Source organism: Saimiri boliviensis, chromosome 4 (genome assembly GCF_048565385.1).
Source record: "Saimiri boliviensis isolate mSaiBol1 chromosome 4, mSaiBol1.pri, whole genome shotgun sequence".
Classification (NCBI taxonomy): Eukaryota; Metazoa; Chordata; class Mammalia; order Primates; family Cebidae; genus Saimiri; species Saimiri boliviensis.
Window position 1 is genome coordinate 76,530,174 of NC_133452.1, and position 288,358 is coordinate 76,818,531.

The following is a 288,358-nucleotide window of genomic DNA, read 5'->3' on the forward strand; positions in this document are numbered from 1 at the left end:
TGTACTGTATTTTAAGAAATGTTAAGTAAAATTATAAAACATAGTTAAAAGTATTTGTTTAGTAAATATTTTATTTTTATTTATTTCTGGTTGTAATATTTTATATTTCAAGTTTTTTTCAATTTAAATTTTATTTCCTATTATTTTTTATTAAAAGGATCATCAATTACTTGTCTGATAATTTATTTAAGTGTAAAAATTTATACAATACAATACTTCCTGCAGAAAGGTATACAAAACAATATCTCCCACCAAACGCTGCCCTCCAGTTTGCCCAGTTCCATCCCCACAAACAAGTAGCAGGCCGTTAGTGAATTCTTACATAGATTTCCAAAGATTTTTTATATAAATACAAGTAGGTGTGTGTGTATATTACCCCTCTTATTTTTATACAAGTGCACAGCAGATCCATAGTGATTTATAGATTTCTAGCACAGATCTCTTCCCGCAATTCTAGACCCACACAGCCACCAGCCTAATTGACATTGGTGCTTGAATATATAATTGACAATTTAAAAGGAACTTTTCTAAAATTGACTCCTGACTTTCTCCCAAATCAGTTCTTTTGTTTTGTTTTTTTTTTTGTTTGTTTGTTTGTTTTGCTTTTTGTTTTGAGATGGAGTCTTGCTCTGTCACCCAGGCTGGAGTGCAGTGGTGCGATCTTGGCTCACTGCAACCTCCACCTCCCAGGTTCAAGCAATTCTCCTGCCTCTGACTCCTGAGTAGCTAGGATTACGGGTGCATATCACCACACCTGGCTAATTTTTTGTATTTTTAGTATAGACGGCATGTTGCCATTTTGGCAAGGCTGGTCTTGAACTCCTGACTGCAGGTGATCTACCCACATCCTCCCAAAGTGCTGGGATTACAGGCGTGAGCCATGGTGTCCAGCCTCAGACCAGCTTTATCCCTAGTTGTCTTCATCTCAGTCACTGCTAACTTCATTCTTCTTGCTCAGACACATGGTGTCACCTTTTCCTTTTTTCCCTTTCTCTTTCACATTAGTTCAAACAGCAAATCCCATTGGCACTGCTACAAAATATGTCTGAAAGCCAACTTCTGCTTGCCATTTCTACGTACCAACACATACTGGTAAAAACTACCATCAACTGTCCCCTGAATTACTGCATTCATTTCTTAGCTGGTCTTCCATCTGTCTATCTCCCTAAAGCCTACTATCAATACAGCAGCCAACATCTTTACCATTAACTTGCAGGAGCCTACGTCATCTGCATTCCATCACTACTTCTTTCACTTCATCTTTAATGATCTTCCTCTGGTTCTCACTGTTCCAGTCCCATGGATTTTCTGTCTGTTCCTTTACCACACAAGACACTTTATTGACTCAATGTTTTGCATCATTTTCTCTGTCTAGAATATTCTTCCCCCAAAATACCTACATGATTGTTTATTTCCTTCAAGTCTTTGTCCAAAGTTTTCTTCTCATTAAGATTTGACTTGGCCATCCTATTAAGATGTTAATAACCCACCCTGATAATCCATGCTCCTCTTGTCTAATTTTTCTTCTGAGCATTTATGTCTAACTTACTATAAATGTATTGTTTAACTTTTTAATTTCCTTTCACTAGAAGGCAAATTTCAAAAGAATAGAAAACTTTGCTTTCTTCACTTCAATATTGCCTGGCACACACATCAATGTCTGGTGCATATTAGATGCTAAATGAATAATTTTGAGTAAACATTTTAATGAATAAATAACTTTAAGAGTTTTATCAATGTATACATTATGTCCTAATTTAATAGCTGCATACTATTCTACTGCAAGATATCACATCATTTACTTGACCTGTCCTCTATTAAATATTTAAAAATTTTTATATTACACTATTAGTAAAATAATTAAATAAGGATCTAAAAACCTTGTGAGTTCTGAAGTTTTTTTTTTATTACAATGGGGGTAATACAATCACTTTGTGTTGATTCATAAAAGTATGTATAAGGTTCTTCTTTATCCCATGCCCTGAAATGTATCAATTAGCATTAACATTACCATTCTCTTCTCTAAAAATGTGGTCAAACTATCAGGAACTGATACTTTTTTGAGGAATAAGTCTTTGAAAAATTTTGTTAATGCTTCTGTAGAAAATAGACCATTAAGATTTTCTATTGATTCTTTAGTCAAATTTAAAAACTTTGTTATCTTAGATAAACATTAATTTCAACGAGATTTTCAAATGAATTTACACAGAATTGAGCAGTGCGATTTAATCTAAAACTACATATTAAATATTATTTCTCTTCGTGGTTATTTTCTATTTACCCATTTTTAAATGCATGTGCTTTTTCTTATTTTTATTAGCTGGTTTCCTCGGTTTCATGATTTTATCACATTGTCTTATTTAGTTTTTCTGTTATCACACTGCTTAAATTGTCTTAATAGTTTTAGTCAATTTTTGTTTTGTTTTATTTTATTTTGTTACTTATTTTTAATTTATTAATATTTGAGTTAGATATTAATTAATTTGTCTTTCTGTTATTCTGTTTGCTTATTGCTCTAGGTATGGCACGCTGCATATTTTCCTCTGAAAATTGCTTTAGAAAAATATCAGATTCTTAAATATACTTATATATACTTTTATTTTATATTCTTAAATATACTTTTATTTTCATTTGCAATATTTCCTTGATATTTTGTGATGCTGGTTTATATTTGCTCCATGAACTAATATTTATTTATAAAATATAGTACTACAGTTTTTAGTTAATATAATGTTGTTTTTTGTTGTATTACTATTTTCAGTTTTATTGACCTGTAGTCAATAAATATAATTATGTAGTCATAATATAATTTCTGTATTTTTTTTTTTTGATAGCCATTGAGATTTTTATCTTTGGTCTAATATGTATTCAATTTTTATTAATACACTCTGAAAAAAATTATAACCCCAATTTTAGGGTATAAGTTTTAGATATAAAACATATTTTGTATTTATATGTTACATATACACACAAAAATCAAATTATACTATTAACTTATATGCATATATTAATCAATATGTACTACATTATTAAGTGATTTAATTCTATGTTATTATTTTTTCCATTTAACCTCCTAAGGAAAGATTTAAAATCAACTGTTATTTAAGTTATTTATATGATTTAATTTTCTTTAATATTCTAAAAATGTTACTTATTATGATATAATACTACTTACTCAATTTTATCTATTTTTTGCTTTCTCTGATATATCCCCAGAATTCCATTTGTTCATTTGCTCGAGTATTTTGCTTATCCTTCTAATTTCAAACTACATTTATTTATTTATTTATTGAGATGTAGTCTCACTCTCGCCCACACTGGAGTAGAGCCGCACGATCTCAGCTCACTGCATTCTCCACCTTTCTGTGTTCCAGTGATTCTCCTGCCTCAGCCTCCCAAGTAGATAGGATTACAGACATGCTCACCTAATTTTTGTATTTTTAGTAGAGACAGGATTTTGTCATGTTGGTCAGGCCAGTCTTGAAATCCTGACCCCAGTGATCTGCCCACCTCAGTCTCCCCTCCCAAAGTGCTGGGATTACTGCTTGTTACTACCTGAGACATCTTTGTTCAGGTCTCATGCAATCAGCCTTTGCTCTTTAATTTTGCCAACGGGGAGATAGCAAGAAAGCATAACAGACCACGTACAACCTCAAAGGGACAAAAGATTTTTATGATATATTCTTCTCTGTTAATCCCACAGAACAGATTTAGTCCTTTTCAGTAAAGATAAAGGAAACTGTTGTTACCCACTATAAAGATTAAGGAAGCCTGCAGATATATAGATATAGATAAAGATATATAAAATTGGTCTTATGAAACACATATTGACATGGCTCCCACATTAAAAGTTTTTTTTTTTTTTTAAAGTTAGAGTATCAGTGCATTAAAACTTACAGAAGAATTTTCTTAGAAGGTAGGTCAAAGGGTACATATAGAAGAAACTAAATGAGCTTGCATTTTTAATCTGAGGCCTTTATGTGGAGTTCCACTGGGTGCATATGAAAGAACATGAAATTTTAAATTATCTTATTATGGAAATTAATCACTATTCTACTTTCAAATTTAAACATTTGACCTAATGTCAAATAACTGATGATTATTTTTCTCTTATTTGACTTAATCATGTGAATTATCTACATGTTGTTTCATAATGGATACTTGATCAGAATTTTCCTTCTTTCAAGCACTTTTTCTTTCATATTTCCCTTGATTCATATGCTCCTATCACAGGAAGTGATCTGTGACAACCTATGGTGTACATGAAATTCTAAAGTTATTAAATTCTGAATAATTTGAGTGTGAATTAAAACAGTCTTAGGGAACGTCCTCAAATAGACTATTTGTATTCCAAACAATAAAGTTTGGGAAGGTAGTATCTTAAAATTTTTTTTCTTTACAACTTACACATATGCATTACATATATTCATTTGTGTGCACATTTTATTAATGACCAAAGGGGACGAGTTCTGTCTCCAGTATAGATGAACAAGCTTTGACATTTACCAACTCCACTGCATGCACACACACATTCACAAACACACATTTCCCCAATAAATAGTAATACATTATTTTTCATATTAAAATTAAATATGTAATTTCTTCCATAAATAATAATAAAATCCATAGACCCAGGGCAAAGGAACACAAGTACTATCAGGACACTGCCAGGCTAGATGATTGTTCTTAACACATATTGCTTAACCTGTGTTAGACACAATTTCTTCTGTGAAATGAGGGGCTAATTTTTCTTTGCACTTCAAAAATTTCAAAATAAAACATTCTGAAATAAAAACAAAACAAAACAAAAAAACAAGAAAGGCAAATGTAGTCAAAAGCTTCATTTCTGCTTGGGGTTACCCTTCAGGGTGTGATCTTCCCTCTGGCCCAGGGCAAGTCCAGAAATACTGTCTAAGCCTCAATCCTGAAATTGAGGATGCCAAGAACCCCTTGGTACTCTAGCCCCATGTGGCTGTGTCAGTACCTAAAGTGCAAGAAAATAGCCCTTACTTTTCCCTCTGCTTTTCTTGAGGAGTTTTGTCCCATAGCCCCTACAGCTGGTAGTGTGTTGAGTCTTACCTGAAGCCAGAAAGTTTGAGTTGCTCACCTAAGGCCCTCAGTGTTATGCCTGGGTGTCACTGCTGATTATTCCAGGCCAAAGGGCTCTTCAGATAGCAGATGATGAGTGCTAGCAGGACTGGGTCCTTTCCTTCAAGGTTGTGGGTTCCCTTCTTCACCCAGGTGTGTCTAGAAATCTCATCTGGGAGGTAGAGCCCCAAATGGAGGCCTCAGGTCTCTGACCAATGCCCTATCCTGTGGTGACTGAGCTGATATCCTAGACACAAGACAGTCTTCCTCATTATTTCTTCTCCTCTCCTCAAGCAAAAGGAAAGAGTATCGTTTGGTGCCATAGGCTGTGCAGCATGGAATTAAGGTAGGAGTGATGCTAGCACTGTCTTGGCTGCTCCAGCTTATGTCTCAGAATCTCACCTGCCTCAAACCCACCCCCAGTACACTGTCTCTGGGTCTGGTTCAGCACTAGGATTTGCTTAAGGGTTGCAGTCCTTATGGCCTAGACTGCCTTCCCAGTTTATTTGAGACGTAGAGCACTGTAGCCCTCAGTGGCGAGGTTTGTAGGCACTCAGGTTTGGACCACTTGGATCGATGATTCCCCTCTGGCTAGGGCTGATTTAAATGCTCCCTCCGTGGGAGAGTATCAGTTGGGTTTGGTCAGGTTTTTCTTTCTACTACGGCAGAACAGCACTGATTTAGATGCCTCACAATTGCTGTATTCTCCTCCCCCCAGCACCTAGAGATGCTCTTTGCACCACACACTGCTGCCAGGGGTGGGGTGGGGTTGGGCATGTGTGGTAGCATCAGTAATTCAGAACTGTTTTTTTTTTTTTCTGTGTATTCTGTGCTTCTTTCAATGACATAAAGTTAAAACCAGATACTATGAATGCTCACCTAGTTTTTGGTGCTAATGAAGTTGATTTTTCTGATCCTGAAATTCTAGTGTAGATAGTTGGGAACTTGGTGTCCTTGCAGAGCATGTGAAGTGGGTGGCAGGCTGCCATTTTGCTCAGCCTCCTGACCACCAATGTTTTTGGATTAAAACAAAATTAATAATTATATTAAGTTAACAAAAAAAAAAGAAAATTCTTCCTAATAACATTGAAGCTTAATATATCAAAGAAACATTTAATTAACCTATAATGAGCCATTTAGAATCTATGGTATTAAGTAACACTTAATCTTGAACTATACAATGTTTACTACAGGTATCAACTTCACAGTAGAACAGCTAAGCCAATGCCTGTACCACAATTAACCTGAATGTGAGCTATGCAATTAGAAGGCTATTTGCAGTATTATATGAGCATGGTTACAACCATTCTGGGGGTTTTCCTTAAACAATTTCTAATTACTGACCCATGTGGTATCAATAATAACTTAATTTTATGTTCCTGTAAGAAATGACACTGAGAATGTGACTGCATATGTTATTCTAATTAAATTTAAAATTTGTTTTACTTTTTAGGGCAATAAACTGTAATCGTGTAATTTAATTTCAGGTTTAATATAGTGACTTTGAATTTTCTTCTTTTGGCTTATAGGACATTCTTGTTTCTGAGCTTATTTGTAAATGTTAAAAATATACTAAAATTTAATTTTTTAAGATTTATTTGTGAATGTTACAAAATATAATTTTATTATTTTATTTTAATGTTGACTGCTTTTACATCAAGGTTTTTTTGTGAATACTTGAAAGACAGGTAGTGAAAAGAAAACCACCATATAACACCAAAGCATACATTGATTATAAAATGAAGGAGAATTATTACTGTGAATTTTCCATTTCTCTTGAGTTGATCTTGTTCTTATTTATACCTGACAGTAAATCCTGGAGGGAAATTAATTGCATTCTTCACTAGAGAAGACATACCATTTTTTTTTTCCTTTAGCAATGACCCTGATCTCTTTGCCCAGTGAACAAGACGGATATACATTTAGATGATAGGCTTCAACACCGTAGCTCATGTGTCTGACTACTTTCATAAGCTGCTAGAAACAAAAATTATCCTTAAAAAATTAAGGCTATAAGCTCAACGAAACAATAGAATGAACTGAGGATTTGCAATTTACCCACATAAATGCTGCTCAAGGACAACAAATCAATAAAGTACAAAACAGGAGTAAATAAGATGGGAACTGTTTTGTCAGAAAGAAAATGATGACAATGGAAAGTATCAAAAATACGTTATCGAATAAATTAAAACCTGATTACAGCTATAAGATAATCTTTAAAACGGGAGAATACTATTCATAGGTTCAAAGACCAGGCTTCTGAGTTTGACAATTTAAAAGCTGAAAACTTCTTGTTTACAATTATTATTGATAAGACATTATCCTGAAATGAAGTTGAAAGCAATTACTCCTTCCCTCATCTTGACCCTTAATATAGCTTTTTCTCAGTCTGTTTACATTCATTATTTGAATGGCAAGATTAGAGTGTAAAAGCGACCGTGATAGAAGGCTTCTTCTCAAAGCACAACAGCAAATCTGAAGGCTTCATAAAATTTCAAGGCTCTGGTTTAACTACTGTTTTTGCTTCTAGCTCTTGCCTTATTAAGGACTGTCAAGTTTGAAAAGTGTCATAATAGTGCATTTCAAGAGAAAATCATACAAACCTTTTATTAAGTTTAAATATGAATCTATGTTCCTATTTCTGTTGAGATATAAAAGCCAACAAACAGACCACAAAACAAGCAAAGTAAGCTTCTAATGGAGTAAAGGAAAAGAGGGCCTTGGGGGTAGTTTATAGAGTGGCTATCGATACAGATTCCAATATGCATACATTCAAACCTTCAGAAGAAAAATCAGAGCACAGATGTACATTGCCATCAGGTAATCTTTTTGTACATCTGGAGTCCTAATAGACATTTCTCTAGTGTATTATCTGAGGAATCATTTACCTTTGATAATGCTTTGGGACACAGGCTTTTTTCTCTACAGTGATTTTGAAGCATGGTCTGAGCTTGGACACGTTATTTGATGCAGAATGGGGTCTCAAAATACTTGTTTAGTCTACTATGGTGTTCATATTTGTATATGAACTACAGTTCACAAACAAATGAATTCAAATCACATTAAAACAATGCGTACTAATTGACACCTCAGCTAAAGAAGCCTGGCGAGGGGCACAAACTCTGGTCTATAAAAGGGATTACCTAACTATAGAACGTTGTCTGTTTTGTAAATGAAGTTTCACTGGAACACAGCCATGCCTGTCCATTTATATACTGTCTATGACTACTTTGGTATTACAACAACAGACCTGAGTAGCTGGATGATGTAGGGCTTGCAAAGCTAAAAATGTCTACTATCTGGCCTTCTGAAGAAAAAGTTTGCAGACCTCTAGTATATGCTACTTTGTTTAAGAATAAGCTATTTGAAGATTACAGAAAACCATCCTTTGCTAGGTTGTCTTTAAATAATTTGTACTAGCTTTTCTTCTGATTACTCAGTAGCAGTGATTCTCTCAATCCAATATCTGATTTACAGTAAGTAAATGGGTTTTACAACTACAATAACATTGACCATCTCTACACCTTTTCCAAACGTGTACAATTAAGCATCTACAGAAAACAGAATTCTTTAGTGTCTCTTGTAACTTGCAATTGGGCCAAAATTTTATCAAAATAATTATATGGCAAGCTATATATACTGAATTTTCTTACTGGTAACTTTCTTGCAAGAACCTGGGCAAATTCTAATGGGCAAATTGGATCCTAATAAACTTGATTGCATTTATAAATAATATTAGAAAAGGGCCTAAGTAAAACTAAATAGAAGGATAGTACATATTTTGCAAAATCAAAGGAAGAGCTAGATTACCAAACCTTGTGAAAGATGTAAATAAAGACATTTCCAGGGATTGCAATAGTGAGATTTTGTGAACTGTTCAATTAGGGCACTACCATTGATTAACTACTCTAATTTCATTTTCTCTCTAAATTTCTACATGAGATTCAAATTCCTGAGACAGAGTTACATTTGCCTAGTTTAAGTTTTATAATCAACCAGACAAAATTTGTTGTCCACAATTGATAGCCCCATAAAAATCACAAGGAAGAGACATTTTCTTCAAAATAAGAAATATTATGAAGAACTAAATGAAAGACCTTTATGAAAGCATTCCAAAGGGATAAAAAACATGTCCAAAGTTGCAGTTGTGTGACAAATGCATACTCTGAAAGCAACCAGGAATACCTTAAGACTAGAACTGTAGATATTTGCAAATGGAATATTAGAGCTGACAGAATAGAAGACAGAACTTTTATCTAGAAGACAGGTCAGGCCTTTGTGGGATATGTGGTCCCTTAATTACTTACTGTTGCAGTGTGAAAGCATCCATACAACAATGTATAAAAAAGCAAGCATGCCTTTTGTTCAGTAAAACTTTATTTATATAAACACAGGGAGATTGAAGTTTACTTGCAGGCCATAGTTTGCTGACATCTGTTGTCCGTGGTTGTCAAAGGACACTGGTTGTATGCCAGGTTTTATGCCAGAGGAACCTCTAGAACGTGGCCGGGAAAAAAACTTTCATTTGTACTTTAAAAAATCATTTAAAATGGGTATATTATCCAGGTATATTTGTAGAATAATGTATGGCTATAATTTAATTTTAAATGCCTACACATATATTGGAAAGGCTTCTTCAACATTGTTTTACTAATAGAGTTATATTTAAAAAATGATATATAGACAACTGCTCTAGGCAATAGGAAACTTTTTCTTAAAGCCAGTAAAGTAACCTAATCAGATTTGTTTTTCAGAAGGATAATTTTGTGAGCTGTATTTTCATTATACTTAATTTCTTTACCAGGAATATAGTTATCATTTTTTTTTAATTCAGAACTTTTCTTAATTTGTTTTTTTATCTGTTTGGCTATCTTAGTTTTATCAAATATAATGTTTCCTGATAGTTGTCCCAAATTAAAGCCATAAAAAGCATCAGTATTACAGAAAGCAATGATACCAAAAAAAATAAAGAATTTCAGTAACTTGATGAGATCTCGTTGCAACAAAATTATTCAGTGCAATTTTTGGTGTTGCTTGAAGGAAACAGTGAAACCATCCAGTAGAGCAAATTTAATTCTCTTGATAGAAGTGATGAAGTAATTAAATGGTAAAATCTCTGAACTATTACGGCCAAAGAAATATTAAAGAGGGTAACATAGAATGTGTCACGATTTAATATAACAGAGAAAATGAATTTTTAAAATTAAACTAAGTCAGGAAGTTTTCCTGTAAGAGAAAGTTGCCTGCACTTTTCAGAATTAACACAGTGCAACAAAAACAACAAAGAGCTTTTGGGTAGATGAAAATCTTAACTGAGGAAAACCATTTGTAACTTCCATGTGTTATTTCAAGAGCTGAGAAAGTACATTCAAGTATTAGAGCAAGATCTGAGATTCCTACAGCTTTGCATCAGAAAAAAAAAATTTAATCGTGTGCAATGGTTACATTTAAGAAGTATAATCATTTCAGAGAATGTTCTAGAGTTTTCTTCTAAAATTCAGAAATGGACTACGTATTTTGCAGAACAAAATGATAACAGTTCAATGTACATAAGCCTTAACTTAGTAAAAAATAATAATTTAAAGGTTTCATCAGCGTCTTCACTCTAGATATGTAAGTTTTTCATTAGTTAGAAAGTAGGAAGAAAGATGAACTCACCACTGAACAAATAATCATACTTTAGGTCCTAGAAGATCTATAATTTTGTAATAGGTAATACCTCTGAGGACTAGCATTGTCTTGTATTTGAGGAAAAAGAAGTAGAAAGTTGAGCTGACCCTGATTCTTTGTATAACCAGGTAGCTTACTAATGTCTATTGTAGAGATCACTGTCTACATTTACATATGGCTTATAACCCATTATTACTTCATTCTGAATAAACATGTGTTGATCTAATTACTCACTGTCAGAAACCTGCCATATTCATGAAATGTGCATATTTAGTATCAGATTCATTAGTCAAATTTTGTATTAAGAGCCACAACTCATTTACAAATTTATGGGTACAACTTACAGATATACATTGTATGTGTATATAAAAACATATTTATGTGTGTGTATGTATGTATATATATATATACATACATACATATATATATATCCATATATATATATACACGGATAATCTGTGCATATAATCCATACATGCACATAAGAACATGCACCCTATTTGAGTGCTATTAAGAAATAATAAGCAAAATTTTAATAGACAAGAAATACAAGAAAAAAGACCTTAAAATGGTAATTTTAAAAGAATCCAGGATAAACTGAAGTATGCAAAATCCTCCTGACATAAAAAAAGTTTTTATTCCCCGATATTCATCGTTTTTCTAATATAATTTTTTAAAACCCCACACTTCTTCATGTACTTGAAAAATTAAGTTAAATTTTATCTGCCTAAAATTTCAAATCCAAAGTGCATACAAATAAAAACTTGACCAGTGTCAGACTTTCCCTTTGAATCATAAATGCTGAATGAAAAGATATGGATTTTGAGAAACATAGAATTTTGAAAAAATGTGTTTATAGTCTGAAAATTCTTTATTAATTCTCATATAGTTTATGTGAAGGCCAATGGGAATTTGTTATTAAATATGTAAGAAATAAGTATACATCCCTCGATTACCCCTTTATGTATATCTATATTATTTTCCAATTATATTAGATATTTATATAGATATAGACATATAGGTAGAGATAATATATGTTTACACAAATAACCTATAAGAAAAATAAAATAACACTAAAAACCCTATTAAAAACAGAGAAGATAAGGAAGATGAACCCTGGATATATTTAAATATAGGTCTTTTGGATAGATGAAAATCTTAACTGAGGAAAACCAAAGCAAAAAACCGAAAGAATTATTGAAAGAAATAATGTAATTTACATACTATATTTAATGTATTATTATTAAAAGTAAGTACTTTGTGCTCCTAGAAACCCAAATTAAATTAACACAGTCTAAATTGAGAAAGACAGAATAAGAACACATCAAATTCCCCTTAAATAGCAGAAGCTAAAATATGGTATCTTTTTTGTCTACGGTTACTGAAAGAAAAGGCAAAACAATATAATTGATTGATATAAGACCACATTTAGCAGATATGGCATCCATTGGTTTAAATTTCTGATTCTGACCAGAACTATAGCATAGTGGCTAAGAACGCTGGATCAGATAAACTGAGGGTTCAAAGCTGTTCTAATTCTTGCTTGTGTTTGACATTGTTTTAAATTCTTCGATTAAGTTTTCTCACCTGTAAAAGGATTATAATATATCCACCCATAGGGTCCCGGTGATTCAATTAGATAAATAAGAATCAGCTTTGGAATGGTGCCTACACATAGGAACCTCATGTAAGTATTTGTTGTTCTTATTGTTGTTAAAAGAAGCAAAGGATTTTGGAGTGTGTGCTATTTACAAGAGACAAATCTAAAGATGAAATATGCTAAAAATTAAAAGTATGGAAAAATACACACAAGTCAAGATAAAAAAAGAAGGGAATATAAATATTAATACCAAAAGAAATTACATATCTATGAGAAATAAATGGAAATAAGAAGGTGAGGAAAAGTCAAACTAATATTCATAATAAGGATTTATAAATCAAGATTCTCTGTATATTTAAATATATGGTAATAACATCTATTTTTAAAACAGTTGGAAATTCAAAGAGAAATGAACAAATACATAAATGTATAGGGAGATTTAAACACGGAACTATTGGTCTTTGAGCATAATAGATTAAATGGATAAAAGTAAAGATACAGAGGATTTGAATAATTTAATAAGGTTGAACTTTGCTTATACATCTTTGATATTTGTGTTCTATCACCAATATACTTCCCTTCCATCCAAATGCCTCTCAAAAACAATTGCCAAAAGAATTAAGAGCTGTATGTCCCAACAGGAATAAAAACCATACTCAAATTTTAAAAATGTAAAGAGGATTCATTTACAAAGTAACTATTTACAAAGGTGGAATTGGGTATATTAAACCACAAGAAATGCTGCAGTAACCTCGGGCTAGAGGCAGCAGGCATAAGACGACAACAGAAGGGACACGTTATCAGCCCAGGACGATTGGGTAGAGAAAGCTGTGCACAGAGGAGCATTTGAAGGATCCAGGCAGGTACAGATAGGCCTTCAGGAAGGGATGCCGAAGAATAAACACCCTGACTTTAATTTTCCTCTTCCTTTCCCACTTGACAAAACCAGCTGAACTTTGACATCTAATTACTTGTCATCCTTAGTCTGATGCAGTCTTAACTTTCTAAACCAGAAAAGTATTTGATGTCATCTTCTAGTTAAACTAAATTTATCAGTTTAAGATCGTTAAAGCAAAGCCTTTCCCGTCTCCTTAATTTAATTTCTCTATTGACTCCTTATGGTCAACAACCTGACTTTTGCTATACATACTTACAATGGATTTTACGTTGAAGTAATAATAAATAACATGATTACATGAAACAAGGACATGTCAAGGTAGCTTATTCTTCACATAAAATCTATTCATGATTTGAATAAAAGTTTTTTTAAGTAAGCACATTGAAATACTATGGTTTATTAAATAAGTTAAATAGAGACTGTATTACTCTGTTCTCATGCTGCTAATAAAGATGTACCCAAGACTGGGTAATTTATAAAGGAAAAGGGTTTAATGGGACTCACACTTCCACATGACTGGGGAGGCCTCACTATCATGGAGGAAGCCAGAGGAGAAGCAAAGATGTGACTTACATGACAACAGGCAAGAAATCATGTGCAGGGGAACTCCCATTTATCAGATCTCCTGAAACTTTTTCACCACCAGGAGAAACTGTCTCCATGATTCAATTATCTCTACCTGGCCCTGCCCGTGCACACGGGGATTATTAAAATTCAAGGTGAGATATGGGGAGAACATAGCCAAACCATATCAGAGACCAAAGAGAACACTGTAAGATAGACGAAAAATGCATTATAAAGCACAGAAGAAAGTAAACAGGCAGTTTATCAACAATTATTACTTAGTGTCTTGGTATTCTAATACTCTGAATTTTCCAACTTTACATAGCCATCATAGATATGATTTTTGAAAAATTAAAAAACTGAAGTACAATTTCTTGTACTTCAAGAAAATAATATTTCATTGATAGTCTGAGATAGAAAAGTGAATGAGTCATAGTAGATATTTCAACTTCAGTTGTAATTTACAACTGTGCAGTCCTGTCTTAAGCAGGGTTGAGCTAGCATGTGAATTTTCCCTTAGTTGCAAATGTGAAGTTAAATGGTCACCATCACTGAGAACTTAGACATGGTTTCCCTGTTAAACCAATAATTGGGTTAAAGGGGGTTGTATGTGTTCAATAAATAAATTACTCATCTTTTTAAAATGTCATATACTTAAATGATTGATTTATTATATACGGGATGTTTTGATTACCTTGTTTGCAATTGATTTTAAAGATTATAGATATCTGAAAGATAAAATAATATTGAAAACCAAAGTTAGATGCTACCTGTCTATGAAAGCCCCACAATTGTGTGTATCAATAACACTTTCAACTCCTGAGGACTTCATGGTATATATAAAGAGTAGAGTTTTTTTTTTTTTTAATCTAGTATAACTGTATGTTTTGTTTTGTTGGAAGGCTGATTCACTAAAATTACAGCTTAATCTATTTATTGCTATTATATCTGGTGGTAGAAGCAGTAAAAATCAATTATTCAAAAGTCATTTGAAAGAAATATTTACTAGAGAAAAAATATTCTGGCTGAATATTATGGCAAAAGTATTTTGTTGATAGCTGTCAAGAATAATTTTTTAAATATTTTATTAATAATATTATATTTGGCTTAAAAATACATCATATGTAGGTCACATTTCTTAATGTGCAGAGAATATTTCAGCATGCAAAATACAAAAATGAAAAATACATGTTGACACATTTCCATATTTTTGTTTTTTAATTTTTTATTTAGTTTTTTTTTTAAGATAAAGATAGAGCTCTGTAAATAAGATCTAGAATAATTCCTGATGGATTTTTATTGAACTGCCATTTTTTTTCCTTTATAAAATTTTCAGATTAGGCTGCATAATTTGGCTAATAAATTATTTTTATACCTAAAACAAAAAATAATCTATAATTTGCTTCTAGTTTTCAATTTGCAATGATTTATTACACAGTAAGTTGACTGTTTTACCTAGAAGACAACCAACTATTGACTTTTCAGTGCTTATTTTTCTTACGATTCTCTACTATCTCCAAGGGAACTGTACACAGTGCAGCTTCCTCTTAGAGTGATGCATGTGTTCTTTGGTAGTTAAACTTTCACTCAATTCTTAATACAGCCAAAGACAGAGCTCATTCATCATACCCCAAAGCACATAACTATGGTTATACCTCTGTAGTTTAAAGATAGTAAGGAGAATCTGTTATGTTTTATGTCCAGAAAGATTTACTCAACTGGTCATTAAATAACTATATCCATTAACTTCCTATCAACTCTCACTCTGTATTTCAAAATCAATAGTTAATTCTACCATAGTTAAATGCCCATTAGAAGAGTATATAGTAAAACTGCTGAAAAATTAAATAAGCTAAGAGCTTTCATGAAGATATTAATTTATTTACAATATATTTAGAGAGGATTTTACTTATCAATTTAAAAAATATTTAACTTGAAAAAAAGATTAACCTCTGAAAAACTTAAAGTATTTTAATTTTGTCTGAATGACTTATCTTTAAGTAAATAATAAATATGTTCTCTGTATGTGTGGAAATACCTTTGAGAATGTTATTTTTAAAAACATTTTCACTCTACTAGTGAGCATATTTTCTGCATTAGGTTAAAGCCCACCCTTTCCCTCCAATCTGAATGTATTTTGTCTCCCCTTCCTGTTTACTGTACTACCCTTCTATAGTGCAAGCCCTTCTGATGATCAGACATCTATCGGCTCACTGCCCTATACCATCCCTAGCCCCATATTTCCCTTTTTCCTTGTCTCCAAAACATTTCCACTATATCACTATGTCTATGAAATTCTTGCTTCCATTAGCAAAGTTCCTGGCACTTTCCTTCATTGCTTTAAGAAGTCTTTTTGCTCTCTACATCCTTTATGTTACCATGCAGATGTCTTACCTCCAATCAAAACTCAACTCATCCTCATCCACGGAGTCAAATGCCCCGAATTTGATTGTGATGACAATTTTGTGAGTGTATGTATATGTCCAAATTTATCAAATTGCACACACTATGTACATTTTTTTTTGTTATACCTCACTGAAACTGTTTTAAAAATACCCTACTTCCTATGCCCCTTCCATTTTGTAATTCTGGGGTATGTGTTTTACCTTATTTCTAAGGGATGAAGCATAGGATTAAGCTCTAAAGTTGTAGCTGGTTTAAATAATCCACTTTTTATTGGCTGCTTTATCTTCCCTGTCTTATTTCTCCCTCCCATGACAGTGTTCCCAGCTCTTCCCAAATAAACTACATACGCTTAAATCCTTGTCTCTGAGTTATCTTCTGTAAGAAACCAAAGATAAGACTCAAGTCCATGACTATTTCATGTTTCAGTTTGTATTATGTTCCTAATAGTCCCTTCACTCCCATGACTGCAACCACTTCCTATAAGTAAGTTAAAGTTTTCCAAAATTTTATTTCCAGCTCAGACCACTCTTTCTAACATTCAGATTTACAAAAAAGAGGAGTGTTTAATATCCATCTGAATTACTCTTAAACATATCAAAATTAACATGATTTTTCCTTTTCCTTAGTTATACTCTCTCTGTAATATTTCAATAAATACTTTGATTATCTACCCAGCTATTAACACAGGAGGCTAAGAGGGGAACTTTAAACACTTCCCTATTCCCAATGTCCCCATGTAATCTTTTATCAAGCCCTGGAGACTGTCTCCAATGTATATTTCTAATAGATAACATTGCAGCCACATGACAACTGCTCCCTTAACCTAAGCCGCAATAGTCTCTTCCACTGGACTATTGCAATATCCTCCAACCAGTCTTCTGTCTTCTATTTCTTACCTCTTCCAATCCATTATTTACATAGTAAGCAAAGTATTATCTTAAAAATATAAGTTAAATCTTGTTCTACTTTGCTTGTAAGACTTAAGTGGCTTTCTATCTCCTTTTAAACAGAATTCAAATACTTAGCATGGATTATAGGGCTTGATCCATACTCCAAGATCCACTGGGGATCTTGCCACAGCCTAGATCTCCAGTCCCAGAACCTATCAGAAATAGGAACTGGAGAAAGTCTTTGAGGTTTGGTAAAAGCTAAGATGTGGAGGCTGGGGATGGCACATTATCAAAAGTGTTTCTTCCTAGCTTACCATATAAATAACTGGGTAGATGCAAGAGTCATTTTTTGAAAGATTAAAAGGAGAATATAAATAAGGAAAAGAAAAAAGTTAGCATGTTAATTTTGAGCTGTTTACCAGTATTTCAAATAGATACCAAACCCTACTTTTGTAGCCTGAAATTTACAAGTATTGGCCACCCTGTAGCTGAGTGATCATAAACCTGACACACTATCTTCTTTAAGCGAATTGAATCACCAACTGCATGCTGTACCTCAGTAGAGATATTCTATTTCCCAGCACACTTTTAATCACTATAGCATTTTCCTTCAAATTACATCACATTATGTAATATGTTTAACTTTATTATTTGTTTTTAAATGTCTTTTCTCCCTACTAGAATGTAATCTCCACAAAGACAAAGATACTGTCTATTTTTTTCCATGTTATCAACACAGGTAGTTTTGTTTTATTTATGAAACAGCTCAATTATTGACTGATTGAATATCCTAAAAGAATGGAATAAGCTACATATAATGAAGAGTTTACTCTTCATTTACTTTTTCATACTAAATATAATCTAAGAAAAGCCACAGCATCTAATCTTTACTGATTGTCTGTTATGTGCCAGGCATTGTGCTAGTCATTTTACATGTTCTTCATTTGATCTTCACAAGTCAGTCATCATTACAACCTCTATAAAGATAAAAGAAGTAAGATTCAGAGGGACTTAAAATGATTGTTGCTTATATAAATCCATAAGGTTTATAAATATCAGAGCTGGAATTAAAGCTTACAGTTATCATCAATTCTATCTTTTCCCAATAATATTCCAAAAATTGTATTGAACATATCCCATCTCAATGTTATAGCAATGGAAACTGATCCTAGCATTTTAGCTCCTATTAAACTTTCACAGCTATTGGTGAAGTAAATCACAACTTACTTTATCAAATATTATTCTCAGAAATCTTACGATTGAAAGACAATTTTTTCCATTTTAACAATGAAAATTTCTTGGGATAAGATGTTATTTTCTAAATGTTAAAATATACAGCAGTTTTAGATTAACACTGTCTTATAAGCAGATATTTATAGCACATAGAAAATGTTCCTGTGGTAGGAGAAACAAAATTATCACAGCATACCACGGCACTGGAGTCCATGGGCCCCAAAGCCTGCTGGGTGTCAATTTTACTCTACATTTACCAGTTGTGAGGCATTTGGCAAGCTACTTACTCTTTCTTCAATCCTCTATAAAGTGTGGGTGACAACAGTATTCACCTCATGAATATAATTGTGAAAAATGAATAAGTTAATAAATATAGAATGATTGAAATGGTTATTGGCAAATATTAAGTGCACAATAAATATTAGCATTTATCATCCCCTTTCAAAAACGTGTTAATATTTGTCATCTGCTAATTATTTAACAATTATTATCACCATATAATAGATTTTTAACAACAGGTAAGCTGATGAATCTTATTCTAGACAGGGAAGACAGACACTAAGATAATAAACGCATAGATAAATATAACAATTTTGAATGGCAATAGTTCCCATGAATAAAATGAAACAGGAAGTTATAATTTTATAATATATCAGGGTCAGAAAGGCTCACATTTATGTTGAACCCTCAATATCAAGCCATATGAAAGTCTTTAGGAATCAATTTATAAATACAACTAAAATAATTTTTAAAAATTATTCTTTAATCATTAAGTGAAACATAGAAATATAGCCTTAGGCTAAAACTCAAATAAGTTTTTTCATGTACTTTTAAGATGTCCTACTTCTAAAGAGCTTCTGTCTTCTCTAAAATTCCAGCAAGATGATTATACTTTCTTAAACAAGATTTTTATTTCTTTCTTTGAAGTTAGGGTTGATGGGGGGCATCAAAACCAAAACATTTAGAAAAAAACAAAAGAGAGAAAAAGGATAGCCAGGAATTAGGAAGCCTTCCATGCTCCAGTTTTTTATAATAGAACTTTAGCTCTATCAAGCAAAAGTCATTTGAATTTGTATCATAGAATGCAACTTGATAATCACTGTCATCTGCATATTGTTCTGAATGCCTTTAAAACAACAACAAAAAAGAGTTTGGTTGTCTGTTGAATTTTTAAAAATCAAAAATTTAAATACTTTGTGTTTATATTAAACCGTCTAGATCCCTGGATTTAATGGATGAAAATTACAAGATGTATAGACACAGCCATTGTACCAATCTCTTGTTGCTCTGTCCCAAGAAGAGAAGAAAAACTGAGTGTAAATTTACATGATGTCAGCAGCAAATTCTAATATGATTGTATGGGCTGTATATTTGGATTGCTTTATTATTTATTCTTATACTGAAATCATTCTTATCAGACATAGAAAGTGTTGGTAAGTAACCAAAATGGGTGAAATAAAATTTCATTCTGAAATTATTCTTATCAGACGTAGAAAGTGTTGATAAGTAACCAAAATGGGTGACATAAAATTTGTCTTAGAAAAATTTTCTTCAAACTTCTCTAGTGCCTTCAAAATAAACGTAAAGAAATTGGTCTGATCTATAAAGGCTCAGACCTCATATCACAAAACAGGCACTAAATCAGCTCTTAATATGTTGCTTTTTAATAAGTATCTTCAAGTAAGTAACAGAACCATACACACCAAATGCTTTAAATAATGTCTGAAAATAGGTAACAGACTTAAATAAGAACAAACGAATATTTTAGAACCTGAAAATAGATTACATATGCTGCGATTCCATTAAGAAGAGAAACCATACTCACTCTGGGAGAGATTGGGGTTTTCCCAGTGAGTCAAAATGAGTTCTTAAAGAAAAAAGGTCATCATCTCAAGGAAAGTTTAATTAAATTCAAAGTAAAAAAGAAAGATGTCAAGAATTAAATTTTATAAAACATGTATTAGGAAAATTCTTTAAAAAAATACAAGAAAAAGTTCTTTCCATTTCATGTGGCAGCAAATAACTCATTTTCGCATTCTGATTTGATAATATGTGGGCTGAGTCAAAAGAAAATAAAAAGTGTTCATTGGAAGTGTGAAGAGGTCATAAACTTAAATAATAAAATATTGGGAAAGTTTACTCTTTAAGTCTTGGTAGCATATTTTAACTATAACGTAATTAATCTCATTTTTAAAGAATGAGAACAATATTTATTTTAAGAAATTCTCATCTGTACAGTGGAGAGTCTCACCATCTTGACTTTCTATTTCCTCAGCTGTTCTTGTCTCCTCATTTAAAGATGTAAAAATAGATGACTAAGATATTCTTGTTATAAAATCGAAAGAAGTACCCCTCTTTCCATGTTGAAGGTTAATTCATCTCCCAATGCTATGAAATGCTATGAGTCCTACTCCAGTTTATAGAATCAGGAACTTTGCTCTAGCCAATGATTCTTTTTTTCTGCTTGATCTAAAATATCTTTGTCACCAACGACTTACAACCTTCTACATATCAATGTGCTCAAAATTTTTCACTTTAAAAAAAGTTTTCTTTATGTCTCTCTAGCTTAATACAAAACTTAAATATTTGTTTTGCCATTCTTTCGAAGCCACTTCTACGTATTACCTGTCTGTTTTTTTTTTCCCCACTTATTTCTCAAACCTCCCTTGACTGGGAGCAATCTGGCAACATTTCTTCCATGCCACTTACATTGTTTTGTCAAAGTCATTTACAATTCTATTTGCTGACTACAAAAACCAGGTTTCAGTGAATTAACCTGACCCCTTTCCAATTGAAAGGAGAGAAGAATGTTCAAGTTGTTTTCAAAAAACAAATCAGCCAGCCACCCTTTTTGGAACTGGATGGTAATGGAGATGACATCAAGCAATCTTCTCCTGTGTTTTCTCCTATAATGTATTCTGTGTCTGGATAAAAAGTGATTATGGAAAAGGTCTAATGTGATTTGCACTGTTCCTTGACCAAGTAAAGTATGTGAGTACTTTAGTTTGCTGTACTTCATACTCACATCATTATTTATATTATTAAATACTTACTGAATACTATACGATATAAACATTTAAAACATGTTAAATAAATAAGTCAGAAGAAAATCAACAAATATTGGACTGGTAGCAGCATTTAATAGATGAATCGCTATCAGTCTTAAAATTAATTATATTTTTAATTTATCCTTAAAAAATCTGGAAACAATAGATGCTGGAGAGGATGTGGAGAAATAGGAACACTTTTACACTGTTGTGGGAAGTGAAAATTAGTTCAACCATTGTGGAAGACAGTTTGGTGCTTCTTCAAAGACCTAGAAATAGAAACTCCATTTGACCCAGCAATCCCATTACTGGGTATATATCCAAGGATTATAAATACTTCTATTATAAAGATACATGCACATGTATGTTCATTGAGGCACTGTTTACAATAGCAAAAACCTGAAACCAACACAAATGCCCACTGATGATAGACTGGACAAGGAAAATGTGGCACATATACGCCATTAAAATTATACAAAACCAGAAAATCAAATGCTGTATGTTCTCACTCATAGGCTGGTGCTGAATAATGAGAACACATGAACACAGGGAGGGAAGCATCACAAACTGGGGTCTGTTGAGAAGGGTTAAGGGAGGAACAGTGTGGGGTGGGGAGGTTGGAGAGGGGTAACACAGGGAGTAATGCCAGATATAGGTGATGGAGGGGATGGAGACAGCAAACCACATTGCCATGTACGTACCTATGCAACAATCCTGCATGATCTGCACATGTACCCCAGAACCTAAAGTACAATAAAATAAATATATATATATATATATGTCACCAACAGTTGATTATGAGAAATAAAAAAAATCACTCACTCCCCCCAAAAAACTTAAAGAAAAAATAAGGATTAAGAGAAAATCTTCTGAAAGGCTAAATAGTACGTAAATTGTTTTTATTCTTTTTTATTTTTTTTTTTTTTTTGAGACGGAGTTTCACCCTTGTTACCCAGGCTGGAGTGCAATGGCGCGATCTCGGCTCACCGCAACCTCTGCCTCCTGGGTTCAAGCAATTCTCCTGCCTCAGCCTCCTGAGTAGCTGGGATTACAGGCACGCGCCACCGTGCTCGGCTAATTTTGTGTATGTTTAGTAGAGACGAGGTTTCACCGTGTTGAGCAGGATGGTCTCAATCTCTTGATTGAGGCGTGATCCACCCGCCTCGGCCTCCCAAAGTGCTGGGATTATAGGCGTGAGCCACCGCGCCCGGCCTGTTTTTATTCTTTAAATAAAAAATGCAGTGTCAATCTAGCCCCATTGATATGGAAAAAATATTTCGTATATGTAAAACCAAACCCCTATGAGATGTAGTAACAGTCTATTAATGTCATTCAAATAGAGCTAAAACTGATTTTAAAACTGCTTAATTACACGTGTATATATGCATATTTCATGCAAATTAAGAAAATTAGATAAATTCCACCAATCAGAACAGAAGATATTAAGCTCTAAAGCATGCTTCTGTTTCATAGCTTAGGTGTGATCTATTTTAAGACAAAACTGCTACATGATGTTATTTATTTCCAGGTGCAATAAAGTTTATTTAATTTGAAGACTGATTAGAGAAACCTCATGACAAGGAAAAACATGGATGCTCTACCAATCAAACTAGGGACTGACACAGACTGCCAAGCATAGCAGAGTAGATTTGGCATGGGAGGGGATATGTCAGCAGTGATCTAGAGTACTCATATATAGTTTGTTAATGCTGTAAATCATGAAATTGATTTAAAGTATTAACATTTTGAACCCAAGACACATTAAGTTTATACTGGAAATTTTCTTATGAAAAAATTAACTTATTAATGTTAGTAAAAGTTACTTCTCAATTAGACGCTTGTATTTGTTTTATGTATATATTCCAGAGGACATGTATAATCAAACCAAGAAAATCAATTTAAGAATAAAGTAGAAAAGTTATCACTCACCCTTTTATGCTCATATATAATTTACTTCCAACTCTTAAGTGCTTTGATATAAAATATGATGCGACTCGGTTTAGAAATAATGTAATATTTTTATTTATTTATTTTCTCTGTTACTACCCTAGAGATAAATAACAAGATAATGTGGCTTCAAGTTAAATTGTGTTGTATTTGGTTGAATTTGAAACAAGAGATTAACATTATTTAGTGTCTCAAAGGGCAAAAATGTTAGAAAAAGTAGAAATATATTTTTGAAAATAAATGCCTCTTAGTTTTCAGATTTATGAAGCTAAAAAATAAGTTTATGTAATTGGAAATTACTTTGACTACTATTTTTTGTACTAAGTATTATTAGATTAAAGTAGTCAAGCTAAAACTTTAAATTTTAGGTATATAGGCTTTATTGATTAGGCCCAAAAATTTATTTTAAAACTGAAAATCTAGAGTAAACTCCAATATCTTTTGTTTTCTCACTTTTCTGAAACTTTATTGTATGTCAAATAGTTATGTTTGACTATATACCTTTCACATAGTGTTGTCTTCATATTGAAGACAGTCTATATAAAGTAAGTAATAGAGTTACATAGTAGAGATTCAGAAAATGCTAATTTCCCTTTTACTAACAATTAAGGAAAAAATCATGAATTTATATGTGTCTATTTATAAATCAAATACAAATCTTATGTGTAACATTATGCAAAATATTACCAAATGAGGTAACATAAGCTTTCCAAACACTGCCAACTGAAAATAACATAGTGATTTGAACTTTCTGTGATATATTATTTAATACGGAGGATTTTTAAAGAGTCCTAAATATATCTTCAAAATTCCTAAAGACCTTTAGGAATTAAAATTTTAGTTATACTAAAAGGTTAAAACAAACAAACAAAAAGAGCTATTTGCTTGACTTTTTTTTTTTTTTTTTAAATTAGTGCCTTTTTAGTTCTAGGTACAGATAACCGTATTTCTTCCCCTTCCAATTTCCAACTACTGGCACCTTAGTTTAGAGTGAACATCATCTGCCTATTATTATAGCTCCTTAGATCACCACCTTATCAACATGACTTTCTCAAATTCATCCTTCTGGCGATTGTCAGGGTCTTACATTAAATGCAATATGACCTTTCCACATACCCACACATGGTTCCTTATTGCTATAAGGTACATTTTGAAGTGCCTTAGCATAGCACATAATTCTTTCAGTATCATTTTCAACCCCATCTGTTGCCACTGCCTACTTTACATTTTAAGTTTCAGCACATCAAATGGTTAATATTTTTCCTGAACATACCAGGCAAATTTTCATCTCTGTTTCTTTGCTTAAGCAGTGAGCTATATCCAGAATCCTCCTCTCGAATACCATTTGATGTGAATAAATTATATTTATGTGTATAAACTAAATTGCACTGTTACCACATCCATGGAGGTTTTTAAATATCTCCCTTACATGAATGGGAATATACACAACCAAACATAAAGAAATGATTGACGAATTTCACTGCACCTGGACAGTAAAAGCAAACAAAAGATCAAGAATAAAGTAGAAGATAGATTGGGTTGGAAAATCATATTAGTAGTATGAATGTGTTGGTACACAGCAAACAAAGTATTAGTAGAAAAGATAAAGAGTTCTTCCCAAAAATTTTAAGAGATAGTTGAACTATAGAAATAAACACACATACAAATTATTCAAGAAAAGAAAAACTCAATATACATGTCCATGAATGAATAATATTCTCAAATACTATCAAGAAAAAACAAGTAAAAGAAAAATTACAATGCTATTTTCTTTTTATTTTTAAAAATAAGCTTTACAAAATGTTAGAAATAGTTGGTAATATTAAGCATTGGTGAAAAATTGGGAAAACAAGCTGTGATATACTAATTCTTCAAGAAAGTCAAATAAAAGTTATGCCTACTTTGACAGCAATTCTTCATTCTAAAATTTTACCCTACAAAATGACTTATACCTATATATTCAAAAAATGTTTGTACAAAGATACTCACTTGAAAACTTTTCAGTTAAGTCAAAAGTGTTAACAGCCTATATCAGGCGTCCCCAAACTACAGCTCGCGGGCCGCATGCGGCCCCCTGAGGCCATTTATCCGGCCTGCCGCACTTCAGGAGGGGTCACCTCTTTCACTGGTGGTCAGTGAGAGGAGCACAGTATGTGGCGGCCCTCCAACGGTCTGAGGGACAGTGAACTGGTCGCCTGTGTAAAAAGTTTGGGGACGCCTGGCCTATATGCTCATTAATTTTTGCATGGTGAAATTATATATGGTGGACATCTACTTTGGCATACGTTTGAATATTGGAAACAACATAAATAGGTTATTTTATTTATCTGCAAAATGTGTTAAGCATAAACATCATGTCACAGAGCATTAAGGATAGTATAAATACTTACATTAAAATATATTCATAAAAATTTAAATATGGGACAAACAGTAAGTATAAAACAGTTGGTTAAAAATAACTGCTTTTTTACAAGCTGTTCCTGTTTAATTTTCAGTTCCATGACTTACTAAATGTATGGTTTTGGGCCAGTTACTTAATCTCTTTATGCCTCAGTTTCCACATCTGTAAAATGAATGGAAATATTTTTTAAATAGATTAAAAGGAGGGCCGGGAGCGGTGGCTCAAGCCTGTGATCCCAGCACTTTGGGAGGCCGAGGCAGGTGGATCACGAGGTCAAGAGATCGAGACCATCCTGGTCAACATGATGAAACCCCGTCTCTACTAAAAAAAATACAAAAAATTAGCTGGGCATGGTGGCATGTGCCTGTAATCCCAGCTACTCAGGAGGCTGAGGCAGAAGAATTGTCTGAACCCAGGAGGCGGAGGTTGCAGTGAGCCGAGATCGCGCCATTGCACTCCAGCCTGGGTAACAAGAGTGAAACTCTGTCTCAAAAATAAATAAATAAATAAATAAATAAATAAATAAATAAATAAATAGATTAAAAGGCTTGAAAGACACACATACACTTAACATTAGAGCTTATTCTGACCAAGGCAGTGGGAATTAGAGAGCTCTCACTTGGGAACTTTTAGTTCTTCCTCAATGTATTTCCGTATTTTAACATATTTTAAATCAGTCATATTATTTTTATAATTGCAAATATAAAAATGATACAGTGTGAAGTTGCTCAGATATGTAATATAGACGAGATTTCCGTATTATCCATGCACAAATAAGCAAACACATTTAATGGAATTGTTATGTGGATTAACATGAAGCATATCAGCATATAACTGTGTGTGGGTTTATATGGATATGCCACAGCATACAGTAAGAAAACATTCCTCTCTCATCTTTTGTCTAAGAAAAAAAAAAAGATAAAGTTGAAACTAAGTTAAACAATGCATACACAGATGGGGACAAGCCCTAGATAGGTATCAGTAGGTACAGGAACTGTTCACCTAGGTTGATAAGACTTGGCAGTAAAACCTTGATTGCAGCTGCCCGTTCAAATTCACTTGACCAAGATACTTAGACAAATCAATATGGTTGTTTTATTCAAAGGAATTAATTTTAAAAACAAATTGCAGTGCCAGGTGGGGAGGCTCACCCTATAATCCCAGCATTTTGGGAGGCTGAGGCGGGCAGATCACCTGAGGTCAGGAATTCAAGACCAGCCTAGCCAACATGGTGAAACCCCATCTCTACTAAAATTACAAAAATTAGCCAGTGTGGTGGTAGGTGACTGTAATCCCAGCTACTCAGGAAGCTGAGGCAGGAGAGTCACTTGAACCCTAGAGGCGGAGGTTGCAGTGAGCCAAGATTGCACCATTGCACTCCAGCCTGGGCAACGAGAGCAAAACTCGATCTCAAAAAAATAAATGAATAACTTGCAGAATGAGGTTTGTGGGTTCAATAGTAAAGAAGAAGAAACATACAGAAGCAATTGCACATAGATTATAATTACCTATATAATATAATACATGGGTCCATTTCTGATCCTTCTTTATAAACTCTGGTAAAACATTTACTCATATGTACTTGACAATAGTAGTTCTACTATCTTCCCATTTTAACTTACTGCATTCATTGTATTCAGATTATTTCTTTCTTTCAAGTTAGTCTGTATCAGAATTACTATCTCTGTTTACCAGATTTCCCTACCAATTGCAAAATGTTCTGTCTTTTGCAATTGCACAATGTTAACAGCTGAAATACAATTTATATCTACTGTATTCTGTGGAAGTTAATATTCCTAAATTTCATGCTCCCTGTATAATGAAAGTGGATGACCTAGAGACAGGTGACTTTTCTTCTTCCACGAATTAGAGTGCTTCTCTTACCTGGGGATGACTAGTCTCAGTCTAAACTGTGCTGCACCATAACTCTCTTCATCTTCATGATGTCTAGTTTGCCCTCTGATGATAATTGTTTTATAGTCTATCTTACCTTTTGCAGTGATAGGAGCAGGAGGCAGGGAAATTCTGGGCAGAAAAGGATGGGTGCCTGGTGAAGGCCCCACTCTTAAGCCTGGAACTGTGGCCCAAGTAAGAACATACATTCCTGTTTTCTGGCTCAAATGTTGCCTTTTCCAAAACCACTCATGGCCCACCCCATCCCCCCACCCTGTGCCCATAAAAACCTCAGGCTCTGTGGGCAGAGGGAAGAGAAAAGGAGAAGCAGCTGGACGTTGGAGACTGTGGTTGGATGTTGGAGAGAACCAGCTTAACTTCAGAGTGATAGCTTAATGGCATAGCTTCAGAGAGGAGTCCAGCTGGGGACAGCTGAACTCTGGGGGAAGATTACCTTCCCATTTTGTCCCCTTTTCCGGTCCCCTTCCTGCTGAGAAACACTGTTATTGGCAATAAAATCCCCCATATTTGCCATCTCCAATTTGTTTATGCCACCTCATTCCTCCTGGACGCCAGACGAGAACTCGGGTGTGGATGCAAAGGGTTGTCACACTGACCCTTTATCGAGCTGCGAACAGTTAAACCATTCGTGGATGGCAAAGCTAAACGAGCACTCACTGACCGTAACACTCTTTCTGGGGCTTCAAGGGTCATGGACATTCCCCCATGTGCTGCTACAGTCTGGTTTGGAATTTCTTCCTGCCAGTGCCCAAAAGTGTTCGCCCTGGCTCCTGCTCATCTACATGCTCCCTCCTGTGACAGGTTGAGCATAGCCAGTTTGAGTGAATGAAGTCTGCCCCTGCCAGTGCCCATCTACTCCAGTTCTAGCCCACAAGGGGGACAAGGAGGATATCTTGCTTCAGCAGAAAAAAAAAAAAAAAACTTGCTTTCAGGTAGAATACGGCCTCACACAATTTTCCTACAGTGCAAAAGTCATTGATTCTGCAAGATCTCCTAAATTCTAATTGTCAACGTTTTTCTAACTACAGGAACTCAGGATTTTACTATTGAACTGCTTCCTACACATTCTATGTAAATTATATTTATTACACAAGACCAGCCAGTTTAAAACAAAATATAATTAGAATTGACCGAAACATGTTTTGATGCTGCATAAATGCATCTTATATGTGCTATAGAAGGATACCTTTAAAATATTACTGATGTTAAAAAGCTCCTATGAAAAGCCCAGATAAAGACTTGAAAATCTTTCAAGAACCCTGATAATCTTGCAAATCTCTGGTTTTTCAAGCTCTTGACTATATTCCATGTTAACACTTAACCACTGAATTATGACAGGCTAAAATAACTTCCCACTAGGCATGCGATATTTATTAAATAACTGCATAAATAAATAAAAAAGAAAAGAAATGGAAAGATTCTTTTTGCAGATTACTTCACTACTTCTACCTGAGGGTCTTGTCCAACTTCGACTCAATTTACTCTATGTGGGTAGTGAAAATTTTATTACTGCTGTAGCAACTACTAACTCTGAAAATGGCTTTTTGCTCCTAGAGAGTAATACAGTTTTGACTTCCAGGCAGTCTGAAAAAAAAAGGACTAGAAGTAACTTTGCTCCTTCTATGATCAGAAAAGACACATTCTCAGGCACCCAGGGAAAAATTAAAGTCAACATAATATTTAACAGCCATGGGAGTACCTAATAATCCACTTTAATTGTCCTCATGAGAAATACAAATTTACCTTTATGTCTTTATTGTGATTCCTCCAATCTATCAAATGACTGAATTTGGCAATTCCCTTCTCTTTGATTGCTCTAATCTATCAAATGATGAAACTATGTGATTCTCATTTCCGCTAAAAGCGTGTTCTGTTTTTTCTCTTTTCTTTTTTACAGACAGATTTACAGCCTTTGCTTCTATTGCTCCCTCTAGTACGCTCTTTCCATATTTCTACCAGCTTTTGTGTTGAACAGTTCAGCTAAATTTCGCGGAAGCTCACCCCCTCATTAACTTTAATCCCTGACTTCCTGCTTTTAAATTAACAGTGCCCAACTATCAAGAGAGCTTTTTGACCATCACCCATTTCTTTCTTTTCAAGATTATATAAATACAGTTACTGTATTCCCTATGAGAACACATTTTCTCTGAGATTAAAACAAAAGCATTCTGCTTAAATTTCTTTTTTATACATATGTTTAACATTTGTTTTCATTGATTTCCGTATTAAAAGAAAGCTGAATGAAATTACACAATATTCTAAATATGCAATTTCAACTCTTAATGTTTTTAAAATTATATTCAATTAGTACATGTATCAAGAGCTTCAGTTTGCAATGCTAGATACATTATTTTGTTTTTGGTTTTATAATTATTGTTCCAACACCTTGAAACAATACTATTATTAAATGTTTCCATATATTTTTAGTATTTTCACATAAAATAAATTACTACTTCACACATTTAGTTATTATGTGCTTTTTTATTTTGGCACTGACTTATTAATTAAATAACTACTTCTGTTATTATTACCACATGTACTCGAACACTATTTTCTATAAAATTCAATTATTTAATATTTTTGTGTATTTATTTTAATACTCTCTTATTATCAGTGATTGAAAGAGAAGGACATCATAAGGATTATGACTGAGGTGCTGGTCACTGTGGTGGCCAGCAAGTCAGTGACCAAAGAAATAATTGGTGAACTCCAGGACATAGGACATGTGGCTGGCAGATTATTCACTCATTTCTTTAGCAATATGTGTGCCGTTTTATATACTAAACACTGCAATGTCAGGATGAGTAAAACTCAGCCTCTGCCCATGGAAATAATCAAAAGCTAGTGGATAAGACAGAATATTCTTTGCTAACTATAATTCAAGCAAGCAACCATAAAAACTGTGAAAGAAGCATGAAGCGCTTTGAGAATAAAGAGGGGAAACAAATGACCGCTGAGGATAAAAGGACTCTCTACTAAGAGTTTTTCATCCATTTAAAATCCAGAGTTCAAGCATGCTACAAGACAAACACATTGCTAGGTGTCATGTGCACAAAAATGTATTAAAAATTCTCCTACTCTCAAGGAGTTTACACTCTAGTGAGTGATATTTAATCTGCACACACTCGAAGAAGAAGTGCAGGAGGCAGAGAAACATATTTCAGGCAAAAGAGAATAAAAAGTAAAAAATGAAAGAAACTTAGGATTGAGACAATAATAGAAACATTCAGAGCTGGATATGAATATACCTATACCACCAGAATAAAGATAGAGGGGAAGGGATGTGAGTAGAGAAAGACTGTTGCAATGTAGGTGAGGACAGACCATGAAGGAGATTTAATTTCTCCCAACGGTTTTCAACTTTTTTTGTTTGTTTGTTTGAGACAGGGATTCCCTCTGTTGCCCAGGCTGGAGGGCGATGTAGTAATCATGGCTCACTGCAGCCTTGATATCCCTGGGCTCAGGTGAGCCTCCCACCTCAGCCTCCTGTGTAACTGGGACTACTGGAGTTCACCACCACATCCAGCTAATTTTTTTGTATGTTTTTTGTATAGACTAGGTTTCACCATGTTGCCCAGGTTGGTCTCGAACTCCTGGGCTCAAGCAATCCTCCTACCTCCACCTCCCAAAGTGAGACATTACAGGCATGAGACATTGCACCTGGCCAATTTTTCATCTTTTTTTTTTTTTTTTTTTTTTTTTTTGAGACGGAGTTTTGCTCTTGTTGCCCAGGCTGGAATGCAATGGCATGATCTCACTGCAAACTGTGCCTCCCAGGTTCAAGTGATTCTCCTGCTTCAGCCTCACAAGTATCTGGGACTACAGGTGCCGCCACCATGCACTGCTAACTTTTGTATTTTTAGTACAGACAGGGTTTTACTATGTTGGCCAGGCTGGTCTCGAACTACTGACCTTGTGATCCATCCGCCTTGGTCTCCCAAAGTGCTGAGATTACAGGCATGAGCCACTGCACCTTGCCCAGTTTTTCATCTTAACTGTACAATCAATGAATTTTAATAAAAACTTTCAAGTAGAGGTATATACACAAATAACTGAAGCAACAGAGGGGAATATGAGTTATTGGTGTTGATGGAAAGACCAATGATGGGGTCTAATAGTCCAATGGAGAAATGTTATCATGACTGATGTTTTGGATGTGGAATAGGTAGCTGTATAGAATAAGTAACAGGAAAAAAGTAAAAAATATTTTTCAACTTTGGGTGATAGCATTGATGACTATGCAGATTCTCATGACTGGATTAAAGAATGCAATATAGTTTAGTAACAAAATTTTTAGTGGATTTGAAGATCATATTGGCTGAGATACCAAGTGAACAGCTAGAAATTGAAGTAATATTGAGAAAGATAGATGTTTACATGATACTAATATGCGTTGACTGTTTCAACAATGGGACTGGATGAGATTGGCCAGTGAGAGAGAACAAAGGAGAAAAATGGACAGAAGGATAGAACATTGGGGAACAATTAAAATGAAAGAGTAGGAGGAGAAACAGGAGACCTTGGAAGGTCCTGCTATAGAGCAATCAGGAACGTCAGTAAATGCTTCCAGAGGAATAGAGTATTATTAACAACTTACGATAAAGCAGCTCAACATATCTGGGGATGACTGATGACCTTTACAGAATCTGACTCAGCAAAATAGGAGCTGCATTACTACAGAAGAATCAAGACTGAATGGGAGATAATGACGTGGAATCAACAAGTGAAATAAAAACAGCAAGGATTTTCAGAGTGTTTACACTATACCAGGCCCTGTTGTAAACACTTTATATTCAGTTTCACATTTAATCTACAATAATGGCCATATGAGGTAGGTAGAATTATTAGTTCCATTTTAGAGATGAAAAAACGAAGCCAGAAAGAAACTAAGAAATTAATCCAAGAATGCAGTAGTACCATGATTAACGGAGCCAGAATTTGAACTTGGGCAGTTAGCTCCAAACGTTTCCTCTGAACAAGCACGAAGTATTTTTCAGTTTGTATTGGCTGTGTCCCCTATCCAGCGGTAGAGTCTATTTTTCCATTATCTTTTATTGACAAAGTTTCTCTCTTGTTGGCCAAGCTGGAGGGCAATGGCGCGATCTTGGCTCACTGAAACCTCCGCCTCCCGGGTTCAAGAGATTCTCCTGCCTCAGCCTCCTCAGTAGCTGAGATTACATGTGTGCACCACCACACTCGGCTAATTTATTGTATTTTTGGTAGAAATGGGGTTTCACCATGTTAGCAGGCTGGTCTTGAACTCCTGACCTCAGTTGATCCATCTGCCTTGGCCTCCCAACTTGCTGGAATTATAGGCATAAACCTGGCCTATTTCTCCGTTATCTTAAATTTATGTTGACCTTGTGACTTACTTTAATCCATAGAATATACTTGAATTCTGGAACCTAGGCCTCAAAAGACCTTGCAACTTTCACCTTTACCATGTTAGAAATATTATCCTGAAACAGCATGTAAGGATCTAGTCCAGTCTATTAAAGAAAGAGAATCATAACTAATTCTTGAAGATGTACTGAAGCTACAATACACCTTCTACCAAGCCAAAAGTGCAGAGGACACACCAAGACAGGGCATAGAATCCTGAGAATCAATATATAATTGTAGTCTTAAACCACTTAGTTTGAGGTAGAGTGTTTTGCAACAGTAATTGATACAGAAGTTTGTCCCTAAAAATAGGTTGCTGCCATTACAAAATCTAAAACATATGGCCTTGGTTTGGGGAGTAAGTAGTAGAAAGAGACTACAGAAGTATCAAGGAGAAAGTAAGTGGATTCAGAGTATCTATTGCTATTGAAGGCTTGAGAAAAGGTGACCTGTAGCATGTAATAGAAGAATAATTTACAACAATGCCACCTGAAACACTTGCAAGATAAGAAATGTACCCAGTAAATTTGTGAATCTGCCTGAGGGAATTTGCACATAAGATGTCAAAACTGTAAACTGGCATCTGACAACTTTGTATGATAACATATGAGAACACAGAGATAAACTGAAATTCAAGGAGCAAGGGAAATTTTCAGAAGACTCATTACATGTTCTGGCTTGGAAAATAAACCTGTTTCTCTTCTCTATTTTTCTTCATAAGAGATATTTCAAAATAAGAAATGGCTTCATGCTGTTAAGATTGATTTAGAAAATTAAGATTCCTACTTAGTAGACCCTGAACCTTTTCCTTCAACTGAAAAAATAAAAAAAGTTATTATGAGAATCATGTGTCTTAGCTTTTGTTTGTTTGTTTGCCTGTGGTTTTTGTTCTTGTTGTTTTTGGTACTGCTATACCAGAATATCTGAAACTGAGTAATTTATAAAGAACAGAAATTCATTTCTCATGGTGCTAGAAACTGGGAAGTCCAGAATCAAGGCCATAGCATCCAGTGATAGTCTTCTTGCTATATCCTTACATAGCAGAAGAGCAGAAGAGCAAACTAAGCCAATGCTGAGTGAAGGCTCTTTTACAAGGCCTTAATCTCACTAACAAGAGGAGCCCTCATAGCATAATCACTTATTTTCGACCCCACATATTAATACTATCATATTGGCAACACCTGAATTTTGGACAGATATATTCAAACCATAGCAAGGCATTATACCTTAAAATTTTCACACATTGCTCAAGTAGAAAAAGATCTGCCTCAATATAAATTATGAATGCAATTTTTGGATCATGGAGGAAATGTCATTGTAAACTAGAAGATTTGAAGATAAAGGTACAACAAAAACATTATCCGCTTAAGATAAAAGTAATAGTGACAGATCAAAATGAACAGAGGATTCTGGAAAAACTACTCAACTTCAAACATGAGCCATATCTTGTTTTTTTTCAAAAGGAAGAATGTCTCTAGAGGGCTGAACCATTGCTGTAGGTCATGAGCCCAAAGTCCAGAGAACAGAGCCAAGAACTGAGGAAAAAATGAAACATCCTCAAATATTGTTTCCTGTTCTAAGAGTAGGGAGAGCTGATGGCACATGCCCAGCTAAATTTCAGAAGAGCTGGAAATCGGTAGACCACTGACTGCTATATTCTTCCTTTTCACCACACATTTTTTAAAAATGGAAATGTCTACCATAGTAGACTGTAGTTTTGTTCCTGTTTCCCCCATTATGTATTAGGGGACGAGAAGCAGATATCTAGTCTTTTTATTTCACAGATCTCTCAAGATAAATAACATCAGAGAACTGACATCTGAGAATCATCACCCAGATCTAACATAGGTTATAAGATTAAAATCCTCAAGCATGATGCTATGAGTCCCTGAGACTTTGGGGATATTTAGAAAGGTGAACATATTTTCCATACGGGGGTATATAAATAATTGTGATGAGAAGGCAGACTGTAGTAGATTAAATAATGCCATAGTTTTTTTTGCAACTTCTCCCATCAATACATAAGGACTTTTCCCTACTCCTTGAGTCTAGGGTATTTTTTTCTGAATTGTTTTGATCAATACAATGTAGTAGAAATGACAAGTTCTGGAGTCTAGGCCACAGAGGTCTTTCAAATTATATCTTTACCCCTTAGAATGCTAAAATTAAATGTCAATAAGGAAGACAGTTTAGCCCAGCATAGAAGAGAGGCCACATAGAGTAGAACCAACATGTCCCAACCAACTGCCAAGCATGTGAGTGAAAACATCCTAGGCTACCCAGCCTATGCAATTCTCTTGTAAAATGCAGACACATGAGTAGGCTGGGAGAAATCAGCAATAGGAATCTTCCAGCCTACCTACAGAATCCCAAGAAGCAGATCAACAGATCTGCTTATTCCACTATGTAGTTTTTAATGTAGCATTATATGACCAAACAGATAATATATTTTTGCTCATACTATACCGTAGCTTTTAAAATTGCTGTTGAGGTATAACCGAAACACACAAATTGCACATATTTAATATATACATTTGTATGAGTTTGGACATATGCATGTGTACATGATACTGTCATTACAATCAAGGTATTAAACATATTAATCATCTTAAATTTATCCCCATGTTCTTCTCTCTGTATGTGTGTGTGTGTGTTGGTGGTAAGAATGCAACATGAGATCTCAACTTTTTTTTTTTTTTTTTTTTTTTTTGAGATGGAGTTTTGCTCTTGTTACCCAGGCTGGAGTGCAATGGTGCAATCTCGGCTCACCGCAACCTCTGCCTCCTGGGTTCAGGCAATTCTCCTGCCTCAGCATCCTGAGTAGCTGGGATTATAGGCACGCGCCACCATGCCCAGCTAATTTTTTGTATTTTTAGTAGAGATGGGATTTCACCATGTTGACCAGGTTGGTCTCGATCTCTCGACCTTGTAATCCACCCGCCTCGGCCTCCCAAAGTGCTGGGATTACAGGCTTGAGCCACCGCGCCCGGCCGAGATCTCAACTTTTAACAAAGAGAATAGGTGACAGCGTTGAAGTTGTTGAATAGTTTCTCCAACAAATAGTGTGGGGAAAATTGGATGTCCACTCCCAAAAGAATGAAATTGGACTTCTATCTTACCCACATGCACACACACAAAAATTAAATGCACAATATTTTATTGACTATAGGTACTATGTTATATAGAAGATACCTAGAACTTACCCATCTTGGAAAAGTGAAACTTTGTACCCATCAAGCAATAATTTCACACTTCCTTTTTCCCCAAACACCTGGCAACCACCACTCTATTCTCTGCTTCTGTGAGTTTTGTCTATTTTAGATACCTCATATAAGTGTAGTCATCCAGTATTTATCCTTCTGTGACTGGGTTATTTCACTAAGCATAATGTCCTCTAGGTTCATTCACATTTTCACAAGATGTAAAATTTCCTCCATTTTCTAATTGCTGAGTAATATTTCACTAAATGTATATACCACTTTTTAAAAATCTGTTTATCTGTCAATATATGTTTGGATGATTTCCATATTCAGAAGCAATATTGTCTTTTTTTGCAGAAGACATGCTGTTACATATAGAAAACCCTGAAGACACCACACAAGAAAAACCCCAAAACTATTCGACTAATATACAATTCAGCAAAATCACCATTCAAAAAGTACTAATATTTCTATATATTAAAAATGAACCATCCGAAAAGGAGAGCCTATCAAAATTCAAAAGACTTGTTTTACAGAAATAGAAAAAAAATTATTAGCTGGGCATGGTGGCGTGTGCCTGTAATCCCAGCTACTCAGGAGGCTGAGGCAGGACAATTGCCTGAACCCAGGAGGCGGAGGTTGCGGTGAGCCGAGATCGTGCCACTGCACTCCAGTCTGGGTAACAAGAGCGAAACTCCATCTCAAAAAAAAAAAAAATTATAAAATTAATGTGAAACAAAAAAATGCCAAATAGACAAAGTGATTTGAGAAAAAAGAACAATGCTGAAGATATCACCCTTCTTGATTTCAAAGCTAGAGTAATCAAAATAGAGGGATACTGGCATAAAGCCAGACACATAGTCCAATGCAACAGAATAGAGCACCCAGAAATAAGCACGTGCATATATGGTCAACTAGTCCTCCACTAATGTGTCCTTAATACACAATGGGAAAAAGACAGTCATTTCAAAAAATGGTGCTGAAAAAACTAAGTATCTACATGCAAAGCAATAAAATGGGATCTCTATTTTATGTCATTCACAAAAATCAACTCAAAATGGTTTGAAGACTTAAATGTAAGTTCTGACACTGTAAAACTTCTTGAAGAAAACACAGGGGAAAACCTTCTTAACACTGGTCTTCGCAATTATTCTTTTTCTTTTCTTTCTTTCTTTCTTTCTTTTTTTTTTTTTTTTTTTTTTGACACCACAAGCACAGGATTTTCTTTTTTGTTAACCCAAAACTAGACTAGTTGGACTACACCAGACTAAAAATTTTATACACAACAAAGAAAACAGTCAGCAGAGTGAAACTGCAACCTATAGAATGGGAGAAAATATTTGCAAAGCAATCTATTTGATAAGATATTAATATCTAAAACCTATAAGAGTCTCCTACAACTCAATAGCAAAATAAACAAATGAGCAAAAAACCCTGAAAGTATCTGTTTAAAAAATGGGCAAAGGACTTGGATAGGTATTTCTGCAAAGGTCTCATACACATAGTCACCAGGGATTGGAAAAAATGCTTGGCATCACTAATCATTAGGAAAATGCAGACCAATCCCGGGTTCGAGTGATTCTCTGTCTCAGCCTCACAATTAGCTGTGATCATAACTGAGTTTTTAATATTTCAGTCTTCTTCTTGGTCAGTTACTTCTGGGTGATGGGGTATATAATAGGGAAAATCATTCAATATTATGGCATCAACCCTCTGCATTTCTTCTCCCCATATATGCTGAGCTCCTTAGTCAGAAGAAATATTGTATAGAACATTGTAATGATAAATAAAGCTTTATAATTACTGAAGAGTTGTGCCTGACAGAATTAGGCAGAAAACCCAAATCAGTATCTACTATAAGAATCTACTCATTGAAGAAAAATTCTGTCTATTGTGCTCTCCATAATAAAAGAGATCCAAGTAACTGGCTTCTCACCAGTTGCCTGAACACTGATCTTTGCTCCTGGTTGATCAGGTACTCAGCCATGCCTCCAGTCAGATTAAACAGGGAGGTCAGGGAGAAGCCAAAGAGGGTGGAGGGTGATACTTTTTGGAAAATTCATGCAAAACACTTTTTTTTAATCTCTTATTTAACAAGTTCAATGAGCAAGCACTAAAGTTAACACAGTAAAAATAATGGCTGACATTGATAAGTCTTTTTTTAAAATAACTGATCATTGAGTGTTCCTCATTCACACTGAATATTCATATCAGAATCAGGAACTTTTACTTCCTAGGCCTCTTCTGTATAATTCTTCCACACAATCCTGGACATGCCCAACATTATGGCTTGGTGAATGAGATGACAGTGGGTTCAGTATGAGAAGTTCAGATTCTTAACTCCAAGAGCATGAGTTCTCCTCCCAAATACCATTGGTTCACAGTGCAATTCTCCACCAGTGTTTGACACAGTGTTCACAGAGTATTACAATCTGACAAGAGGCACATTACACGCTCTTGAATTTAATGAATCCTAAGCATAAGTGGCAACACTCCTTGCACTAGAGCTGAACCAGCTGGAAGACCTACATTTTTCTGAGTCATACTCAAAGCTCTCAGTCTTGTGGGTTACTAAGTAAATTGGTTGCAGCAGCATTTACATGTGTGTGTGTGTGTGTGTGTGTGTGTGTGTATGTATATGTATATATATGATCCAAATTTGTCCAATATATATTGTTCCTTTTTCTCAGAGTTAGGGATATCCGAATTGGTCTAGTATGAATTGCTCCTTTTTCTCAGAGTTAAGGAGTCAAAGATGTAACTTATTTTACACTTTGGAGAAAGCATTACAACATTCTCAAGACAAGTGAACAGCCGGAAAAGGTATTTCAGTGGCAAAAACCTAAAAGTCCTTCAGTTTATTTTCCGCTGTCTAAAGTGCATGTATCTTTCAAGGTATCTAGTCTATCTAGTACTTACCAATCAATATACTTATCAGCATAGACAATCAATGGATGGACCAGCATGATTTCCTATAGGAAGCAAGATAATTAAGGTCACACTGAGCTAAATTATGGAGTTAAGCCCAGGAATTGATGAAGCCTTGTGGCAAAACAGTGCAGTTGTACACCGCTAGTTGAAAGTAAGTGACTTCTGATGCTCTTTGTTTATTGGAATTGAGAAAAAAGTGCATTAATCCACTTGATAGCTAATTTTCCAGGTGTCAAGAACTATATTTCCTATCTCCATTAAGGAATAAATGCAATTGGAGACACTTCTTGATTGAGCTCATGATAGGCCACTATCATTCTCTGTGATCCATCAGCTTTCTCCATAGGCCAGTGTTAAATGAAACTGTGATAGGTGTAACTGCCTCAGAGCATGGAAACTGTACAGCAAAAGCTGTGGAGCCATTCTTGATTTTTCTCTTTCTCTCACACACACATCCAATTTGCCAAGAAATTCTCTCAGGCTCATAACCTCGAAACTGCTTTCATACTTTCCTTTATCTTTTTCACTTACCATTGACTTTCATTGTGGCAACAGGGAAATTCTTTTAAAATGTAAGGCAGACCATGTCACTTCTCCACTCAAAATGCTGCAGTGATTTTCCATTTCACTCAGAGAAACGCCTGAAGTCTTTACTCTAGCTTACAAAGCTCTATGGGTTCTGGGGCACATTTAGTCTCTATTTCTTCTCCTGAGGTCTCTCTTGGTATCCACTCCAGCCATACCAGCCTCCTTGCCATTCCTCAAATAGTGCAGTCACACTCTTGCAGAAATTTCTTAATCCTAGTTGTTTCTGCTGCTTGGAATGCTTTTTTCCCCTATAAATCTATAAGCCTGTTTATTTTCTTCAAATCTTTGCTAAAAATTTCCTGGCTACTCTATTTAATATAGTCAACTCCCTTCTTCCCTCTGTGAATTCATCATCCTGCTGATTATCTATTCTCTGTTCTACATATTTTTACAGTTTTCACCTGAGATATACTACATATTTATCTTACTTCTTTTGCTTACTGTGTTTATTACTATTTGTCTTTCTCTGCTAGAATGAGATGCCTATGATGTTAGAATCTTTCTTTGTTTTGTTCACTGATATATCTAAAAGTGAAGAATGGTGAGCAACAAAGAAGATGAGAAGTATTTGAACACATGAACAGTGTGTTAGTCCATTTTGTGTTGCAAAAAAGGAATATATGAGACTGGGTAATTTATAAAGTAAAGAGGTTTATTTGGCTCATGGTTCTGCAGGCTGTTACAAGCATGGCAATCACATCTGCTCAGCTTCTGATGAGCTCTTAGGAAGTTTACAATCATGGTGGAAAGCAAAGGCAGAGCAGGCTTGTCACATGGTGAGAGAGGGAGCAAGGGAGAAAGGGGGATGCTCCAGACTATTTTTAACAATTAAATCTTTCCATCTCATGTGAACTCATTACCACAGGGAGAACACCAAGCCACTCATGATGGCTCCACCACCATGACCCAAACGTCTCTCGCTAGACCAGCCTACAACATGGGAGGTTACATTGCATAGGATTTGGAGGAGACACACATCCAAACCGTATCAAATCCATGGACAAAAAAAAATCTTTAAAACATGTTAAGTGAAAAAGACAAATTGTAAAAATGAATATTATAAAATTTAATTTACATTAGTAGGCAAAATGAAAACTCTAATATTTTGTTTAGAAGCTCACTATATAGACGATGGAAAAAAGCAAAACATGATAATGACATAAGTTAGAATAGTAGTTATTTTTAAGTTTAAGGGCGGAAATTTAAATCAGAAAGGGACCACAAGTTACTTTAAGAATAAAGATGATGTCTGATACTCATATGACTATAAGTCAAACTAGTATTTAATTTTCTTCGTATTTTTCTTTTGTATGTATTAAGCATTTAATAAAATAATATTTTAATTTTTAATTTTAAAAAGTTGTTTATTATACAACAAAAAGAAGAGATAAAGAGGACATTTTCACCCTTGTGCTGAGTCAAAACTCATTCATGCATGCATTCATTCATGCATTGAATACATAGTCATATAGAATGTATTATTTATTAGGCACTGTCCTTGGTTCTCGGAATATCAGTGAGTACAATTAAGGGGAGACCAACAAAAACATTTTGTCCTCCCAGACTTTAATGCTGATGTGAGAGACAGACAAGGAAAATAAATGTATGAATATGCAGGCCATTAGATGTTTGTAAGTATAATAAATATGTCATTTTACAAATAATAAAAAGGAAAGGCCTCTCTGAGTTGCAACGAAGAACCAGTGGATCCAGGCCATGTAAATATCTTGGAGAACATATTTTGGGTAGATGGAAAAGCTGATGTGTAATTCCTGGCTTTGTAGCATTTGGGAAACTGTAATGTGTCCTATGCAACTCAAAAGCCAAGCGGTGAAAGGGCAGAACTGTAGAATATGAGGCCAAACTGCATTATAAGGGGTTTATATTGTACTCTACATCAGAAAGAAAGACCTGTGAGCTTTGATCAAAGAAATAGTGTAACCAGAACATTTAAAACAGGAGCCATATTAGTCCAGTCTCACATTGCTATAAAGAACTACCTGAGATTAGTCAATTTATAAAGAAAAGAGGCTTAATTGGCTCACAGTTCCACAGGCTGTACAGGAAGCATGGCTAGGGAGGTCTCAGGACACTTACAATCATAGCAAATGGTGAAGGAGAAGGAGGCACCTCTTACATGACCAGAGAAGGAGGAAGAGAGAGAAGGCAGAAGTGCTACACACTTTTATAAACAACCAGATCTTGTAGGACTCACTCACTATGTCGGGAACAGCCAGGGAAAAATCCACCCACATGATCCAATCACCTTCCACTAGGCCCCTTTTCTAACACTGGGGATTATAATTCAACATGAGGCTTGAGTGGGGATACAGACCCACACCATAGCAGGAGCTAATCTGGTTGTAGAAAGATGAAGGCAGAAGTAGGGAAACTTGTTACAAGATCTGCTATAGTTCAGGCAGGAGACAATAGGAACATGTTCCATGGTATCACCGAGTAGGTGGTGAGAAGTGATTCTGGGTATATTCTGAAGGTTTGCCTGATGGGTTGGATGTGGATTTTAAAAGAAAGAGATGGCTTAAGGGTAGCATTAAGGTCCATAACCTGAGCAAGTGAAAGATGGAGCTATTTACTAAGATAGAAAAGACTGTAGACAGAGCAGGATTCAAGTTCAGATTTAAAGATATTAAATTTGAGACACAAAGCTGATTAAGCAATTGGTAACAGAAACCTAGAGTTCAGGAAAGCAGTCTAGAGATACATATTTTGTGAGTGAGAAGGACACAAATAATTGTTAAAGGCATATGACTGAATAGAATAAGCTTGGGCTTGTGTGTAAATAGAATATTTCCAAGAACTAAGACTTGACATTTTCCAATATTTGAAGTCAAAGAGTTGAGAAGCCAGCAAAGGAGTTTGAGGATGACTGGCCTATGAGAATAAACGAGAGAGGTTGAGATTATTCCTGCAGCCATGCTAAGAAACTGTTTAATGAAAAACTGAGTGAGCAATTATGGCAAATGTGGCCATTATATTTAAAAAATTGTCAACAGGGTGTGGTGGCTCATGCCTGTAAGAATAAACAAAAGAGGCTGATGATTATTCCTGCAGCCATACTAAGAAACTGTTTCATGAAAAATGAGTGATCGTTTGTGGCAAACGTGGCCATTACACTGAAAAAGAAAAAAAATGTCAAAAAAAAATTGTCAACAGAGTGTGGTGGCTCATGTCTGTAATCTAGCACTTGGGAAGGCGGAGGCAGGTGAATCACCTGAGGTCAGGAGTTCGCAATCAGCCTGACCAACATGGTGAAACCCTGAATCTACTAAAAATACAAAAATTAGCTGGGCATGATGGCCTATAATCCCAGCTACCTGGGAGGCTGAGGCAAAAAACATCACTTGAATCTGGGAGGTGGAGGTTACAGTGAGCCGAGACTGCACCATTGCACTCCAGCCTGGGCGACAAGAGAAAAACCGTCTTACAAAAAAAAAAAAAAAAAAAAAAAAAAAAAAAAAAAAAAAAAGATTGTCTGCTGGAGTAACATGGAGTAGACAGCTGTCTTTGTAAAACTTACTTTGAGAGCAAAATAAGTATGAGTAGAAGCATTGGAAATCCTGAGAATAAACACCAGAAACCTAAACAACAATTTTTGGTTTTATTAAAAGGAAGATAGTTTTAATCTCTTGAAATTAAACAGAAGGTTTATTTTTTAATTGTTTTGGTAATACTTCTAGGAATGTTCATGTGTTTAGCTGGTTTCTGCCTTATTGGGTAGTTCGAATCAACAGTTCATATGAGTATTTGAGTCATTCGACTTCGTTCACTATAAGTAGGATATTTTACAATTCATTTTTCACTTTTTTCCCTCTGCAGCATCAAAATGTTCTAGGCATACATGATTCCTGGGAATCCACCAGAGCATCAGGCACCAGTTTTCTTATGGGAAACTTTAGCAATCAACAGCTATAATCAACTGCCAGCCATAATAAGAACAATGTTTCCACTGCAGAGCTGAAGCCAGTTGGAGAGAGATCTTGAGCTCATTATTCTTTCATGGAAGTTGATGTTGGTGAACCAGACATTGCACTGGTAGTCTTTCTTCCAACATATACAGTTATCATAACTAAGCCATTTTAATATTATATAATTTTATTCAATTGTCATTTTAAAAAGATTAGGGATGCTGCAGAAAAAAATATGCCACAGTATTTTTTAAACTTCCACATTTGTGAACATAGTGAATGTGGAAGCTGAATTTTCTCTTTGCTTTAATACAGCACTATCAACTTTATCTGTCACTAACTTTCGACTTAGATCTCTTAACAACCCCACTGATTCTTTCCCTGGTTGTTTGCTTCTTTTATTGATCTCTCTTCTCCAAAGGCTTAGGCAGTACCAAGCACAACAAACAATTTAGGGTCTTTATTTGTCTCTTGAGTCAAACGATTTAAAATCCATCTGATGATATTATCTCTTCAGCTCATAAACTTCATACTGGGCCTCAAAACACAACTTTATGTTCTCCAAGTACAATCTTATTCTAATTTCTTTTTCTTTGTTGCTAAACAAGACCTTTCTTAGTTGCCCACTATGTTTGTTCTATCAATTTTAGATTTGCTAAAGAATGGCAGATAAACATTAAATTTAATTACCCATGTCATATATTCCTATGAAATTTTCATAAATATGCATTACATATAATCTTAGCTTGCTTTTATGTTGTGCGTCACTGTAAATGTTGTCTGAGGTATTGTTTATTCACATTTAGTTATATCCTCAGGGTTGTCATTTGTTACCCTGCAGCGTTCAGTAATGTTCTCATTCTCTGGCTGTTTTCTAACTACATGAGGACTTTATGATTCTCATTCTGTATGTGACCCAAAATTAAAATATTTTGTCTAAAAATGAAACTAACATTTTATCAAATATCATATTTTATTTCTCTCTTTACATCAAACTCTGCTGAAATTTGTGACAAGAAGATTTTTTTTCAGATTTCATGCTCAACTTTCACGGGTATACATTTATTTTCGTTTCTCATGACATAAAGAATTGTCAAAATTTTTGTGAATAGGCTGGATAACTTCTTAGACTTGATACTTCTTTGTACGCCAGTCTGTAGGTCATGTATTATACAAGGAGTCGGTGATAAATGGCGATGCAGATCCTGCCCTCATAGACCATTAACTAGAGAGAAAAATGAATAGAACAGGTAGAATGAATGATAGCAAAAGCAGAGGGGCACATCCAATCCTTTAGGCTTGAATGTTTCTTCACCCTTTATTCAGGTGCCCCTCAGGATTCCATGGTAGAATTCTATTCAACTGGGATTCCTATTCTCTGCAGTTGGGAGCCTTATACAAAAGGAATAAGACCAGGTACTTTGTGAATAACATGTATCTTGAGAGCTGAGAGCTTGTGAAACAACAGTAGAATCAAGCCAAACATAACTTTGCCAACTTTAGGATTTTGCTCAGTGTTAACATCATTGGGATTAAATTGCTGAAATGCAAGGATACTTCTAGGATATTTTTCTTTGCATAAGGTCTCTGTCTTACACCTGTCATTCTAAGACTACTTCAAGTCATCAAATCAACTTTTGGCTCTGAAATATGAGCCTGTATTAAAACGAGCTTGATCAGAAAATTATCTAGTAAGTCTACTTCTTGTATTTATTTATTTATTTAGACAGGGTCTTGCTCTCGTTACCCAGGTGAGAGTGCAATAGCATGATCTCAGTTCACTGCAACCTCTGCTTCCCAAGATCAAGCAATTCTCCTGCCTCAGCCTCCAAGTAGCTGGTATTACAGGTGCCCACCACCATCCCTAGCTATTTTCTTTGTGCGTGTGTGTGTGTGTGTATTTTTAGTAGAAATGGGGTTTTGCCATTTGGGCCAGGCTGGTCTTGAACTCTTGACCTCATGATCTTCCTCCCTTGGCCTCCCAAAGTGCTGGGATTACAGATGTGAGCCACTGTGCCTAGCCCTTTTAATTTTCTGTAAAGAGCATATGTGAATCTAACCCAACCACTATCCTGAATCCCAAGTTTGTGTAATTTGTGGAAGGAAATTGTGAAGAATAATTGTGTACTACTAAGTCATGATTATGCTAAACCAAGAACAAAATTGCATGTAAAGGCCAAATAAACCTGCAGGAGTCAACAAAGGATGCTTCAATAATGAACAATATAAAAGATACAATTAGATGAGCAATATGAACAGAAAGAGCCTTCAAAAATATTCACAGAAAGGATTCAGCGAACAGCTTCTAGGATTTTCAGAGAAGAAAGTGCAAAAATGGGGGCTGGTTTTCAGAGGCAGGATGGCTTTTTGGGTACAAAAATAGTGGCTAGCCCTTAGAGAACATGGCTGGGATCCGTTCACTAAAATAAGAATTTGGCCATAGAAAAAGGCAGGCAATAAATGATCTACAAGTTACCAGCAATGAAACTCAATTGATGCTAGACCAATGAATCAAAGCCCTGGGATGTGTACAATATTACTACCTTATTCACAGTTTAGATTTCCATGGTATTGGTTATGTGGGGCTGACAATGGTCTGAAAATATTACATGGAAAATTCCAGATAAACCTATATATTTTAAATTGCACACAGGTTTGAGAAGTATGCTGGCATCTTGTGCTGTCCTGCTATATTCCAGGGCATTAATCCACCTTTTTCCAGTTTATTCATGCTCTAGATGCTCCCTACTCACTAGTCAATATTAATAGCTGTCTACGTCATAAGATGGACTATCACCAAATCACAGTACTTATATTCAAGTAACCTTTAATTCATTTAATAATGGCCCCATAGTTCAAGAATAGGAATGCTGTCATATTGACATCATTGTTATATTTTATTAAGAGTTACTGTTGTTAATCTCTTACTGTGCTTAATTTATAAATGAAACTTTATCATAGGTATGGTTGTATAAAAAAGAAAAAAGCATAGTATGTGTGGGGTTTGGTACTATCCATGGTTTCAGCCATCCACTGGGGGTATTGGAATGTCCCTCCTGTGGATAAGGGGCAGATGCTAGATTCCATTTTCTTGTGACATTGTAGTATATACAACAGGGAGATGCTGGTATAATCACAACGTACAAAATAAGGGAATTGGAGAGGGTTTTCAGTAAATAAAACTCAGAAATGACCTTGAATTAAAGCCAGTGAATAATCTTCATAAGAGGCAAAACTGTGAGCATTTTGTTGTTGTCGTTAGAGGGCTGCCCAAGTGACTGTCTTCTGGTAACTGACAAGAACTTTCTTCTCAATTGTGAGTGACCAGAAATTTGTCACAGCACCAGTAGCTTCAATGATTTGAAAAATGACTTGATTGGAAGAACATCTTCAAATTCATTTTCAAAACTTTAGAAATGTATATAGATTCCAGTAAATATTAGTCTGATTCAAGCATACCATTTTCCCCATGAATTATAAAGGGTTTGAATAACCCAACGCTTATTTGAAATGTTATCTTTGTTCTCTAGTCATATCCGTGATGAGTACTTTTTTTCTTAGTCCCTCCTGACTTGACATTCTCATTATTCATTTTTGGACACTTGTTTATCCACATTTCCCCAAATCATTTCCTGCTTATAGATTGCACCAAGTTTTAGTCTAGAGTGCTTAGAATATTATGACTGATTATGCTTCTATTCCTGGAAACAATACTGAGTATGCCAGTCACAGTCTGTAAACTTGTTTACCCTTTAGGGAGGAATATTTGATCTTATCATTTCCTGAAATTTATCTCTTTTTAATTTACAAATGATTACACGCAGCTAAGCCTCTACTTCAGGGATTTGATAATGTCTCTACTTAGGAGTAGAGACCTATTCTTTGATTCTGTATCTGTCTTCACATCAATGGAATATTCTACTCTCACTAAAGTAAATCTGACATATTAGCAGAAGATTCATAGAACATATTTGGTGAATTCAATAAAACTGCAATTTGCCTTTTACTGATAGTAATTTCCTTCCATGTTTTAAAAATCTCTTTCCCTCCCAAAATGTAGAAAAATAGAAAAATAATGTATTCTAATTTTCAAAGTGAAAAAAAAAATATTTCCTAAAAAGTAGCTGAACATTTGTCCCATTGTTTATGATTTTTTATATCTTTGAGTACCAAATTCATCATTATCTTAATTCTTAGTTTTATGTCCTTATTAAAATGATCTCAAATTATATATTTTTATACTTGTTTCTACCCTGTTTTTTGTCTTCAGATATTATGACACTACTGTGATTTATAAAATAATTAATCTTTAATAAAGTAAAAATATTTAATGTTTTAAAATAGTGTTTCTGTTGATTACATTGATTTAAAAGAAAAATTTTCTTTTACTTACAGAAAACTTGGACTTTTTCTTAAGTGTGCTAACTACTGCAAGACATTTGAGTACTCAGGAGAATCCTATGATTGAACTGTTAGTTACTATGCATTTAAACTGCTTCAATCAAGAATCAATGTAATCAATTATGCAAAAATCTATTGTCTTTCAGATAGAATATATGTAAAAGCTAGTATTGCTCATTTGACATATTTCTAGGTTTTATTTCAATAACTTTCACTTCTACATAGAGTTCTATCATATCCAAATACTATCAAGGAATATCTCTATTTATTCTAAAACAAAAATAATTCATTTTTATAATAAATATAATAATAGATATGTTGGAACTGGTCATGGTAATTTACCAGTGTCAATGGAGTGTATGTACTTTCTGCTAACTGTGCATTCAGTAACATTCTGGTGGCCTGGAATTGGCCATGGTGTGAGCATTTACATCATAGAAATCAACAAATGCTCCAAATCAGGGCTTTGAGTTTTGAGAAACAAAGTGTTAAATGTTTACCAGCAACTGCTGATAAAAGCTAAAAATTAAAGCATACAAAGCAAACATGTACAATGAAAACGGCAATACTTCCCCCTAATCTCATCACCTAGGGATTATCTCTAATAATATTTTAGTGCAATGTAACCTTCCATATGGTGATACAGTAACAATTTATGTGTTAATACAAAACCAAACAGGCAAAATCCAATGAAACAATAGATTCAGACAAAGGGTATATACTACAGTGGCCCAAATTCCAGTATGGTCTCCAAGATTTCGGCTCTCTGATTTGTATAGCCTTCTCTTCTTGATTTTGGTAAGTACCCATGAATATGCTGAGAGTGAATAGCACTCTCAAATTTGGCTAATAGTAAGTTAGGTTCGAGTTAATCCAAAGAGAGATTATCCTGGTTGGCCTAACTTAACTAGATTAGCATTTTTAAAGAAGGTAAAGTATCAGAGGGACGCTCTCCTGCTGGTCTAGAAGAAAACAAACAGCCATGTTGTGAACTGCCCATGAGGGCAACCACCTAGTGGGTTCTAAGAGCTGTGAGTTATCCCCAGCAAACATCCAGCAAAAAAAAAAAAAAAAAAAAAAAAAAAAAAAAAACAGATACAAATAGACATGAGTCCTACAATCACAAGTAACTGATTCGTTAACAACCTACATAGTCTTGAACGAGGAAGCCAAGCTCCAGATGAAGTTACAGTCCTGGTGAACATCTTGATTTCAGGGTATGGGTCTCTGAGCAAAAGCTTCACTGCCAATGGAAACTGTGAGATAATACATGAATGCCAATACAGGCTGCTAAATTTGTGGTAATTTGTTATTCAACAACAGAAAACTAGCACAGTTTAAAGGAAACATTCAACAAATTCTAGAGAATCGTGACTGACTGACACAGAATGAAGAAAAAAGGGATCCAACTCCAGGGATTTTAAGAATGAGTCTTCATATTCCTTCTGAGGAAGGGTAAAGGGCTTCAGGATCCCGATCTGTCTACATCACCTGGTTATCCCTTGTAGCACCATGTGGAGCTCTGACGGTTGGATGGGAAACCCCACCATCCCTTGAAACTTGAATTCCCAGGATTGTGTGAAAAATGAAGTAGGATGAAGACAGAGAGTAGACTTCAGTCTAAAAAGGTGTAACTCTTTTTGTTGGTGGGGTCGCTGCCTTGAACTTAGTTTCAGGGGTGTTAGCAAAACCTAGTCACAAATAGTGCTACCTATTTGCAAAAACTGCTAAAGGTCCTCCATAAGGAGCCCTAAGGTTGAGTTTGACCAACTCTGTTGCCACAGCTATCATATCTTAAAAAATCTGAAAAAAAAAAAAAAAAAAAAAAAGAAATCGATATGTTTCTGCTTGTGGATAGGTGTTTGCAAGAAATGAGGGCAACTCCAGTGAAACTGGCTAGAGGCAGATGAAACATCCTCTTTACAGCCAGGGTTAAAAATTCCCGAAATTTGTATGTGATCTAATCAAAGAAAAGGAATGCAAAACCTGAAAAAAAAATTGCTAGTATCAGCCTATTCTTCTAGTTAGTTAGGTGGCTTTAATTATAAATATGAAGATAATGATGTGACCCCCTAGTTCATGGAGCAGCTTACATCTATTTATGAATTTGTAATTTTATATTTTGCTTTATTAACATAAAATTCCTTCTATAATTAACTTGATGGATATAACTTTCTTTTAGAATACATTTCTCAATGTAGAATTGGACAGAATATAGGAGCATTTTCAAACTTCAGATATATATGGCCAAATTGTTGTTAGAAAATATGACCTTAAAATTATACAGTATACCAGTAATCTACATTTTATAAGACCATAACTAGCAATTGATATTATATAACTTATTATTAGCTCTGGAAAATTATTTTATTTTTTAAATTGGCTTTTTCTTGATAATTTGATTTTAAAAATATATTTAACCTTAATACCTTTCAAAGGAGTCAGTGCACCATTTATGTTTCCATTTTATTAATTAATTTTTAAGATTTTTATCAAGTATTACAATAGCAAAGACCTGGAACCAACCCAAATGCCCATCAACAATAGACTAGACAGGGAAAATGTGGCACATATACACCATGGAATACTATGCAGCCATAAAAAACAATGAGTTTGTGTCCTTTGTAGGGACATGGATGAACCTGGAAACCATAATTCTCAGCAAACTGACATAAGAGAAGAAAATCAAACACTGCATATTCTCACTCATAGGTCGGTGTTGAACAATGAGAACACGTGAACACTGGGAGGGGAGCATCATACCCTGGGGTCTGTCGGGGGGAAATAGGGTAGGGACAGCAGTGGGTGGGGAGTTGGGGAGAGACAGCATGAGGAGAAATGCCAGATATAGGTGATGGGGGGAAGACAGCAAATCATACTGCCATGTGTGTACCTATGCAACAATCGTGCATGTTCTTCACATGTACCCCCAAAACTAAAATGCAATAAAAAAGGATTTTTACCAAGTATTAACACTTTTATTAAGTCCTTTTTACAGTTTAGAAAGATATAGTTAAATAAAACAAAATTAAAATACTAGGTGATATTTTTGTGAACATGATAATTTATTCCTCTAAAATTAAAAAAAAAATCAATATCCTGGGGTGAAATTTTATTTATAACACCTGATGCCCATCAACTTATATAAAATGGATATTATCAATAATTTTAAGTTGTGAAAAACAAAAACATATATCATCGTATGTATGTTTTATGAGTATACTTATAATGTATGAAGAGAGAGAGAGACAAAAAAATTAAGATTAAAAAATTTATCTATGAGGCAATTAGAGACATAAATTACCAAAATGAATTTGAAGGAATGAGTAATCCACAGCTAACATAATTTGATACTCTCAATTTCTTGGTAATCTGTGAGACTCTGGCAAGTCTCTGTGAGACTTGGCTTCACTAAGGTTTATGCATGTAAAATTTGGTACAAATCTCTGTCCCATGATTTGTCTTGTATGTGAGGGCCAGCCCTGACAACTCTGTAAAAAGAGTACAGGCAGAATTATTTACATCAATGGGTGATTGAGTCACCAATATCAAGGCCTTTATACAAGCTAAAATAGAGGACAGTGGTTACTGTCTGAGTTTGTAACCCAGAAAAGAGTTAAAATATTCCTTTTATTAAATTGATGTTCATCAGATTTAATGGAGAACATGATATGTCTTTCAGTGACATCTAGGATTTTGTTAATTTAAATAAAATAAATGAAGCAAGAGACATGGGTGTAATCTTGATAATTTAAACGGAATAAATACACTAAGAAGCAGAAGTGTGGACTCATCAAGGTGCAAGGGGGAATGAAGCAGGGTTTATCAGGTGGAGCTGGACATGATTATATTGATTTGGGCCCATGTTGGAGACAGAAGCTCTGGCAGAATCCTGGTTTCTCATTTCCTGGTTGAAAAAAATATCAGCAGTAATCTCTAATGAGTAAACAATGATTTATTACATTACAAAGCCATCAGTTCACATAACAATTAATGACCCTAGACAAAGTGTTATTACTTGTAGCTCTACCTGGATGCCAACACACAGACCAATTGTGATTAATTTAGCCAGACTACCCTTTGAGGGAAGCCTGAAAAGGTGCTGTTCAAACTGGCTGGTGTGGGTGAGGTGGGATGCAATAGCTGGCCTGAAGTCAGCAAAATGTCTCAACCTGGAGCAGCAAAAAGAGACTCAGACTTAGGAGTGATCTAATGTCTCTCAGCCTTCCCCTAATGTGACAATGCCTAAGTTTTCCTTCTCGTAAATCAGCTTTGATGTTTCTCTGGTTAAGATTCTAAATTTGGGTTGTCTCCCACGTGTAGAATTAGAATAATTAATGAAAATACAATTTGAATCAGCAACAGAAATTATTTGCAATGAGGAATTTGGTAGAATACATAGCTTACATAAAATCACAGACAGAAATAAGATTTAAATTTTTCTGAAATAAACATGTCCAGAATACAAATAGTATAATAGGCTAAATCTAAAAAAAGAGGTTTTCGAACAATACATGTCTGCTTTGATTGGAAACCACCTATTCCACACTGAAACTGTCTTTAGGGAAATGGCCATGTGAAAGAACCCACAGTGTTGTGGTAGATTGATTAGTGTTTGCAAATAGACATTTGCGTACCTTTATTCTACCCCACACCCATCTCAGTAGTACATATCACATTCTTGTAGTATTGGCTTAATTTGTGACATATTTTTCTTGATAAAATGTAAGTCAGGTTGACATACATTCCATCTGAAGAGAAGCTTGAAATGTGATTGTAGAGTTTTTCTTAATCTCTTTGCTAATTCCCACTGCCAAAAAAACAGGCGTGTCCTAAGTGGTGTCCTCCTTTTTAGCCTTGGTCTTCAAATGGAAGAATTGTGGAGCACAGCCAGCCTGAATGAATCACAGCCACAGTGGTCCCAGATAACCTACAGTCACCAACACATACTGAGGCAGGGAATAAATATGATTGTAAAACACCCAGAGTTTGGCTTGTTCGTTTAGCAAGGAAGCTGACTAATACAAGTGGGCACTTAAATAGCGGTTAAATAAATGAATAAACATGCATTTTAGAAGTCAAATTTAGTAAAAAGAAGAAGTAAAAATATGCATTAGAAACTCCAGTTCTGTTTTTAAAATCAATTTATTTTATTTTGTTAGAATTTCTTTCTTTACATTACAACTCTTGAATAATGGTTGTTCCAATTTTAATTATAAGCAGGATTTTAATTATAAAGGTATAAGGATGCTATTCAAATACTGACCAATTTTCCATAAATATTGTGGTTCACTCGTGTAATGAGAAACGTACTATTTAGAGAGAGAACAGTTAGATATTTCTTCACTACAAAATTAATAAAACAGGAATAAATGCTATGGCAATATTAGCCTTATTTCTAATATTTATCAACCTACCATGACTTCCAATTAGCTTTGAAACTCGAGTTGAATATATGTCCTTCAGGAGAGTGATGAGCATACACAGATTCACATTAACAACTACTTGTTCATTAGTTAGCAACTTTATTCAAGTCACCTCCATGTTGATTGTAAACTCCAGCAAGTTATTAGACTTTAAAATTACACACACACACACACACACACACACACACACACACTTAAATGCCTACATTTAAATCATGTCATCATTTTTTAGATTGAAAATGTTTAAGTAGGAAAATATTAAAGGAATTCAATCAAAGTCTGATGAAAATTATAAGAACATGTACAATTCTGGCAATTGGCATTAATCTGAACAAGGCCTGAGATCTTGTTCCAATTTCATTATTTGCATTAATTATGTATTGGCAGCTTATTTTTTATGCATGAGAACTGAGAGAGATACCATTCCTACTGTGTATCATAATTGTCATTTCAGAAGTGAAAAATGTTTTATAGCAAATATTGTGAAATATTAGGAAGATCCCTTTGCTTTATGCTTATATGATTGTGTTTAAACTCATCTTTCCAAATTCATTGCTAAACTGATACTCAATACAATTATTTCATAAATTTTGCTTTTCAATTTGTTGAATGAAGACACTATGCATATTGGAATTAGCTTTCTATTTTCAAGAAAGTTTTAAAGCTTGTAATTCACTTTTTACCAAGGTACACGTTTCTAAATGCCATTGTCTTCCGCCGCAAGATGACAACATTTTAAATATGTCATTAAAATGTGTCCTACCTGATTTGTAGCAGAAATAAATATTCGAAGAAGTTATCCATGTAATCCTATTAAAGCAGAGTTTGCAAGGAAATGTTTTGCATGCTCTTGAAACTTTAAAGCTCATGATGGTTGTAAGCCATGCTATAGCTCTGTTGTTAAATTTTCCCAAAGCAGTTAAAGCTAATGGCAGTAACAAATGAAATGCTGTAAATCCAGGAAAGCATCAAGCCTGCTTAATTCCTGAGGCATAAATTTTAATCATTGAAATAGAATTTTTTTTTCTGTTTCCTTAGCTAATCTCACTTTCCTTTGTTTTTCCCCAAGAGGATTTGATATTTTGTTAAGAATGAAATCAATTACAGTACAACTGCAATTTATAAGGGATTTAGTCTTAGAAGTCACTAAGATGAGGAAAAGGTATTTCATGTATTATTAAGCAAAGGAGTCTCTTTCTCGCTCTCATTTGTTTTGTTTATTTTTTCTATTTTCCATTGAAGGGTTTGGCAAATCAAGCACATAGAATTGACATTCATTTAGGCAATTATTTCCTGAATACCTTTTACTACCTTTCTGAATGTTAGAGTACTAATTTACGTAATTTGTATGATTCAATGGGAGTTCACATATGAACTATAGAAATTTGTTTTGCCAATGTAACACTGAAGTTTCTCCACCTGAATTCCCAAGTGTGTTTGTCAAAAACACAGGTTCCCAGGCTCTCATCATAGCACAATGAGTCAGAATGTTCGTTTATACACCCCATGTTAATATGACCCTCATATAATTTCTAAGTTTGAGAACCATTGCTATAAATGAAGAAATACCCAAACACGTAGAATTACTGGCATTTTTGCACCCTCTGTCCTCTTCCTTGGCTTTTTTTTTTTTCTCAATTTGATTTACCAAAACTGTATCTTCAAAGTTGAGCTTTACCCTTCATCAATAGAATTGTAGCACTGCTGGGTAAGCCTGAAATAAATTGCATTTGTGCCCTAAGGTATTAAGCCTTATTTTTTTTTTTCATTTCATTGAATATGTTATGTTTCTTATGTTTTCAAATAGAAAATATATAGGGTCTTTTTGTAGATTAGCATACATGTACTTGAAGGATATCATATTTTAGTGAGTAGAAAAATTGTCTATACTGGACTTTTGTAAAGAGCCTAAGGCCCTTCCTTTCAAGAGACTGAAGTTAATTTAGCGAAAATTCCATTGGGATAACTGAAATGATCAATATCTAGGAAGAATAAAATGTATTTGTCAAAAGATAAATTAGTTCCTTTGTAATTTATTGAAAATTGTATTCAAATCAGAGGTGCATAAAAGGAAGAATGCAAGGCAATAGAATATAAATAAAATAATATATGCTGAAAAATACCATTATCTAGTGCATGAATTGGCGAAATCCTCAAACTACTATATTTCTGTCCAGTAATGTATGACTCATTTACACGTGCACAACACAATTTAAGTTAAACTAGTGTTGATTTAAAGGCAATCCACATTAAACTAGTAGAATGAAAGAAGTGATACCTAAACTTCTGCCTAGAAAAAATCTCATGTATTGGAAAATAGTTCAATATAGAGTATAAATTCAGGGAAATGGCTAAATTTGCTAAAAGTGCATTACAGTGTATATTATATTAAACATGAAACACACACACACACACACACACAAGTATAATCTAAACATTTTCTTAAGAATAATCCCTATAACTGAATTTTTAATGACCATATTCATATTATTTCTTTTGAAATAATACGAAGCCAAGATTGTATAGATCTGAACCAAAATTGCCTGCTTAAATATGACCATTATATTTTAATTTTCAATTATAGGCTTTGCCATAAATTTTTGAATCATTCCTTTAACTCTCCATTTTATTTTGTCTGCTTTAATATTACTTGTATAATCTTGAAATTATATAGGTCTCTAAAACTCATACAGCTCAGCCCACCAGCATTTTTTGGACTGCTTTAGATCTGTACAATCACTGAAACACTGTCATTGGATGATGATACATATGTATAGTTACAGTGAACTCATTTCTTTCTTTACCACTAATTAGGGATATGAAAATAACATGAAAAACTTTAATTTCAGTTTCTTTACCTTTAAAACAAAGATGTTAAGCCCTTTATTTTCCAAGTTTTCTTCCAACACCAAAATTACCTAATACAGGCCAGGTGTATTGGCCCCTGCCTAGAATCCCAGCACTTTAGGAGGCTGAGGTAGGTGGATCATCTGAGGTCAGGAGTTTGAGACCAGCCCGGCCAACATGGAGAAACCCTGTCTCTACTAAACATACAAATATTAGCCCGGCATGGTGGTGTGCGCCTGTAATCCCAGCTACCAGGAAGGCTGAGCCAGGAGAATTGCTTGAACCCTGAGGCTGCAGTGAGCCAAGATGATGCTATTGCACTCCAGCCTGGGCAACAGAACAAGACTGTCTCAAAAACAACAACAACAAAAACAACAAAGTCCAGCATCAGTGGCTCACACCTGCAATCCCAGCACTTTGGGAGACCAAGGTGGGTGAATCACGAGATCAAGAGATTGAGACCGTCCTGGCTAACACGGTGAAACCCCATCTCTACTAAAAATACAAGAATTAGCTGGGCGTGGTGGCACTTGCCTTTAGTCACAGCTACTTGGGAGGCTGAGGCAAGAGAATTGCTTGAACCTAGGAGGCGAGGTTGCAGTGAGCTGAGATCCCGCCACTGCACCCCAGCTGGGCAACAATAAATAAATAAATAAATAAAACTAAAATAAAAATTTTAAAAATTACCATTTGATCCATTACTGGTAGAATACTGATTGTCATAAACTTCTTCCTTAAGTTAAGAATATCGTTGTTTAATCATGATTATTATTCTTTCTGGAGGAATACTCAATAGAATCTTTACAGTTGTGAGAAAAATCTATCTCAAGCAAATTTTTGCAAACGAAAATTGACATGGCTTGGACCAGGTGCAAAATGATGAAATTAAAGTTATGCCTCACACCATCTACTTTCCTCTGCAATGCTTTCATTCTGAGAAAGATGTCTCCAAATGTTAAAAATGATGCCAATGACAGTTCTAGCCAAAAACCCTATTGCTTTATCATCCCCAACACAAAGAACCTGCTGCTTCTCCAATGTTTCCTTAAAAAGTCTAAGAATTGAATCTCATTGGCTTATGTTCATTTTTGATTAATCACTCTGGCAGAGAGATGAGGAAATGGGCTTATAGAGTATATTTATTGGCTGTGACTAGATAGAATGTCTATCCCTCAGCTAGGAGTTAAGATAAACCCCAATTAAAACAGAGAAGCAGTATGGCTCTTCACAGCAAGACTGGTGTTCTTCTACCACAAAAGCAAGAATTCAATGGTGAGAAGGTAAAAACGAAAGATATCCAAGGTATTACCTCAAACACTCTATGACAGCTACCTTGTTGTCTCGTTGTTCATTCATTAGATTTTTTCAGCAAGGAGTTCTCGACCATTTTATTAACAGGACTTTCTTTATACTTCATTGCTGAGAACCTCAAAGGGCTTTTGTGTATATGAGTTATATGTACTGACATTTACCACATTAAAAATTATTACTGATAATTTCAACGTATTTGATTATGTACTGATATAAAATAATAATATTAACCTTTTACTTGTTAATGTAACTAGCATACTTTTAAATATGGGAAATTATATATCCTAAAAAACAAATTCATGAGAAGAATGTCACTGTAAATTCTCTCGATGTCTTCAGATGGTTGGATTCTTATATCTCAAATCTTCTCTGCCTTCAATCTACTGTATGTTATTTTGATGAAGATCTTGCTGCACACAGGTATGTAGTTAAAAAGGGAAAAGAGTATTTTAATTGCCTTTTCAGGTAATTGTGGGTCTTAATCTTTGATACCACATCCAAAGTCGGCTAATAGTTTCATAAAGGTTGCAATGTGAAACCCAAAACTATGTAAATAAACTTTTTTGTTGTCTCATTAAAATTCACTGATCTAACTTGCATTTTGAGTAGTTTACCCATGTATAATGTGAAAATTTTAAAATATTATACTTTGTTTATTTGGAAAACATTGTTTCACTTTAGTATGCTGTAGTAATTCTTTATGTGTAGTTTCCATTTCAACATACAGAATATTAGAAAAACATGTACTCAAAGGGTTGGTACTTAATGCAGTTAATATTTTTGTGTCATCAAGGACATTCTTAAAGAAATCTGGCCGTTTTTCCTCTTCCTGTGAGCGCCTGACTGTGAAGAATACAGTGACTGTTAGTGCATTTTGTTACCACTGCTTTTATTCAAGAAAAAATATTAGGCATTTTACTCACTGTTACTTTTATACCACACTGCAAGTGTTAATACACTGAAAATAGCTAATAATAATATCTTCTATTATGAAAATGTCTTTGACCTTGCAATTCCATGAATGAGTCATTTTAAACCACACTTTAAAATCCAAACTGCCTAAATCTTCTAAATTTTTTTCTTCACAACATTTATTTTATCATGCTTTCCTTTCTAGGTTCATAGATGCAAAAAAATGTGTCAAGATCTTTGCTAAAATGGGATAATACATTTGAAAGTGAATATTATACTCTTAAATGCCTTACAGGTATAATAATATACTATTATCATCATATATAATAATATACTAATATACATCACATCATATCACATAATGATGTGACTATTAATGATGTGACATCTTGAACTAAGCAGAGCTTCAGGTGTGGTTTGACTAGTACAGGCTCTAGGCAGGAGACTATTATTCATCTATTAATGTTGCCTAACTTACACTAAATTCCAGCAGCTATTTCACAATACTAATAAATACTGAATTTGTGATTAACAAAAGTATAAGGGGTTTTATTGTGGGAAATTCTGCAAAACTAGGCATCTCTAGTCTGTATTTCTATAATTGATTATTTTTTAAATTCATAATTGTATTTCAGTCTGGTAATTGAAAAACTAAGCTGCTTCCTTGTGACCGATGTAATCTGTCATATTTCCAGTCTTTAGAGGACAAGTGGCCTAGATTTCTAAGTTCCATATTCTCCACTGGAAAGCATACAGTGCTCTTGAACTTCAAGCCTAATAAAATGGGTTGTTTTAAAAAATGCATTCAACACTCCAACCATATTTTTCCATGGCTCCTTATCCCATTGCCCTTTGCCTTTAAGCAGGTGTTTTTATAGTTCACTAAGTCACGAATCTTGAAGCAGTTTTCGAAACTTTCTTTTCTTTTCTTTTCTTTTCTTTTTTTTTTTTTTTTTTTTTGAGACGGAGTTTCGCTCATGTTACCCAGGCTGGAGTGCAATGGTGCGATCTCGGCTCACCGCTACCTGCGCCTCCTGGGTTCAGGCAATTCTCTTGCCTCAGCCTCCTGAGCAGCTGGGATTACAGGCACGTGCCAACACGCCCAGCTAAGACTTTCTTATGTTTTACACCCATAACGCATCAAAAAAAACAGACGAAGTATCTTGTACCTCTCTTTTATTGCTATGTCCTGTTTAAGACACTAGCAACCACGTATCTCCAACAAGTAAAAAAGGCAATAAATCCTGACCCACTCACTTATTCTCTGGTATATCCTGGGCCAAGACTAAACTTTCAACAGAATACTATCTTCTTGATCATATAGTATATTTGGATTTTTAAGCACATGAATATTCACTTTATATTCACTATTGTGGAACATTGCAGACAGAACCTGTTACTATGACTATAATAGGTTTACAGAAATAGAAGGAATCCTGGAAAATAACCTAAATAAAATTAGAATAGGGACTGTTATATGTGGTTCTACTACTTAATATTTTTAAACAGATGGATTTACATTAAAAATAATTATGAAAATTACATTTAATGCCTACACGGTGACTTTTTTCCAAAGAATATTAAATAGAAGAGGAGTGGAGAATGACTTGGAAAAATCTGAATAGCATTACCTCAGCCAGGTGATAAAAGTCAACAGCAATAGTGGTAAGTCATGTTGATAGCATTCAGCCATTCTTATGATATAAAATGACTTTTACCTCTGTAATCTTCATCCACAAAACTCATAATCTCAGGCTAATCATCAGAAAAAATATTAAAGAAATGCCAAGTAAAGGACACTCTACAAAATACTTTACTAGTAACCCTCAAACTGTCAAGGTCATCAAAAACAAGGCAAGTCTGAGAAACTGTCACACCTAAGGAAGCCTAAGGAGACATGATGACTAAACGTAACATGAAATCCTGGGTGGAATTCTGGAATAATACAAAGACCTTAATAAAACACTAGAAAAATACAAATGAAGTACTGACTTCACTTAATGCATACATATTGATTTCAGTTCATTAATTTCTATGGGTCAAATGTACTATTCTGTGGTAAGATGGTAGTAGGAAGGACCAAGCATAGGATACATGAGAGCTACATTATCTTTTTACATTTTTATAAATCTAAAAATATTTGAAAATAAAAAGTTCATAGTTCATGGTTAAGGAGGAAAGAAAAAAATCCTTTATTTTAAGTTTAGAAAACCAGAGGAAACTCCCACCCCTTAGTTCATTGTCACAAAAACCCGTATGTAGTCTCAGGCAGCACGTGGGGTAAAAACAAGTCCAAAGGTTAAGACATATAATTAATATAGGCTGTTTAGATCCAACATGATGAACTTCTGATAGTTCTGAAATGATGATAGCTGTATCCAAAGGATGTAACACAATGTAAATATAACTGAAATGTATCTCTTGAATTCATTTTTAATAAACTCCATTGGTCATTTATTAGAAAAAGCCAGTGGACACCATGCTGTCTATGGAAGAGAACACACCAGATAATTGTAAAATTGCAACGTGGACGGATTGATTGAACTTTTTACGAAAAATAGGCGTTGTCACCTAGCCTTTTTTATACCTAATAAACTTATAGTCCCAGTGGCAAGATGTAAAAAAAACGAATTTTTTTTTAGTGAGAGAGTTCATGCTAAATCTTCACGTGGAATTAACTCTGTTAATATTTTCAGATTTCAAAAATAAATCAATGTCTTTTATTATTAGATTTATTTGCAAATACAATCTAAAATGAAAAATTTTTCGGAAGTCGACTTCTGACACATAGGTTAAGTGTTAACAGAGTTATAGAAAATTAAATTATGCTGTAAACTCCTTTAGAATCTGTAAAGCTTCAAAGGTATTAATGTTGCTGTCTTTAATAATATTGTTTTATTTCTGTTTTATAACAGAGAGGAAATTTTTAATGTTAGGGATTACTGATACTGCCTCTAGGTTCCCTCAACGGTCTGTGAACTAAACTTAATTTATACATATTTATAAAATGATTATATAAATTATATTTTATTATTTCTATAATTATATAAATATTTATAAAATGATTGCTTCTTTCTTTCTTTCTTTTTTTTTTTTTTTTGTCACCAGGCTGGAGTGCAGTGGCTCAATCTCGGCTCACTGCAACCTCCGCCTCCTGGGTTCAAGAGATCTTCCACCTCAGCCTCCGAGTAGCTGGGAAAATAGGCACATGCCACCATGTCAGGCTCATTTTTTTTTTTTTTTTGTATTTTTAGTAGAGATGGGGTTTCACCATGTTGGCCAGAATGGTCTTGACCTCTTGACCTCGTGATCCGCCCACCTCGGCCTCCCAAAGTGCTGGGATTACAGGCATGAGCCACTGCGCCCGGCCGATTGTTTCTATTTTTTAAGGAATAAGTTAATATTTAAATTTTTGACTTTTAATACAATTATGTAATACTTAATTGGTACTTTGTCAATGGCTTCCATTAATCTATTGAGGCTTTCTTGCCTCCAGGAAGCAGAAACACGTGGACCAGGGATCCCTTTGGGGCTTTTCCTCTTCCAGTATTAATTGATGCAAGAAAAAAGAGGAAAACCAGTGATTTAGGGCACATTAATATTTGATTTATGATGGTAAATAATAGAGAAACATAAAAGCATAAAAGAAGGCCATTGTTTAATCTTTAAAACAAAATGCATAAACATCATAAAGAAAAATGAAATCTCTCATCAACCCTAGCATATGGAGGGAAATGTCTTGATTAGTAAACTGCATTGCTAATTGCCTTTAACACTAATCTTTGTAGGGTATGCAGATATAGCTCTTCTTTCAATACTAATTCTTTAAGCAAATAGTCCAATAGATATTAACAGAGCAATTTAAAACTGATGCCAATAAAGAATGAATCCTGGGTACCAATATTTGCACATAACAAAATTACATAGATGAAGAGAAGTAATATCAGCTGCTGAAACAGATCATCTCCTAAATTTCAGTATATTGACACATAGAAGCTTATTTCTCATTCACAAAAAGCACAACCATGCTTCCTAACTGGTATAAAGACCTTTCTGTGTAGTCATTTAGGGGCCCAGGCATCTTCCATATTTGGTCTCTACATCCTCCTGAGCTAGAGCTCAGGTATTACATTCAGCAGTAGACAGAAGACAAGGATGGACAATCACAGTGAATGATTTATATGGACCAGACCTGAGCATAGCACATATCACTTTCACTCAGATTTCACTGGCTAAAACCTAGTCACATGATCATACCTAACTTCAAGGAAGCCTGGGATAGCTAGTCTGCTTGTATATCCCTCAAAAGGGGGATTTAGATATTCTATTATTTGTCATATGAATAAAGAAGGAACTTATTTTTAAGGCCTTAAATGTATCATAATATAGTTTATGGTTTCATTGCAAAATTGGCCTCAATTATTCCCCTCTCACTATCCATTCTTTTGCAATGCAATGTTGCAGCTATTCCCAGTAAGAGGTAGAATGTGTGTCCAAGCCTTTTAAATCTTTGGTGAATAGAATGTGGTAGAAGCAACACTGGGCCAGTTGTGAGCCTACGTCTCAAGGTGCCTCATATGTTTTTGCCTTTTGGAAACCTGCCCAACTACCATGAATGGATGTCCTAAGTGGGCTGCTAGATGATAAGAGAGGAGAGCAAGGTGCCTCAGTCAATAGACAGCACATCACAGAAGCAGAGCCACGTAACTAACTTAGCAGGTGGCAGCAGATGCATAAGGGAGCCCAGATAAGACTGGGAAAGTCTCCCAGATGAAGGCAGTGTACACACTTGGCTGACTAGCAAAATCACCAGCTAAATAAATAATTTGGAGACTGTTTGCAGAATAGATAACTGTTATGTATAAAAACTAAAATAGAAATAATAACTCACACACATATGCTTAGAAAGTTGTTTTGTTGTAATATTTAGAAACTTACACTTTTTTACAATATCACAAAATAAATATAATATTCTTTTTAAATGGGTACAGTTGATTTTTATTTCCAACCTAATAAATTTACCCTTCACTATCTTGCTAGTTATGGGCAGCAAAGCGAGGAAAAAACAAAAAATTATGTGCTAATATAGCTCTGTTCTTCAAATTAATGAATTTATTATTTTACATTCTTCATTATTCTCTGCAACATCCTTATGAAACAGATGAGAAATATATTGCCTCCTATTAATCTTTTTGAAACAAAAGGCCTTGAAAAATGAACTGCCTCAAAAAAGTCAATTAATTTTTTAAGTTAAAAAAAAAAAGAGAGAGAGAGCAAGTTGGCAAAAAAAAAAAAAAAAAAAGAAAGGAAAAGAAAAAAAGAAAGAAAGAAAGAAAAGAAAAGAAAACCTCCATGACTCCAAGTTAAGAACATTAGCATTTCTTGTTATTTTAGGAGTTTTACTTTGCCATTTTTCCTTAAACACTCGTTTGGAAATACCCATTACTGATTACTTTAAAATAATATTAGAACCTTATTATGATAACCTGTGCCTTCATATTAAAGGGATTATAAGAAAATACACCAGACTTTGACAGGTTTGAAGGTTACATGATTTGTCAATATTCCACTTGGTTTTCACATCTTTCACTCCAGCCCACATTCCAAGACACACAGACTGACTGAGAAGTGCAACATCTGACCACCAGTATAATATGCATGCGATCCCTCTGGTGTTCATAATTCCCTCTGCATCTCTCATTGAATTCACTAATCAGAGAATTCTTATGTCTTTAGCTTAGAGGAATGTAGCTTTTCTTTTTTACCTATTATTTGTGTGGCTCAGTGACAGAAGGGACAGAAATGGGAATTGGCTGTTTTCGCAAGGAAATTAGAACTAACAAACATAAGAAAAAAATGCTCAACATCACAAATGACCAAGGAAATGCATATGAAAACAATGTGATACCACCAAACCCCTGCAAGAATGGCCATAATCAATATATCCAAAAATAATAGATGTTGACATGGATGCAATGAAAAGGGAACACTTCTACATTGCTGGTGGCACTATAAACTAGTGTAACCACTGTGGAAAACAGTGCAGTGATTATTTAAAGAACTAAAAGCAGAACTATCATTTGATCCACCAATCCTACTACCAGGTATGTACCCAGAGGAAAAAAAGTCGCTATACAGAAAAGATACTTGTATATGAATGTTTATAACAGCACAATTTGCAATTGCAAAAATATGGAACCAGCCCAAATGCCCATCAATCAACAAGTGGATAAAGATTTTGTGAGAAATATACATGTGTGTGTATATATATGTATGTGTGTGTGTGTGTGTGTGTGTGTGTGCATATATATGATGGATTACTACTTAGCCATAAAAGATAACAAATTAATGGCATTTGTAGCAACCTGGATGGAACTGGGGACTATTATTCTAAGTGAAGTAACTCAAGAATGGAAAGCCAAACATTGTACTGTTCTCACTCATAAGTGGTAACTAAACTATGAAGATACAAAGGCATAAGAATTACACAATGGACTCTGGGGACTTGAAGAAAGGGTGGGAGGTGGTGAGGGATAAAAAAAACTAGGAATTGGGTTCAGTATATGCTGCTCAGTGATGGGTGCACCAGAATCTCACAAATCACCACCGAAGAGTTTATGCATGTAACCAAACACCACCTGTTCCCAAAAGCCTATGAAAATAAAAAATTTTTAAAGTTAATCAATGCATGATAATTTTGAATAAATCAAGATAAAAGGTGGTAGTTTTGAAGTGGAATTTTGCATTTCTGTGGGTCAGTGGTAATATCTTCCTATCATTTCTGATTGTGTTTGTTTGAATCTTCTTCTTTTCTTCTTTATTAGTCTAGCTAGCACCCTATATATTTTATAATTTTTTCAGAAAGTGAGCCCCTGGATTCTTTGATCTTTTAAATTGATTTTCATGTCTCCATCTCCTTCAGATCAGATGTGATTTTGGTTATTTCTTGTCTTCTGCTAGCTTTGGGAGAATATTATAAAAAACCTCTATGCACATAAATTAGAAACTCTAGAAGAAACAGATACATTCCTGGACATATACACTCTCCCAAGACTGAATCAAGAAGAAATCAAATTTTTGAACAGACTGTTAATGAGTTCTGAAATTGAAGCAGTAATAAATAGTCTCTCAACCAAAAAAAAAAAAAAAAGCTCAGGACCAGATGAATTCACAGCTGAATTCTACCAGATGTAAAATAAAGAACATGTATCATTCCTACTGAAACTATACCAAAAAATTTTTAAAAAGGGACTCCTCCCTAACTCATTCTATTAGGCTAGCATTATCCTAATACCAAAACCTGGAAGAGATACAACAACGACAACAAAACTTCCGGCCAATATCCTTGATGAACACTGATGCAAAAATCCTCAATAAAATACTGGCAAACCAAATCCAGCAGCACATCAAAAAGCTTATCCACCACGATCAAGTAGGCTTCATCGCTGGGATGCAAGGTGCTTCAACATACTCAAATCAATAAATGTAATTCATCACATAAACAGAACTGAAGACAAAAACTACATGATTATCTTAATAGATGCAAAAATGGCTTTTAATAAAATTCAACATCCATTTATGTTAAAAAACTCTCAATAAACTAGATATTGAAGGAGCATACCTCAAAATCTTAAGATAAATATATGACAAACCCACAGGCAACATCATACTGAATGGGCAAAAGCTGGAAGCATTCCTCTTGAAACCCAACTCAAGACAAGGATGCCCTCTCGCACCACTCCTGTTCGACATGGCACTGGAAATTCTGACCAGGACAATCAAGAAAGAGAGAGAAATAAAAGACATTCAAATAAAAAGAGAGAAAATAGAAACATCCCTGTTTTGCAGATGACATAACCCTCTATCTAGAAAACCCCAGTCTCAGCTCAAATACTTCTTAAGCTGATGAGCAACTTCAGCAAAGTTAAAAAGCAATTAATATAAAATTAATGTGCAAAACTCACTAGCATTTGTATAAACTAACAACAATCAAGCAAAGAACCAAATCACCAATAAACTCTCATTCACAATTGCCACAAGAAGAAAAATAAAATAGTTTTTCCTTTGTACAGTAAAGGAAACTATAATAAACTGTAAATAGAGTAAACAGACAACCTACAGAATGGGAGAAAAATTTTGCATCTGACAAAGGTCTAATATCTAGCATCTATAAGGAACTTAAACAAATTTACAAGAAATAAACAACCCTACAAAGATGGGCAAAGTAAATGAACAAACACTTTTCAAAAGAAAGCATACATGTGGCCAACACTCATGAAAAAATGCTCAACATTACTAATCATTAGAAAAATGCAAATCAAAATTACAATGAGATACTATCCAACAGTAATCAGAATAACTCTTATTAACAAGTAAAAAAATAACAGAGTTAGCAAGGTTGTGTAGAAAAATTAGTGCTTTTACACTGTTGGTGGGAATGTAAAATAGTTTATCCTGTTGGGGAGACAGTGTGGCAATTCCTCAAGGACCTAAAGAAAGAATTACCATTTAATCCAGCAATACCATTACTGGGTATACACCCAAAGGAATATAAATCATTCTGTTATAAAGACATATGTATGTTTATGTTAATTGTAGCACTATTCACAATAGCAATAGCATGTAATCAACCCAAATGCCTATAAATGACCAATTGGATAAAGAAAATGTGGTTCATATACATCATGGAATACTATGCAGCCATAATAAAGAACCAGATTATGTCCTTTGCAGGAACATGGGTGGATCTGGAGGTCATTATCCTTAGCAGATTAACACAGAACAGAAAACCAAATAGTGGATGTACACATTAATAAGTGGGAGCTAAATGATGAGAACACATGGACACGTAGAAGGGACCAACACACCCTGGGGTCTTTTGGAGGGTGGAATCGGGGAGGGGTGAGACAATCAGAAAAAAAACAACTAATGGGTACTAGGCTTAATCCCTGGGTGATGAAATAATCTTTATAACAACCCCTATGACACAAGTTTACCTTTGTAACAAACCTGCACTTGTACACTGAAATTAAAAGTTAAAAAGCAAACAAACAAAAATTAAAATAGAGTTCAAAATTTCAGAAGATAAGCTGTGGCAAATTGTTATCTTTTTAGTGTTATTCCTCAAATTATTTTTTTATTTTTAAATTTACACTCATATTCACAGAAACACAACAAAATCACTATAATCAGTTGAATAAATGTAAAGTTTTACGTCAAGAATTTAAAAAATTGTTTTATTAATCCTATTATATTACAATAGATACTGATAAGACTGAAAAGTAGGTGGTAGCCATAGCAGAAACTCACAAATCAATATTATCTTTCCCATAATAAAAGTTTACACTTATTCAAGGGAAAGTTTAAAAATTGAAGACATAGATATTATGATCAATTAATTTATAAGCTTGACTGAACTATAAGGACAAAATCAAATAAATATATATAATTGCAAATCATAGAAATATGTACATTCAGCAGGTAGAGCCACCAGCTTATCATCTGCTTCCCTTCTCTGTTAGACTGCCTTAATATAGAAAAGAAGGTCTACTGAACAAACCAGAACTATATCTAATAAGTCCCATTGGTAGTGTGGCATTCCTGAAAATATAAAACTAAAACACAAAGTGCTGCTAAATAATATTGCCTTGGGGAATGGATTGGCAGAAATTCTGCCTCATTAAAGTAACATTAAAAGTTAATTTAAAAGTCCCAACATGTAGTTTTATTCAATACCTAATATAGTGGAAATAAAACCCATTTCTTTGCTGCTGCAGTATTAGATACTATGTGGGCTTATGTGACAATGTTGGCTGATTATATTCTGATAAAATAATGAAAATGTTGATACTATTTTCATTTCACAATGGAATATTAAGTTATACACAGTTAAAATCTAATTTTCTATAGTATGAATAAATACAACAATGTTTTTATAATAGCATGTAAAAGATGATGAATAGCATTATTCTGTTACAACATGTAAACGTAAACATTTGATAACAGAGATGAGAGAACCACTGAGGAGAATTTTGAGTTACCTATTAAGTAATAGACTTGGGGAGCTGTTGTATTTATGAAAATCATTAGCCTCAATTGCCAAATCAAATTATGTTGGTTTAATATAATGGATTAAGCAGTCAGCAAGTGTATGACCTGAACTTCCATATCATATGTCATTCATAGACATTACTGTCAATCAATTTAAAACTTTATTAAAAGATAGAAACGAAACATGTCCAGAGTGTTTTTTGAATGCCATGTCATGAACAAAGTGGTGTAAACTAGGACCCCCGATGATTCTGCTCTCAAGATGCATATGATCTTATGAATAAAATAAAAAAGAAGTATTTAATTACAAAATCAAAAGATACCAGCAATATGTATTATTGAAATGTGAAGTTTCAGCTAAAGTGATTAGAAACACTTTTTCATTTTGATCAGACCATGAAGAAGGAAAAGGGCATTCTGTCAGTAGGAAACCGGCAGAAAACAGGTGCCACATTCAAATACCGGAGTCAGTAGAAGGTCTGTTTATAATGGTGTGAGCAGGACTGAGGAAATCCAGTAAGGAATGATGCAATATATTGGAATTAAAAATAGAGTGTCATTATTGCTTCCAATAACAAAGGCAGGGAGCAGCACTTAACCATAAAGAGGACAAGTAGACATAGTTGTAGGTTAGGACTACCTATTAGGAGCTAGTAGGACAAGAAAGATATAGGAAAAAGTACCTTGAACTTGCCCTCATTTCTACTGGTACCTTTCATTGGTCAAAACTCCTTGATCCTGGAGGACAAGAGAGACCACTATGAATCCAAAAAGGCTGGCCTCTCAAGATGGGCAAGGGTGGAGGGTGGATAGAGAAGAAAAAATAGAGAATATACATACAGATACGAATGTCTGTTATAGAAGCACCTCCATATTGGAAGGCTGTTAATTTAAAATTATGTAAAATACCACCTTGAATTTTTTCCTATAAACAAAACAAAATACATTTGAGCCAGATTTTTCACCAATGACAAAACAAAGTCATATTGCCAGTATTCTAGAACCCATTGTGTGCCCCTTCGTGATCATAGCCATAATTCTGTTACTGATTTTGAGATAATTCGTTCTTTCCATTTTTTTGCTACCTTTGTACATATCCTTAAATAAGGCAGTTTAGTTTTGCCTGTTCTGGAAATGTTCATGATTAAAATCATCCCATGTGCATATTTTTAAGTTTGGCATCTTGTACACAACATTTTGTTCTAAAGATTTATCCATGTTTTTGCATGTAGAAATACTTTGGTCACTTTCACTTTTGTAAATTATTCAATATCCTACAATTTATGTGACCATTTATACACATTTGGGTTGTTTCTCTGGCTTTTAGTTATATAAAATGTCACTCTGAGCATTTTTGCACATAGATTTTGGTGGATACTTGCATAAGCTTCTCTGGAATACAAACCTCAGTTCACAGAGTTTGCATAGCTTTGTCTTAGTCAGATAATGCTAACCATTTTCTCAAGTAATTAGTGACATATACTTTCGTCAAGAATGTGTGAAAGTTTCCATTGCTTCCCATCCACACCATGTCTTATTTTCCAACCTTTAAATTTTTGTCAATTTGATTGATGTGTAGAATTATCTTTTGATAAACATAAGCTCTTAGTTTTAATGTAATATAACTTCTCAAGCAATGTGTTATGGTTAATTCATCTTATATCTTGTTTGAGAAATTTTTACCCTCAGAGTCATGGAAATGTTATCCCATATTATCTCTGAAAACCATTTTGGCTTTGTCTTTCATATGGAGGCCTTTAATCTGTCTGAAATTATGTTTTTGTGTGGTATAAACTCAGTGTGCAATTTTCTTCTCCACTGATATTCAGTGCTACCTCTATTACATATCAGTAACTTAAAGAAATATGACCTTGTAATGAAGATTATAATATGCTGATTTTTTACAAAAATAGGTATGAGCTGGTATTACTCCATAGTACAAATGAGGAAACAGATTAATAAAGTTAACATCTTTCTAGCACCAAATGACTAACAAGAGACAAATTCAGAATTCTAATCCATGCTATTCTAAATCAAAAATCTAAGCTCTTTCTGCCATGACACTCCGAGAGGTGAGAACAAGAATTCTTTTTTAGGATGTTATTTGATTGAGCTTATCTCCTTCAAAATTCTGGTTTTTTCCTATATTAACTCTTAGGATATTCATCTGTGTTTCTTTTTCTCATCTAAACTTCTTGGTCTTAATCTTTACTTGTAATTATCTGTAGAATCTGTGAAAACCTCTTTATTCTGTTCAGAAACTCCAAAAGTGTTCTCACTTTCCCAACAGTTTCATTTTGCTTTTGAGCTAATTCCTCAAAGTCAGTATGACACTAGATTGTATAATTAGTGAATTTATCTTCCATTGCTTTCTACCATTTTCTTCCATTACCTCTGTTTTCTCTAGCTTTGTTATAATTTCATACATCTTCCCAGTGGCCTGCTTACTAATTTCTCAATGCCTAGAGCAATGTACATCACATATTAAGGTGGTTGTCCTCCTCCTGCAGTGAATCCAGCTGTTCTATAGTAACTGTTTCACTCACAGAAAGCTCCTCTGAGGACAGTCCTGTGCTATCTCCACCATCCATACTAGCAATGTGGAACAAATATCGGGGTTGCTTTATTTCCAAATTATAATGCACTAAGCTAAAGTATTTTTCTTCAAGTAAGAAAGCTCTGAAAATGCATACTAGAAATGCAGGTGGCCATGATGGAAATGAACCCTAGAATGAAAGTAGGAAATATGTACTTTCTGGAATAAACTTGGATATTTTTATGGCCTTTTAATATGTAAATAATTTTATTAGCCAAAGAGGGAATAAAGCTTATGCAAAAATTGAGGCAGAAATTAAGCGGAGAGAGAAACTCCTATGGGTTTGTCTATTTCATTTCAGTTGCTAAACTCTCAGAGTGGTCTTGGTCCTTATACTTTTAGATGTTTGTTTTTTCAGCCTTGCTGTGTATTCTATAAATGTCGCTATAACCTTAAGCTAGTTCAAGTTAACTTTCTATCACTTGCAACTAACACTGATGATTAATTTCAGTGCTCTGATCTCTCTCCTCTTCATTCTAATGCTCTACCATTACTTCCCCTTCCTCCCTCCCTCCTTTCTGTCTCTTTCTCTTTCTCTCCTTTCTTCCTTCCATCCATCCATCCCTCCTTCCTTCCTTTTTATTTCTTTCTCTCTCTCTCTTTCTTTCTCTTATATGTCTGATTTCAAATAATATTTTAATATCATGTATGCCACTAATGGACTTAAATAAGTGTATTCTTTTCAGATTTAGTCATACTTTAACACAAAGAAATAACTTGAGTTTCCAAACCCATGACTTGTCAATATAGTAATGAGATTTTTTGGAATCAGATGGCCTGGTATTTAAGTCTAGCTTTTCTCTTAATAGACATATAACCTTGAAAATTAACTTGCTTCTCTAATAAAAATGATTACAGTAACATATATCCTGCTGGCCTTATCAGTTTTGAAATATAGTTGGTGAAATCAGTTTTAAGATTTAAAACCTTACAGAAATGTTAATTTTTTTGTTTGTTTATATAAAAATAAATAATACAAAGGCCATATCTTATGAATTTTTTAAATTTATTTTTATTTTTTATTTTATTTTTATTGCATTTTAGGTTTTGGGTTACATGAAGAGCATGCAAGATTGTTGCATAGGTACACACATGGCAGCATGATTTGCTGCCTTTCTCCCCTTCACCTATATCTGGCATTTCTCCCCACGCTATCTCTCCCCAACTCCCCACCCACTGCTGTCCTTCCCCTATTTCCCCTAACAGACTCCAGTGTGTGATGGTCCCCTCCCTGTGTCCATGTGTTCTCATTGTTCAACACCCGCCTATGCGTGAGAACATGCAGTGTTTGATTTTCTGTTCTTGTGTCAGTTTGCTGAGAATGATGGTTTCCAGTTTCATCCATGTCCCTACAAAGGACACAAACTCATCGTTTTTGATGGCTGCATAATATTCCATGGTGTATATGTGCCACATTTTCCCTCTCCAGTCTATCATCAATGGGCATTTGGGTTGGCTCCAGGTCTTTGTTATTGTGAACAGTGCTACAATGAACATTTGTGTGCATGTGTCCTTATAGTAGAACTATTTATTTAATTGACAGAAATGTTAATTAATTATGATAATTTATGTTGACCTAATTCCATGATGGTATTTAAGGTATTGATAACATAATGAAAGATATATTTTAATGGAGATGATTTTCTGTTTTCCTCCAAATGTCACAATGCAAGTGTGACGTTTTTCCGTATTTCAAAGTTAGCACTGGAAGCAAGAACTGATTTTGGTCCCATTGTTGAAGAGTCCAGGAAATCTGCAAATTGGCATAGGTTGTGCAACCGGATTTGTTGGAACTCAGGTTCTTGGCCTCTCCGATGAATGGGGAGGAGGGCCTTGGTGTCGCAGTGAGTGGTCCAGCTTAAATAGAACTCATGGACCCAATGAGTGTGTGGTAGTACCATTTATTAGGCAGAACCAAAGGACAGCTTCCATGCTGTGGAAAGGGATGTGGATGGGGTGCTGCTTCACGGTTGGGTGGCTGGAACTCATGTCCCTGAGTTACTCCCTTCCCATTCTTGTTCTCGTCCAATGAGAGGGATGTTTTCAAACTTTCTCTGTTGATCTTTGAATTCTTTACTGGATTGATTACTGTTTCAAAACCCTGAGTCACTGAGCCTCCCCGCATAGGGGCCAGAAGAGGGAAAATTATCTGCCCTTGAACAAAGCCCCCAGGAGCCAGAGGTGGGAAAACTGGAAACAAAGACCTTAGCTGGCCAGAGACAGGAAAATTCCTGTGCTTGAAACAAAGCCCCTAACACAGTCCCTCTATCATTACTAATATTGTATCAAGATCTGTGCTTTGAATTTACAGGACAATGGGAAATTGGTAGAGAGTTAATGTACTGTCTTACAAATTGAGTTTTAATTTTCTTTTTCATCCAAGAAGTATTTATTTTTATTGTGTTAGCTGAAAGAAAGATGCCTAAATTGTATATAACAAGGAAACAAAATAATGTAACAGAAATTACTGACTGCACTAAAATCTGATACTTCTAAAATAAAGGACAAAATAATACATGTTCAGATAAGAAAGTTATGGTATGCATATAAGAATAGATTTCAATTTGTAATTTTTCAAATGTCGAATTTTCCCTTGAGGTCACAAACAGTAAGACTGACATGTCTTAACATTGTCATAATATCAAGAGTTTTGAGAGTTGAACTCCCAAAGCCTCTTGTGACTCCGTTACCTACTTTATGTTCCTCTCTGTCAAAAACTCAAATTCATATGAGTGTGTCATTCCAAGCTGTATCCATGACACGGAATTATGCTTTCTTTGTGCTTGCAATAGTGTTTTAGGGTAAACATTACCCTCCCTTTTCCTTTTCTGCCGCATTGGTGGTGAGTTGAATTTTTTTGTTTGTTGGTTGGTTTTGTTTTGACTGCTTGACTGTCAGGTGGAAATCACAAAAGGAAATGAGGTTAGAAAATAAAAACAGAACCGCTTCTTCATAGGAGCTCTATTGTCCTGCTGCAAAGTGTAGAGCAAATCCACCAGTGGCAAGAGAACAAAGAGCTGTCACACACACCTTCAGTAATGAAGAGCTCTTCTTTCCTGTTAGATTCACCAAGCAGGCTCTTCAAGAGCATTGTGAGTCTACTACCATTATGATGACAGCTTTAGTAGGTTTAGCCTAAGGGGATATCTATTGTTGTGCATAAAAACAGAGACCAGTGTGTGTGTTTCCAACTTTAAAAAGGTTTTGCAACTTCAATTTCCTTTTATTAAGTTCCCACAGTCTGAATTACAGATACATTAAAAATTTCAATTTCCCTTCATATGTGATGATCATTCATTTTAACCATTTTAACAACTGATACTGACAACTGAAACAGCAATTCACATTCACTGCATTCATGGCCCAAAAGATCAAATATATTATGCTACAGTCCAGGTGTTCATTGTAATTGAGTGTACATGTATGGGTGTGTGTATGTGAATAGAAGGAAATATTACATATATATATAAAACAAATACATGTATATTTAGTATATATTATCTGTCTATATATTTATTGTATGCCTATAAGTCCAAATTACTTGTTTTTACTTGACAACTTAAAACAAAATATTTAAATGAGAAATTATACATTTAAAATAAAGAGATATTTAAAGTTTTTTATATCACAATGACTATGTTGTCCACTGAAGGAAACCGTAGACTGCATTTTAAATCTATTCAATAGACCCTAATGTATCATGCAAACTAAAATAGAAAGATACGTGCTTAGAAATGAGATTGAACATAAAATGATTAAGACCCTGATGTGAAGGAGAGCTGGCACAGTGACTCGTGTCTGTAATCTCAGCACTTTGAGAGGCTAAAGCAGGAGGCGTGCTTGTGTCCAGGAGTTCAAGCCTCTAGTGATCATGTCACTGCATTCCAGCCTGGACAATGAGGCGCTGTCTCTAAAAAAGATAAAAACAAACAAACAAAATGGAAGGAAATAGTCAATGTCTAATTAGAGAAAGAGGTGAGTTAATTAGTAAGACGACATTAGAAATATTCTGGGGAACTACATTACTGAGAACATGCTAAACATGTTATGAATTTAACTTTTAGTTTTATTTGGAAAGCAATGGTTTGTGAAGCACTATATGGAAGAGTGGGGAGTTTCTAGTAAATAGACAAGTCTCACTGCAGTGATATGGAATGCCCGAGGGCCAGGGATCATAATTAATAGCCAGGGATGTAAGAATTCCTGTGTTCGACTCCAGATGGGTACTACTCTTCCCAAAGCAAGGCCCCCATTAAAGTGCATCCTGGAGAACTGAGACCAATTTGACACGTGATCTTTGAAGAAGAATCGGCTCATTTTTCTCTGCCAAACAGCATGGCCGAAATACCCCCTGCCAAGTGGAAAAACCTGGTCTCCAAAGGGAAGTATAGATTATGACACTATTCTACAATTAGACCTGTTTTGTAAAAGCGAGGGTAAATGGTTTGAGGTCCCCTGTGTGCAAGTTTTCTTTTCTCTAAGGAATAAGCCTCAGCTCCGTCAGGCCTGTTCCCCATACCCTACTCAGTCCTCCTCAGAACTACCTCCATATTTGGGACTCCCTGTGGCTTCTACCTCCACCAATGCCAACCAGGGCTCCTCAACCCCTGTACTCCAACAGGAACCAGGGAGCGCCGAGATGGAGGAGGCATCTCAGGCTACTAGGATGCCCAGATTTTGCCCCCTACAGGCAGTAGGAGGAGAATTTGGCCCGACCAAGGTGCACAATCCCTTCACACTTTCTGACCTAAAGCAAATCAAGGCAGACTTAGGAAAGTTTTCAGATAACCTGGACAAGTACATAGATGTTCTGCAGGGCCTGGGTCAGTCATTCGAATTAGACTAGAAAGATATCATGCTATTGCTTACTGAAACCCTAACCAGCAATGAGAGAGAGGCTGCTTTAGCAGCCGCTCAAGAGTTTGGGGCCACCTGGTACTTTAGTCAAGTACATGACCTAATGTTGCCAGAGGAAAAAGATAAACTTCCCACAGGTGGACAAGCAGTACCTCACACAGACCCTTGCTGGGATCCTGATTCAGAATGAGGAGACTGGAGTCACAGGCACTTCCTGACCTGCATACTTGAGGGATTAAGGCAAAGTAGGAAGAAGCCCATCAACTCTACAATGTTATCCACTATAACTCAGGGAAAGGAAGAAAACTCAACAGCTTTCCTTGAGTGATTGTGGGAGGCCTTAAGAAAGTATATTCCCCTGTCACCAGACTCCATCAAGGGTCAGTTAATACTAAAGGACAATTTTATTATGCAGTCCGCAGCAGATTTTAGGAGGAAGCTCCAGAAGCTGGCCCTGGGGCCAGAACAAAGTCTAGAATCATTACTGAACTTGGCAATCTCCATGTTTTATAATAGAGACCACGAGGAACAGACTGAAAGAAACAGGAGAGACCAGAGAAATACCACAGCCCACATGGCCTTCAGGCAAGCAGACCCCAGGGGCTCAAATGAGGGAAAGGCTCAGGTTAGCTGCCTGTCTGGCAGAACTTGCTACTAGTGCAGTCTGAAGGGACATTTTTTGAGAAATTGTCCCCAGAGGAATGGACCACCACCTCGTTCTTGTCTGCTGTGCCAAGGAGATCACTGGAAAGCACACTGTTCCAGGGGACAAAGGTTCACAGGGCCTGAGGTGGCTAACCAGATGACCCAACTGCAAGACAAGAGGTGTCCAGGGCAAGCCCCAGCACAAACCATCACTCTCACTGAGCCCTGGGTAAAGCTGACCATAGAGGGCCAGGAGGTCAGTCTTCTCCTGGACACTGGCACGGCCTTCTCTGTATTACTCTTCTGTCCTGAACAGTTATCCTTTAAGTCCATAACTCTCTGAGGGGTCCTGGGACAAGCAGTCTCTGATATTTCTCTCAGCCCCTAGGAGATGCTTTACGGACAACCCTTTGTTATTAATGATCATGTATTAGACAAGGAAACAGCAGATATAATAAAAGATATAACCTCCTTGGCTAAGTATCAACAGGCTCTTAAAACTTTACCTGAAAGACACCCTAGGGAAAAAGGGAAAGGGTTGTTCCGCCCTGGAAACTTGGTGCTTAAGTCTCTCCCCTCAGACCCTTCCTCTCTAGGCCCATATTGGGAAGGACCATTTTCAGTTATTCTATCTTCCCCAATGGCAGTTAAGGTGGTGGGAATTGACCCATGGATTCATCACACTTGGCTGAAGTCTCAGCCACCTCCTGAAGAAAGTCATAAACCACTCTGCAGCCTGAAGTTCCAGCAGATGACCCTTCATACACCTGCGAGCCATTAGAGGATCTGCATCTGCTCCTCCAACAAAATTCCCAGGAAAGTAACTGCTCATGAGTCTCACTTACATCCTGGCATTAACAGGACTATAACTTTACTATTTCTCAAACTCTAATTATTCCTTTCTTAACTTTACTATCTCTCAAACTTCAGTTACTCCTTTCATAGTGGGGGCGGGGTTGAAAACAGAAAAACTTGGTGCTGGCATTAGAAGAGCTACTACCTCTATCCAGTTACTATAAGCTATCTGAGAAGTTAAGGTAATAACATAAAAAGATTGCTAATTCACTCTGCAGAAACAGCTTAACTCTTTAGTGGCCATAGCTGTTCAAAATAAAAAAGGCCCTAAATCTGCTAACAACAGAGAAAAAGGGAACTTGTCTATTTCCAGGAAAACAATGCTGCTATTATGTAAACCAATTGTTATTTTAAACCAAGTTAAGGAACTCAGGAATCAATCACAGGGCTAAAGACCTTCAAGAAACAGTATTGTGGAACTTGTTTAATAACTGGCTGTCCTGTCTATATCTTCTTCTAGGCCCATTTACAACCATTCTATATTTCTTGGCCTCTGGGCTTTTTATCTTTAGCCTTCTTGTCACATTTGTTTCTTCTAGAACCATAGCCCACAAATAATCCTGCAACTGGAACCCTGGATGTCCTTGGCTCATGAGCTCCATTGTGGACCTCTGGATCAACCTGCACCCCTAAACAACTCCCCTCTGGAGGAAACCTCAACTTCAGGGCCCCTTCTATGCCACATTTCAGCACTCACTGCACCCAGCGGGATCCTCTCCCACATTCTTGAGTGACTGAGGGACCAAGGGACTGGAAGAATGGATCCTATCAGGGAGCTGAGCTTCCCCCACCTCCCACAACCTGGTCTCAGGAGTGGGGAGGTTGGGAAGGGATAACACTGGGAGAAATGCCTGGTGTGGGTGATGGGGGAATGGAGACAGCAAACCACCATAGCATGTGGGTACCCATGCAACAATCTTGCAAGATCTGCACATGCACCCCAGAACTTAAAGAACAATAATAAAAAAATATATACAAACAGCTAACAAACAAATAAAAATACTCAACATCATTAATAAGGAAAATACAAATTAAAAGCACAGTAAGCTCTACCACACTACTCCTGCAAAAATGGCCATAATTTTAAAAGTCAAAAAATAATAGATGATGAAGATGTGCTGCAAAGAGAACACTTTTACACTGCTGGTGGTAATGTGAATTAGTGCAACTACCATAGAAAACAGTAAGTAGAGTTCTTAAAGAAGTAAAAGTAGAACTACCATTCGATCCAGGAAGCACTCAACTGGTTATCTACCCAAAGGAAAAGAAGTCATTACATGAAAAAGACACAGGCACATGCATGTTTACGGCAGGACAATCAGCAAATGCGAAGATATGTAACCAAGCTAAATGCCCATCAACCAACAAGTGGATAAAGAAAATGTGGTATATATACGTCATGGAGTTCTACTCAGCCAAGGAAAAGGAATAAAATAATGCCTTTTGCAGCAACTTGGATGAAGCTGGAGGCCATTATTCTAAGTTAAGTAACTCAGGAATGGAAAACCAAATATTGTATGTTCTCACTTGTAAGTGGGAGCTAAGCTATGAGGAATCAAAGGTATAAACATTATGTAATAGATTTTAGGGACTCAAGTGGGAAGGTTGGGAGATGGGTGAAGGAAAAAAGATGACTTTTACCTTTATAAAGATAAAACTATCTTTATCTTTATAAAAGGACAAAAGTGTTTGTTACACTGTTTAGATGACAGAAATCATCACTAAATCTCAGAAATCACCACTAAAGAACTTATCCATGTAACTGAAAACCAACTGCACTCTAAACACTATTGAAATAAAAATAAAAACTAAAAAATTAAATGTAGTGTAAAATTATATGCAAATAATTAATCCATATGAATAACAATCAGCTGAATTTTTTAAAACGAGATGTAGACTCATAAAGACTTAAACTGAATTGTGAAATATAAAATATAACACATTTATGGATAAAGTATTGAAGGAATAAAGAATAGAATCACAGAAACAAGCAAATAACATGAGTTTTAAAAAATAACCAAGTATGTATTTTAAAAATTACAATTAGGAAAAATTTAAAATAGTAAAAGAGCAATTTGCTCACATCTCTAGGGGAAAATAGTAATAAGAATATAAATCTAAAGACTCTAAAAAGAATACTGAAAAGAGAGACAAGGAGTTGGAAACTCAGGAAGAAAAACGGAGGATTAAATGAGGAGTGTATGTCTAACTGAAGTTTCTGAAAGAGAAAACAAGAGAATGAATCAGAGATTATGCTTGAAGAGACAATGCCTGAAAAATATCCAGAAATGATGAAAACATGAATCCTCATATATAAAATTAACATCAGATAAGATGCAGAATTGTGTAAGAGACTGAGAGGGAGAAGGAGAGATAGATAAAAGGAGAGAGGAAGAAATAATAAGAAGAGAGGAGATTGAGAGATAGAGAGATTGCAATTCATCCACACCTGAACATATTTCAGTAAAAGCAGGCAGGCTGTCTACCAAGACAGATGATTAGATCAATAGCAGATGCTTTGATAGAATAAATAGATCCAGAGGAGAGTGGAAAACATTACCTAAGTGCAGAGAAGAGAAAAATCTCTCTCTTATTTAGAACTTTCAAAAATAAGTAAAAATAAATTCATTTTTAGATAAAGAAAAAATTGTTTTATCACTAACAAATTTTCACCATGGAAAACTTATGAGAGATGTGTTATGAAAAAAATACTACTACTCCAGAAAGTTTAGCTAAATGCAGAAAAAAATAATGAGTGAAAGCATAGGTAAACTTGTAGATAAATGCAGGTGTTTCATCAAAATACATATCTAGTGTCTATTATGTATTAAGCATTGTTCTAAGCAAATAAAATATAATGCTGCATTTTTGGAGCTTCCATTCTCATGTGGAGAGACAATATAAATAATAAGCATTTATTATGCTTATTTAATGTATATGTTTATTACATATACATTAAATAGTTGGAAGCAAACATATATTATCCATGTCAATAAAAATAATGACAAATTTATCATGTAAAAATGAATGTAAAAGACTGCATCAATATATTATATGTTAAGAAGGGATGCAACCAGATAAAGGTTGTACAAGGTCTTTGCCTCTTTCAGAGGATAGAATTAATGTGTAACACGTTTTAAAATTTGTTAAGAATACATGATAAGATTTCAGTTAACTGTGAAAAGATTAATTTTAAGTACAAAGTTTCCTAGCCAGCAAAAGGATAAACGGAATAAGAAACTATCAACATGAAAACTGAAGCAACTATAGCTGAAATCCAGTTTAAAAAATTATCTAAATCTAGGGTAGTAATAGCCAGGATAAAAAAAAAAAAGAACAAATTCTAGAAATATTTAAGTGGAAGAAAAATGAGAGTAATGGACGGCAATGCAAAGAGTGAGAAAGAGAAAAGAGCCAATGAAAAAAATCTAGCTTTTGCTCTGAAGTTTGGTATGGAAGGCAGTACCATTTATTAGAAGGGGGACTTGGAGGAGGTTGCTGGTAATTTTGGTTTCAGAAATTTCACTTTTACTATCAAAGAAATATGAAAATAAATGTTATACATTAAACGTGCAGAGTGTGGTTCTGAAGCTCATGGAAAGTATAGGCTTGAGCTATAAATTTGGCAACAAATTCAAGACATGACATGCATTTCTTAAAACCTCCCAACTGCTGCAAATTATTCTCTTCATTTATGCTTTCGGTTTATTGTTTATTTTTCTGCCTTTTTCTATTTATTCTTCCCTTCCTCACTCAACTCCTTTACTTATTAGTACCCTGGCAGAATAGCTGTTGCAGGGTTATTACTGGTTCAAATGGGGGCACAACATTCATCATTGGATTTGGTAGCATTTGTAAAAATGTAAAATGCAGATATCTTTAGATCCAGCAATTACACTTTTAAGAAACCATTATTAGAGATTCATGCATATAAGCAAATATATTTATATCAGATTTTTTAAATAATAACTAAAACTAAGAAAATGCTACCATATGGGCAAAAGGTGGTTAAATGATTCGAGTATGTTTGTGCAGGGGAATATCATGTACTGTTTTAAAACACTAAGGAACAACTTCATGATTTGAGATGTATCAGTCACATGTCTGTCACCAATTAAGCTTAGAACACAAAAGTATAAAAACAAAATTTTTAATTTATTGATTGAAAATGTATCTTTATACTTACATACAGTTTATTTTCAGTTTTGGTAATTTACATAGGCTTCTAGTGAATCTGTCCTTTTTTAAAAAGAAATTTATTATAAAATGATATTTTTTAAAATATAAACTTGCCAAATTTTAGCATAAAGCAAAATAAACTAATTTAAAATGTATCAATTTTAAATGCTGGAACCCTTTTCATCTTATGTTTTGCTTTTATCTAGCCTTTAGAGTGTTATGAAACTGCAGAAAAAGATATATTCATGAACATACTTTAAGTGAGCTATAATTAAAATTAGTAAAAGCTGTTTACATTTTTGTAAATTTGTTGGAGTTTCTGTACTTTTATCCTACTTAGTTCACCATCTCTAATAAACTCACCTTCCTTGCCTTCTCAAAATTTATCATTACAATAGAGAAGGAGCATCGTTGTTATAGCTACTGTATTTCTTCATTTAGCATAGACTAGTGTTAGGATGTAATAAAAGGTATTATTTTCTGAATTAGGGAAAATATTTTTTAGAATTTTCTGGTTATTCTTATATTCTGTATACTTTATGCCCTGAAAATACAAACGTGAGCATTACATACATAGTCTATACTTTACCTTATCATATCTAAATATTATAGGAGTAGCAATCCTGTGAGAAAGAGGAAAGATTTCCAGTATTATCCACTTTTTACCACTTGGAATGTACCCCGCCCTTTCTTCTCCATCTTACCTACCCTCCCAGAAAGGAGAGCTAAAGAAAGGAGTTTACTAACTCCACATGTCTTCCTGAATGACAGAATAAATTAATAGCTGAAGTTCAGAGCAGGGTTCATTAATGACTGAAGTTCAGCTAGGGTGGTTCAGGCATATGGTAAAAATTAGAAGAGCACTACAGAAGTTCCTGCATCCAAATTACCTGGCCTTTTCTGTACTCTGTGAATCAGATGCCATCAGCTGGGTAGAATCTTCCAGTCCATTATCAAAGAAATAGCTTATAATAGAAAGATCCTTTGGAGAAAAAATACATGCCTTAAACCCAAAGGGCACAGATTGTTCTGGGAGTTCTGAGAGTTGTCATATTGATAAAAGAAAAGGCCTACAAATATAAACTTTGTCGTGATCTAGCAAGAATCAAACGAAAAATATGTGGGTGTGGACTCAGCTTAGGAGACCAGGAATCTTTTTTTTTTTTTTTTTTTTTTTTTAAGATGGGGTTTTCCCATGATGGCTAGGTTGGTCTTGAACTCCTGACCTCAGGTGATCCACCCACCTCAGCCTCCCAAAGTGCTAGGATTACAGGCGTGAGCCACCGTGCCCGACTGAGAACTGGAATCTTGAGGATTTGAAACTTACCTAGCAGAAAAATAAATTCAGCTTCTAAGTACCTGGTTTTAGCTGGAACTAGAGGCACAGAGATGAAAAGCGCTAAAGCCAAGAAGCTACAATTATTAAGCAATTGATTCTTAATCCCAGATAAATTCATCCAAAGAAAACTATGAATTATGCTTCTTCACCGAATATCTCCCCAAATTGTCTGCTCTTTTTCTTAACCTCCATTTTTGAGTAATAAAATTTAATGGCATTCTAATAGGAACTCTATCATAACTTTTAGAAGGTATCTAAATATCACTTTATGCCAGGATATAAATGATGAGTGTCTAGTGAAAAAGGAAACAGTCAAAGTGGTGAGAATGATGATAGCTGATAACTAAATAGTGGCTTCAATTCTAAATAAAAAATTTAACATTCTCCTCAGGCTGGATACCTTTCCCTCTATTCTGCTGTCACCCTTTCTTGTAGGCTTTTCCTTACTTCCTTGTTGGGATTCATTCTGTCATCTCTTCTTCCACACCTTTGAATACTTTTTACACAATATAATTTTAGAAGTCTGTCTCCTCACTCAACTGCAAGAACCTTGTGGGCAATGACTATGTCTTTTATTTATTTATTTAATTATTTATGCTTCCCAGAGTCTAGAGCATTGCCTGGAATTTTGTTGAATTATTGAATTAATTAATTAATTAATTACTTTTGCTACTATGTTTTTTGTCCACTTTTTAAGTATTCTTTCTTAAGAATTGAGTTCCCTAATTTAAAAAAAAAAAGGCTAATTAGGCTTCAAAATTTTTTTTCTAATTTGATACTTTTCTGTTCTTCGATGGCTAATTAGAAATACGGTTACTTCAATTTCTCATGGCATAGGAGAAAACGATGTAGTTCTCACCAAATTATTAAAAAGAGTGTGATATTTGAAGACAACAGGTACATTTGGGTGATTACCAAAGTGAGATTCCCAAACATATAATCAGCAATTAGTTGGTCCTGAGATTTTTAAGTAAGAAACGCTAGGATATTAGAATTGTTTCTACTCACTAATTTAATTACTATTTATTGAAAGTTATTCCTCCAGAGGAAAGGGGATGAAGAAAAACCAAGGAGAATTAGGAATTTTTTTTTTGAGAATTTACAGAAGGTTTAGAAAAAAATGGTGTGTAATCAAGTTGGCAGAAGCTCATGATTACATAAATCATATCTGCTTCTCCTCAATCTCAGATTCAGAGCTCAATGTTGGCATGGTGGGTCCACCTCATGATTTTAGATGGTATATGCTAGGGACAGGACTTACTAGCTGTGAATCTATTCCTGAGCATAGATTCTCCCTCTTCCTTACCCCAAACATCTGTCCTTCAATTATCCTGTCCTCGAATTATTTCAGTGGTTCTCAATAACACCTGAGAGTGAATTTAAGGAACATGAGTGTCTGGAGAGCTAAACCTTGGGAATAATGCTCATCCTATTAGCAAGAGTAGCAAGATTTAGCTGCCCCAGAGGGTAACTTCCATTTGCAGGAATGTTATGTCAAAGGATTCAGGTCTTTAAAAAGTCAGCCATGTCCAAAATCGTCTTCTGTCACTTTTCTCCAGTCCTCTTTATTTTCTCCCTCTTACTACATACGGTTTCCGGATCGGTATTATTAGTTGTTAAATCTTGTAACTCTGCCACTACCACAACATTGGTATTTATGTAGAGTTCACTTGGCTACCCTCCTGGGTAGTAAGCACAGAATAGGCTATGATAATGCTAACCTAATGATGATGACTTAACCCCTAGGAAAGTTATCCGTTTGAAAATATTTATATAGAGTTATTTGACTCATTCATCAATAACCGATTTTTCAGAATAATCCTCACACTTTTGTTTCTATTTTCCTTTGAGTTGCTGTCTCCTAGGTCTAAAGCTGATAAGGACTGGTGATTTTTCACCTTCTATCTTACTTGATTGAAGTAGTTCTTATGCATAATTTGTGCTGCTACTGCTTGATTGCTGTATTTACAACAAGTATACTGTTTTAGTGCTTATATTTAGCTTGAGCCTTGAGGCTGCTGTGACTATAGCTTCAGTTTATGAGATGTAACCTTCATTATTTTTGGTGAATCTGTAATATGCATGATTTTGCATGGGGAATTTTCTTGAATTGTGCATTTATTTTTCCTCCTAGTAAGAACACAGTGTCCTTGATTCCTTGCATGTTGATGCACTCGTTTTATATTTGCTTCTTTCATTGTTTCTTTAACTCTGTTAATGCTAGAAAACTTCAGAATAATATGTTATGATTCAGACGTTTTACAATAACATAAGTATGTGATTCCTTTTAAAATTTTGTTTTTCTCCAAGATAGTAATAATGTTTTTCAGAAAACCATTAACAATCTTCCTTTAACAAAGGAGGTTAGGAAAAGCTTGGAAAGTATTTTGGTTACTTGCTTCCATAACTTTAAAATCTACTCCACTTTCCAACACATTATCTTAGATCTGCTTTTTCACCCATTAAAAATTATTATTTAGAATAAAACGTGAGATGCTGCTTATTTGAGCTAGTATTTTTAATATGCATAGTTTCATATTCTCAAAACCACCAGGCAGCATTTATAAAATTTAACAATAATAATATCATTGACCTTGTAAATTATAATAGTAGTACATCTGTCAGTGTAGAACAAATAAAAATACAGAAAAAGATAAAGGTAACAAAATTTTCAATACTCAGAGAGTGCTGCTGTCAAATTTTTGCTTTTTTATCAATCATCTGTTTTATATCTATGTGAGCATTTTTGGCATACTTTTATAGATATTACAAAATTAAGACAACATTATATATACAAATTTGAATTTTGCATTTCTCAATTAATATTATTCAGTGGATTACCAAAATAGACCTCTATTCTAAGAAAATATGATTTCTAATAGACTTTACAGAATTATTATTATAGAGACAGCATAGTTTAATAAATGTTCTATTGGTAGACATTTAGGTTGTTTCAACTTTTCATATTAAAGAAAATTGTGTATCCATTCATATGGACACTTTTTGGGCATCTATTGTTACATCAGTAAAAATAGAGTTCTGATTCAAAGGCTTTAAATTATTTAAATTCTTTTGATACATGGTTCTCAATTATTTATTAAAAAATGAAGGTCAAAATCGTACCATATTTTTACTTTTTCTGAGACAGAGTCTTGCGCTGATGCCTAGGCGGGGGTACAGTGGCATGATCTCAGCTCACTGGGATCTCTCATTCTCCCGCTTCAGCCTCCTGAGTAGCTGGGACTACAGGGGAATGCCACCATGCCCAGCTAATTTTTTGTATTTTTAATAGAAATGGTGTTTTGCCATGTTGGCCAGGCCTCAGGTGATCCACACCTTTGCCTCCCAAAGTGCTGAGATTAAAGATGTGACCCACCATGCCTGGCCTAAAATTGTACCTTATATACTTTTATTTTTGACTATCTTTTGAAGGTGAACAAGTTATAGCTAGTCATATTTTCTTATGTTAGAATTGCTGCTTTAGGCTTTTATTTTGCTGAAGCACTTATTTATCTTATTGGATTATCAGAATTCTGTACATATTAAGGATTTAATTTTTTCATACTTTTTGAAAACTGAACCCCTGATTTCTGTGCTAGCTACTGAGCAAACAACATAGAAAAATTATTTTCACAGAGATTATTTTAATGTTGATAGTCAGAAATAAAATAAACAAATAACCAAGTAAAATGTAGTCTCTGATACAGGAATGGAATAGGGTAAGTGATTCTTGAGCTAAGGTGCCCAGGAACACTTCTCTTTCTCATATTGTTGTTTATTTGGGTCCTGTATATTTCTCATCATATTTCTTCTTTTTCGTGTTTTGTTAACTTTTATTTAGACTTTAAAAATTTGTGTAAATTTAATATAAATAGTTTCCTGTGTAGTAAAAAGTCTTACTTTGATCATGCACTTATCAGAGACTGCATATGACAAACAACTCTGGAGAGTACCATGGTCGTTTATTACCATTTGTATTTGTTAATGACTTGCCAAGAATGTGAAGTTTTAGACTGATTTCAGTAGCAAACAGAAAGGGCACAAAATATAAAACAATTATATGTCAGTATGTGCCATGTAGTTTTGTTGCAGGATAAAATAGAGTGTGGAGGTATTTGGATGCCGTAAATAAATCTAAAGAGAATCTTTAAGTACACCCATTCATGCAGGTACAATTTTAGAAGGAGGTCATCTGAGAAGATCTTCTCATTTTTTCTTATGACTGCTAGCTTTGACAAATAATAAACACCTTAAGGAGTAAGGATAAAATAGGGGGCCCACAACAATGGTATGCTACTTTTATTAGTCTATTCTCACACTGCTGATAAAGACATACCTGAGACTGAGTATTTTATTCATTTGTAACAAAAAGAGATTTAATTGATTCACAGTTCAACATAGCTTAGAGGCCTCAGGAAACTTACAATCATGGCAGAAGGGGAAGAAAACATAGTCTTCTTCACATGACAGCAGCAAGGAGAAATGCCAAGCAAAACAGGGAAAAGCCCCTTATAAAATCATTAGATCTCATAAGGAGTCACTTGGTATGATAAGAGCAACATGAGGGTTACCTCCTCCATGAATAAATTACCTCCCACCAGGATCCTCCCACAACATATGGGGATTATGAGAACTACAAATCAAGATGACATTTGGGTGGGAACAAAGCCAAGTCATATTGTTCTGTTCCTGGCCCCTCTCAAATCTCATGTCTTCGCATTTCAAATGCAATCATGCCTTCCCAATGGTCCCCCCAAATCTTCACTCATTTCAGCATTAACTCAAAAGTCCAAGTCCAAAGTCTCACTTAAGACAAGGCAAATTCCTTCCACCCATAAGCGTGTAAAATTCAAAGCAAATTAGATACTTCCCAGATACAACAAAGGTACAGGTATTGGGTAAATACCAGTTCCAAATGGGAAAAATTGGCCAAAACAAAGGGCTGCAGGCCCCATGCAAGTTTTAAATCCAACAGGGCAGTCATTAAACATTAAAGCTCCAAAATGATCTTTTTGACTCCATATCTCACATCCAGGTGCCCTGATGCAGAAGCTGGTCTACAATGGCCTTCGGCAGCTCTGACCCTGTGGCTTTGCATGGTACAGCTCACCTCCTGTCTGCTTTCACAGGCTGGTATTGAATGTCTATGGCTTTTCCAGGTGCAGGGTGCAAGCAGTCTGAGGTCTGGAGAACAGTGGCCCTCTTCTGACACCTGCACTAGGCCGTGCCCCAATGGGGCTCTGTGTGGAGGCTCCAACCTAACATTTCCCTTCTGTACTGCACTAGTAGAGATTCTCCATGAGGGCTCTGCCCCTGTAGCAAACGTCTGCCTGAATATCCAGGCATTTCCATATATCCTTTGAAATCTAGGTGGAAATTTCCAAACCTCAATTTTTGACTTCTTTGTACCCAGAAGCTTAACACAAAGTGGAAACCACCAAGACTTGAGGTTTACAGCCTCTGAAACAATGTCCTAAGCTGCATGTTGGCCTTTTTTAGCCATGGCTGGAGCTGAAGCAGTTGGACACTATGACACAAGACTGCATAGAGCAAGGGAGCCCTGGGCCCAGCCCAGGAAATTATTTTTTCCCCTAGGCTTCCAGGCCTGTGACAGCAGGGGATGCTGTGAAATTCTCTGACATATCCTGGAGACATTTTTCCAATTGCCTTAGTGATTAACATTTGATTCCTTGTTACTTATGCAAATTTCTGCAGCCAGCTTGAATTTCTCCCCAGAAAATGGGGTTTGCTTTTCTATCACATCATCAGGAATCAAATTTTCCAAACTTTTATGATCTTCTTCCACTTGAATGCTTTGCCATTTAGGAATTTCTTCCACAAGATACCCTAAATCATCTCTCTCAAGTTCAAAGTTCCACAGATCTCTAGAAAAGGAGCAAAATGCCTCTAGCCTCTTTGCATAAAGAGTGACCTTGACTCTAGTTCCCAAGAAGTTCCTCATCTCCATCTGAGACTGCTTCAGTATGGACTTCATTGTCCATATCACTATTAGCATGTGGTCAAAGCCATTCAACAACCATCTAAAAAATTTAAAACATTCCCACATATTCTTTTCTTCTAAGACTTCCAAGTATCTAGGACATTCTAAACTTTCTCACATAGTTCTCCCTTCTTCTGAGTCATCCAAAAAGTTTCAACCTCTGCATGTTACCCAGATCCAAAGTCACTTCCGCATTTTGGGTTATCTTTACAGCAGTACCCCACTCTCTGTGGTATCAGTTTGCTGTATTAGTTCATTCTCATGCTGCTAAAAAAGACATAGCTGAGACTTGGTAATTTATAAGGGAAAGAGGTTTAATTGACTCACAGTTCAGCATAGCTGTTGAGGTCTCAGGAAATTCACAATCTTGGCGGAAGGAGAAGCAAAAAAGTTTATTCACATGATTAGTAAAACAGGGAATAGCCCCTTATAAAACCATCAAATCTTGTGAGAAGTCACTCACTATCACAAGAGCAGCATGAGGGTAACTGCACCCATTATTAAATCATCTCCTGCCAGGTCCTTCTGACAACACATGTGGATTATGGGAACTACAATTTAAGATGAGATTTGGGTGGGGACACAGTCAAACAATATCAATGGTTAATTTTATGTGTCAACATGACTGGGCTAAGGGATGCGAGAAAGCTGGTAAAGCATTATTTCTGAATGGGTCCATGAGGGTGTTGGTGAAAGGGATTACTATTTGAAGTGGTAGAGAAAAATAAATCTGACCTCACTAGTCAAGCATCATATAATCCATTGAGGGCCTGGACAGAATAAGTAGGCAGAGAGAGAGAGTGAATTTGTCTCTCTTCTCTTATCCTCAACTAGAAATTATACCATCAGCTTCCCTGGTTGTTAGACCTTGAGACTCACCCTGAATTATACCACTGGCTTTCTTCTCCAGCTTGCAGAGGGTATGCCTTAGGAGTTCAGGACCTCCATGATCATGTAAGCCAGTTTCCATATTAAATCTTCTTTTATCTCTCTATCTTTCTATTATCTATCTATCTTGTTCCTCTAGATGTTAACTTATACAGATGTTAACTTATATAAGATGTTAACTTATACAGATGTATTTAGCAGTAATTGAGAAGGGAGATATAGGTCATGGGATCTGAAAGAGAGAAAAAAAATAAAAAATAGAAGGTTACAAAAGGAAGCAAATAGCCACTAATATGGTTTAGCTCTGTCTCCACCCAAATCTCATCTTGAATTGTAACTCCCCAAGACCCTATACATTGTGGGAGGAACCCACTGGAAAGCAATTGAATCAGGAGTGGGTCTTTCCTGTGTTCTTCTCATGATAGTGAATAAGTCTTACAAGATCTAATAGTTTTAAAAATAGGAGTATAACTCCACAAGTTTTCCTCTCTTTGCCTGATGCCATCCATGTAAGATGTGACTTGCTCCTCCTTGCCTTCTGCCATGATTTTGAGGCCTCTGCAGCCATGTGGAACTCTAAGTCAATTAAACCTCTTTTTCTTCCTCAGGTATGTCTTTATCAGTGGCATGAAAATGGACTAATACAGGCTCTTACGTGATTCTCTTTTCCACTGACCCAGTAAGGACATCTCTACACATAGGTCCTAGAAAGTTAAGATCATATGGAAAACAAGTCTATGAAAGATTTTCCAAATCACCTTGCAGGACAAAAAGTAGGAAAGGTATTTGAAGATTCCCAGGCAATCAGACAATGAATTATATTTCAATACCATGCCAGGCCTTGATTAAGATCTGTAATTAGAAGGCAGAGGTAAAAGTATAATTAATCTTGGTATCTAATTAGATTTTTATAATGATTAGTGTGGTGTTAATAATTTTGTCACAAATAAATAAAGTTTAAACTTATCTGAAGTTCCACTCTCCTACAGCTATGTGTGGTGGAAAGTGCAAAGCAAAATTGTAAACTGAAGTGGCAGGTGACAACTATTAACAGGATAAGAGCACCAGGAGTGCTTAGGACAGAATTGGAGAAAGAAGCCTGGGCGTGGAAAGCACTCTTCCATCTCTGGGGGAGAAGTATTTGTGAACTGCTAAACACTTAACAAAAAGCTAACTCCCAATGGAGGTCTATCAGTCATGTGATCACGAGTTCTTCTGGGAGCAGAGAGAAGAATCCAAGTCACCCAATCTGATAGACCTTCTCAACAGATTCCCACCTTCATGGGTATTCTATTCCCTGTACACCATTCAGGAAAAAGTGACAGGCATGTTCCTCCCTTCCAAACCTGTCACTGTGGACTTAAAAAAATGTGTCTAGTTTTCTACCAGAGATATGTCACTCAACCTTCTCAAAATGTAATTTAGCTAAATAATTTTAATTTTATGTCTCTTGCTGAAATTAAAAAATTTTATTGTTAATATAAACAGCTACTATGACCTTGTTTTACCATTTGACAATACAAAATAGTTTTGCTGAACTATATGTGTGTGCTTATATATTTATAGATATTAAACTTCAAATTTTATTATATGAATCATAACTCTGAAAAGCTGAACGCAGTGCCTAGCACTGTGGAATAGATCTTAGGAATTCAATAAATAATATGGAATTAACCTATTTAACATTTAGTTTTGACTATGATAATGATGAGAATGACAATGATGGCAATGATGATTTCTATTCACAAAGCTACCTTTTATTGTACTAATAGTGATTGATACTGTGCTAAGCATGACATGAACAATTATGTTGTGCAGTTTATCTAACAACCCAACTTGGAAGGCACCATAAATAATATTTAGAGATGTGAATCATGATCAAGGCCTCAGGAGAGCTAGAATATTAATCAGACTGTTTAGAAAATCCCATGTTCTCAAGTACCATACAATATTTCCAGAATAAGTTTGGTTTTGAGTCAGCAAAGTATCAAACATGCTTTGGTGTTATTCATTCTTTGTGAGATTCTTTGTGCCTAAGAGTTCACACTTTGTTTCCTTAGACACCAAAAATTTCATGAATGTTTATTGCAGGCTCAGATCCATGCGCAATGTGGTGTCAGGTGTGGGTGGACACTTTTCAAGCTACCTGCTCCATGGAAACCAAACAACTGAAATTCTGCACTGGGAAATCACACAGTACTAAACTATAGGCTTAAGATATTTTATATTTATTTTTATTTCAGATTTTTAAAGATGACTTTACTTTTTTAGAACAGTTTTAGTTTTACAGCAAACTTGAGGGACAGTACAGAAATTTACCATATATCTTCTATCTGCACACATACATGGCCTCCCCATTATCAGCATTCCTCTGCAGAGTGGTACATATTCTAGAGTTCATGAATCTACACTGACACGTCATTATCAGTGAAATGACAGTTTATGATATCATCATTATCAGTGAAACCATTCTGTACACAAGGGTTCACTCTTGGTGCTGTGCATTCTATGGGTTTGGACAAATGTATAACGACATGTATCTATCATTATAGTAACATACAAATAATTTTCACTGCCCTAAAAATTGTCTATATTTCTCTGGTTTATCTTTTCCTCACTGTAGCCCCTGACAACCACTGAACTTTTTATTTTCTCCAGAGTTTTGCCTTTTCAACAATACCTAATAGTCAAAATCATCTTATATGGCATCTTCAGATGGTCTTTTTTCACTTAGTAATATTTGTCTAAATTTCTCCCATGTCTTTTCTTGGCTCAATTGTTCATTTATTCTTATTATCTGAATGTACCACAGTTTATCCATTCACCTACTGAAAAATGTCTTAGTTACTTCCAAGTTTTTGCAATTATGAATAAAGCTGCTATAAATACCAATTTGCTGGGTTTTGTGTGAACATGACTTTGCAACTCCATTGGGCCAATATCAAGGAGTATGATAACTGGATCATATGATAAGAGTATGGTTAATTTCTTAAGAAACTGCTGCGCTATCTTCCAGTGTCGTATCATTTTGGATTCCCACCAGCAGTGAAAGAGAGTTCCTGTTGCTCTACATTCTTGCCAGTATTTGGTGTTGTCTGTTCCAAATACAGGCTTTCTACTAGGCCTATAGTAGTAGTATCTCATTGTCGTTTTTATTTGCATTTCCCTGGTGACATGATGTGAAACATCTTTTCATATGCTTATTTATTATTTGTATACCTTCTTTGTAATTTATTTTTAGAACCTTACAATTTTTTAAATGGTAGTATTAAGTAAACAGATCACCTTAAGAAATCTCTCTCAAAGAATGCTCTAGGTCCAAAAAACTGAAGGTTTAAGGTAGAGCTTCCACATATAGGTACACCAAAGTACACCAAAGGTCTTGGAGAGTCAACAGGGTCATACTGCGTACCTGGAGCAGGTGCAGCATTAGCCTGGAGTAGGAGGACACTCTTTTTGGTGCTAAGGCATTGTCTGCTTTCCTGAGGCCATCTTCCCAGAGACAGATCCTTTTCTAATGACATCGAATTAATCTCACAGTGGGCTTGACTGTGGACGTCTAGAATGAATTATGTGATAATCAAAGAAATTCAAGGAAGCTAGGAGAAAGAGCAGAGCCGTCATTAATGATGTGTGGATTCCAGAGTCCCAGTCTAGGCTCTTGATTTACTTCTCAGAAAAAAACTTTAAGCAGAAAAACAAGAAAAAAAAAAGAGGGTTCAAAAATGTTTGGCACTATTTTCTCTGCCTTAAAATAATCTAATTTTAATACTCCTCAGGGAAAAAAAATAAAGAAGTTAAGTGCCAACGTTCAGAATATGCAAAGACTTTTCGGTTGAGGCAATAACATCTCAATGCAAAAGATCACTTTTATCTATAAAGAAACATACATAGTATGGATTAGAACCTGTAAAAAAAAATTGCAGGTAAATATTTGCAAAGAAGCTGAGCAAAATTCTGGGTTTAATGGCAATTGGTGAAAGTAGAATACATGTAATTTAAAATAAGAACTCTGTTTGGGTCCCCTAAATGTAATCCTGTAGGATGTCTACCTCAGTCACAATGGAATGGATTTTCACTCTCTCCTTAAACAATGAGAAAACTAGACAAAAATACATGAAACAATGTTTTAGACATTGAATAACAGGCAGTATTAGAGTTTTATTCCCTGAAAAAAAAAGGAAGCAAAAAGGTGAGCCCCATAACTTTGTATTGGATGAAAGTAATTAGCAGACCACAGTGGAGACAGAGGGTATCCCAACAGAACCTAACAGTTGTCCTTACTTAACGAATGAGAAGCTGAAAGGAGGCCAAACCAATGAGAAATTTGAGAAGCCGAGGGTCAGAGAGCAGAGAGTTCTGAAGGTCTGAAGAACAGTTTCCTCAAACCTTTAGCTAAGTAATTACCTGGGCCTTTGTAAAAGAAAACTACCTGAGGCTAAATAAAGAACTTTGGAAAGCAACAGCCAAAAACATCCAGTAGTTCACCTGGGCTGGGGACAGTTTACACCCTCACTATCCAAAATGAAAAGACCTCATAGTACACCAAGCACTGGAAAGGGTCCCCAGAGGATATCATTTTAGGAGTGAGATTTAATTAGTCCCAGACTAAAAAATGCTGTATTTTCCCCCTGCCTAAAAAAATAGCTTAATACTGTCTCGATAGTATCAAATAGATTCCAAGTAACTTAATTGCCTGCTAGACAAAGCTGAACCCCAGGTAAACAAAATCCAATAAAATACAGCAAACAACAATGCAATATTCACAATGTCGAGAATCAAATAAAAAGATACCAAGAGGCAGGAAAATGTGATCTATAACTAGACGAAAACATAATCAATAAACCAGATCCCAAAGTGATAGAGATGGCGTTAAAACAGCTATTGTAAATATACTCCATATATTCAAGAAGAAAGAGAAAAACACTGAGATAATATATGATCCAGATGGAACTCCTGTGAAGAAAAACAGAGTATCTAAAATGAAAAGATAGTGAATGGCACACCAGCCAATTACATTAACAGCAGAAGGACTGAAGAATACAGTTTACCCTTTAACAACATGGGGCTTAGGGGCACTGATCTGACCCTTGTGAAGCAGAAAAATCTACATATAACTTTTGACTCCCCAAAAACTTAACTACTAATATCCTACCATTAACTGGAAGCCTTATCACTAACATAAGCAATGAACACATATTTTGTATGTTATGTATATTATATACTGTATTTCATAGTAACAATAAAGTAAGATAGAGATAAGAAAATGATAAGGAAAAAATTATATATATAGTTTTAATACATATTTTATTGTGTTTTAGGTTTAGGGGTACATGCGAAGAACATGCAAGATTATTGCATAGGTACATACATGGCAATGTGGTTTGCTGCCTTCAAAATTATAATTCTTTAAGTGAAAGTAGATTATCATAAAAATCTTCATCCCCATTATTTTCACATTGAGTAGGCTGAGGTGGCTGAAGAGAAGGGATTAGTCTTGCTGCCTCATGGGTGGCAGAGTGAAAGAAATTCCACTTATAAGTAAACCTGTGCAGTTCAAAACTGTATTATTCAAGGGTCAACTCTACGCTAATATAAAGTATATAAAATAAAAACCACAGAGAAAATAAAGACAGATAAATAAACAGAGCATCAGTGATATGCAGAATAATACAGAAAAATCTAATATTTTGGAGTTCCAGAAGGAAAGGAGAGAGAGAGAGACAGGGACAGAAAAAAAAATGTTTCAAAGAATAATGATCAAAACTTTTCCAATTGTGATGGGAAATATAAATCTACAAAACAAAGAAACCCAAGTAAACACCCCATGTAAACACAGTAAGGCACCTCATTATTAAATTGCCAAAAACAAATAAAAATAGCTTTAAAACAGTCAGAGGAGAAAGGCATATTATGAATAGAGAAACACAAATAAAAAGTATAGCCAACTTCTTGTCAGAAACTTTGCAAGACAGAAAAACTGTAGCAATGCGTTTACATGTTGTAAAAAGCAAAACAAAACAAAAAACTTTGCCACCCTAAAAACTATACCCAGTTCACATACCTTTATAAAATAAAAACAAATAAAGACTCTTTCTGGAAATCAATAGCTGAGACTATTGCCACCAGACCTGCAATAGAAGACAGGTCAAAGCAAGATCTTCAAGCAGAAATTACACAATACCAAATGAAAATTCAGATCTTCCCACACAAATAAATAGCCATATAAGTGGTTAATATTTCCATGAATATAAAAAGACATATTGTTCCATTTTTAAACTTAAATTAGTTGAATATTAAAGCAAAAAGAATAACAATATGTTCTATGTTGGGGGTGAGGACGAATTGTCAGAGAAAGTAGATTTGGTCTACGTACAAACAATGACAAACAAATAAACATTCTAGATAGAATACAGATAAAGAGATATAAACCTAAATACAACATTTTCAGGTAAGTCAGCCATATTAAAGGACAGAGGGACTAGGAGTGTCACTAAATCATCACTTTCTACTCTGCATCTACAACTAGCTCATTATCATATTGTTCAGTGTGTAAGAAAATGCCATAAAGATAACATTACTTTGACTTCAAAGCATTTGATATTAATGGTTGCTTTATATTTTAATTAAGTCATTACTTTTAAGGTTCACAAAGACATAAAAATGTATTTCAATATTAGTTGCTAAGATGCATATTTAAAAGTGTTACCTCATTTTTCACAAAAATAGACTAAAATTTTAGACCAGATTTAGAGTGTATACTTTGAATGAAAAGGTAAGGTGTCCAAGGAGCACATTTTATATTTCTAAAACTAGAAAGGAAGAAAAAATATCTGCAATTCATAAGAACAAATTAAAATAACCAGTTGGATAACTCAAACTGTGATTAATTGAGAGGCTTATATCCTCAGAAGCATAAGAAACTGCATTAAACTCCTATAGCTATTACCCTGAACCTGTAATTACATCAGCACATTTTCGCTTTATTTTAGGGATCATCATAGCATGAGAGAGAGGAGGAGTGGAGAAGAAAATATAGTATTCATTACATTCTATGGAATATCTAACCATAGAGTAAACAAACATGATCAGAATGCCGTTCCGATAAGAACTTTTCCCATTTTTAATTACGTGATCTTAGAACCCTATGAAAGACAATGTGACAGACTTAGGCATCAAGAGTATTTGGGCAAGCACAAATCCTCTTAATAAAATAAAAAAAAATATTTGAAAACAAAAGCAGCAAACCTGTGTAACCGGGATTTTAGCCCTTGACATTACATTTCTTTCACATTGTGAAAACAACCTTGGAGCTAATCATATCAAAACCTTATAAGAATCCCTACCATCAAAGGTATTTACATAAAATAATTACAAAATAAAACACCAAAGCTCTAGTACAGGCCAAAACAAAATGTAATTCTAATCTTCTTACTTTAAAAAACAAATCTGCATAAAGGTCATATCCAAGGTTTTCAATATATTTTCCACTGCACTATTTTACAAAAAAAAAAAAAAAAAAAAAATAGCAGTCAAAGCCACACTTTGGGTAGATAGTAAAATATCGTATTTTGATATTAACTGGTATGGTAAATACCAGAAATACTTAGCTCAGATTATCTAAAGAAATTTAATTATATTTATTAACATTAGTAACCTTTGCAGTACAGATTAAAATTGTTGTTTTTATTTGCACACAAGAAAACCAAAGAACAGAAAAGGTAAGCAGTTTTCTCAGCACTACTCAATAAGCTATAATTATAGTTATTGATTGAGTGCAGGCGTCCCCAAACTTTTTACACAGGGGGCCAGTTCACTGTCCCTCAGACCATTGGAGGGCCACCACATACTGTGCTCCTCTCACTAACCACCAATGAAAGAGGTGCCCCTTCCTGAAGTGCGGCAAGGGCCGGGATAAATGGCCTCAGGGGGCCGCATGTGGCCCGCTGGCCATAGTTTGGGGAAGCCTGATTTAGTGTTTATTATATGTATGTATATGTTTGTTGCACATGATATTCATTAAAATAGACATAATACACATGTGTGTGAATGTGTTTATATATTAGTATGTTTGTATAACATGCTATACATATAACTATATTATATATATATATGTATATATTTATATTTGGGTGTGTGTATATGTAGATATGATATCTAGCTAGCACTGTAAGAATTGCAATGTAATTAATCAAAATTATTGTGATTAAGAAGGTTTTATCTAAACTAGAATAGCACAGCACTGATATTATGTCAGGTCTCTCAATTAAGTTCTTATTTAATCAAAATCACAAAAGAAAATACATCAGGTTACGGCAATGTGGGTGTAAAATCCTCATGCTATAAAAAATACAAATCCAAGGGGTATAGAATCCTGAGCATGAGATTGGAATGTAGCATTTGGTATTTGAATTAGTGAATGAATACCAAGTCAATAAATAAATATCAATTATATTTCTGTATACTCAAAGCAAACAAAGGGTAAAATTCAGAAAAATACTGTTCTACTTGTGATAACAATGAAAATGATAAAACAAGAATAATTATAACCAAACCTGTTTAATGCTTTTACACTGAAAATGGTAAAACTTTCTAAGATAAATTAATGAATATTACATACATTGAAAAATATCCAAAAGTTTCTGGATCAGAAAACTCAATATTCTTAAATTTACAACTGTTATCCAAAGGATAATTCAAGTATATTTTAAAATAGACATTTGCAAGCTATTTCTAAAATACATATGCAACTGCAAAAATTCTCAAATAGCCAAAACAATCTTGAAATAAAGGCAAAACAGAACACAAATTGTGAGATAAACACCACCTGACTTTAAGGCTTACTAAAAAGACAGTATAAAATTGACATAAGGATAAGCAAATAGGTCTAAGAAATAGAGTGTCTTATTCAATAGAAAATGAAAAATATTTTCAACAAATAGTGCTGAATATATCTATATCTACATAAGAACTTTGAGATCTATCTCACATCATGTAGAATAATTGACTTGAGATGGATTATGCTTTAAACATAAAATCTAAAAAAGATTCTAGAAGAAAACATAATGGAAATATCTTTGTGACACAGAGATAGACAAATATTTGTAAGTTTATATATAGCAGTAACTTTAAAAGAACAAAAGTAAAAATAGACTTTATGAAAAACAAAACCATTTTCTCATCAAAAAGCACTGCTAAGAAAAATAAATTAATAAGTCACATATTGTGAAAAAAATACTTACAGTGACATACGTAACAAAGGACTTGTAGTCAAAATTTATAAATAGGCCAGGAGCAGTGGCTCACACTTGTAATCCCAGTACATTGGGAGGCTGAGGAAGGCAGATTACTTGAGGTAAAGAGTTCGAGATCAGCTTGTCGAAAATGGTGAAACCCCATCTCTACTAAAAATATATTTTAAAAAACTAGCTGGATATAATGATGGGCGCTGTAATACCAGCTACTTGGGAGTTTGAGGCAGGAGAATCACTTCAACCTGGGAGGCATAAGTTGCAGTGAGCCAAGATCAGGCCGCTGTACTCCAGCCTAGGTGACAGAGTGAGAGTCTGTTTCAAAAAAAAGAAAAGAAAAGAAAAATATATATATGTGTGTGTGTGTGTGTGTGTGTGTGTGTGGGTGTGTATTTATAAATAGTTTCTAAAACTGAAATACACACACACACACACACACACACACACTTTATAAGGAAGACTTATGGGTGGCCTATGAGCACATGAATCATGGAACATCACTAATCATAAGGGAAATGCAAATTAGGACAACCAGAATAGCTGAAACAAACAAGCAAAAATTATGATATAAAATTTTCATGTATATATGAACAGCTGCAACCCTCTGAAACATTCCAGGTGGAAATGCAGCTCTCACTTAGGAGAGCTGCTTAGCAGTTACTTCTCATATTAAACATATACCTACTCTATGACTCAGCACTTCTATTCAAGAGAAAATAAAATATATACCCAAAGAGATATATGCCCAAATTATTTGCCCAAGAGAAATAAGTGAATATGTGTATAATTATAAATATAAATATATAAATGTGTGTGTATGTTCCCCAAATAACTCATATACTATTTAAAGCAGTTTTACTCCATAGACAACAACTGGGAGTGATCTAAATGTTCAGCAGGGCAGTGGAAACAAGAAATCAGAGTATATTCTTACCATGGTATACTACTCAACAATTAAAAGGAATAATCTACTGTTACATGCAATGATACGTTTAGGCTTTGTGTCCCAACCCAAATCTCATCTTGAATTGTAATCCCCATAACCCCATAATTGCCATGTGTCAAGGGAGAGACCAAGAAAGAGGCAATTGGATCACGGGGACATTTTTCCCCATGCTGTTTGCGATGGTGAGTTCTCATGAGATCTGAGAGTTGATGGTGTTGTAAGTGTCTGGTAGCTTCTCCTGCATTCATTCTCTCTCCTGCCACCCTTTGAAGTGGTGCCTCTGCCATGATTGTAACTTTTTTGTGGCCTCCTTAGCCATGTGAACAGTGAGTCAATTATACCTCTTTTTTATATAAATTACCCAGTCTGGGGCAGTTCTTTACATCAATGTGAGAATAGACTAATACATGAAACAAAGTGGAGGAATCTCAGAGATATCTTGGGCTTCAAAAGTTGAGCACAAGTTATTACTTAATGTATATTTCCATTTTAGGCAATTTTACAAAGGGCAAAACTAAATTTTGGTGCAAATTATTAGAATTTTAGAGGTGAAGTTTGATTGGAAAGAGACAAAAATGAGAAAAATGTATCTTGCATAAATAAGAGTGAGTTACCTGGATGGCTGTGTTTTTCAAAACTCATAGAAGTGAACACTTAAGATGTTTGTGTATTACTATAAATTAATACATCTCAAAAATAACTGTAAACAAAACAAAATAACAAAATATGAAATTCTAAGAATGTAAAAATGCCATCAGTTAAATAAATACAGATTCATATTTATTTAATGACAAAAAGTGAACTGTTACAAATCTTTCCTCAGTCATCCTTCTAAAACAGTTGTTAACTACCATTAACACTTGGATATGTATCTTTCCAAGAACTTTTTTCAATTTTCTACTTGTACATATGATAATAGTTTACTGAAATATCATTATTTTCAACATACTTTTCCTAAATTGGTATCCTTTACTCAGCAATAGATTATATTTTCATTTTTGAAATGGCTCATCTTTTTAAATAGCTGAGAATTACTTCATAATAGAGACATATTATAATTTATTTGACTATTCTTTCTTTATTAAATGCTTAAATTGTCTTCAGTATTTTACTTTGCATAAACAGTTCACATTAACAATTTTGCATAGTTCGATTCCTAAAAATGTAACACTAGATCATAAGTATACATATTTTGAATTGTAATAACCTCTTGCTTATTGCCCATCAACTTTCACACCCACCAACAGAATGCAAATGTATCATTTCTTAGAAAACCATCACATTCGGTATTATGAGTAAAATTATACAGTTCTCATTGTAAAAAAAGAAAAAAAGTAATGGATGAAGACTCTCAGAAGAGATACCTAGAATGGTGAAATGAGCTCTTGTTTAAACCCTTTCCCAATCTTCTGTTATGTAGAATTTTGGTAAGAAATAAAATAATCATATAACATAGTTATAACAAAATAATTGCTAGAGTTTCAGTGCTTAGAGTCCCTTTATGAAAGGTATGAAAATGTATGTGATTCATCCTTAGAAAAATTGTCATGTTACCTAAACAATGTATTCTAATCACTCTGTGCTTTACATATTTCATAATTCTTTCCAACTCAGTGTGATTGAGTGAAATTTACACAAACTGCATCTGATATCAGTAAGTGTCCGTTTAAAAAAAGGACTGAAGTCAACTGCTACTCATTTCAAAATCATTTTTATTTATAATATATTTTCCTGTATTCCCACATAACCAGCTATTTATTTATTAGGGATGTGTGAATGGTAAATTCTTCATTTGATTTGTTCATTTTAATTATGTGTAAATAATTTAGCATGCAGGCTTCCAAACATACAGAGCCAGTCTTCATCTTCTGCATATTCAATTTCACATAAGCCAAAGTTGTAAATTTTACTCTGATACTCTTAAACTTCATTTTGTTTAAAATATAGCCCTTTTAGTTTATTAGCTAATAAAAGACTATTACAACTATTATATCAGGGCATTATTTACAGTGGCTTCCATACTGTTTCCAAACTATTACGTGATACCCATCCCTTGCAACTTTATAGACTTTCTGAATATCCTGTGGTGCTATAATATGAAGATTTTTCATCTTACCTTTCTAAAACCTTTGTAGATTCTTACTTCTCCTCTCATTATGTGTGGTCATTATCTGTTTCAAGATGTCTATGCATTTTTCTCTGTAATCTTTCCCTTATGGAGAATGTTTTTATAGCTTGAAATATCACATCCCTGGGTAGTATTTTACATACATACTTGTCATGATTTCCCATTCTAAAATTGTAGTGGGTGGGTATCCCCCTGCCTACAAGTAATTCCTTTAGAATAGTGGTCCCCAATCTTTCTGGCACTGGGGAAAATTTTTCCGTAGACCAGGTAGAGAGGATGGTTTGGGGATAATTCAAGTGCATTGCATTTATTGTGGACTTTATTTCAATTATTATTACATTGTAATATATAAAGAAATAATTATACAACTCACTGTAATTTAGAATCAGTGGGATCCCTGAGCTTGTTTTCCTGCAAGCAGGCAATCCCATATGGGGTGATGGGGCACTGTGACAGATCATCAGGCATTAGATTATCTTAAGGAGCATGCCAGCAAGATCCTTCACATGTACAGTTCCTAATAGGTTTTGTGCTCCTATTAGAATCTAATGCTGTCATTGATCTGACAGGAAACAAAGCTCAGGTGGCAATGCAACCCAAGGGGAGTAGTTGTAAATACAGATGAAGCTTTGTTACAGGTCTGTGGACCAGGGTTTGGGGACCTCTGCTTTAGAATAGCCTACTTCAATCACCTCCAAAACACACCAAAATTGAAATACAACATTTTCCTATACTAATTTCACTTCCTTTTTTTATGTCTACGGCACTGCATCTTATAATCTTTATAATATCTTTTACAATTTTCTTTTCTTTTGCTCTTTCTACTAGCATTTTTTGCCATCCAGGAACTTATAATCAAATGTATCAGCTCATTTCCAAGTAGACACCTTTACCTGTTTTATCTACACAATGTAAAAGATGTCCCTAGATGCACTCTCCATGCCCAAGTCTCATCCTTGTCTACCCTGCTTCAGCTATATATTTTTACAGGAAACCTTCTTTGACCATGTTACTTCCCACTGATCTCTTTCCCATCTGAATTCTGGTCATTCTTTCTACAGTAGATATGACCTTCACAACCTACAATTAAGAGTAACGTATAATTTGGCACCTACTATCACTAAAATATGTGTGTATAGTTTCTCATGATCCAGGTTAATCTAATGTATTTATTTGTTTGTTTGTTTTCAAAGCTGTTTAGATTACCTGTCTTATTTTTTTAATTGCATTTTAGATGGAGAAATACATGGACACTAGCATCTTCCCAAGCCTAAACCAGAAAGAAGTCAAAACCCTGAATAGACCAATAACAAGGTCTGAAGTTGAGGCAGCAATTAAGAGCCTACCACCCAAAAAAAGCCCAGGTCCAGATGGGTTCACAGCCAAATTCTACCAGACATACAAAGGGGAGCTGGTACCATTCCCTCTGAAACTATTCCGAACAATCCAAAAAGAGGGAATCCTTCTCAAATCATTTTATGAGATCAACATCATCCTGATACCAAAACCTGCCAGAGACTCAGCAAGAAAAGAAAACTTCAGACCAATATCCATGATGAACATAGATACAAAAATTTTCAATAAAATACTGTCAAACCAATTGCAACAGCACATCAAAAAGCTTATCCACATGATCAAGTAGGATTCATCCCAGGGATGCAAGGCTGGTTCAACATATGGAAGTCTATAAACGTAATTCACCACATAAACAAAACCAAAGACAAAAACCACATGATTATCTCAATTGATACAGAGAAGGCCTTTGACAACATTCAACAGCCCTTTATGCTAAAAACCCTCAATAAACTAGGTATTGATGGAACATATCTCAAAATAATAAAAGCTGTTTATGACAAGCCAACAGCCAATATCATACTGAATGGGCAAAAACTGGAAGCATTCCCTTCGAAATCTGGCACTAGATTACCTGTCTCTTTAGTGGAAGTCCAGGATACTATGAGCATCTTAGTCATTTTCATTCTTTTTTTTTTTTTTTGTAATAAAGAATTTCATTGATATGAGGCTAGCCCATGCAAGAAAACTGGAGTTATCACTCAATTCAGTCTCTCTGAAGGCCCAGAGGCAAGAGTTTTTATGGACCATTTGGTAAGCAGTGGGGCTAGGGGATAAGTGCTACTGCTTGGTTGGGGATGAAGTCATAGGGATATGGAAAACAGCCCTCATGTGCTGAGTCAGCTGTGGGTAGGACCATAGGGCCAGTTGAGTAATGAGTCATGAGTTCCATTGGTGTCAGTCTGAAAAATATCTCAAAACCAATTTTCAATTCCACAATAGTGATGTTATTTATAGGAACAACTGGAGAAGTCACAAATCTTGTGACTTCTGACCACATGACTCCTGAGCAGTAAAGGATTATAGAAACTCTGCCTACATTTTAGCAGATTTCAGTTCCCTCCCATAATCTTATTTTTGGGGCTTTTTATTCGTCTTAAAAGAGGCAGTGTTTAGTCCTTGAGAAAGGAAGGGGTTCATTTTAGGCAGGAACTTTTATTATTCTTGCTTTCAAATTTAACTATACACTAAATTTCTCCCAAAGTTAGTTTGACCTACACCCAGGAATACCAAGGACAGCTTGAAGATCAGAAGCAAGATGGAGATGACTATGTCACATTTCTCTCACTATCATAATTTTGCAAAGTTGGTTTCAATCCCTCCTTGGGCTTCAGCACATCTCACTCCTGAGTTGTGAGCTACAGATATAGAAAAAGGTCAATGACTGCTTTAACTTCTTCCTGTGATAGGGGGCATAGTTAGAGTAGGAGTTGCTCACAGAGTAATTGGAGTGAAACTTTTGTGGTTGTCTGCATGTATTCACAGGTGCCTGACTGGTGTCCTAAAGTGTGCATAACAAAAACATTACTGCATTTATCCACAGCTTTAGTACAGCATCTAAGTGAACAGTACACTATATGACAAATAATGATCCCTAATATAATGAATGAAAGTCCTAGCATCAGCAATCCTTGTAGAACTGACCTGAAGCCTTAAGGGATCCAGGCAAATGACTTCAAGAACCAATCAGATACAGGATCATAAGCAAAGATTCAAAAACACCAAATAAGATTGGAAACTAACAGTTATACTGTAGTTTCTCTTGAAACATAATTATATTTCTCTTCAGTTTCCCAATTTTATCAAGGAAAAATCATAGTAGAACCAATTTATTTGCAAAGTAAGTTCTGATTCCATTATTGCTAGCCTGACTATTTGCATATAATGCAGAAAAAGTAACTATTTGTCTTAGAAACATTTTTTAATTGGCTATGCTGGAACTTTTTTATCAGAATCTCAGATTAGACCTTGTAAAAGCCTCTAGAGTCTAGCCAAAGATTTATTTGAGCCTGTAGATACCTATATGAATCTGAGATCCCTCATTGAGATCTCAAAATAACTTGGAGTTTCTGAGTTTCCATCAGAAAGTGACATTCTTTACTTACCACAGGCCAAGAACCAGGTAAAGAACAAAGTACAGGGCCAGTTTCTCTGAGGGGCTTTTACCAGCCTGATAGGTCAATCTCCATTTCTCAAAATAGCCTAAAAGCATGTCATTCCAGTAAAAGTCTTGGTAAAATAACCAGAGTCTCCAACTGTGCCCTGTTACAAAAAAACAAAACGAAACAAAATGTTTCATTGAACTTAGCAAATAACTATTGAACTTAGCAAATAACTATATTGTGATAAGAATACTCACAAAGAGTTTCCAAATTCTGAAGAAATCAGGTGGAGAGAAAGAAATATGTACCAGATTTTGCTCTCAGGAGAATACTTTACTCAATTGTTAAAAATTAGTCCTGGCACAGTGGCTCACACCTGTAATCCTAACACTCTTGGAGGCCAAGATAGGTGTATTGCTTGACTCCAGGAGTTTTAGACCAACTGGAAAACATTGTAAAACCCTGTCTCTACAAAAACTACAAAAATTAGTGTGGAATGGTGGTGTGTGCCTGTAGTTTCAGCTACCTGGGAGGCTGAGGCAGGAGGATTGCTTGAACCCAGAAGGTTGAGGCTGAAGTGTGCAGTCATACTGCCACTGCACTCTAGCCTGGATGACAAACTGTGGCTCTGTCTCAAAGAAAAAAAAGACATTAGAGCTCAAAAGAAAACTTGTCTTGACCCTGAAAAGCAAAATAATCAGTAACTTTTTGAACAAAAAGCTGTAAAAAGATTATTTCAGTTTTCTTTTGGTTCAGTCCATATTAGTAACTCCTATTCTGCTTGATATTCATGAACTTATCAGTGCTCTATGTGAGTCCTGAAAGTTTCCCCTCTATTCTAATGGTACAATCTCCAATATTATTAGAAACTTCCATTTAAGAGCACCTGTCAAAGTCCTACAGCTGATTATAAAACAGCTTTTTGTAAAGGATCAAAGAAAAACAATTGTGGAGGAAAAGTTTCAGAACAGTCATGGTTAATAATGCAATTGACAAGGAAATTTGGCTATTTTTGTGGCATACAACAATTTAGCATAACAATCTTAAGTATCCCTGATAACATACAACGAGACATATCAGAATTATTGGAATCTCATACAATTTTGGAGCAGATACTAACAACATGTTTATAAAAGTACAACTGATATAAAGCTAAATGCTGTTGAGAATACTTCCTGTGTGATTCTAGCATACCAAAATAAGCCAAATGTCTCTTTTGGACTTCAGAAGACCTAGTATCTCAAAAGGTTAGTGTGGTCAAAATGGCTAAATTTAGAAACTGAAATTTTGATTTTTGGAAGCTTTGTCAAATACTAAAGGTTTAACACACTTGATATAACAAAATAGGACCAATAGGTCCTATTTTAGCCAAAGTGATAATTCAGAAAATTTCAAAAAAGCAAACACCTTTACACACTGATAGAGGTGAGACTCGGCTTTCCAAACAAGACCCAATAAAGACAGAATGAAGCCAAATAAATCTGTCTCTTCTCCCTCTTCTCTCTTTTTTCTTTTTTTTTCCAGTTGATTCAAAAGCAACAAATTTTTCATCATCACTCAATATTACATGAAATTATTTAAAAAGAAAACCAAGTTTTACTTCAACCATGAGAAAATTCCCCAAAAAGTATTTGATGTTACGTTCACCTACCATCTTCCCATGAGTGAAGTTAATGCAGAAACTAGCATGTTTAAATCTAATTCCTGAATGACTATACCAATAAACACTGTTGAGAGGTTGAATATATAAATGAACAATGACCAGACATACATGACAACAGAACTCTGACCCACAAGTTCTGCAGCAAATATCCCAGAAAACTCAGGACCTAATGAATGACTGCCAACTTCCTTACTTTTTAACCCTGCTTCTAACTCAGGGCCAACCAGAGAAAACCAATATTCTGTCCTAGTCAGTCACATAGAATGACCTGCTTTTAGTTAGCTAGTTAGCTCCCATGCCAGAATTCTCCAACCAGTGCACACCTGGGTCTCTCTCTCTCTCTCTCTCTCTCTCTCTCTCTCTCTCTCTCTCTCTCTGTCTCTCTTTCTTTCCAGTCAAAATCTTTTCCCTGCCTATCGTGGAATCTTTGCCAAATGCAAGTCACAGTGTATGACTCCCTAGTTACAGCAAGTTCTGAGTAAATAGCCTTTGTTTGATCTTGTTTGGTTGATTTTTAAATCTACTCTCTGAAATAATCTGTTTTGGACATTCATTCAATCACAATTGAAATCCTTTGCAAGTGATGGCAACTTCGTCTGTGTTTACTCATCCAGAGTGTCTTAGTTGGTTCAAGCTGGTCTAACAAATTACCATAGACTAAATGGCTAAAACAGTTGTTATTCACAATTTCAGAGGCTGGGAAGCCCAAAATCAAGATGCTAGCAGATCCGGCGTCCAGTGAGAACCCGCTTCCTGATTTGGAGATGGCTGTGTTCTCTGTGTTCTTGTATCCTCACTTGTAAGAGGGTTTTGTAGAGAGTAACTGGGGCCTCTTTTATACATACTTTTAGCCAAAAGGCAGAATAGCAACTGCGGCCTCTTTTATAAGGACACTAATTCTATTCATGAAGGTTCCACCCTTCATGACCTAACTGCCTCCCAAAGGCCCTATCTTCTAATAAAATATATTGAGGGTTAGGATTCAACATATGATTTTTTTTTTTTTTTTAGGAAATCAAACATTCAGTCCATAACAAAGAGAAACTTTGAATCATTGAAGTTATAAGTGTTCATCTATTGCCAATGATATGTATTGGGTCATGCTTTTTATCCTTTGATCAAACTGTTTGTAGAACAACTGTTATTATGGATGCATCTGTATTTGTGGGCTATGAGTATTATATATGTAAGAATTACTAAGCCTGAATATATCACTTTAGATTAGGAAGAGGAAAATGGACACAGCTGTGCAGAACACTACCAGGAAGTTATCACCTCACTATTGGTTCTTGTTAAAAATGTCCAGAATTTTCCAGGTGCCAAGGCTGGAAACACATATTTTTTCTTCTAAATGTTCAATTCTGAAATCACAGAACCACTACAGGCCTGGGGAAAGCTGCAATCAATACCCTTTTCAATCTGCACTTTCAGTGAACACAATTTAGCAAGGGTACACAAGTAAAGCATTTTCTGATCCGAAAACAATAGGAACACAGAGATATAATGCTGTATCTATGTCTCCACTGATATCCTGAAAGAGCAATTTAATTTTGCAGCCAGCCATGTGTAATTCGAGTGTGACACATTAACAAATGGATGGCTGGTCCATCTTCCTGGCTTCCTGTCAGGAACTGGCTCTTCTGATGCCTTTGGGCATGTCAGGGGGGACTTTAGTCCATTCAGAACTGCATCTGAAGGAATTACAGGACAAAAATGTGGACTGATGAGGACAGCAGCTGTAAGGCAGAAAAATTAATAGTCTCATAGAAGACAATATGCAATGTAGTAACAAATCAGGGGGAAATTGACATTTTACTGAGTTCCTCTGAACTATTTTAAATATAGAGTGTTAAAATTATTATTGAGTTTACTGAACTTATTTAACTTCTGCCAGAATTTAAAAATAAGTAAATCAAATGGAATGCCAAACTGTAATTGGATTTCTATTGTATGTATTCTGTATAACATTGGGGTGCTCTGGGAATATTAGAGCTGATGTAATTAACCTGCAATTTCTCTGCAGCTTCTCTCTGTCTTTCAGAGAGAAGCTGCAGAGAGAGTGGAGATAATATGTCACTAGAAGTGCTTAGGATATATGTAGCTTCCAAGTTCCTCTCAAATTAGAAATCCATTTTTAACCAGGATTCCAAGCAGGATACAACTCTTTACACACCACAGGGGGGTTGTGACAGCCCCTCCCAGCCTCACCTTGCAAGAAGCAATAATTCTGCAGGGATTTCTTAGGTTAGAAAAGCCCAGACAAAAATGGGAACAGAAGAAAAGAGCTTCATTGTTGAACAGGTTTAGAAGCCTCCTGGCCAGAACTTGGGGGAGGGAGCAAATCCATTGTGCAGACTCCACTAGTCGGGATGAACCAAGCTCTTTTCTTGTGGAGCTGGTAGGTGGGTAGCCTAGGGCAAGTTTTCACACTCATATTGCTCTCTGCCTGGAAACTGACTGGGAGCTTTTTGGGGGACCACAGTGTGAGTGAGACTGGCCCTTTGCTTTTCGAGGAAGCTTGGTGAGGCCTGTGACTCTCAGCTTTCCCCAGCTTCCCTGACAGCCTGCATGACTCAGCAGAGGCAGCCATAATCCTCCTATGTCAACAACTCCAGTGACCTGGGAATCTCATTCCCCACTACAGCCCCAGAAAGAACTGCCCAAGGAGAGTCTGAGCTGAGACACACCTAGCCGCACCCCCACCTGATGGTCCTTTTCTAATCGCCCTGGTAGTGGAAGACAAAGGACATATAATCTTGGAAGTTCTAGGGCCCTGCTCACCACCAGTTATTCTTCATACTAACAAAACTGATGATCTGTGGAAAGTGCCGCCTCCTTGCAGGAGGCCAATGGCACAAAAATAGAGCATTAAACCACCAAAGCTAAGAACCCTCACGGAGTTCATTGCACCACCCCCCACCACCTCCACTGGAACAGGCACTGATCTGGTATCGATGACTGAGAGGTCCATAGATGGTTCACATTACAAGACTCTGTGCAGACAAGCCCTAGTACCAGTTTAAAATGGGGTAGACTCACTGGGTGGCTAGACCTAAATAAGAGACTACAATCACTGCAGTCTGGCTCACAGGAAGCCACATCCATATGAAAAGAGCGAGAGCGTCACATCAAAGGAACACCACATGGGAAAAAAAATCTGAACAGCCTTCAGCCCTAGACCTTCCCTCTGACAGAGCCTACCCAAATGAGAAAGAACCAGAAAAACAACCCTGGTAATATGACAAAATAAGGCTCTTCAACACCCCCCAAAAAGATCACACTAGTTCACCAGCAATTAATGCAAAGCAAGAAGACTTTCCTGATTTACCTGAAAAAGAATTCAGGAGGTTCATTTTTAAGCTAATTAGGGAGGGACCAGAGAAAGATAAAGCCCAGTGAAAGGAAATCAAAAAATGATACAAGAAGTGAAGGAAGAAATATTCAAGGAAATAGATAGCTTAAAGAAAAAAACAATAAAAAATTCAAGAAACTTTAGACATACTATTAGAAATGTGAAATGTTCTGGAAAGTCTTATAAATAGAATTGAACAAGTAGAAGAAAGAAATTTTGAGCTCAAAGACAAGGTCTTCAAATTAAACCAAACCAACAAAGAAAAAGAAAAAAGAAAAAGAAAATATGAACAAATCCTCCTAGAAGTCATGGATTATGTTAAATGACCAAACCTAAGAAAATCAGTGTTCCTGAGGAAAAAGAGAATTCTGAAAGCTTGGAAAACATATGAGGAGGAATAATAATAATAAAAAAAACTACCCCAGCCTTGCTAGACACCCAAACATCCAAATACAAAAAGCACAAAGAATTCACAGGAAAGTTATCACAAAAAGATCTTCACCTAGGCACATCATCATTAAAGTTATCCAAAGTTAAGATGAAGGAAAGAATCTTAAGAGCTGTGAGACAGAAGCATCAGGTAACCTATAAAGCAAAGCCTATTGATTAACAGCAGTTTCCTCAGCAGAAACCATACAATCTAGAAGGGATTGGGGCTCTACCTTCAGCCTCCTTAAACAAAACAATTATCAGCCAAGTATTTTGTACCCAGTGAAACTAAGGATCATATATAAAGGAAAGATACAGTCCTTTTTAGACAAACAAGTGCTGAGGCAATTCACCATTACCAAGTCACCACTATAAGGACAGCTACGGTGGCTCAAGCCTGTAATCCCAGCACTTTGGGAGGCCAAGGTGGGTGGATCACGAGGTCAAGAGATCGAGATCATCCTGGTCAACATGGAGAAACCCCGTCTCAACTCAAAATACAAAAAATTAGCTGGGCATGGTGGCGCGTGCCTGCAATCCCAGCTACTCAGGAGGCTGAGGCAGGAGAATCGCTTGAACCCAGGAGCCAGAGTTTGCAGTGAGCTGAGATCACGCCATTGCACTCCAGCCTCGGTAACAAAAGTGAAACTCTATCTAAAAAATAAAAATAAAAAAAAAAAACAAAACAAACAAACAAAAAAAAAACAGCTAAAAGGAGATCTAAATCTTGAAATAAATCCTGGAAACACATCAAAACAGAAACTCTTTAAAGCATAAAGCACAGAGCACCTATAAAACAAAAACACCCATTAAAAAGCAAAAACAAAAAAAAAACAACAATAATGAGAAAAACAAAGTACACAGGCAACAAAGAGCAGGATGAATCCAACAGTACCTCACATTCCAATACTAACTTTGAATGTAAATGGCCTAAATGTTCCAATTAGAAGATACAGAACTGCAGAATGGATAAGAACTCACCAACCAACATCTGCTGCCTCCAGGAGACTCTCCTAACACATAAGGACTCACATAAACTTAAAGGGTTGGAAAAAGGCATTCCATGCAAATGAACACCAAAAGCCAGCAGGTGTAGCTATTCTTGTAAACAAACTGTAAACAACAGCAGTTAAAAGAGACAAAGACAGATATTACATAATGATAAAAGGCCTTGTCCGATAGGAAAATATCACAATTCTTTACATATATAAACCTAACACTAGAGCACCCAAATTTATAAAACAATTACTAATAGACCTAAGGAATGAGACAGACAGCAACACAATAATAGTGGGGGACTTCAATATGCCACTGAGAGCACTAGACACTTCATCAAGACAGAAGGTCAACAACAAAACAAAGGATTTAAACATACCTTGGAACAAATGGACTTAAATGTATATACAGAACATTTCATTCAACAACCTCAAAATATACATTCTATTCAACAGTGCACGAAGTTTTTTCCAAGATAGACAATATGATAGGCCATAACATGAGTCTCAATAAATTTAGGAAAATTGAACTTACGTCAAGCATTCTTTCAGACCACAGTGGTATAAAAACTAGAAATTGACTCCAAAATTCAAGTCCACAAAGACCCTTCAAAACCATGCAAACACTTGGAAATTTAAAAACTTGCTCCTAAATGAGCATTCGATCAAAAACAAAATCAAGATGGAAATTAATAATTCTTGAAAACGAATGATAGTAATGACACAACCTATCAAAACCTCTGGGCTACAGCAAAGGTGGTACTAAGAGAAAAGTTCATATCCCTAAACGCCTACATCAAAAAGCCTGAAAGAGCAAAAACGGACACTCTAAGGTTACACCTCAAGGAACTAGAGAAACAAGAATAAGCGAAACCCAAACCCAGCAGAAGAAAGTAAATAACCAAGAGCAGAGCGGAAATAAATGAAATTGAAACAAAAACCTGGTTCTTTGAAAAGAAAAATAAAATCGATAGACCATTGGCAAGAGTAACCAAGGATAGAAGAGAGGAAATCCAAATAACCTCATGAAGAGACAAATCAGGAGATATTACAACTGACACTACAGAAATAAAAAAGATCATTCAAGGCTACTATGAACACTTTCAGGCAGATAAACTAGAAAACCTAGAAGAGTTGAACAAACTCTTGGAAACACACAACCCTTCTAGCTTAAATCAGGAAGTATTAGATACCCTGAAAAGACCAATAACAAACAATGAGATTGAAAGGGTAATTTAAAAATTGCCAACAAAACAATGTCCAGGACCAGACAGATTTACATGAGATTAACACCATTCAAAGAAAGATTGGTACCAATCCTTCTGACACTATTCCAAAAGATAGGAAAGAAGAAACCCTCCCTAATTTATTATATGAAGCTAATATCACCCTAATATCAAAACCAGAAAATTGTATAACCAAAAAAGAAAACTACAGACAGATATCCTTGATGAACATGGATGCTAAAATCATTAACAAAATACTAGCTAAACAAATTCAACAGCATGTCAAAAAGATAATCTACCATGATCAAGTAGGTTTCATACCAGGGATTCAGAGTTGGTTTAACATTTGCAAGTCAATAAATGCAATACACCAAATAAACAGAATTAAAACAAAAATTACATGATTGTTTCAGTAGATGCAGAAAAAGGATTAGACAAAATCCAGAATTCCTTTATGATTAAAACTCTCAGCAAAATCGGCATACAGGGGACACATCTTAAAGTAATTAAAGCAATCTATGACAAACTCACAGCCAACATAATACTGAATGGTGAAAAATTGAAAGCATTCCTCTGAGAATTGAAGCAAGACAAGAATGCCCACTCTTACCACTCCTCTTCAACATAGTACTGGAAGTCCTAGCCAGAGCAATAAGACAAGAGAAAAAAATAAAGGATATCCAAATTGATAAAGAGGAAGTCAAACTGTCACTGTTCACTTAAAATATGATTGTTTACCTTGAAAACCCTAAGGACTCCTCCAGATAGCTCCTAGAACTGACAAAAAAAAAAATCAGCAAAATTTCTGGATACAAGATTAATGTACACAAATCAGTAGCTCTTCTATACACCAACAGCAACCAAGTAGAGAATCAAATCAATAACTCAACACCTTTTACAATAGCTGCAATAAATAAATAAATAAATAAATACTTAGGAATATACGTAACCAAGGAGTTGAGAGATCTCTACAAGGAAAACTACAAAACACTGCTGAAAGAAATCATAAATGACACCAAAAAAATGGAAGCAAATCCCATACTCATGGATGGGTAGAATCAATATTGTAAAAATGACCACACTGCCAAAAGCAATTTACAAATTCAATACAATCCCCATCAAAATACCATCATCATTCTTCACAGAATTAAAAAATATATATATAATTATATGGAATCAAAAAAGAGTCTGTTAAGACTAAGCAAAAAGAACAAATCTGGAGGCATCATACTACTTGTTTTCAAATTATACTATAAGGCCATAGTCAACAAAACAGCCTGGTACTTGTATAAAAGTCGGCACAAAGATCAATGGAACAGAATAGAGAACCCAGAAATAAACCCAAATACTTACAGCCAACTGATCTTCGACAAAGCAAACAAAAACATAAAGTGAGCATAGGACACCTTTCTCAATAAATGGTGCTGGGATAATTGGCTAGCCACAAGTAGAAGAATGAAACTGGATCCTCATCTCTCATACAAAATCAACTCGAGATGGATTAAGGACTTAAATGTAAGACCTGAAACTGTCAAAATTTTGAAAAATAACATTGGAAAAATCCCTTCTAGACATTGGATTAGGCAAGGATTTCATTACCAAGAACCCAAAAGCAAATGTAATAAAATCAAAGATAAATAGCTGGGACCTAATTGAAGAGCTTTTACATGTCAAAAGGAAGAGTCATCAGAGAAAACAGACTACCCACAGAGTGGGAGAAAATCCTCACTATCTGTACATCTGACAAAGAACTAATATCCAGAATTTACAACAAACTCAAACCAGTAAGAAAAAGACAGAACATTCTCAAAGAAAAGTGGGCTGACGACGTGAGTAGATAATTCTCAAAAGAAGATACACAAATGGCCAACAAACATAAGAAAAAATGCTCAGCATCATGAGTAATCAGATAAATACAAATCAAAACCACAATGTAATACCATCTCACTCCTGAAAGAATGGACATAATCAAAGAATCAAAAACAGTAAATATTGGAGTGGGCACGGTGTAAAGCAAACACTTCTACACTGCTCGTGGGAATGTAAACTAGTACAGTCACTGTGGAAAACAGTGTAGAGATTACTTAAAGAACTAAAACTAGTAGCTGGGCACGGTGGTGCATGCCTGTAATCCCAGCTTCTCGGGAGGCTGAGGCAGGAGAATTGCCTGAACTCAGGAGACAAAGGTTGCGGTGAGCCGAGATCATGCCATTGCACTTCAGCCTGGGTAACAAGAGCGAAACTTCGTCTCAAAAAAAAAAAAAAAAGAAAAAGAAAAAGAACTAAGAGTAGAACTACAATTTGATCCAACAACAATCTCACTACTGGGTATCTACCCAGAGGAAAAGAAGTCATTATTCAAAAAGTCATTTGCATATGCATGTTTATAGCAGCACAATTCACAATTACAAAATTGTGGAACAAACTCAAACACCTGTGGATAAAACTGTAATATATATATATATATATATATATATATATATATATATATATATATATATATGAATGCTAGGCAGCCATAAAAAGTAATGAATTAACAGCATTTGCAGTGACCTGGTTGAGATTGGGGACTATTATTCTAAGTGAAGTAACTCAGGAGTGGAAAACCAGACTTTGTTTGTTCTCACTGATATGTGGGAGCTAAGCTATGAGGATGCAAAGGCATAAGAATGATACAATGTACTTTGGAGACTTGGGGGGAAGAGTGGGAGGGGGAAGAGGGATAAAAGACTGCAAATAAGATGCAATGTATACTGCTGAGGTGATGGGTACACCAAAGTCTCACAAATCACCACTAAAGAACTTAACCCATGTAACCAAATACCATCTGTACTCCAATAACTTATGGAAAAAAAAAGTTGTAATAAAACGGTGGCCTAAAAAATTATATTAACATATTTACAGCAATAAAATAAATAAGACATCAACAGAAAATAGCACAGACCCCTGGTAAATGGAAAAAAGATAGGAAAATGGCTATGTCCATGGAACTTACCAAGGAAGATGAAAGAGTTGGCCAAAGCTACCTTAATTTTGACCTCATTGTTAAAAGCTTTTCTTATGAAAGGACATTTCTTAAACCATCTAATTGTAATATTGCCTGCTATCTTGTTATCTGGGATCTTTCTCTTACAAAACCACATTTTATAAATTGCCTTCATATTAAATAAACTAGCTTGCTTTTGAGAAGATGATGTCTATTATATCTCATTGTAAACAAACACATTAGTATTCCAGGACTGCTTAGGATGTACATTGAAATCTATCTTGATCTTACGTATGTTTTGATCATTCAATGCTCGAGCTCTCCAGGGCACTGAAGACCACCTACCGAGTACCTTAATAAAATCAAATCTCCATATGTTTTCTTTAATATTAAACAGACTCTCCATGTGAACATTCTTGGAGACCCACTGGGCTCTTGAACAGCCTTTGTCATTTACGGCAGCTTCCTCACTATGACCTTAAGAAGCTGCTTTTTCTGGATAATTACTCTTTCTTTAATTATCAGTAGAAAATCTGAGAACCTACTAGAAATTCTAAACCATGTTATTGAAAAGTCTCAAGAATTTAAAAAGAAACAACTCTATAGCTTAACACACAACTTGATAATTTCACAAGAAAATACAATTGACACATCTCCCTCTTGTAATGATCCTCAAATTTTAATGTACATATGAATCACTTGTAGGTCTTGTTATAGGTGGATTCTCAACTGTTAGAGCTTAGGGCCTGAGATTCTGCATTTATAAGATCTCAGATGGTATTATTGCATGATGAACTACACTTCTGAGTACAACGGTCAAGATACCTCCTCTCTGTCCTTGTCTTTCTCTCTGTCTCTGCTCCCTCTCTGTATCTCCTCTCTGTCTCTGTCTATCTGTCTATTCATCTTTTTTTTCTCTCTCTCTAAATATGTAGCAAATGTCTTGATTCTCCCACAATGAGAAATTCCATTAAATACATTCAGATCATTAATATCCTTAGACTAGAAAGCAGCGCCCAGAGAGAGTTAGGAGTCTCTCTCCTGCTTATCTAAGTACTGATTTCTAAGCTTTCTGGTCCTACAGATTGTCTTCCTGTGATAATTTACAGCATATGGAGATATAGCCTTAATCATACACCACTGTGATGACGTTAGGATAGAACGTAATAAGCTTAACATCCATATGAGCGAGGAATGAATGCACAACTGCAGTGACAATATTTTCTTTTGCAGACACTGAAAAGATTCAGTATTCTAACTATGTGTTGCTCTCTAAGCTCATTTCTCCTTTTTTATTTTTATTTTTAGTAAAATCTTATTTTTCTAACCAAAATATGATTTGATGAGTTTCAACTCCAACTATCATTCACTGTGCATTCAAATACTTACAGTTTTTCTTTGCAGTGAATAACTATGAATAAGCAGTGTGATCTACAGTTACCCAAATAAACAAATATTCTAACTAAATAATTTTGTTTCATGCTTTTGTGTACTCAAGAAATTTTAAGTTGTTTCTAATCATTTATAAGAATATGATAAATTATTTCTATGGTTAAGACAACAAAATTCCTCAATTCATATAAGTAAGCTACATAAGGCACCCATTCTGGCTTTGGGGTAGGTCAAAAAGCCAAGACCACTTCTCTTCTTTTATCACTTCCTAACTTCAAACAGTACATCAAAGATCAGCCCCCAGGAAATGAAAAGAGAGAAACAGAAATGAAATAATTTAAGACATGCTATGCAGTAAACGGGAAAAAAAAGAAAAGAAAAAAAAAAAGTCTGAATCTCGTCAGCGTTTCATTGTGTTAATTGCTTTGCTTTTCCATCAGTAGGTTCCAATGCCTTGTACAGTACAGTGATGAAACTTACCCTTGAACCTGGACAAACATTGAAAAAATCTGGATTAGTAGGTGTTAAAGATAATTAACCTCTAATTGAATGTTCTCAGTTATGTAATGCAAGCTCTGAAAGAGCTTTCAAAAGGGGAAATACTATGAAAATTGCCAGAATATTTCTCTGAAAAAATACCAGCAAAATTCCCTTCCTGGGGCTCCCTGAAACATGATTTCAATGGAAGATATACCAGGTCTGAGGGCATTCAGGTAAGGTAGTCTATCCAAGGGGCTCTTCCACATGAGTATCCATTTTAGTTTTTGTCTAATTGACCTGACAGGTAAGGTGGGGAGCAGGAGGGTCACATTGACTCGTTTTGCTGTTGAAAACTCTGTCTGGAATTCTGAGCCAGGACCTGAGGCAGAGGTTACTAGGGGTTACCTGGAAGAAAAGATCTCTAAATACTGCCATACGCTTGGTGAATTTACTATTTTATCATTTTAAAGTAAATACTTTGAACCTTTGTCAGATATCTTGGAAGAAGGGGCTGCCAAAGAGAAATTGTGGTTTTCTTTTAATGCATGAAATGCATCAGCTCATGAATTTTAGTAACTGCTGCTTGTCTCCTGGAACAGTTGTAAAAGAATAGGTTTGGTGGTGGGGGGGTGGTTTCTACACTTCCTATGAAATAGGTGAGGTCAGATCAAGAGGCTGTGAAAAGGATCAACATTTTCCTCTTGCATTTTTATGGAAAAATGTAAAAGATACTCTTCCTCAAAAAGCTATATATATATATATATATATATATATATATATATATATATATATACACACATATATATATATGTATATATATAAAATAATCCCCAAACTTCATGTTTGTTAATATATATGTTATATATATTTTATATCTTATATATATTAACAAACTTATGAAGTTTGGGGACCTAATATATTCTAGAAAAAAAGAATAAAATGGTGCATTTGTTTTGATCAGAATCAATGAGATGGGAGAAACAAATACGTAGAAAAGCAGACTTTAGTTTAGGAGATTTGGTTTGAGACTAGAAGGGATTCAGAGTAGAAGAAAAGAAGAATGGTATTTTACTTTTCTCTTTGAGTTTTTAAAATAAATCCACTACTTTAGATTCTCATCCCACAGCGATTATCTCAGAAGATGTTGTGGAGAACTGGACTGAATAAACCAACTTTTCAATGGTTCTTAGTACATAAATATTTTTTAAGTGAGAGAAAATATGCAAAGATTTTCAGTAGTGATAATGATAATGACAGTAATTATTAATATTATTAAGGAATCAATACCTGTAAGAAACTTGCAAAATATTTCCTAAGAATATGTAATTCAATTCTTAATAAGACTCATATAGTATTTATTACCCTATTTTATAGATAAGAAAACTGAGACGAGAGAGATCAAAAAGTGATGTTGAAAGCCTACTCCATCAACTCCAAAATTTGTAGTTGATAAGATTATATAGTTTTTCACTATTATTCTCTCTACTTTTCCTCTTCCCTCATCCAGTATACCAAGCATCTTCTGTGTTCTCTCTCTTTTATTTACTAAACGCATCTTCACCTTCTGTTTTTCCAATTCTACTAAGGCTTCTTCCATAGTTATACAAACAACAAAACAGATCTGTTTTCACTAACAACAGTGATTTCTTAATTTCCTTAAATTATAATAATTTATTATAATATTAAACATAAGATTAATATATTGTGGTAAACTATGTAAATAAGAAAATCAGTGAGCAAGTAAATGATACCCTCTACTTCTTAAATTTAATATAACTTCTAATGTTAAACCTTACTAATATTTTCAGAATTTCTATATTTTGGGGGGTCTAGGAACACATGTATTCTATAAAACCTGTGTTTCTATTGGAAAACATGCAGGGCTCAGACTGTAGATCATCACTAGGTATGCAATCATACTAGACAATCAAATCTTAGTGAGGATTTTGAAGAGGTAAATTAAACATCAGGAAACGAAACAGTCTTAATCAGACTTTTCAACTCTGAGTTATTTGGATTAAAAAATTCACAATTTAGGAATCATATTATTTTTATGATTCCATTTAATTTTTTATTTTTATTAACTAAAAACTTGGTTTCCACAGAGCCTTATGGCATATATAGTTTAGAAGTTTAAGAAAATGTTTCACAAATATGTCACATCCAGAGATCAAGAGTGATTACTTTTTTCTTTTGCTTTTTCTCTTTTCTTCTAGGATTCAGTTCACAGCTATTTATTTATCATTTAAATGCATTCAACTGAAAAAGGACATTTTCCTGCTGAACATAGGAACCATCAAAGATAAATATGGGCTGATGTTTTTCGTACCTGCTAACACTGGGTCTAGGTTTATCTACCTTGAAAGACATGCCATTTGTCAAAGTCTTGTTTAGCATGAAAAATCCTCTATGGCTAGTATTAGTTATGTTCAGTCATTCTTGTTTCATGTGTGTTGGACACTGAGGAAAGAATCTTCAAAAACCAAAGCATACTAGCCTTTATTTGAATGACAGCTATAACTACTCACAAAAAAAAATAATTTTAAAAGACGTTTATATATTAATTTGGATTGAATGTCTATGCAGTGCTTAAGACATCCTAAGTGTGTGTATGTGTGTGGGCAGGTGTATGTATGTGTGTATGTGTGTGTGTGTATGTGTTCTGATGGAGAAAATAATTCTAATATCTCTCTCATTATTTAAATTGCTTGTGAACTTGCATTGTTTTCACTAAACTGTTCCAATTGATGACACCATTTCCCACTGCCCTGACAAATCTGATTTTGCATTGTTAGCCTTTTCCGTGATACACACTAAATTTTTGTACTTGCTTTTTTTCTCAAAAATACCAAAAATGCAATTACTAGTATTCATTTTCTTGCTGAATATTTGTGTATTTGCTTATTTATGAAATTATTTATTTAAGGCATGCACTTGACAAAAAGTATGCAAGCTGGTAACAAAGAATGCACTAGAGTTTCCCTTCCATCTCAAACCTAGTTTCACTGAAGCTTCAGAGAAGATATTCTTATATATATTGATATACATATATTGATATTTGTATATGCACATTTTCCAGATAAATTTCAATAACTTCAGCTGTTCAATTAAAATGTTTGAATGCTTTAGATATTGTCAAATTATTATCCAAAGGCTTTGTATTGTTTTGTATTACTATCTAGAGGATACTTTTTTTTAATCAATGATATCTGAGTGGGCATTGTAATTTTGTCAATCATACAAGTAAAATTTACTATTCATGATTTAAACATAATTACATTTTGAAATTATGAATAAGATTAAGCTCATTTTCACATGTTTATAAGCCACTTTTTCCCCATAAACTGCTTAGTCTCATTATTTTCTTATTGTTTACTTTGTGTATTGTTCTTTCTTACTGCTTATAAAAGATCTTTCTATAATAAAGGCATTTGTCTGTTATATTTCCTTTTCTTAGTTTGCCATTTGTGTTTTGACTATACATATTTATTAATATTCATATTTCCATGTAAAAACATTTAGTTTCCAAGTGGCCAAATTTCTTTTTCTTCTTCAGCTTCTGGATCTTGGTTCTTAGTTTGAAAGGGCTTCTACATAAAAAGAAATGTTTTGAATTTTAATGTTTTTAATATGGTCCTTAATTCTTAAAATTTGGTTTTAAAATCCTTTTAAATCTAAGCACAGTTTAAGTCTCCCATGTTGTGTGTTTTGTTTATTTTCTGTTTCTATTATTAATTGTATTACTTTGCATTTTTATCAGAGAACATGATCTCTACTATGTCACTGTATTAGATGTTGATTTGGATATTTTGCTGTGGCCTAATACATGGCCACTTTATAATACTCCAAAGCCACTTGACATACAGAACTCTTATCTGATTTCAAGATAAACTATATAATGTCTTTAGTAAAGTATGCCTATGGCTTTGGAGGTTATAGTTTTCCTTCTACTGGACTCAGTTGTTTAAATCATTAATTTTAAGTCAAAGTTATTTGTTTTGCAAATTTCTGTCTTCTGTTAGGCTTTTGCATAGATCTATGGCAATCATAGTTAAGCTCCGTAGATCATAATTGTGTGTGTGTGTGTGTGTCTGTGTGTGTGTTTTGACTTAGCATTCGCTTCTTTTAGCTAATGTAGTTAACAGTGAAAATCTGATTTCCGTTGACTACTTTTCCATTCCTTTGCCACAAAGAATTCTGTTTCCCAAAAAGGTGTCATGTCAAGCAGTTCATCCTTCAACCTCAGAGTGTTGGCAACTCTGTCACACAATGGGGCCGGGGTGCTCCTGAAAATTACCCATACTTGTACACACACACATCCATTTGCTACTGCAATTAATGATGAATGGAGTAATATGTATTCTGTTCAGGAGCCCCAGCTTTGGAAAAGTCTTCACACAGTAAAATTTTAGAATTTACTGGGTGAATTTACTCTCAGCACCCTCTCTTGACCTGTTCAAATTTTCCTGTGTAAGATGGCTTTGCTTCACAATTTGTAAGTTAGTTGGTGATCAGTTTTCCAGTTATTCTGGAGATAAAGTCGTCTGTCTTTAAAATTTTTGTTGTTGTTTCTTCATATCAGAAAAGAGGGGGATTACTGGCTTTCTTTATCACACAATTTCTAACTGGAACAAGAATGTTCTTGTTCTTCCTCTGAAAGCTTGAGGGATTTTTTTGTGCTTGTATGTAGTACGTTACATTTATTTCTTTCTAGCCTATTGACTTACATTTCTTAGTTTTTTTTCTGGCTCAGAGCTTCAAAACAAACAGGGATTATGTTTATGTATTTTATATATAAAATTTAACAATGTGTTCACAGCCCCAACTTTGATAGTATGATGCATGTTGTCCCTTTTGAAAGAAGACTAGTCAAAATACAGTACTTTGGGGATTGTGACATCTCAAATAGGAGATGAATATGTGGAAGCAAAAAAAAAAAAAAAAAAAAAAGATGATTTGTTTAAACACAAAGACGTGGGACTCAAGGACCTTACCTGTTTATCAGGTATCAGCGAAGAGAAGAAAAGTAACTTATCTCTATGAGTACATGTTCTCAAAAAGTGAATGAAGTCAATGTCCTAGAATTCTTAATTGGGGAATCTCCATATAGTTATAATGTGGAGGTATCTTTATTAACATTATCTATTCTTGTATATCCTGGCCATTTAACTAAATGAGTACACTGTAAGTATGCAGACTGAGAGCCTAGAAACCTCTATAACAAGTGAGATTATGATTTAAAAAAAAATCAAACACACATTATTTTTGAGTTGCCAGGAAATGGAGTAAAATGATAATTTTACTCCATTTTATAGTAACTCCACATTATAACTAGAGGTAAAAATGACATTTTTACTCCATTTCCTGGCAACTCAAGATCCTCCTGAATTTTACCAAAATATTATAACTTTCTGGGCTACCTTGGGCATAGTGACCATGGTAGTGACCATATTCCCATATGAGAAAACAATCTTTGCACCAAAAAATGTTGGTAAAATATTCTAAAGAACAATTAAAAATTCCTATCCCTTCCACAATCTTTTAAAAATGGAAGCTAAGATCTTTATCACTGTATATTTTTTAACAGATCTGTAGTACCACTTCAGACTCCAAGGAAAAATAAAACTGAGAAAACTATTTACAGCCTCTTAAAGGATGCTAATCTAGACATTCCTAGGGGTCTTGATCAATCTTAGGAAATGTCAATGTACCTAATCATTGTTGCTTCACCTTAAGGAAAGATAATTGTTCCCAACTCCAAAAAAACAAACAAAAAAACAAAAACATGCATATTTCTGAGCTGACTAATCACTTGTCACTTTGGGACTAAGAAAGGAGGAATATCAGCTTCGTCTCCATAAGATGATTTTTGCTAATCAGGTTTCATTTTTCAATTTGCATATTGGAACTTGCCAAGAAATATTTGAAAAGGAAGCCCAAAGCATGAAAAATAAGAGAAAAATGTGATGTGTTTGATGTGGACATGTAGGCAGGGCAGAATTCCAAGGACTCGGGTACTGAGATCTTCCTTCTCTGTTTCCATGTTAGCCCTTAGACAATCTCATTGAAAGTCTAGCACTCTATCAGTGTTATTTTAAGTTGACTGTCTTTTCAGCTGAAGTACAGCTTTACTATTCTTGATATTAGGGTAGTGTAGACTGTCAAGTAGATACGTCCACGTTCCACATTCAAATGATATGTTCAGAGCCTAATATGCAGAACCTGTGAATGTAAGCTTATATGGAAGAAAGATCTTTGCAGGTAATTAAATTAACAATCTCAAGATGAGATTGCCTTGAATATTCTAGGTGGACAGTAAATCCAGTGATAAATGCCCTAGTAAGAGACACACAGAAGAGAGAACTACAGAGAGAAGGGGAGAAGGCCACGTGAAGACAGAGGCCGGGATTGAGTTATGTGGCTACAAGTTAAGGATAATCTGGATTCACCAGAAGCTGGAAGAAGCAAGGAAGTATTCTCCCTAAAACCTTTGGAGGGAGATAATGAAGCCCATTGACACCTTGATCATTTCAGACTTGTGGCCTATAGAACTGTGAGAAAATAAACTTCTCTTTTGTCACCTAGTTTGAGGTAATGTCTTTCAGCAACCATACAAAATTAACAAAGGTGAATAAACCTCTTTGTGTAAATGAATTTACTAGACATTACCAGAATAGCATCTTCGCTCACGGCTACAGGGACTAGTGAATACAAGAGTAGAAGAAAGCCAGTTTTTCATGGAATCATCACTAAAGGTATTATGTATCAGGGCACTCTTCAAGGGACCTATTGAGAAACAAATACTTTAGGTTCCTACTCTTGTGAAATTTGAATTCTAGGAGGTATCACTAAATATCGGTGTTTCATAATAGTACATTGAACTTTGAAACAGATTCTTTTAAAGAATCTTTTCACAGCTATCATTAATATGTAGAAAAGAATTCTTTTTAAGCTAATGCAATAATACCATGTGATCATTTTCTTAAAGAATTTTAAAGATCTAATCGACCTAGTATGTGGCTGTATGTTTCTCACAGGGCTCCACGTGTGAGAAGTTGCATTATTTATTTCATTATTTTCTAATAAATTGCCATGTCTTCATAAAACCATGTGGGAAAAAAAGATTTTTTTTAAAAGCAGCTGTTAATTAGACACTAGGATAGATGAAAATGAATATTTAATGATGTGACTAAGTGTAAGGGTATTACATTATTAGAAAAAATGTTGAATTCAAAGTTTTTCAGGGAGCATTTTAAGTTTTTATTTCCTTTTTGTTCATGCCAAGCAACCCCAGGCAATTGAGACTTAACTTTTTGTGGTATGAACTGTTAGGCCATAACTTAGTGAACTAAAACACAGCATATGGCAATTAGTGGCGTGTGATTTCCTTTAAGCTATTCATTTGGCCAGTGTAACAGGAGCACCTAAATTCCTTCAACTTATCATAATTTGGTGCAATGGAGGGGTTCCAAGGCAAAGAAATGCATTAAAGGAGAGAAGTGCTCCAAATGCATCAGTACTTAGATGGTGAAAGAGGAGGAGCAAAAGCTGGGTGCAGAGAATCTTGCTACACAATGCAAATTAGACACAGAAAAGCAAGAGCCAGGAAAGGGCTATGATCCAAGAAAACGAAAGTCTTGGGCATCAGAGATTCTTCAAAAGTTCTTTGACCCGTTAACCTTTATCATTTCGTATTTTCATTTCATGAAGTATAAAAGGTGTTTCTTGTAAGTTCTTGTGGAGGGGCTGAACAGCTGTGGATTGTTCTCCTATATGGAAATTCTAGAGGATTTGTTCTTCCCTTTTCTAAGTTGGGTTTGCTGAAAAAATATTATAATAGGGAGCCTGAAAGACATCCTTAGGGCATTAGGATGAAGTCTTGAATGGAATAATTGCCTAAGAGAGATCAGATCCTGCCACCATTAGCTGAAAAGTTGTCTTCCTTTTGTGAAGTATAATAGTCTAACATTTTTCTCTAATGCTTACGCAAATCTTAGAATGGTATGGACCTATTCAGTTATCAACCTAACTGATAATTGAGTTTCTGCTTCATTACTGATTAGCCATAATCAAATATAAATCTGCAGTAAATCACATTTGCATTTTGCAAATATGATTGTTTCTATAACCAAAACCATATTAGTTATTTTAAAAAGTAAGATTTTAGCTGTAGTTTTTCTTATTATAAATTTATGGAAATACCACTATTAATAATATGATATTATTCATTGAATTCATGTGCTAGATGCTGTGCTAAGAGATTTACATTCTTATTCTCTTCATCATCAGAGTAATCTCGCTAGGTAGGTATTATTGCTAGACTATTTGTTTACTATTTTTCCTCAGTCATAGCATTAAACCACTGTCTTAAACTGAAATCCATATGTGTATAAATCTGCTCATTTTTCTGCTGTTTTATTTATTAATGGGGAATATGATATCTGTAAAGAAAATGATGAAAACAGTAGGTTGAAAAAATAACATATACATTTATATTGCTTATAACTTGCTGATGGCTTTACTTCATAACTTTAATCAGAGAAATAAAATTACTTACATACCTCAAATAAAATAAATACAAAAAATCATTTATATTTTGTGGTGCTCACAAAGACTTTGCCTATGGTTCTTATTTTATTCCATTTCTTAGTTTAGAAAGCTGGCTTGCATACTAATGATACTATGAATGCAATTTTCTGGTGTCTTTTGGTTCTCATCATTCATTATTGATGCAATATTTTTGCTATGTTTTTCTTTCATTCTCAATGTTGATGGTCTATGAAGAGCTGTGCTTTAAAGGTCCGTCAGTGTAATTGTACAATTACATTTATCTACTCTGAACTGCCTTGGACAGTCATTAGTCTTCTAAGGTTTAGAATTTTATGATGTCTGCTTATATTCTTTCTCATTATTTACTGTGTATTTGTAACCCTTTCTTTTGAATTCAGTTATAAATCATGATATTCTAGTCTGAACAAGAACATGATATGTAATCACTAGAGAAGATCAATCCCATTTTTTACAGTATTTTCATGAAAATGTGTACTGAATTTTTGGGTAAGATGTATTCATTTTTTGAAAAAAGAAAACAGTCATAAGAAGAGAATAAAGAAATGAAATGAATTTTTATCAGATTGCATAAACTAATATTTAATAAATATTATATAATGTATATGTGTGTGTCTTTATATATATATATATATATATATATGTTTATAAAATAATCCTATTGCCTATATAAAACAAAAGCTTAGCTTTACTTCTTTGAGAAATTGGAATTTACCTCTTTGGCCTGAAATTGTAGACTCTAGAGCAGGCGTCCCCAAACTTTTTACACAAGGGGCCAGTTCACTGTCCCTCAGACCCTTGGAGGGCCGCCACATACTGTGCTCCTCTCACTGACAACCAATGAAAGCGGTGCCCTTTCCTGAAGTGCGGTGGGGGGCCGGATAAATGGCCTCAGGGGGCCGCATACGGCCCGTGGGCCGTAGTTTGGGGATGCCTGCTCTAGAGGATCAATAAATTAATCACATTTAAATCCAGCTTAATTAGATTCCTAAATAAAAGTAATAAATTGAAAATAAATAAATGCCTATTATGTGCTCAGTAAGGTATTGTGGTTAAATATAAGACATGACTTCAGGCAACAAATTGTCTGGGAAGACAGGCCAAACAGCTAAAGACCTCTTATAACTAACTGAGAAAAAATAAAAGCTGGCCTTAATTAAATGCTTCCTATGTGACAAGTTCATTGCTAAACAGCTAGTCCTGTCATCTCATAGAACTCTCTCAATAGAAAAATGTCACAAGAACTCAGGGAACAATGAAGAAAATGCAGGTCAAGAAAAATTTGGATGATATAGGTAAAAATGGGGGCAGCAGATGAAGGCCAGGTGAGAGATTTTAACCAGCGAATGAGAAGGATGCCACCTTGCTCCACATTCAGGAAAATGAACATAGTGCTTTGGAGAATAAGTTGGTTCTTTTGAGATTCTCTGGAATGATAGAGTGAATGCAGTGAAATCTTCATTATAGTAAAAGGGAACTCATGGTGCCTTGGTATACAATGGTGGCAATGGAAACGGAGAAGAAAAAATCAAGTCAGTTAAGACTTTGTTTAAACTTGATCTCTCATAGGAAAGAAGAATATGAAAATGTTTCAAATTATTCTAAGAAGCATAGTCATTTTTAAAAACATAGATATGGTCCTAATGGTATCTGTGTCGCAGTTAGTTGATTACGGGGAGGGGGAGATAGGGGAACCAAGATAACAAACTTTGTTATAACAATGTAGAGATTACTTTGATGATAAATACTCAAATGGAAATCTCCAATGGCTATTTAGATCTGAGGGAGTGGGTCTGTGTTTGTGTATGTGTGTGTGTGTATGTGTATGCATCTATAATAATAATAGTGGAAGCCATAAAGATATGCACAATGGAGAGTTTATAAAGAGCAGAGTAGGAACAACTAGAAACACTGAAAGAATGCCCACATAAGTTTGAGATGGGAGAAAAATGTGAAAGTAAACAATGGAATCAAATTTGCAGCAAAAGAAGATAATGCAGAATATATATGCCTTTACTTATTGCCTTTTTTGGTTTTCTTCAGACATTTAAGCACATGTTGATTCAATTAACATTTTCTTAGAGTGTGTACTCTAAGCCCTTATATAGTAAGCATTTGTAAACATTTTATATAGTAAGCAGTTAGGTCCTAGGGATTATAGTAGAATGGGAACTAGGTTTGTCTGATGTGCAGTTCAAAACAGGCAACTTCATGTTTTGTGAGTGAGTGTATCCCTTTACTTTCTTTCTATATCTGTTATATCTGGTATTTACAAACTTATTCACAAAACACTTCTACCAAATTCTGTTTTAGATACAAATAAAAAGCACATTTTTCATCTCTGCTGGGAACTTTCTGTAGTATTGACTGTCAGAATTTGGCCTGAAGTGCAAGTCCCATAAGTAAGAAGATAATCTAACTAGAATGTTGGCTCAAAAAAACCATCTCACACAGATTCAAATAATGTATTTTTTCTGCCTAGAATTATGAGGTGTTACATACTTTCTCTCCCTAAACTCTTTGGAAAAAGCCAGGCACATTTCTCTGATGACATGTTTCTTGGATAAATGCTCAACTGTTCAGGTTTCCAGACTAGTTCTTTAAAAAGTAGCTCTTAGAACATTTAAACCCATTTTTACAATTTGATTTTTCTTCAATGAATAGTAGTCTGCTCCTTTTCTTCTTGATTGAGTTGTTATGATATTTTTTATTTCCTGAAATTTTAAAACTGTTAACATATATTTATACGTAGCATTCATATGACATATAAGTATACATAATACACATAGATATAGATATCTATGTTGCTTTATTTACATTGCTTGCCTTATGAATGATGAGTCTTCACAATCTACGTATGAGATTCTTTTCAGGTCAGCAAACCTTTCTTCTTCTGTATCTCTGAATATTGTTTCTGTGCCACACCACTTATTCTATTATCTCAATAATAAAAATTATTAGAATATAGAATCTCAATGATCTCTTTTCCAAAGCTTTTATCTTTTTGCTGAAAATTGTCATTTGTTTTTCCTCTTTTACTATATTCTGAAAGAGGCTTTCAAAGCCCTCCTCAGCACTGATTTAATGGGTTATGTTTACTCCTCTCTTTACGGTTTGAATATTTTTAAATGTAAGTTATTTATTTTCTTATACTTTTTTAATCTCTACCCTCTTACCTTTTAGTCCTCAATAAGCTCTTTGTGTTTTTATTGTTGGACTCTTATTTCATTAGGTCCATGCTTTCATTTCTTCCTCTCCCACTCCACTACCAAGTACTGCTTAACATCTACTCTTTTACCTGCCATGTTGTATTTCTTTTCTTTTTCTTTTTCTTTTTTTCTTTTTTTTCCTGCTGGGATTTCTTTGAGCCTTCCTCAGAAAGGCATTTTCTGATGGTGGTAGAGATTATGGGCTCGGGTCAGACCACCTGGATTCGAAGTCTTGGTCTGTCACAGACTACCTCTGTGACTGCAAAAGTTCACGTAATTGTCCTTTACTTCAGTTTCTTCATCTATCAGATAAGAATAATAATGATAACTTTCATAACTTTGTCATGAGGAAGTAATAAATATAAGGTACTTCAAATTGTGCCAGACACACAATACTCGACAAATTTGAACTTCTACTGTCCTCGGTTACTAGTCTGAATAGACGGTTGATGTAGACTTGTATATTATTAGTTCTGGCCGTTAGCATAAGGGACATAAAGAGATAGCTGACATTTGGAAAATCCCAATAGAACTTTATTCCTGCACAACTTCTCTTCTGTGTTTGCCGAAATTGGCATGCAATAATCTTTATTGGGTATATTATCTGCTCAATCTATAATGGCTTTAATACCATTCACATGATGTGGTGCAGCTGGTCTCTGTTGTGTAATGCTTGTACACTGGGCCCTGATGCAATGCGAGAGAGAATACAAGGTTAGAAAAGAGGTTGCCCGTTGCATTGGAGAGAGTCATAAAGTTCAGGAAAGATGCCTGGCACCTTATAGTGAGAGGAGGTGTTATAGTAGGCAGTCAGTCAGAAATGAGCAGGGCAGGAGAGGGCCTCCAGCCACCACCACCAGGGACATCAGGTAACTATCAGGTGATGGTCAGGCAGTTGTTAAGATGTCACTCTAACATAATAACTGATCACAGCTGGCACCAGAGAAAGTCTTCTAGCAAATAGAAAAAAAATCTTACTTGTGATCAGCAGCTGCCCAATAGAATCTCAGGAGCTGGGTAAATGGGCTCAAGCATGTTCACTGAGAGGCAAAATGGTGGAGTTTAACTGGTACATGAGCACTCCATTGGTAAGGAAAAAACACCTCAAGTGAGGATGGACACAACTTCAGAAAACGCACTGCTCATGGGGCCCCTCCCAAATGCTGGCAGGTCACTGTGCATGCTGAACGCCAATGTATAAAACCCCAAGTCAAACGTCAAACCAGGCACTTGTTCTCTTAGGCTGCCTGCTTGGCTCTCTTCCGGGTGTCCTTTACTTCCTTTTATTCCTGCTCTAAAACTTTTAATAAACTTTCACTCCTGCTCTAAAACTTGCCTCAGTGTCTCATGGTGTCCTATGCCTCTCCTTTAAAGTCTTTCTTCCAAGGAGGCAAGAACTGAGGTGGCTGCGGACCTGTATGGACTCACCACTACTAACATACTTTGGTGCTACATGACTTGGATGCATTCCCCCGTGGTAACAGAGGCACCGCTGGACTAGAAAGAAGTAGCACTAAGATTTTATGTTATTAGTCTTTCTTTTTAGGAGAGAGTGCCCTAAATTTTGCTGACCAATATATTTTTTCAAAGGAGACGTAAGTGCTGTGCTCCGTCCTGCCTCAGTATGAGTGTTTGCCTGCAGCACCCACAATTTAGGATAGAAACGAACATGGTGTGAAGAGTGCTCATGAACAAAGATGTTGAGTAAGCCACCTATCATTTCTTAAAAAGGTATTTCCCATTCAGAATACATAAAGTAATACATCAACATTTGTGATTGGAACAAAACTTTCCTAACCTTTTGCTAACCTTGCTGAATTAAAACTCTTACGTTTTCCCCCTTTAGTCATTTTGCTTTCATTCCAGGGGGGAAAAAAGGCCTTTTCTCATGAGGCCAGTTTTGTCAAAAGATACACAATATGTATTTCAAATCAATTTCTTTCTTTCTACTTTGACTCCTCCTTCCAATTTCCACAGTTGAAAAGGCCGTCATCTGTCTTGTAAACTACTGCAGGAAGACTCAGCCTAGAGTCTCCACTATACTTGTGCCCTCATTGTTAACAAGGATATCAGAGTCACCTGCTGTAAATATGGGTATCGGGCTCTATCACAACCCAGCTTAGAACCCTTTGTAAACTAATTTTCTAAGATTCTTCCACTGTTCCAACAACACAGGATCCTTAAAACTCAAAGCCTACACACTCTTTTTTTTTTCTTTTTTTTCTTTCTTTATCAAAAGGTTCTTGTGATCTCATCTGACCTTCCCCACACTTCTCCCTTTGCCTGCTAAAATTTGTGGCTCTTCACTAAAGACTAGTGTTCAGGTCCTATGTTTTACTAATACTCATGCTTTTTCTTCATAGGCTTCTCCCAACTTTTAACATATAATTATTTACATAATTATTGGTTTCGTTCTTTGAATCCAAAAAGCCATGTAAGCTCCATGAAAGTAAGTGCCACATTCAGCTTTGTAGGAGTAGTGTCTATAACATCTAATGGAACATGACATGCATTAGACAAAATTAAACATGAAATATTTGATGAATGAATATGTTTAAATCTTCTAGGCTTCTTATTTAGCTTAGCTATATAAATAAATTGAGAGTATTCAGCAATTAGTGGAAAATTTTATGAGTTTCAAGATTCTTTTCCACCTGAACCTGTTTGAATCTGGTTACTGTTAAACTTTCCGTATAGCTTTGAAGGAGGGAAGGAAAAGCGAAAAAGAAAATAGAGCCTTCTGACATCATAAAAATAATGAAGAATTTTATTCTTTCTCTATCACATATTCTCCTTGTTTTTCTATATTACAAGGCATATACAATTTGATTCATGCTTGATGCTTTTGCAAGGTACACAAGAATTTAACAACATCCTATTTTTAAGTATTACATGACTACTGATTTCTTTTTCCATGTGGACTGAGGCTTTTAATAACATATATCCAGGATATAATTATGCTGTTTTATATTTTTGAGATTTTCAGAGTTTTGCATTGTGAGCCATCCCTTTGTGCCATTTCTATCCATGTTATGACCACTGATTTTGCTGTTTTTATGTGAAGACATTTATTTCCAAATGACAGAACTTAGAGAGGTACTTCTTTTCTCTAGTCTGCTTTATTAAATTATGATACTTACAAGGTTGGTTTTCTATGAAATATTTAGTTTTAGCTTATTTCTAGAATTGGTGTTAGTCTCAATTGCCCCTCCTCCTGCGGAGAGACTAGATTAACCATTGTCTGCTCTTGTGTCTGTTTTTTTCCAAAGTCTTTCTAGTTCAGAGTTACTGCAGAGATGTATATGGCCTTGGGCAAATCATTTAGCTTTTCTGTACTCTCCTATCTTCATTTGTAAAATGGGGATTAAATGACCTTTATCTACCTATCAGAAGTGTTTTGATAAAATTAGATAATAGACCTGAATGGACCTGGGAAATGAAAGTGTTGTAATAAAACATGATAATCTATTCTAAGGAACCCACATAGAAAAATGTGTGTACACCACATGATCTCACTCATAGGTGGGTGTTGAACAATGAGAACACATGGACACAGGGAGGGGAACATCACACACTGGGGTCTGGGGGGGCTAGAGGAGGGACAGCAGGTGGTGGGGAGGCTGGGGAGGGACAACATGGGGAGAAATGCCAGATACAGTTGACGGGGGGATGGAGGCAGCAAACCACATTGCCATATATGTACCTGTGCAACAATCCTGCATGATCTGCATATGTACCCAGAACCTAAAGTACAATAAAAAAAAAAAAAAAAAAAAAAGAAAAAGAAAAAGAAAAGGGTATGTACAGAGGTTTTTAAATGCATATTTTTTTCTGGTGACTAATCAAGCTGTTATCAAAAGGAAAAAAAAAAAACATGGCTTTGAAAAATCAGGAAATTATTTTATATTTCTATTATAAAAATGTTTACTATCTAATGGATATGGATTTTAAAAGTTGTAATCTGTTTTAAGGAGAGATTTTCATAACTTTAAATCTTTATAATCGAAAATGCTCTGGGTCAGAGGCTCCACTAGAAACCATTGGTGACCTTCTGTAACTTAGAGGGACAAACTACAGGCAGAGAAAGCCATAAAGTTTCCATAGGTAGAGAAAGAAAGAAGATTAAAAAGAAAAAAAAAAGAATTCTCACAGATTGCTCCTAAAACAAAGCTCAGGAAATATTTAGATCACTTCTTGAGAAGTATATACCGATAGAAGAGAACCACCAGGTATTCAAACAATAGCAATCCCACATTGCTACATGATTTTCTGTTCTTTGTTCTTTTCTTTTCTCTATGTACCGACGCAGGAGAAGTTAGAGAAAAACAGATAAATTCAAAGGACAAATGGGATCTTTTGCCAAAGAGATTGTAAATCCACAGTTAAAGGTCTCTTTTACTAGATAAAGGTCAAAGGTTGAGTGAAAGCCTATAGAAAGAACTTCTAAGACCAAGTTTGCTGGATATATGCAAGCGTACTGATTTATGAAAGAAGCCCACTTAATGACAATTTGGATAAGTTAAATCTGCCATAGCCTGAGAGAAAATTAGGGTTAATTAAACAATAAATGATAGCCAATGAAAAATAATAAAATGGAAACATAAGTATTTCTAGATATTCATATACAATGTAAAACAAAATTCTGCAGAATTTAAGTATTATATTCTTTAGTATTTATTTTCGATTATATTCTTAAGGAATTCAGCTTTACCAAACAAGCGTGGAGAATTTTTTTTTTTTTTTTTTTTTTTTTTTTTTTTTTTGAGACGGAGTTTCACTCTTGTTATCAAGACTGGAGTGCAATGGCGCGATCTCGGCTCACCGCAACCTCCACCTCCTGGGTTCAGGCAATTCTCCTGCCTCAGCCTCCTGAGTAGCTGGGATTACAGGCACGCGCCACCATGCCCAGCTATTTTTTGTATTTTTAGTAGAGACGGGGTTTCACCATGTTGACCAGAATGGTCTCGATCTCCTGACCTTGTGATCCACCCACCTCGGTCTCCCAAAGTGCTAGGATTACAGGCTTGAGCCACCGTGCCCGGCCCGTGGAGATTTTTAAAAGCACATTGTGATATTTGATTCATTGTATCTGGGAAAATTATTACAGGTTTAACTCTACGGCTGAGTGGTTGGTTCCATCTTGTCTTTTGGCTGACTGTAGTCATTCCAGTCTTGCATATGGAAGCCCACAAAGGTGACTACAATGGACAACTTTGCCAGGAAAGATAATTACTTGGGAGTTCTAAAAGACATATATGCTCCTTTGTCATTCCAACAGAATTCTGAAAAGTGCTCTAGATATTTTCTTTGATTTATCTAGCTGTTATTTATCATTTTCTTTTAAATCTCATTGCCCATTTCGTCAGGCTACTTAACAATATCTGAAATTTATTGTAAATAGTTTCTTAGAACTGGCTGTTCTCAAAAGTGTTCCCAATTTTGTTTTATTTTGTTATTCTTATACATGAAATTGCTGTTTGCAATAAATGGCAAAAAAATAAAAATAAAATAACCATAATATAGAAGCAACAATCTTGTATGATTTGTATGTGTGTGATTATCTGTTTTGCACCTTCGAAAGTCAATTTCTAGAGAGCAGAGGTCATAATTTGCATCTTTCTTTGGTGATAATAGGTAATGTGCACTGAAGTCTGTCTTTGCAAAGCAAATGAAAAAAAAAAAAAACAAAGCCATCAAACATTATGAATTGAATAATATACACCTTAGAGACACACAAAGAATTACTTTTTGTGTTTGTTTCTAATCACTTGACCCAGGAAGAGAATATCTTCTGTACATGCCAATTATTTTCTAATTCCTAAAAAAGGCTAACATTTAACAATTTAATTACTACAGAGTCTATAAATGATACAAATATATAGATGAACACCTTTACAAATCATTCATTTAAAAATGTTTATTTGTTAGATTTAATGACTTTAATGAGATGTTTTCTATCACAGTTATGATGATGGGCCATTAGTGATTGGGGGAACTTTCAGAGCAGGTCTCGATTCCATTTAGAAAATAGAGCAGAAAAGAAGAGATCATGGTGCACACCAAGGATAGAACTGTACAAGCAGCAGAGGAAAGAAAGGATGTCAATGGAAAATGTCTTTCTTTTTATTTAAAATTAAGTGGGAAAATGAAAAGATTAATTATTTTAACCAAATATGACCAAAAATCATTCATAGGACAAGTTGTCAAAAATATCCCTGACATAATTTTTCTATTTTTAATTTTCCTGAATATTTTCTCCTAAACTTTTATTTCTCATTGCTAAAATTTGTTTAATTTCTAATAAGTATCACAATATACTTGAATTTTTCTTTCTTTCTTCTTTTAGTTGAACTTCCTGCTAACAATATTACTGATATCCCATAAGGATAAAAGTTAACAAATTTCAGTCTAACTTTGGGGTTCTTTATGAACATAGATTTGTAACTGAGCCAGATTATGACAAAAAAATAGTGGGTAGCAGGTTTGTGAAACAAATTAACTGGGGGCCAAATTTAGCCTTCTAAACTCATTTCATTTGCACCTCAGCTTGGACTTAAGCCATTAGCACAGCAGGGACAAAGCAATGGTTATGCACCAGGCCACCAACACTTCCATGCATAAGATTTTGCAGAATGACAGAAATAATGAATGTAATTAAAACAGCATGTAGCCAAGAAAAAATAATTAGTATACAAGTTGGATAGCTCTGGGAGGCCCATGACATGACAAAAACATTTTTAAAGGGTTTGATGATATCCTAAACTAGTTTTGGTTCCACATAAGAGTTTGTATATCGTAACATTTGGTAAATGAATGTTCTTAATAATTGTCTTTAAGCTTTAGATTTAGGTTGTTCTAGTTTTGATAACTTCAGTTTTTATTCTCAGATTTTTTTCACTTACTCTTGGAATGACAGCTATAAAATATTTCTTATTTTCAGCAGGAAGAAGGAATATAAATACCCAATGTTCATAAACTGATAAAAGTTGATTAAGATCTAATAGTTATTAATCAAATTGGAACCCCAAATAAAATTATTTACTTGAAATTATACCGTCCATAATCTTTAAAAGCATATTAATCTTTAAAGAAAGAGAAAAAAGAAATCCAAAATTTCTCAAGGAGGACTGTTTTAGAAAATCAAGTCAAGAACCATTAAAAACTGTACTAAATTTTTAAAGTTATAAAAGTATTGTACATTCTTGAAAGCACAGGTACTTAAAGTTAAAAGTGAAATAAATATTATAGATAATTATATTTCCAAAAATGTTTTAAAAACTAGTTGTTAAATTAAATATATATTTTTACAATGTAGAATATCTTTTCTTTTTTTTTTTCTTTTTTTGAGACAGAATTTCGCTCTTGTTACCCAGGCTGGAGTGCAATGGCGCGATCTCAGCTCACCGCAACCTCCGCCTCCTGGGTTCAGGCAATTCTCCTGTCTCAGCCTCCTGAGTAGCTGGGATTACAGGCACGCGCCACCATGCCCAGCTAATTTTTTGTATTTTTTTTTAGTAGAGACGGGGTTTCACCATGTTGACCAGGATGGTCTCGATCTCTTGACCTCGTGATCCACCCTCCTCGGCCTCCCAAAGTGCTGGGATTACAGGCTTGAGCCACCGTTCCCGGCCATATCTTTTCTTCTTCAAGTAAACCATTACTACAACCCCCCAAATTTTTGAATTATTTTTCTTCATACATTTCTGTACATAAACCCAAAATGACTTCTAAACTTTTTTTTTGGTAAACTCCTAGAATTAAAAACAAATTACAATAGAAAACCAAGCCAAGTAGGTTATCACTAAGAAAAAAATATGACAGAGTAGATGAAATTTGAGGGTTCTTCAAGAATAAATAAATTGTAGAGTGAATGCAAAGCAAAGGAAGAGTTTGCCAAGTATGGACATATAATTAAGAAGATTAAACAAATTCCAAACTTTGGACCTTTAGAAGTCCAAGAGACTAATAATGCTACTGACAGAATTGTGAAATGAAAATCATATTTGTTAGGGAAATGATAAAATTCAGATGTTGGTACTGAATGAGGAATTCAAGGTGTTAATGCCATATTTCAAATGATATTTTTCACTCAAAATATTTTCAAAAGAGGAATCATATATAAAGACAAATTTTTTAATGGTATGTGTAAACATAAATTAAATATATTTCTATTGTAAATATTACATTTTAGGTAGAATATTTTTAAACAAATCAGTTACATGCTTCATTTTGCCTGTAAGAATGAGCAACTACATACTTACAAATAAAACTTAAAATCTAAATTAGGGACTATGTATTTGTAATAATACCAACTACAGTGGTTAAATTACTTTTAACCTTGAGATAATGTAAAATACCAATTTTCTAAAGAAAAATGATTTAAGAAAGTGAGTCAGATACCACAGAAAGTGAGCCTCAAGGAATACAACATGGATTTGCTTCACCATTTCTTCCCAAATTCTATTTGTAGATGTAGAATGTAGGAAACAAGGTCCATCCACTTTTTAGGACATCAATTGCATATCAGTCTACCTTTAAACATTGAATTCTATAAAATACACCACAGAGTCCCTGTCCTCTAGATGTCCACAATGTAGTGAGGGAGATGGTCATGCTAAATTGCAATTCAAATATTATGAGGAAGCATTGCAATCATACAGTATTTAAAAAAAAAATACTGTGTCGTTAAGTTTGGGGCCCTTCCTAGCTCATGGGCAAATGGTTTTCTTACAAGCCTCCTTTTTTTTTTTTTTTTTTTTTTTTTTAAATCTGTCAACCTGAATTCTTGCAATTTATTCTATGTTGGTATTCAGTTGACATGGGAGGGGCTCTCTTGATAGTCTGGCAGAAAGAGTTTTTTGTGCAATAGTATTTGTTTATATTACATGATAAATGACCATTTTAGTCTTTTACTAGTTTTCTCCTATAAATTATTCTCTTATTATTTACTTACACTGCCAAGAATTTTATATTTAAAACATTTTGTCTATTGTTTATTATAATATTTCTTATTTAATCTTGAAATTTAGTCAATATCTGTAAAATAATGAAAACAGTTGAAGTAAAATAATCAGTCTGCATGAGTACAGGTACCAAAGCATCCAAATAACACAATTCTATGTCTTGTTGGAATTGGTAATTTATAGTAAGTAGAGTTTTTAACCGAAACATATTATCAGTGGCTAATGATCTGTTTGGCAGACCTCATGACCAACATTATTTTGGCTGCTCTTGATTAGGAAGTGGAGGGATTCTTAATTGATTGTTATTAACAGTCAGTGCAATGTGTTTAATAATGAATAAATGTGGATCAGAGAGATATTCTGATAAAAATAAATGTTAAGAAGAATTAGAGTTCAAAACATCTCAAATATGGTGCACTTAATAATCTATATAACTCTCTTTCAATACTACATTTCAACTGCCTTGAGAGAAAGGAAACTGATTTTTGAAGTGAGAGCAGAAAATATAATATTTAGTTTGGGAAAGCAGTAGTTAAATTGCAAATATGAAGGCTGTAGTACCTTGTAGTCTATCAGTTGATCAACTGTATACTTGATACAGCTTGGAACAACATTTTAGAATCCATGGCTTCACTAAAGTAAATATTGCAATGATGGAGCAGCTGAAAATAAACTTCTGGTCAAATGGATAGTACAGTTAAAGGTCATTTCTGAATGTAGATATAGAGATGATATTAAGATATATTTGGTTCTATAATTTGTCTTCTTAACTCTCACCAACAAAACTGTTCATGAACTGAATGCTAATATGCCCGATTCTTTGAGAAAAGAAAGGACAAGGCAAGACAAGACCAGATCAGACAAGAAAAACCATAGCCATAGTCTTTCTAGCTAGTTTTATAGTGTAGTATGAGACAAATAGTAGAAATCATGAATACCTGAACATGATGTTTATCTTATTAGTAGTGTTTTGCTGTTAATCAGAATTCCCAGAAAACAACAGGGAAGAGCAGATTAGATACAATTTTCTCAGTTTGGCTAAACACTACTAAAAAGTCATTAAATAATTTCCAATCAGGCTGTGAAAAGAAGGGAATGGCATTTATATGATTTCCAACAGGTGAATAACTTTGCCTTAGGAATAAAACATACATTATTCATTGGCCAAAACCCTACACAATTCTTCAAATGAAAATAAATGAGTAATTTTGTTTCAAGTAAAGATATAAAAAGTGCAGGGTGCTCTAATTATAATGACATGGATAATACAGTAAACTAGAATAGTATTTTAGAAATAATGTATTTAAACTCAAAAAAAAAATTCTAACACACTGTCAACAGAGCACTTATCATTATCTAATTGATCTTCTTTATGGATGATACCAGTAGAAAAGAACAGTATCGGGCCTGTAATCCCAGCACTTTGGGAGGCCAAGGTGGGTGGATCACAAGGTCGAGAGATCGAGACCAACCTGGTCAACATGGTGAAACCCCGTCTCTACTAAAAATACAAAAAATTACCTGGGCATGGTGGCACGTGCCTATAATCCCAGCTACTCAGGAGGCTGAGACAGGAGAATTGCCTGATCCCAGGAGGCAGAGGTTGCGGTGAGCCGAGATCGCGCCATTGCACTCCAGCCTGGGTAACAAGAGAGAAACTCCAACTCAAAAAAAAAAAAAAAAAAAAAAGAAAAGAAAAGAAAAGAACAGTATCACTAACTAAGCTAATGAATCTTTCTCAAAGCTAAGAGAGAAGTCCAACTGACAAATATATGTTAATCTCTTTTTGCTTATCCAATGGCAATTTTAAAACGTTAGTTTCAATGACCACTTCTTAATTATTGTCTATAATTGAATCTAATAATCTAAACCATTATCTATAATTGAATATATATAAATACCAAGGGACAAAAAGTGGATGCATTCCCCTTGAGAACTGGAACAAGAAAAGGATTCCCAGTCATCATTTCTATCAAACACCGTACTGGAAGTAGTAGCCAGAGGAATCAGGTGAGAGAAAGAAAAAATGGCATTTAAATAGGAATAGAAAATGTCAAACTATCTCTCTTCATTAACAATGTGATTATATGCTCAGTAAGCCATAAAGACTGCCAAAAGACTCCTGAACTCATAGAAATATTTTAGTAAAGTTTCAGGATACAGAATCAATGTTAAAAAATCAGTAGCATTTTCATACACCAATAATGTTCAAGCTGAGAGCCAAATCAATAATGCAATCTTATTTACAATAGACACAAAAAACTAAAACATGGAAAAACATATCTAAACATACAGGTAAAAGATATCTACAAGAACTATAAAATACTGCTGAAAGAAATCATAGATGACACAACCAAACAAACAAAAAAAACATTCTATGCTTATAGATTGGAAGAATCAATATCGTTAAAAATAACCATGCTGGCAAAATCAATCTACACATTCAACTCTATTCCTATGAAACTATCAATGTAATTTTAATAAAACTAGAAAAAACTTCTAAAACATATGTGGAACCAAAAAAGAGCCTGGATAGCCAAAATAATCATAAATAAAAAGAACACTATCAGAGGCATCACATTACCTGATTTCAAACTCTAATATAAAGTTACAGTAACCAAACCAACATGGTACTAGTACAAAGACAGAAACATTGACCAATGAAACAGAATAGAGAACACAGAAATAAAGCCACATACCTACAGTTATCTGATCTTCAGTAAAGTCAAAAAAAGGAAGCAATAAAGAAAAGAATTCCTATTTAATAAATGGTGCTAGAATAACTGGCCCTATGCAAAAGAATGAAACTGGATCCCTAACTTTTACCATATATAGAAATTAACTTGAGATAGATTAAAGATTGAAATGCAAGACCTCAAACTATAAGAATCCTATATGAAAACCTAGGAAAAACCACTGTAGACATTAGCTGTGGGAAAAATTTTGACTAATTCTTCACAAGCAATTGCAACAAAATAAAAATTGACAAGTGGGACCCAATTAAACTAAAGAGTTTCTGCAAAGTAAAAGAAAGTACAAACAGAATAAATAGGCAACCTACAGATGGGAGTAAATATTTGCAAATTATGCATCCAACAATGGTCTAATATCCAGAGTTCCTAAGGAGCTTAAACAATTGAACAAGCAAAAAACAAATAACTTTATTAAAAAGTGAGCAAAAGACATTAATAGACACTTCTCAAAAAAAGAAGACATGCAGGTGGCCAATGAGTATATGAAAATATGTTCCATATTGCTAATCATCAGAGAGGGAGAGTGGGGGCAGGAGTTGAAAAACTATCTATTTGGTACTATGCTGAGTAACTGGGTGACAGGATCATACGTACCCCAAACCTCAGCATTACATAATATACCAAAGTAACAAATATCATATGTACTCCCTTAGTCTAAAATAAAAGTTAAAAAAAAGGAAATTAAATACTTATCATGAAAAATAAATAAATAAAAGCAACTGTTGTGAAAATTTTAAATAATATAGTGATATTTTAATATTCATCTTTATTTAATTTGACATTTTTAATGAATATAAGAATTTTTATATATTGAATGATAGTTCCATAGGCAAAATGTGTACATAGGAATGTACAATATTTTATAAAATTATACCAACATGATATCAACACAATTTTACTTTTGAAATTCTCAAGATTGAACCCAGTCAAAACAAAAGATATTTTGAAATACTTTCAGGCTCCTCACTTCCATTGAGTAGAATTAAGTACTAGTGGTACCCTAAGATTTATAAAATAAATACTATTGAAACCTTTTGATAGATAGCTGTTTGCCCTACAAAGATATTTTTCTTGTCTGCTTTAATGAAGGAATGGCCCAGCAAATATTAAAAAGCCATTTATTGTAATGAATATGAATCTACTTGAATAAATTAGATCTGGAACTTTAAAATCTTCAGTCCACTCAATTTTCTGAGAAATTTTTCACAACATTTTTAAAATGCAAAAACTACTGCTTTATTTTCTCTTATTAGTTAATTTCTGTATATTGTCATATACACAAAATATTCAAGATGGATTAAAAATTTAAATGTAATACCTCAAACTATAAGAATCTTAGATGTAAACCTAGGAAAAATACACTATAGATATTAGCCATGGGGAAAAAAATTATGACTAATTACTCAAAAGCAATTGCAATAAAAACAAAAATTGACTAGTGGGACCTAATTAGACTCTAGAGCAAAAGTGATTGCAGTTTTTGCCATTACTTTTAATGGCAAAAATCATAATTACATTTCAATTACTTTTGCATCAACCTAATAATTAAGTAATGTAAAAAGTTATAATGATAATGATAAAACTAAAGTTTATATTTTGAATTATTTTATTCTAAAAGTGATCCAGTGGTAGAAAACATAGTAGGCACTACTATCCACTGAAAAATCTTAAGGTTCAGACGATCAATTTCTGTGGTATATTACTCTCACGTTTGTCATCTTGGAAAAGCGTAGTAACAGATTGAAAAGTTTAGAAATAAAATTACAGTAAACAAAATGGAAAAGATGTCTGGGTAAGATAGCAGCTTCAGTTACTTTTTTTCTAATTTTCCTAAGGTCTGATTTTGTCCTAGCATTAGAAACAGAGACAGAATGGCATTAACATGCTAAGAAGCTTAGGACTTTCTGCGAGACATGTAGCAGATGTGACCACATTGAAGAAAACTAAAAAAGACTGGAAAATAGCTGCTCCTGTTGAGAATGCAGCTAAATACTGTCAAAGGTGAGTAGAGGAGACTCTGGCTGAATCACGTAAAAGGAAATGTAAAGTGTGTCACATGTCCTCATGATTAACATTGAAGAGTAAAGTTTAACAATATTCTAAACACTAGGATCTCAAAATGTTCTCCGTATCACTCTTTGGATAAATACCAGGTCAAAGAGAACTCTACTCAACAAAAAAGCAAACAAACAAGTAAAAATAGTTAACTGAAAAGAAAGAAGCGTGGGCACTGTTAGAGAAATATTTACTGTGTAGAAGGCAGAACTCGTTTTCAGGGAAATGTACGTTTTTAGTTTGGAAAATGCTTTACTACTGAACACAGTATGTTTTAGAGGACCACTTCGTGCTTTTGACAAAATGCAAGGAAACATAGACTGTAGGAGAAAAAAAAAATTCAAGTATAGAAGTATAAAATGAAAAGAGAATCAACTAATATGAGAAAACATTGTAGCTAAACTTATATTAAAACTAAGAATAAATTGTACATGGAAACAGTATTGCATGTATTCTCTATTATAGATAAAATAGAGCTATTCCTTCTCTTTCTCTATCTGCCTTTCCTTTTTTCTTTCCTTTCTCTTCTCCTTCCTTCCTCTCTTTCACTTTCTTTCTTTCTTTCTTTCTCTTTCTTTGTTTCTTTCTCTTTCTTTCTTTCTTTTCTTAACATCCCTCCCTCTAACCCTTTCCTTCCTTCCTTCCTTTTTTCCTCCCTCCCTCCCTCTCTCTTTCTCTTTCTTTCCTTCTTTTATTTGTTCTTTCTCTTTCTCATTCTTTCTTTCTTTCTCTTTCTTTCTTTCTCTCTTTCTTCCTTTCTCTCTTCTTTTGAAAGTCTATGTTTCAAGAGGAGAGTAGCCCAATGAGTAACTGGAACAAATTCTAGATGGATTCCTCCCAATCTCACCTTATCTACTTTAAATGCTTTTATGCCTGAAATGTGATAGAATGAATAGTCTTACAAACCAACATTTTTCAGAATAATCTGATATTGAAGACAAACTTAATATAGCCTTTAGAATACAAATGAACATCAATGATGTGAGTAAACCAGTAAGAGAAAATGAAACTATGATAAAGGCCATTGCAAGATTAAATTATATGGCTCTTGTAGGAGAAGACAGAAACAATGGGAAATAAGATATAATTACTGCATAAAAGAAAAACATATTATGAACTAAGGAATTATAAAAAGAACATAAAGTAAATATATATAGATATGAAGATCAACACCACGCATATCTTGATTAGTTTAAATTTCAATGACTATAATGATTTTTATACACTGATTGACATTTTCATATAGACAAATGTATACCTAGGAATGTACAATATTTTATGAAATTAGACCAATATGAAATCAACAGTTTTGCTTTTGAAATTCTCAGAATTGAAACCAGCCAAATAAAAGATATGTTGAAATACTTTTAGTATCCACACCACCATTGAGTTGGATTAAGTTCTAGTGATTCCCTAAGATTTATAAAATAAACACTGCTGAAACCCTTTGATAGATAATTTTTTACCCTACAAAGATATTTTTCTTGTCTGTTTTAATAAAGGAATGAACCAACAAATCTTAAAAAAAATTGTAATGAATATGAACCTACTTGAATAAATTACATCTGGAACTTTAAAATCATCAGCCTACTCTACATTTGAAAGTATACTATACTGAGAAATAAAATAAAAAAGGAATATAACAGGGCTAATGTTGAAACTATTTTTAACCAGGTTTAAAATGTATTTTTATTATTGTAATATGGCTATATCATCCAATGAATATATTAATAAATATTAGAGGAAATAAAATAGCAAAATTAACATAATTACTCAGAGTTTAAAATATATCTCATATATATAGAATATAGGAAGTTATTAAAAACTAGGTTATATTGAGTTTTATAGATTTTGTATTGGGAGTCAATGGAAATCACTTTATTCTTGGCAAGATAATTAAGAAAAAATTTTGAACAAGATACATCAAAAGCAACAATTAGTAGAATAATACCTTTCTTCCAATTGCCAGAGGACTAAATAACAAATAAAAGGGTACATATAGGGAAAGAAAAAGTCATGGGAATAAAAAAGGCTATGTGAAGAGAAAACACATACTAGGAGTTATAATCTATTGTAATGATAGAGAAAACATCAATAGTCATCATCCAGGTAAATCTATTTAAACCCACCAAATTCTTCCCTGTCCTCTACCCTGTGTGCCTTTGCTCCCAACTCCCACCCCATAAAATCACGTAAAAGATTATTTTTGTCAACAACTGAAAAAGTGCATATATCCTCTAGATGGCTGACTTTTATGGAACTCTAAAGATACCTGTAGTGGGTGAAGCCAGAAATGCTATTATTTTTTTGTCCTTTGGCTTTTCTCTTCTCTTCTGCTTTTCCCTTCTCGCCCCTCCGTTCCCCTCCCTTCTATCCATTTTATAATGCTTTTTGCTCCTGAAATGTGATAAAAACAGTCTACTAAACCCAGCTTTTGCAGAGTAAGTTCTAATCTTATTCGAGCATATCTTTTTTTTAAAAGCTACCAAAGAAACTGCTTAATTCTTTGGGAAAAAATTAGATTTTTCATTCCAGAGGTTAGAATATAATGAAGGAAAATAATAAATATTAGAAAAGAAATGTAGCATAGTCACTGGAAATGATATTAAATAGATATTTTGAATAAGTAAAAAAATTATAGATCATTTCTTAAGTAATCTATAATGAATAGGCTTTTAAAGTGTTAAGTAACAAAAAAGTAAAATGTAGAAAATATCATATTTGTATATACAAAATTTGGAATACGTATAATGGCTTAAAGCCAAGAGAAGAGTGTTTGGCAAAGAGTGTTGACTACAAACTTAGTATTTTATGGACATAAAATGCCTGTGAGTATTAGAAAGTATCTTTGGAGTCATCTATCTGAAATTCCTATCATATTTTTGTTTTATGGAGTTACGTAAAATGTCTAATTCCTTAGCCATTGAAATATATCATCATGACTTCCGTATACCCATTGTTTTCTATTTTCAAAACTGGTATTTTTTCTGTTCCCTAACTCATTGCTGAAATTTGTATCTTCCAGGTCACTCTTCTCTGAAATCAGGGCTTTATTGAGTAAGCCAGAATCCCTCTTCTTCACAGGTAAAAATCCCACAGTCAGGCTTGGTATTTAAAGTAATACATAACCTGACCTCACATTATCCTATCCAACTGCAATACCTTATTCTAACACTGTGAGAATTCTTTTCTACAGTCCAATTATGGACTGTCATCACCACAACTTTTTATATATCTTCTTACATCTTGTTTTTTATATCAGTCCTCTGACCTGAATATCCTTCCCATTTTATGTATGAAAAGTACATAAAAAAAAAAAGCCTCCTTCTGCACAAATGTGCCCTCCCCACCACTGTCTCTCTCTCTCTCACAAACACATGAACACATACCACACACTCTACCACACATGCATATACTTCTTTATCTCTCAAAATATGCAAAAATGAAGCTATTTTTTTCACCTCTAAGAGGCCTTATAAGACATGTTATATCCATAATGATTCATTTCTTTTCTGAGAATTTATTCCTGCACAAGGCATGTGACAAGAAATTATGCATCATTTTATGTCCTTTTTGAACATTTGCTTCCAAACAAATGTTCAGTATGCATGCACATTTTTACTGTCTACATTTTACTTCCCCAAGTAGAATGTAAGCTCTTTGAGCACAGGGAAAATTCAATTTTATTTTATTTTTTTGTATCGTCCACATCCTTGCACAAATAATGTAGTTCTGGAAACATATTTGTTGATTTATTTACTTTATCTAGATCTGAAAATAACATATTACCAGTTGGAATTGAAAAAAAAATTAACTTTCAATATCCCTTTGGAATTTATAAGCATCAGAAGATGAAACTTGAATTATTCAACTTAAAGTTACTAAACTATGAAATGCTCTATAGAAAAGCCAAAGGTGTAAGTGCAGCCATGTATAATGTCGCTGTAGGTTAACGATGAAATAGATCTTTTCCACATTTTCAGTGAAAGCATTTGTGAAAAGATGTATTGCTCCGAGTTGGAAATCTATATTCTGCGACAGCTGCTGACTAGTAATGAGATCTAATGAGCTGTCTCTTTATTGGAAAAAATAACATTTGCAATAACAGCCCCTTTGCAAATTGTAAAAGAGTATGGGAGTACAGATATAACCCCCAAGTTGATAGGGGTATATTCATGTCAATGTCATTTCAATTCAAATCTGAGTTTCTGTTCTCATTTAAAGTAAGGTACCGTACACTCCAATGTGAAAATCAACTCCTTTTCTCCCCAAATAGCCTCTGGCTAAATTCATGCAATATTAACAGAACATTGATGCCAATATTATCATAGTAAACTTAAGACAATTAAGTTTAAACAATGATAAGCTTTTCAGATATCATTTCAAAGTTTAACAGAAAATGATTGTTCTTTCTCATTGTAGTGTCCAGCTAATACTCAGGGTCCATTATTGGAAATGTTTATACTGATATGTGAATAGCTATCCCCTTTTCTCACTCTACAACTCCTCAACATACACATAAAAAAGCCAACTTTGATAAATACTACAGTACTATCTTGGAAAATTGGTGGGCGGTTTGCATTGTCTTAGAATGCCTCAAGGCTCAAGTTAAAATCATTTGAAAGTAGCAGTGGCAGCAAAAATGTAATTGATTTTGGAAATATAAAAAACATATAATATTTTACATAATAAAAACAGGTGCTATCAAAAGTTGTCAATAAAATGCAATTTATTTTTATAAAAACTAATTTTACCCTTGACTCACATTTTAATCATAGTAATCTATACGCATTTTTCTGAAGAAATAATTTTTATGGCTTTTAAAATGCTCCAGCATTCCTTACAGAGGGATAGTGATTTTCTGCATCCAATCCATCTTTTCCTTTTTTTCTCCTGTTATGAGAGGAATAACTACATTATCCTTAAGGTTAGTCTACTCAGTTCTCCAATTCTCAACACCTCAACTTTTTTCCAGATTCCTTCTTTACATTTTACCTTCTCTATCTCCTCCTATATTGTTATCATGGTCATATCTTCTAGTTCTCAAGTTAGCTTTTAACTAGACTTACGTATCTCACATGTTAAAAACAAGAAAAAACAAAAGCAAAAAACCCATCTGAATTCCACTTCTTTAACTCCTACTCTATCCTTCCAAATCACAGGTGAACAATTTGAAAATGAAAGTTCTATAATTCCTGGTTCCACCTTTGAACCTCCCATTCACTTTTCAGTATATTCCTTGATACGCTATAGTTCATTTTCTAAGGAATCAACCTATCGGTTCATTTTTTTGGAATACATTTTATTGTTTCTACTTAAAGTATACAGCATAATGGAATATACGTAGATAGTAAAAATGTTATTATGGTGGGAAAATTAACATATTCATCATCTCACATCATTACCCCCTTTTTTTTTTTTTGGTTGTTGTTTTGTGACAAGAGTAGCTAAAATCTACCCATTTGGCATGAATTCCAAATGCAATAGTTTTATTACCTACAGTCCTTATGTTGTACTTAGATCTTTAGACTTGTTCACCCTATGTATGTCTCAATTCATATTGAATATATACCTGTTGTATTCATATTGAATATACAATTGAATATTGTATTGAATATACAATATTGAATATTGAATATACAATATTCATATTGACTATTCAATTCATATTGAATATACACCTGTTGAAATGCTTCAGCAATATTTGACGCTGTCAATCACTTTCTGACTTGGCTTCCCTATTAGCATACTCTCCTAATTATCTGTCTTCTTTTATTTTTTATTTTCTTTATCCATATTTTCAGAGTCCTTCTTGTCCTATAACCTAAATGTTGTTGCTTCTTATGATTCTATCCTGGTCACTGTTTTCTCTTCATTCTATATAATCTTCCCAGAATGACCTCATGAATTTCCAACAATTACCATTTAGATACTGATGGATCCCTATGTGTTTGCCCAGATCAGATGTGTCTCTAAAGTATCAGAATCACAGAAACCCATTGGGCATATATGCACCTCCATAGTGAATGCATTCAACTCTATTTTGTATATAAACGTTCTTTTCAACCTGCCGTTCTCTTCTAGAATTTTCTACATGAATGCATGACTGATACATTCACGTCATACATGTGAATGCACTGGCTCTGTGTCCTTACCCAAATCTCACTTTGAATTGTAATAATCTCCAGATGTCAAGGGCAGGACTAAGTGGATCATGGGAGTGGTTTTCCCCATGCTATTCTCTTGATATTGAGTGAGTCTCAGGAGGTATGATGGTTTTATAAGCATCTGGTATTTTCCTGCTTGTACTCATTCATTCTATCCTGTCTCCCTGTGAGGAAGATGTCTGCTCTTCCTTTGCCTTCTGCAATGATTGTAAGTATCCTGAGGTCTCTCCAGCAATGTCGAACTGTAGTCAATTAAACCTCTTTCTTTTATAAATTACCTCATCTTGGGTATTTCTTCATAGCATAGAACAGACTAATATAGTCCAGAAGACATTGATCAGTCCCTCACCTCAACAGTCTCCCACATCTAATGAAATCACTTAATTCTTCCAATTTAACTTCACAGATACTTCTCATATTGATTAGCTCTCTTGTCCTATACCACTAGCTTAATTCAGCTGATTATTAAATTGCATCTTATCCAAGCCTGTGGATCAGTCTGATAACTTTGTCTCTCTGGTCAGTGACTACATGGTAGCAAAGTGATCTACCTAAACACAAAACTGGTAGTATTACTTACCTCCTTAAAGTTATTCTGTAACTTCATGTGGATAACTTTCAAGTATTTAGCTTAGTTTTCTTCACTTCAGCCTTCTCTTCTAGATCACTCTATTAGTGCCCGGAAGATGAAATGTTACCTTTGAGCATATAGACACATTTTCACAGGATATCTGATAATCTTCACTTAGAAAAATTAAAGAAAGATAATTTTTTCAAATGCAAGCATGTATAGAATTCCCATCATGTACCACGCTATGGATTCTACATATGTTATTTAATCATGACATCTGTGAAAGAAGTTATTATTTTATCCATCTTGCATACAATAAAACTAAGGCTTAAAGTGAATAAATAACTTGCCTTAATACACCTGGCTGGTTTTCAACAATAATTTGAACATGTTTCTTGCATGACTCCAAATTTAGAGCAATGTCACCTCTTTAAAAGCTTTTGACTTTAAAAATCACTATTGTGTATTTTGTCCATATTTTTCCCAAACAGCCAATACTGTCATTAACATAGCACTAATCATTCCATGCTGTAGTTACCTATTAAATTATTCATATCCTTCTATGATGCTCCAAAATCTGTATTGTCTATTTTATCTGCCATTGTAATTTCATAAAACAGTCTTGGAAAAACATAGTTAATTCATGCCCAAGGTTTGAAATATCCAGACTAGCACCAACTCCTGCAGCATAGCCCTGCATGTTTTCTCCAAAAATACTCCACTCGATTCTTTAAGGTAAGGGCATATTTTTAATGAATAATAAGTCACTTTTGTCACAGAGCACTATGTTGGGTATTTAATGCTGTCAATAATTTTTTTCTCTCTCTTCTGCTAAATACAGCGTCCTTCCTCATCTGTGAGATGGCCTCTCCTTCACTAAATGTGATTCTTGCGTACCTTCCAATACTAAACCCCCCTGACCACTGGCACAAGCAAGTGTAACCAAAATCTAGCCAATCATTGTACAAATTTAACAGCTAGGTAATGAAATAGAAAAGCTGTCTGCACCATTCAGAGCTCTAATAGAAACATTGTAACTTCCTTCAGGAGGAAATAAATATTTTAATGTATCTATCCAAGGGACAGAAAGTCAGACTTGGAAAACACAGAGCCAAGAACAATGTTCAAACCATATCATAGCATTACTCTAGCAGAGACTTCACGGCAGCACGCTTTTCAGCTTCCTAGTAAAAGCTTGGAAAATAGTTGGCACTAAGCAGGTAATCACTGAGTGCCCATGACACTGTATAATAAATGTCAGAATCTGCCACAGAAAGCCAGAATGTATGATTCCCAGTATTACTAGAAATTGATTCTGTCTAGGACCTCTTCCTTCACATCACTTTCTCCAGAAGCAAGATTTTTATAGGGGTATATATGTTTGATAGATAAGCTTCAATATAGGTGAGAAAGTGAGTCTTTAACTTCTATCTAAGAGAGGTAGGACTAATACTTTGGGAAATTTCCACGAAATAAGCAAACTGAATGATGCTATGGGCCAACTAAGTATGACAACCATTAAACTCTTTCTCATACAGGATTACTTACTTCAGGGTTATGCAAACATGCATTTATCTTCAGTCCTGCTCTTTTTTTCTAAGACTCAGAGGAAACCAACATACAGTGGGAGATATTGGGCCAATGTACAGAAAGAAAGAACCAGAAGAGAGCTAATGCCATCATTTAAGTTCTTGGAATTCTTAGGCTACACTATTCATGGATTACACACACACACACACACACACACACACACACTTCTTCTATTAATTTGAATTGTATATCTGTCTCTTGCAGACAGGAATGTCCCAAGCAATGAAGATACTAGTGCTGGTTAATTTTATGTGTCATCTTGGCTGCGCCGTGGTGCCCAGATACTTGGTCACACTATTCTGGATGTTTCTGTGAAGTTGTTTCTGGATTAATGTTTAAATCAGTGGATTTTGAATACATCATATTGCCTTGGATAATGTTGGTGGGCATCACCCAGTTAGTTGAAGGTGGGGATCATTAAGTTGCATGGGATAGAATCCCACTCCTTCTCCCTTAAGTAAAGATATTTTTCTTCTATTGTCAAATTAGGGTGTTTCCACAAGAACTAAAAGCCAGTGGCAAGGAGTACAGTAGATTTAACAGGTAACCACTCTTTGTATCTCTTAGACTAAGCAGTCTCTCCTGTTTGCTTCCTCTTCACAGTGCCTCACGTATCTACACCCATTTTCCCAGTGTTTCTCCATTTAAGGAACTGTCTGGGCAGTTTGCATGTGGCATTAAGACCAACAGAATTGAAAAGGATGCTCATTATTCACATTTTTTTCTGGCTAGGATATAAAGATACAATAGAGATGGGTTAAGTATGAATTCTTTCCTCAACAGTTTACTAAAATAATGATTAACATCAGTACATAAATAAATGATTACAGAATAATATTATGTGCTGGAAGTTTTTCCAAAATTCCTGTTAAAACCAGACAAAAGGATGACTTTATTCTTCTTGAGATGTTGTGCTTTAGAAAAGCTGAGAGAAAAGTTTGTGCAGAAAAGTGACATGATCAAGTCCTGTCTAGCCCATGTCCTCCATTTTCTAAGCTCAAGGTTTAGAGTGAAAAGCAACAGAAATATTTATGAGCAAAACTTTATTGATTCTATTTTGTACTTCTATTACTCCTATGATCTATCTGGAGATTAAAAGAGAGAAGACTTAGGGAGAGAAAGAAGGAAAAATAAAGATAGAAATCCTTTGGGCACTTTATTTTGACTGTTAGTAATTCTTCATTAATTTACTTAATAATCATTTAATTCCTATTATAGAAGAGCACATTCTTTTAGTTATTGACAATAACTGCTTGCAAAAAGAAATCCTTCCCTCTCTCATACCCTCTTTCATGGAACTTCATTTTAGTAAGAGAAGACAGTACAAAATTAATGTGAATACATGGCATGATAAAAAATGATTATGAAAAAAATATAGCAGAAAAGGGCACATTGAATGCTGATAAGTGTTTGAGGATAATGTTAGTTTACATAATATTATTGGTTTATATTATCTGACAGTGGACCAGAAACTTGAAAGAAAGGAAGAACTGAGCATGAGGTTTTCTAGAGGAAGGACATTGCAGAGAAAGAGGAAAGGCTGTGAATGGGAAGGGTTCTCCTTTGTTCCAAGAGCAGTGAGGTGTTGAATGTGACTGAGACAGAGTGACTGGGCATGTAATAGGAAATTGAATCAAGGATATAAGGTCCAATGTCATAATGGGTCTGAAGGGCATAGTAAGGGAAAAGGGTATTGTAGGTACTTTGGGTTTTATTCTGAGCAGAATGTGACTAGTATCACCCTTCAATGTTTAAAGCTAAATTCTAATGTAAGTTGCTTAGCTCAACAAGCAATTCAAACTATTTAATCATCTCCATGGAAAGCTTTTCTTTTGGATTGATTGGTTACAAATCCTGCAACAGGAAGCAATCTCCAGAGTAAGGCGTTCTCATTGAAATCAGTAAGAAACACTGTTAATTTTACTACCTGGAACTATTATGCTGAATATTTAAAGGGCAGATTAAAACTCAAGAAATCAGCAATCAGTAATTAATGGGGTTATAGAAACATCAACACCAAGGTCATTAGTTCAAATCAAAGTTGTGGAGACATAATTGTTAACATCTGAAAGCACTTCAGTGGAAATTATGAAATAGAAGTCTGTCTCAATCTCCTTTCCTTGTCAAGCAGCATTCACATGCACAAAGCTAGAATGACCCTGCTTTTGATATTCAATGGCATGCCTTCAGGAAGCCTTTGTGTAGATGCTAAGGTTAAATGAATCTGGAAACCAGCCTATTGGGCTGGAGTAAAATATTTTAGCACAATGCATAATCAAACATTTTCTAAAATGACATTGGAATGTGTGTTCCCTAGTTGATTCTAACCCTTATTATGCCAAATGTACTGAAAAGTGTAATGCAGAACATAATGATTTGATTATGTAACAAAGCTAGTTAAGTGTTTTCATTAGCTACACAATATTTTTGCACAATAAAGATAATTGAGTGTTGAAAATGTAGTAATTCATTTAATCCCATGAGGCAAAAAATAATAGTGAGGGAAATAATGATATTGTTAGGGACTCTTATTAGTAAAAAATAAGGCAAACATTCAGCTAATAGGCATGCTGTAAATTTAAAGAACAATATGGAAAAAAATTCACACTTTTACTCCTTCAATTATTTAAAATTAATAAAGTGGTTAGACTTTGCCTTCTTATGAAGTTCAGACAGTTTCACCAATTGGTTGAGCAGCAGAAAACATTATCCTTTGCCCAATGGAGAAGTACTATATAAGTTAAATGTGAGCACATATATAAAGGCTATGTTGCAACCTGCCACACTGCAGCCCTATGTAAAGAAAAGGGATGGAAGAGTGGACTGCCTGAGGTAAAAAAACTGCATGTAACAATGTAATTCAATAAACTACAACATGGCCTTTTGTCAAGATGGAGTTAGTATATCATCCAATTTCATAAAAAAAGAAATAAAAATATTAAAAATCTTAAGAACATCACAGGAAAATGTCTTTTTCATTTTGTTAGTATGTATTAAGTGTAAACATTTGGGCAGCATTATCATATAATAATACTTCTGTTGAATAAAATATACACCTGTTCTTCATACTACTACAAGAACCATATGTTTTATGCTGCTAGCTTTGTTAGGATTCCATGGTGTATTAGTCCATTGTCACGCTGCTGATACATACCCGAGACTGGGCAATTTACAAAAGAAAGAGGTTTAACAGACTCACAGTTCCACGTGGCTAGGGAAGCCTCACAATCATGGCAGGAGACAAGGAGGAGCAAGTCACATCTTACATGGATGGCAGGCAAAAAGAGAGCTTGTACAGAGAAATTCCCATTTTCTAAAACCATCAGATCTCATGAGACTCATTCACTATCATGAGAACAGTGCGGAAAAGACACACCCCCTTAATTGAATCACCTCCCACTGGGTTCCTGTCACAACACATAGGAATTCAAGATGAGATATGGGTGGACACACAGCCAAACCAGATCACATGGCATCATACAGTGTGGCAAAATCCTAGAGAAAAGGAAGATTTCTCATTTTTAATATTTTCCCCAAATGTATCTGTAGACTTATTTTCATCACAATTCAAATTAAAAGGCCAGAGGGTTATTTTAAGGGGAATTCACAAGACAATTCTGAAATTTACCTCGAGGAAGCAATACCTGGGCCATCACTACGTCAGTTTTTATTGACTGATTTTGTTCTTCATGACAGTCGCCATTTTTTGCTTCATGTATCTCTTTATTTTGATTGGATGCTTGATGTTGTATGTAGAAAAATGGTAGCAACTAAGTTAATTTTTCTCCTACAAAGGGAGTACTCTTTCATCTGTAAGTTGCTAGCCGTCAATTCATCAGCTGGTAATTCATCAGCTGGTTCTGATGTCCCTTTGGTTATATTCAGTTTATCATTAATTTTAAAGATTTGAATATGTGATCAAGACTTTCCACTGTTTTGGTATTGGGACAAAAAGAAGACTCCAGCATTCATTTTGTGATTGACACTCCACTCACAAATTTCCAGACTGCTGATGATTGTTGTTTTGTATATAGACTAGCTTTCCAGGGTTTGGGTTTGGTGTTTCAATTTGCTGGGGATTTCTTTTCTCCAGCCTTATTCCTAGTTCTCTGCCACATAGAAGATATTTCTTATTCTGCTTTTCTGCAGATGGTCTTGAAAGACTTTTAAAGTGTGTGCAGTGAAGGTATAGAGCAGTAATGGAGGGCTGATCTCAGGACCCCAGTCCTTCCTTTAATGGGTAATGACAACTGCTGCCGATTTCTCAGTTCTATTCTGTCATCCGACTTCAACTGACCTTGTATGATGTACCTTTAGGGTCATCTCTTCCATCTCTTGCTCCCTGTTCCAAATCTATCATGTGAACTTTCAGTGATGATCTACGAGAAAGCTAGTGGGTAGGTGCCGAATCTCTTTGTGATTGGGACTGCCCAGTTTTCTAAAATATTTTACCAGATGAGTTATGGCCAACAAATTTGTTAAAAATTTAGCCACTTTCCTTTTACCTCTACCAATTGTTGCTTTCTCACCCTCTTGCTTCTTTATCAGAAATGAAATCCACTGTAATTCTCTTTTCTCTCGAGAGGGCTTGTCACATTCTATATTGTAATTTGTTTTAATTTCTTTTGGTTCTCAAATTTCTAATGGGTTTAAAACAAAAACAAAAATAAATATTACTTTTATAAATTATCCATCTTTCCTGTTGCTGAAGTAGTAATGGCATTATGTTGTTACTTTCTTCATCTTTAGCAGAGCAGAAAGCAGAAATTCTCTAATTATTTTGATAAAAGAAGATAACCAACAATATAGGATTATACAAATTGTGATGACTTAATTTGTTCAGGCTCCTATAAAAAAATACTATAGGCTGGGTGGCTTACAAATAACATAAATTTATTTGTCACAGTTCTGGAGACCAGGAAATCCTAGATCAAGGCACCCACGTATTTGGTGTTTGCTGACAGCCCACTTCCTGGTTCACAGATGACCATCTTTTCACTTTAACCTCACATGGTGGAAAAGGGCAAAGGAGCTGTCTAGGTTCTCATTCATACTAACCTCATTCTTGAGGGCTCCACCTTCGCAACACCTCACCAAAACCCTATCTCTACACACAATTATATTCTAGATTGATCATGCTTCCACACACGAATTTTAGAAGAATGCAAGTATACAGTCTACAGCATGTGATATTTCCATAGATTACAGCATTATTTGAACATGAAATTGTCATACAAATTTTATATTGTTTTTCTAATGACAAATACAAATTATGAAATTTTAAAATAAAATTTAAAATTATGGGTATCCCTGGTGAGATATTCACTTCTTAGTTAGGGATCATTTAGTTGCATAAGATAGAATCTCCCTCTTTCTAGCCTATGTAAAGGTACTTTTCTTTTACTGTACCATTAGTGTATGCTAACAGAATGACGAGCCAATGGCAGGAAATACAGTAGATTTCACAGGTAACTGCTCTTTTCATTTCTCTTAGATTAAATAGTCTCTCATATTTGCTTCTCTCTGCATAGAAGTGCCCTATTGTAACTACAAGAATTCTCTCAGTCCCACTTGCAAATATTTAGGAGGGTGAATATGGAAGGTTCAACTTCACTTTCAACCAAGTGTAACAGCAGGACAAGTCATGATGTATTAACACAGAGGTTGGGAACCTTTATTTTAGAGTGTTATTGTTTTTGTTGCTATTTTAAACTTATTATTTTTCTCCTCATATTAGGATACAATTCTCCTGAGACCAAGAACCTAACTGGCTTAATCTGTTACATTCCCAGTATGGAAGGAACTGCCCTACTCAGGCTTTACTCATGTTTTATTTTTAATTAAACTTTTACAATAACAATCTCTTTTCTCTGCCATGTAAATGTTATTTTCTATATACTTGATTTCTGTTATTCATTGAGTAAAGATGATACCCCGTGCAATGGTAATTATAAAATTTAACTAAAATAACACATATGAAATTTATATTATAATTTAAAATGTTTTACAAGTACTGTACTACCACCTAAAATTATATTAAATATGCATAGAAGTCAGACCTGCTAAATTGCAGCAATTAAAAGTGAAATGGAGATTTTTTAAATAACCTGACTGTATAATACAAGATAAGATTTTAAATAAATGGTTACTTATTCACTGATAGTGTATCAGAATAAATAATCAACACAGTGAGGAGTAAAAGTGTAAGAGTTTATGAAATTACTGGTGATTCAGATGTCTTCTGGGGTGAGTATTTGTTGTTGAATACGTTTCATTAGGCAAACATAGTGGAAAGAGTAGAGAACAACTGTGATTTTGTTAGGGAGTGTGTGATGGTTGATTTTATGTGATGACTTGTCTGAGCCAATGGATCCCCAGACACCTGTTCAATCATTATTTCTGGGTGTGTCAGTGAGGTTGTTTCCGGAAGAGATTTAACTTAATAAAGCAGACAGTTCACCCCAGTGTGGATGGGCACCATCCCATTCATTAAAGGCCTGAATAAAACATAAAAGTTCAGGAAGGGAGAATTCTCTCTGCCAAAATGTTTCAATTGAATAATCAGTCTTCTCCTGTCTATGATTAGGACTTTTACTTTTGGCGCTTGTTCTCAGGGCTTTGGTTTTAAGCTAGAATTCACATAATTGGTTTTCCTGGTTCTCAGGCCTCTAGATTCAGACCAAATATGTGCCACTAACTTTGCTGGGTCTCCAGCTTATCAAAAGCAGATTGTGAAATTTCTCAGCCTCCACAAGTGCATGAGCCAGTTTCTTATAGTAAATTTTTATATAGAGAGTACATATACATAAATACATATGATATATGGCATATGTCTCCTATGCATACTATTGGTTCTATTTCTCTGGAGAACCCTGTGCCACTAGCAAGATCTTTATTCTCCTTTTCTTTCCTTATTTTGTTTGTTTTTTCCTTCTACCCTTCCTTCATTCCTTCATTCTTTCCCTTCATGTTATATTCGATACCTACTAAATACTGGGCTAGGCATCCTTTTTCAGAGCTATGGAGTTAGGAATGAACAAAACAAGTCTCATTCCCTATAAAGCTTGCATTCTATAATGGAGACAAGCAATGAACAAATATGTGTGTGTGTGTGTGTGTGTGTATATATATATATATATATATATATATATATATATGTAAATATACATATAATTACATATGTACTATATATTTACATATAGGTATAACTAGGTGGTGACATGTGCAATGAAGAGATAAAGACAAGGAGTAACAGTAGTTGCTATTTTAGATACACTGCTCTCTGGTCAAAGCCTGCCTCATACTTGAATGAAGAAAGAGAAAGAACCATATAAATATGAGAAGAGTGGATCAGGCAAAATACGTATCAGGTGCTTACACTTGAGGATGAGAACTTACTCATCATCTTCACCTAAGTTCAAGGACATGAGAAAATCTAGAGTGGAATGAAGAGGATACTGTGTGGTAAGAAATAAATTTGGAATGGTAACTGGGAGCCAGATGATGTGTCATAGATCATAACAAGGACTTGGGATTTTATTCTAATAAGGGAAGTTACCGGAGAGTTTAGAGCAGAAAAAAAAAAATGGTCCTAGCATAAATCTAAAAGGATTACTCTGGCTGCTGTGTGAAAAATAACTGTGGAGAAACAATAGGGAGTGCTGTTGTTCAGAAGGTTTTTCAGGTTAAGGATAATTTTTAACATTGTTTTTTGAGAGTGTTGGGAACTTATAAATGTCTTCTGTTGATGCTTCATATGTCATTAAAGTATCATACATAGGATATTTTTTTTTTTGAGATGGAGTTTCGCTCTTGTTACCCAGGCTGGAGTGCAATGGCGCGATCTTGGCTCACCACAACCTCCGTCTCCTGGGTTCAGGCAATTCTCCTGCCTCAGCCTCCTGAGTAGCTGGGATTACAGGCATGCACCACCATGCCCAGCTAATTTTTTGTATTTTTAGTAGAGGCGGGGTTTCACCATGTTGACCAGGATGGTCTCGATCTCTCGACCTCGTGATCCACCCACCTCGGCCTCTCAAAGTGCTGGGATTACAGGCTTGAGCCACTGCACCAGGCCCGGATGTGTTTTTAAGACTTCTATTGTAAGTCAACAAAAATGCATTTGTTTTACTTATGACATTAAGATATCAGATAAAAAGATGGAAGAAAAATGAAAATATTGTGTTTTTTTAATTCTCTAGGTAGTCAAATGCATTATTAGACTGCACCATTTTCAATCTTATAAAAGCACATAATATTCATAACAAATAGTTTAATGCCAAATTATAATTTTAAAGCACAATTCAACACATCAAAAATATAAAATCATTTATATAATCACATGAATATAAATGTATAAGAAAATATTAGTTTACCACTTTTAATTTTTAAATAAAGAATTTGTCAGAAACTGTTACCCAAAAAGATCTACAAATACATATGTGAGATATGAGGTCGAGAGATCAAGACCATCCTGGTCAACATGGTGAAACCCCGTCTCTACTAAAAATACAAAAAAAACTAGATGGGCGTGGTGGTGCGTGCCTATAATCCCAGCTACTTAGGAGGCTGAGGCAGGAGAATTGCCTGAGCCCAGGAGGCGAAGGTTGCGGTGAGCCGAGATCTCGTCATTGCACTCCAGCCTGGGTAACAAGAGCGAAACTCCGTCTCAAAAAAAAAAAAAAAAAAAAAAAAAAGTTTCTTTAATGATAGCATAAAATGAAGAGAATTCCAAGGGCTAGATTGGAAAATATGGGGATGTATCTGGAGCTGTTGATGTACATAAGGGCAAAGAGTTTTTTCATTTCAAAACAGATTTGATATAATGATTACCATTTCTGGATTTTCTACTTTCTGCCAGTCATTGAACTAGACACATTGTATACATAAATAAATTATTTTAATATTCTGCCAATTCATTGCTAAGGAGAATAAATTATGGGCAACCACTACTGACAAATAAGGCCATTTGTTGCATATCTATTTTAGGTAAAAGCCAATTCTTAATTGGAAAAGTAAAAATATGATTTCACCAGTTTAGTTTTGAGATCACGAGGAAATAATAGAATCTCATGTCTTTCTATTATCCTGGAAACCAAGAGCTGAAAAATGTTTAGCTGCAATGGTGAAGAAGGAACTAATACACTACAGCTTTATATTTCATTGTTTATTTCCTGCAGCTGCCTTGCAGGAAATCATCTAATTGGGAAGGTGTCCACCAGCAATTACATCAGATGGAATCCATGGGATCCAGCAATTATAGCAGATTGGATTAAGAGCAAATGGATGTTTGATAAGTACTTCTTAATGATGATGATGACGATGACCATATTAAGAATATTGGTTTGACATTTGCGGTGAGTTAATAGACTGTTTTCACTTTTTTAAAAATGCATTTGTAATAAGCCTACTTGAATTCCAATTTTGCAGTGAGAAGGCATCTTTTTCAAGGTCTCTGATATGACAATATGCCAGGTATTGATAAGTGAACTAAACAATTTATAGTAGCATGATTTATTTAGATGTTATACAAAGGGCAGTTAAAAGTAATCATAATTTTCTTCTGCGTAATACCTTTCTACAACCTAAAATTAAATTATAAAAGTTAAATAACTTCTCCTCTGTCTTAGAACACTTAGTGATGCTATAACAGAACATTACAGACTGGGTAATTTATAAACAACAGAATTTTATTTGGCTCATAGTTCTCGAAGCTGGGAAGTCCAAAACTGAGAGGCCATGTCTGGTGAGGACCTTCCTCCTGTGTCCTCCCATGGTAGAAGGGAACAGAGGATGAGAGAGAGAGGAAGAGATAAAACTGGTAGCCTCAAGCTCTTTTACCTTTGGCATTAATCCAGTTGTGAGGGCAGAGCCCTCATGGCCCAAACACCTCCCATTAGGACCCACCTCCCAACATGGTTGCTTTGCTTATTAATTTCCAACACATGTCTTTTGGGGGACACGTTCAAACCGTAACAGGCGTCTAGAGTCAAGGGAAAGGCCATTGTCTCCAGAACTGAGTATCAATTACATCTCACCCCATTAAGTGCTCATCTTTTCAGCTTAAGCTCAGTGTAAAATGGGTGAAGAGTAATCAGTTTAGAGTGCAGAAAAATCATAAGGTTATCTAAAAGGAATTTTAAATATTTCTTTCAGAAATCAAAAGGTAATTTTGGCATGCTAAAATAAAATTTGCTAATCACAGATTCGATTGCACATTATTTCTAATGTGTAATAAATGACATTTTTTGGATACTATGTTTTTTATGATTTGATGATTAATATAGTAAAATAATAATATAATCATCAAAGAATATAATTTTATTTTGCATTTCCAGTAAGAAGGGGTATAAAATCCCTTCTGAAATTGAACCTAGTACTAACTGCTGTAGAGAAAAAAATTGAATCTATAAGGCAAAAAATAATACTATTAATGAAATATTAAAGGAATTCTAATTTGATTGAAAACAATCAGAATAAAATAATTATCCATCTTAACTCAGGATTTTTTCACATTTTATAAGAAAAAATGGGAAAATATTGTGATACTGGGTTCATATATGAGAAAAATTAACTCAATATCTTTTCAGTAGAAATGCAAACTTTTAGGAATCAATACGAATTTATGGAAGTAGACATTTACAATGTGTGTGTGTGTGTGTGTGCGCACGCATGTGTGTGTTTTCTTTCAATTTTTGTTTAATGGCCTATTTCCCTTTTAAAAATTTGGACTATACTTTGGTATATAATTTTTTCTTCATTTCAGTCCACATAAAATAAAATTAAGTTTAATATTTAAACACATAGACTAGAAATAGTGCTTCAAGGTGCTTCCAAATTTTAGAGAGAATGGTCATATTACATTTACTTATCTCAGTGTTTTTCTTTTTTCAGATTCATGAAAGAGCCTAATGTGGGCACTGTGTTAGTTTTTCAGGCTGCTATAACAAAATCCCATGGACTGGATAGCATTTAAACAGAAATGTGTTTCTCACAATTCTGCAGGGTAGGAAATCCAAGGTCGATGTGCAGGCAGATCCAGTGTCTATGAGAACCTACTTCTTCACAAACAGCTGTTTTCTCACTCTAACCTCACAGGTAGGAGGAGTGAGGAGTCCTTTCTAGGCCCCTTGTATAAAAGCATAAATCCCATTCACAAAAACTCTGTCCCCATTACCTAATCACCTCCAAAGCCCATACTTCCTAATTCCCTGATCTTGGGAGTGAGAATTTCAACAAAATATAAATTTTAGGGGGACGTAAATAGACCATAGCAGGTACACTCTGTGAAACTTTTTTGTGCAATTAATAACAATTTATTTATTTCCTAATTCTGCTTTCAAAATTACTATTGCTGTATAAGGTAACTTTGTGATTATAATATTGTGGAGAGCAGGATTCTAGCATTGATGGCCATTTTTTTTAGTTCATTGCTGTAATATCTCATAGGAGTTTCTGGCCCTGCATATGCATGTAGTCTTCCCTACCATTCCTACTGTAAACGTAACCTTTACGGTTTATAACATTTATTTTGCTTTAATAACTGAAGTAAATCCCAGGGATAGAGGTCTCATACATTATCACTTTGATTAATTCTCTACTCCCTATCATGGTAACAGGGCACTTTATGCAGTCTGTCTTAGAGCATTTATATACAACTCCTTCCTTTTGTGCCATCATGACACCTAGTGAGTGTGGCTATGGATGTGAAGAGTGTAAGATTTTTGACAATAAATCCATATTCTGAACCAATCTTTTCTTCTTGTATTTTGGGAAGTAGTGCATTTGTGTAACTGATTTTTCATCCGATGAGAGAGAAGCAAGTGGAAAAAGGAAGGGGCTGAAGCAAGACTAGAGAATGTCCATGTATTTGGAGAAGGCACATTCCAATTGTAACATTTCCATGCATATAACATGAAAACATAAGAAAGTTACTGTTCCATAATACAATCTATAGAAAGTAAAGCTCAGCTAAGTCTTTTGGCTTGGTAGGGATAAATATGAAGAAAAATTCAACATCCTATGGTTTAATATTTCTCAGAGGGGAGAACTACATCAGCATTTGGACCTTCGCCCAAGTTTTTGTTATTATCAAAAGGATTTAATAGATTACAGATTACTGATGGAATTAGCTCTGGGCTGTGCCAGAGAAGAGTGACGAATGCCTAGTACATGATTATTTTTAAAAGTCACTACATTTATTTATGCTTCTAATTTATAGATTATATACACATATTTAGGAACACTTCAGATAAAGTCTTTCTCCCCTGATTTTGCCGCCCCGATGACATTTCCCATCCAACTACTAGAAAGCATTTAGTCTTGGGAAATGCACGGCTTATCAAGGCAGCCCATTCTACATTTAAAATTCCTGCAGCTCTTTTCTCTACGAGGCTAAATTCGTTTCCCTGAAGCTCCTCCCACTAGTGCCAGGTCTACACTTTGGATCTGAACAAAATTATCTAATTCTCCTTTTCTGTGACAACCCTTGACATTGCTGAAAACAGCTATCATGTCTCCCTAATATTTTATTTTCCAGGTTATTTACCCATCGCCAAAATAAGAATAACTATCCCTGACCTGCCTCATCTCAGAATGGCGATGAGAATGAGGTGAGATAATAGATGTGAAAGTGTGTCAACAATACAAATAAAAATACGCGAAACTTATCATTGTTATATTTTAAAACTAATAGGTAGGAAATTCTAATTTTACAGTGAAAATATCATTCACCATCGTATTTAAAAAATTTATTTGTTTACATTTCTATACTCTTAAGATTGAACTAAATTAGTGGTTGGTTAAAAGATTCAAAAGGATTTTTAAAAAATCGGTTGAAGAATATCAGGGAAATCTCCAGGAAGGATAGAATATGTGCTGAGGAGAAGTTTCAAATTTCTCAAACCTAAAGACTTCAAGAAACAGAGCTGAGGGGCCCTCACTGTTTAAGATAGCATTCCTCTCGATATGAAAACTCTAATCACAGATCCATTCACTGTGATACACATCTCTCAGGTCCTATCACTGTTGGGCTTAAAGCCACCTCTGGCACCTCTATAGTGATTCAGACCTTACAGCATCAGATTATGGTAAGATTTCGTAAATGAAAACATAGGAAAGTGTATATAGAACAGTCTCTATCTCACAGCTTAATAAGTTCTAGCTGTGATGATGATGATGAATTACTCAGAACTAAGACTAGAAAGAGTATCTTCAACAATACATTTTTGTGAATTTGTACACCAAGTTATGAATTGAGGCTACATATCTGAGCCAATAGGCATAAAGTTGGCTTTTCCATTTATCCTCCTATCTGCAGTATCATGGAGAGAGACTTGAAAAATTTGCACTGTAATTGACTTAGTCATTGGAAAATGATGATCAATAATTAACTTAAAAGACTGCATTGTAGATAATATTGACCACATGTAACCCTCTCACTAAATCTGACCCATTCTTCCTATACCTGCCTGGAAAGTAGGGAAATCACTCTTGAAATTACTCCAACTTAAAGCCAAATATCAAGGATCAATCATGTCACAGTTGAAAGAACATTCCAGTCAGTGATATCAATGAAATGAAAAAGTAGAGAAAAAAATTTTAGGATGCAACTACCAGATTACTATCCTCACTAATGCTATTCAAAGTCTGAGCAAAAGTTAAGTGTTCTATGTGCACAAATTACCTTAGCTCAGAAACTCCAGTAGCTGGAAGTCTCTGTCAGGGACTTGGAGAGAACATAATCCTTTTGCCCCTTTATCTTGGAGGTTAGACCAAGGAACTCTCACTGGGCCTCCACAGGCTACAGTCATCTTTTACCCTTAAAATTATTCTATTTCATTTTTCCATGTTTGTGGTAGAGATGTTGGCCAAGGAACACACCCCCTTTTTTTTTCTGAATGCTCCTTCCATATCCCGAATATATAATCTATATTTGGTGGATTTCTGCAGCCTCTCTTCATTGATGGCCTATGTGGGCAAGGAATGTCTCAGCAAATAAAATACCAGTAAACGGTAAATAGCTAGATCCTCTATCAAACAGGAAAGCATGAATTTAATGGGTCATATTTTAAGTATATCAAATTACATACACACATATATATATGTATATGTATACATATATACATGCATATATGTATGTATATATATATATATATTCTTATATAAATTATTATGCCTGTAAGATCTAATAAGTGAAAACAGATATAGATTTAACATACCACTATCAGGTTTTGAAAGATTTCAAATGGATAAGAATAGACAGATTCTCATGAATATACCTAATAAGACTGGTTTGTTATAAAAAGTTATTCTAAAAATCAAAACTGATAAAAAAATTTTAAAACAACCCTCAAAATAATGTTAGGGGCAAAGAAGGAATCAAAATTGCATTACAAGCTATTTGTAACACAATGAAAACAAAAACCTAGTATATCAAAACCTATGGAATGCTTTACAAAAAGCACTCATGAAAATATTCTTAACATGAAACACAGATTTCTTAGCACCAAACCATTTGAAAAACTTAGAAAAGAATAACAAATATAAGATCAGTATTAATAAAGACATGAAAAGTATTAATTGAAAATAGAGAAATTGTAAAGTTGATTAACAAATTCAAAAGCAGTTTATTTGAAAACACAATAACATAAACAGATTATTTAATGAAGAAAAAATTAAAAATAAATGAATTCATGAATTAGCAAGCAGGTAACATGGCAGTTAGAGAGAAATTGATTTTAAGAGGCTATTTTGTAAACCTCTTTACAAATATATATGATACGAGGACAGCAGATTGAATTTTTCTGGAGGAACTTTATATAATACTTAGAAGTCAACAAAGAGTTTTAATCTTGTGTCCATTACTCGCTAGCTGAGTAAGCTTGGGAAATGTAGTTATTTTACCTGTACATCAGTTGCATCATGTGTAAAATGAAGGCAATTATATTTTAAACAGATTTACCTCATGACGTTATTCTGAGGGTTGAATTAAATTTGTGTAGACTGAGATACTATGCAAATTCCTGGCACCTGCCTTGTGATAAATAAAAGTTAGTGTATCCATCTATTTTCACTTTACTAATAAAGACATACCTGAGACTGGGTAATTCATGAAGGAAAGAGTTTTAATTGACTCAGATCAGCATGGCTAGGGAGGCCTCAGGAAACTTACAATCATGGCTGAAGGGGAAGCAAATACGTCCTTTGTAATATGGCAGAAACAAGGAGAAGTGCCCAGCAAACCATCAGAAAACCACCCCTTTGAAGCAATCAGATCTGGTGAGAATTCTCTCACTATCACGAGAACAATAAAGCATGGGGGTACCCAACCCCATGATTAAATTACCTCCCATTGAGTCCCTCCCATGACACTTAGGGATCATGGAAACTACAATTCAAGATGAGATTTAGGTGGGGACACAGCCAAACCATATCAGTTAGGCATTGGCACTAGTGGCAATAGTTGGGTTTCATAGGCTTAATATTTTAGCAGCCACCGACTTGGATGTTCTTAATATATACTTTATTTTTAGAATTGTTTTAATATTAACTCTTAGAATTTAGACCAGCAGTTGAAGAACAAATTAATGAAAATTTTTTAAGTAAACAAAACTCAAATTAATAATCAGTCAATTATGTTCATAACTCAGCCCCCCTTAGAAGCCCTTGCTTCCATTTCAACTTAGCTACCAACTTTTGAAAATTTAGACCACAGGAGTGAACTACACCTTCATTTCCTAACTCATTCAGGGAACTATTCAAGGGAACATAGGTTAGCTCCTGCCAGCTCTCCCGCTTCAGATTCTACTAATTGAAAGACAATCCCTTAATAGCCTTCCTTTTCCCTTTCCTTCATTTGGTATCTTGATCATTCAGGCTCCAGAGGCTCCAGTTCTATAGTGCAAGAGAGCCAAGAGGTGGCAGTGAATATGCAGATTATGTTCTCTTTCAAATCCAGGAGCTGTCAATTCAAATTAAGTTTCAATTATTTATTATTATTACATTTCAATTGACACATTAATTACATATTTTGGGGGTACAAAGTGATATATTCATGTATACACTGTGTAATGATGAAATCAAAGCACTTAGCATATACATTACCTCAAATACTATTATTTTTTTCATGTTGGGAACATTCAAAATCCTTATTTATCGTATATTTTGAGATACACCATAAATTATTATTAACTATAGTCAACCTACAGTGCTATGGAACAATAGAAAGCATTCCTCCTATCTAGCTGTACTTTTATATCCATCAACCAATATTTTCCTATCCTCTCCCAACCCCCAGCCTATAGTAAGCTTTGTTCTACTCTTTACTTCTGTGAAATCACCTTTTTGTATCTTCCACATGACTGATAACATGCAATATTTATCTTTTTGTTCCTGGCTCATTTCATTTAGCATGATGTCCTCTGGGCTCATCCACGTTGCTACAGATCAGAAAGTGAAATTAATGAAATCAGAAAAAGGGCAGAAGCCATAATATTTACAGTCTTAGAGACCCTAAGAAAGAATTTGGATTTCATTCTGATTGCAATGGTAAACAATAAAAAAGAGTCTTAAGCTGGGGGGAAGGCACAGTCTAATTTATGCTGATAAAAAATGTGGACCCTAAGGCAAGAAGAAAAAAAAGACACACCTCTTGGGAGAATGCTGAAAAAATCCAGATGAGAAACAGGATGATGCAAGTTGAGTTTAACATTACTATAGTAGAAGAGATGGTAAATTAGATGTGGAATGGAAAGAAAATGGGAAGAATCAAGGCTGAGTTCTTTGTGATACACCTGAGAAACTAAGTAGTTCGTAGAGCCATTTAATGAAGTGAGGCATTTATCCTGCTTCAGGCTTTGACACATGTGGAGTAAGGGAGAAAACATCGTTCTCATTTGAGAATGATATTTTCAGGGAGGTGAAGGTAACCTTCAGAGATGACAGTGAAGATTCAGGGAAGTTGCTTATCATAGAATATTCATTGCCTCTGGTGGGGGCAGGATTTGACTGAAGAAGGGCATGTGGGAACTTTCTATGGTAATGGAAATGTTCTACAACTTGGTACACACAGCTATATGCATTTGTCAAAACTCATGGAAGTATAAACTTAAGATCTGTGCATTTCAGTGTGTGTAAATTATACCTCAGAACTAGAAACTTGTGAGTTAGAAAAACAGAAGTGGGGTTGTTTGCGTGTAGAGAAGCATGGTGAGAATAAAAAGCAATTCAGGGCAGCTGTCCACTGAGATGAGTGCAAAGCAGCTTTAATTCTCTGAGTAAATGGTTTCTACTTAGCATGTTATAGACAGGAATTTGACAACCTTGACTATAAAGAATCCATCACAACCACTTGAAAAGGGAAGTTATAAAGAAGTCCTCTGTGACAATGATAACTTGTCAGTAAAATTTTCTCATATGATCAAGTATATGAAGGCTCAGGTCACTACCTGACCCTAAAATTTCTCAGTGGGAGGGTAGGGATACAATTATTCATGAATTTCTTGTGTTCCTGTTTGTCCAGGCCTTCTAAGTAAGGGGTATCTTTGAATAGCAAACATATTTTTGGGAGCTATAGAAAGTGTCTTCCCAAAAAAAGACATTTCAGGATAGTGAAGTATGAGTGTTTATTTTTTTGAATCTACTGAAGTCTCTTTCCCCTCCCTGGAAACATTTTCTTACTTTCCAGGTTAATGAGTAATTTCTCTCCCTCTAGAGAAGAGAGTAAGCAGATTGCTAAAAGCCCATAAAAGCTTAAAGTTTCGTAATTTGGGGGTTCCTCTCCTGTAATGCAACCCTGCTGCATGCCGAGGTAAACATCTTGCATTCATAATGTTGCCCTAAGGGGACTGGGGTGTAGAAATAAGACGCCAAGATATTACTCTGACTACTGCTTTTCCTTTGATTAACAAACCATCTGTGTCTCTGGCCTAGGGTTTTGTGTTCTTCTATCAGTACATGTATATTAAAAAAAAAAAAAGATAATTTGTTAGCTTGCAAGTGTAGTTGTGTCAGATCCTCCATAATCTCAGAACTAATATGGAGATTTGTCCATAATCATGTTAAAATTTCCAGTGATGTACATTGGTTTCCTATATGAAGACTTTAGTTCTAAATCAGAGGGCTGACACAATCCAGAAAAATTTGGAGGATACTTCCAGTCAACATATGTGGAACCTATTAAAATTTAGAGTTATCTACTTTTGGGAGAGAAATATACAACTCTACAGCAGTCTTTACAACGTCCCCAAACTCCAAATATTCCTGTTACTAACTTCTGTTACTAAGCCTAGTTATTTTTCATCAGTCGTCATTGTGACATTGCTCTCAAAGATCAGGTACAAGTAGAATACAATATCTAATTGTATTTTCCCATAGGAGAAAGAATGTCTCAGCATTTCCAGTAAAGCTCCTGGTCATGTGCAAAAAAAAAAAAAAAAAAAAAAAAAAAAAAAAAAAAAAAATTGTATTTAAACTGAGGACACTGAATTTATGCTATAGTCTCTTAAATCCTTATTTGGATTTTAAACATAAACATTCTTGATGTTTTGACAGGGACCCAGTTCTTACTTTTTCTGAAAGTGGAATATACAGATAAATTCATAATGGGCTTCCACCCAGATGTACCATCACTATCTTAATTTAAGTGAATAAAAATAAAAAAGCATTTCTTTATAGCAATTTGTAGGAAGATCAGATCTGAAGCCTGCTATCTTGCAATTTTCCTACTGATACCACATCTTCTCAGGATTGTGAGGTCTCTTTTTACAGATTTTTTTCTTGCCTGGCACTCTTGACTTCAAGGCCCAGCCCTCTTTGAGAGGAATTCCTTTACTGGGTGTACCAACCCTCCTATCCTGTACCAAAAAGCATTAAATTAGTCCCTCACTATCACTATATGCCAGAGAAGCATATAGTTCCAGTGCATGGTGCCATATTGTCAATTTCTGGAACTTAACTCCTCTAGTCTAGGATTCCACAGGCTAAGTACCACATGTTAGTTTCATGAATCTGCCTGCAGCAAAAACTTCTCCATAGGTTTAGGGGAGTAGGTAGATCATAAAGGAATACTTGAAAAATTCTATAATGTAAGTATATTTTGAAATGTAGGTAAAATTGACTGTGGTTCTGACAATAATAGAACAACATTTATGCTTATATTATTAACCATTGAATATTGTCCATCGGGTAAATCATGCAATGCATTATTTATGCCATTACTTTATTTATGTAATAGGCAACTTTAACAAATTAACTGTTTTAATGCTAACGTGAGAGACAGAAGCAGATAGTGTTTCTGCTACACCCTAGTGGGTTATTTTTTCTTAGGTACTAAACACATGCTAAGCAAGATATAGAACTTTGAATTTGATTTTGATCAGTGACCTCATGCTAATTTTCATTCTGTTTGTTTTGCTAGTGGAAGACTCGTATGTGAAGTTTCAGCTCTCTTATGCCTTTTGAGGGTATTTAAATAAAACAATAAGATAATTTTTACAGAAAGAATTGCTTCATATTTTGTTTCTTAATGTCAATGCTCTATATGTCTAGGATTATTAGATATCTCCTAGAAAACTCTGATCTTTTGTGAAAGGATAAAGTGTGAGCACAATTTATTTCTAAGAACAAAACCATTGAATATCTTTACTTTCAGAAAAGCAAAATAATCTTAAATTGCCTTAAATTTTAGCTGATATTATCTGGGCTAGAACACGAAGATAAAGAATGTCATTGTATCCTTTATATCATTAACCAACACATAGTTTGAGATTAATTAAATAAAAGATTCATAATAAACAATAAGATAATAAAATAAAAATATCATTTTGTCTTGTTATATTTATACACATGCCTCAAATGTCTAGAAAAATTCAACCTATCTTCAATAATAAATGTCACTGAGGTATTCAATTACATTTAAGCTACCAAGATTGCCTAATGAAATATAGGGATTATTTTGCTCTTTGTTTATTTTTTTACAACTCACTACAGTGTCTGCAAGTTGGTAAATTGTTCCAAATTTACAAAAGTTGAATATTTTATCAGTACTGCAGAGAACCTAATTACCATGTTTATTAATATGCCTTTCGAAAAATTAATTCAGACTCTTCCAATCCCCCAAGGGAACCAGGGCATAAATCTCCTTGTCAGTAGGACTGTGGATTCCTCTCCTCTCAGTGGCAGGATAGTGGAAAGGGGCCCCTCCCTTCCAATAACTGGCCTTGGTGTGACCGCCATGGTGTGGAAACAGATGCCAGAGACATAGAGGAAAGAGTTAAGTGGGCTGAATATACTGACTTGCTAGCTCCTAAAAGATGCTTCTCTGTATGGTTGAATGCATGACATGCTTTTGAAGTTTCATTAGGACTCTAGAAACCAATCTTCATACTTCAGTGTTCTTTTGACCCATTACTTCTGAAGAGTCACACAGTTCAAGGCAGAATAGAACCAGTTCTCAGTATTTCTTTCCTAGCTTCTTTTTTTTTTTTTTTTTTTTAATGAAGCATATAGTAGTTTTGGGATTTTCTCTACTCACCTACATTTTTCCCAGATGCCTTCATTTTGTAATAAGGGCAACACCAGGGAAGACGTATGTAGTACGAGATTGTCTTCAGAAATTTCTCTTCCTTCCTAAACTTCATTCACTCCTATAAGGTGTAGTCTGCAAATTCAGCAGACTATGTGTGATAAAGCAAAGTAAATGCCCTGCTGATAGCTTCCAGTGAGGGTACAGGTTCAGCTAGAAAAATACCCTTCTCCTTCAAGTATTACTGAAAATTAATTTTATAAAACATTTCGATTAGCTTGTAAACTGAAACCAAACCAAATATCTGCAGACTAACTAGAGTCCACAGGGCTATTAACTTATGCTCTCTGCTGGAGAAAGGGACAAAGCACACAAAAGATGATACTGCCTGGTCTTTGTTATAACATAATCGAATCCAGAGTCATCTGTTTTGGAATGCATACTGAGAGGTATAAAGATTTCACATATGTTGGGGTTATATTTTGAATCGTATTCCCTTATTTCTCCAAATGTAATTTGGCTTCCTATTTCTCCATTAGTCAAACCCTTAGTTCATCACCCCACTCTTAAGAGTTTGTTTTGCTCCGCCATGCGAAGTAACTCTTGCCTGTAATCCCAGCACTTTGGCAGGCCTAGGAGGGCAAATCACAAGGTCAAGAGATTGAGACCAGCCTGGTTAACACAGTGAAACCCCGTATCTACTAAAAATACAAAAAATTAGCCAGGCACGGTGGCATGCACCTGTAGTTCCAGCTACTCACGAGGCTTAGGCAGGAGAATCGCTTGAACCTGCGAGGTGGAGGTGGCAGTGAGCTGAGATCATGCCACTGCACTCCTGCCTGGGTGACAGAGCAAGACTCTGTCACACACACACACACACACACACACACACACACACAGAGTTTGTTTGCTCCTTTGTAAATTGATCAAGAAATCACAGAATTAAGAAGATATTTTTAAAAAGAACTTGACCTAACTTTCATTGCCAAGTGAAAAAAAAAAAAAAAAAAAAAAAAAAAAAAAAAATGTGGGTATCTCTCCTCTGCCACTGCTGTCAGTACTATTGATCCTCACTGCCAGAAGGTCCCTGCCAGGAGTAGGAGACGGAAGATCCACTAAGTTGACACCTGTAAAACCTACCTATGCCCCCACATCAGTGGCATGACTCATAATCCCCTGCTGTTTTATTTTCTTGCTTAGTTTTCATCCTATTTGGGAGGAATCCTGGCTAGTAAATTTGCTCTGCCCACCTGATTCATAGTAAAATCAATCAACATTGCCATATTAAGTCGAGAGAGCACACACTAACCTAATGCTCCCTGCCCCTGCTTGCTTTCTTCACATTTTCATCCTTCTATTTGAAGTATGGAGCAGATTAATTGCTCCATTGCTTAAGGAGACCTTAATCCCGAAAGCGAAATGTCCATCTCCCCTTTTTCCAGCTCCTTCAGTCTATTAGAATGATTCCCTCAAAAGACTCTTCAAATAACTCGGAGGGAAAAGAAACATGCCTCTATCCTTCCTTACTCAGGGAGCAAAGGGAAAAGCCACAGTATTCTGCAACAGACCGACAGTTTCCAATTCTATAGATCCCTTCCACTCTTCCAATTCTGGTTGTTTGCTTATAGCTTACATAGTCTGGTTTAGAAGTAAAGAAACAACTTGAGTGATGTTTGCAGGGGACAAGTTTTTTTCTTTTTTCTTTTTTTTTTTTTTTCAATCCTTAATCAAACTCAAAGGGAGTTATCTAGTTACTATTTGCTGTTATTCTCTACTTGCTCTTTTTTTTTTTTTTTTTTGATAATAATAATAACCTAAGTTTCAAACAGCAGTTCCAAGTTCTAGGATATTAGGAAAATTTTTGCTCAAATTTGCACATCTGTGTGAAGTAGGACAAATCCCAAAGACAGAAAGGCTATGAGATTTGGGGGAGATTCCAGAAACAATCTGAACACTGAGGGCTCATGAAGTGCCCTTTTGCTAGCGTGACATGCAAAAAACATGGTCAGCACACCAGTGTAGGAAGAGTAAAAACACTTGTATTATGTGTAAATGATTCTTGGAGGAGATAAATAAGGAAGGAGGAAGAGGGGAAAAGAGGAAGAAGAGAAAGAACAAAAAAAAAAGAAGAGGAAGAAGAGGGAAAAATGTTCTTCTGACTTGTGGGATGGAACACAGAAGACAGCCAAGTGTCCCGACAGTAAGCAGCAGAGCAAGAGGTCAGGTGCCCAGAAGAGAAAGAAACTATCACCTTTGGTGAGCTGAGGACACGACTGCCCTGCTCCTTCAGGGTAGGGCTCATAACAGCCTAGATTTACTCAGGCATCAACAGACATCTGCTGATGAAAGCATGCTGGAGGAGAGACGTGACCGTGAGCACGTTCTGCTCCCTCACGCCCTCTCTTCCCCCTTTGCCATTGTCCTTGGAGCACATGTTTAAGAAGGAGGACAGCAGTGATCGGTCCTTGGGAACTCAACAGACCTTGAATGTGACAACTCTTCCCTGTTCTCACCTCGGAGACTGTCTAGGACCCTGCAGAAGTAATCTGAAAGACAGTGGAAGTGCTGGCAGCAGCAGTGATGGTGACGGTGAGGGGTCAGTGTGGGATGCTTAAAGGAGGGAGATTTGAACTGAATCACACGTGAGAGCCCACCATTGAATTCTACTCAGAAAATACATAAGATTTGTAAGGAAAATTTATTTCACACATTTTAAGGTGGCACAGGAGCACGTGAAAGCTCAAATATGTTTCTGAAGCTGCGTCATTGTCTGGGGTAAATACCTGGAGTTCGTCATCTTATACCAAGAAACTTTAGGACATGGACACAGACAGAGAGTTTAAGAGTGGAGGCTTAATAGAGAAGAAAGAAAAGAGAACAACTCACTCTCTACTGAGAGAGAGAGACTTCCAACTGGAAAAGACCGGCTGGCCACAAGTTTGCTGGATTTGATAGGCAGGCTTAAGGAGGAGGCGTCTGATTTACTAGGGCCCACAGATTGATTCTATCAGGTGTGATGTTCCCCTAATGCGCAGGGAAGACTGACCACCCCAACCCAATCTTGTTATGCACATGGGCCTTTCCACTTGACCTGCAGCATCTTGTCTGCTCCTTACTGACGTGCGGCTGGCGAAGGGAAGGGAAGACGGAGCCGCCGTTTTGAACATGCCTCGTCCCCGGTGGCCTTGTCCTGCCGACATTCACCCATGCAAGCTTCCAGCCTCCTTGTCTGTGTCTGCAGCTCGATTCTGCTGCCTGCACCTAGTTAGAAAATGATTTGGGGGCTGCTATTCATTAAAAAGAAAACCTTACCAAGTACTCTCGTACTCTCACTATCTGCTTAAGTGATTTCTTCTTAACTCCTACGTCATTTCTGCATCTGTTTGGACCTCATACATTAAAGTTCCGATTGTGCAAATACAGTATCTGATTTGTGACTGTAGTTGATATTTCATGCAGTGAGAATCCTGTGAGAAAAATCTCCCTTCTTTTCTATGTAGCAAATTCTCAGATGCATTCCTTTCAACCCTGGCCCAATCACAATGCTCCTGGATGGAGGAGTCCTGAATTTAAGTAGAGGGCAGTTTTTAGTCAACCCTAGATGTAGAGCAGTAAGGAAGTAGGAAAGCTCATTCCTCTTTTTCTTCCTCCTCCTCGTCCTCCTGATCTTCCTTCTTCTTCTTTTTTCTTTCTTTCTTTTATTGTTTTTTTTTTTTTTTCATTCTGATTTGTTACACATTTATCTAAGTATGAAGATCCCGTTCAGTTTTCCAAGTTCTTGTTCTTTTCACTAGCGCCAGATTTCTATCTTGAAGGGACATTGCAGAAATGGTGGAGCAGATCATTCAACAGCTGAAGGCGTGTGTGGCGTAGGATGTGGACAGGAGATACAGCACTGGTTTGAGGTGGAAAGGAGGACCCAGAGAAAAGCTGACTGTGAAGGCCACTGAGCCATACCCCACTCATCTGTGAGGCTCGGTTGTTCATAAAGTTGCTCAATTCAAAGTAAATACAGTGGATCTTGGTTGAGACGGTTGTAGAGCCACAGTGATTCCAACAGAGTGTGAAATATAACCATCCCGGGGGACTGCAGCAAGTATTGCAAGGAGAACGTCAAAGGGTGTCAAGGCTGCAGGGAAGGCTGACTCACAAGGCTTTCCTGTGTTGTTAACAGCTGTGAACTTGTTGATGGAAGATTAAGAATGCAAATGCACAGGGAGACGGGGATATACTGATATCCTATAATAACCTCTGAATTAATGTTACTTTCTATTATGAAGAAAAAAAAATGTTATATTTGAAATGGAAATTTCCTTTCAGGAGAGCCTTGCAGAGGAAATCTCTATATCATTAATGTAATTGAAGGCCTTTTCATTTTAGCTGAGAACCTGCATAGCTACTGGATATGCAAAATAAGGCCTTGGAGCTGAGTTTGGGAATAGCAAACAGAAGGAGCTGAACACTCTGCTTAGTGTAGTGAGAGGAATTCGAGTTACTGGAAGCAAAACTAGGGTGAAGAGGGGAGGAGCAACAAAGAGAGACTAGCCTACAAGGCCTGAGTGCCTAGGGAGCAGAGAGGCAGAATGAGGGCACAAGAGGTGGGGGATGAAGACCGGTGTGGCATAGGACATGGACAGGAGATGTAGCACTGGTTTGAGGTAGAAAGGCGGACCAGAGAAAGGCTGAGGTGTCACTGCTGACTGTAAAGGCCACTGAGCTGTGCCCCAGTGATCTGGGAGGCTCAGTCGTAGGTAAAGTTGCTCAATTCCAAGTAAATATGGAAAAATGACCCGTGTGGCTCAGCAAATTTAGCAGAAACTGGAATTAGAGCCCTATACAAAAACTCTGGACTTTTCCTATGTTGTCAGATAACCTTGGTCTGACCTAACCTTCGTATTATAGTTAGGAGGCTTCTAAATAATTAAGCATGTCAAAATAATTAAGTGACCAGAATGTCTTTCCCAGATTTCAGGTATTTTGGAGAATGTTGAGTGGCGGAAAGAACATATGTGATCATCTCAAAATAAGGTAGGAAACAAATTATAGGAAAGCTTAAAGCAAGAACAAACTAATCAAGGTATTTATCTAGATATTCCTTTGAACTGTGAATCCTCTAAGAGGTTGCATTTTATTCAGTTTCATTACTTCAGTGACTGTTGCAGTGCACATAATAAATGTTCAATAAATGCTTGTTAAATTAAGAAATTAATAAAAGGACAGAGAAAGAAAAGCAGGAAATGGAGCAAATATCAGATTGTCATTGGTTAAGAGTAACCTAAGAACACAGCAAATAAGCTCATTGCAACTCAGTGTCTTTCCTATGGCTCTTTCATCTGGAACATGGTCTTTTTCAGCATGTGCTTACACACACAGTCTCACAACCACACAGCCTGGTTCCCTTACCTGCTACAAGCTTATCTGCCATTATCACTTTGTTTAAAACTCTCTCCTAAACTCAATTTGGCTCTTCCTATTTTATTTCCTGCTTTATTTTGCTGCATGGCTTGCATATCATCTAGTCTTTTTACACAGGGGGCCAGTTCACTGTCCCTCAGACCATTGGAGGGCCGCCACATACTGCGCTCCTCTCACTGACCACCAATGAAAGAGGTGCCCCTTCCTGAAGTGCGGCAGGGGGCCAGATAAATGGCCTCAGGGGGCCACATGCGGCCCGCGGGCCGTAGTTTCGGGATGCCTGATCTAGTCCATTATATATTATGCAGATTTGTTTTTTGTCACTAGATTTTGATTTGTAAGCTCCAGGAAGGCAGGAACTCCTATCTTTTGCTTGGGGATATATCCCCAGTAATGAAAGAGGGCCTGGTCCACAGTAAGTACTTTTGTAGGAGTGCATAAATGAATGAATGAATGAATGAATGAATGAATGAATGGAAGTTTATATATGAGTCATGAAACTTGTCATTTGAGTAACAGAAATAATTTTTTCCAGCTGGACTAAAAGAGGCACACACACTGAAGAAGTTTTAAAAAAAGAAACACTCATTACCAGATATGAATTAAAGCCTGTCTGCTTTTATGTATTCAAAACCCCAACCAACACAGAACAGTAGTCAGAAGCTGGACCTAATTTCAAGAGAGGAAATTGGAAGCTTATTTTCTGTCTTTGCATTGCTTTTGAGTGTGTCTTCTGATACAAGCCAAATGCTGTCCGTCAGCCTGTTACAGCGTGTGCTCTCATGTACTGCCACACTTTTCATTGCTATCCCCCTGAGTTAAACTGCTCCGTTCTGCTGCCTTGCTGTCTAGGGCTTGAGATAAAAATGTTCCATTGCTGCTGCCATGCTGCCTGTCTCCTGTGTTTAAATGCGTCCATATCATCATGGTGTTTGCATCTGACTACATCTTGGCAGCTTCCAAATAAGACATAGAAAAACCAAGCCACCGCTGTGATGATGACTAATCATTTTGCAGAACAGCGCGAGTCAGACAAAGGTAAAGCTCTTGTGGCTCTCAGTTTTTCTTCTGTGACATACCACCACAGCACAGAGAGAGGACTGATGACTAGCAAGTACCATCATGGACACAGCTGTAACTGGTCAACAGATGCAGCCTTATTATAATATGCATTCCACAAGCATATGGAATTGGATAAAATTAAACTAAAAAATAAAGAGGTTGAGCCCTTCTTCAAATGAGACGTGTGTGGAAGTCAAAAACCCTCCCTGTTCTTTGTTTTCTACCTTTCCAAACTGTAGCAGATGTTGTGAATTCCATAAAATTAGAAAAAATTACAAATGTCCACTAAATCCTGATGAGGATTAATGCAAAACTGCAGAAACATTGAAATTCAAAATGTCCAGCAAGTCGCGTTTATTAACATCATCCACATATGCTTTTTTTGGTCTTCAGGGTGCTCTTTGATGTAACACCAAGTGGATCTACAAAGGATGTGGGGAAGTATGCCTGATCCTCTTATTCATTGAAAAGGAAAGGACAGCACGAGGTAAATGTTGGTTGCCATTAGCTTGCAAGCTTTGTTCCAGGAAAAGTTTAGGGCAGCATGAATTACCATAGAATGTGCCCTTTATTGGATTATCTATTGCTACCATTTTTCTAAAATACCCTCCAACCCGTATGGCTACCTTTCCCTTTATAATATTTTGAAATTCAATTGCATTTAGGACATTTTCTCAACTTTTCTACCATATCTTTTTTTTCTGTATGCCTTCCTAAAGTTTATAAAGTTAGAAGACAAAAAATAAAAAGTTGTCAAAAGAGGCCATTTTTCAATATTTGTTTTGAGTGGAATTATTTATAATACATAACCTATCTTATCTTAAAACATAAACATTTAGGGCATGTATCTTGACTAGAATATTTGAATATTGTTCTGTACTTGACAATTTTCAATAAATATTATCACTCAGAAAATAAAAGCAGCAAAAATTGGGTGGTACAGTTTTAATGTTTAAATTTAGAAGAAAATATCGAAGGCCAGAAATCATCTAATATCTGCTTCCCTATCAGTGAGAACCAATGTAAACTAAATATTGCAATCCTGTTATGAAAATTTGATTCCCTTTACTGACTATTGAGGGAACACATTATGACAAGCAATCTTAATTTAAAAAGTCAAAATTTGAAAACAGCGGTAATGCCAATTTCATATCGCATTTGAAGGATAAATGGCAGACTCTGTAGATGAATTTGTGCTTAGAAAAAATATTTTTGCATGTTTCCTTTTCTAAACAATCTACCCTTATCATTTAAAAATAGGAGTCCAATCTTATCTTGCAGTCCTGCCTTTCCAGTGCCCTCTACTGGACACTACAGTTGATAAATATGTGTATCTCTATTCCTTCAGTTTCTCCTCTGATTTTATTTCTAAATCATAGACTAAAGGGGAGGGCTGAAAGAAATTTGAGAATTCCATTCCTGCTTTCTACTAGGGTCATAACCAAGCCACCTGAGAGATGTGAAATCTTTTCTGTTTTTCAAGATTGTTAAGAAAAGTGATTCAAACCTATTTTGTTTGGTATTTTCACCCAACTGGCCTATACCTACCTTAGCTGCCTTAGTGAGTGTTTAGGTTGACTTAAATTACTGCACCTGCCACAAATGCCTTCTGGGTGCTGTAATATATAACACTGCCTTTTATTCTTTTAACACAAAAGACATGGCTTTCATTCCTGGCTGATGGAATTTATCAGTGCAACATAAAAATTGAGAGTGTGTTCATCTCTGTTTCTTTGCTAGCCATAGTAATGGTTGCATGTGCACAATGGAGATGATATTATTTCTATCTGTTTTAAATATTTTTTCTTAGTAAGTATCTATACAAGAATACTTTCACAAGCAAGTAATTCTGGAGGTTTTCTAGTGAAATTTATTTTGCTTTATTTTAGTGTAAAAGACAAAATATCCTATATTATTAAACTAGAATTCAGTATAAAATATCCATCAATATTTAGCATTTTTGCATAATATTTTTATGTGTGGATGTGCAATTTGTTATGACTTGGATGTGCAATTGATCTGCAAAATAGTATTGAGCAAGGTTTAAAACAAGGCAAAAGCCCTCGATAAAGAGACTCTACTTTTTCTCTTCTTGTTTTTTTCCCTCCTTTGGTTATCAGTACAATTTTTTAATTGAAAAATTACAGAGGATCCCATTTAATACACCTAAGAGCTGTTGTGGCTGAGTTTTTACTCCCCAAATGTTAAGCACATATGAATACTTACAATATTTATGAGCATGGCACACCTATTATTTCCTTTCTGTTTTGGAAACTTGTTCAGGCTATTCAGTTGTCCCTTCTCTATGGTCGCATAATGGAGACACCATTGTCTCCAGCCACCTTCCAGTGGGTTAGTAGTATAACCTTCCTGATGGATAGATCATGTTTCTGTTTTTTGAAGTTACTTGAATATTTCTTACAATTGCAGTGAATCAACTGCTGCATTGATTAATTTTGAAACAAAGTGTACCAGCACTCATTATAAAACATCAATATACAGTAGCTAAAATAGCCTTAAATAGGCCAGTAAGAATTATTCCATATTTCTGTAGTCATATTTTGATTAAAAGTGTATAGAACGTTTGTATGTATTATAAATAATATTCTTTTGTGTAGCTATTTTTGACAAATATTATATTGCAAAATGAAAATAACGCAGAAAAAAAGTACAAGGAATTTTCTTTTAACTTAAAAAAATCTAACCTTTTTCAATGCTAACAGAAGACCGACATGCTTATCATATCTTTCAGAATCTCTTGAAGTGTAAATTTCGTCAGAGTGCCAAACATAGAAAGTTTATCTCAACCAAATCTTCAAATGGACAAAACATTCTATTAGAGTCAAAGGGGACTGAACCAGCTGCCATTTGATATGTAGGCAGAGAGAAGTTGAGTGCCTAATTCTGGGGGCATTCAGTTTCTGTGCTTCAAGGTAGCATAGTCTCAACATCAGATTCTGCATTAGAGCTTTGAATACATGATAAGAGAAAAAAAACCTGTTCAATTTCCAAAATCATTCTAGCTTACAATATTGTTGACCATCTAGTCATATTCATAGATTTTGTGATAATATATTGGAATATATATTAAGCCGAAACCTTTGTCACCCAACTACTGGGCCCAGAATTTTAATTTTTAGCATTTTTGTTGCATTAGACTACCAACCACTGTTTACTAAATGCACGTGGAACTAAAAACGGCTGATGAAAGCTTTGTAATATAATGGAAAAGGTGTTGGATTGGAAATCAAGAGAGCTATTTTTTTTTTCTATTGCTGTCACTGCATATTTGAGTGGCCTTGGAGGAAGGTGTATTGTTTTATTTTTTTAAATAAACACTCTTTAAAAATACTGACTTCTGCAGGACCTGGTGGCTCGCGCCTGTAATCTCAGCACTTTGGAAGGCTGAGGTGGGCAGATCACCTGAGGCTAGGTGTTTGAAACCAGCCTGGCCAAATGGTGAAACTCTGTTTCTACTGAAAATACAAAAATTAGCTGGGCATGGTGGGAGGCATCTGTAATCCCAGCTACTTGGGAGACTGAGACAGGAGAATCACTTGAATCCAGGAGGTAGAGGTTGCAGTGAGCCCAGCTGGCACCACAACACTCCAGCCTGAGTGACAGAGTGAGACTCTGTCTCAAAATAAAAACAAACAACAACAACAACAACAACAAAGAAACCAACTGACTTTTTAAAATCTATCATAAGTATTGGTTGAACTAAGATGATTATATCTTCTGCAGCTATAAATTTTGTATACCAAAACACTTTATCAACATCTCTGTCTAGAAATCTAACAAATTTCAATGATAACATACTGACATGTTCAAAAACAGTTTTGACTTTCCTCTGCACTCTTCTCAGTCTTCTTAATTTCAGAAAAGGGCAATTATTTAGGTCTCAAATCCTGAAGTCTTTTTTAGTCCCTCTATTCTTTATATCCCACACCCAATTAATCAGCAAAAACTGTTGGCTCAGCCTTCAAAATGATGTAAACAGTGGCCACTTGTCTTTGTCTCCAGTGTTTATGCTCTAGTCCATGTATCATCTTTAGATTTCACTATTTCCATAGTATCCTATTATGGTTGAATTGAATTCTTCCAAAAAGATACATGGAAGCCCCTATCCCTAGTATCTCAGAAGGTGATCTTATTTAGAAATTGTGTCTTTGCAGATGTAGTCAAATTAGGATAAGGTCATTAGTGTAGGCTCTAATCCAATATGACTGATGTCCTTATAAAAATGGAAAATTACGGTGCAGAGACAGAGGAGCACACAGGGAAAATGCCATGAGAAGCTGTAATTAGATATCAGAGTGATGCATCTATGCCTACAATTGTCTGAAAACCACTGGAAAGCCAGGGAAGAGGCATAGAACAGAATCTCCCTCAGAGCCCTCAGAAGCAACCGACTCTGCCAACACCTTATTTTCAGACATCGAGCCTCCAGGAGTTTGTGGCAATAAATTTCTGTTGTTTAAATCACTCAGACTGTGGTACTTTGTTACAGAATTCCTAGAAAACTAGTGCATATATTAAGTGGTCTTTCTGCTTTCCACTCCTCCACTATGGCTTATTCCCCACACAGCAGCTAGAAACAAATATATATATATACATAAATACACACACACACACACGTGTGTGTATGTGTGTGTGTGTGTGTGTGTGTTTAAATATATTAATGGGAACCACAAAGACTGCATCCTCTCCTTTCCATTCTCCCAGTGGGAAAGAAGAGCTATCATTAACAGCAAATGTCAGTTGAAGCAACACCAAGAGCTGGCTTCACATTTAGGAGAGAATCCTGCATCTTCTCTTCCTCGTGGTTTCCTGTGCTCTACACATTCAGAGAAACTTCTCTAGTAACAAACTATAGAAATGATCCCTGAAAGTATAGCCTTTAGAAAAAAGGATTTTTTAAAGTACCAGTAAAATCATATTGCTCCTTTATTAAAAATCCTCCCCTAGTTCCCCAAGTGATCCTGATCTACAGTTCTATTCTTTCTGCCATTTCTTCTCTGACCTCACTTGCTGCTACTGTCCCCGAAATTCAGTCTTCTCCAATCACAGTTCCTGGCATATAAGTGCCTAATTAGTATTTGTGAACTGATAGAATAATTAAATTTTAAATCAGAAAAACTCCTTTTGAAGTTTTCTTTCTTTCTTTCTTTTTTTTTTTTTAAGATTACAAATGGAGAGGATAAGACCAAGTGCACAAGTGTTGATTAAACCAGAATGACCTTGCAACATTTCATTCATTCAATCAACACACCTCATTAATACCTGCTGTTAGCTGACTGCTATCCTAGGCACTGGGGTTTCAAATGTGAAGAGGCCATAGCTCCTATACATCTGGCATAGATGAAGGGGTAGCTACAATGCATGAAGGTAAATCTTACAATAGAGGTGAGAACAAAGTTCTGTAGTATCACAAATAAAGGAGCAGTTACTTCTGTCCAAAGCAGTTACGGAAGGTTTCACAAAAAAGGAGACAGTTAAGCCAGGCAATCTCAGAAGTTTGGTGGTGGTGGTAGGAGTGTTAATGAATAGGTGCCATATAGGAAGGTGAACATTTCAAGGTGCTGACATAGCATGTGCAAACACATTGCAGAGTCATGCATCTAGACAAGGTACCATTGGTTAGGCAGTTTCCCTAAAGCTGTGTATCTCTGGCTTACTACTTCACTGCTTAGCAGCCAACCAGCTGCAGAATCCTGTAGAAACACCGGAATCTCCGATCTCAAAAATAGGAACGCATAGGCGCCTTCTGCATTTAAGAAAATCCCAGACTCTCGTAATTTAAATGTTCCACAAGCCAATAAAACAAGAAGCCAACAAAGTGGGACTGGACTCTAACTCTGCCTTCAATTTAGCAGTGGAGCTGTATATCCAGCTGGATCCTGCTGCTAGATGATTCTGTGTAACTGAATCCCAGCCCCCACTCCCAGCAGGAGACAACAAGGAACAGAGTCTGGCCTCAACCTGAGAGATCTGATATATATTCATATTTCAATGTTTTTTACTTCTTATATGGATAACCCTAAATGTTTTACAACATTAATATTTTATTGCCCCATTTCTTATGTTGCAAGAACATGAGGCAGACATGCAAAGAGAACTCATGTTTTTTGATGGTCGATACTACCCACTGTGAGGTTCAGGGTTTTAAAGTACCAGTTTCTTAACAATATTTAATGTAATGCCAACTGTCACAACTGCTCTGTCTAGCCCAGGAAAATCGGCTTTAATATACTAAAGAAACTAGGGAAATGTACTGCTTCTGGGTTCTAATCCTAGCTCTATAATTAATCGTTGTATGTCATAAAACAAAGCATTTAACCTGTCTCTTAGTACCTAAATCTATCTGACAAGCAGCTTGAACTATAAGAGTTGCTAAGATTCATTATTCTCTGATCCTAGAAAGTAAAAGAAAAAAGGTGACAAATGAATTGGAAATAGCTTACAATCACCATCAATAGTTACTTGAAAGACATTGAGATTTCTTTTCTGCTTGTTTTGTTAGTTTGTTTTCAGTATTGACTTTTCAGATGTGTGAATTCTTATGCTTCCTTGATCCATGTGTCTACCGTAGCAACCAACCAGTTATGGTTTGAATGCTGAATGTAAAATTTTATTATTTTTCATATAGTTAATGGTGTGTGTGTGTGTGTGTGTGTGTGTGTGTGTGTTGTATTTATCTACCTAAGTTTCTCAGACAGGGGTTATTTAAATTCCTAGATACTGCTTTACAAAAACTCAGAGCAGGCTTACACTTTCATCATAACTTCTATGTGGTGTGAACATGACTTAAATGGGTAGTTGGTTTTCATTTCACATAATTGCTACATGTATTTGCTTTTATAGAGCTTAAAAAGTATTAATAAAAAATCCATTATAGATGAAACAACATTTGTTTTTTCTGCTCCTGAAATGATCCATGATATTGGCTAAATAACCTCAGTTTTATTTTTTTGATGGAATCTTGTGCCTGTAGATCCCATTTCGATCCCAAAAAGTCTTACATCACAAATGCTGGAGCAAATGTTAGTTACCTCATAATACATTACTTCTTCACTTCCCTAGTGGTACATACAGCTACATTCAAGGTTTAGCATAACTTAGGAAATACTGCTATGGGAAGTATGCACAGCAGATCCTCCTAGCAAAATAGAAGCTATTTTAAACTAGATTGAGGAAAAAAAAAAAACAAATTTGGGGTCAAGGAATATGTGTAGAAACTTCATTTTTATTTTAAAAAATAAACTTTTATTTTTATTAATATTTTGGCATTACCATCTGTCATAATGTATATAGAAATGATATGAGATTTATTTTTTAGGACATAAGAAGTAATTTCTTTAAAAAATGAGTAAAGATTTCAAATGATACCTTTCAGTATCTTGTATAATTACTAAGCTAACAGTGATATCAAATAAAAGTATTTTTTCAGTATATTAAGAAATTGAACTTTAAATAAGTGAATTTTATGATGTTTCTGTGTATGTTGTATTGACCTTCACATGATCTGGTAGTCTCATTGCTACTAAATTAAAGTCAGTTTACATGATTCTAGGCCATTTATCTGTTTTATTTTCTTTTAAAAGAATCTATACAACTCCATCCTCTACCTCATAATATTAATTTCCTTGGTTTCTATTCAAACGTATTTCCAAAAGAATATGATTCAGATAAGTATTTAAAGGAAACATATCATCACATTGAGCCAGGTATTATAGCTATATGTGAAAGGATTAAGCAGCTTAAAATACATTGTCACTGATCCTGGATTCTCTCCTCCTACTTGACAGCCAAGGTCATGTTTTCCTGGCTGCAACCATGGGTAATGTTTTTAAACAGTTTTGCAGACCCAGTCCTGCACACCTCAGTTAATGTATCTTTGTGGAGTAGTGGGGAGGACCACTTTTGTAATGATGTGTATCTTAAAACACACAAAGTTTTATAACTCATGCAAAACAGAGCTGCATTTATTTGCAGCTGCTGATGACAAAAATACCTCTGAGAGCAGCTTATTTTTATTTCCGCTTGGTTGAAAATAAGCAGAAACAAATCTTCCCACAATTAGGATGACAGGACACGTTCTGCTCTTCGTCTCAAGCTCCTCTTCTGCTGCCACACCCACTTGATGGCTGTGCTCTGCCATCTCCTGCTTCAGGGATCTGCACCCTCCTGACTCCTATTCCTATTTAACAAAGCTCTGACATCCATCGGGGTACTTTTGCATTGATTAACTTATTTCCCTTTATATGAAATAATTTCAAGTATTCTCGACCACCCTTAGCATCTTCAGTCTTCTAGTCCTAATTATGAAATAAATGTTATAAATTCATGAGCAGGTGGTTCATTGAGTTGCTCAAATACCTGAAATCACAAAATACAGTCAGTTCTGCTACAATGCTTTCTTTGAGAACATGAATTTGTTTCAATGTAATTGAGATATTTGGGAAAAATTTAAGCATAATGCAAATTTCACATTTGCTTCTGTGGGAATTCCTCTGCCAGAAACACTAGGAGAACTCAAAAATCTGCACCCAGCTGAACCTATCTGCATACGAATATGCAAAATTCAGATGTCATCCATCCCAAACTTCCAAGAGCTACCTCAGTTCACTATGTGTGCTGTGAATCACATATGTCCACATCTGATGTTACAAATTTCATCTGATTTCTGACAATCTACCTTTTCTCACAATAACTTACAAGTTGCTATTTTTATATTGCTTAATTTTGAAATAGGAAAACTTCACGTCTTCCTTTAAATTGTATTTTATTATAGAATTTATGTATTTATAAACCATTTAATATGTATAAAACTGTGCCATCGTATTTATTAAGTTCTTATCTTTTTAATGTGTGACTGATGAAGTTTTTGTGTTGCGTGGTTTTTGCTACACAGTTTTGCATAGCATGGTAAATATATGCAGCATTACAGCGAAACTGACAATATGAAACTGCCTCCATTGCCAAGATTCAATAGCAGGGATATCTAACAATACCTTCTTTGGGCCTATTTTGAGAACTTCTTATCTTTGACTCTTATTTTAGTCAATTCTCAGTCACCACTCAAAGACCAGTTTTCTTTTATACACCTGAGAACAGTTAGGAAATGCATGAGCATTATCCTAGAGGATTTGGCTTTTATTAGGAAGGCAAGAGGTACTCTTGAAGAATTTTAAGCTGGAGAATGGCTGGGATAATAACAGGAATCAAACTCATGCTGTAGAGGGCTTTGCATAAAAGTTTCTGTCAGGACGCTCTGATTGTGACTCAAAAGCCTGTGAGCTCCTGGAGGATAGAGATTGTCTAATCATCTCAGAAGCCTCTGTGCTGGGCGTCCTGCCTGACCTGGAATGGCTCAAACTGTTTACTGAACTGAATTCCAGCAGTACAAATGAGGATTAGTCCTCAAAACGGTTACCAAGAGGCACTGAAAAGTCTTAATAATGATGCAGATAATCAAGTTCTCCCCCTAGACAAGGAATTCTTCCCTTAGATTTTAGAAAACAATTGTTTAATAGTGAGAATTAAAACAAAATGGTTTTTCATTTATCTTAACTAAATCTTACGCTTTTTGAGCTCCTATTTTATGCTTAATAATGTTTGGGCACAGTGCCTTTCCCATCAGGACATGATTGAAAATCATTCAATTCATCAAAAAACCAATAATCAGAACATTCATTTCCTCATAAGTGTTTTATTTAATTGTCTGTCGTGTATAATTTAATGTCTTCACACAGTTTGGCTACTTTAATGTCTTAAAAGACTTTTGGAATTTTCATAGAATCCCCTAGAGATGAAAATATGAAAAATCTTTCATTCTTATGCAATATCATTGCCTTCTCATACAATATTTATAAAGTTAAAGCTAAAAAAGATAATGAACATCAGAAGTAAAGCAATAGTGACTACAAAATCATGAGGATGGCATATTCTAAATGTGATCTCTGCTGAGTGACTCTGACTTCCTTTCAATTAAGTGCATATTACAGCTCCCCAGGTGAGTAGCCATCTGCTACTCATGGAAGGCAATGCCACCCAAGCTCCTGGCTCTCTTCCCTGGCAATTAGTCCCCTATATGCATTTTATATGAATGTTGCAGAGCCTTAGATAGGTGTGGAAATTTGAGGCTTCTGTACTTTTGATGAAATATGATTTAAGCATACACTTCAAAAGAATGAAAATAGTAAATATCAATATGGCGACAGAATTTCCATAAACACTGTACCGTGTTGTTCCTCAAGTGGTTATCTGAATTGAAAATGATATTCTTCCAGGCTTAAGATAGATAAGTAGCCTAATAATAGATTTGTTCTTAGTAATAACGTCTCTCACCTACTTCTCATTGGAATTCAAATATGACAGTTTTTCCTTACATGATTTAAATACATATGACTAGCCACAACCCTGTTGTGCATATTGACCTCTCTGTATGTTGTACCTATTTTTCAGTTATTTTAAGTGTATTGCTTTTGACCCCAAGCATTTTTTATTGCCTTATAGCACTATTCTGAGTCGAAAAAATAAAATCAAACTAGAGCTATTTAGGCCAAATGATACAGTGGGTTTCTAGGAAGCCTGAGGCAGATTGTCTGTTTTGCATTTAGAAGAAGCCAATGAAGAGTGACAGTTCAAAACAGAACAAAACAAAAACAAAACCCACTGTTGTGAAATATTTGGTTTGGGAAACAGAATTTGATAAAGCTCAAATTAGTGCATTGGGATACTTTTATGCACCCCGAAATAGAGAGAGTCTAGCAATAGGCTGCCACCTACTATATTTACTCAAGTTCCTACCTGAAAGTTCAGTTGCTTTATTGAATAGATAACATAAATTAAAGGTACAGTCCTATTAAATAATCATCTAACCCGTTAATAAATGAGAACTAAACTAGTAAGCTGTATTTATATTGTGGAAGTTAAGCAAAGTTCCTTATTAGTAATTATTTCTATTTTAATTCCTCATAACATTTATTTGGGGTTATGTTTATAAGCACAGACTAAGCTGGTATTACAGAGACTTCAGATAGTAGTGGTTTAAGTAAAACAATAAAATGTTATAGCTCTTGCCTGTGAAAATACACAGGTAGGCAAGAGGTTTGTTCAACTAAACTCAAGCATTCTCTTATTCAAAGGAAGAAAGGAGAAATGGATATCAGTGAAATTTTGCTCCACCTACTAATTAGCTGTTTACTTATTAATTTTTTACTAATTTAATAATAAAATTCTTTCTAGAGGTATAATCAGGAAGCTTTTAAAATAAATTGTAACAGATTTCTTCCACTTAACATCGTTCAGTGGCGCACTATATCGCCTCAGTACAAACTCCTAACAACACTTACAAGGCTCTGTAGATTCTGGCTCTTGACTCTGACTCCAACAACAGTTTAAACGTGCTTCTCCTGGCTCCCTGTTTTCCAACTACACTGATCTACTTTCCGTTTTGTGGACATCCCAGTTATTTCCATCTCTCCATTTTTGCTCTTGTTATCCCTCCTTTTATAAATGTTCTTCCCAGAAATCTATGTATGATTAATTGGTTCCTTGTTTCCCTTCAGACTGCTGCTCACATATCGTTTCTTCCGATGTCCTTTCACTATTCTTTCTGGCTCCCCCAGATTTCTTCACCATTTTTTAAAAATTTACTTCATAGAATTTGTACTTTCAATTGCTTTCTTAATTTATTTTTAATTTGTTTACTGTCTGATTTCCCCTCTAGGTTATAAGCTCTGGGAAGTCACAGACCTCATTTGTTTTGTTATCTCAGATAAACCGATTCCTGGAAAATTGTTACTAGAACATAGTAGATGCTCAAAAAATATTTGGGGAATGAGGAAATGAATATATATTATAAATATGTAATGCACATATATATAATGTTTGCGGTATCTTCTGGAACAATGTATTGTCAAATTAATGTCTCGTATTTTCTTAATGTTGTATAAAGGATTGAAAAGGTAACATAAAAAGTTGATGTACAGTTCACCACTTTCCTTGTTTGAGTATAGGCAGCCTCCTGACCATAGTAGGATGCACACAACCTGATCCTACATAGTATTAGGCATAGGTAGAGCATGGCATTCCATTTTCTGTTAAGCTTGTTTACCAATGCATTTTCATTTGCTTTATATCTTAGCCATAGAACTGTATTTACCAAATCCTGAAAAATCATTACGAAATAGAATCAAACATTTGCTGATCTGCAAACAAAAGACAAATCTTATATTGATCAGAAATAAAGAGTTACTCTGAAATCATACTAATAACATTCACATCATAAAAGCAACAAGCCAGTTTAGAAGAGAAATGTAACAAAGAAAATGGTCTCAAAATCACAGAAGTAAAATAAGTAACATGTTTTCAATATACATTTACATATATCATTGCAGTTTATAATACAGTTTTATAAAAGGTACTGTATTACATTTTTTTCCTCTAAATTGCCATGTGAAACTATGCAATATAGTGAAACTGAAATTTATTTTCTTTGTTGCTTCTCTTTTAAAATAATAGCATTGATTTAAGTTCTTTGTACATTTCACATTGAAAAAAGGGATAATCATATGGTGACACAAATGGTCCCTAGGACTTCTCAGAACCAGGAGACTAAACCACAGAAAAAGTAGTAGACATTTTTCTAACATGTACACAGTTCATCCATTTGATTTGAAAACTGAAAAGCTTCAGAAGATTTCCTTTGATTCATTTCTCAGTTGGCCAAATCATGGTAGAATTGTAGAATCAACATTAAATAGAGCTTTCTGGAACCATCTTCAATGCACTATATTTTATATTAAATAGGTTTACGAATAAAAGCCCAAGGATAAATAAAGAAGGAAATCTCTGTGAATCCTGCAATAATCACAGTGTTTCCCCTGAGATGCAATGGTGATTCTATTAAAAACAACAATTATACATTGTCACTATATTAATATTAAGCCAATTTCATAAAAATAACAAAAGATTCTTTCTTAAATGCTTACATAAATGGGTCCAAAAAATCTTACTTTATAACTATCTCAAAGTAGATTCAAATAAGAAAATGCTTTCAAAATTTAACTGTTACTTTCTATTATTATAATATGCACCTGAATTCATATAAAGCATTCAAAAATTGTTCTACATTGCCATTAGAGAGACCTCTTTACATATCAAGTGAGTAAATATTGGCCATGTGGAAGAGTCTATTGACTCAGAGTGCCTACCATATCCACAACCACTTTTTCTGACAAAAGAGAACTATGAGCTATTCTTTGAGCATAAATTAATGTGCTTTTTGTTCTGTTCCGTGAGAAAGAAAAGAAACTTTTTATCTGAGGAATGCAGCCCCCTTAAAATTATCAAGCCCAGAGAGGCATAGGAATGAGGCAGGAGTCACATCCCACTACCCCTCTTGAGCTGAGTAATCATCTCTTGAAGTTCCCTACTATAGGGACTCTAGACTGAATGCTGCCACAATACTCATAAACTAACCTAATGATGCCATATGCTAGCCACCATAACTTGCACACTGTGGTTCAACAATGTATAGCCAAATATTAGTCAGTGTTATAGATCTTTAAACCATGAGAATTCCTGAAGAATGAATGTTGTAATTCCCCCAACTCTTGATTTGTCCTTTTTTCTTTAAAAACTCAAACCTCTCTTCTGTTCTCCAGAGCACTTCTCAAGGTAACTTGGATGTGTTCCCCAAGCAGCTTTCCTAACTTCGGCTTACATAAACTCTTTAATATCGTATTTTGTGCCTCAGCTTCTTCTTTTAGATTGATACCCCTAAAACCTTGGTTGTAGTTTATTGGCTCTGATCATATGTTTTTCCTCAATGAAAGCTTTAGTTGTGAAAACGAAAAACCACACAAAGGGAAGTTAATGTAAATAAGTTGTAGCAGACAAATTAAAGGAATTGAAGAAGAGTGAGATTCAGTGTGAAAAAAATGTGGCGGGGAATCAAGAAGGTGGTTTATTGTAGAAACAGCTAGTGTGTGTGTCTCTCACGGAGAGTACATGAAATAGTAACACTGACCCTGCCTGCTGACCACCTAAGAAACCATGTCGGGACCCATCAAGGGAGTGAGGAGACACAGACAATAGGCAAATGCTGTCAATGGCTTCTTTCTTTCTCCCTATGCCACAGAATACCACTGTCACCTGTGGGAAAATATAAGAGAGTCATGTGACTAACAACCGAATGCAAGTTAATATCTCAAGCACCACCAACTGGATCGCAGTCCAAAGTACAATACCAAAATATTTTACCAGTGTACAGTAACTGTGAAAACTAAGGGAAAATTCCAGCCACAAATAAAGATTCCGCAAAGTGTTGCCCTGCTGAAAACACCCAGGAAAGAAGCCACTGACAGTATTCAACTTTAACTTTGAGGATATAAGTTCATGAAATTTTCCCCAGTTTTGCTAGAGAGAAGGACATACAAAATCAAGAGACACAGAACCCCTGTGAGATACTTCATAATGTGTCTATCCCCAAGGCACATAGTCGCCATTTTTGCCAAGATTAACACAGAGGAAAATATCTTGAAGACAGCTAGAGACAAAGGTAATAATACCTACAAATAAATCCCTATCAAGCTAGTGAAAGAAATCTCTGCAGAAACCTTGCAAGTCAGAAGAGATTGGGGGTCTATTTTCAGCATTTTTAAAGAATTTATTGCTAAGTCCCCAGAAGCAATGGTAACAAAAACAAAAATCAATAAGTGGGACCTAATTAAACTAAAGAGCTTCTGTACAGCAAAAGAAATTACCAACAAAACAAATGGACAACGTGGAAAATGGGAAAGGATATTTGCAAACTATGAATCTGACATAGGTCTAATATTAAAAATCCACGTTATATTTGTCCATTTTCACACTGCTATAAAATATACCTGAAACTGAGTAATTTAGAAAGGAAAAAGATTTAATTGACTCACAGTTCCCTATAGCTATGGAGGCCTCAGGAAACTTACTTACAATAAAGGCAGAAGGGGAAGCAGGTACTTTCTTCACAAGGTGGCAAGAGCGAAATTTTGTGAAGGAGGAACTGTCAGACACTTACACAACTATCAGATTCTGTGGAGAAATCACTATATGAGAACAGCACGGGGGAAGTCACTCCCATGATCCAATCACCTTCCTCCCTTAACACCTGGGGATTACATCTCCCTCCCTCAGCACATGGGAATTAAAATTAGAGATGAGATTTGGGTGGAGACGCAGAGCCAAACCACATCAGAGCTTAAATCAACAAGCAAATAACAAACAATCCAATTTTAAAAATGGGCAAAGCACATAAACAGACACTTCTCAAAAGAAGATGGATATGTGGCCAACAAACATATGAAAACATGCTCAACATCTCTAATCATCAGAGAAATCACACCAGCAAGAATGGTGATTATTATAAGGTCAGAAAATAACAGATGCTGGTAAGGCTGGGCAGAAAAAGAAATGCTTATACACTGTTGGCATGTATAAGCACACAACTAGTTTGCAACTAAAATGCAAACTAACCGCTATTGAAAGCAGTTTAGAGATTTACTAAAGAACTTAAAACGGAACTACTATTCCACCAAGTAATTCCATTACTGGGTATACAGCCAAAAAAAAGGCAAGTCATTGTATCAAAAAGACACAAGTGCTCATATATTTACTGATGTACTATTCGCAATAGAAAACACATGGAATTAATCTATGTGACCACCAATGGTGGGTTGTAGAAAGAAAATGTAGTATGTATACACCATGAAACACCATGCAGTCAGTTCTTTGCAGCAACTTTGATGGAGCTGGAGGCCATTATTCTAAGCTAATAAATGTAGAAACAGAAAACCAGATAACACGTTTTGACTTATAAGTGGATAAGATGGGAACAATACACACTGGGTACTACTAAATGGGGAAGAGGTAGTGGCATAGGGGTTGGTGGAATGGGCTGAAAAAAACGTCTATTGGGGACTGTGCTTACTATCTGGGTGACAGGATCAATTGTACCTCAAACCTCAGCTGCACACAATATACCCGTGTAACAAACCTGCACATGTATCCTTTTATCTGTAATAGAAATGGAAATTATTTTAAAATAATGTTGAAGATAAAAGGCTTAAAAAATGATAAGGAGAACCAGAGGCATGACGAAGTTACTAGGGTAGTGGTTATCACTTTCCTGCACTTTAGAATCACTTAGGGGAATTTTTAAAATCTCAATGCCCAGGATGAATCCTAGATTCATTATATCAGAATGTCCGGGGGTGCAATTCAGGCATTTGTATTTGTAGCTCTCCTCAGGTGATTCCAATGTAAGGCCAATACTGAGAATCACATGGTAGAACAAGAGGTGAACAAGATATCACTAAAAGAACAATTGTATTTTGAATATAGTTAACAAATGGTTGTATTCTCGGCAGAGTTTGAAAATGCAACTCTTGAGCTGCTTGACTTTCATGCTTCCTCAGTCAGTCAGAGATCCTTATAATAATAAGGTAACAATAAGTTCTGAGGGATCTTGAGCTTGCATACAATCTTCCCAAACTGAAAGGATTTAAATAATTCCTTTTAATTCATATCCAATTACCATATCATCACATTAAATAATTAAAGACCAAATAAGAAAAACAGGAATCCTTTACCATTTGTCAAATCCATTACAACTTTTCCAAAAGTAAAATGATGGCAGAAAAGATTTAGAAAATACTGTTCTTAACATTGTTAATAGGTGCTTGCATACACATGAAATGAGGCTTAAGTACCAAATAAAACCATGCAAGGTATACTTTCCAATAAAAAAAACCTCACATGTGCATTTCCAAAATAAAGTAAGAAGCATATGTGACACAGAAGGAGTCTTATGACTCAGAACTTAAACAAAGATGTGAGAAACTGAAAATATTAAAAATTACTCTAAACCTTAATAACTACACTACTATACTGAGTTTCCACTGAGAATTACATGATGCCTGGTGTGGTTAAAAAAAGAATCTCCCTTCTAGTATTTGAATACCAGATGTAAATTTGTGTGCATCTAAATCCATTCATTCTGCTACATGCAGATGAAAGTCATACTTTTGTACTTTAATTAAATATAGTGTGTAACTATTCTTTGTGTGCTCAACATTAATAGAAAGAGTAGGATTTAAGTGGATATTTATTTTTGTAATAAATGTAGACCTTAGGACTGGATTGTATGTTGACATCATAAATGAAAATTTTTAAAGTTTTATTAATGTTTTTTCAACCTGTTTCTTATTTTCTCAAGATATTATGCTGCCACTTGGATAAACTAGTCAAATTTTCAACTTACTTAAAGGGAAATACATTAAGGGCACATCAACACTGAGAACAAATTATATTTATCGCACAAAATATACCAATAGCGACCGCTGAAATTCAAAGCAGAAATCTTAACACAGTGCATTTCTTCTCTTTTTTTTTTTTTTTTTTTTTTTTTTTATTGCATTTTAGGTTTTGGGGTACATGTGATGAACATGCAAGATTGTTGCATAGCGGGTGTTGAACAATGAGAGCACATGGACACAGGGAGGGGAGCACTACACACTGGGGTCTGTTGGGGGGAAATGGGGGAGGGGCGGGGGTGGGGAGGTGGGAAGAGATAACACAGTGCATTTCTTTACGTTTTGCTTTTAACTGCATTATAGCTTTGTACCATTTTTATATATTTTTTTCTTCTTCACTCTTAATATTGTGAGAAAAGGATGAAGTATTCAGATACGTTTAAAATGTTAGTGACATGTATTATGTTCTCCCACTGATTTTGGTCTTAGTTTTTAGGTTACCTATAAAATAGCATAAATAAAAATGCTTAAAAAACAAAGTTGTATAGTGGTGGTGTGATCACTAACAATGTTACTAGTGTGATTTTTTTTAACTTGATTGCATCTTATTGCAAATATATATGCTATAAAACTTTTTTTCTGGAATGCTTTTCAGAGTATATTTGATATGTGGCTAAAATTTTATTCTGCTTCTTTAAAATAAAGCATTTTTAAGTAGCAAGAACTCCAGCTCTTTGGACCATAATAATTCACATACCCAAACCCCCCAAAACAGTAAGTACACAATTAAAAGCAGCCAGGACACAGAGAAAACCCAAAGTAGAATACAAACACTAACAATAAATCAAACTGAATTAAGAATAGCATAACTACACTGAAGGGGATGGATGAAGACTAGAATTAACCGAAGTAGCTAGAAAACAATATCCTAACTGGATGCTGTAAGGCTAGGGAATAAACGAACTCTACATATGTGAGGTACTCTGATTGGTGGATGTGCTTTGTGTGAGGTAATGGATTAGTAACTTAGAAACTACTTTTCATGTATGCTAGCACGAAGTCACTAAATATATTGTAGATAACAAATAAGTAACTAAATATACAGTAGATAAGAAAAGCCAGGTTTCCCACTGCTAGTGAAAGAACTTAAAAATAAGTAGGAAGGTTAACACAGACCGAGAATGAACTTTGTTTTGCTGGATTCAGTATAAACTCATGGCAGAAAAACAGATGTGTTTATATATATATATATATATATATATATATATATATATATATATATGTGTGTGTGTGTGTGTGTGTGTGTGTGTGTGTATATGTATTTCTGTTCAATGTAAGACACCCTGAAGCAATGATGCCTTAATAGCAACAAGAATGCCTAGAGTATAAATTTAAGATCATTCTTCAATAAAAGAAACAGAGTTTCTTAGAGAAATGGTTGATTTTATGTTTAGGGCAGGGAAAATATAACGTTGGCCTGTAATATCTTGTGGTATCAGAAATTATGAATATATTTAAGAAAAAATGGGAGCCTATTGAAAGAAGACATGAGCTAACAGGAAAGAGCTCCTATTGGCAGATGATGAAACTAGTTGAACAAGAAATAATGATGATATTGAATTGTAACTCCAAAAATAAAATACATGTCCACAACTCAATAATGTTGTAAATAACAACAAAAGGAAATGCAGTAAATTTACAGTGGAGAAATCCAGCAGATACCACCCTAACCATGTTCTGAAAGTTGGTGTCACCAACAATAGGATATACTGATACAATTAACAATATCAAATAACGTATTCATTAAAAAGCACAGCATAGTTTCTATGATAATCTTGTCAAAAATACATAACCTCAGATTATTAGTAATAGAATATCAAATGAACCCAAATTAGGAGAAATTCATCAAAATGGCTAATCTAAACTCACACACAAAAAAAGAGAGAAACTGAGAGTGTTATAAATTTCAAAAAACTAAAGAGAAATAACAATTCAATATAATGTAGGATCTGTACAGAGGATCCTGAAACAAAGAGGCCATTAATGGAAAAAAGAGAAAACTGGAATTAAACTTTCTGTTTAGTTTAATAGAGTTTAGCAAATGTTATTTAAGATGTTAACATTTGCAAAAGTTAAGTGAGATTATATAGACACTTTCTCTACTAATTCGCAACTTTTTTATAAGTCTAAAATTACTTCAGATTTAAAAGTTAAACAAAGACATTGAAAGTTAGGTAATTTCCTTTATAAAAATAATGTATTTTACATTTCCATTATATTTAATGGTGAATTTAATATGCATTACAGAATAATTTTAATTTAATGAATTATTTTAATAATAGTGAAAATAATAGGCTATTAGAAAACAATCAAGTAAATTATTCCATATGAAATAGCTAAGTAAATTCCAGATGGATTAAATAGTTTAATGCTAATAAAAATTATTTAAAACATTTATTTAAAAAATTAACTATTTAGAAAACAACTTTTTATGTGTGAAGTTCGAAAGAATAAAAAAAAAAAAGCAGTAAGATAAAGCTCTCCAGGGCATATTCGTTTACATAATTAAAAGCAAGTATTGAACTATGTATAGTATTATCTCATTTTGTTTTTTAAAAAAGTTGTTTATGAATGCATTTAAGAAAAAATACTGGAAGGTTCTCATGAGACAAGGAGCAATGTGTCAATAAGGCCTGCCTCAGCTTCTATTCTCTGGATGTTTTAACCAAGAAACTATATGAATAGAAGTGAAAAAGAGTAGCATCAATAGATTTAATAACACAACTATTTTAAATGTTAAACTCAAGTTCAGCAAGTTGGTTACTTAAATGTTAGTGCTGATTTACCAATGAAGCAGTTACAAGACTACAAGCTTTGTTTTTATCTGAAATTTGGTATCATGTAAATTACTTTCCTGAAGGATTTAAAACAATCTTTTGAATGTTGTTTGGTTCATAGCACACCTTGACTCTTTAGCATTTTGAAGATACGAGATTGTGCCTTAACCAACCTGCTCTTGATTCTTTGATAAATTGATTTATCAGGTTAAATCATTTTTTATATTTACAATTGAAAAGAGTTATCTTGCTTCTTCTGTTTTCCATTAAACGAATCAGTCTGTCTATCAGCCCAGAAATCAATTTGGTTACATTTCTTGGTTCCCACTGACTCAGGGCTGAAAGAATACACTGAGGAGGTGGTAAATAGAGTTATTCCTGTTACTGAAGAGGACTTTACTTTTACTTTGAAAACTTGCCAGTGGAGCCATGGTGATGTTTTCTACAAAATCCAACATAATAATCCAAGATAAATGTAAATTAAAAACTGTGAAAAAATATTGGCAAGAAATTTGAATTAAAAATTTAAACATCTTTGAAGTTCAAAAAGTTCTACTACGTTTTTATGAAACCTACCACAACATCAATGTTACACCTACAGTCTATAAGACAGAAAATTTTAAAATTCAGGTTCACTTGAAATCAAATAAATTTTAAATTAAAAGCATAAAATGGCCAAAATATTATGCTAAATATAAATAAAATACTCAATGCTGCTGTAAAGTATGAACTGGTACAGTCATCCATCACTAACATGGTAGTATGTTTTGAGAAATGCATTATCAGGCAGCTTTGTCATTGTATGAACACCACAGGGTATACTTACACAGATTTAGATGGGATGACCTAGACTCTACTATGGCATATTGTTTCTAAGCTACAAACTTGTACCACATGTTACTATATTTAATATTGTAGACAATTGTAATACAATAGCATTTGTGTATTTTAACATATCTAAAGTATCTTTCTAAACATAGAAAATGTACAAAAGAAAATACAATACAAACGACTAAAAATGGTAGATCTGTAACGGGCACTTATCATAAATGGAGTCGGCAGGACTGGAAGCTGCTTTGCATAAGTCAGTGTATTACTGAGATATTACACTGCTAATAAAGACATACTGAGAGTGAGTAATATGTAAAGGAAAGAGGTTTAATTGACTCACAATTTAGCATGAATGGGGAGGCAACAGAAAACTTATAATCATGGCAGAGGGGAAGCAAACACGTCCTTCTTCACATGGTGCCAGCAAGGAGAAGTGCTGAACAATGGGAGAAAAAGCCCCCTATAAAACCATCAGGGCCGGGGTGGTGGCTCACACCTGTAATCCCAGAACTTTGGGAGGCCAAGGTGGGTGGATCACTTGAGGTCGGGAGTTCAAGAGCAGCCTAACCAACATGGAGTAACCCTGTCTCTACTGAAATTACAAATTTAGCCAGGAGTGATGGCACATGTCTGTAATCCCAGCTACTCAGGCAGCTGAGGCAAGAGAATTGCTTCAACCGGAGAGGTGGAGGTTGCAGGGAGCTGAGATTGTGCCATTGCACTCCAGCCTGGGTAACAAGAAAGAAACGGTCAAAAAAAAAAAAATCAGAACTCCTAAGAACTCACAATCATGAGAACAATATGAGGGTAATAACTCTCCATGATTAAATTACCTCTCACTGGGACTCCCACCACCCACAACATGTGGAGATGATGGGAACTAAAATTCAAGATGAGGTTTGGGTGGGACATACATAGACAAACCATATCAATCAGTGAGTGAGTGGTGAGTGAATGTAAAGACCTAGGAAAATACTGTTCACTACTGTCAGCTTCATAAATACTGAACACTCATGTTACACTAAGTTTATTTTAAAACATTTTCATCCTCAATGAAAAATTAACCTTAGCTTAATGTAACTTTTTAACTTTATAACCTTTTAATACTTTTAAAAACATTTTGACTTCTTTGTAGTAACACAGCTTAAAATATAAAAACACATTGTAGAGCTATACAATATTTATTTTATTTTATTTTTATTTTTATTTTTATTTTGAGATGGAGTTTCACTCTTGTTACCCAGGCTGGAGTGCAATGGTGCGATCTTGGCTCACCACAACCTCTGCCTCCTGGGTTTAGGCAATTCTCCTGCCTCAGCCTCCCGAATAGCTGGGATTACAGGCACGCACCACCATGCCCAGCTGATTTTTTTGTATTTTTAGTAGAGATGGGGTTTCACCATGTTGACCAGGATGGTCTCGATCTCTTGATCTCGTGATCCACCTGCCTTGGCCTCCCAAAGTGCTGGGGATTACAGGCTTGAGCCACCGCACCCGGCCACAAAATTTCTTTATTTACATCATTCTTATTTCTGTTTTTAATTACTTTAAAATTTTCTTTTTCCTTTAAAGTTTTTTGTTAAAAACTAAGACACAAACACACATATTAGCCTCAGCCTACACAGGGTCAGGATCATCCATATCACTGTCTTCCACTTCTATGTCTTGTCCCACTGAAAGGTCTTCAGGGGCAATGACATGCATGGAGCTGTCATCTCCTCTGATAACAATGCCTTCTTCTGGAATACCCCATGAAGGACCTGTCTGTAGATGTTTTAGAGTAACTTTTTTTTATGTAAGTAGGATAAAAACAGCATAAAATAATGAGGAAAAGTTGAAGTGGTTAGTTTGTTGACATTAGCATCATGACAAACTTGCAAGCACTAAGTAATGCGTTGTGTGCACTATGCCGTTAAATGACTATGATGTCACTGGGCCATACAAATTTTTGAGCTAATAACAATCTTATGGAATCACCATTGTACATGAGATGTGTTGTTCACTGAAATGCCACTATGCAGTGCATGACTACACATTTTTTATAGTATTGTGAATTTGCGTAACATTTTTGGAAAGAAATTGGACCTATAGGTGCTATGCATCAACAGTTTAAAAAACACACATTTTCTTTTATGTATGATCTCATTGCGCCACTTCTATAAATGTATTTTAAAAGTCACAATTATTGCATATTTTTAATTAAAATAATCAGTATAGTAATGTTAGGCATGATGAAAAATTGAAAACCATCTCAGAGTTAAGTATATTTTACCCTCATAATAGAATACCTTGGAATTATTGAAATTTGTTCTTATGAAGATTTGAAATAAATGAAAAATATTTATACAACTGCCTCAAATTTCTTCTGAAATATTGAATAATTTTAGCACAACTATTTTAAAGCATTCACCTTGAAAATAATTAGGAGACAATATACTAAAATGTTATTACTAAGTTTTTTAGAGGTAATATAATATATTCATAATTTCCACAAAATTCTTCAAAGTACATTTATTACAGTTATTTCAGAGTCTGATAATTTCACAGACTTTTGAAGAATTTTAAAATAATGTAGTTTAATATAAACAATCCTCATAAACATGTTCTAAAGATATAGTTAACAATTTGTGAATCCAATCCAATGACCTTTCCAAGAAAACCTATCAAATGTATTATTAAACTATACACTGTTAAGGATTGTTTTATTTATAGTCCTTTACATTTATATTTATAATCACATTAAAATGGAATAGAGAAAACCAATAAAAATGTGAGCTGGGAAAATCACCCTGTAATATATTTATGCAAAGGTCTGAAAAGAATACAGCCTAATTATGCAGGAAAAAAAAGCAGAGCTATTTACAGAAGAAATAAAAACTATGTAAAATTTGTTATCACAGTTAAAATCTTTAAAAAATTTTATTATTATTATTTTTTGACAGAGTCTCACTCTATCATCTAGGCTGGAGTACAGTGGTGTTATCTTGGCTCACTACAATCTCTATGTCCTGGGTTCAAATGATTCTCCTATCTCAGCTTCCTGAGTAGCTGGGATTACAGGCATGCATCACCATGCCTGGCTAATTTGTGTGTGTGTGTGTGTGTGTGTGTGTGTGTATATATATATATATATATATATATATGTTTCTATATATATACATATATATGTATACATATGTTTTATATATACATATATATGTATATATTATATATATACATATATGTATATATGTTTTATATATATGTATATATATGATTTGTATATATCTGTATATATATACAAAACACATATATGTGTGCATACACACACACACACACACACACACACACACACATATATATGTTTTTTCAGTAGAAATGGAATTTCACCATGTTGATCAGGCTGGTCTCAAACTCCTGACCTCAGGTGATCTACCACCTTGGCCTCCAAAAGTGCTGGGATTACAGGCGTGAGCCACTGCACCTGGCCCATAGTTGCAATCTTAATCTGATGTTTTTCCTCCCCTGTACAGACAGAAGTTTTCATTTCTGAACTTTGATATCTTCATAAAAAGAAAATCAATGTATTTACATATTTATATTAACTGTGCAAAAAGCAATATGACTATGATCTTCATTGCATAATAGGGATTGTCACTATTTGAAAAGTCTGTTTTTAATATCAAGTATGTTGCCTGGAGTTTTAATAATTTCTGAGAAAAGCACTTTTACCTCCATTTAGTAAACGAACTAGTTATGAGGCAGTCTTTATGCCCTTTTCTAGTTACACAAAAAGTGAATTTTCACAAAAATGACTGGATCCAACTCCAAGATGCTGTAAATAGTAGATTAAGAAAGACAAGAGACTAGATATCCTTCAACATGTTCTTATTTTTCACCCTGATGGTTGAAGGAGCTAAAGTTCCTTACTTTAGATGATAATAATTAATCTTTATATTTTTCTAGAAAGAAACTCTAAGATTATCAAAGGCAGGATTGTCTATATAGCTTGACAGAAAAGCTTTTTATGAGCTCATGGAAAGGTGTATGAACTGGAAGTCTCCTTCCTACTTAATTTTTAGCTATTTTAGTAAAGACCTTGAACTCCCCTCAAGAGAGGCATTCAGCTTACTTTAAAAAAGCACACCAAGTAATCAGGCACTTCTTAATATTGGACTAAGACTGATCAATGAGTAAGAAGTTTTTGTCTTTGAAGTTCCTGTTGAAAGTTTTATTGTCTTCATGACAGCACGAATTTCTGAATCTTGTAGCCTGTGTGTTTCCAGGCATTCGCCGTTTATCATTTCCTTCCTGACAGGATCCTGATATCTAACAGTGTAATTATGTTAGGATAGCATCTTTCCCGTAACACTTTAACTAGGAAATTTCTCTTGTTTTAAGTACCTGAAATGATAAATAATTTTTGACTGAACTATGTGCAGTTCTGTCTTTGGAAACTTGTTTCCAAAATGCCTTATGAATTAGTTAACTCACAAACAATTCTCATACATAAATCGCATATTATATGCTTTCAAATTCTATCTAGTGTGCTACAACAAATAATACATTACTCTCCCATCAACATTCACTGTGTGTTTTATTCTAATTTATTGAGGGAGAAAAAATGTATAGCTATTTTATTGACTGTCATCTTTTTGTAAATTTTTATTTCTAGGAAACATTTTCATTTGCGACTTTAAAATTAGTGTATGTTGATGAAGTTGCCAAGTCGTACTTCAATTACTGTGGGATAGTCCGTTATTCATCCAAACTGGGAAACTTGCTATGTTTCAGATCTTGGCAAGGTTAGCTTAGTTTAGGGTACCCCAGAGACTAGCTTGGATTTCTCAACTGGTTCAAAAATGATTAAGATATTATCATATTTTATGAATTCTTAATAAGTGTTGAAATAATTAATTTGGTGTTTGGCATGAATTAAGCAGTATATATGTGATAAATTTAGATTTATGGCACAACAGGGTATGGGAACAAGAACACAAGCATTTGCAATACACAAAGGTGAACACACCACAAACACACAAACAGAAAAACACATGGACATAGCCATAATCAGTAGTTTTTGAGTCTTTATGTGAACAAGAAGAACCAAATAAAAATCAAAAGTCTCAAGAAGATGGGTTGGTCTGCTCAGGCCACTGTATAACGTACCAGAGACAGCATAGCTTAAATAACAGAAATTTATTTTCTTACAGTACTAGAGGCTAGAAGTCCAGGATCTAGGGATCAACAGGCGTGACTTCTCCTGAGGCTTTTCTGCTTGGCTGCAGATGACCGCCACCTTGCTGGGTCTGCACTCGCCTTTCCTTCACGTCCTTACACTTGGCGTCTCCTTATGTGTCCAATGTCCTCTTCTTATGAGGACACCAGTCAGACTGAATTAAGACTGGCCCCCACCAATGACCTTATTTTAACCTAGTCACCTCTTTATGATCCTATCTTCAAATAGTCGCGTTTTGAGGTACAGAGTTAGGGCTTCAACATATGAATTGCAATTTATTTTATGTTTCTCTCAATTTTAGGTACTGTATTGCTAAATCACAATTTTCTTAAAACATTTTAAAACATGAAATAAAAATTAGGCTTGGCTTTTTAAAAGTTTCGTGGAGTCGTACTTTTCAGTGGATGTCATAGTTTCTAGAAGCTTCCACAATATAAAATAAAATATTCCTTCCATGTCTAACAGGATTAGCACAAATGCATTCCAGCACTTTCTTAATTGCTGACTAAATATACAAATAAATATGAAAGTGGCCTATTCCGTGTTTTAGTAGTTCAGTTGGAACTCTTTGAAGGAATAAAAAATAATTAAACCATTGATATTTTATTTTACATATTACTAAGATTTTGATTTTTGTAACATTTTAATAATTCCTTCCAATGAAAATTTATGCTTTATTCATAGAAAAGCACATTTAACTGATGATGTAAGTTGGATTTATTTTGTGTCTTTTATTACTTCTTTAATAATTAACCATTCTTTTTTTTAAGGAAGGAAAGAAAGAAAGAAAGGAAGGAAAGAAAGAAAGGAAAAGAAAGACAGAGAAAGAAGAGAGTGAGGGAGAGAGTTCGTGAGTCTTGCTGTATTGCTCAAGCTGGAGTGCAGTCTAAAAATGGGTATTGAAAAACCTCTTTTATGCCAATAATTGTGCTTGACAATGGAGACAGGAAGGAATAAGGGAGGAAGATAACAAACAAGCAGCCAACCAATATTTCACTTAAACCTGTGAAATGCTATGCATTTGCTGAAGAGTGCTTTACTTCCAATTATGTGGTCACTTATAGAGTAGGTGTGATGTGGTGCTGAGAAAAATCTATATTCTGTGGATTTGGGGTGGACAGTTCTGTAAATGTTTATTAGGTTTGCTTGTTCCAGGTCTGAGTTCAAGTCCTGGATATGCTTGTTAATTTTCTGTCTCGTTGATCCATCTAATATTGACAATGGGGTGTTACAAAGTCTCCCACTATTATTGTGCAGGAGTCTAAGTCTCTTTGTAAGTCATTAAGAACTTGCCTTATGTATCTGGGTGTTCCTGTATTGGGTGCATATATATTTAGGATTGTTAGCTCTTCTTGTTGCATTAATCCTTTTACCATTATGTAATGTCCTTCTTCAACTTAATAGAAAAATTAACCATTCTTTTAGGGTAAAGCTTTGAGATTACTATGTTCTAAATTATGATGTCATTAATATTCTTGCAGGCCAATACATAAGAATATTTAGAGACAATATCAGATAATTTGTTATCCTCATATTAGTGAGGAAAGAAGCATTTGTGTTGAAATGAAGGAAATATTTTCCACCCACTTGTCCCTCTTCTCATCCTCCATGGGACAACCATTGCATGTGATATTCGTTGGGCAGTTCCAGCATGCAATCTATTAGGTCAGTGAGTGGAGGCGGATGAAGTTTGGTTGTGTGGTAAGAGGAGCAAACCTGTGGCAATAACGCTAAATTGGAAAAGAAAGAAGCATATTAGGTATATCAGCCTGATGAGGCATGTTTAACTATTCAGAGGACAAAAGGTCATCGTATGCTAGTGAGTAGAAAGGGGAAAGACTGTACAGTCAGGAAAGGAGGTAATGAGCATACTAGAATACTTCAGATAAGAAGTTGTGCAGATCAATCAGCATGGCAAACTCGCATGTGTTGCTGGATACATCTCCAAAATCAACCCCGAGGAAATGACAGAAGAAGAAAACATAATGAGATAAATCATATAGAACCTTGAGAACCTCTGCCAATACGGAGTACAGCCAAGATCAAAAGCTGTCTTGGACTAAGATGATGGGTGGCGGTCTGGGGCAGAAGGAAGTGACAGAATAGGTTGAGTAGAGGTTCTAAATTCTACTTTATTCTCCTCACAACATTACCTGGGTAAAATTGTTTCCTCTTCCTTATCCACATAAATCAACAGCAACTATTGAGACCACAGTGGGCAGGAAGCGGTTGTAATAATTGCAGGACAGTACAAAAGCCAGACTGGGTTGAGAAACAAATGATGAGAGTGGTGGTTTATTTAGGTCTCCCCATCTAAACCTCCAGGGCTGGTGGATTGCCTCTTGCTTTAGTGTTTCTTTCTCAAAATATTACAGGAAAATCCTGAAGACAGTATTTGCTTGGTGCAGTGCCAGCAAATGGGCTTCTCTACAATTTTGGTGCCTGACTTCTCAGCTCTTTGGCTGATTCCTCCTCCTCTTAAACTCTTGACAAGTATAGAGAAGAAATTTTTACCAGTCTCCAGTTCCCATCACTAGACAAGATAGCCTTTAACCCAGGGAAAATGAAAGCACAGGACAATTAATAACATACACAGGTACATACAGTATAACTAAAAAACAGAATAACATACATCAAAGACAAAAAGAGACTCCTATTGGATTCAACAATGGCAGAAACTAAGCTGAAATTCAATAATATGAGTTAAAAAGACAAAGAAAGTGATAATAGGTAGATGGAAAAACATATACTGGGGAAAGAAAGCTGTGGTATCAAGAAAAATGTAGATGAGACAAAGATGAGTGTTCTACACCAGTATGATTTTTTAAAGTCAAGGTAACTGTCACAAAACTCATGTGTTAACAACTTTAGTCTCTAAATTTGTAAAGTTATAACTGACACTATGATGGATTGACTCACTATATCAAGAGAAGTAAAAGCAGTTTTGTTCCTAAAATCACATGGTGAAATGGACATCAGATGGCTTAATTATCTAAATGAGAAACTTAAAACTATAAACTTAATAGAAAATGAAGAGATTCTTTTTAACAAGCTCTCAGAACAAATTATAAGGTATTAAATGTATATAATCAACAACATCAAAATTATGGATTTCTGCTTACTGAATTATTCCAGAGTCAAAGTGGTCAGATGACAATATCCTGTATAAATCTATTTACAATGCTTAAAATGTATAACCAATTAACATCTACCAAATACATCTACCATCAAGAAGAAGACATATAGCCTGGGCAACATAGTGATGCCTTGTCTCTAAAAATAAAATTAATTGGCCATGGTGGCAAAAGTCTGTAGTACCAGCTATTTGGGAGGCTGAGACCAGAGATCTCTCGAACCCCAGGGGTTCAAGCCTGTGGGTAGCTATGATTGTGCCATTGAACTTCAGCCTGAGCAAAAGTGTAAGGCTTTGTTTCCAAAGTAATATGAGACATGTGCCATCAGAAAAATTGAATTTTAAGAGCAGTTAAAAGAAGAGAAAGCCCAAATACTAAAGAAACATACCAAGAGAAATTTAAACTCATTAGTAATCAAAAAATTGCAAGTAAGATGAGACATTACTGTAAATCTATCAAAGTGACAAAAGTTAGAAAGCTGCATAATGTCAAGTGTTTCTAGAATGAGGAGATATAGGAGCACTCATGCATTGTAAGAGGGTCTGTAAACTAATGACGCCATTTTGGAAAGCAATCTGGCAGTACTTAATCAAACAGTATATGCATACCTTATGACTCATAAATTTCACTCCTGCAAATAAATCCTAGAAAAATCATCACACAATTCTATAAGAAAGCACATGTAAGAATTTTATCACAATGTTTTTGTTTTGATACATGAAGTTTGGGTAATCTAGATGTTTATAATCTTGGGTGATCATATATACATATGACAATTTGATAGAATGATAAAGACATCATGCTAAGCAAAAAAAAAAAAAAAGAATCAGAATAAGATGTATAATATGATACTATTCACATACATTAGAAATTCATGTAGGATAATTTCAATGAAAATTTTCAAGAATGTATACTTAGGCAACACACTACAATGGAGGCAGGATGAAGATGAAGGATAGCAGTAATCTAAGTAGGAAGGGAGTTCTAGATGGAAGTATAGAATTGAGATATAGTTGGTTGGATTAAAAAAACAGAAACATCAAGAAAAAAGGGCATTTGATTCAAATGGATGATTAACTTCACCACATCTGCAACTGAGACTAAAACAAATAGAAACTTAAAATATATCAAAAAAAAAAATAAGAGAATGTAAAATTGAAGAATGTAGAGATATTTTGACTCTTAATAAACTTGCATTGTCTGGCTCAGTAAAAAATATGTTACACACACAATTGAAAACAATAGCAACAAAGTGTGTTATGATTAAGACATTCTAGGCATTGTTTTATTCGTCTTCAAATACAGTTTCTAATCATTATGTAAATGTGATTACTGAATGTTATTTTTTATATTTACTATTTTAATAATAATTCTTATTATTTAAAATGAACTTCGGGGTTTTTTTCTAATTCAAGTTTACTTTATATTGATATATTTATAAAGCAAATTTAAGGACATTCTCCAGAAATTACTAAAACTAGGAAAGTTAGCATCATTAACATTTTCATCTAATCTCACTAAAAGAATTTGACTTCAAGAAGTTTTCAATGAAGAGATCAATTATATAAAAGCATGTGACTATTTTTGTTTTTAATCTTTTTTAAATCTATCAGAAAATATAACATTGTAATTAATTCCAAGAACATTTTAATTTACAGACTCAAATTCTATATCTTGCATCTCAATTTAAAAATCTAATATACCAATTTATATTAATGAAGATTCTTGGGACTAAAATATAACCTCGTGCTTGTTATATATAAAAGCATTGACATTTCAGTCTCTGTGTTCATCGGATTCTGAAAATGGGTTTCAAAAGACAAATCATTTAATTTCCATTGTCATTAGACATGATTTTCTTGCTACTTATTTTAAATAATCTTCTAGTCTTTTACCAGTACTGTACCAAATAGATGCAAAATAATGTTACATATTATTCAAATTATTAAACAGTTTTAAAGGTAGTATTTGCTTCTAGAAAGGACTGGATGATGAAACAATGGCAATCCAACTATCCTTTTCTCCTACCTGGCTATGAATATTTCATTGAGAAAAAGGTCTAGCGGTTTAGTTGAAAAGGCATTTAATAACTTGATAAGTGGTATTTTTAAGTCATTTGGAGTGTCAGTGGCTGGCAAGAGTAGAGATGACCATCTAAAATACTCTCATAGAGAGTTGTGGCCCTGGAGAGGATAAATATCCCTACTCCTTCTTAACTTCTTGACCACTTTCTCGTCCCTGCTGTCTGCTCTTCTCTTTACCTTTATCAATTGTTCTGTGATCTGTCTACTTAAGCCTGAGTCTCTCTAGGCTTTATGGGCCTATTTATCTGTCTTTTCCTCATGTCTTTTTCTTCTTCTCCTTCTTCATTTCCTTGATTTTATGGTCACACTGATCATTGTGTATATGTAAGTCAGGTAAGTAAACCTGTAGGTGCTTCCTTCTTTCTTCAGCTTTCAAGTCACATTAAAATAATTTGTGTCTTAATTAATGCATTTCAGGGGAAGAAAATAAATTCACTTCCAATACACAGGCCACTGTAAGCTGCACTAAATCACTCACTCTTACTGCTAACAAAACAGCTCCTAAAGCATTTCCTTTCTTTCCAACCAAATTAATTAGATATTTTAACAATATCAGTCACACAAAAGACATAGAGAATTGCAGATTGAGGCAATGAGTTTTACTTTTTGTTTCCAACTGCATTCTTGAGAAAATATATTGAATCCACCTTTTCTTCAAAATTTATTCAAGAAATTAGAATACATTCAAAAAACTTAGTGGCAGTGCTAACGACTAGGTATACAATGGTCTCCTATTGATGCAACTTAAGGATCTGAGGAAGGCAGAACTAATAAGTAAATACAATAATCAATATAATGTTAAAATATTCTGGAGACAAAAATGACAGCTTTAGGACAATATTCAACAAAACATATGATGGTTCTCTGATGAAGTGATCTTGACCTGAGATTGGATATGTGAAATAGAAGGGTCAGGTATATCTAATCCTCCCTACAAAAATCTTCTCCACAGGGCAGTAAGATAATTTTATTTAGGATTCACAAGAGATGCTGTGTTCGTTGACCCTAACTCCTCCAACTTAAAAACCTTTGGTGATCAGCTTTGCCTGTAAAGCTTTTTATTGAATATGTAAGTTCTCACTGCAAAGTCTTTCTATATGTTCCTCCAGTGCCTGGAAACCTCTTCCCATATCTTTCTCTCTGAACAGTTAAGTCATTTAGAACATCCTACGTGGAAAAGGTGGCAGGTTGTGTTAGTCCGTTTTCACACTGCTAATAAAGACATACTCAAGACTGGGCAATTTACAAAAGAAAGAGGTTTAATGGACTCACAGTAACATGTGGGTGGGGGAGGACTCACAAACATGATAGAAGGTGAAAGGCACATCTCACATGTCAGCAGACAGGAGAAGAGGACTTGTTTAGAGAAACTCCCCTCTATATATCCATCTGATCTCATGGGATTTATTCACTATCATGAGAATAGCATGGGAAAGACCTGCTCCCACAATTCAGTTATCTCCCACAAAGTCCTTCCCACAGTCCATGGAAATTATGGGAGCTACAATTCAAAATGAGATTTGGGTAAGGACACAGCCAAACCATATCAGAGGTGTACTGGTTTCTAACAAACGTTTTGAGTCTTTTGAAGGAGAAAATACTACTCAGTTATATGCTTATTCCCAGTCATCCATGAACGACAGTATGTCCCTAATTTGTTTATGTAGGTAATTATGTATATAACCAATAGCTGCAATTTCTTATGCTGGATATAAAACTATGTCTTCCTCAAAAGCACTTTCTCTTCTCCTAGAGATGATTATAAGACTGCATTTTCATTTAAAACTTTATATCTACAAACCATGTTATGAGAGGAGAAATCACATTTTCTACCTGATGGTGCTTGTTCCGCTCAGATACATAATATCAAAAGGTCTCTAACCCAATTCCATATAAATGTATTCTATATTTGCCTGACTTTAAGTATGAGGTATAATTGTTTGTGTTAATTATTCTATTTGTGATTTTGTCCAACAACCTTTTACCTGTTACATTCACCAAATACCATACTGCTATACAGTCTTATGAAGACAAACGAGTTAAAATATAGAAAAGTAGTTTGCAATCATGAAAAAGTTTTAAAACCATACAAAGAATATTTAGTAGTATTTCTATCCTCAATAAATAATTGGTGTAATTTTTCTGGGACAAAGAACAACAGTTATGTTTTCTTAGTTTTGAGAATTTTACACAAGCAAGCCAAGCTTCCTTGGTGTGAATGTGAATTATTTTTATTTATATTATTTGCTTGCCAAAAGTGTGAGTAAGCATTTATAAAAACAAAAAACTGTCTTAAATTATTCTTATTTGGTTTCCCTTTTGCAAATTCACCATGTTCTGTGTACTATGAAAAATTATGTTTTTGCCATCTTACATTTGATAAACCTTCCAAGGATTTAGAAAATTAAGAACTGGTTTTATATTTAAATGGAACAAATGGATTGCTTCCAAACATCTTCCCATAAGACAGAATAGGAATTTAGTTTTCAAAATATTTGAAAGGGTCCTTTGATTTAAATCATGTTTCTTTTTTAGTTATCCCCTTCATTGAGTGACTTTGAAACACCACTGACAAAAAGAGACCTCGTGAATCATATGAATTCTCAAATGTGTACATTGTGGTGCCCCATATGAGGTGAACAATGTGTAAGAATGTGTGTTTGTATACACACACATAATTTTAAAGGAGACTGGTTTCTACTAGATACCTTCTAGAAAAACTTTACCACTTTTAACTGTTAAAATAATTAAGTTGATTTAAATAATCATGATTATTTATTAATAGTATTGACCTCTAAATGATACAAACAAGAGGAATATGAAACTAACTCAGAAATTCTTCTAGGTCTATGGAACCAACCCAAATGCCCAACGATGATAGACTGGATAGGGAAAATGTGGTACATATACACCATGGAATATTACGCAGCCATCAAAAATGATGAGTTCACATCCTTTGTAGGGACATGGATGAACCTGGAAACCATCATTCTCAGCAAACTGACACAAGAGCAGAAAATCAAACACCGCATGTTCTCACTCATAGGCGGGTGTTGAACAATGAGAACACATGGACACAGGGAGGGGAGCACTACACATTGGGGTCCGTTGGGGGGAAATGGGGGAGGGATGGGGAGGTGGGGAGGTGGGAAGAGATAGCATGGGGAGAAATGACAGATACAGGTGAGGGGACGGAAGGCAGCAAAGCACACTGCCATATGTGTACCTATGCAACAATCTTGCATGTTCTTCACATGTACCCCAAAACCTATAATGCAATATATATATATATATATATATATATGAAAAGAAATTCCTCTAGGTCTAAATATGGGCACTGAACTCGCTTATTTACTCTTATCCTTATTCTCTACCTTAATCCAGGTAAAAGAAAATTTTTTATTAGGAATTCTTGTTTGTTGTCTTTTTTCTATAGACCTAATAAAACATTAATAGGACTTCAAAATGAAGTAGGACTTACAAATGCAAAACCTAAAATAATCTAAATATCTCCCTTTTGGGAACTGATGAAATAAATTACTATACTTTTATATAATTTCATATTAGGGCAATAATTTTAAAAGGAGTTACAAACTTATAGGTAAAATATAGTCCTATTTGCAAACAGTGAATAGGAAAGTATATTTTTATGGAAAATTTCCAAGAGCATTTATATCAAATGTTATAGCATTTATTAACATAAATAAATACTGGGTAGTTGGGACGTGAGTGATCTTTTAATTTCTCTATAATAAACACCCATTTTATATAGGAGAATAGCATCTTGACAGTTCGGATAAAGTTGCTTACTAATTTGGGTTTTGTGAAGGTTTTATTGGCCATAACACACATATATTTTGGGCTAACCAGCTTGAGATATTCAGGAATACACCAAAAAATAATTGACTGCATTAGATAACCAGAGATTCATTTAATCAGAAATCTGTGACCATATTCCTTCGGGTCAAAAGAAATATGGGTTCATTCATGTGGCCTCAAGAAGTGTGACAACCAGCATCCCTTCTCATTTCTAACTCTTTGAAATCATGCTTAATGCAAAGAAATAATATCATTAGCGACTACAAGTGGAAAGTAATACGCAGTTACATTATAAGATTTAAGCATGTCAGGCAAAAAAAAAATAGTGTTTTTCACCTACTTCTGTATCAGTACTTTAAAATTGATGTGGAAAAGCTGGAACTCTTGAGAGAAAAGATTGCAGTAAGTAAATTTTCGAACATGCCATCGGAGGTAGATTTGGAGTAAATTGTGGTACATAGCAAGGGGAAGCTGGATTTGAGAGGTAAATGAAATCCTAAGATGCCAGAAAACTTGTCTGAGAAAGATACATTGTATAAAGCCTGATTGTTCAGATGTTAACAAATGGGAGAATTACGGATGATTAACTAAAACAAAGACAGATCTTTTAAAATAATTAGAACAATTTAAAAATTAACTGGATGACCATTAATGAGAGTACAATCCATACAATAATTTAATTCAAACCGAGTCTGGGTGACGGGTTACTAGAAATATTTATAAAATATTGATGAGTCAAGGGCAGATTTGACAGGATGGACTCTAAATTCTGTTTTAATTCTGAGTTCTGATAATTCCAAGGTAAACCAGTGCTATTGTTTGAATGTGTCCCCTCCAAAATTCAGGTGTTACCAGTATGATAGTATTGAGAGGTGGAGCCTTTAAGAGGTGATTAGGCCATGAGAGTTTCTTGTGTATGAAATTAAGGTCTTTATAGAAGAGGTTTCATGCAGAGTTTTGTTGGCTTGCCCTTCTGTCTTCTGCCACGTGAGGACACAGAGTTCCTCCCCTCCGGAGAATGGAGTATCAAAGTTCCATCTTGTCAGCCCTCACCAGACAAACAAACCTGCTGGTTTCCTGATCTCGAACTTCCCATTTTGCAAACCATGAGAAAATAAATTTCTGCTTTTTATGGATTACCCCGTCTTGGGTATTTTGTTATGGAGCACAGACTATGTAAGCCAGGGAGCCAAATAAAAAGCATTGATCCATTTGCCAAGGTGTATGTATTTTTGGACATGTTGTGTGTTTGTGTGTATCTAGTGGAAGATTTTGCAGGTGATGGGAGAGATGACATCGGAACGCAAAAAAGACAAAAGATTATGTCACAACCCATTATCGATACAATGGTCTTAAATCACCTGGCCACTGTCAAAAGTTTAAGCAATATAATGGATAGGCTTATAATGCATGAACACAGAGGAGAACAAATGTTTTCTTGCATTTTAATTTCTATTTAGATCTTTTATATCTTGATCTATTGGATGTGTTACACCCTTATACCCTTATACAAGTCTCACTGCTCCCAAACTCAAGTGAAGATTCTGTAATGCTCAGGCATATCAAGGCATTCAGGGATGGGCCTTCTGCCACTGCCTATCAACATTAGCTTGAGTAGGTTTCCCATTCCAGGCAGCTTGGCTCAGTTAGCTCCAGACTCTTCCACTTGTGGGCCGTGTTCAGGAAAATAGAAAGATCTTCATAGGGCACACCTGCATCACTCTATTTCCTACTGGGTTCTGGTGAATCTGTTGGGATATTAAAAGGAGGCTGGGCTTCATGCCTACTGCTCCTGAGATGTTCAGACATCTCTGGAGTCTTTCTGCCCCCACAGCAGCACTGTGGAGAAGCAAGGCACAGTTGCAATCCTGATGCAATCCTGAGGGAGTGTCTTTCTAGTAAAGAGAAAACTCTTCTTTCTCTTCCATTTCTAGTAAAGACACATTTTTTTCTATATCCTGGAATCATCTTCCCTGTTTTTGAATGAGATCTTTTCCCTACCTATCCTAGCAAAAGTGAATCCCCTTTTATTCCTGGGGCTTAATCTTTTTGATAGTAAAGCTGGGAAGTCTTGCAGGAGTTTTCAGCATTTAACCTGGTACAGCCATTTCTTGAGGCAATAAAAACAAGCTGACCACTTGCTTAAATAAAGACAAGAGAAAGAGAACGACGCAAGGAGTACTAAAAAGACCAATGTCTCAAAAATATTACCTTCTTTTGGTAATGAAATACCCATAATGACATAGACATATTTTTAGGTAGAAGACAAGAGTGAATTAGGATTCTGGAACAAAAAGCTTAATAAAGGCCAGAAATCAATTTCTTAAATGAAAATTTAAGAAGGCAGGTTAACAGTTGATCGTTCAAATTATAGAAGACTAGATTTTACAGCTGGGGTTGGTTACGTAATACCAGGGTAGTGGGACTGAAATGATAATGAGTGTGCTATCAGATGGCAAGTTGAGTCACCGTCACTATACCCTTCGGAAAAGCTATTGAGTAAAAAGAATGTCTTTACCCTTAGGTCATTCTCCATTTTACTTTCTGCTTTCTAAAACACATAGGGACAAGCCTCCCTGTCACTGGAAGTATCTTCATCAACTTACCTTCAATATGGCTGGTTGTAAATTACTCCAGCACATATCAGCAACAGAAGGATATGTCAGAAGTTTTTTCACACAGCAGATACTGATGAGCCATGATCAGCTGGAAGCCACTGATAACCATTTTGAGAACTGCCATTTCCTTCAATAATAATCCTGTCATTGTAATAGCTACAAATCCCTTACAAGTATGCAGTTATCATGGTTGGGGGGGATTCTGAAAATGTAAATTGGGCTCTTTCTGTTAGCAGGGTACAGGGTATAGTTGTCGTGGCAGAAATTCTTATCCTTTTGTCAAATGTTTAATCCTCTTTTTCTGTGGTCATAGGTCTATGTTAAATAAATGACAGTCTGATTTTAAGTGATAGATATAGATTACATTTCTTTTTTTTTAAGGTTCAAATTTCTTTATTTTCTTTATTTTATTTTTTTAATTGCATTTTATGTTTTGGGGTACATGTGAAGAACATACAAGATTGTTGCATAGGTACACACATGGCAGTGTGATTTGCTGCCTTCCTCCCTATCACCTATATCTGGCATTTCTCCCCGTGCTATCTCTCCCCAACTCCCCACCCCTCACTGTCCCTCTCCTATTTCCCCCCAAGATACCCCAGTGTGTAGTGCTCCCCTCCCTGTATCCATGTGTTCTCATTGTTTAACACCCACCTATGAGTGAGAACATGTGGTGTTTGATTTTCTGCTCTTGTGTCAGTTTGCTGAGAATGATGGTTTCCAGGTTCATCCATGTCCCTACAAAGGACACGAACTCATCGTTTTTGATGGCTGCATAATATTCCATGGCGTATATGTGCCACATTTTCCCTGTCCAGTCTATTATCTATCCAAAGGATTATAAATCGTTCTGCTATAAGGACACGTGCACAGGAATGTTCATTGCAGCACAGTTTACAATAGTATAAATTACATTTCTTATTCTCTTTTGTAGTAAAGCAAATTTATATAACATTCTGAGAACAAACTATAACTACAAATGATGTATACAGATTCTGGTAAGAATACTTAAATATAAAAAGATTAATTATATTTCCTGACTTTTTCCTTCATGTTGGTTAGAATGCAGATGTAATGGGTGGAACTGAAGCACTTACTTTGGTCCATGAGGTTAAAGCTGGCTTTGAGGATAATAGACCACTTACCAAAGAAAGAAAAAGGAAACTGTGTCACTGATGTTGTCAGAACCATCATTTCAGTCCTAGAGTCGCTATTTGGATTTTTATTTGAGAGACAGACTTGTATTTTTTAAACCACTCTAATTAGCTTTTTTAACCTTTATAGTCAGATCTAATCCTAACAGAGATATTAATCTGTGAAGAATCCAAACTGTCATAGAACTTTACCCTCAATAATGCCTCTGAAAATAATCTACAGGATAGAATATTTGTGGAGCTAAAATACATTTATGTCAACTTTGAAGGTATCTTGTTTTCATAGAATGATTTATACAATATCTTTAGTAATCTTTTCTATCAGAAAATAATTGTTTTAAATAATTTTAATAATTTAAATTCAAAGTGTATAGCTTAAAAAAATACAGTTCAACTAGTTCTCCAAAGTATTCAAAATCACTTCAGAGAAAACAGTTACAATTTTAAACATTGTCCAAAATATATTTTATTTGCTGAGGAAATTCCATGATTATAGAATCAAATATTTTCTAATAGCAAATTATGCTATTTAAGCTTAATATTTTAGAATTTGAGAGACTCTCCTTCAGAGCTTAGACCTCTTTAGGCTTTACACATGGCAAAATGCTCAAGTACTTAAAACATTACAATCATTTTTCAATCTTACTCATATATATAAGCTGGTAAACAGTGAATCTCTTACTGTGTGAACAAATCTTTCCAATTGTGGTAACTTTTTCCTAAATAACTATTTTTACATTTCTAAGTTTTTACAAAAATGTATTCTCTGATTAAGAGGATGTCATATCAATGTGACATTATATTCCGAGTTCACTGTGCAGCTAGCTTCAGTCAGAATAAACCCTAATTGCACATAGGGACAAAATTTTCATTAATTTCAATGAGGGTTTTTCCTACGGAAGTGTTTACTGACTTACCCTTTGCTTCTGCCATGTTCATTATTTTTTTTTTTTTCTGGGAACATAAATACTTTTTTCCCATTTCATTATTTTTTACTTACAACTGTTTATCAGTTAATAAGGCCCTGTTTTAAACCACATACTGGAAAGAATAAATTAGGTACATTTGAATGATACAGGATGTTGTTAAAGATTTAACAGTACTGCTAACATTCCTGGGTTTGACAACTATGGGCCTATAATTTTTTTTCCTTCTGTCTTCCTTGTTTGTTGAAATGCTGACATAATTTCAAAAGAGATGTGTGTGTGTGTGTGTGTAAGGGTGTTTGGGTGTGTATGTTTGTGTAAAGTACACCTACAAACCTAGTGAACGGAGAAATGTAGTTTCTTTCAGACTCATCATAGAAAACAGAGCAAGAGTATTTATGCCTCAAACAAATCCTGCATGATTCTTATTTAGCACCTCAAAATGTATAATGTCCATGCAGCTTGATTCCTGGAATACAAACATTTTGTGTTTTAAAATAATTATTTGACATTATTTGGATGACATTGTACCTCTGTGTAAAAGAAGAAGTTTCATCTGCTTGATTTAATATGAAGTGAGACAGGGCTGGAAAGGAGTTTCTTAGAAATAATGTGTAGTAACAAAGACACAGTGACAGATAAGGAGAAGTTAGTCCTCGGAAAGGCGCCAATTTCAGAAGTTCGTGGAAAATAAAGCATAACACTAAGAGAGGTGTTGTTGCACTTAAAGCAGCAAAGCCATGACCTCCCACTTATTTAAAGATATTCAGTGCATGTTTTGAACTTAGGTCTTAATTTTGTCATCATTTCTTTTATTCCTGCTTTTGAATTTCAAGACATAATTGTGAGCAAGACAAGCACTTGCTTTAGGGCAACCTTGGGTTTAAATAATCACCATTAGCTTTGTCATTGTGTAATCCTGGGCTAATGTTCACTTCGGATAAAGAATGAAGAGTGGTTCGTGCCACACTAAAATGTGTTTCACATTTAGTTCTCTTGAACTGATATTCTAAACCCTCAAGGTTTATTGTGTTTTATTTTGAAGGAAGGGGTTCATTAACTTGCTAAGAACTTTTCACAGAAACTTATTGCTGACCTTAATAATAGTCACTGAAGTTGGCAATAAAAAGAGATGATGAAGGTGAGCAAAACCACTTTGTCAGCATACTAGTTCCATGGCTGATGTTGTTAAAATATTACGTAAAATGACCAAAACATTCTTTCTGAGCCATACATTAATAAAAAATCTTTAAAAAAATTTAGACCAAAATGCCTGGCAGCATCTTGATTTTGGACTTCCCATCGTCCACAACTATGAGAAATAAATATTTGTTACTCGGTCTTTGATAATTTGCTATAGCACCCCAAGCTCACTAAGACAATTAGTGATATTGAGTATCTTTTCATATGCCTGTTGGCCATTTGTATGTCTTCTTTGGCAAAATGACAAAAAGTCTGTTCAAAGTTTTTCTCCACTTATTAACAGGGTTATTTGTGGGTCTTTTTGTTTTTATTTTTGTTTTTGTTTTGGTATTGATTTGTAAGTGTTCTTTCCATATTTTTAATATTAAATCATTATCAAATATATGACTCGTAAATAATTTCTCCCATTCTGTAGGTTGTCTTTTCCATAGGAAATATTAGACTACTTCTTTAACGTACAAAAAGACATTTAATATGAGATCTATTTTGAAAATTTAAGTGTGTAATAGAATAGTGATACCTATACGCACAATGCTGTAGAGCAGATCTCTAGAGCTTATTCATCTTGAGTAATTCTGGTTCCATTTGGGGCCAAGTACATTATTTGCCTGAATTAAATCTTAAATCATGCACTGCATACATGTAAAAAATTCTTAAATCTAGACAGATGTTTGTTAAAAAATATTTAGTCAATGCAGTGCATCAATATTTAATGAAAGAAATAAATATAGCAGTGCTATTTTCTTTACTTTCCCTATTTTACAAAAATCAATCTGGAAAAATGATTTAATGATGATCATTCTTCAATTGCAAAACAAAGTTGGCTAATTCATAATGGAAAAGTTGGCTAGAATTCAATGTCTTACAAGAGAAATTCATATGATTCAGTCTTCTTTTGGATAAACCAAAAGATACAAAAAATATTTGACTGTCTTTTGAAATACCCTGAATTCAAGTTTCTTTTTATCCTGATTTGGTTCAAGAGGAATTATTCTGTTAGGGATGAGAAAAAAGTCTTGAAAAAAGCTTATAGAAAGGCAGAACCCTTTTTGTTACCCATTAATGCATTTTTTAGAGTTGTTCTATTGGTGTCACATAATATTTGTTTCACAATAAATTATGATCCATAGTACCATCAATCGAATCAGTTCTATTACACTGTTTGGCAGAAACCCCAAACAGGCAAACATAAATTTTTGTTTTCCATTAAAACTTTGAGAATATTTAAAGCTTCTTTAAGGACAACAGGAAAGACCTGCTTCTACACTTAAAATATATTTCAGTGACATCCAAATAAATGGTTTTCCATTTTATACTGTAACTCTTTTAGCGATGAAACCAAAGCAAGTTGCAAGATACACAGCCAGAATTCAAGTGGTCATCTGGGAATATCAATACCACTCAAACTGCTCAAACACAATAGCCCAGACAGACATACTTACTTCTACCACTCCAACACTTGACAGATCAAACCATGTGGGAATTTAATTCTAGGATCTTCAGTTTCACCATGATCCAAGTCTTGCTGAGACCTGCCAGGCAGGCGTTGCTGAACTTTGGCACTCAATTTAAATCTAACTTCAGGCTTTAATTTCTCTTTGACTCAGAATTCATTTTTTCTACTTATTTTCCTATCACATTTTTTCCCCTGATGTCTTACAAAATTTTCAAATCCTCCATAAATCTTTTATTTTGTTTCAGGTAAGCATATTTGCTTCAGTCATTATCTGGTCATCACCCCAAAGCACCAAAGAGTAGTGAGAACCAATAGTTGTGTAATATTTGTGTGGTTTAAGAAGATTAATTTGGCCTTTGTTCTAATTCTGGTGCTGGTTTAACTGAAAATTTAAAGGATCTCTAGTTGCCTCCCTAAAAGTAAAAGACGGAGGGATAATCCCTCAAATCTAATCCCATCAAATTATCCTCCTTCAGTAAATATTCTGGGTTCCTCAAAAAGATTTGTAGGAAGGATTTTAGTATTTGGGACTATTATATAGATAGTCAAAATTTGCAATGTTACAGGGCAAAGTCAAAATAAATAGAAAAGAAAATACAAGTCCTCATTAATATAAAAGGATAGAGAATAGATACTTGCATTGTCTAAATGAACCTCCCTTTCTAAATTAAGGAAATATTATTATATTTTTAAAAAACAACAGTTTTGCTAGCCAAAGATTATCATAGTCAAATGAATTAAATGTTAATTTAATAATAAAACTTTATTTTAAACCTTAATTTGTCACTTAAGGAACAAAAGCAACAGAATGTTAAGTGTTATGGTTTTATGTTTTTCTTTTAGAAGTGCATAATCTACAAGTATTATGAATAAACTGTTAGTGTAATGTCAATGCTCTAATTAAAACTTGGTATTAAAATTGATGACCATATAATGCACTCTTACTTTCTTCTAATGAGATTAAATTTTACGGCACTGCATCCTCTTGGTCTCCTCAAAAGCTTTTATAGAATAGAAGCAAAAGTGTTTTTGAGAGATGTAGCACACATACTTCTACAAAATTATGCTTTTTAAAATGTGTGCATATAGAAATCTTGATCATTGACATCATTATTTTATTATTTAAAATGAATAATAAGTAATGTTGAAAATGTATACTGCCTTTGTATATTATGAGTATTTTAGAAACTCTTCAAAAATAAAAGCTGAAAAATCTGCATCTAGTAAAATATTTTAGTTGGAAGTGTTTATTTTTTTTCTCTTATAATATGGTATGCAATACTAAACATTATTTATCTAATATATTTTAAATGTTATAGGTAGTCAGAATTTTTTCACTGCTTATATATGAGACGGTGGGTGAGTGAAGTGTGAGGTTAAAAAAAAATAAAGAGAAAGTTAGGGATAGCATCTTAGTTGAATAATAGAAAACATAATCATTTTAACAGTAAGAAAAAAGTATTTCTAAATGAAATTAAAACCATTAATAAACACTTCAGTAACTAGAGAAAATTATATATATATATGTATATATATAGTTGTTTTTTATATAAAGATATAAACCATTCTATAAAAATGCAAGAGATGCAGAAGGATAGAAAATTACAGATAAAGACTGTCTTGTCAGAAAACCCATATTTTTTTCTAAAAAATATGATGACAGCTTTCCTCCTACTTCCCTGACATTAAAAAAATTTATAGATGATGAATAATGGTATAAAACTATAAATAGCCATGAAAATAGACATAATATATTCCAAGAATTCTAACTATATTATGGTACTCTGCACCTTTTACTGTTCAGTTTGCACATTACATTTCTCTACATCTGTGAATGCCAACAATGTGCTTACTTGTAATTTTGAAACGGCACTACAGTCGTTTCTTTAAAGTATTTCAGAAGACAAATAATAGGCTGCACTTTGCTTTTCTTTTATGATCATGTACTTTTAAAAGATGTATAATGTTTGCTCTTTTTTATAATATTTTCTATCCACATCAAAATTGTAGTTATTTTCTCCATTTTAAAGAGCCGTATTATGTTCCTCCTTTATGAAATTCTTTTCTCATTTTTTTCTACTTTCTTTCTTCATCCAAGCAATAGTAACTCATCTCAATTAGCTTCTTGGAAAATACAACTATGTATTAAAAGAACTTTTTTAGATTTTTATTTGCCAAGCTTCTTATCATTGTGTGTTTAATTTTAAGTCAGTGGTAAAATATTAAATTTAGAAACATACTTAAGATTATCTAGGCTCAAACTCTTTCTTTACAAATTACAAAATTAAAGCACAGGAAAGTTAATTTATCTGTGATTACTGGAAAAATTAAGGAAGTCACCAAGTCACCCAAATGCTTTCAGAAAATTTCAATCTTCTTAAAAAATTTACTTTGGGCACATTCATATTTAGCAGACTTTTGGATTAAATAACCTTAAGCATCTTCTCTATTCTCTCCCATACAACTAAGTCCTTGGTAAAACTAAAGTAATATTTGAATGTATTGCTGGTTCATAAGATATCTTTATGAAGTTGTGATTTGGGGAGCACAGTGAGCTAAATACTGAAGTCTGGATAGCTAAATTTGATAAGGAAATATAAGGGTAGCCACATCTGTAATATTACATGTCTAATTGTAACATTAAGAAAAGAACAAAGAAACAGGTAAAATTAATTTTAATAATACATTTTACACAATCCTGTATATTCCAAATATCATTTCAACTGTATGAGACATTATTATATCCTCTACCCTTTCATACTCTTACTTATTATTTAATCATTTTTTCTTTCTCTGCGGCACCTTTAATAACTTTTTTTCTGATCTATTTTGGTTTTAAAATTCTCCTTGCAGCTGACTTTAATATTCATTAGATATTTAACTTTCCCACTAAACTTTTATTTTTTTATTTAGTTTTTATTAAACTTTTATTTTCAAAAGTTCTTTTTTATTCTTTTTCATGTACATTTCATCTCTACTTCTTTAAAGATTATTTTTAAACTTGTTTTTAAAGAAAATATTTTAAAACTGTGTGTGTCTTATAATTCCTGTCTGATTTCTTTATGAACGTGTTTCTATTATAGATATTTTGCTTTTTATTGCTTCTGGTACCTTGTCTTTCCATGGCATTTGGTTATTTTTTTTTTTTTAATTTGATTGCCTTTTCAATGTTCTTAACAAATTATTTGAGGTTGTAAAGAAGATAACTTTCTGCAGAGAAGATCTGTGATCACATCTTCTAAGTGTGAGGTGCCATTAACTCCGTTAACTGTCTAGGGCTATTTCATTTCAAGATCTGAAATTAGAGCTCCAAATTTACACTCTGGCTGCCTTATGGTGTAAATTCTCAAGATGTGTTTTCTTTTTACTTGCTGCTTTGCTTCGCACCAAGGGAACTGCTGTTGTTTGTGTCCTGTGGTATGCTGCTGGGAAGGAGGTCCTTTTTTTTTTTTTTTTTGGTCTTCCTCTCTTAATGATGGTTTAACACTTCGGGAACTTGGCCTAATGTGGGCAGTGTCTACTATAATAGCTCCTTTCTTAGGCAGGCTCATAGGTTTAATTTCCATCTCATGCACTGCGTAAATTTAAATATTAAACTCAACATTTAAGATTTTTGTATTGTCAACTTCGCTATGTACAAAAGGCTTTAAGAATTCATTTCTTTTCTGATCATCAGCTGTCTCTTAATTTTTTACAAGTAATTTTAATTTTCACTCTCATCAGTTAATTCTCTTAAGAATTATTTGAAATTATATATATATTATTGTACTTTAGGTCCTGGGGTACGTGTGCAGATCATGCAGGATTGTTGCATAGGTAGATACATGGCAAGGTGGTGTGCTGCCTTCATCCCCCCCATCACCTATATCTGGTATTTCTCCCCTCATTATCCCACCCCACAATCCCCACCACTGTCCCTCCCCTAGCCCCTCAGTACTGACTGCAGTGTGTGATGCTCCTCTTCTTGTGTCCACATGTTCTAATTGTTCAACACCTGCCTCTGAATGAGAACATGCGGTGTTTGATTTTCTGTTCTTGTGTTAGTTTGCTGAGAATGATGGTTTCCAGATTCATCCATGTCCCTATGAAGGACACAAACTCATCATTTTTTATGGCTGCATAGTATTCCATGGTGTATATGTGCCACATTTTCTTTATCTAGTATATTGATTATGGACATTTAAGTTGGTTCCAGGTCTTTGCTATTGTAAATGATGCCACAATGAACATACATGTGCATGTGTCTTTATTATAGAATGATTTATAATTGATGTTACATACCACACAAAATAACAAAATCTATTACAACAAACTCATAGCCAATATCATACTGAATAGGCAAAAACTGGAAGCATTCCCTTTGAAATCTGGCAAAAGACAAGGATGCCCTCTCTCACCACTCCTATTCAGTATAATATTGAAATTTCTAGCCAGAGCAATCAGGCAATCAAAAGAAATAAAGGGTATTCAATTAGGAAAAGAGGAAGCCAAATTGTCTCTATTTGCAGATGACATGATTGCATATTTAGAAGACCCCATCATCTCAGCCCAAAGTCTCCTGAAACTGATAAGCAACTTCAGCAAATTCTCAGGATACAAAATCAATGTGCAGAAATCACAAGCATTTCTATACACCAATAACACAAACAGAGAGCCAAATCAAAAGTGAGCTCGCATTCACAATTGCTACAAAGAGACGAAAATATCTTGGAATACGACTAACAAAGGATGTAAAGGACCTCTTCATGGTGAACTACAAACCACTGCTCAGTGAAATAAGAGAGGACACAAACAGATGGAAAAACATCCCCTGCTCATGGTTGGGAAGAATCAACATTGTGAAAATGGCCATACTGCCCAAAGTAATTTATAGATTCAATGCTATCCCCATCAAGCTACCAATGACCTTCTTCATAGAACTGGAAAAAAAACACTTTGAAATTCATATGGAATCAAAAGAGAGCCCACATAGCCAAAACAATCCTAAGCAAAAAGAACAAAGTTGGAGGCATCACACCACCTGAGTTTAAACTGTACTACAAGGCCACAATAATCAAAACAGCATGGTACTGGTACCAAAACAGAGACCTAGACCAATGGAACAGAACAGAGGACTCAAAATGAAATACTTATTTTTGTCTAGGATTTTGAGATGCTTTGGTGAGAACAATGCACAGAATTGCCTACCTTATTATATTCCTGAAAATAGAAGTTTAGTAGAAGTTCTTATGGTTCTTATGTCTATGGATATGAGAAAAATGATTCAAGTACTTTGAAAATAGTTGAACATTATTGTGTAGTTGCAAGCAAATTCATATCCTGTGACTAAGCAGTTTCACAGGGGGATTTGTACGGGAATGTTTTAGTTACCTTACATGTCAAAGGTCTAGTGGCACACTAATAACGTATTGCAGGGGCTCTGTACTGAAAAATACTACATAAGTTTTAACATGACATATTGGGCAACAGTGAAAATTGACAAATCACTAATGTGTTAAACAGAATGGATGGATCTTTAAAACATGATATTTCTCATTGAAGTAATTCTGAAAAATCTAAATGGGTGATACGATTTTTAATAAAGCTGTTAAGCAAGCAAACTAAAGATTATATGGCTCATGATTCACTGATACTAAATGGTAAAATATTAAAAATAACAACATTAACAATCACAAAATTTAGGGTATTTGTTACTTTTCAAAAGAAAAGACATGAGTGGGATATGGGAAAAACACACCAGTAGCTTCAAGATATTGGTAATGAATTTCCTAGTTCTGTGTTTGCATAGTGGTTTCAATGTATTTATTTTCTTTTTATATTTTATAACTGTCATATATTTATAATACATATGTAACTTAGCTCACACAAACACATATGTGATTTTGTAGATATCTATAATTATTTGATTCTCATTAAAAACTATTAGCCCTAAACTGTAAGGCTTTAGTGCATCTCTTTGGCACCAAATAATTTAGCCTGTGATGTAGTGACTTGACAATCATGATTTTAAATAAGTCTAATAGAATCTTATTTCTCTAAACCTAAGGATGTAAATTTGTGACTACACTGTTTTGGACTAGAGTTCCAATCTATTCTCTAATCAATTTGGATATTACCCATTGCCCCTTTCAGTTGTCTGAATTTACAAAATATATTCCACATTAGTCTGGTTATTTTAGTCTGATTATTTCAAGTATGACCACACAGAAAAAGGGGAAATGAGATTTGATAATAGTCTCTTTAAAACTGTTGCTTATTACATCAATTTATTCCATGTAATTCAAGCAAATCACTTTTGTAGGCTATATTGTCATGTCAGTTAGCTCAAATGAACATATTCATGAAACAGTCTTTTGGATTCTACTTACATTGTTGCTACACAAATAACGGTTGTTGAAATTTATAAACAGTTGTATTTTGTTAATATAAGCTCATGGTTTTTTAAATATGATGAACAATTTACTAGAAAATCTCCAAGCAACTAAGTACAAAATTTACAGAAGATTTTGCCTACAATCAGGGCAACAGGAGCAGCAGCAGCAGCATAGACAAAAAATTGTACCTTCAGTTACCCTAATCTGCTTTAAGTTAAAAATTAAAGAAAGGGTTAGAGCCGAATTTTTTTTTCCTCTTGTCTTTCTAAGGAACTTTTAAAAACTACTTCAGAAGTAGAAGAGGAGAACCCACATCAAGCAAGAAAAAATTTGATTTATTATCTAGTTCATGTTGAATCTATGTTTTCTTGTCCGTAAAGAATCACTGAAATGTTTACAAAATATTCTTTTCTAAAAAGGAGTATGACAATGTATTTTGTTTTTTAGGAATCACCTTAAGATGGATGACAGAAAAGACACACAATGTTCAGATTGCACACAAAATGGTTTTCTAAAATGTATTTCTTTCATAGAAAATAATCACTGATCTCGGTATACTTTGCTTTTTCAACAGATAAACACATCTTTCGATCCACAATAAATTTGTAAAATGTTATTGACATATATTTACATTTTTTCCATCTATAATTTCTGTTTGAGAAGTAGCATGTTATGTTTGCATAAATGAGTTAAATTATATTTAAGTAGGGAAAACAGAAACAAAAACAAAAAAGAAAAGGCAATGTGAAGCATTTGTATGTCATGTAGTTTCTGTCAAACTAAAACCTCACTTAAGTCTCCAGGAAGTATTGACTGTTTTGCAGGCGGTCCCATTACCTTTGGTAGCCAATTCTCTTTTGAGAGTGAACAAGTCCTAAAATGGACCCCCTAAATTGAATTGGTATGGGATAGCTAAATATCTTGGTTGCTTTTGAAAACAGGTCTCCAGGGTAGCAGCAATGCTGCTGTATCACCAATTGAAAAATTCCAATTTACTTTCCTCTTTAGATCTGCACTGAAAATGAATGAGTTCACATCAAATTGTTATGATCAAGAAATATATTGTTTGTAATAGTCTTTCCTGGTTTAAAAATCACTTTGTTGGGGCTGAGAAGTAATATAAACATGAATAATAAAGAAAATTAGAGGGGCTGAAATGATTGAAAAGGAATCGTATATGACTTTGGTTAAAACTGATGAGATAAATTAACAAACACAAGATAGTAAGTAAAAATAAAGAACTACATGTGTAGGCACAGTAATATAAAGCTTGGGTATATGCCTAGCTTTTCAAAATTCTGTTAGGTATATTTCCTTGTTGGAGGCATCTTTTAAAAAAGCATAACATGATTTTATGTGACAAGTAGAATTTCACTGTATTCTTTGGAAATCACACAGAATCTGAAATATTGAGCAGGCTTATTTCTTGAAACATTGTAGACATTTTAAATAATGATTTAAATACCTCAATTTTGCAATGACTCTTTCTCATTAAAAGGGTAATGTCTAATTCACCTCGTTAAAAATGTTAGACTGAGCAAGGTGGCTGATGCCTGTAATCCCAGCATTTGGGGAGGCTGAGACAGAAGGATTGTTTGAGCCCAAGAGTTTGAGACCAGCTTGAGCAATATGGCAAGATCCTGTCTCTAAAAAAATAAAATAAAATAAAAAATTAGCCAGGCATGGTGGCATGTTCCTGTAGTCCCAGCGGGAGGATTACTTCAGCCCAGTACATCGAAGCTGCAGTCAGCCGTGACTGCCCCACTACACTCTTGCCTGGGCCACAGAGCAAGAGCCTGCCTCATGAAAATAAATAAATAAATAAAAATATTGATAGAGATACAGTTATTTAGGGACTCTGCCCTTCCTGAGCATTTTCTCCAGCATAATTAAACAAAAAATATGCGGCGTGTCTTTTAGATTTTGACAAGACAGTCTTAGTGTTTCTCTCAACTTGATTCTATTGACTAAGGCTTCTTTTTCTGACTACAGGATCCTAGCCTCCATTTTCTTGGATCATGTACTTTAGAAATTTACATTTGTAAATTCGTTTCCCTTTCCTTTGAGATGTAAATTTTCTGCAATTCAGAGATATCTTCTTAAAGGACCTTAGAGGCATCCCTTTGAAATACAGTCATTGAGAAAGTTAGTGCTCTTCTCTTCTAGTTGGGTGGAGGATAACAGTCTAACTTTGTAAGCAACAGTTATCAAACACAGATAGCCTAATCACATTGACCAACCTGCGCACTAAAATCTTTCATTGTGTTTCCACTAGCTTTCCTCGGTTTTTAAAAATCCTTCAGTTTCTTCTTTTGGTGAAGTTGAGTTCAGTGTCCTCCTTTATTGCAATAATTTTGACCCTATTTCAAGAGTCTTGAGTGAAGTCTTGCTTGCCGTTTTTAATAACCACTTGGTGCAAATTTTTCTTCGAGTGTTTACGGACATTAAGTGCAAGTATTCAAATGAAAAGAAAAAATTTCTTAAAGAATGCAGATTGGGAAATATACTCAGGTTATTTATGTGTTGCTTTTTTCATTGTAATATATTCATTGTAACAATAGTTTATATTTTATATAATTATTTTATGTTATATTTTATAACCTTAGAGGTTATAAACATATAACCTCCTTCTGTGTTGTAAAATGCTTCCATATTTACGAAGAATGTCTATAAAGGTATTATTTAATTTAATTTTCACAACTCAGTGAGGTTGGTAACAACAATAACATTGGGTTAGCTTTGAGATATTTGAGATATTTGACACGTGGATTAATCGTCTTGTCCAAGATTACAACAAAAGAGAGCACCTTAGAGTCACACTAGAAGTGAAGCTTCTAGGTTCCCTGTTGTTCTTATGTCCACATTCTCCAGGCCTCATATCATAGTTTCTTCAATGCATCTTTTGCTAATTGTTGTTATCCAAAGTCATAATTTTAAAAACATGGCAAATTATAATTTAACTGAAGTCCATTAACTTCAAATACTTTGTTTTATGAATTACTTTAAGGTACTATATTCTGTTATTCACAGGCAAATTTGTTAACTGTATGTTATTCCGTTTTGAACAAAGACTAAACCATAAAGTTTATTTGCTTCTAACACAGAGCCTAGAGACTAACAATTTTTAAACACAGCAGGCACCCAATATTTGTTGGGTAGACACATTAATGAAGGTGAATTTTTGAGGAAATCTTATTTGTATTTTTGTAACGTTTAGGACAGGGTTCATACATTATTGATAATCAATAGCCAGCAAATATTGTTTGAGGAGAAAAATAATAATAGTTCAGTTTTACGTTTACAAAGGTTGGAATAAAACGTTCTCTTAGAGAATATATGTCCTTGTTATTACTGTTGTTTTACTGCCAGTTTGTTAGTCCTGTGTAAAAATCATTATAAAAGAGTTTGGCAAGAATGTTCGCTGAGATGCTTTAGTCAGAGAGGGCAATTGACTTCATTACACTAGAGGTAGTGTGACATTCACATTTCTATCAAAAGGGGAGAGAGAGAGAGAGGAGAGAAAGAGAGAGAGAGAGAGAAAGAGAGAGAGAGAGAGGTAGGGGGGGGATTTGTACATTTGAGAGATTAGGAGAAAGGAAGATTACTCATCTAATTCATGGAAATGCTGAGATACCAACACAGGTCTCACTGATCCCAGTACCTAATCTCATTCCACTATGTCTAGATGTTTTCCTCATTTTGCCTTAAACCAACCCCACAATCTTGCTCTTCCTGCATTCATATGTACATGAGTTTAAATTCTATACTCATTTGATTTGTTGAGACAGAAAATACTTTCACACAAAACAGCACTCAGAAAATAGAGGCAGGCATTAAGGTATTTAAAGTAGGAGATATTTGTTCAATTTAAGTATAGAATATACATATACATTGTATGGAGGATGCTTATGATTTTTTGCTGTAATATACATTTAGCAATGATCAAACATTGTTTTCTTCATAGAGTATAGATTTTATAAACTTCAGTTTGAGAGAATCTTGAACAATACAGTAAAATTTTTTAAGAACATGTAAGAACCTGTAGACCAAAAGGCCAATTTGGTTTGCTGTCTCAAACAACCTGTCACATCTTCCCACTAAAATTTTCACTTAAAAAGGAAGTTATAACATTATCAATTATTTAAAAAAATTAAACTTTCAGATGGACACAAGTAATTGTTTTCATGATAAGGTTTTAAGAATAACCCAATCTTATGTTAAGTGCTTGTGTACAACAGAACCAGTAAGAGGAATACAAGGTTACTGCTGAAACTCTCAAAAACAAACTCCTACAGTTTGGAAAGAAATTTCCAACTGAATGCTTTTATTTTCTCTTTCCTTCTTTCAATGGCCTTGACATTGGTGAAGGGCTGTAGTTTGTTATCATTATGAGAGACAGAATAGAATGGAAGGGAACTGAGATGGAAGAATTACAAAATCAGAAAAAAAAAATTAATGTTTTATAAGTAAGATTGGATTTCTTCTTGTTGTACTTGACCACAAAACCTTAAAGGGAAAGAATGCCTTGTTAGTGGTATTTATCCCCACGTTAGCACTTCTGGACTTCCCCACCCCACCCCACCCCACTGTCCTGCCCTTGCCCCAACAACAGACCCCAGTGTGTGATGTTCCCCTCCCTGTGTCCATGTGTTTTCCTTGTTCATCACCCACCTATGAGTGAGAACATGCAGTGTTTGATTTTCTGTTCTTATGTTAGTTTGCTGAGAATGATGGTTTTCAGACTCATACATATCCCTACAAATAACACAAACTCATCATTTTTTATGGGTAGATAGTATTCCATGGCGTATGTGTGCCACATTTTCCTTGTCCAGTCTGACATCGATGGGCATTTGGGTTGGTTCCAGGTCTTTGCTATTGTCAACAGTGCTGCTATGAACATATGTGTGCAGGTGTCTTTATAATAGAATGATTTATAATCCTTTGTATATATACCCAGTAATGGGATTGCTGGGTCAAATGGAATTTCTATTTCTAGGTCCTTGAGGAAGCACCACATTGTCTTCCACAATGGCTGAACTGGTTTACACTCCCACCAAAAGGGAAAAGTGTTTGTATTTCTCCACATCCTTCCCAGCATCTGTTGTCTCAAGATTTTTTTAATGATCACCATTCTAACTGATGTGGGGGGTATCTCAATGTGGTTTTGATTTGCATTTCTGTAATGCCCAGTGATGATGAACATTTTTTCATATGTTTGTTGGCCTCATATATGTCTTCTTTTGAAAAATGTCTGTTCACATCCTTCTCCCACTTTTGGATTTTTTTTTTTTTCTTGTAAATCTGTTTTATTTCTTTATAGATTCTGGATATTAGTCCTTTGTCAGATGGGTAGATTGCAAAAATGTTTTCTCATTCTGTTGGTTGTCAGTTCACTCTGATGATTGTTTCTTTTGCTGTAGAGTCTGAGAAAATGAAAAAGAGATGATCAACAAAAATGAACATGATTGATGTGAATGGAGAATAGATTATGGAAGTTTTACTTGCAGAATGCTGGAATACTTAACAAACAGTGCAATTAAGAATATGAAAAAGACAATAGACTGGCATGAATAGTAAAACTGATTTCAATTTGGTAATAAGGATAAGTGTGTATCCTAGAATTGCCTTATAAGGTTAAGATAATAAAGAGATTATAGATTTAGGTAAACATATAGATGTAAGGAACTGTATCACCAGGCAAACTCTTTCCTTTGGTAGGTGGGAGATTTTATTTTTAATTTTCCTATTTGTTATAAGTAGGTAGTAATTATAATAAAAATACTAATTAAAATATTTATAGCATTAAAAGCCATGCATTATGCTACACAGAGTGGGTAAAATTCAGTGAGCATAACCGGTAGAAATTGCTGCTTTAACATGTCTGGTTTTGTCATGTTACTAATTTACTGTATCTGTACTTACATGTTCTAAACAAACTATGTTACATCAGTACTACAGGAATAGTTCATCATGGACATTTACTCTCATCAATATGAACATTCAGGGGTTACTTCCCAGTGGTAACTTTTATATCTTATAAAGTATAAAGGAAAAATTAATAAAGGCAGCTAAGATGATCTATCTTCTATCTATCTATCTATCTATCTGCACAGACATATTAATGCCCACTGATAATCACAGACATTTAAAATCATTGGTTATTCATACTATTAGATAAATTGCTTTTATGAGATAATTACCTAATTGAGCTCGAATTAAGTGATTTTTGAGACTGAGGAAGGAGAATGAGAAGGCAATGAAAATATAAACAAAGGAAAATATATGTCAGAATGGTGGAACTTCTTACCTTCTCAGAGATTTTTTGTTTTGTTTTGTTTTGTTTTGTTTTGTTTTTTTAACCTGGGCATTCACTGACTATTTTGTTGTTGAGACTATGTCTACTTGAGATGACTTGTATCATTTTGGGTCCTTGAATAACATAAGCTCTGGAAGGCAGCCACATAATTCACCATACGCTGACGTGAATTGATTTTAAAACATCCATCAGAAAGCTTAAGTGGCATTTCTGGACCATGTTATGGACCCTTTTACTTATTGCCTATATGCAAATTTCTTGTTTTGAAAGACTAGCATTTTATATGGTTTTTGCCATCTGAATGATAAGTGCAATTTTGTACAATAAAAAGAATTGCTTTGAGGCAGTTGAGATTTAATTAAATTCACTGAGCTTTGTGATTTCAAAAAAAGAAAAAACACTACTCCAAAACTAGAATGCACACAACACATTTTGGAACCAGCATTGGACTCCTCTCATACTTCATTATAAGCCATGACAGATTATAGAAAAAAGTTTTTGCATGCAAAATTTATTGATTTTGACAAAAGTTTAGAACTTATGGTTGGCATCAGTATTGTAGATTGTTCAAAGACAATGGACTTCAACATTTAAAATTAAAATATTTTAAATAATTCTCAATGTAGCACTTCATATTGCATACTCCCATTTTACTCTTAATAGCTATATCAACTAAATAAGTAAATATTCGAACATGTGCTGCTAATTTAAGATGTATATGTCTTATCTTTTCAGTTGATTGTAAAATCTTAAAGGCTTAAGACAATGTCTTATATTTCTTTCTTTCTCTTTCTTTATGCTTATCATAGTAGCATCCCCTTGGCGTACACTTTCCGATTAATTGACTGATTGCTGTCAAGTTTTTGCTAATTATTCATCAAATTTCCGCAGCTTCTTTCTTCAAAAAGATCAAAGATTTCTAGAGAAAGCTGTGTAGTTACAACATTTAGCACAGCAAAGTTGAAAATAGGAAATCCAGAGAACATGTAGAAAAAAAACCAGAGGAGTGAAGAAGGGTAAATGATAAACTCAACTTAATACATCATTACTGGTCACTTAATTTTATGCATTAAACTGTATTACCAAGTAATGAGGCCATCAAAGATGATTTTATTTATGGGATACAAGGGGAGTAAAGGTTTTGTCTATTGCCTAGGCCTCCTGGATTTTCTGTCTGGACTGGCACAAATATGTTTCATTTTCAGCTTTAACTTTTCTCTCAGTTTTTAACATTGCCACGTGTATTAGTCCATGCTCACACTGCTGATAAAGACATACCTGGACTGGGCAATTTACCAAAGAAAGAGGTTTAATTGGAATTACAGTTCCACATGGCTAGGGAGGCCACACAATTATGGCAGAAAGTAAGGAGGAGCATGTGACATTTTACGTGGATGGCGGCAGGCAAAAAGAGCTTGTACAGGGAAACTCCTGTTTTTAAGACCATCAAATCTCATGAGACTCATGATCAACATGGGAAAGACTCGCCCCCATAATTCAATCACCTTCCACCAGGTTTCTTCTATGACATGTGGGAATTGTGGGAGTTACAAATCAAGATGAGATTTGATGGGAACATAGCCAAACCGTATCATTCTGCCCTTGGCCCCTCCCAAAATAATGTTCTCACGTTTCAAAACCTATCATGCTTTCCCAACAGTCCTCCAAAGTCTCAACTCATTTGAGCATTAACTCAACAGCTCCCAGTTCAGAGTCTCATCCCAGACAGGGCAAGTCCCTTCTGCCTATGAGTTTGTAAAATCAAAGCAAGTTAGTTACTTCCTAAATACAATAGGGGTACAGGCACTGGGAAAATACAGCCATTCCAAATGGAAAAAAATTGACTAAAACAAAGGGGATACAGGCCCCAGGCAAGTCCATAATCAAAGGGGAAAGAGGCATCATGCAAGTCCACAATCCAGCAGGGCTGTCAAATCTTAAAGCTAAAAAATGATCTCGTTCGACTCCACATCTCGCATCTGGGTCACGCTAATACAAAAAGTGGCTTCCCATGGCCTTGGGCAGCTCTGCCCCTGTGACTTTGCAGTAACGGCCTCCCTCCTGGCTGCCTTCACTGGCTGCTGTTGAGTGTTTGTGGCTTTTCCAGGTGCATGGTGGAAGCTGTGGGTGGACTACTATTCTGGGGTCTGGAGAACAGTGGCCCTCTTCTCATAGCTCCGCTATGTGGTACCACAGTAGGGACTCTGTGTGCGGACTCCGACCCCATTTTTCCCTTCCTCACTGCCATAGCAGAGGTTCTCCGTGAGGGCCCTGCCCCTATAGGAAACTTGCGTTTGGGCATCCAGGAGTTTCCAAACATCTTCTGAAATCTGGGAGGAGGTTCCCAAACCTCAGTTTTTGACTTCTGTGCTCTTGCAGACTCAACACCATGTGAACTCTGTCAAGGCTTGGGACTAGCACCCTCTGCCGCCATGGCCCCAGCTCTATGTGGACTTCTTTCAGCCACTGCCGGAGCAGCTGAGTCACAGGGCACCAAGTTCCTAAATTGCACACAACAGAGGGACCCTGGACCCAGCTCACAAAACCGTTTTTTTCCTCCTAAACCTCTGGGCCTGCGATAGGCCTCTGACATGCCCTGGTGACATTTCACCCCTTGTCCTGAGGATTAACATTTGTCTTGCTGTTACTTATACAAATTTCTAAAGCCAGCTTAAACTTCTCCTCAGAAAATGGGATTTTCTTTTCTATGGCATTATCAGGCTGCAAATTTTCTGAAGCTTTATACTCTGCTTCCTTTATAAAGTGGAATGCCTTTAACAGGACCAAAGTCACTTCTTGAATACTCTGCTGCTTAGAAATTTCTTCTGCCAGATACCCTAAATCATCTCTCTTAAGTTCAAAGTTCCAGAAATCTCTAGGGCAGGGGCAAAATGCCATCAGTCTCTTTGCTAAAACATAACAAGAGTCACCTTTGCTTCAGTTCCCAACAAGTTCCTCATCTCCATCTGAGACCACCTCAGCCTGGACTTTACTGTCCATATCACTATCAGCATTTTGAGCAAAGCCACTCAACAAGTCTCTAGGAAGTTCTGGGCTTTCTCACGTTTTCCTGTCATCATCAGACTCCTCCAAACTGTTCTAACCTCTGCCTATTTCCTAGTTCCAAAGTTGCTGCCACATTTTCAAGTATCTTTTCAGCAGCCCCTAATCCTGGTACCAATTTACTGTATTAGTCTGTTTTCAAGATGCCAATAAAGACATACCCAAGGCTGGGCAATTTACAAAAAAAGAAAAAAAAGATGTTTAATTGGACATACAGTTCCACATGGCTAGGGAGGCCTCACACTCACGGCCGAAGACGAGAAGGAAAATGTCACATCTTACGTGGATGGCGGCAGGCAAAAAGAGCTTGTGCAGGGAAACTCCAATTTTTAAACCATAAAATCTAGCAAGACTCATTCACTATCACAAGAACAGTGCAGGAAAGACCCGACCTCACAATTCAATCACCTCACACCGGGTTCCTCTCACAACATGTGGAGATTGTGGGAATTACAATTCAAGATGAGATTTGAGTGGTGATACAGACAAACCGTATCACCATGCAATGGATCACAGACAAACACTGTGGTTCCACATGATGCAGAATTATAGTAAAATATGTTGGCAGGAAAATCTTACAAGCATAGAATTAGTGAAATACACAATACCTTGAATTCTTATTATCCTCGGTGCAAACCAGGCATAGATGGTCTGTATGCTAAAATTTCTGTAAACAAGCTCTACCATCATAATACCATACAAATTTGGGCAGAGAGGGAGACAAGGGAGTGGAGACAAGAGAAGGTCTACATGACTATTTAATAGTAAGAATTCCCCTTTCAGAGAAGTATTCTTGTAGCATCATCCTGTCCTTCTAGGTAGCTAACTCAGATGTACTGAGACAACTTTCTGCTAAGCTATTAGCACAGAGGGTGTGGATAGAAAGGGAATGTCCAGAGTCACCAGAAACAAAGGTAAGAGAGCTAAGAAGCAAATATTAATTCACCAAGCTAAACCTTCTAGAATAATAGGGTACTCTAGCAGCCATGACATTATGTTTCGGTAAATCTCTATTCAGACTCTTTCGTCAGCTCATGATATTGATCATATGGATATTGAGTGGCATGTGATTCAGCATCAAAGCCCAACTATCAGCCACTCCGCTCTGCTCTTGAGTCTAAGTGTATATATATATATATATATATATATATATATATATATATACACACATATATATGTGTGTGTGTGTTTATTTGTGTGTGTGTATGTATATATATGTGTGTGTGTGTATGTGTATATTTGTGTGTATGTATATATGTGTGTGTGTGTGTGTGTGTGTGTGTGTGTGTATAAAACAGTTGATGCAACAAAGAAATCACTCTTGATCATATTTCTTCATAGCTTTATAATAGTACATTTTCCTGTGGGGGGGAGAAAAAAAAAGACTGATGCTGTGGTTGGAATGTGTCCCCCAAAGATAACGTGTTAAAAACTTGATCCCCAAGGCAGAGGTGTTGGGAGGTGAGACCTTTAAGAGGTATTAATGTCAAATGTGTCCCATTCTCATGAATGAATTAATGCTGTTATCATGCTTGTGGGTTCCTTACACAATGATGAGTTCAGCCTCCACTCAAACTCTCTTTTGCCCTCTCTTCTCCTTCTGCTTTCTGCCATGGGACGAAGCAGCTTGAAGGCCCTCACAAGACACCAGCCCCATGATCTTAGACTTCTCAGCTATTAGAACTTTAAAAAACAAATTTCTGTGATTTATAAATTACTCAGTCTTAGGTATTATTTTATAGCAGCACAAAATGAATGATGACAAATAAAAATATTATTTCTTATTGAAAATAATAGACTTCTTTGTATGTATGAACACAAGTTAGAGATTTCCAGGTTGCTTTACATATTTTCTAAATGTTTGTGGAAAATATTTGAATAATTATATTTTCTAAATTAAATATCTTAGATAATTCCAAAACCCTCTTTAAGTTATGCTATCTACATCATGATAAGGACCACCTAACCATGTAATCACTTAAACAAGTATTACACCTTTGTTGATTTAGTAAATTACATCTGTCATTTTAGTTATAATTTACACTGGATGTTACATTACTTAGTATCTACTATATGCATGTTCAGTATCTATTGGATATTTGTAATAGTAGGTTATTTGATGCAAAAATGTTCTTTTTTTCCTCATAAGTTCATAAACACATTATTTATGCACGTTCTCCCCTTCACTGCCTTTTAGTTTTCTTTACTTCCACTTCTGTTCCATGTTTTCTGTGAGGACAATGTTTTATTATTATTGTTGTACTCCATGTGGTAGTGAATATTTGGAGTTTGGACAAGAGTCCTCAAGTAAAAATAACAGATCAGAGAAAGTTTAGTACCAAGGATTCTCTTCTGTCTTATAGTGAGATATCTGGCCAATCCATTTGTTCTTATATTGGATTATTCTTATGAAAAAGAAAAACATCAGAAGGATAAATTGTGAAAGCTTCTTACCTGGCCTCTCATGCTCCTTCACTGCAGGGCAAGAAGACAATTTAAGCAGAGTTGCATAAAGACATCTTGGAGTAAATAGCTTAGTAAACATGTGCACAGTTATCTCATTTATACCTTATCTTCTTTGCTCCTATGGTCTGCTCATAATTGTTTCAGGAGCTAAAGTCAAAAGTAAAGATGTTGTAGTTGTTTCTATACCTAGATGAGTAAAAGTTTGGATTTGCATTTTAAAGTAAAATCTCTAGGGACGAGTTTATACACCTTTGTTCTAGTTAAGTCCTTCTTCCTGAGGTGTGGACTCAATGAAGTCCTTAGGTGTGTGAGTCAGTTGAAGTGGTTATTTGTTTCTTCCACAATGCCTCCTTTGTCTCCATACCACTCTCAGTAACACAACGTAATACTCACTAGAACTGTTTTAAAGCCATGTTCATAGAGAATGTAACACAGTGGTAGAATGTCACAAGATTAAACGTGATAAAAATAATTAGTAAAGGTATTAGGGTTGTTGGAAATCTAACAGAAAGAAAAAATGAGGGAAACTCTTTTTACTCTTGCTTTCCTCAAGTTTAAAATGAAGAAATCAACACACTCTTATTAGGTTTCTAGCAGGTCCGTATTATACGAGATGCATTTATATGGGATATATTGATGAGAATACAATTGCCATGCTGCTTGCAGTTCTCAAATGCAAATTGAAAGTTTCTAACACTGAGGTCTAGTCCAGCAGCCATTCCCATATCTATAAAAACAAATATTTGAATGAAAAATGATAATAAAATAATTATCAGACAATATTCATCAGTATGCCATGAAGTTTAAAAAAAAACTTCCTTTTGCTATAAAAACTCTTATATTTGTAATTTCTTGGGAAAAAACCCAGGAGATGTTTTAAAATATAGTGTTTTTGTACTTGTATATAAAATAATTTCAGGTATATATATATATATAAACTTTTAAGGTTTTTGATGACTTGCATATTATAAATTTAAACATTCAGATTTACCAGCTTAATCTCAAATTAAAATTGAAGAAAATATAATAAAACTTATGTACTTATAATAATTACATACTTTTTATTTTTAGAACAATATATACTCATGGTAAAAAATTGAGAGCACATAGAAAAGAGAAACATAATGAAAGTTACCTTATGTAAAAATTATTATAATCACTTTAACATATTTTTATCAGTTTCTAAATTTGTATATTTGAAGTTATAAATGTTTCTACATATATTAAGATTAAATAGATGATACAGAATTGCATTCTTATATTTTAACTGAAGTGTAAATAATAAGCATTAACCCATGGAATTAAATAGTGTTTAAGAATCTACATTTAATCATACTACATGTTTTATCTATAGTTTCACTAAAATATATTGAATTATTATCTGAACATTAGACATTTAAGTTTCTTATAGGTTTTTTGCTGTTATAATCATATCATGATTTTCTTCTTTGTACTAAAATATTTGTCTATTTTTTATTTTTGGATAAGCCTCTGGAAGAGAAATTACTGTATTAAAGGTTATGAACTTTTTACAGACCTCAGTATGCACTGACAAATTGCTTTCCAGAAAGGTTGTACCAATTTACACTCTCAAGAGTAGAGTAAATAGATGAGCCTTATAGTGCATTCATTCTAAATATGACTTTAAAAATGTTTGCAGATTCGTTGGTAAACCAGAGTAACTATTGGTTATTTCAATCTGAAAATTTGTGAATAAAAGAAAGATTGAAATATTTTCTGTGTTTTTATACATAATTTGTATTTTTTCTTTGAAATATGTTCATGTCATTTTTATACTCTCTATTAATGTTTAATTATTTGAACTTGCATTAACAGTATTCAATTATGGTTATTTTAGTTTGTATTTCTAAAAATAGAACATGATTTTATTGTTTACCTTATAATATGATTTTCAATAGATTTCATTATATACACAATTGTTCAATCCTTTCTTTCCTCTCCATCCTTCAACACAGGTTTTATGATTAGAAAATATTTTCTGAGTTTATAACCATATAAATATTTACCCTCAATTTTTTATTGACTTCTGAGTGTATAACCATATAAATATTTACCCTCATTTTTATCATAAAAATGTTGAGAGGATCTATCATTATTCAGAAATATAAAACACCAGATTTAAAGTACTTTATAGTCATACTCAGTTATTTATTATCTATCATGTAGCACTTCATAAGGTCTAACAGTTCATTTAAATTTCTAAGGAAATTTGTACCTATTGTAATTCAGTGTTTGAGATCTGTCAGAATTCCTTTAACCTGTCAGAGGATTTGATATGCTATAATAATATTGATAGATTTTAAAAGAAAATAAAATACCATATTCCCAGAATCAAAGCCTTTCATATAAAAAAGTGGAAAAGAATCATGACATTAAGATTCTATTTGATTTTGTGGCTTTTCATTGCAGTACAGATTTGTTGCTCTGTCATGAGATTTGTTAAACATTTTTAAAGGTTATTTTGTTCATTTGAATATGCATTACTTTCTTCTGATATTTAGTAAAATGATTTTAGAATTGTACGGGTGATTATCCTTGAAATGATTATACAACTGATGCAGATTCTTTGGCCATTACTTTGTAGTTCGTAAAAACTTGAACATCCTGAGACTTTGCTGAAGTTGCTTATCAGCTTAAGGAGGTTTTGGGCTGAGACAACGGGGTCTTCTAAATAGATAATCATGTCATCTGCAAATAGAGACAATTAGACCTCTTTTTTTTCCTAATTGAATGTCCTTTATTTATTTTTCTTGCCTAATTACTCTGGCTAGAACTTCCAATATTTATTGAATAGGAGTGGTGAGAGAGGGTATCCTTGTCTAGTGCCAGTTTTTAAAGGGAATGCTTCTAGTTTTTGCCTATTCAGGATGATACCGGCTGTGGCTTTGTTTTTATTACTTTGATAGATGTTCCGTTGATACCTAGTTTATTGAGAGTTTTTAGCATAAAGTGCTGTTGAACTTTGTCAAAGGCTTTCTCTGCATCTATTGAGATAATCATGTGGTTTTTGTCTTTGGTTCTGTTTATGTGATGAATTATGTTTACAGATTTGCATATGTTGAACCACCCTTGCATCCCTGAGATGAAGCCTATGTGATAATGATGGATAAGATTTTTGATGTGCTGTTGGATTCAGTTTGCCATTATTTTATTGAAGATTTTCGCATCAGTTTTCATCACGGAGATTGGCCTGTAGTTTTGTTTTTTAATTGTGTCTCTGTCAGATTTTGGTATTAGGATGATGTTGGTTTCATAGAAAGAGTTAGGGAAGATTCCCTCTTTGTGTATTGTTTGGAATAGTTTCAACAGGAATGATACCAGTATCTCTTTGTACATCTGGTAGAATTCAGCTGTGAACCCTTCTAGACCTGGACTTTTTTGGTTGGTAGGCTATAAATTGCTGCCTCAACATCAGCCCTGTTAATGGTCTATTGAGGGTTTCAACTTCTTCCTGGCTTAGTCTTGGGAGTGTGCATATGTGTAGGAATTTATCCATTTCTTCCAGATTTACTGCTTTATATGCATAGAGCTATTTGTAGTAATCTCTGATGGTAGTTTGTGTTTCTGAGGAATTGGTGGTGATCCTCCCTTTATCATTTTTTTTATTGCAACTATTCTATTCTTTTCTCTTTTCTTTCCTATTAGTCTAGTTAGAAGTCTATTTTGTTGATCTTTTCAAAAAAGCAGCTCCTGGATTTATTGATTTTTTTGAAGGATTTTGTGTCTCTATCTCCTTCAGTTCTGCTGAACAGACACTTTTCAAAAGAAGACATATGTGGCCACCAAACATAAGAAAAAATGCTCATCATGGGTCATTAGAGAAAAACAAATCAAAACCACATTGAGATACCATCTCAGGCTAGTTAGAATGGCGATCATTAAACAATCTGGAGACAACAGATGCTGGAGAGGATGTGGAGAAAAAGGAACACTTTTACACTGTTGGTGGGAGTGTAAATTAGTTCAACCATCATAGAAGACAGTGTGGCAATTCCTCAATGATCTAGAAATAGAAATTCCATTCAACCCAGCAATCCTATTACTGGGTATATACCCAAAGGATTATAAATCATTCTATTATAAAGACACATACACACGTATGTTCATTGTAGTGCTGTTTACCATAGCGAAGACCTGGAACCAACCCAAATGCCCATCAATGATAGACTGGACAAAGAAAATGTGGCACATATACACCATGGAGTACTATGCAGCCATAAAAATGACAATTCTGTGTCCTTTGTAGAGACCTGGATAAATCTAGAAACCATCATTCTCAGCAAACTGACACAAGAACAGAAAACCAAACACTGCATGTTTTCACTCATAGGCGGGTGATGAACAATGAGACCATCTGGGCACACAGAAAGAAATAACACTCACAGGGCTAGGTGGGGAGATGGGGGGAGGGGAGGGGAGGGACAGTGATGGGGGTTCAGGGAGAATGGGGAGGGATAACACTGGGAGAAATGCCTGATGTAGATGACGGTGGGGCCGGGGGATGGAGACAGCAAACGACCATGGCATGTATGTACCTATGCAACAATCCTGCTGGATGCAGGGTGTGCACATGTACCCCAGAGCCCAGAGTATAAATAAATAAATAAATAAATAAATAAATAAATAAATAATTTGAACATCCATTTTTTCTAAAGTTTGATCCATACAAAACAGCTCTGTGAAGGTGGCAGTTTACAACTACTCCATTAAAAAAAAGGTCTACTGATGAGAAAAGTAAAGTTCAAGATGGTGAATACCTTTCTTAAAATCATAGAGTTAAAGTTGACAGAGATGGAGTTAAAGGTTCAGATTCCATGTTCTCTGTTATAATAATGTCTTAGCTTTCAAACATCAAACTTTCTTGTGTCAACAAGGAGACATTTGGATATAACTTTAGTTATCATAGAGGGAGTTGCAGTTTAGATATTAGAGTGCTAATTCCTTTGGAGGTAGGTACAGCAGATAGAGTAAATTGCGTGTAAGTTTTTAAGTTTCTTTATGCCAAAATATTAGCACAGTTTCCTTAGATAAAACATTTTTTAAAAATAAATGTATGTGTAAAGACACAGGCAAACAGACTAAACTACTAATAATTTGGGGAGTGCTTATGCTCAGAGTAGGGTATCCAAAAGTATGGTGCTGTGGCATGCTGAGTACCTTGAACTGAGGGCCTCAGAAGTGAGATCTTTCTACACTTCTGCCCTCCTGCTTCTTTTTTGGCTCAAGGCAGGCCATACAAACTAGAACTCCTCTTTACAATGTTAGTCATAAAAGCCAGAATCCCTTCTTTCCAACGCCAGCCATGAAAATCTAAAAATTTTAGTATATCCTTCTCCCACCCTTCTGTGTAAGAGCTGTTTGTAATGAAATTCTCTGTCCTACCTTGTCTAACGGTAAGTCATAAGGCCCTCATTCCAGAAGGGGTCCTGCCCTACCTACACCTGGTAGGAAGAAATGCCACTCAGACAGGTAAAGAATCTGAACACACAGGCCTTGCTGGGTGTCTACACTGTGTTTTACCATTAGGGCATATTTTTTTATTTTTTTTATTTTTGTCTAATCACCTTTCTATATGGCTGTCCCTGTTTCATTGAAAAATAAAATAGGCATTTCCCACCACCTCCACTTCCCTGCAGTGTCTTTGGCTCTTCATTTCTGAACACTCCTACATCATATAAAACTTTCAATAAATCTGTTATGCTTTTTTCCCATTAATCTGTCTTTGTTAACTTTGTTTCAGACCTAACCAGCAACCCTAGAAGGGTGGAGGAAACTTTTCCTCTTAACAGAAGCAAATTTATGTAAAATTTCCTTAAACTTGGCAATTCAAGGCATAGCAAATTCCTCCATATAATGTTAAATTAGATAATGCATATGAAGTTCTCATCACACAGTGAGAATTAAGTGTTAGGATCTTTTTTGTTGATAATGATGATAATTCCACAGTTGATGAAACACAGGCGTTTCACTTCTGAACCTGGGCAGACTTTCATGTTGTGAGGTTCTCCTGGGTTTATTTATATTTCACTCAGAGAAAGTGTTCTTAGTGACTTTCAGACAAATTAACTCAGTGTTGCTGAATAAAGACATTCTCTGTGAGCGAAACCCAGGAGTAGTCATTACCTAGAAAAATTCTGTGTCATTCAAAACCAGCTAAGATGGGGAAGCCAAGAGACAGCATTAGAAATTGGTTCCTAAAAAGTGCTAGCAAGGTGGTCCAAATAATTTATTGGGGCCTACTGGGAAATTGTCAATTTAATTAATATGTATATATTAAACCAACCCATAAAAGTGAGATTGGGTCCTTTCTGGATAATGTCAATTTATTAATATTTATTTTTTCTTTATGAGTAATAACTAATCTGTAAGAAGACACTTTCTTTGTAAACTTTGATAGCTGTATTTAGCATCTTTTGATGATACATGACAAAAACCATTTTTATTGCAATGGTGGAAAAATGATGACTTTTCTATCTTCATTATCTCCTTCACATTTATCAGTTGACATTCTACTGGAATGAAGAAACTTCCTCACCTCTTTTCTCATCTATGTATGTTTCTATATATTAATCTATAACTATCTCTTATTATCTATCATTTTTCTATTATCAGTGTGAACTTAAGAATTCCTATTTTATTCAATAATTTTCCATTTTTGTGCTTATTTATGCTTATGCTCATATTATCGTAAGTTTTTCCCAAACCTGGGATTTAGTAGCTCCTTCCAGCTGGCTCTTATAATCTTTTTGCTGTTATTATTACTATCATTACTATTGTGAGCACTTTTTACATTCTGCAACACTTTTCAGGCTTATCTTCCATCCCTGCAATGACTAGTCAATTCTCCAAGTTCTGATTTCTTGCAGTGGGGAATCATATTTATAAATCAAGATCAAAGTGTATTTATTGTTGCTAGGATATAGTTGCTGCTAGGCCCATTTGACTCACAGCACTAAGATTTCGGTGCACGTGTATGTGTGTATGGGTATGCATATATACTGTATACATTCTTATACTTCCAATTTCAATCCACCTCCTGGTTCTTGTTGACTTTTCTACTCTGTATTTCTGTGCTCCCTCGTTCATAATGAGAACTGAGGCTTGAAACACCCGCTTACTTACTCATTTACTCAATCGCACAATACACATAAAATAGATTCAAAAGTGCTAGACCCACCTCACTATGCAAACACAAACCACAAGAAAGAGCTTGAGATTTGAAGGTAGTCTTAATTATCCCCTTAGACTGAGATCATTGCAGCTAAAGATCTTTGTTCAGAAGTTCTATGCGTTCATTTCATTCACCTATTTGCAGGAGTTGGTTTGGTTTTGCTTTTCCTTCTTTCAGTGTGATTGTGTTATTGATATGAAATGCATGAGATTAATTTGGTCCTGTTTGCTCTCAGATTTTTAAGAAATTTCATATTGATTCACTTTTATTTCTTGAAGATGTAAACTATTAAAATGTATAGGAATACTGTATATCAAAACAAAACTCATTTGACTTTGCATCTGCTATGGTTAGAATAAAGTTCTCCTTAAATCCCACTACTGGAAACATTTAAGGCTGGAGTCAGACATTCTGTTCTCTGATCTTGGCCTTTCATTAGTCCATGAAAGTGGGATAGTAAACTTGTTTCCTGTCTTGTGTGAAGTATTCTGTTGCCGATGTGTGCCTTGAATACTGTACTGAAAAGGCTTGTGTGAACAAAGTCTGGATTTTGTAGAGATTCTACTACACAGTGAGTATTGATGTCTGCCGTAGACATGTGACCACAACCTGGAAGCTTGTGTTTATTTCTTGTTTATTTATCAGAGGAAATCCTTACAAACTCTGTTTTCTGTTGTTTTGTTTTTTAAAAGAGGGCAGTTTATAATGATTCCGTATAAACTCCAAAGGTTGTTCTGAAAATGGAATCATATGGTATTTGTAAGTCTTGTAAATTATAAATAATCAATATATCTTATTCTTGAGTTTGGAACATTATAGACACATAGGTATATAAGTACTTTCGATATTATTTTCTAAAAGACATCATTTGTGCCTTATTTTTGGTACCACTGCGTGGTGGGAGTTAAAGTCCTACTTCAGAGATTATGGTCTATAATTTTAGAGTATCTAAGAATAGCAGGATAAAAACTGACCACAGGCTAGCTCAGACTGGCCCCTCCAGTGAGCCCATGGGATACCAGTGGGTCATGATTGCAAAGCTTCCAAAGCTCTGCCATGTTCCCTTTAAAGATTACCTCCACTGGAATCCTAAGAGCTTCTGATCACAGCAGGAGGAAAACTTCAACTCACTGCCTTTTACATTTTGTCAGCCTGATTCACGACCTTCCCAAACAGAGGACCAGTGATGGAGTCTATACAACTGCTTATATATCCTGGCTTTTCTAGCATATCATACAAATAAACACATTTCTCTGAAGTTTTCCAGTTCAGAGTGGTAGAATACTTGCCACCATGCCTTGATCCTCGAACTCAGCTGTCTGTGGCTGGTGCTTCTGAATCAGTGAAACAGGAGCAGCAATGAGCATTTCTCCCAGCCGGGTTCTAAAGCTGGCAATAAACTTGACTGAGCAGCAGCAACAGCCACAAGAGAATCAAATACTGTTTTTCTTCTGCCATGAGGACTGCTTTTTAAAACAATTTTGGAAACCCCATGATTCATAGGTCACTCCTACTATATCATGAAGAATAAAATGCCCAGGCAGAATTACCATCCTGCACAACAGAATATTGGATTTATGCATCTAAGACTCATCAGGAAACAGAGGAACTACAAGAGTTGCTTATCTGTATAGTAAATATTTTATTTTATTTTTCTGTTTTTATCTATTTGTTGACTAGGCCAAATGCAAAATACATTATAAAATAAAGAAACAAAACACAAAGTCACCTGCTTTGAATATTTATCTGCCTCTTTCCTGGCATCAGATTGTTTATTCATTTATATTTGTATTTATTATTCATCAAAGCACTTTGATATTTAAAGCTGCATGTCAAGAGGTAGAATGCAAATAGTTACTTCTCAAAAAGGAACCCCAGAACTTTAAACTATTTTTAAAACTCCAAGGTAATTTTAGCTTCACTAGAAATAAGTGATAATTTGATGACTTACTGTGATACATTCATAGTGTTAAGTTAATGTACATGGGTATATTTTACAATATTATTTAATTAATTTAATAAGTGTTTTAAAAATCCATTGTTAAGCAGATGTTTCCAAATTAGCTGATTGTTTAATTGAAACAATTTTATATTTTAAAAACATTTTTAAAGCTTGAAATTATGAAATCTAAAAGTGTTACATTAATTTCAAACTGTATTGTAGAACCATACTATTCTTCTCAAGTTAGATACATGGTTAAACAGATGTAATTTTTCTTCAATTACTGGATTAAATAAAACTTTCATTGTTGCTTTTTTATTGAATATACTGATCTCTAAGATCAAACCTTACTATTTATGGACTAAGAACAGTCTCAGACAACAAAATACAACAGTAGACTGACTGCTTATAAAGTCTCTGTTTAAAATCATACATTTTCAGTGTAAATTTGGGACAGGTGAATTTACTGTATGATCTTCCTTTACCATAAATCTCTATTATTGGAATATGATTGTAGATGTTGTAAAATACAATGAATTTATAAAGGTGAGATAGAGAAAAATAAAACTGAAGAAAATGATAATAGTGAGGCTGCACTAATGTATCACACTGATGAACTAGACAAGGCATAGAATATGAAAATGATCATAGAATGATTTCTTGATATTTCAACTACATAGAAAAATTCAGACTATTAACCCCTTTTGTGGAAAGTAAATTATTAGAATCTTTTAAAAAACAGCAATATATTACAATCAGTAGTATCGATAGGAGGGTTGTCAAATGTACCAGCTTTTGCTCAAATCGAATCAAGGTAATGTTAATGTTGGTTAAAAAAAAATTCATTCTATGTTTAAAAATACCCTGTGGCTCAATCTTGATTGTAAACTTTAGGTCCATCATTGTGTGTTCTGACTCATTTTTGCCCTAAGAAGATAAATTTACCTGCTAAAAGTATTGCATTTTTCACAATTAATGTAATCTACATGCAAACACTTTGCACTTTAGATTCATTTTTGCATTTTAAACTATAAGAACAAAACACCAACTGTAAAGGCATAGAACAGTTATTTAGTAGCCATTATTAATTTTATTTTGGTAGGAGATATAGCCATACTACGGCTGTTATTATTTACTCAGAGAAACTAAATTTCACTCAATGTCAGTTACAAATCTTTAATATATTTGTGTACTCTATGTATGTTCTTTCATTCAAAAAATTGAACTGGATTATTTTCCCTTTTTCAAGATAAAGAGCAATCAATCCATATCAAATAGACATTAGCTACATTCAGCTGAAAAATGATTTTGAAAGAATTATATGGAGCAGTCAAATAAAATAAACTATAATAATAAATACCTTTGGTTACTAATTTCTATTGAGTTCCTACTCTCTGTGCGAAAATGATATGGTATAGTTACCATAGCAGGACTGCCTGGGTCATTGCAGTTGCTGGTGGATTTTTAAAGAATGGAGCTACAACCTTTTGAAGGTAGGGATTCATTACGGAAATGCCGACACAACCGTAACTGATGCCGTGTGAATCGCATTGCTGAGGCTATGCGTGCTGTAGTAGGTGCAGCTAGAACTGGCCCTACATGTGTTTTGCAGACGTCCACCAAAGAGAAGTCTTTGACATTTCAGCAAGAAATGGAAGTATCTTGTGTGTTTTTATTTGTATGGTGTGAAAAGGAATGTGTTGCTGTATTCATCACCAGGTCAGCTTCTTGGGGTTGGCTAATCACTGGTCCTAATACAAATCCATGATCCCAGCTTTTCCAGATATTTGTATGGCAGGCAGCTACACAGCAGCAACTTCTGTAATCCCTTCTCCTGCAGTTAGAGCTACTAGAAAAGCTTAATAATATTCCAGAGGCAAAGATGAAACGGTATTTCCACAGCCACTGTTTGCTGTAGAGAGCTTTTGAAGTCAAGCTTAAGATGTCTTTATTTCCCTACCAGAAAGAAAAATTTTTTTGCCCTCTTTTACTCTAGTGTTGTCATGATGATGGCTTTCTGCTTGAAAAATATTCCAAGAAGCTGCAGCTCTCCCATAAAGCATTAGGGAATGAGAACTGCTTTTCATCAGGGGCTGTTGGAATCTGTAACTACAGTTTGTCATTGCTGAAACCCACGGCTATGCTGGTAGTGATCTCAATTTAAAACTCACAGTTTCTTTCTTATCAGGTTTAGGGCAGCCATGACTTTTACTGTCAGCTTATTGGGGACTGCCCTAGCTTTTAACTTTAGTGGTTAATTAAAGTCTAAATTGGGTGTAGGGTAGAGCTCCCAATTCAACCTTTGTTCTACACCACCTAGAAAACAAAAGCAGTAGCCCCAGAACGAACTAAAAGTTAAATTAATTGCAGTGGGGTCGGTAGCAAGGTGAAATTTAGATACAATTTATTAAAGATGGGGGAACAGGGTATTACATGTTGATTTGGAGAGCTTTCATTTCAGACAAACCCTGACCAGAGGATCACAGTGAAAAGCTGTAAGGAAATGTAGAGGGTAAAACAGCCTTTTAATTATTTATTTAATTAGGTAGCACAATCAAGTGCAATGAGATCCAATCAGTTTTGGAGAAGAATGTAGCAACAAGTCCTTATTTAAAAAATAGAAGGAAGCAAGCCAAACAAAAACAAACAAACAAACAAACAAAAAAATAACCACATAAAAGCAGTACAGTCAAGGGGATTTGATGTTTCTTCATAAAACTGAGTTCTGTGAATATCTTCATACTTACGAAAAACATATATACTCTTGACAGGTAGGTTTGTGAATTTCTCAAAACTGTATTTTATTTTGAGACTTAAAATTCATTGCAATTATATTTTGAATTTAATGCAAAGGAAATTTTCAAAAAAATGTCCAATTCTACACGTACATTTTTAACTGAAAAAAATTGACATTTAAGAACTCTTATCTTGTTTTGAGTACATAAATCTCAATATCACCAATAGATAACTATAAAATAATGAGAATTATTTCATGTGGAAACAAATGCTATCAGATAATTTTTTCTTCTATATTAAGGTTAAAAATTATGAAGTTCGAAAATTAGCAATTACTGTAATTAAGTAATTATTCTCTGAATTTAGGGAGGTTTTTGCTTAATCTGACAATTACATCAATTAATAACAGTGATTGAGAACATTTTTGAATTTTGAAATATGTTTTTTAATGCCCTCATTACTTCCAGAAAGAATTGGAGAAGCTGAGATACTTTTCATACTACTGCTACATAGGTATATAATTTGTTTCACAGTGGTAGTCCAAATAGTTCAATATCAAAGTTGGGAAACATGACTAATGAGGTTAGTCCTAGGATGAGTGCCATTTAATAATTCCATCAATCATCTCAAAATATGCTCATTTACTTAGTTAATAACATCAGACTGGGAAGGGTTGTTTAGCACTTTGAAGGACAGAATTAAAGTATATTGTGACCTTGAGAATTATCAAGTTTCAGAAGTTATCAGAATCAAATTATAAAATCCTATGAAAATTACATATTAATGTTGTTCTACTGGCCTAAATACCTGAATGACAGATATTGATGCAAGACTTTTTGCTCCTTAGTTCAGCTAAAATCCAGGTTCTTGTCACAGGACCAGGAAAAATTAGGCCCACATGGACACATTGAAAGGTAAGGATAGTGAAATTTATCAAAGGAAAGCTCTCAGTGAGAAATTCCACCTTACAGATTGAATACTAGGCCACCACACACAGCTGATGAGGCCAGAATTCCTTCCCCTGCATAAGGTGTGAATTCTCAGTGCCTCCACCCCATTTTCCCAGTGTGAAGGTGGGCCCCCAGTCCAGGCATGCCCAGGCAACACCCTGGGCAGGATCCTTTATCCTCCTCCTGCATCTATCAATATGAAACGTGTAGATTTATAAATTTTAGTAAGAAAGTATATCTCTGTCCCAGTGTGGACTAAAATGAATTACAAATCATTCTCTTCCTGAGAGAAAATACTGCATGCTGGTTAAGAGCATGACCACTGAAATTTTTCTCGTCTGAGTTCAAATCCTGATTGTATCTCCTCTTAATATATCTGTTCATTGTCACACTACTTAATTTCTTTCAGGTTCAACTTCCTCATCTGCTAACTGGTGAAAGTTGTAGTACTATCTTCATTAGACTTTCGTGAGAATTAAACAAGGGACTTAAAACAGTGCCAAGAATGATAAGAGCTACATAAACCCAAATGTCTGTGATGTGTCTATGTTAAAGGTCACTGCACAAGGCGTGAACGGAACAGTTTGGGACTATTAGTCATCAGGAATGACATTCTAAGGAAGGTGGGTTAAGATGTAGTTTCTGAAGACAGCGAGGTTCGTGAGTTGGCATATAAAGAAAGATATTTGTTTCAGACAAATACAATTATATTCTTCCCGACCTTAAAATTATTTAAATCAAGATAGAAACTTTGCATATCTTCTCTTGGTAACTAGAAAACATCTGTGACTTAAGAAATTGAGTGAATTTCATTCTAAATGGAGAGCCATGGAAGGTCTTTATAAGAAGGCAAGATGATAAAATATTGAGAATAACTGGCATAGTCTAATGGCTGAAACTTTGTACTTTGTGATTCTTATATAATAGATGCTAAGAATAATTGAGTATTTCCTTACTCAACTGCAGACAAAAATCACTGGCATTCAGTTCTGAAAAATGTCACTTTTTTGAAAATGACATTTTCAATTAAAAAAAAGTAGCAAAATAGAGCTACAGACAAAAACAAAACAAAATGTAGCAAAACAAAATATAGCAGTATTTTAGAATAAATAATTCTAACAAATTATTGAAAACAAAATGTGGCAAAACAAACACAATGCAGCAAAATGGGGAAACCTGTAGCAAATATTTTGGAATAAATAATTAGTCAATTTAATTTCAGGCCTTCCTGAAATTTATGAATGTCATTCTTTTGGGTCAATGCTTCTTCCCCAGAGATGAGAGAGAGTGTCCGAATCATCTGGTAATACTACCCAGTAATACTACCAGGAGGATGATGCTTCTTCTGTCACTGTGAAAGTTATTAGCAAGTGAGTCACAGTTACGCAAAGAAATTATATCAGATAGTGCTAGCCATGAGAAAGTTCATGATCTTATTGTTATGTTAGATTCTACCATGTATGCCCTTCTTATATTTGCGTATAAGTAGGCTGACAGTTTAATTTATTTGTGCCTCAGTGTCTTTATCTTTACTACAGGAATATTACAATTATTAAACCATAATAGGAGACATTAACTTAAATATTTTTCAATACTTTGCAAATATGAGTGCTACATGTGTGCAAAATAATAAGACATCACTATATGCTGAAAATAGCCACACCCAAGTTCATAATGATTTAGAGTACATAAAATACTGCCCCAGTTTGCACTTCCATTAATTAGGTCAAGATAATTTGCCAATCCTTCTAATATCTTTCCCTGATCACTAAGGAGCAGAGGTGATAGGCATCTCTGTAGTGCCTAAAGATAGATGCTGAACAGAGCTGACTCAAGTGGTTTACTGAAATTGGTTGTGCCCTACAAGCTTACAGATTTGTGGTCATTACTCACTCATTCCCCAGCGCCAGTTGTCATACAAATGTTCCCTCAGTAAAATTCTGTTCCCAGCTGCTTACTTTTAGTTTTGTACAAATGTAGCCCAAGCCATACTAAATCCATCATTAAAGTTGTCATCAGAACCATTAAAACTGACCATAACAAGATCCAGAGATTTTTCAAAGAACTGATCCTATTCATGTTCATTTGGGGCATTATCTTCCACTGCTAAACAGAATCTCTTGTTTTCTTTAATAAACTTCTGTTTTTTCAGCTGAATATATAGAAAAGTGTGTCATTTTTCATAAATGTTTCTTCTGTGTGCTTTTATTTATTTTCAGAAATACTAAGAATACAGTGTAGCTCAGGGTTTAATCTATAACCTGCTGCTACACTATTTATGTAAAAATAATAGCTAACACATTAAGAAAAATGGTATTAAAACTAACCCCCCTGCAAGCACCTGAGACGAATGTCAAACTCTGCAATTTTTTTTTAAGTTAAAATGGAAATACATGATCAAATTTAAAAAAGCATTTCTTTAACCTTGGTCAAGAATTTCCTTCAATAGAGATGGGGGAAGGTATTTAGTCATGAGATTAAGGATTTAAATTGTTAATTTCAGTTGGCCACTTGAGTACCTGAAATAACTGAATAGGGTCAGGGTAGCATTCCACTGATTTCATTAGGAACAAATTATTTTTCTAATCATCTTCGCTTCTGTTCAATGACTATTTTCTGATAATTACAATCTCAGGGGTGGTTAGGAGAGTGAATTTAATTTCAAAATATTAAAGATAAAATTTATGGTCCCTACAATAATAAATATTAAATAAACCCTCACTTATACTTGCTAGAATTGTGAGGGAAAAGGCAACTTTGCCTTGACGAACTCCTACTTTGATAATTAAATGCTTTTTTTTCAAATTTCTCTTTCCATCTGCCCTTTTCTTTCCAACATGTGGCTGCAACTTATCTAATTTCAATTCTCACTTCTTCCAAAAAAATCAACAAATATTTATTGAATATCTGCCAGGCCCCAAGTTCTGGATAAGATAGTAAAATTGTGCAGTAGAGAGTGATACTTGCTCATGCTGACAATAGGTAAACTATAAAAGCAAACAGAAAAATGACATGTAATGTGTTCTCATTAGAATTTCATGGCAGTAGGAACAAAGGACGCAAATCAAGCACAGGTTTGAGAAAGTGATGACTTTCCGATAGATTGACCTCACCCTGGGATTCGGCATTGGACACAGACTCTGGAAAATAAAACAAAACAACACCACACAAACACTTGGACTCAATTTTATAATGCTTGGTTAGGTAGTGTTAGTGGTGTGGGGGTACAAAACAATTAGTGAAATTTATTTCTTTTGTTTTATGGCTCAGTATATACTTCACTTTGAATTGCATGTAGCATTGACATCTAAGCTGTGACCCGGGAAACATGAAGAGCTCAGGAATTTGTGAATAGACCTATCCCTGGCATGTGGAATAGATCTGACAAATGATCTGAAAGAAAACATAGCCCATTCTAGAAACCGACAGTGGTTTTCTTACAAGAACATGAGTTTCTTTAACGGGAATATCTTGGCTTAGTCATGTCTGTTGATATCAGCATCTAGAACAGTGCTTATCAAATTTTAACATAAAATCACCTGGAGTATTTTGTTAAAATATTCAGAATATTTTAGGTCAGAGATGAGCCTGATTCTACATTCCTGAAAATTTCCCAGCTGATATTGATGCTGCTGATTTGGGAGCCACACTTAGAAACTCAAGGAACTAGTACCTTGCCTTGTCAAAATTACAGCTCACAACCTATTGAAGAAGACAAACTTTTATAGTAATAACTTAAAGAAAATTAGACTATTTAAATAAATGTATATGTCATAAACCATGGAAACATATATGAAGACAGGAAACTAGTTATACTGGAAGACTACTGAAAAATGGCATTTGAGAAGAATTTTAATGATTGTTTTGCATTTCATTGGATGAACCAAGACTTTTACAAAGTTTTCCTGTGGATCTTTAGCTCTGGTGAATTTCGGGCACAGGCAACAAAAATGGCAGCAATTAGAAAAGTGAATTGAAGACTCTTTGAGTAATACCTTGCTAAAGCATGCAAATTGCAATCTTTCCTAAGTTGACAAATTTAAATTAATAGGCAGTTGATGCAGAAAAAGTTACTGCATGTTGATACAGTTTCAGTTAGTCTAAGTTGGCAAGCTTAATCTTTATTTTCTTAGTATTTTATTAGTTCCTTCCAGCAGTTTCTTCACTAAATGGAGATCTTTGGAAAAGAAATTTCAGAAATTCCAATTGTAATAATTTGTGTGGTGGTTAACTTTGTGTGTGAGCTTGCTGAGACCAGGAACCTAGATACTGGTCAAACACCAGTTTGGATGTTGCTGAGAGGGTGGTTTTTAGGTTGAGATGAGCAGGAAAGTCAATAGACTTTGAGTAAAGTAGATTGCCTCCATAATGTGGGTGAAACTTCTCTCATCAGTTGAGACGTTAAGTAAAAACAGACTAAAGTTCCCTAAAGAAGATAAGATCCTGCCTCCAGACTGTTTTTGGGTTTGAACTGCAATATCGACTTTCCTGGGTCCATATCAGACCCTGCTGATTTTTGGACTTGCCAAACCTCCATAGTTGAATAAGTAAACACACTCACACTCAAGGACACACGCAAATCCTACTGGTTCTGTTTCGCTGGAACACCCTAACTAATACATTTGCTTCCTCCAATTCTAAAAACCTAATATATACATAGGACTTGTCAGTATTTATAAAAATCAATTTTTAAAAACTACATATCAGGATAGTTTTTGAACACTTCTTAGGTAATGATTTCTTGCCGTTCAACCCCTCAGACATATTCAAGAAAAGAGTTGGGCTACCTTTGACTATAGGTGTCACAATTAATGGATCAAAACTACTACTTACAGAAAAGAAAACTGTTACATGCATGAATAAATGAATGAGATACATTGCCTCAGTTGAGTTAATTTCAAAACATATTTGATGAGTACAGCTCTATGCCAGGCTTTGTGCTAGGAACTGGGGATAGAAGATGACTGAGACAGAATCCCTGCTATAATGGAGAAGACACATTCAATATTATGTAGCAAAGGCAGTGAGAGGTTAATACGGGGTATTCATGAGGCCATAGCAGCCAACAGGGATGAGTAAATAAACACTACTCTACAAATAGCATCCTTTTGGAACATAGGCTGTTTGCGGTTTAGAGGATCTTGTGGTTATTTTGGGAAAATAGGCTATTAACCATGAACAATACTACTATACAACCTAAATTAAGTGTTCTTAAGGATTTTGTCATGGGGACCAAAATAAGTTGAAAAACTGGAAAACATGGCACTCTTGTGGATTCTATCCTCAGGCTGATTGCTTTGATAGTGTTATTAAGTCATAAGTTGAAAGGTTAGAGTCCTGGAAGAAGCAGCGAGGGAACACAGCAGAAATATGCCTACCTTTTCTGTGATTTCTCTCCCCCACCGCTGTGATTGACCTGACTACATTTGGACGGACCCACATCAGAAGGCTTTCAGTGGAACCCCGCTGCCAGTAAGTTGTGAAGCCCTCAGTCCCTTCACCCCATCAGTGCCCTCAAACTGAGACAACAGAGATTTGCTGTCACTCGCCTATTAGCCTGCTCTTTGCAATTGCCCAAAGTATTTCTTGGGTCACTCAGTTTAGACTGGGAGTTTGGCTTGGGAATTGTCGAATGGCTCCAGACAATGATTATACTGCAGTGTGGTGACTTTGGGTTAATATGCACTTTTAGGCCTTTTCCTACGAACAGATGACATTACTTGTCATCCTAAACATTCTACCCCTGGGTTGGAAAGGTGAAATTTCCAGGCTTTCTTTGCTGGAAAGCCAAAGAACCATAATTATTTAAAAACAATTTAATGATCCACCTGATGTACAATAAGCATTCATGAAATATCAACGTGATGATGTTGATGAGTATTGGGCTATGAAGACAATTGCAGCTAAAAGAGGAAATTATTGCTCTCTGCTGTTGTTTTTAGTGGATTTTTATGTTTCATGTTATTTTTCTCATTTCTCAGATAAGGCAAGTGGTGTGGTGAGGGATCAAATTAAAATGTGCAAATATGTCTGGGTCAACTAAATGTCAGAGAGCTGTCAAAAGAAATTCAAGGAATGTGTTTGCTGAAAGCCATTTTTTTATGATACATTTTCTTTACTCTCACTGACCCCAACCTATGGCATATACCCATTCACAGGCAAAGGCAAATAGATAGTTTTCCAGAGATCAAGAGTGGAACATAGCTGCTTCAACAAATCGAGTGAGAAAAGAAAGAGACCCATACACAAAGACACACTCGTGCATGCAAACACACACACACACACACACACACACACACACACACACACACACATTTCTACTGTTCAAGTCTATTAACAGCTTCTTGAGCTTGAAGGGGAGGTTTGGCATTATTAAAGCTCTTTATTTGATTCAAGCAATTTAGTATTGGTTAGAATGATAAAGGGGGGCAATGCAGGGGCTGAACATCCAAAGATACATTCTAATTTTCAAATTCACAGCTAACTGCAAAAGCCAGAAGAGTCTTTGTCTGTGTGCCACTGACTATTCATTAGATTGTTGGCAGCAACATTATCATTTTAGTAGATGATACAACAACTTCACTAAAGTGTGGTGTTTCTTGCATCTGTATGAGTGTGCCTTTGACTTTGACTGAAAAAAAAAATCCGATAGTGCAGCTTCCAATAATTTTATTCTCGTTGTTACCACTTAAAAATTCTCACTGATTGAGATGTTACATATCATTTTGAGTGGTGTTAACTTAATTATTTCTTATCTGTTGAGGATTTAAACATGCGGGTGTAGCTGGCATTAATTATTTAATAAAGGAGAAAAGGATCTGTAGAGTAGAGATGTACTGTAGATGAAGCCTTTAAAAAAAATCTTGCCCCTAACTCCATCTCTCCTTTTTTTTTTCAGACTTCAAAAACGTTCGTGGTACCTGCAAATTAATTTTAGATAAAATAAGGAAATTTTAAGTACAGGAGCTGAAAACTTAATAGTCTGTTTTATTAATGAAGGGTTTGCTTATCAGTGCCTTTAATTTCTTGAAATGCTTCCTTCTCAAGCATGGCAGGAAATATTGAAATGTCAGACCCCCATGGGAGCCACCAAAATATTCATGAGTGCCTTAGAGAATCTTATCTATGTACAAAGAGAAAAAATATATGCCTAGATATAGATCAGGAAAAATTTAATATTTTTTCTACATGATATGCCTTATAAATGAAAATGTATTTTTTATATAATCAAAATTCAGTTCTCATAAACTGCAAAATTCCAGCCATTCATTAAAATACAAAATGATTACAAGTGAGTAATGATAGTTAAATCATATTTAAATGATTTAAAAACTTACAAAGAGTAAAGGTACATGACTAAACAATACAGAAAGAGAAGAATCCCATCCACCACACAAAAGATCTCAAATCTGTCTTGCTCTCTAATCAGGAACCACCCTCAGAATTTCTTCTTACTTTTGGTATCTCTCCTTTACATTAAATTTGACTGCTACAATTACCTTAAATCATTATACCAAAAATAGTTTTTCAGCTTCAACTATTCTCTCAATAGAAAAGGCATATATTTTTCACCTGGGCAGTTCTCCTATTTTCAGCTCGCTGATTATAAAATCATCCTCATTTTCAATTTAGATCTTTATTTTCTTCCTCTCCATAGGATGTGCTCTTTCTAAATCCAGATTTCTCTTTCAGGGTAAATTCCATTTCAAGACATGATTTTATTGGAGGCAAATGATAATTTTAGTTTTGAGTATTAAGTTGCTCAAGGAGGGGAGGTGCAGGGAGAGGTAATGTTAAGAAATAGAAAAAAGAAATAGACGGGGGAGTCTGAAAGAGAGAAAAAAAGCTGATTTATGATGAAATAAATTGTCTATCAAAATTATTTCACAAAGCTTCTTGAGACGAACAGAAGTTGAAGCTATTGAAAAACACCATATTTATTTATAACTGTCAATCAGTTTTTAGAATGAATGTTAAGGAATCAATAACAATTTTAAAATTCCCTCATAAATAATAATTTTATTTTATTAATTATGTAAGTTCAGACTCTCCTTTTCTGTGTATGGTTTAGGTAAAGGGCACTCTCCAAAATCAATTGAAATGATTATAGTTGGAGTTACCCTTTTATAACCTTAAAATATAATTAGTATGACTATGTTTTAATTGTTTTAATAATACTTAGGAACTTATTATAGTTTCAGCATGTATTGTAGTAAGTTTATCAAAATAATTTATGAGTTGCATTTGAATGCAAATAGACAAACTTTTCTACATTGGAAAAAGCTTAAAATGTGCCTTATATAAACTGCAGCTGATATGCACAGAATATACGGCAAAGTATATTGAAGAGATGATTTGGATAATTTTGGCAGAAGATGATCATATGTATAATTCCATAAGTAATTGTTCATAATGTGCAGACAGAAATGGGAATAAAAGAAAAAAAAGTAAGGTCTTTAATCAACTAGCAGTGGATTTTTAAGTCTATAGGCCTCACTTTAATAATAATAACCAGTTCTTCCCATCCAAACATTTATACTGGCTTTAGAACATTATTAAAGAAATTTTTAAAAATCACTGGTAGACATAATTTCTTATTCTTTGATGTCATTAAGAATATTGTAGCCTCCTTTAATCTTCAACACGTTTTTTTCAATTGCATATTATTCAGGTAAGTAAAATAATTCCACATTTTCACTAATCATTGAGAAAAATAGAAACCCTATATACGGGGCTTTTCTTGTAATGTTAGAAGGATGTCAATCAATAACTTTTTGAGGAACAATTTGATAATGAGTAATAAAAAATAGAAAATTCACAAACTCACTAATTTCGGTTCTATGTAATGAATGTTAAGGAAACAATAAATAATAAGCACATATATATATATGTGTGTGTGTGTGTGTGTGTGTGTGTGTGTGTGTTTATGTAAAGATGTTCTAGTACTGTTCAGTTTACAAGGCAGGAAGCCAAACTGAAAATGACAAATGTCCTCTTAAAAAAACCCTCATGGGAATGGAGTAAATAAACAATGATTCACAGAATTCTAGTACATAGGACTATTTCATTTACTGTTTCATTTATTGAATATTCTTCTGACAACATTTTAACTGATCAGTTAATCACAAGGCCAGCCCTGAACAAGTGACTAACAAAGAATGAAAAATCCTGCTGGATGAAAGATCCAAAGACTACAAAGTAAGATATTTAAGCAAAGCATTGTAATCCAACTGATCAGTTAAAATGTTGTCAGAAGAATATTCAATAAATGAAACAGTAAATGAAATACATTACCATGAAAAAGTGAGTTGTTCTGATCTCATTTCTTTAACAAAATGAATTCCATATATTTTTAGGGAGAATAAAGTCCCAAAATATACATTACACAATTTTAAAATGTGAAAAATTTCAAACATTTTGCCAGTGTAAAATTTTAAAATACTAGACAATAAAATCCTTTTTTTTCTTCAATCCAAAAAATGTTTGTGAACCTTTCAAAAGGTGTCATATTTCCTGTCTCTAAAATCTTGACCTATGTGAAAAGACAGTTTGGGAAGCAGTAAGACTTGTACATGAATCCTGAGCCATTCCCGGGAGACTCTTTAATGCCCTGCACCAAGTGCAGCCGTCAGGTATTTCCTCCTCCTCTTCGTCTTACATTCTTACTGCTGCTTCTCTCCTCCTGTCCCTCTCTTCTTTCAAACTCAACCCTGCTCATCCTTTCAGCTCCTCTCCTCATTCTACTTGCTCCTTTTTCTCCTCCTTGCCTCTACTTTTTGCAGCTACCTCCCTCCTTATACTCTTTTTCCCTTCTATAGTATTTTTTCTCTTTAGTGTTTTTCTCATTCTCCTTTGCCAAATTTTGCTGCCTGTAGAGTCTGAGGACTGACTACAGGTATGTCTTATGTAAAGCATGTGCTGTCTTCTGTTTTGGTGTCTTTCTAATAATAAAAACCATAATGGAATTTTAAGAACAAATCACCCTCTGACTTAGAATCTACGAGATAACCTCTCAGAGCTAAAGACAGGAAGGTTCTTAAGAGTATCAGAGTATCATGAAGCCTGCCAAAGCAACAACCATAACCTTAATACACACTTAGAAAAGCTTGTGCTGTAATTATTTTTATACTACTGAAGCTGAATCATTTATGAGTTAATTATATATTGTATAGTGTAGTAATAAAGATGCTGCTCTTGTATGCTAAAATGTGGCCTTTTATAAGACAATGCTGGTTAGAGGTAGTATTTAAAATGATAAAAATATAACCTGTATATCCTTTAAAAATCTATCTAAAAACTATGTCAACAATGAAAAGTTTAGATATTCCTTCTCAACCTACACACATAATTTAATAGCTCTTTTACATTTTGAAGTCTTAATGAAAATCTGGTGTGACCTTCCTAGGACTACAGTCTCTTTTATGTCCCCAACCCAATATCTACTCAAGAGCTTGCTTGGATGCCAACAGGAGAATATAAAGTAATCACAAGGCCAGCCCTGAACAAGTGACTAACGAAGAATGAAAAATCCTGCTGGATGAACGATCCAAAGACTACAAAGTAAGATATTTAAGCAAAGCATTGTAAGCCAAATGCCACTCCCTGTTCGTGTGAAAATGGTAACGTTCCAGGCATACAGCCATAATTACTCAGAACCTGTAAAGTTTGTTAATGCTGAAAATAACTGAGATTTTCACTCACTATCTAGACATTTTCCTAGCAAGACCTGAGGAAAAAAATTATGATTTATTTTAAGTTAGGGAAAGTTATTATTTCAGTGTTTTGAGGGGTTTCTCAGATGATGGGTAATGTTAAGAAAACAAAATAACAAGGAAAAAAATGTCTAAAGCCATGAAGCAGCATGAGTTCTGAATATTGGTGGGAAGGGCCACCCATGATCTTTAGAAGACTATGTGCACTTGGCAGGATGTATTATCTGAGTTTGTTTTCTCATTACCTCTTTGGATTCTTTAGAATAGATTGTTACTCATCGCTATTTGATCTCAAAGCTTATGATCTTCCACACTTTTGTGAACGCTGTCCCTTTCCTCTCCACAAACACACACACACACACACACACACACACACACACACACACACACTCCAACACATTTTATCTCTGCCATTACTGTGAATGTTGGAAAAAAATGCTGCAAATGTTCTTAGTTCATTGAACAATCTAAACTTTCAATGATTTTTATTTTTTTAAATTCTCTGGTCACTCTTAAGTATGACAATTCAATCTAGGATAAAAATTCAATCACAGGTCCAATTTATTGCTCTTCTCCCCTTCCCTCAGTGCTACACCCAGAGGGATTTGGTCCTGCTCTTCTGCTTCTATACTCCCTCTAGTGGGACATCCCCTTTTTTTTACTTTTGTGGGTGAAGACTCAGGAATTGGAAAAGGAAAATATCTTGCTGCTACAACACTTGCTTCTTAACTGTCACTCCTTTTCTGGTCAAGAATTATCACCCAGTGATTTTCACACCATCAGCATCCTCATGCTGGCTCTTAAGCAGGTTCATGCATGAGACTTGCTTGGAGCCCTGCAGTTCTCTCTATGTGTATGCCATTGAAGACAGAAGGGAATTGATCATAATAAAAGAAGAAAAAAGCCACAACGCTCACTAATGAACCATATGTCCTAATTTACAGCCTTTCATTTGTTGTCCTACGTTCATACTGCCATCTTGTTATACTAACTGGGAAGTTAATAGTTGAAATAAGTATTGTTCTGTTGCCTATTGGTGGGGGTGGGGTATGCATCTATGTGTGTATTTGCAAATGTAATACAATCCTGTGATGCCTAGAACCAAGTTTTTTGCTTGCTTTAGGATACCCTTAGGGTACGTCTCTCTGAGATTCTATCAAAGTGGCCAAATGAGGGCAATCGGAAATGATTAACTGAATCTCCTAGCAATCTGTATTGAGATGCTGGTTCTGAGACATTGTTTTATTCACTTCCCTAGGAGAAATTTACCTTCAATAACTATTCTTTTGGTTGAAGAATCAGGACTGCATTGTGTGGAAGAATCCGAGGAAGAGATGAACAATGAAACTAGGCACAGGGCAAGATGTAGCTAGGCTTCTCAACACTGGAACCAGTAAAGAATATACCTCTAAAATTGGAATCCCATTTTTTATCTCTCTCCTCTATATTAATATAAGTGACCTTCAATATGGTGTAGCTTTCTTCATATGTTGGGAAATGTGGCCACCAAAATCCTACCTTTACTCTGTGAAAACCTTGAAAAACCACAGGGGAAGGGTCTAGTTTTCCCAGATTTTACAAGAACTTCATTTTGACCAGTATAGCATACACAGTGAAGTAACATCATATAAAAATACAAAAATACACACAAAAGTAATATATATGAAACTAGTCAAATGTTCAACTCATGCATGGATAAATACGATTTCATACATGCATACAACAAGATATATTCGGCAGTAAAACAGAAATACTAAAGTATGTTATAAAAGAGATGAACCTTTGTAGAGTGACATACAATAGATTAGCAGTCGCCTAGGGATTTTGAGGGAGTTAGGGCAAAAATGTTCTAAAGTTAGACTGTGGTGATGATAGTACAGTCCTGTGAATTTACTAAAAACACTACATTCACTTTAAATAGGTGAATTTTATGGTATGTGAATTATGTGTCAGTCAATCTGTTTTAAAAAGACAAGTAGATCTGAAGTTCCCAGGAAATGAAACAGTTAATTTTACAGGTATATTCACTACTACAACACATACAAACATAAACAGAAATGATTTAACTAAGAATATATGCCAGAAAAATATACAAAGTAGATGTAAAATTATCCATCTACAAAGAACTAAGCACATTAATGCATAAACAAAGATAAAGAAAACAGAATAACTGAGAATAAATGGAATCAGTCAGTAAAGGATTTATGAGTGATATCAATATATTGCTCATTTATTGAAGAGGGCAGCAGACTTTTGTTTGAGAAATAGGATGATCATACATTCATCTCAGTTGGCCTGAAATATTTTCAATTTATATTTACTATCTTGGAATCCTTATTTAGAGTTGTCTTGGATTTTTCATTTTTTTAAGTGAATGTTATAAAAAAATGTTGCTCTAAAATAAGATGAGATGGTTTTGATAGACTTCTACTTTGTATTTTCAGCATCTGCATTCGCCTCCACTAGTATTTAATAACATAAATGTACAGTAGACATATTTTTTATTTTAATATGTGGATTAATAAGAAAGACAAGCAGTAATAACCTGTCTCTCCTATTCCAACCTTTCCTATTCTTTCCCTTTGTTTTTCTTTTTCTTTCTTTCTTTCTTTTTTTTTTTTTTTTTTTTTTTTTTGAGATGGAGTTTTGCTCTTGTTACCAGACTGGAGTGCAATTGCACCATCTCGGCTCACCTTAACCTGTGCCTTTCGGGTTCAAGCGATTCTCCTGCCTCAGCCTCCCAAGTAGCTGGGATTACAGGAATGCACAACCACACCTGGCTAATTTTGTATTTTTAGTAGAGATGGAGATTTCTCTATGTTGGTCAGGCTGGTCTCTAACTCCTGACCTCAGATGATCCACTGGCTTCGGTCTCCAAAAGTGCTGGGATTATAGGCGTTAGCCACCATGCCTGGACCTTATCCTTTCCCTTTCAAGACAACAGCTGGAAGGCACTTACTGATAAACCAAGTGTATACAGACAAGGTGCTTGTGCTGGGTGTTGAGTGCAGGGAGGTGAGCACAGCATCAGGCGCTGCTGTCTTTGCTGGGTTCACTACTTGAAAGATGCATGAAGGACACCAGATCCTCAGCTTACATGATCTGTATAGGACACAAACATAAGTTAGATAGATCTGAAATGTGTACAGAAAACAGAGGTCATTGAGTTCACAGTGGTCTGGAATGCTTTTATCATTTAGTGTAAAATTACAGTTACCTATTTTATGGCAACCAATTTTTTAAATTTTCCAGTAAAATCATTTTAGTAGCAATGAACTAAATTGTTTATGTGTGATGAGACATTGACTTGATTTTTACTGTTTCTACAGTTTTTATTTTAATTTCAGACTTTTTATAACTTTTTCCAATTTGTAATTGTCTCATGGATTTTTGTCTTTTAACTTTTCTCTGTATTAGGCCTTTTCTATGTCTTTATTCTTCTTTTTATTTTAATTAGTTCTGCCTAAGCAAGTTCTACAAATCTATTCTTGTCAAAGCTGATTGCTTAAGAGGAGCATAGATCTGTGCTGGAGCCAGCCCAGCTTAGCAGGTGTGTCTGGTCCCAGAGAAGATGTCACCCACCAATGTCTGTAGAGATTTCCTCAAGATCAAGAGTGTTCTTTTCAGTGTAGTAAAACTGTTACCTTCTTCTAAGTCATTCTACTTCAGTGAATGGCAGAACCAGTCAAAAATTTATGTTCTTGATTTCTCTATTCCAGGAAAGTAACATGCATGTGTACTTTCACTACTTTTGACATTTATCATTCACTATGGGGGCCATAATGTTATCACTGACCAAATGAAAAACAGAAGGCCTAACTTGCAAAAAAATCATTATCCTCAACTTCAAATATGAGCAATTATTTTGAGAAGATTCTGCTTGAAAATGGCAGACTACAAGCAGCTGCAGAGGACTGTGCTTGCAGACCATTCTGAAAATGTAATCTTCTATTAGGGCAAATGACTTATTCACAATTAATTTCTTACATTTTTTTTTTTTTGAGAGAGTCTCACTCTGTTGCCAGGTGCCAGGCTGGAGTGCTGTGGCACAATCTCAGCTCACTGCAACCTCCACCTCCCGGGTTCAAGCAATTTTCCTGCCTCAGCCTCCTGAGTAGCTGAGACTGCAGGAGCACACTACCACATCCAGCTAATTTTTATATTTCCAGTAGAGACGAGGTTTTGACAAGAATGGTCTTGCTCCCTTGACCTCGTGATTCGCCCGCCTAGGCCTCCCAAAGTGCTGGGATTACAGACTTGAGCCACCACTCCTGGCCCACATTTTTAATTTTATGTTTTCTTGTATATTCAAAAAGTGAAGCTAGGGACATGCTGGCTCCATCTGCAGAACTTTGCATCAATTAAATTATGCCAGTTTGATCAACAATGTCACTACTTTGAATAGAAAACCAGCTAATCAGAATAAAAGTTTGATCTTTTTCATACAATTTATGAAATCAAAATTGAGCCTTTGAAAATGTTCTTTGAAATACCTGATAGTGCTGTGGCTATATAAATTCAGATAAAAATTCAGCATTTAGACTAAAATTATTTTCTGTGTGGTAAAAATAAATAGTTTTATATAAAGAAAATTATAAATTAGAATTATTCTTATAATTGGTTATGGTACACATATACCTCACAAGTGTGTTCAAGCAAACTGCACTATTTTGAACAATCTAAATAGGAGCCAAGTTGACAAAAATCATTTTTACGTATTCTCAGATGAACTACCTACACATTTTTCTCATGACACTGATGTTGGGTAAAAAATAATTTCTTGCTGTGGTAATACAGACTTCTTTGTTGTTCAGTAATAATTTGATTTTAGATACAGTTGGGTCTCTAAGGAACTACTTCATACGTCATAAATCAAAACACATTTCCCATATTGAATAATTTTATATTACTCTGGCTGCATTTTAAAAAATCATAAGGAAATCTTTAGTTGAAGTACATAAAGAGTATAATACCCCAAATTTTTAGTTTTTAATGCTATTGGCAAATCAAGTTATTGATTTGATATGATAAAGCATGAACACAGGAAGAAGTTAAATTGTAGTTCTATAAAACACAGAAAAATGGAAGAAAAATGTTGGGAACTCAATATTCAAACTTTATTTTAGAACTGTATGCTTGTACTTTAAAATATTTAAGTCTGAAAGAAGAAAATTTTGATAGGACTTTTGTTTACATTGAATAAATGTCTATATTTAGATAAGAAATAAAATTGAAAAAGTTCTAAGGTTTTGCTACATTTAAATTTGCTGACATAGTCAAAATAATCATAAATATTAATAAATATAACTTTTTGATCAGTTTTATCTTATAAATATAATTCTCAGATAAAGGGACTCTGGAAAGTAGCAATGAGAATGAAACTTTAAATAACCGGATTGATATATGTACACATTTCAGTCAAAATATAGTATTGAGAATATCTTTCATTTAACATAATTTGTTTTCATGTAGTCAGTAAAAAGGCAAATAATTTTAAATATATATACTAAATATAGAGTGCAACTGTAGGAGCATACTAAAAATTTTATGAACATAAGTAATAAAACTGAAAATAATATTTCACCAGATAAATACAAGTGACACAATATTAGAGAAAAATGCAGTTTAGAAAACAAATTAATATGTAATATTAGTATATAATTAATATACATACATTAAGAATAATTTTTTAGCTTCTGTTATTTTTAATATTTAATCAATATAAAGTTTCATATTGTGTTTAAATTTATGATTATGTATGTACTTTTGAATGTTTTAGAAAAAAATTGAAAATAGTTTTATTAGAGCTAGTTTATAAGTCCACTCAAAAGCCAGTTTTTAAAAATCATCAAATAAGCATTTTAAATTGTGTACATTTTATTAATTTGGTATTATCTATTGTCTCAAACCTATGCCAATGTCATCAACAATAATTGTTGGGTAGACATCACCCTAAAACTTTCAACAAATATTATTATTTCTCAGGGTTTTGTGATCGATTGGGTTCAGCTGGATTCCTGGAAGAGGTATCTCATTCAGTTGCAGTCAAATTGTAGCTGAGACTACAATATGAAGACTCAGTCGGAATGGACATTCAAGATAGCTTATTCACATGATTGGTTGTTGATATTGGCTATTGATTAGTTGCTCATATTGGGCTGTTAACTAGAGAACCTACGTGTCTTTACTCCATATGGCTGGGCTTCTTAAAGCATGACGGCTGGGTGATAAAAAAGAATTCCAAATATGACTGCTCCAAGAACCCCAGGTGGAAGCTATAAGAGTTCTTATGACCGAGCACTATTTCTGCCATATATTAATGGCCAAAATCAAGTCATAAGGATATCCCCACTTCAACGGGGGAGGGGGCAGAAAACTACACAGGGAATGTAAGCTGCTTTTCATTGAGGATTCAACTTTGGACACCGCTATCGCAGAGTTTGGGTACAAGTTACATAACAACACTGGTTAAGAGGGAAGACTTGAAGAGAGGCTTCTAGGTGGAAAAGAATGACAAACAAAAATTCAGAATTGGTGGTAAAGGGAATTTTTATAATAGATGGAATTTGATTGGTTGGTGGGTTGGTGGTTTTCACTTTGCTTTGTTTGATTAGATTGAGGTCTGAGGTGAGATTTCTGAATTGGTACAGGAACCCAAATGATAGAGGGCTATGAGACATAAAACAAAGTATCTTAATTGTGTGAAAAGGAAGTAAATTATTCTGCAAATTCTGGAAAAGGGAGAAGTACTGTTGCTAAAAGATATTAAATAAACCAAATATGCATTACTCTGTTGTATAATACTTGTTAAAATCATAACCTGCCAATATTTTTATGTACCTGATTGTATCTAATGAACTACTTTATGGCCTTTCTACATTAGACAAAAGGGCTTAGGTACATGTCAAAGTTAATTGACAAATACATATTCTTACAGCAAAACATACTGTTGGAAGCAAGCTGTTTCAGAGCATATATAGAAACTGGATTTATAAATAGGAAGCAGTACAGAGGGAAGACAGGTAAAGGGTTGAGATTCCCTCTGTCATCCAAGTGGTGCTGCTGAGTAAGTAGTTGCTGGTGAAGGTCAAGATGAGAGGTATATAATTAAATCCTTCCACAAATTATAATTTCAAGCCAAAAGTCTAGATAAAATCATTCCAGGAGCAGGCGAAGACAGAAAAGAAAAGAAGAACTGAAATGTTTTACAATATTTATAATTTTGGAAGTTTAACAAGAAAGAGTCAAAAGAAGGAAGTGATAAGGACACAGAAAAACTAGAAAGCGTTTTAAGAAAAAAGGATTGATTAACTATTTCCAATTTTGCTGATATTTCAAACGAGAACCTCAAAATGCACATCGGATTTAGCATGGTTGATGTCATCATTAACAATAAGCAAGACTTGCTTTAGTTGTGCCATAGCCGCAAAACATCCTTTTTGTCAGGGTTTCAAGAAAGAATGAGAGTAGAGCGCTTGCAGAAAACTATGAATGTTAAGATTTTTAGAAGAACTTTCTTTGTAAAGGAAAGAGATTAATAGGGTATTTCTGGATGAAAATGTAAACAACTTTTTATTTTAAAAAAGTATTACATGCTAATAGAAAAGATAAGTGGATAGGGATTCATCTGATACTACATAAAAGAACATTTGCTAGGCTAGCTGTGGTTCTTGGAGAGACGAACTCGAGGACACCCTCTTCCTCTTCTCTCAGTTTTCTCAGTTAAATAGGAAGCCAGGTCATAAGATGAGAGTTAAGTTGGAGGAAGGGTTTGAGAATCCAGGATAAAGGAGAAGGTGTGGAATAATCATCTCAAAAAGTTATCTTAAGAAAGTGGTAGAATGGGTTGACTAGGGAAATGAAGGAGTTTGACAAATTTGTCATGTTATGAATAGCAGTTATATAAGTATGTGAAGGGAATTTACTAACTTTCATAGGTCAATACTGGTTTGAAATGCAATCCAATAATAATTATGTATTAATGATACAGTGTACTAATGATACATTGTCCTAGGATATAATAAAATACTACAACAAAAGCAATGAGCAGTAGCCCAGTGCTAATGATATATTACACCCTAATGTAAGTGTTCTATGTAATCCTCAAGGAAATATCCAAAGGTAGATGCCATTATAATCTCCATTTTACATTTGAGGAAACTGAGGCACTGGACGATTACACAGTTTGCAAATGACAAAAGCAGGATGTGACTTAAACATACCAGGTTGAAAGCATCTGTTTCTTTTCTCTATGTTGAGTTTGTATCTAATGGAATAAAAAAGAACATTGATATTCCAGCACATTGAAATATGCTCTGTAACAGGGTTATCTTAAACTAAGAGTCAGTGAAAACAAACAAACATGGGATTATACCTAACGGTTTAAGGTTTTTTTAAAAAAAATCACTATCAAATCACTTTAGTAATGAAGCTTCTCTATTCTGTTAGCATAGCCATTGCAATTTTCTTCTTTTCTATTTATGTTAATAACCTCTTAGTTCAATCAAAGTTATTGTAAAATTAGTTCTGTTTATTTATTTAAAAAGTAAAGTATTAAAAGCAAACAATACAGACAAACAAGGTTCTAGTTTATATTTGCAAATTTGAATGAGATTCTAGTCAGCTATAGATCTAAACTTATTTCATTATTATTTATATTATTTTTCTCATATTAATCTTACATCTAAAGTCTAAGTGTCAGTGTACATCTGTAAATCATTACATGGTTATGATGAGGCACTGACTAACATCATTCTTCTTCCCAGCCCTCAGCCATGAGAGTCATCAATAACCTGAAAATGTGGAGGTTATCTCTTACCATATGTGAAGGTAACATGAAGATATATATGGATGACCTTAAAAAGAATCCTGCCTTGTCTTTGACCGTGTTAGCATTAATTTGTGATATAGACTAAATAAATACTAAGATGCCTTTACATGTGAGGAGGCATGCACCTTGGAAAATACAATAGACATTTTATTCAATTCAGACTGCTATAGCAACAATTCTTGAAACTCTAAAACCTGCTATGACAGCCAAGAAAGCCATCCTTAGAACAAACTGCTCCAAAGAAAATTCATCTGTTCTATGCTAAAAATGGTGAGATTCTAATGAGAATGTATCTGCTGATCAAAATCCTATTTCTACCATTATCTAAGCATCATATGGCATAGCATTCACAATAATTTTAACGTTTGTATTAACATAGTGAAGCCAGCTTACCTTCAATTCTCATTAAAAGGAAAGGAAAATTCCCAAACCTACCCATAAAAGGTAAATATTGAAATAAGAAATCTTTGTACCATTTCCACTGTTTGTGCTCCCCTACTAGTGTATATTTTTTATGCACAGCAGGCAAAGTAAGAATTAGGGCATCAGCATCAGTGGCTTGAATTTTTGTTTATCCTGGAGGAACTAAGCATAATAACAAAAAAAATTGAAGTTAATTTTTGTGCAATGTATTCAGAATTGTTGTCATAAATGGACTATTGCTCTCTATTCAGAAGCATGATTGAATTACCTTATTTCACATATGAACGCTATGCCATAGATGCAGATTTTCATATTTCATGTCTCTGGAGATTCAATAAGCAGAAGAACCAAGTGATTTTGACATGGGTTATTTAAAGTCTTTGCCGATGTACAAAAGAGAAAACAAAGGATTATTTAAAAGCTATAATTTAAATATACTGCATATTGGAAGACATGATAGCACTTGAATCCAGCCACCCTTTGAAGAGATGAGTTATGTTGCAGATGGCTCTTATTTGCCAAGACTCTTCTGTTTATAGTGCTGCAGGTGGTAGACCAGGACACTGGAACAGGGGTGGAAAGGTTAAAGCTATATAATTCTCTCAACAGTAAGTTCTGTGAAATTAAATCAAGTTCCCAGCCTTCATTTCTTATCAGTAATGCATCTAAAGTGACATGGAAAGTTTCATTTTGATGAGTATTAAACTTAGTGTATGATGTCAGTTTTTCTTAATTTAGCCTAGTAGTCCAAAGAAAATAGCTGCATTATTCACAGTTAAAATAGAAATACAGTTTAGAATAGTGGGTAAGACTAAAATATGCAATTTAATGCACGGGTACAGATTTTATGACAACCATCTCTAGACATTTATCTTGAAAGAAAAAGAACTCATATAATTAGCTTGGTGATTAGGAATAAATTAAAATTAGAATGTGGATCAGTCAAGATAGACCAGATAACAACCAACCTCAACTCTCAGTGACTTGTAACAATAAGCGTTTATTTCATGATTACTCTAGATATAAAGTTTATATTCACAAGAGACAACCTTATCAGGGTCACTCAAGATCCAGGCAGACTGTCACCCTCTTAAAATGATGCTGCCCTCTCAATGTATGCCTCTAACAAACGCTTCAGCTCCGAAATGACACACTCTAATCCTGGTTGTATTTTAATAGCAAAACAAATAACATGCCCAAGTCTAACTTCATCAGGCTTGGTAAGTGAAATTCTTCCACATGCCTGGAGGGAGAACAGAGCTAGTATGTTATTGGCCAGTACCACCATTACCACAGATACAAATCTCAGCACAGTGTGATACAGCAACAGTGCCCAAACCATGATACAATAATTGACCTGATTTTTCATTATCTTTTCTTAACAGTCCTTACAAATGCCATCTTAAAAGCACTACCATACTAGAAAATACAGAGAAAATTTGAGAATATCGTTAAAATAATGGAGGGAAGAATGATGTAATGTCAGAGAAAAATTATGACCACTGAGATTTGACATAAGTTTTAGCATACTAGTATATAAACAGATGTTGAAAATAGAGGGAAAGGGATAGACAATGTCACTGCCATAACTTGACATTTTGTCAATATTATTGTTAAATTCACTTTTCTAAATTTTTTATAACAGTTTCAAATTCTTAGTAGTGAACACATTGGCTCATATACTTTTTTCCCAAATGTCTTTGATGTAAAGATTCAAAAACAGGATGAAAAAATTAATGGAATTCATTTATACTCATCTAGGGACTTGAAGTCTAGAAGGATCTATTGCAAAAAAACACAATGTATACATATGTATGTGTGTGTGTATGTATGTGTGTATATATACATATATATATATGTATATATATATATATATACATATATATATATATATATAAAACCTGTAGATTCTATTCTTTTGTTCAATTAGATTAAAACAGTTTGAAAAGATGAGAACTGTGACGCTTAGGAGAAAACATGCACAGAAATATTAAGGAAGCTGTTAAGTTTACATTCACTGACCTAGCCTAGCAAAGTTGGCTTTTATTAAATGGCAGCTGTGCTTGATTTAAAAATTATGACTCCCCTCAGGAATCATAAGGGTCATTAAAAATCAAGTCGTAAAATCCTCTGCTCCCTAAAGGCACACTGACAGAGGACACTTCCGATTTCCTTGGTGTAATTTAACTTTAACTACTATAATTCCCAACATCTACTTAAAAAATTTTTTAGAATTGTCACTTTATCCTTTACATACCTACATCAAATTGTTAAATAATTAGATTAAATTAATATTTGAAAAATACAAATGATCTGAATTATAAATCTGTTCTGATACCTGGTCACCTTAAATCAGCCTTTTCTCAGATAATTTGCATTTTCAAAAAAAGTGTTTTAAATGAGTATTTTCATATGTTTCTACTTTCTTTAATAATTTTAAAAGTGATTGAATATGAAAATAATAGATCATCTCAGAGAAAGCAATCTATAAAAGTGCATAGATTTACTGAATATTAGACATAGATGGGTTTTTAGATATCTTCCAACTCCTAGCTTTATAAAGTTTGCAAACGTTATTCTTTGAGAGTATGTGTATGTGCATGTATGGCTCCCTTTGGAAGGAGATTATTAACTTTTTCCTCACATTTTAGTCCTTCTCTCTGACTTCTTTCCCATACGTTGCTCTTTTCCAACTCTAGTTGCATAAAAACTGACAATTGATTACAATTATTCAGATAATTTATAGAAAGCCAACAACATCATTAGTATAATAGCCCAGAAAGTCCTTCATAGCCAACTTTGTAATGTCAAGGCAATTTCTACATGATAGTCACTGTTATTGTTAAAGTTTAGATATGTAAGTTTTGGCTTCAATATGTATTGCTGGGAAGCACAGGGACACTAAGAGCACCATACTTTTGTGGCCTAGTAATTTCTTCAGCTCATCACTGGGCCTCTGCTATAGCAACTAGTTACACCTTTTTTAGAGACTTTGGTTGTCCTCCAGACAATAAATATTTAGAAATAATACATTAACATTTTCATAACTGTGAAGAATATACTCTTCCTCTGTTTATGTAATGTTTCTTGAATTTTAAAGATGCAATTTTAATAAATATAATTTATATATGTGCAAATTTACATGTATATAAAATTAATTAAATTTATACATATGAAAAATTATACTGATGCATAAAAATATTTTCGGCATGTTACCTGTCATTTGAAGTTACAAATTTCATAAGCTTATTTTTTCATGCCGCTTAGTATGTATGTGTATTTGTTTTGTACTTATCACTTAAGGAAAGACTCCAGTGTTTATATTAGTTGAATATTTGCTGAAAGAGTTTATTTACTATCTATCTATCTATCCATCCGTCTGTCTATGTACCTATCTTTCAAGAACCAGAAAGCATCGATTATATTCTTCCTTACCTTCACCTTAAGACTAGAGTTCTTATTGTTTAATTTTTAAATATAGAGCCTGTGCTCTTGAATGTTAATATTTACTTATGAAACTTTTCTAGATTTTTAGTGACATAACCTTCTTAAATTACGAACACCTGGATTGCACAGAACGTTTTGTATATACTGCAGCCTTGTTTTATTTTATAAGGATAAAACTAAATATTTGTTAATTTTTCCCAACATAATTCTTTTGTTTTAGTTTGAGTGTCTTGGAAGTTTATAAAAGCTGATTATATCTTATTATTACTTTAATCAGCCATGCTTACTAGGGTAAATATCTTAAACATTTTGACATTTATTTCATCAGAAAAATAATAAAATAAATCAATATGCCTTTCACAACTAACCATTTTCAATGCTGTCACTGAAGTTGAAAGAGAATTGTCTTTGAAATTGTGAACAATAGAGCCTCAAATTTAAAATTGCCACTTACTATGAGCAAAAGACCTGAACAATCATCACCAAAGAAGATATACAAATGGTAAGTAATCACATTGGAAGAAGTTCAGCATCACACATCATCAGGAAACTACAAATTTAAATAATGAGATACTACTTCATACCTATTAGAACAGCCCCAATCCAACACAACGACAACACCAAATGCTGATAAGGATGTAGAGCAACAAGAACTCTCCTTCGCTGCTTGTAGAAATGCAAAATGGCATACCCACTTTAGAAGGAAAATAAATCATTTCTTAGAAAACATGAAATGACAGATACAGGTGAGGGGATGGAAGGCAGCAAACCACACTGCCATGTGTGTACCTATGCAACAATCTTGCATGTTCTTCACATGTACCCCAAAACCTAAAATGCAATATAAAAAAAAAAAGAAAAGAAAACATTCTCTTACCATTTGATTCACCAACTGTACTCCTTAATGTTTTTTTTTTTTTTTTTTTTTTTTTTGAGATGGAGTTTCGCTCTTGTTACCCAGGCTGGAGTGCAATGGTGCGATCTCGGCTCACCGCATCCTCCGCCTACTGAGTTCAGGCAATTCTCCTGCCTCAGCCTCCTGAGTAGCTGGTATTACAGGCACGCACCACCATGCCCAGCTAATTTTTTGTATTTTTAGTAGAGACAAGGTTTCACCATGTTGACCAGGATGGTCTCAATCTCTTGACCTTGTGATCCACCCGCCTCGGCCTCCCAAAGTGCTGGGATTACAGGCATGAGCCACGGCGCCTGGCCACTCCTTGGTGTTTATCCAAATGACTTGAAAAATTATGTCCACAGAAAAATTTGCACACAAATGTTTATAACAGCTTATTCATAATTGCCAAGACCTGCAGGCACCTGAGATATTCTTCAGCAAGTGAATGGATAACTAAACTATGGTATGTCTGGATAAAGTAATACTATTCAGTGATAAAAAGAAATTATGTTACCAAGTCTTGAAATTACATGTAAGAAATGCATATTCCTTACCTCTATATTATTATGTGAAATAAGCAAGTCAAAAATTCTACCTACTGTATGATTCCTAATGTATGACATTCTGGAAAAGTTGTAAATATGAAAAAAGTGGTTTCCAGGCATTGTGGGGAGGGAGGAATAAATAGGCTGAGCACAGAGGATTTTTAGGGCAGCGAATCTAGTCTATATGATACTACAATGGTGAATGTACCACATTATGCATTTGTCATACCCATAGAATGAACAATACCAAGAGTGGACTATGAATTTTGAGTGATAAACATGTCTCTACGTATGCTTAAAGGTTGTAGCAAACATGCCACTGGGGTGCAGGATGAAGCTAGTATAAGAGGTTGTGTATAGGGTGAGATGGCTACATGGGAACCCTGTATTTTCTGCTAATTTTTGCTGTGAACCTAAAATTGCTTTAAAAATGAAGTTTATTAATTTAAAAACATCAGTAACACTTGACTATTAAACATAAAATTGTACAAATGTAATAATATCTGCAGTTGATTATGCTGTATGGACATTGAAATATGTATACACTTTTTTGGAGTATAAATTTGTACATTATTTCTGGCAATATATTTGGCAGATGAGCATTTCAGAGTGACTACTTTTTGTCAAGCATTGATATGAGTTCTTTATGTGTCGTAATTGATTTAATTGTTTAAAAATTATTCTGAGATAGGGAATATAATTATTCCCGTCTTACAGATGAGAAAGTGGAAGCGTACGATGTTTAAGTAACTTGTCTTAGGTTACAGAGATATTAAGTGTTAAATTCAGTTTCAATGTGGTCTGACGCTAAAGGCTATGGTTTTAAGATTTAATTATAAACTACTTTGAATGTAAGTAGTAAAAATATACAACAAGCATGTCATTTGAGCTAGCAATCCTTTAAGGAAAGGAAGGATTGGGTGAAGACCAACAGAGAAATATGTTCATGGGATATTATTTAAAAGAGCAAGTTATTGGAAGCAACCTAAATGATCTTCAAAAAGAGTTGGGTAACAGTAACTGCACATCCTTCAAATGAAATGCTATGAGGTATTAACTATCATTCTATGATAGTTAAGAATATAGAGATATATTAATAATATGCTTTTAAGAGAAACTTGTAGGTTATTGCATGTTAGGTACAGTACAAACCTAATTTTGTATGTATCTATGCCAAAATGTTAACTGTGATAATCCTCAGAACCTAGAATTGTTAGTTATATTTTTCTTTTCTGTTGTATTTTGAGATTCTTAGACTCTTACTGCTTTTGTATCAGAATAAAACTTAATTGAAAATTTTTAGTAAAGGTAGCATGTTTTCCAATTTCTGACAAGAAACCTTAAAAAATGCTTATTTATCCATATTTATGCATTTTTTCATTTCTTTTTTTTTTGAGACGAAGTTTTGCTCCTTACCCAGGCTGGAGTGCAATGGCGCGATCTCGGTTCACCGCAACCTCCGCCTCCTGGGTTCAGGCAATTCTCCTGCCTCAGCCTCCTGAGTAGCTGGGATTACAGGCACACGCCACCATGCCCAGCTGATTTTTTGTATTTTTAGTAGAGACGGGGTTTCACCATGTTGACCAGGATGGTCTCGAACTCTAGACCTCGTGATCCACCCGCCTCGGCCTCACAAAGTGCTGGGATTACAGGCTTGAGCCACTGCGCCCGGCTCGTTATGCATTTTTTCAATGCATTTTTAAATAGATTAACAAATTAGAAAAAAAGACACATTGTAGCCAAGTACAACAAAACAAAACAAAACACAGAATCTGCCTGTTCAATAAAATCTATCATTACAGAGTGATAGACAGCTGACCGTGGTCTGGTTTATCCCCTAATGATGCTGTCCCTACTAGATAGTGAGTTTTTAGTGAGAGTTTGGGATATATAATGTGCAAACTTCATTTTGAATAGAAGCAATGTGGAGAAACAAAGTGAATAAAGTTAAATATTGCTGGTTCCATTTTATAGTTCTGGCAAAACCCTTGTATTCTCAAATGATACATTATTAATTTTAGTAACAATATGAATCAAAAAGAATAGTTTGTATATCTCTGTCCTGAAAACCAGCCGTAAATTGCAAAAGTGATCTTTAAAGGATTAAAATCTGTTGCTATAGCAACTTCTTATCATATAAGAAGTGTTAGAACAACTAACGTATACCAGAAATGGGTTAGAAATGGTCTGTGATTTTAAAAAGTAAAAATTTTTTCACTTTAGGATTAGTGTGTTACAGATATTTTATTACATTAACATGTAAAGAAAAGAAAAATATATACTTTTTTATAGTTCTGAAACATGATCATTTGCATATTTATCTGAACTTTAATTTTGTAAGTACAATGGGGACAATGTCTTGCAAATAAATTTTATTCAGTAAATAAATAAATTGGGCAGGTTAAACATGAAGCATGATTTAATGCTTAAGGATTTATTTTTCTAATTATAGTTATATATAATAAAGAAGGAGGAAGAATAAATACATAATGAATGATTTTAAAGTTCCCATGTTGCTTTTGCTACTATGACCAGAGACTACTTAATGCTCAGGCACTACCCTTCTCTGAATGCTCCCCGACGTTTGTTCAATTCTATCTCTGCTACTATCTTTCTCTTGCTTCAGGGCCCTTATTATTAGGCCTTAGTCTTTGTGTGTATGAGCTCTTAGAGTTAGTCTTGAACACCGAGTCTGTATCAAAATAATGGAATGTATAAATATACTCTGCACAATATGATCTGTGCCTGACTGATTCTGCAGACCCCTGTCTTCCTTACATGCATGCTTATTACCTCTATATGTGTAGATAACAAAGGCTTCACATCCTTTCTGCAATGTCAGTGCTATCTCTGGCTGATTTTGATAATGAGAGTAATGAGAGGATATTTAAGTTACTCTTTTGCTGAAAGTGTCTTTATTCAGTTGTTCAAGAAATTTGTATTGTGTCTATTATGTGCTGGGTTGTAGTGAAGAAAACAGATGTTCTCTGAACCCAAAAGGATTAAAACCTAGTGATGAGTAAAGAAATAAACATAAGTGTTTTTTTGAAGTTATATAAAGAAAAATATTCAGTGATAGAGAAGGAAATGTGATATCTATTTAACCAAAGTAGTAAGGGAAGACTTTGCTCAGAAATACTTTTAAGCTGAGGTTTGAAGGATAAACAGCCAGCTATGAAAAGACCAAAAGAGAGAAGAATCTCCCAGACAGAAGATACGGTATGTGCCAAGGTCGTGAGTTGGGAAAAAGCTTGGCATATACATTGGAGGAACAGAATGAAAATTGGTTTCTAAGTAAGAAATGGGAGAAAAGTGGAACACCATAAGGTAGGAGGGCTAGATATAGACAAATTCATTCCAGGAATTTAGGATTTGATTTGGGATGTGAAGAGAGAACTTTGACAGAATTATGCCAGTAAATGATTTGAACAGATTTAAGTTTTTAAAAGATTATTCTGCAGCAGTGTGGAGAATACACTGGAGGCAACCAATAAGTTTCATATGAAGGTTGCTGTGATATTCTAGGTGAGCAGCGTTGGAGAACCGGGTGAGGACACAAGAGGAGAGAGAGACAGTAATAGAGTTGAGAAATTTAAAGCAGAATAATAAAGTTTGCTGAGAGGGTGGAGATAATGATGATGAAAAGGAAGTACAATGATTAACTAGATGGTCATGCCAATTACTAAGATGGAGAAAAATACCTATTTGCAGTGTTAGAGATGTTTTAATGTATTTTGACATGGTGTTGATACATCTAAGTGGAAATATCCAATAAGAAGTTTCAGATGGTATTTAAAATGCTGGGGCTTAAGACCACCTAAGAAGAGAATAAAGATAGGATAGAAGGTACATGCCTTAACGCAGCAGGATAGCAACATTTAATTAGCATAATGAAGATGAAGGATCCTATGAGAAAGAACAAAACTAAAAGCGGCAGATGAAAAAGGAAAATGATAAAAATGTAATGTCATGGAAATTAAAAGAATATAGAGAGTTGAGGAGTGGAGAACTAACTTAATCATGTGCAGCTAATGTAGTATGATGGTGGAAAAGTACTTCTGTAACTTGAGAACAAGTACAGTGTGTAGTAGATGCAATTTTATACAAATGGCACAAGGAAATATTGCGTTGAAAATTCAGGCAGGTTTAGGATGTAAACATGATGCCCTTTTGTAGGTGAATGTTTAAACTGTGTGGTACATCTAGGGAGTGTAACATTATTTAATGCATAAAAAATGCTAAAAACAAATGAGCTACCAATCCATAAAAAACATGGAGGAAGTGTAAGTGCATATTACTAAGTGGAAGAAGCCATTCTTAAAAGGTTGCATACTGTTTGATTGCAACTATATGAAATTCTGGAAAAGGCTTAAGTATAAGGAAAATAAAAAGATCAATAGTTTCCAGGGTTTAGGGTCAGAGCACAGAGGATCTTAGGGTAATCGACATATTCTGTGTAATACTCCAGTGATGAATCATGTCATTATAAATTTGTCCAAACCCATAGAACAAACAACACCAAGAGTAAACCCTAATGCAAACTATGGATTCTGGGTGATGATGATGTGTCAAAGTGAGTTCATCAATTGTAACAAATGTACTACTCTGGTGGGGGATATTGATAATGGGAGAGTCTAGGCATATGTGGATATGTGGGTGCAGGGGATATATGAAACGTTTCTTTGTTTGTTTTGAGGCAGGGTCTCCCTCTGTCCCCCAGGCTGGAATGCAATGACATGATCTTAGCTCACTGCAACCTCCACCTCCTGGGTTAAAGTGATTCTTGTGCTTCACCCTTCAGAGTACCTGGGATTACAGGTGCCACCATCACACCTGGCTAATTTTTTGTATTTTTAGTCAACACTGGGTTTCATCACGTTGGCCAGGCTGATCTCGAATTCCTGACCTCAGGTGAACTGCCGCCAAAGTGATCCTCCCAAAGTGCTGGGATTACAGGTGTGAGCCACTGCCCTCGGCCAGTATATGGGAAGTTTCTAAACTTCAGCTCAAATTTGATGTGAATCTAAAATTGCTCTAAGAAATCAAGTCTATTAAAAATTAATGCAAAGTAAGCAAGTAGAGAAAAAATAGATATAATATTTTTTGAAATTTGTTTTTTATTGAAATGGAAAAATGAGAGGGTAATTTAAATACTATGAAAGTTAGAATAGAATATAGGAGAATATGTTGATTAAATATGAGAAAATTTCATAATGGAATAAATGCATACTTTGAAAAATTTTAGAGGAAAAGAATTACTAGCCCATTTGCAAGAAGTGCCCTTTGAAAATAGGTAACTTTTTTCTATATTAATAATTCAATTTTTGACCTTAAAATCTTGCTAGAAAACTAATGGTTTAAATTAGCTATCATAGCCTGCTCCTAGGCTGTGATGTCACTTACTTGCTATTGAGCAACCTGACCGTTTTCTGGGTATGATAGTTTGGAGTGATACTACCATTTCACTAAAACTTTTTTCATAATTTCCTCCTCATAGACTGGAGCATGAATCTATGGGTTGCAGCATAAGTTTCCTTATTCATCAACCATGTTATATTCAGAGTTATATTGTCCTTTATGCATAGAAGACATTGTCCCCTACACATTATAGAAGAGTTATATTGTCCTATATGTACAGAGGACATTGTCCTCTACACATTATAGTAGAGTTACATTGTCCTTTATCTATAAAATGGATTATTTTAAGAATGTTTATCTTTGTCAATTAGCTAGAAAAATTTGATCTGTCACATACTGGCCCATGATATGTTTACAATATACTTTCATTTTGAATTCTTCACTTTGAGAAACATAACTAGGGAATAATTTGATATCGTGAGGAATGGAAAGAACCAATGGAAGCCAAAATACTTCATTTTCTGTGGTAGTTTTGGCAAGCCCTGCATCCAAATAGCACATGAATGTCCCAGATTAACTATCAGGGCTTCCACACTATGTTCATCTCAGAGTGTATCCACTTAACCTTCATTGACCTTATTGTGCAAAACCTTTAAAAAGCCTGTGGGCCAAAAACAGGTCAGAAAACACATGCTGCTGTATACTTTGCCAGACAATCCTTATTGTTTAGTTTGGAAGTATATAAACTGTGCAGTCCCTTACTTCTTCCTCTACACAGACATATGCAATCTACCAAACAATATCTCTTTTGGTAACATAAATTATCATCGTCAATTTTGGTGTGTTTTACAATCTCATCCTGGACTACTAAGGGCTTCTAAACATAAATCAGTTTTATTCCCTTTTCTTCTCTTAAACTTCTTGGTACTTCTTGAAATAGCCATATTCTTCACGAATTTAATAAACCATGTCCTGCCAAACAGAGACCCACATATGGCTTTGCACAACACAAGTAAAATATGTTATAGCAAAAGGAATAAAGAAGACCAGTAAGCATATGGTCAGCACTGGCGACTTCTTGATAACAAAATGAGAGTGGTGACTTCTTTTCTAAATTTTTCCATTTGGATTACAAAACAAAACTGAATTTACCACCGGGAAGAACCCCAAGTGATCGCCTAGGAATATTAGCTCAGAAATTGTTTAGGATGAATATTTACTACTTTAAGCCCCAAATTTCAAAGATATGACAATTTTTGGAGGACATAAACTGTTAAAGATAAGGGATTTTAACTTAAGAAGAAAAAAGAGCAGCACTGTAAAAACTGAATTATAGTTAGCTACATACATATTGAAAAATTATTTAGGTGGAAGCATATGATATCTGAAACTTTAAAATGCACCAGTAAAAAAAAAGATGGATTGATTGAGAATACTGTACTTTACTCACAAGTGTTTAAACAAGTAGAAGACATGATAGTTAGAGAATATAGGAGATGGGTATGCCACTGTTTACAAAGCTCTTTACATTCTTCCATGTATTTGTAATATTTCATAGTAAAATGTCGGTAAAATAAAGTAAATGTGTATGCCAAAAGAATTTAAGAGATGTATTTAGGCAAAGTTTAATTTTATAGTTTATATTTACTAATGAATATCACTTAACTTTCTTATGCTGAGATTAATTTTGCCCTTGACCCAGTGACTGTCTCTGGTTTATCTCCATCTCTAGAACTTGAAAAATTTAATAATTCTCCAAATCCATTTAAAAAATTAGATACATAAATCACCATATAAAAAGGAGATTTAGATTTTCTTGATCAATAAAGTCACAAACATTGATTGATGAACTGCTGGGCATACAAAGTCAATCTGATTTGATTTGACTGTTACTTGGAAGAAAAGGCAACCATCCATATGTCTCCACCCTCATGGACAAAGTTAAAGATTTGAGCACCATTGGAAAGGATATGTTTACTATATTGTGATGCCTATATGCCTATAGAATGGTTGAAATGTAAGGTTCTAACTTAGAACTTTACAGGCTAATTACAGAATTTAGTAAACTGTGTCTTTGTTTTCATTAATAAGAAAAATTATTTTTTTGCAGTTTTATTGTTTCTACCTCTTATCTGTAAAAGAGTCCCTAACCTGTATTTTCAGAAACAAGAACTATCACATCCTATTATATTAAACAAGTTATTTGTGTTCTTTGTAGAAAAAAAAGAGATAAAATATAGAAAAGTAAAAATAAAGTATAATCTTGATAAGAGTCCATCATTTTTCACGTTTTCAACTATATTTTTCCATATTTTAGTGGATATATTCTAAATACATGGAAATACATTATAAAGTCATTATTAATTTACTGTATTTTTCTTTTAGTTTAACAGAAAGAGAAAAAATGCAAAAATCGAATGGTGATAGAGGCTAAAATTATGTATCTGCAGGAGGAATTTACTTAACTTCAATTAAGCAATAATTTTGACAATGCTGGTCTTCTCCAAAGTACAAATTTGAAGTGCTTATCTAAAATTCAAGGGATAATTATCAATTTTGTAACAACTTTACTTGCTAGGAATTGATTTTCTTCATATAACATGTAAATAAATAGTGTGACTTTTACATATTAATATTTTTATAATCTTTTAGATATATATAATGAAAGCAAATGATCTTTCTATAGCTACTTCAATTAGTCATGCACATATATCTTTTGTTTACTTGTTCAATAATTTTTCTACTGCAAACTCCTTGAAGATAAATTGTTAGACCAAAGATAATGCATGCTTGTAAAAATCTCCTCTAAAAATAGTTGTTCAAATTTAACTTAGACTAACAATGAATGTTAGTTTGTATAACCTCGCCTTCAAGTAACATTAAGTATTACCCTTTTATTTTTCTGAGCTGAAAGACAACATTCTTTAAAACTTTGAAGTAGAATATTTTTACTTGCATTTGTATATTTTTTATTTCAAAACTCAGGTACAAAACACCAAGTTAATTATATTTCTTAGTGTATGGCACACTATCTTCCTTGACCTATGCAAATTTCTTCACTCACATTTTAAAATTTAAATTTAAATAACCTGCCCGCTTTTTCCCTTTCCTTTACTTTCACCCATACATTTCTCTAATTAGAAAACTCTTCTAATATGGTTATTTCGTATTCCTCATTTTTTGTTTTGTGCTTTCTGTGTGTGCTTTTCAAATATAAATTTTGTTTCTTATTTTTTTACTTAGTCATGCATTTTTATGACCTAAACATGTCTGTCCGTTTTTGTTATTGCTTTTTCTCACCATTGTGCTCCACAGTGAAATTCCACCAAATTTTGCTCACACAGTATTTTTGTGTGAACACATCACTTCGAATAATGTTCCTCAGGGACCTATTCCCAGGAGAAGAGCTAGAAACGGTGGCAGCACCATCCACATTCCCCTCAGTGTGGGATGAGGACTCCGAAATCAACACTTCCTGCTGATGAGATCTCCGCCAATGTCATGGCAGCAGAGTGCAGTGCTTTCTCTTATGACAATTCAAGACAGTATTAGAAGTCCAAATGAGATCAGATAAGAAAAACCTTAGAAGAGTGCCCTAGCCCATAGTAAATGATTAAAATATTAACTATTATTATTAATATTTTTGCCTTCATTGCAATAAACAACTAAAAATATAAACAGGAAAAACCTTTTCTGAATAGATAAAATAAATAAAACATGGCCTCTGTCTCTTATTCTCAACATAAATGATTTTGCTTAAGTCAGCATATCCTATTGATCAAGGTTTCACATTCTGCATATTTCATATTACCATATCCCATTTTAAATTGCTCATTAAGATTTTTTTGACATTATTACCAGACTCAAATAAGTTTTACATCTGCATTTGAAACACCGGCTGTAATGCTAAAGTCTCTTATTTAGAATAATCTTTCTTCATTTCTTGACATTGAGAAAGACCAAATTAATATATTTGGAAAAATGCCCAACTAAAAACAGATTTTGAAATATATAAGTTGTTTTAACATAACACTAAAAGTACTTTAAGTTATTTTTTTTCAGTGAAATTTATGATGATAGTTCATATATTTTCTTTGATTAAACCAAGAAATATTTTATATAAAAATTTGAGTTAACATTAAAAATTTGAGTTAACATTAAAAATTTGCATTTATTTATATTGTTATATTTTAGTTTAACAATATATAACAATAAAATATAAACTTGCATTATGAGTATATCATTATTATAATTAAATTGAATATAAATTAATATTTTATATTAAGAGATACTAAGAAATATGCTAACACATTTATCCCATAAAAATGTTTTTCTACCTTCTTTTCCAATTTTTCAAATCTCAAATTTTTAGTTTTAATGAGTTTTGTGTTTTAGATATAGTTATATATGTATATATATGCAACACACACAAGAAACTGATATATACATATTTATTTATTTAATATAACATGAAATACTAAATCTTGGTTAATGATGCAACAAAAGAAGCCATATTAGTGAAGACAGGCCAGGTTAAGTCAGCAGTTTAACAAAACAATAGCTTGTTTCTAAATCAACTAAATGTTTCATGTGGGTCTGAGGGTTTTGCTCATAGCCGTCATTCAGTAAGTCAGCCTGTTCCATCATTACATGGTGTTTCCCAGCCCATGCTCTGTGTCTTCTACCCTCTTTCCCTTAAAAAATTGAATCAGCCCCAGTATTCCAGAATGTGACTGTATTTGAAAAAGCATGGCTGTAGATATAATTAGTTAAGATGAGATCATAGAATAGCAGCATGGGCGCCTAATTCAGTATGACTGGTATTCAAAGAAGACAGCCATGTGAAGACAAGACATCTAGGCAGAATGCCATGTGAGGACAAGAGAGGGACATTATACAGCTCCAAGCCAATATGTCAACGTTGCCAGCAAACCACCAGAAACTACAAAGAGGAAAGGGAGTATTCACCACAGTTTTCATGGCTTGCCAATATATTAATTTTAAACTTCTATTCTCCAGGACACTGAGACAATAAATACCAATTGCTTTAAGCTACACAATTTATGGCAACTTTGTTGCTACAACCCTGGGAAACTAACATTCATGGGCCTTCAAGATTGCTGAGGTAGAAAAACAGGTACCTGGTGAATTATGCATTGCAATTATAGCTTACACTCTGAAACAACATGAGCAATGTTCAGTGAAATCATATTGGCTACACGAAGCCTCATGGCCCCACTTACCTTTAAGGTCTGTCTAAAAAAAATAAAGAGACAATAGGGGAATGAGAATAAGTGGTGAGGCATCCTAAATTATAAAGAAAATATGCACCAATATACTTTTTAAAATTT

The 288,358-nt window shown here is 34.6% G+C and overlaps 1 non-coding gene and 1 pseudogene across 1 annotated transcript; both read right to left on the reverse strand.

Annotated features, from left to right (window-relative positions):
* The window catches only part of LOC101047114 (E3 ubiquitin-protein ligase UBR4 pseudogene), a 15,477-nt pseudogene extending 14,011 nt beyond the window's left edge, over positions 1–1,466 (reverse strand).
* A 182,393-nt stretch (positions 1,467–183,859) lies between these two features.
* On the reverse strand, positions 183,860–184,073 carry LOC120363326 (small nucleolar RNA U3). The gene has a single exon (XR_005578901.1). It is a non-coding gene; the product is annotated as a small nucleolar RNA U3 (small nucleolar RNA).
* Positions 184,074–288,358: the final 104,285 nt, after the last annotated feature.